Source organism: Phoxinus phoxinus, assembly GCF_949152265.1.
Source record: "Phoxinus phoxinus genome assembly, chromosome: 18".
In the NCBI taxonomy this organism is placed as follows: Eukaryota; Metazoa; Chordata; class Actinopteri; order Cypriniformes; family Leuciscidae; genus Phoxinus; species Phoxinus phoxinus.
Window position 1 is genome coordinate 16322942 of NC_136893.1, and position 288358 is coordinate 16611299.

A 288358-nucleotide genomic window follows, 5' to 3' on the forward strand; every position below is an offset into this window, starting at 1 on the left:
TATTGCATACGGTTTCACATTCTTTTAAAAATGGTTTATATACTGCCTACTGAGCTATAAGCAGTGTACTAGTATTCATTTGAAACACAACCACTTTACCTGTAACCAATTTGTTTCTTCAGCTTCAACACTTATGTGGTGGATGGCCATGATGTGGAGGAGCTGTGCAAGGCAATGTGGCATGCCAAACAAATAAAAGGGAAGCCCACTGCCATTGTAGCCAAAACATTTAAAGGCAAAGGTCTCAAAGGTAAATAACTATATCATGTACTGCAAGATCAGCAGCACATCATGATGACCGGCATTAATGATGTCTGTTATTAGCATGGTGCTCATGCTGACTTTCTGACCTGTTCTTTTGTTTAGACATTGAGGATCAGGACAACTGGCATGGGAAGCCTATGCCTAAAGACCGGGTGGATGAGCTGATTAATTACCTCCAGAGTCAGATCCAGTCCCCCAATAAGCCCATCCACCCTCAACTGCCCAATGATGATACTGCTCCAGCTGACCTCACCCCCATCCATCTGCTCACTCCTCCAGAATACAAGATCGGAGACAAGGTGATGAACTGAGACATTATACTTCATAGCTGTAGGAGTTTTGATTGATTCATTTCTTTGAGCAAATGCTTCCCGTCTTCTGAAGTTGCTCAAAAGAAGGCTTAATAAAACTGCTTTTGTTTGCCCAGGTCTCCACTAGGAAGGCTTATGGTGTCGCCCTGAAGAGAATGGGGGATGCCAGCCCTCGTGTGGTGGCCCTGGATGGTGACACCAAGAACTCAACCTTCTCTGATATCTTCAAGAAGGCCCATCCTGATCGCTACATTGAGTGCTTCATTGCAGAGCAGAACATGGTGTGTAACTGGATTTTTCTTCCCCCTTTATACTAATAATTAACAAGTCATGTTGGCAAAGCAAAAGTATATTGCCTGGCAGCGTGTGTGTCACAGATGAATAGGTTTGTAAACTCTTTCTGGAGCACTTTGTGATAAGTTGAAGGTGTGGTGCATTATTCATACCAGTATTCAGTTGTAAATACCTGACCTCACCCTGTTGAAATGTTATCACTTCACCACTATTCACTTTCTGACTAATATTTATCAATGTCAAGTGCTTACTAAATAGGACATGATTTCCCACAGTGAGAAAGAATTCCTTCCTGCATAAACATAGCCATATTGAGTCAAAATCTAGAAAATATTGCTTAAATTGTTTTAATACAAATAAGTAGTTTGTTGTATTTAGTGATTTATTATTTACGGTATTTATTTAGTGGTTTAAAATGTATTTCTAAATAACATAAAATATACACTTGAGTTTGGAGCCAGTAAGATTTTTTTTTTAAAATGAATATATTTTTTAATGTATACCTTTTTATATTCAAAGAATCCTGCAAAAAAATGCATCACGATTTCCTGAAATCTATTTAAAAAGAAAAGCCATTTTTAATTATAATCTTTGAGTTTTTACTATATATCTGACCACATAAATTCAGTCTTGGTTAATATGAGAATAAAAAAATAAATCTTAATGACCCCAAACTTTTGAACAGTATTGCAATTATATTACATTTATAAAGTGTAATATTTAATAAATAATAATATTATTAGATAAATTAAATGGACATGCTATGTATTAAAGGGGTCATGACATGAGAAACCAAATTTGCCTTGATCTTTTGGTATATAAGAGGTCTTTATACCATTAAAACGTCCTGCAAGTTTCATAGCTTAAGACGTCCTCCCTATTATAAACGAATCATTTATTTAATCAAGCTCTAAATACAGCTCGTTCTGGATCCATGGTAAGAAGTGACGTCACGGTACGAAGTGACGTACCAGCGTTTGCATATGACCGCCTCCGGCAAAAGACAACTACGCTTTAAGCGCAAGACAACTACGCTCATTTCGTATCGTTGTCGCGCCCGCGCGCTGCGCGCTTCACAAGCGTTCAGTCGACGGACAGCGAGTGGGTCTGTGTACAGGGAAATTACGATGCCACAGATGTGCTGTTCCTGGCTGTGGACAAACAACATCTGTGAATACGCTGCGAAAGATCCAGTCGTCAGGGAAAAATGGATGCACTTTATTTTTTGCGGACGTCTCTCAGTCACGGCAGTGTTAGTTTAAGCGTTTGTTCTGAAGGATGACTGTTTTGAGAACAAATCCCAAAATGATGCTGGCTTTGCCAGAAAACTGTTGCTCAAAGATAAGTCCGTGTCGACTATTCTGGCCTCAACAACGACGACGCAAACTGTAAGTAATGTATTTAAAACTTTAAACTACTTTTTAAATACGCTGAATCCGCAATGTTCTGGCTGGGGGCGTTAATAATTGATGCATAGGCACTGACGTTAGCCAATCATATCAGTGGGCATTAACACTGAACTCTTAAAGGGGAAACACCCCCAAAACAGACTGTTTGACTCTGAGGATGAGAAACAGGGTGGGAAAAGGTCATAAATCACTACATTTTAAAAGTTTTTTGTAAAAAAAACTATAGTAATACTATAATTGCACCTAAGGGAACATAATAATAAAATAAAAAAACCCATGTCATGACCCCTTTAAATGTATTTAATTATTCTGCTATCCAGGTGAGTGTGGCTATTGGTTGTGCCACTCGTGATCGCACGGTTTCATTCGCCAGCACTTTTGCCGCCTTCTTTGCTCGTGCCTATGACCACATCCGCATGGCAGCGATCTCCCAGTCTAACGTCAACCTGGTCGGCTCTCACTGTGGCGTTTCCATTGGTAAGGCACTGTGATGTGAAGTACATGTATTCTTGCCATTTATCTGGACTTAACACAGTCAAGTCTTTTCTTCTATCTAAAATATCATTTAGTTTCTTTCTTTTATGGAAATATTTCCTAACTTTAAAATTTGTCCAGGTGAGGATGGCCCCTCGCAGATGGCACTGGAGGATCTCGCAATGTTCCGTGCCATCCCAACATGCACAGTGTTTTACCCTAGTGATGGAGTATCTACCGAGAGAGCCGTGGAACTTGCAGCCAATACAAAGGTATGGTTTGTGGTTTACACTAAATGGTCTAAGTACAGTCATTTATTAATTTGGCACCAGAAAGTTAATCTGTTGTTCTTTGGCTCAGTGTTCATGCTATTTTCTGCTTTCAGGGTATCTGTTTCATCCGCACCAGTCGACCTGACACTGCTGTCCTCTATGATGCTGAAGAGAAATTTGAAATTGGAAAAGCCAAAGTGAGAAAAAAACATTGGACCAGAGCACACTTTTAATCAAGTCATTTATACTTTCCAAATTTAGTTTCATTCTACAGCAAGGAAGGCTAAAGTTATCAGCCATGCTGAAACATGTCAGAAAAGCAAATGAGGCGGCCTCTTTGGGCTATCTGGTTCACAACGGTTTTACTAACAATTTCTCTTTCGGTCCTGTAGGTGGTGCGGCAGTCCAGCAAAGATCAGGTGACTGTTATTGGAGCTGGTGTAACACTGCATGAGGCTCTGACAGCATATGAGCAACTAGCCAAAGAAGGTTTGTACAACGCCTACTGGCCATAATAGGATATTACATTAGTCATTAACTGTACCTAGATTAATTTTATAGAATTAAAACTCAATTTTGTATTGTAAGTTTAGTTAACTTGTATTATGTTATATATTTTATATTAAAGCACATTGCTTGCTTTTTCTCAATTTCAAAGCTGTTGAGCTCAAATGTCTTGCTTGTGAAAACACTGTTTAGGAGGTTCTCAACTGGAATATTTCACATTCTCAATTCCACCTTCTGCCCTTTAGAGCAGTAATTAACTCCTATATTAATAACTGATAGCTGATGGAATAGGATAATGTCACAGAAATTAGCTGAATACATTTTTTTTTAATGAATTTAGACTTTTTTTTATTCAGAGATGTGTTTAACTGATGTATATGAAGTATCACTGGAATGTATTATAGAATTTTTGTATTAATATTAAATGTTTTTTTGTTAATTGTATGACTTGTTATTCTCGCCATGAAGATAGCCATGCTGTTGACAAAAATAAAACTGTTAAGTATATTCTCTATTTGCCAGGTGTGAACATTCGGATTATCGATCCATTCACCATTAAGCCCCTGGATGCCTCTACTATTGTGGCAAGTGCTCGTGCCACAGGAGGAAGGGTGATAACTGTAGAGGACCACTACAAAGAGGGTGAGCTGCTTTAAAAAAAAAAATATATATATATAAATATTATTGATAACCCATTAAGATCAAATGGGAAGACTGTAGACCCCCTTCCTGTTACTTTCTTAGTTTCTTCCAATGCTGTGAGATATTTTATGTTGGTTCCTATGCTCTCATTGTAGGTGGTCTGGGCGAGGCTGTCTTGTCTGCAGTGGGTGAAGAGCCTGGCATTGTGGTGCACCGGCTGGCCGTGAGCCATGTTCCCCGGAGTGGCAAACCGCAGGAGCTTCTGGACATGTTTGGCATCAGTGCCAAATGTATCGTTGCTGCTGTCAAGCGTACTTTCGCCAACTGAAACTTTTTGAACCACCTTGAACTACACCCTTCCTCTTTTTCCATTCCTAACCCAGACCCTAGAGACAAGCTCACCATCCGTATCATTCCAGAAGCTCATGGCTTGCAGATATACCTAACTTTGAGTGTGGTAATTCTCTAACTTGTGCACTATAGTCAAGAGTGTCACACATAGCTCTGAAATGCTTTCATTTTGTGTCATTATCAGGTTTGCCTTGAAATCTTTAATACTGCGTTAGTGGTTTTTAAAGGTTTGTAAGTTTATCAGAGTGTATCCTTTGATTAAATCTGTGCATTCCAGTTCCAGCTGAACATCATTAAAAAAAAGACCATTTCACATTGTCATTTCATAATTTGTCATTTCTAGTTTTTAACTGTTTGCTTCCTGTAATTATTACAAGCCAGTATACTGAAAACTGAAATAAATTTGAATTTGTTGCTTTCAGGGAGTAATAAAGTAACTTTTTTTTCTTCTTTTACTGCTGTTGCATAAGCTACTGGACAACCCAGTTTTGGAAAGCTGGTACATGAATGGTTTGGTTGTGGTGACTTGATGAAATGTATCATGTTAATGAGACAACCTCGCTATTGCTTGTTTGAACCTGTTGTTTTCACAGAATTTGATGTAGGCCTAATGTTAATAAATTTGACTGCCCATCTAGCCTGCCTATTTGCTTATTGGTAGGCTACAGCTGTAGTTAGTTTGAACACAAATCCGTATCTGTTTTTGGTTTTAAAAAGTAGAATTGTGCAAGAAATAATCAAGAACAAAATGTGCGACTCTGTACAGAAAAAGATTTTTACTTTAACACAAATATGGGCAGCGGTACATGACACCATTTACTTATTTCAGAAATATATGAAATACAGATAATTTCCCGTGCTTCCGACTTGAGTGTACGTGTGGTTACGTCAGAGATACTGGTTTGGGTCAGGGAATGATTTTTTTAATCCGTCAAGCGATATTTTTACTCGACACCCTTCATGAAGTCCAAGAACTCTGTTGGTATTAAAAGTAAGCATGTCAGCTGTCGAAATGGGTAGTTTTTCGAGTAAATATTCATAAATGTGCTATGTTTTGAGTGTTGAATGTTTTGTTCTGCATGTTTACCGTCGTAATCGATCTTGCCGTCGTTGTTCTTGTCTCCGTCCTTCATGAGTTCCTCGATGTCGTCCTCAGTGATGGCCTCACCTGTCGACTCCAGCATGTTCTTCAGCTCTTCTAAATCAATGTAACCATCTCCATTCCTCAAAGAGACCACGATAAAACGTGTATTTATTACAACAACTGCTTTTAGATGCTAATATGATGTATGAATATACTATAATATGCTTTGGGATAAAATGCAGATCATACTTATCAAACATGCGGAAGACCTCAGCCAGCTCCTCTTCTGTTTTTCCTTTGCTCTCCTCTTTCATGCAGCGCACCATCATCACCAAAAACTCATCGAAGTCCACTGTCCCGCTTCCTACAAAGAACAGAAACCACTCAACAATGTAATCCCAATTCATACCATCAACAACAGATGAAAGATATATCAATCTAATATCCAACATACCATCCTCATCTACTTCATCTACCATTTCCTGCAGCTCTTCTTGACTTGGGTTCTGGCCCAGCATCCTCATCACCTTCCCCAACTCCTTAGTGCTGATGCAGCCATCCTCAGCGCCCTGCACGAAGATGTCGAACGCAGCGCGAAACTCTGCCAGGTAAAGTCAGATAGCAGCGCAAAAATCACACGTCAACAACACTCTTGTGTTTGATCACAATGCATGCAGTGATATGTTCAAACTGATAGATTAGAAAGAGAAACTCACCATTTTTCTGCTCTTCTGTCAAGTTCTCCACCTATTAGGTGTAAGAGAGAGCTCAAAACTTTGCTCCAATTGACTTTGAACTAAAAATAAAATATGTTGTAAGACTACTATGCATGGTATTCGACTATTCGTCAAAGACTGGCCAAGGTCTATTCTTTACAGGAATGACAGCTGTCACTCGTTTAATGGTCCTCAGACACTAGACACCATCTACCTCATTGTTAAATGCTTTAGCCTCAGTCCCTATGACCATTCACTATTTCACCAGCTATTGTGAGAAATGCCAAACCTAAACTTTCCAATTGTTTCGTTGTGTTCATTTATTGAACAAATTCATTTTAATAGTGTGTTCTGTGCCATTAGGCTATATACCCTTATAAGGGCACCAAATTTCCACTGTCCCATTTTAATTTATTGATTTAACCTTGAGTGCTAAGTAGGCGATAGTGCACTGATTGATTTCTCTGACAGATGATAGTTATAATACTGAAATATGTCATTTACAGAGGAAGGAAATGTTCAAGGACAGGTTAATTGTCAAATTAACACGTATTAATTTATCATTTAGCTGATGCTTTCCTACAAAAAAAAAAACATATGGGACTCTTTATTACATGGCCACTCTCCTTTCAGGTAGCCTGAGGTGTAATGAAATGCTGAAAAGTATTGCATTCCTAACTTACCGCTGCTTTATATACATCATCCATGGCGGTCTTGGATTAGGGGTTTTCTTTGTGAAATTGTCTGTAAACTCCTCACAGGTAATCCAGCACTGATGCCCTGAAGCGCTCCTCTCTTCACGGCAGACACAGGACGAAGAGTGCCGGGGCCACCTGCCTTGGCCTTTATGGCTGGAATGGATGGCTCAGAAAAGACAAAGCCTTTTGTCACTCCCCTTCCCTATCTGAGAGAGCTAGGGATGGGTCGAAAAGGAAAGGGAGCGAGGCAGAAAGGGGTTAGGGATAGCCTATAAATAGAGGAGGAATGTCAGAGACAACAGGCAGGAGAACTCCAGTTATGACAATAAGTCCTTGGCACTGTTCTCCCTGGCAGCCTGCGCAACAACCCCATATCGAGTTCTAAACTTATCCACCGGTCACCTGCATTTGCCAATCATTGTTGAGAAGCATCACGACTCCATTCTTGTGGCAGACACTGTTCCTGTGCATGCACGGAAATGACTATAATCAAAGAGGCCAATAGCACTTCTTATTATTAAATCTTCACCAATGTTTGGGTTTGTTAAATGTGTGGATCTTTTAAAGAGATGAACATTAATATTTCCCTTCCAAAGTTTTTCATTGGCCAAAGAACCACATTGAAAATATAAGACATGGATAACCAAAAAGTTATAGAAATATTTGTAAAAATCAGGTCACTAATTTAGTGCATTTGAGACATGCATCGTGTTGCTCTTTGTACGGTCAGATGGTCAGGCGTTCTTGCTTCCATTGAAGCTTCAGTTGCGCTTTAGATCACCTCAAATCGTGCTGGAGAACATGATCCTCAGATTTTACACAAACTTGTGGACTTCATGAATTTCAGTTTTTAAATCACTCAGATTTTAGTGTCTAATGTAATTTGCAGTGATAATGTTTTTTTCTTTTTTAATTAAAAAAAGAAGCACTTTAACTAGAGGTTTCAGACTTTTGGCATTTTAAATGCAATTCTGAATGAAAGATTAAGGGTAACACCTAATTATTCGAGTCCTAAGGTTAGTGATCTATAAACAGCTGCTTCACTGTGGCATTCCTCCACCACAAGTCCACCTTTATTTCTATAATTAAGTCTAGGGAAGGGAACCCAGTACTCAAGTCACGTCTAGTGCCTGAGCTGCTTAAAAACATATGAACTTATTTTGTGAATTGTTACTTCAGTCCTTCTTTTCTTTCTCTTCTTTCTTTACAAATCAATCAACATTTGATGTCAAAATGCGACAGCATCAGTGTCATATTAGGCCACAAGGGAAGCACCATGAACGCATCAAGCATAGATTAATGGCTCTGGAGATGACATCACAATGATACTATGCCATTCTGGATTCCTCTGGCCTAAATAAAGACCCACCAACTAGCCATGAACCTTCCCTTAAAAGACTCTCAGAGTAGGAGATTACAAAGTACATGCACATACAATCAATTCACAAATAGTATAATTTCAAAAGAAGTATAAAAAGTGTAATCTGGGTTCATTTAGCCATCACAGTTCACAAACTTTTGCTGTTTTAGGGGAAGCTCTTGCTTTCACTTGGGAATTCTAGCTGATGATCATCTTGCTGTTGGATTTCTCTCTTTCTTTGCCCAGCAGTTTTCTCCACGGCCAGCATACACCGACCTCAGCCACCTCATCCCGAGAACAGCTGACACTGAGCTGGTTCAGAAGGTGTGTGTGGGACAGTGAGGACAGAGGGGTTGGACAGGTCAGCAGAACACACACTGACTCGCTATGGACAGACATTTGTACGAGGAGCAGTAGGTTGCAAAAGTGGTTTTGCCAGATAGCTTAAAATTACAGATACTGTCTCACTCTTAGTCACTGTTTGTTTGGACAGGAATACAGGGTCATCCATTTAAAATGGTTCTTAAATAAGCAGAGATTCAGGGGACTTGGTTGTATTGGGAAAATATTTTTTTTGTGACAGATTTCTTCTAAGTTACTTTAAAAAGTTGCTTCGAAAGCAACATGCATACTCAGTGACAAAAAAATCAATTGATGCACCTCTTGATGAAAATAACATCACAACATTTATTTCCATCAATGATCCAGTCATAGACTTTTCCAAACAGCGACGGTTTCCGTGTGTGTGTAACAAAATGTAAATTTTATGAACATTTTATTTAAAAACAATGTGTATGTTTGTTTTTGTTAATAGAATAAAGTTATAAAAAATCTGATTAAAACCCCCCTGAAAAAAGGGTATGAAGATGCCTCAAGTTGTGCACATAAAAATATGCTTCCCATGTCAACACAGAGTTGTTGCCCGTTTTGTGGCCTGTGATGTCTGAGCAAATTTAAACAGTCGCAAGGCAGTATCTCGCTCTGCAGTGATACTTTATGGAGTAAATGTAAATGCAAACAATCTCTCCCTACACAATGTGACCCTGAGAGCCTGTCTATTTGTATGTGTGTGTGAGACCCTCGTCCAACCTTAACTGAGACTTTTTTTTAAAACATCCTTCTGTCCTCCCCCACAGGTTTGGATTTCTCAAATCTCTGATTTCACACTAGTGATTGAAATTAAAAAGATACTGTACAGGAATTTTATTTTTAAAAAGTATTTTGACACTGACTCCACACTAAAACTCTATACATGTCATTGCATTAAAGCCAGTGGCATTTATTTTAAAGAAAGCCCAAGAAATGCTGTTGACCTGCCATGACATTCAGACATTTTAAATGTGACTTAGCCACTGTATAAATATAAGCCTATAATCTCCATAAACAAGAGGAGTGTGTAGATGTATGCTTTGAGAACACATTGCATTTGTCTGTATGCCTGTCTGCCTCCATGTGTTTGTTTTATGAGTTAGCGAACCATGTCTTTCTCTTTTGGCAAGGTCTTTTTCTTTTTCTTACATACGTGCTAATGGAAGAGTGCCAGGCAGGAACATGTTGAGGACGAGACATGGAGCCGGAGAGAGATCTCTCTGCGGGTCAGTCAGGCTGCTCTCTCACTGCCCTCTTGTTTGGATAACTCTCTCATTTGTCCATCTCAAGTGCTACAAGGTGTGAACTCTGTGTCATTGTGGCATGACGTGACTGACTGACACTGACCATCTTCTTCCTGCTTCTCTCTCTCTCTCTCTCTCTCTCTCTCTCTCTCTCTCTCTCTCTCTCTCTCTCTCTCTCCCAACTCTAGTGTTTTTTGGCACAACCGTTGACTTTATAAGGAGGGGTTGATATTTTTGTGAACTCCTGGCAATGAAGGTCCTTGTGCACGTCTAACCACGTACTGTGATCTCCTCCCTGTTTCCTCCTCCTCCTCCTCCCTCTCACTGCTGACTATGAGAGAATTTAAGAGGGCAGCTGGAGGTGAGCCTGCAGGTACACGGCGAGCATCTGAACAGATCGGATCAGAACCATGCAGGCTCTTTTGGTCTTCTGCGTGTGCTTAGGAGTTTTAGCTGTGGACGGAGAAGCGCTGAAGAATGATCTGGATTCACTCATCGCATTGTTACCTGAGGCTGATGTTTCATCCTCACAGCATCAACCGGTGGATTCTTCTTCAGCATCAAGTGAGTATAGAGCAATAGTAATTATGATTTCAAGAGCAGTGGCACAGGATGAAATCTCAGGACTGGTCAGACAAGACCATTGTAAAGTTCATGGTGTCTGTTATATTTCTTCTTGTTTAAAGTAGTGTATTTAACTTGGATAAAACTCATTGAAATCTCTTTTATAAGAGAACATACAATAACAATTAACATACTGTACATCTGACAAATCAGTTAAAGAGAATCAAAAGATAGTTTGAGAGAAATAAAATGAATAGAGGTTAAAACAACATCCTTTACAAAAAAAATTGATAAGAGTGTGTCTGCCCCAAAACAGTTTAAATTGTTGGAAATTTCTCAAAACATTTTGAAAACCCGTGTGTGTCTGCATCTAGAGTGGCCTTTTAAAGTACTTGAACATTTAATGACACTTCATTTAAAATGGATGAATTATATTGTATTAGATAACAAAATATGAAAGCAAGTTATGGCTTTTCTCTGAGCTAACTTTACAATACGAGACATTTTTACAATAATTCAGTCTCAAGGTGATTTTAGTGGACGTATGAAATCCTCCTCAAGTTCACACGGTGTCCTATCAGAGTAACCAGAGGTGTAGTTTGTCACGTTTACTATGAATGGCCCACTAACATTTTACAACCTGAAAGAGTATAAACAATAATTCACTTTATTTTTAAAAATGTCCTATTGTTTCAACATTTAAAGTCTCTTATGCTTACCAAGGCTCCATTTATTTGATACCATTTTTTTTTTATTTTTTTTACAAAAATACAGTACAAACAATAATATAATGAAATATTAATACAATTTAAAATAACTGTTTTCTATTTGAATATATTTCATAAATGTTATTTATGGAAAGATGAATTTTCAGCATCATTGCTCCAGTCTTCAGTGTCACATGATCCTTCAGAAATAGTTTGAATATACTGATTTCTTATTATGCTTTTGTGGAATCTATCATTTTTGGGATTCTTTGAAGAATAGAAAGTTCAAAAGAACAGCATTTATTTGAAAGATATATATATTTTTAACAATGTAAATGTAGTTACTACCATTGATCAATTTAGTACATCCTTGCTGAATTAAAGTATCTGGATTTGCAGGTGAAAGGATAGCCAATCAAGCACAAAGAACGGGCCAATCGAGCGACACTTCCACAGATACACAGGTGAGACTGTATTTCTGCAGTCAAAATGTCACTATCCTGGTTTCTTACATCAAACAGTGTGGTGAAATAAATAGAAAACAGTCAATATTGAATCCATGGCCATACTTGTGTCCCATAGTAATGCCTGTTTGCTTCACAAGCAGCTACTGTTGTTACAGTGGAACAAGTATGTGTATTCTGGCAGTCCAAGATAGAATAACCATACCATAAATGCTAATTATAAGTCTATTTTTGCTTCCTGTCTTAATGCTCAACCTCTCATTTTCCACCTCCTTTATTCCCGTCTGTGCTATTTGTCCACTATATTTAGTTTGTTTAGTTTGTTCAGCGTTTTTCTGGTCATTCCTGTGAAACTAATGGGCTCAATTCCTGCCGTGTTCTGTGTGACCCATCAGTCCGTTATGGGGCGAACCGAGGCCGTGTGGGTGGAGCTCAATGCTGTGTTGGAGAGATGGGGTGGCGCAGCAGGGAAACTAAACACTTTCTTGAGGGAACTCAAAGAGGAGAAAAAACGCCTCATGGATCAAGGGGAAGAGCAGAAAGCAAAGAAAAAGGAAGAGGAGGAAGAAGAGGAAGAAGAAGAAGAAGAAGAAGAGGAGGAGGAGGAGGAAGAAGAGGAGGAGGAAGAAGAAGAGGAGGAGGAAGAGGAAGAGGGAAAGGAAGAAGAGGAAGCCGAAGGGGAGGAGAATGATGCTTCTAACAGCACCCTGACCCGAGATGGTTTCATAGACTCATTACCAGAAGGCTGCCAATTGGAAGGAACTAGAATATCCTGCAAGCAGATTGGCTTGTCCCACCTGCCCATCATCACGAACCTGGAAGCCACCATACTTGAACTTCCTGGTAAGGTCTGGACAGGCTGAAAGATCCGACATAAGTATATGGATCTCCGAGACACTCTATAATTTATGTCGGTTATGTCTTGTAATAAGCCCAGCCATTCAGCGTTTTAACCAATGTGCTGTCTTACAGGGAACAACTTAACAAGAATTCCTCCCCGTGGTTTTTCCGGACTGCCAAATCTCGAAGAGCTTGACCTAAGTTTGAACATGTTGGACGACTCCGCTTTCGACCTAAGTCTCTTTATGGTACTGCCATTTCTTTATCCCTTTAATTACACCAGTCATATACATCTAAAATCTATAAAGTACTACACATGTCTACATCAAATCTAAAAAAAAAGTTCCGTCTTAGACAGGATTTTTCAGAACATACAAATTAAAAGAAGAAAGTTTCAAATTATAACTGCTAAATTTATGTCCGGCCAAGATAAGTCCGGATTTCCCTCTGGGAGACCTTGAGAAGTGGCCAAACACACCACTCCCAAAGCAAACCCAGCACCATGAAAATAGGAACTCTGACCAATGGAAAATGCCACTGTCTTCTTTGGACTGTATGCAGTGCCAGTGAAATTAGCATGAAGAGTAAATGTTCTTTGAGGAGGGAAATAAGTGCACAATTTACAGTGTCTATTTATGTCATTCCACTTATGAAAAAGAATACAGTTCCAGTAGTCCGGGACAGCAGGGTTTGAAATACATGTCTTAACATTAAAATAATTTAACCAACATGCAAAATTGAGGCTTTTCATTTGGTGGTAGGCACAGTGGAAACTAGCCTATTCCTTAGGCCCAAAGCAGATAGGACGTAACAACTGCCTCCCAAGTTGAAAAGAGTGTTTTCTTCTGCTTTTTTAACAGAATCTGACAAGTTTGAAAAGTCTGAAACTTGACGGCAATGAACTTACAGCAATTCCACACTTGCCGTCTTCTTTGGAGAATCTGACGATAAACAGCAATAAAATAAACCAACTGGCTTCACACAGCTTCAAAGGTTTGTGCTGTTTACGTGCCAGCTGCACAAACATGAGTGTTTTGGTATGTATTTATGTGAGTTTAGATGTAGAAACATTATTATAAGGAAAGTCAGAGTTCTTTAGTCATTTTTTTCTTAATAAAAAATGTACAGATAAAGAACTGAATAGTACTTTTAGGCCCCGTTTACACGATGGGAAAACGCAGATATTTCTCTGCGTTTTGGCCTGTCATTTACACGAAAACGCCGTTTTTATCCCAGAAAACGATCATTTCTAAAAACTCCGGCCAAAGTGGAGATTTCTGAAAACGCCGGTTATATGTTGTCGTGTCAACTGGGAGAAACGGGGTTTTAGGTTCTCTCTTGTCGATTCTGAGGATTCTGATTGGCTTGCATGGCTTTATTCTTCTCCCCACACTGCCGCCCATAGGTTTGGCATAGTTATGATAGTGCTCGACGGCGTATTTATGCGGGTTGTGTGCACGATGTTATTATTGAAAACGGAGGGGGAGAAATATTCGTTTCTCTAAATACCCGGCTATGTGTAAATGTGGCCTTAGATACATTTTTTTAATGAATGTACACTCACACATGGAGCGAGTCGTTGAGATCGCATGACCAGCCGAATATTACTTTTATCGTAGTAACTGTCACTAATTACTGGACAGTTTTGCTCAAAAGATATTCCTAAATGAGACTGTTAATAGGTCATTAGTGCAACCATTTTAACAACTGAAAGCTTTTGCTTCTGTGCGTGAGGTTACATACCACTAGGTGTCAGGATAAGGCTAGGACAGCACAAAATACACAAAAATTACTGATACACCTTTAACTGTATTAATAACTAATAGCATTTTATATTTTGTAGGCTTGACTAACCTGCAAGTCTTAGAACTGACAGGAAACATCCTCTATGAGGGCAGTATTACACCCTGGGCTTTCAAACCACTGAAGGCACTTAAGTATTTACGATTGGATAAAAACAGATTCAGTTCCATTCCAGCGGGATTACCCCCATCTTTAGAGGTCAGTTCTGTATTCCAGTCACTGTTTCAGTCTCTGTATAAATTCTTGGGTTTTGTATTTTGATATGCATTTGTGTATTTGCAGGACTTAAGGTTGCAGGAAAATCAAATAGTGGAGGTGCACGACAGGCTTCTGGATAAGTGTGTCCACCTGAAGGTGTTGGATCTCAGTCACAATCTCCTGAAAGAGAACAGCATCTACCCTGAGGCTTGGATCAACCTGCCGTGAGTCTCACATGCACATTTTTGTAATTTATTAATACACATTATAGGTTTGTTTTTTGCTTAAAGCATTGGCAAATTGTCAAAATTAATCAAATTGATTGAATTGTTTCTATATAAAAATCCATATATCTATATACAGTGGGGTCCAGTGCAAGTTTATTCATAAATAGTAAAAACATACATCTATTTTTTCATATTCTTATATAAAATATTTTATATAATATATTGAAATATTTTAAATTTAGGCCTATATAAATAATATTTTTTTAATTTGATCAAATGTATTTAAATATTTAATATTAATATTTATTTATTTACCGGTATTTTATTTTCTTAGTGATGTGTGTGTGTTTATATGACATATAGACTGGGATCCATTAGGGCATTTTCCTTGTTAGCCACTAGATGGTGTACAAAAGACACGCTAAGAGCAGTCTCTAACCCATCCTTTAAATGTGTTTTGGGAGAACACGATTACTGTGTGTTCGTCATCATCAGAATCATTTGAAGGAGGGTGATAATATATTCTGGCCCTGCTGTCAGCCTGCATCTGCCTCATAGTTTTGATTCGACCGGAGTAGATGTGCTTCCCCAAGGTCTCACATCACTCATCCTCAGGAGCGTGTTATACGGGAGGCAGAAGTGACAGAGAGTTCACTCATCACTCACTCTGCCCTTTGCCTTGTCAAACACACTGAGAGATGGGGTGACGTTAGATGCTTACCATGTCCCAGCTGTTTGGAAATCCAAACTTAACTCCGTGAGTAAAAAGACTTGAAGATGTCTGATTGTATATGGAAGATTACTATGGTCAATTTGGTAATTAAGCCTAAGCTCACTCATGGATAACAGTTTGCACTTGTATTGCGGTGAATGCAGATGTTTGGCTGGCCTCTGATCAGCCAAATGGTGCGGTTTACATCACTGGTTATGGCTTGGCTGTGTGACGGCGAGTGTGTGGGGTATGATTCATACAGTGGTGACCTTGATGCTGAAGCATTCCTGCAGAGAGATATTTTATAGATTTCTATGAGTTGCCAGAGTACAGATACAAGGTTATCACTCTAAATCATCCATACTTCTGCTAAAAGATAGAAAAAGAAAAGATGCAAAAGTAATCAGGACTTTATACTGTAAAGAGACTTTCAAAGTTCATCCAGAAATAAAAATTCTCTCATTTATTTGTTTCAAAACGGTATGAATTAATTTTTTCTGTGAAAAAAAATAATAATATATATTTATATGCTGGTTGCTATTTGCAATTACAATGAATGTGAATTGGAGCTTTTAAGGTTCTAAAAGGACACAGAAGCACCATAACATTATCATAAAAGTAGCCTATGCTATGACTCCATCTTTTGGTTTATGTTAAAATGAGACCGTTCATTACAACTTTCTCTGCTTCATAAGCTTTTTGTCTTTTCCCTCCTCTCCATTCCCGCTCTCACACTGACTATCATACCGTCAGCAAATCATACGAATGCATTATTCATCTCTAACATCTTTTACTCATTTTCTTTTCTTGCGAATTGCAAATCTTTTTGAAACAGTGCCATTCAAAGTGGGGAATAGAAGGAACTTCTTTCTTTCCTTTTTTCACTCTCAGCATCTGCATTTCTAAGGAAAGCGGACATTATCACTGGAACTGTTGCAATGGCTGATGCACTGTTTGCTTTCCAGCTGCTTTTCCAGTGTACAGTAAGCTTTGATCAGCCGTCAGCTCAACTTTACAGCTTCTTTATTTCAAAAATGATGTCACATTGTAACCAAATTGTGTGTGCGTGCATGTGCGTGCGTGCGTGCGTGTGTGTGCGTGCGTGCATTCACGTGTGTGAGCCTCTGATCTACAGCGTCATACTATTTTGGCACACATCTATGAACCTCCCCGAGTTAAGGCAGGTCTTTTACTGTCTACTTTAATTTCTTCAGCCTTTATGAGTGCCTGTCAGCCTAAATAATGTCCATTTGGGCACCATGGACCCAGTCTAAATAGTGCTGTAAATCCCAGCTCCATCAACACATCTTCATCACTCCATTTCTCAAATTTGTACTCATCTAGCAACCCAGCCACATACAGTATATACACATATAGCCATGGCAATATTTTCCTGAAGCTTCTTTGTGATCAGTCATTTCCAGCTGTGATCAGAGATTTTGTGTACTTCTGGGGGGTTCTGTGGCAGAATTGCCATTGAAATGATTAAGAATGCTATCAACTAGCTATTACAGACCCCCTGCATATAAACAAATGGCTCGGATTTACAGTGGTATTTACACTGGGTCCATGGTGCCGGTATGGACATTAAATAAATAAACTCTTTTCTCCTTTTTTAAATACTTTTCTGCATTTACACTTCTGTTCGCTTCTGTTCTACTCTGGTTGTGTATGCCCAATTTAATTCCTGAAATCGAATTGAATTGCAAATAGGATGCAGAATTGCAATTTGAATTTAAATGTAAGAAAGCTGAATTTAAATTAACTGAAATCCAAAGAAATTAAATGTTATATATATATGCAGTTTAAAGTTCTTTAAGGTTTGAAGGTTTAAAGACTTCAGGGAAAGACAATGGGCAATAGATTTTAAATGCTATCTATAAAAATGTGCATTTAGTTTACATTTCATCATTTTAATTTATTGTATAAAAATTTAGTTAACTTGTAGATGAGTCCCAAAATGAATTGCGTTGATTTTGAATCGCGATTCAGTAAATTCCCTTTCCTGTCATTTCATTTCATTTCAAATTCCAATTCAGTGCAGTTGATAGTTCCTGAATGAGAAATTCCGATTTCCCTCATTTTTAAATCACCTTGGATAAAAGCCCTGATAAAACGCTTAAAAGTTACTCAGTTACATACTCACCCTCATGTCATTCCAAACCCATAAGACTTGTTTCTGTTTGAAACACAAATTAAAATAAACCTGAGAGATTTCTGCTTCTCCCAAAAAAAAGGCCATAAATGCATCGTAAAATGAATCCATATGAACGGAGCAGTTTAATCTAAATCTTGTGAAGAGATACAGCCGCTTCATATGATGAACCGATTTATTTTAGGCTTATAAACCATGATCAGTAAGCATACATAGAGCACTCAAAAATGGTAAACACAGAAGCTTAATCATGCATGGTGTGTGACGCACAGAAACTGAGGTTTGGTCTAGTGTGTGATGCATGCATGTTTACCATATTTGATGTATGTGCGTTATTCATAAAAAGTCAAATGATAAAGTTAAATAGACCCCTAAATTATCATATAATGCAATCTCTTAGCAAGATTTGGGTTAAACTGCTTGATTCATGTGGCTTAGTTTTACGATCCATGTATGGCCTTTTTGGATCTTCAATGTCTTTGTTGCATGGGCTTTCAATGGAGGGACAGAAACCAAACATCTTAATTTGTGTTTCAAAGATGAATGAAAGTCTTACGGGTTTGAAATTACATGAATAAATGATGACATCATTTTCCTTTTTGGGAATTAACCCTTAAAACATTGTGTGTGTGTGTATCCTCATCTCCTTGAGCTATCCTTCTCTTTTAAAGAAGTGCCAGGCCTATAAAATCGAATTACTGTTTTTAATTTCACTCAACAACCTTCATGATTTATTTATCTGAGCTGTTAATGGGAGTCACACGTTTCTTTAAAAGTGACAAAACTTCAATACGCAGCCAAATGTCATGGGAATCTGTTTAACTTGGGGATAAATGACCACGATGCTCTGTGTGTGTGTGTGTGTGTGTGTGTGTGTGTGTGTGTGTGTGTATCCTGGTGTGTTTAAATAGGTGCACAATGTTTTTGTCTGTGTGCATTGACACAACAGGCCCCCTGTCATCTGGAGGGTTGTTTTGGTTCTCGGGGTGAAGAACAGGGTGTGCTGGGACTGGGACAGGGATTCTCTGTAGGCCAATGACCTGAGACTGAGGATTTTGATGGATGGGTTGATGCGCTAGCTGGACCGAGCTTACGGGAATGAGGCAGGGGGGTGAAACAGAGGACACGCGCTGCTTGTTTTCTCACAGGGAGACAAAAACGCAAGTTAATGCAGTTTCACCAAGACGTGCACATTCTTATTTCATAATGAGTTATATAAAGTATCTCTGCCTGAGGAGACAACCAAGAGCCAGCAGTTCTGAGGTGAGATACACACAAGTAGACGCCGTTCAGTCTTTTATAGTGTGAAAAAAATATTCAAAACCAGAGCCACAGCTGGAGACAGTTATCCCATTGCCTGCGCTTGCTTGTTCAAATCATAGTGCCCGAAATGAAGAGGCTGAGTTTGGCTGAGCCTGGGTCTCCCGCATGCATGATATAACAATCTAAAGAAATGTGCCTTGTCGTGACAGTGGTCTTCCTGTCCCGCGTGCCAGGTTACGTAAGGGCGGTTGTGCAATGTTTGCATCTGTGTGCCCGTGAACGTGGTGGTGGCTGGCAGCCGTGCTCTTCTGCTTCTCATTATGGCAGAGCTCCCTGAGGATGCCCACCGTTATTGGCTTGTCGGTGGGGGAGATCTGTGTGGGAACAATATCACTACACAAATCTGACTAAGACATCAGAAGCCAATAATCCTGAAACTGCTTTACAATCTGAGGCTCTGTGTTCTTTAATTATGATCTTTTTATTTTATTTAATGCAAAGTCTGCATTTATGGCAGTTTTGTACATGTTTAAAGGCTTTTAGGATGGTATTTGATTTAGATATAGTTAATTGGCAGTGAAATACTTTTTCTAATATCATTTTAAAATAAGCTAATAATAGGCTATATACCGGTAATCAATAATTTAAAAAGAAAGTATGAGAATAAATAACAGTACTTGACTGTTAGCTTATACTCAAATGTCTAAAATATATAAACACACAAAAGTCTGGCTGTAAATTATTGTGTTGCCCCCTTGTAAACCGTTGCACACATGCATAATAAAACATTTATGGATTTATTTAACAACCCAACTGTTGATAAAAATCTCCTAAAGAGAGGGAAAATCCCGCCTGTTTCTTAGCATTTACACTTATTAGTGTCAGTCTTCTTCACCCACTTTGTGTCCTAGGACAATGTTTTTAGATTTTCCAAATTTCTGACACAGAGTTTTAGATAAACACTTTTACCTAAAATAATTATGCAACTTAATTATGAATGTTTTTTGGGGTGGGGGTGGGGTGGGTTGTTTTAGGGGCTTTTTAAAATTTACAGGTAAGGTGATACCAATACTACAGCTTACCATAATATCTCCGGGTTCTCACTGAAACTCTGTCAGCTACATTACATTTACTGCCAGATATCCTGATTGATATTCAGTCTGCAACATCTAGAGTCTCATCTCTCATCTCAAGGTCAGAGCTTGTTGGGTGAATGAAAACCACATGGAGGTCAGTGTAGCTTTTGATGTAATAATAACACTCGTTGCTATATGAGACCCTCCTCAGTGCGCTGGTGGACTGGGCAGCCGTCAGTGAAATGTGCTCCTGACTCCTGCTGAGGCTAACATTGTAAACGTACACCAGCTGCCTCCTCCAGAACCCTCTCGAAAAAAACACAAAAGCCTCTCATACACTGCCATTTCTTCAATACGTTCTCTCTCTAACTCACTCTAAATCGTCCACCCCCACAATGCATACACTCGTTCCTGCTGCTCTACTGCCTTTGTGCCTCTACAGAGCACACACACTCACATTTAAATGCACTTAACCAAAGTTGATGCTCAGGCTTTTTTGGCTCTAGCTGTCTTGTGCTGGGTTAATGACCTGCCATGGGGCCCGTTCTCCGTTCTCCATGCAAACACAGCAGAATACTTCACAAGCTCTCCCAGCACTTGACAGAAACCCTCTAAATATGCTGCAACCAATGTACACTACCCATCAAACAAAATCTAACATGGTTTACAGATACAAGTTGTAAAGACCAGCTTGAGCAACCATGATTTCCTATGGTCCATGCTGGTTAGAACAAGTCTGCCTGATAGACAAGCAAAGTGTGGTCTTTCTGATGAAGCTGGTTGACTAGTGGTGGGGATTTTAATTCATCCCGGAGACTAATCTCTTTTAAGGGTATTTTTACACGACAAAGATTGTACTAAAAACAGACGTCAACGTTGTCAAAATGAACCCTGTTCACATGGATCTGTGAAAATGACTAAAAAGGCTGTATTATACAGTACACGCCAGACATTTATTGTTTACATTGAGACATTGAGAGATGCATCGTTTTCAAAACCTTGCACTTTGAAACCTGTTTTCCAAAGCTTGCATTTTCAGGCCTCCAAAACGGCGTTGTTGTGTAAATAGACGGCCAAAACGCATAAAAAGTTTTCCATTTTCAGTTGAAAATGGTGTTGGATTGGTTTGGATTGGATTTGAAAACGGATTGTGTTGATTTGTTCAGTGACCATTTCTTCAAATGACATATTAAATATTACATATTTAACCATATTTACATATTTATGGTTTTAGTTTTTGCTGTGGTATTGAAATTGGTATTGAGATTTGCGAAATTTCACCGGTATCTACAGTATTGGTATTTGGTAGCATAACAATCTTATTATATCATTATCATTCATTAAATAAATTTACTCATATTGTGACATAAAAATGTGGTCATATTGCTTGGCCGCTAATACACTCCATGATGTAAAATGACACCTCTGCTCTGTCTGTCTGTTTCCTCAGGAAGCTGGAAACTCTTGACCTGTCCCATAACCAGATGGCAGTGGTGCCCACAGATCTGCCCAGGGCCTTGCGCCAACTCTCCCTGCAGCACAATCACATTCACACCATTCCTCCATACTCATTGAGTCACATCCGCCCAGGCTTACAGTCCCTACGCCTCTCCCACAACCTGTTAGAGGAGCACGGGGTGCTGGGGAAGTCATTTCGTGGCGTTTATCAAACACTGGTGGAGTTACTAATGGACAACAACAGGTTTGAGAGGGTGCCCCACAATATGCGCCACTTCAAGAACCTCCAGCTACTGCGTCTAGACCACAACCGTATAAGGTATGTACACTTAAGCTGTGATCCTTACCTAGTGAGCTGAAAATATTTCTATTTCAAATAAATCTGTGTGCTGTGTCCATGCTAAATGATGTTTTATAAACAAAGTTCGGGAGGAGCACGTTCAAATAATTGATCCAATTATCACATCATTCCAACCAGCTGTCAACAATCAGTAATCATCATTTCTATCCAATCAGCATGAGTGGAGACCTATATACATACTCATTTGACTCACCAACGTTCCTCGACAGTTTTTCAGCATCCCTCCACCACCCCGTCTCCTCACACTCGCCTGGTTACTTCCTAAACCAGCAATACGGGGGGAGTACTCTGGGTTCGGGCCGAATACCGAGCCCGGAGCCCTCTCCTCGGACAGCACGCCAAATATGCATACCATTTATTCCATCTGACTTATTTGTAAGTGTGAACTCGTGAAATGCTTTTGTGACCTTTCTATTCATCATCAAGAATCCTAAAAAATATAGCATGGTTTCCCCAAAAATATTAAGCAACACAATTATTTTTAACACTGATAAAAATAATAAGTCTTTCTTGAGCTGCAAATCAGCATGTTAGAATGATTTCTGAATGATCATGTGACACTGAAGACTGGAGTAATGAGTATAACAATTTTTAAGTATAAAATGCTAAGAACTGATGATACCTGAAATGCTTCAGGTATCATAGGGCAGCATAATGTTTATAATATCTTTGAGAATGGAGCACAGCTTGAATGCCTTAAAATGCTAGATGTCTTAAAATGCTAAATGCAGCTCACTAAGTTTTTCAACAAACCCATAGTGTTAGGCTGCTACATACCCATGGATACACCCTCCATTTATCAAACCCTCTCAGTTTATTAATTTATCTAAATTTCTACTTTTTCAACAACTACTCAAAATTGTTTTCAGAAATGCTGTTTCTTATCTTATTTATTGCGTACTTTTGCTTTTCAGATTTTTAAGTTTAAATAAAAAAAAATAAAAAAAATTTATAGCAAAACATTACAAAAATATTGATAAAAATATCTAAATCCCTACAATGAACCATTTGAGATTGAATTATGCGTATGGCTTTGTGTTTTCAGCTCTGTCCCAGTGAAATCGATCTGTAAGGTTAAGAGGACGGAGGAATCACACCTGTCAACTGTCCATTTAGAGTACAACTACATCAATGTGAAGAAAATCCCTCGTGCTGCTTTCTCCTGCATCCGGGACCCTAGCAAGATCATATTAGAGCCTCAAACACAGAGCTAGAGAAATCCGACAGAGACATCCCCTTCTCACTTCACAGCCTCTGCCCCACCTGTCAGTCACTCCCAGGTTAAATACTGTAAACACCATGTCCATTAGATCCATTAATAATGCGCATGCTCGCTCTTGAAATGCACTTTTGGGTCATGTTCAGCAACTTGTAGCATACATGTATGCTAAATGTATGCGTACATGATTTTGTTTCTTTTTGTATGTAATAAACATTCTTCTTGTAAGTTAATGTCACAAGCGGGCTCAGAAAGTCCCTGGCTCAAACAGTTATTAATGGCTTTCTTTCACAATATTCATTACTTTGGTGCATTTGCAATGACTTTATTATTTTATCACTTTATATTTATAATTTTATTGTATTATTTTATGTCTTCATATTCTGATGTGACATTAAAACAATTTCATGTATAATACTTTAATATTAATTCATTTATTTAAATTTTTTTTAATTAAAACTCAAGACAGTGAGTGAATGTTTTCAAAACCCTCTATGTAATGCTAAATGTTAACAACCACAATTTGAAAGTGTCTGTCAGACATGAAGGAACCAAAGTTAACAGCTCAGGTAGGTACAGCTATATATATATATCGGTATATATATATATATATATATATATATATATATATATATATATATATATATATATGCAGTTTGAGGTCACTGACAGCATATTTATTATCCATGACTTTCAGGATTCTTCAGTGAAGCCTCAGGTGAACGGCTGGAGGCCTCAGAGCAAAGATGATGTTAAGAATGGCAAGGTAATGAGATAGAACTTATGAGCTGTGATGTCTGCTGAGTTCAGGTGTGAATGACGCCCACAGCTCTGAAACGGCCCCTCTGTGCTCAGTCAGCAGCACTGCCTCTGGGTAAGAACGGGTTACTTGAATGCCATTTACATAAGTACCTCAGAATTCTCATAACCAAGAAATCTATCAAAGCGCCTCAAGATGAGTTTCTTTAAGCTTCGTGTCTAGCTCGCAATCGTAAATGATTTACATCAAGCTGTGGATGCCCCCAATGACCTTGCCTGATCATTCAAAAGAAATCTTATGGCCTGACGCATTTAGTTTGAATTGCATTACACTGAAGGCATTTGAACTCATTTAAAAAGTCCTTTTTGAACTCCTTTTAAGTCCGTCCACTCACAGTCATTACAAATCATGAAAGCATTGCTGGAATCTACGTGAAAAGAGTTATACAGTATGTCACTTAAACTGTTCTTTAAAGGTTCTTTACATGTAGTAACTTCCCCTTTAGTACCGTATCATCCTGAAGAACCCTTTATATGCTGAAATGCTGAAAATCAAAGCCTCCTCATTACTGATTTTCTGGAGCTCAGCTGTACAACTACACAGCCTGTCATATGTCAAAACACTATAATCTTAATAATATGAAAATAATATACTAATAGTAATGAAAATAAATATTGTTGAAAAGGTTATTTATAACACCATTAAGATTCTATATGTGACCCTGGACCACAAAACCAGTCACATGGGTAAAAGTTTTTAAAATTGAGATTTATACATAATCTGAAAGTTGAATTAACAAGCTTTCCATTGATGTATCATGTATGGTTTGTTAAGATAAGGCAATATTTGGCCGAGATACAACTATTTGAAAATCTGGAATCTGAGGGTGCAAAAAAAACGAAACATTGAGAAAATCGCCTTTAAAGTTTAATCGCCTCCATTTATGTTCACGATTGTGCTGCATCCACTCACAAAAATAAATTCTTTATATATTTATGATATAGGGAATTTACAAAATATCTTCATGGAACATGATCTTTACTTAATATCCTAATGATTTTTGGCATAAAAGAAAAAATGATAATTTTGACCCATACAATGTATTGCTGGCTATTGCCACAAATATACCCGTGTATATACCAAATATACACAAATATTTATTGTGACTGGTTTTGTGGTCTAGGGTCACATATAGCTCTTTCAAATCATGATTCTTTATGGAACCTTATAAAAAGGGTTCTATTTTGCACCAAAAAGGGTTCTGCTATTGTTACAAGCCGAAGAACCCTTATTTGGTACTGTTTAGAACCATTTTTCACTTAATGTATAGTAATTAGTAACCACATGTAACATGTAACAAGGACACTGTAAAATAAAGTGTAACAAAAAAAATGTACACACATCTGTGACTCCATCGACATCTTGAGAGTAAAATAGCAGCTGGACATTTCAAATAGGGCACGAAGGAAAAAAAAGAAACGCTACATGATTTAAAAGATCACACGTGATGACCAACACAATGTTGGTCTCAAATGTGTCGTGTCAAGAAACATGAAAGGCAGCAGGGCTTCTGCTTTTATAGGGGTAATGGCTCTGAGGTTCAAATGTGCATGTTTCCTGGTGATGCTTTTCCTAGAGGAGAGGTTTAATAGCAGTGTGACTGGTCTGTTTGCAAGACACAATGCTTGTATTCTTGCAGCCCCCAAAGGAAAAAAAATACTATTAAAGATATTGAGGCCAAGCAGAAAGACATAAACTGTGGATCTGTGATCCTCTCCAGCACATCCAGGCTGCAGAAACCCATGTCCTTCCAGCTTTGTTAACAAAGTGACTTCTTAGTTCTTGACGTTCTTTGTCCTGACATTTTATTAGCAAGCATTAATGAAAAACATGCACAGTAATCAAAACAGCCTTTTTTAAGGATGCTAAGGATCCTTCCTCTTTTTAAGAAAACCTGTCTAATTTGTAGCACACTTGCACATAATCCTGTGCTTGCTGTAAAACACACAGGTCAATTATTATTAGTGTTGTTCTGTTTTCAAGTCCTCTTAGGCTTATTTATAGTATTCTCATCCTCGTGAATATTCCTTATAATCTGACAGCAAGCAGATTTCTGAGGGAAGTTTGAGAGATTAATCATACTTGACTCATGCTTAGAGAACATTATTCATTTCCATTAGTCACTACACACACGCACGCACGCACGCACGCACACACACACACCACACACACACACTTAATCCGTTAATTAGCCAGTTCACTGCTCAGAAGACAATGGCCAACAAAACTCACAGATTATTTATTTTATATAATATTTATATGTATCTTTTAAAATGTATGTGATCCTCCTGTTTGTGTAAATTACCTGTAACAATCACGATTGTAATAGTTCTCAATGAGCGTTATTACTGTAACAGCCCCACTGCAACACCAATTATATTCTTCTTATGATAAAACGACTTCCCAGTGCACCATAAGGATTGATGAAATGATAATGGTACTCCATAAAGCCAAAAAGCTGCCTTATAGAACAAAAATACATACATCTGGAGTTTTTGAAGCCACACAATAAGCACAACTCACAAAGTTGATAACAAAAGGTACAAACTCCCAGTTGAGCTGAGCATATAATCACATCTTCTGCACCACTGAGTTGGCCAGTGCATTGGTTATCCGATCTGTACGCAAAATAACCTCAATTTGACATAATTGTACGGTCATTTTGAAAACAGTGCTTTACTGTCTAAGAAAGTGGACATCACAACCAACAAAATTAATGTTCCTGCTGAGTTTTCAGATGACATCCCGAGTGATTTTAGCTTGGCATATTTAAATAAAGCAAAAATGTGATTTACTCTTAAGTTCATCTCAACATCTTCCCCAGCAGTGAGATATAAATGTTGCTTGTCATGGCCATCTATATGGTGGTACAGAGATCCATTGTCGACTGGACTCACTAACTTGATAGCATAAGCTGTGACTGGCTCAGATTCCTCCGCTTGAGAATGAGAGCGCCGTGGAGTGGGGTTTTTTCAACCCAGAGGAGATCCGTATTATCCTTCATATCCTCTTTGGCCCACAGACAAGCACTGTTCTTTCTTTATTCAGACTCGAGCTGTTTTCACATGTAAAGCGGGCTCTGCCATGGAAGGCAAGTCTGGCCTCCACACATCCTCTGACATGCAAAAACATTATTATTTTTCTGTCATTTTCTGTCAGATTAGTCCTAACTTTTGTTTAGAAGGAAAATTCACTGTCAAGAATTCCACAATTTTAAATGCCAAAGTTTAACAGTAAAACAAATCTCTTTCGTCTTTTCACCTCAAAGTAAAATAAATAAAATAAAGTAGAAGTAAAAAAATTGTTGGATAAAGCTTAATAAGAAATAAATCCCAGTCATGAGGGAGGGGAGGGGGGGGGGGGGGGGATTAGAAACTTTGCTTTTGTGAATGAAAAACTGTCTATATATAAATAATATGAGGTGGGAGGTATAACTATTCAAAGCTTTTGCAAGCAAATTAAAAGTTTATGGAGGAATGCAAACATTTCGCCAGCAAATGCAAAAGCAAATAGTTTTTCATCTCATCTCATCTCATGTTCTTTCAACGTGTTAATCTAGTGTCTGTCTGTTGTGAGATAGCTGTGAATTCAACCTGTGAAATTTGCAAGCTATAAAGTCACAATAATGAGAAACAATTATGCAATAGCAAGAATTACAAGAATTATAGTCATAACTCATATCTAAAGCAGAATCAGGTTTATGCTGAACATAAAGTATATCAGAGTTGTGCACCCAAATAACACAACTGAATATTACAATAGTCAAAAACACATGGTGCAAAAATAAAATGCAGGTCTAAAATAAACTTTTTTTTAAATGTAAAAACTCTCTGTTTATCTGTTTTGTCCTCTTTCTACCCTTTTCCAGCGACAGCAACTTCCTGTGTTTGTTATTAGAGGAGCGAGAAGGGGGCAGTGGCCCATAAACCCCCCTACTGGACACTGAACCCAAATCACATCATTCCATACAGAGAGTGAGTGAGAATAGATAAAGCAACAGCATTCATATTGTTGTTTAATGCATTACTAAGTTACTTGTCCCTTAAAAAATTAAAGTAAGGGATTCAATGTATGAATTTGCTTACTCAAATATTTCAAGTTAAAATCAAATTAATCAATTAAAATCAGTACTAAATAAAAATATGCCAGTTCTGCTTACTGGCATATAATGAAAACTTTTTTTATTTGAATTACCTCAAATTTGTTGAGTTTTGCCAACTTATTCAGGTTTTAAGTGCACTACAGAACTATTGTAAAAAAAAAAAATTAACTGCACCAAAAAGATGAATGGACAGCTGACAAGAAAGGACTGTTTAACCAATTATAAAAGGTGTCAATGATGACATTGTACCTCTTTTTCATATAATTAGTGCATATTATAGCATCAGGGGGAAAAAAATATTGGTCTGCTTCAGAAAATCAGTTTCTGTTCTCATTCCTCCTGCAGTTAGTGAGTGGGTGCTGGCAGTAGAATTAACTAAATGCTGAAATGAATAACAGTGCAGGTTGCCAATGCTGGTAAATAGGAAACAGACCTAAAACAGCATCATCATGACTCATGAGCTAAAGTGCTTTCTATGGCTCTGCATTACATGAATTAAATGTGCATGTCCATAAATCATGATGAAGAAAAGTAGCAGTCTTCATATGAGATCATGTAGTTCTCTACTGTCCAACGTTAGGGTATTTGAATGTAATCACTAATGTCCCCTTGCAGAACGTCCTGCCTGCAGATTTCTCTGTGCAGAAAGAAAGTGCATGAGTGAATCTCTATATTGCAGACTGTCTCCCCAGAAAGTGCTACACTTATGAGATAACTACCTCAAACAAGTTAAATTCAAGTTTCAGTGTGTAACTAGGTTATGTCGTTTCAAACTGCAAAAGACAAGGAGGAATAGCTGAGAGGACAGAATAACATAAACAGAACTTTGGTTTTTTGAAATTAATATGAGATTATACTTGTTTTTTTTTTTTTTTTGCATTGCCTTTTTTTTTTTTAGCTCCTCCAGCTTGTTGAAAGAGGCAGGATTTTGCTCCCAACTAAAGAAATGAATCTTATTTTTAAATAGGTTTTGACAAGCAAAACTGATATTAACACCTAATGATTCCTTTGATTGTGGGTGAATTTCAGTCACCGTAGGGTATTACATTCCTCATAGTTAAACCTGTCTAACTGATCATCATCTGCACCTATAAAACATCCTCATTACTTAGCCTATACTGTAGAATATTAAGAGACATTTCAGTGGATATTGAGATTATTATTAAATGAATAATTAAAATATATTAACAATATATATATAGGCCTATATATGAACAATGATGAAAAACACCAAACAGAAAATGTAATTATGGCTATTTGCCGATAGCCTATATTTTGCTAACTGATTTGCATAAATTAACAATTTACATATTTTCGTTGTACAGTTTCCCATTTCGAGGCGAGTTTTAAAAAAAAATGCAATTAAAAAATTAATGGTTGCCTAACATGTCCCACCACACTAATTTAATTTGGGATAATTTGCTACAAACACGAAACCGTTTCCTTCGATTGCTCGCACTAAAAAAAAAAAAAAAATCACGGAACCTGTCAGAAATCGTTTCATAGGCTACATGTGTTGCGCAATAAGTAGCCTACACACTAGCCTACTGAGTGCGCATCAGTGTAGCCTATGAGAGCGGCTGGCAGAAGTTCTGGCTCTGTCCAACCCACCCAAACCCGCGCGCCCGTGCTCGCCTGATTCCTCCGTGAGTAAACCAGTCCAGCTCTCCGCCTCACTGACAGAGACCGGCTTGATGACCCACTGGAGTTAGTTCAGGTAGTTCACACTATAGGAGACAAAGTCACGACGAAGAGAACATACTTTAAATCCCAAATAACAAACACTGAAGATAAATACGGTAGAAGGAGCTCACTGTGTGGAAATACTGTTAAGGTAAGTGGTATTTAATTGAGCGGGTTCTAGTTGTTTTACTATTTTTTGCTCTTTTTTATGTCATGTTGTCATTTTGATGTGTCTGCCCTTCCCCTTTTTTGATAGTTTGAATAGTTACTGAATTTATATACATTTTCTAGACTACTTTAGCTTTAGCAGATCTTAAAGCACATGGAATCAATGCATTGCATGTCTAGATAGTGCAAACTTGTTGATCTCTCTTTATTCAGTTGCACAGAGTTGTGATGTGAAGATATTGATGCTCTCAAATAAATTATGATCTGCTGCTGCTGGTGCATGCCAGCAAAATTCTGCTAATGTGAATAAAGGGTTACTTCATCCAAAAATGTAAATTCTGTCACCATTTACTCACCCTCAACTTGTTCCAAACCTGTATGAATGTCTTACTTCTGTTGAACACAATGGAAGATATTTTGAAGAATGTTGTGGGGCACCATTTACTTCTAGTATGAAAAAAAAAAAAACCTATGGAAGTCAATGGTGCCCCACAACTGTTTGGTTACAAACATTCTTCAAAATATCTTCTTTTATTTTCCACATAACAGAGAAATTCATACAGGTTCGGAACAACTTGAGGGTGAGTAAATGATGACAGAATTAAACATTTTGGGTGAACTTATAGCTTTATTTACAGAATTCATGTTTTCTCAATGTCCCTCTATACATATATGGAGAGGGAATGCAGGAAATGGTGGATGAAGAGGAAAGACGCATGTTTAGGAGATGTTGAATGATGATGTGACTGATGACTTGCTGAATTCAGGATGAAAGCACTAAATCGGCTAAATCTATCTATCTATCTATCTATCTATCTATCTATCTATCTATCTATCTATCTATCTATCGTCCGTCCGTCCGTCCGTCCGTCCGTCCCTCCGTCCTGGTCAGTACTTAATTTTTTCCCCTTTGGAGCCATGATTGCCACTAGTACCACCTAAACAAATCTTTATCAAATTCAATATCACATTTACAATGATGTTTTATGATTTATTCTATTCTATTTTAGTTTTTAGTTTTTTTTAGTTTTTTGGATTGTTCTGCACAGGAAGTTTTATTTACCTTTTGAATTCTTTCTCTCGTGTTTCAAAGCACAAATTTCAGGGCACCTCTGTCCTTTTCCAGTTGCCTTCACTTTCTCTCTCTTTCCATCTCTCAGAATTGTCTATATATCTAATTGTGGAAATGGCCAATATCTTTTAAAAATAATACTGTTTCACACTCTATATAACTCTTTTAACAAGCAGCTGCTCTGTTGATCAGGTCTGCCTTCACTCGTTGTTGTGCCAGTCACCACATTCAAGCAGAGCAGTAACAGACATCGCCAGGCAGAAGCTTTTTTAGGGACTGAAGTTAACAAATTACAGTCAAGCCAGCAGTTCATTCCTGCCAGCACAGAGCCCAGAACCACCCATTGGTTTGTCAGGAGAGAAAGTGTGTGTCAGTGAGACAGACGAAAGTAAGTAGCATGTGTGCATGCAACAGACAAAACGGCTCGATTTAGATGATTGACTTTATTTGTGAGAACAGATTATATTGGGAATCTTCATATATTTAGTTGGTGACGTCAGAGTTTTATTGGCTGTTGAACATTGAAAGCAAGAGTGTCATTGGACTCCTAATCAAACCACATGTAATGTGTCAAAGCTGTTTTTAAAGAGAAATGCCACAGATTCACCGGGGTCATGCGAGTTCACTGGCACTCACGGTTAGTGCAGTAAACTGCCGCCTCCCAACTTTGGTATGTTAGTTAGATAAGTGGCATAATTCAACTCTAAACATTCAGCTCCTCAATGTCATATTCTAAAAGATTAAAAATACATTTGGTAACACTTTATTTCGATGGTTTAGACATTCTATAAGTAACTTTGCAACTACATGTCAGCCAACTCTTATTACTAGAGTATGTTAACTCCTAAGTTTTTGATGGACATGATAATGCGCATGAGGGGCGAACTATGTTTGATTTTTGGGTAATGCGAATCGAAAGGCTTTTTTAAAAGTTCACTATAGGCTACCTATTTTATGGAATTAAGTTTATTTTGTGACAGAAATAAATTACATGTTTTATCTCTTGTCCCATTTATAGATTGCAACTCAATATATAAGCATGCAGACACGCCATAGCCTTGGCCTTTTGCTTTTTTTTTTACCCTTAAATCTACAAGTGAGTCTTAAAGACATTCAAATCAGACATAAACACATGCCTCAAACAGTTTAGATGGAAATTCCCTTTTTTGGCTAATGTGTTTTATTATTATTATTACAGTAATCTTGGGAAACATGCTGTGTTGTTCAGAGAGATCTCTGTGTGGGCACTGCTCAGTCTCTGTCATTTCTGCTGTGCGCTCTATTATTAAAATCTGACATTTAGTTAATTACTGTCTGTCTTTTTCAGAAACACCAGACTAGGTGGAGATTTAGGCAGTAACTACACTGCAAAAAATGCTTTTCTTACTTAGGATTTTTGTTTTGTTTCCAGTCCAAATATCTAAAAAATATTAATTCAAGAAGCATTTACTAGAGAAGTAAAATGACATAAGAAATTCTATTTTGTTTTAAGATAAAAAGAAAGTAATTTAAGTAATTTTTGCTTAAAACAAGCAAAATTATCTGCCAATGGGGTAAGCAAAAAAATCTTAATTCGAATGGAAAACAAGAAAAAAAATCTTAATTCGAATGGAAACCAAGAATTTTTTGCTTACCCCATTGGCAGATAATTTTGCTCGTTTTAAGCAAAAATGACTTAAATTACTTTCTTTTTATCTTAAAACAAAATAGAATTTCTTATGTCATTTTACTTCTCTAGTAAACACTTCTTGGTTTAAGAATTTTTAGATATTTGGACTGGAAACAAAACAAAAATACTAACTAAGAAAGTATTTTTTGCAGTGTAATTGTTTTCATGCAGAGAAAATATGTATTTGGTCTAAATTTTAAACAGCATTGTTTCATAAGCTTATTAGGCAATATTTTCCCAGTGTTTAAAGATATCATACTATCAGTCTTGTAATGGGTTAGCAAAAACTATTTATTACACATCGCAAAGTTTTTGAATTCCTCAAAACAAAATCAAACAAAACATCATTGTACTTGTCTTGTACTGTTATTTTATTTAATTTTTTTGCATGTGTTTATATGCCTTGTACAATGTAACATTTGGTATTCTGTGAGGTTTGGTCAAAATTGCAACGTAATACTATTGGAAAATGTAATGTTTGAAAAATGGCTAATGCCATACTTTTTTCTAAAAGAGTGTTTAAAAATGAAAAATTATTATTATTTTGGGAAAGAAAACATTAAATAAACATGTAAGTGTATTTTTTACTGACACAAAAATATTTGTTTTATTTGTTTATACAATTTGGGATCAGTTAGATTTTAGACAGTAACCGCTTTTATAAAGTAACAAAAGATTTCTATTTCAAATATATGCTTTTAACACTTTCTAATCATCAAATGATCCTGAAAAATGTATCATGGTTTCTATCAAAATACGAAGCAGCAGAACTGTTTTCAACATTGATAATAATAAGAAAGAAATGGTTCTTGAGCTGCAAATCAGTCATGTGACACTGAAGACTGGAGTAATGATGCTGAAAATACAGCTTTGCCATCACAGGAATAAACTACATTTTAAAATATATCAAAATAGGAAATTTGTTTTAAATTCTAATAATACAATATTTCACAATATTACTATTAAGGGGTGGTGATGGCGCAATGGATAAGACACATGCCTATGGTGTGAGAGACCCGGGTTTGAATCCACTGTGAGACACCAATGTGTCCCTGAGCAAGACACTTAACCCCTAGTTGCTCCAGAGGCGTGGGACCTCTGACATATATAGCAATTGTAAGTCGCTTTGGATAAAAGCGTCAGCTATATGAATAAATGTAAATGTACTGGTCATACTGTATTTTTAACTAAGTAACCCGTCTTGGTGAGCATTAGACACTTTTTAAAACATTTTTTTTAAATCCACAGAAAGGTGGATAATGTCCTGGCAGAAAATTACCAGCAAATTTTCCATTACATTTACAGTTATTTCCTTCAACCCTAAAACACAACACAATTCAATATGTAATTCAATAAATGGGTAAATATAAGAAAAATCCAACTCAAATAATCAAAATCATTATTTTGTTTCTTTATTACTTACCAAAGGTTCAAAACATTTAAAAATTCATTGGACAAATCAATTGGATAAACGCTGTAAATTAAGTTAAGTTGACAAAAAAGTGTACCTGTAAAAAGTCAATAAGGAAATGTTCTTATTACCATGGTTGGGGTGTATTTTATGGACTTTTCTTAGTGTTGCCTATTCACAGACATACATGATCTTACAGCGTTTTCATTTCCACCTTGCTCATCAGCTGCAGCTCTCTTCTGTACCTGTTCTCTCTCTTAATTGATCTCTCTTAGTCTCTAAGAATAACATGTACATGTAACTTTAAGACCAACTGACATTTTCAGTGATAGAAATAGCAGTTTGTTTGCGTTCCTCATTGTGCTGTGTAATTAGCAGCAGAAGCAGTTGTTATGTCTAGGTCGTACCAGGTCACTGTGCTGGAAAGTGTTAGACTGGTGTCCGAGTCTTAAGTGCAGTGAGCTTTGGATTGTCCGCTGATGTATTCGGCTAAGGCCGTGCACTGTAAAAAAAAAATTGCTGCGATTATTTAGCACAACTTAAAATCCAACATTGTTTCAACTTTAAAAAGTATGTGTTCAAGCTTGACTTAAAATATTAAGTTTAGTTAACTTAAGTTTAGTTTGGTTAAGTTGGATATTTAAGTTATCTCAACAAATTTTAACTAATCGCAGCCACATTTTTTACAGTGTGGGATAGGATTATCTTTGTGTCAGCTAATGCGTGTTTTTGGCAAAGGCATCAGATGTATATGGCTTTTTCTTATTGGCTGTTTTCACACAGACATGGGATTGTCAAGCGGGATTCTTAGATTGTCCTTTTGACAGCAGACACATGAATAGGTCATCAAAGTCAATCATCATCTGTCTGTGATGGACAGACAGATGATGGACACCCACTCATCCAACAAGCTGCTAGTTGATCAGTGAGGTCAGCATGCATTGCTTTACCAGTTTTTACAATAATAATCTTTAGGAAAAGCTTTTTTTTTCATTCATTATTATTTTTTACTTTTGCTGCTACAGCCGTAATATACCATCACACCATTTTTCCTAACATTTATTAGTGATCTGATTGTATTTGTGCTTTATATATAATAAATATCACTGTTTTGTCATATTTTTTTCTGTCTGTTTGTAAAATAAATCAATTATTATGGTTCCAAAATATGTCTGTCAGGATTGGAGGTGGTGAAAGGAGCGAGGACTCAGGTGCAGGAGTAGAAGGGCTTTTAATGATAATAAAAATAAAACAAAATCTACCCCGAGGGGGAAAACCAGATGACAAGACTTCAACTAGACTCGGCATAGACAGGGAACATGAGGCGACATCAGACAAGGTTTAGATGACGAACCAGCACAGGACTGCAAACACAGGGAGAATAAATAGGGAGAGCGAACAAATCAGGTAATGAGGGAGGACAGGTGGGGCAAATTAATCAATAATCAGGTAACAAGATGGGAGGGGCTAGACAATCGACAGGAGAGTACGTGGCACGAGGAAACATACATGACAAGCCATAGACCCTTTTACTGTTTGTACACAATGATGACGTAGCAACGTATGCGCGCGCATATTGGCAACGGAAGTATGGTGAGAATCAGCAGATGTCAAGCATAGACAGTATATAAACAAGTGGGTGCTGCAGACGCGAGCATTTTTTATTATGTCTTTCGCTCCAATCAACACGTTTAATCGCCTGCAGTCACAGGCGCTGCCGGTTCTACTGAAACGGCCGTGATCCTGTCGGAATCCTATAAAACTTAAAACTTTTATTCAAATTGGTTTAAACTGTCTTTATATACCAATACATAATTAAAATGCAAGTACTCTGAAATAGAGAGTATAAAAAACTGAGTGACTCTAGTGTATTTAATCTTCAATAAACACAGCTCATTAATTCCATTCACTCCCACCTAAAAACGGGTGCGCGACTGCGCGCACGTGGGCAGAGCCAGTAATAGCGGCGGTAGTCATGGCGACAGAGAGTGACAGTCGCGCAAGCCAATCACTTGTTTCGTCCCGGTAGGAATTAATGAGCTGTGTTTTTTGAAGATTAAATACACTATAGTCACAAAAATTTTATACTCTCTTTTTCAAAGTACTTACATTTTAATTATGTATTGGTATATAAAGACAGTTTAAGCCAATTTGAAAAAAAAGTTCTTTAGACAATTACCTACACAACCTTTAAGCCCCTTGGTGGAATATCGATTAGTGCAACCGTAAACGTAACAACCAGACATTTTGATGCTGGGAAACCGTTTTGTTAAACTTTCGGAGTTGCTAACACGTTAGAGCCAGTGGGGAACAACACCACTTCCGTTGCCAAAATGCGCGCGCAACTATTTGATCACGTGGGCTGTAAAAGGGTCTATATGCTCACACCAAACATGACTTGAACACAAGCACATGGCCAGTAAAACAAAATCACAAGCCATGTGCTTACACAAAAACGAAACCTGAACACGCAGCCAATGAGAACACTCATAAGCCACGTGTTCACACAAAACATGACAACATGAAAGCACACAGCTAGTGTAAACACAAGCTGCCTGCTACACAGCACAAGACAAAACATGACTTGAAACAATTAAGGCACACATACAAGACAAAACAGGAGTGTCGGGGCTCTGTCACAAAACCAAGAAATGACTAGACAGAAGTGACAGAACTCTGACAATGTCACTCAATCAAAACAAAATGAAAGTTGATTCAACCTTACAAATGTTCAAATACAAATAGCCAAATGCTACCCTAGTATTGACTCACAGTATTCAATCTAAAAGTTAGTTTGTGGCTGTTGCGTGAATCGTTTGTTTGATTTAGTAAAAAAGACTGGTTCTTAAGAGTCTTTTGTTTACAAATTTTCTATGGCTTTGTTGTTGTGTGGTGTCTTGGTAGTGTATAAAATACTGGCACACAACGAGATGAAATGTGACAAAACGTCATATGGTAAACCTTAACGCTCAAAATAATTAATTGGTTTGAGTAGGACAAACTTAAGTTAAACTAATTTGTTTAAATTAACAAATTAACTTTTATGAGTATTTAGCACTTTCTTTTTCTTTCAAGTTCATTTTTTAAGTAAACCAAACTGTTTTGCTTACTTTAACTTATTCTGGTTTACAGTGCAGAAAACATTTTTACCAACTAGATTTGAATAATTCTAAGACCATTTTTGTCTCATTTGTAAACATTTTATTCGCAGTGTAATGCCCTGCAGAACCGTATTTAGTACTCCAAACAGTAAAGACAACCATATTCTGATGTGCTAACATAACTATTGAAATCCTACTCAAGACACCTTGTTTTGTTGAGCAGCTGCTCATTAAAGAGTTGCTTCGTGGAAGTGCTGAGTGCAACAGTATTTTATCCCATAAAATGGCATATACTTATGCATATTATGGTGATTGTGGTCATAAATAATGCATTCAGTTTTCAAACTCTTCTATGGAGTGTAGGATGCAAGGACTTGTGTATAATTGTGCCTCTGCCCTCTCCTCGCATTCCTCTGGCCAGTCCAAACCAGACCTTTTTTGGGGAGCATGGTATAATTTAGCTTCTATTTTTACAAATGGGTACATTTTCTTCCCTGTTTGCTTTTATTCCAGGTCAGCGGCATAAAAAACGTCTGTCGCTTTCCCAAGTGTTTGACTTTAAAGTGAAAGATGGGCAGACAATATGAGAGGAACACACATAGATGTTGGCACGTCAGGATAAAGAATGGGACTTCATTGGATGCTTTAGGCTTTAATGCCTACTTGGGTGAACTTATATTTAGCAAATGTTTGGCTCAGCATATGGTCAGCTCTGGGAACTGTCAGCCACCGTGACAAATATTTTATGTAAATGTCGGTTTGTAAGTCCATTTCAAAGATCTCTCTGTTGCCTCGGACCTAGACAACAAGCTTGAATGTTCACAGAAGATGATTGAGATGTAGCCAAGGGGAACGGCAAAAGCATCCATGCTCATTACTCAGTAATGACACAGACGCTGTGTGAAATGGGAGACATAAAGGACTCAGCAGACACATTTACATGAACAACATTTGTGTGGGATAACTCTGAGATAATGGGAGTCTTTACTGGGAGGTTGCTATGCATAAATAGGAACTGAGGCTAGTCTATAACGACTTAAAGATGTTCCTCAACTCAATGTTCCTCTTTGACTGACAAATGATACGGCAGATATTATCTAACTTTAAGGATAACCTGAACCTGAATTGAACCTAGGGTCTTTTTGTTCATCTTCCCGAGTCAAACTTTTGTGTAAAAGCATAATTAGAATGGAAACGCTACTTTTAAGATTGACTGTATTTTCGTTTTCGATCGACTACTTTTGACTGACTAAATTCCAGCCACCGGAAACACTAACTGATAAAGTGAGTCGTACAAAAACTTTCTTATTAGTAAACTTTGTGTACACAAACAATCTTGTCAATGCTCGAGTTCATGTGTAGAGCCCCTGGTCATACTTTAAGCAGTTTTATGTTGTGTCGAGCCTCCTTAGTGTTTTAAAAATAGCGATTTTGATGCTATCATTGTATTGCCCCTAGCACTCCCATTCAAAAGGCATTTTGACCGAAAACGAAAATACGGTCAATCTTAAAAGTGGCATTTCCATTCTAATTATGCTTTTACACGAAAGTTTGACTCGGGTAGATTAACAAAAATAATCTAGGTTGCAACTTGGCGAGAGTTACCCATTCGAATATAAATTAAGTTCTTGAATTAGAAAATTCAGATATATTATATAATTTATATTATATTATAATATGAACATAACTGTGAACTTTATTCTGGGTATTTTAGAAGTTTTTTGTTGTTGAAACTGTTTGCATTTGATTGAGTATCTGGGAGGCTGAATGATTTTCATGCCTTTTTAATCTTCACATCCCGACTTTTGTTATTGAGGGAATAAATTTGAATGTGGCAGTAAATTGTGATGGAAGACACTGAGTTTCTCTCTTGGGACACATGACATCCTCTGACATCTGGCTCCTCTCGCTCATCCACATATGTTTCTTCCCAGCATGTATAGGAAATACTATGCATTAAAGTGTTGTAGCAACTCTTGTGAGACTCACTTGTGTGGACGATCAACTAATCTCACTGGCACTGGCAGTGAGATTTACTGAATTTCACATCCATCCCAGCTGGATGGATTTAAAGGATGAATGTAATGGTATGTTGCTTGTGCTTTTGCCATTAGATATCACATTTAGTGTGGGGTATTAGAGTATGCATGATTCAGAGTCAAAGTTCAGGATGAAGGTTGGGTTTAGGTGGTCGATTTGTGTTAGAACAGGTGTTGACTATAATTTTAGGCCTCGGTTAGTTTAGGTTCACCACAAGGGCCAAGGTTAAGTCAGGAACTGACAGGTGGAGTGTATGTGGCTGAATCGAGTTTGCGGTTCAGGTTACAGGCCCATGTTTGAGGTATCAGCGAGGTCCTCTGGTGGGTTCTGCGGACCCCAGACCTTTAACCACATCTCAGCCCCCAAATCTGATGATGTCACAGGACTCAGCTGGAACACATTGAGAAATGACATCATAGGTGGCTCCCCACCCTTCTTGGCACACACACACACACAAACAGAGACTGTCAGAAATATTCCCTCCTACCTCCTTCCTGCCTAATGAATGGCTTGTTTTAAGATATGTTTTAAGAAGGCCAGTTGACCTTTTCCACCACCACACACTGTCTGACCAGACATGTGCTACAGACACAGACTCACCGATTGTCTCTTTAGTTTCCCCTACATTATATATATATATATATTTTTAAATCTGCAGAGGATACCAAAAAATGAACTCAATAGTTGCACTTTTTGTGCTTATGAATAATGTTTAAATGTGCCCTCATGAAAAATGTCAAAGCTTTAGTGTTTCTCAAGGAGGGCATGTCCTGTGCTGCTGAATGATGTGTTCATATTCGGATGGCAATGTTACAATACCCTTCCAAAACCCCAAATAACAACCTTGATCCATCCTGTTCCTTTGATGTACTTTGTGAAAACTGTTTTAATGATTATAAACAGAGCTAAGGAAATGGGTAACGGGCTAAACTTGAAGAGAAGACATAGAGTCTTATTAAGCAACTGCAGGACACATTAACACTTGTGTAGTTAACACATTAAGGACCAGATTTACTAAACGGGGCAAATTAGCGTGAGAGCGCAATTCCAAAAAAGTGCGATGAGTGTTGAAAGTTCTGCACGCGATCTACTGACGATGTGCAAATGAAAGAACACAAATGCATCCGGATCATTTACATTATGACCAACCCAATCTACTAAGAGCAGTGCAAATAAGCATCTGATTTAAAACATGCTTTTTTGTGGCTGTAAATAATGGCAAAATACCAAAAAATTGACTAGCGCAAACCTTAGTAATTTGCATGGTTCATTTAAATACTCTTCCATAAATGTTGCATCTGAAAGGGAAACTCCTTCAAATGGATGTGCAATAAGGTCAGTCGCAAAAATAACCCTGTCCACGTCATTTCAGCGCTATTTTTTGCTTTGAGGCGTTACTAAATCCTGACAGTAGTTTTGCGCTGATGCAAACTGTTAGTAAATCTGGCCCTAAAGGCTTTATAAAAATAATGCACTAAAATACAATAAACACAGTTATGCATACTTTTTTTTAATGTCGAATGAAATAAATAATGATGAATCTCTCTCTCCTGATCCTGCAGGTCAGTGTGTGTAAGTCTCTGTATCTCAGTGATGTTCTCCCGCCGCTCTCTCCTGCTGCTGCTGCTCAGTGTCTGCAGCCTGACCGCTCCTTCACTGTCTCTGCCCTTTGAGCAGAGAGGATTCTGGGACTTTGCTATGGACGGAGAAGGAGGAGATCTGTCGACAGTAATGATGAGAGATGAAGAGGGATCAGCTATGGAGGAGCTTCCACCGGATGTGTCTATATGCCCCTTTGGTTGCCATTGTCAACTCAACGTGGTGCAATGTTCAGACCTGAGTGAGTAGCACATCTATCTATCTATCTATCTATCTATCTATCTATCTATCTATCTATCTATCTATCTATCTATCTATCTATCTATCTATCTATCTATCTATCTATCTATCTATCTATCTATCTATCTATCTATCTATCTATCTATCTATCTATCTATCTAACTATGATGTTGTAACGGTGACACCGTCATCAACACCAGACATCATCACTCCGCCCACTCGTTCTCAATCCCCTGAGTACTAATCACCATCACCTGTCCTCACCACCTGCACGTCATCATCCCGCATCACCAGATCCCTTCATAAACCACACACCTTCACTCTGCCAGTTGTCTGGTCTCGTCGTTGTACTATCGACAAACCTGACTCCATTACTGAGATCGCTAAACACCTACCTGATTCCGAACGGACTTCATCATACTTCGACCTCGGTCTTCTTCCGTCTTCTTCAGTCAGCCACCCGGCTTCTTCTGTCCGCCTTCAGCCATCTGGATCCTTCACCAATCTCCAAACCTGCAGCAGATAAGAGACTGGTTTACTTTCATCATCTACACATCAGAAACTGTTTACTTCCGGTTACTCACCTGATACCTTTACCATTGAGTTTACTGTTGAATAAAACTCTATTTACGTTACCTGTTCGTCTCCTTCTGCTTTGTGACAGAAGACCAGACCGCAAATGCAAGATCCAACAGGTGACGGCGGAGTGGAAGCTTCAGCGTCTGCTGGAGCCGCGAACATAATTCCACAGTTTCCACCTGTCATTTCCCCAGCCGTCAGTTCTTCTTCTTCAGCTTCTTCATCTGCCTCTGTATGTCCCATGGCCCGACCAGCGACCTACTCTGGCGAGGAGGGGGAGTGCAGCTGGTTTTTGCTTCAATGTGAGTTGTTTATGGAGTTGCAAGCGCCACAGTTCACCTCGGATAGAGCGAAAATCGCGTTCGTTATCTCACTTCTCGCTGGACGTGCACTTCTCTGGGCCCGGGCTCTTTGGGATGCGAAAGGTACAGTCATTCAGTCATTCTCCCATTTCATCACACATTTCCGGGAGGTTTTCTCTCAAGCTTCTAATGAACTGTCAATCCACGATCAACTATTCCGTCTACGGCAAGGTAAATCTTCTGTAGCTAATTATGCCCTTCAATTCCGCACACTGGCCGCCAGCAGCGGATGGAATGAAACAGCCTTGATCACCGCCTATCGACAGGGTTTGAACCCGGATATCTGCTTACAGCTGGCGATCTACGATGATCATATCGGAGTTGAAGGTCTCATTCAGCGTTCCATTCGAGTGGCTCAACGTCGCTCGGCCTGCTTCCTGAATAACCCTGTACTGCCTCCTCCTCCTCCTCGCCCAGCAACCGTGGTTAGTTCAGTCAGTCCTCCAGTACCAGAGCCTATGGAAGTGGATTCTACTCATCTGTCTTCAACTGAACGTCAGCGCCGCATCCTTAATAATTTATGTCTGTATTGTGGAGCGGCGGGTCATCTTCTCATCTCCTGTCCTGTTCGCCCTCCACGACCGGCGGTGAGTTCAGTTCGCCTTCCATCACCCATTTCATCAATGAAGTACACCCCTGTAATACTCACTCATGCCAAACAATCTGTTTCAGCGAAAGCGTTGATCGATTCCGGTGCCGCAGGCAACTTCATCTCGTTAACCACCTTACAGAAATTGCATGCTCGACGCCGGAACAACCCTCAGATTCTTCAAGTACAAACAATCCTGGGAAAACCGCTAGGTCGCGGACAGATTCGTCACTGCAGTCCGGAAATCACTGTTCGTATTGGATGCCTGCACGAAGAGAAACTTTCCTTTCTGGTACTGGAGGGCTCGACCGCTGACATCATCCTGGGACGCCCGTGGCTCGAGTATCATGAACCCACCATCTGCTGGTCCTCCGGTGAGATCTGCCAGTGGGGGGAGAACTGCTTCTCTCACTGCCTGCACTCCGTCAATAAGATTATTCCATCTTCTGCAGGGTCTTCCAAGATCTCCATTAACTCCACTTCGGTGGAAAGTCCTCCCACTGGTGAACATCTCGATATTCCCAGCGTCTACCGGGCGTTCCAGGATGTCTTCAGCAAGCAGCTGGCCACCAAACTTCCTCCTCATCGGCCATGGGACTGTGCGATCGACCTGCTGCCTGGGGCTACGGCACCCCGAGGTAAGATCTATCTGTTGTCCATCCCGGAGCAGAAGGCCATGGAGGAGTACATCAAAGAGGCTCTGCAGCAAGGATACATTCAGCCATCTACCTCCCCTGCTGCTTCCAGCTTCTTCTTTGTGGGGAAAAAGGACGGAGGCTTGCGCCCCTGTATTGACTATCGAACCCTCAAAAACTCTACTGTCAAGTTCAGATATCCTCTTCCTCTGGTCCCCGCCGCCCTGGAACAACTGCGTGGAGCCAACATCTTCTCGAAACTGGACCTCCGAAGTGCTTACAATCTGATCCGTATTCGAAAAGGTGACGAGTGGAAGACAGCCTTCATTACCCCTGCTGGCCACTATGAGTACCGGGTTATGCCCTTCGGACTGTCCAACGCTCCCGCAGTATTCCAGGGCTTCATGAATGAGATCCTCAGAGACTTCCTTCAACGGTTTGTTGTCGTATACATTGATGACATACTCATATATTCTGCCAACCTGTCCGAACACATTCTTCATGTGAAACAAGTCTTACAACGCCTCCGTGATAACCAGCTTTTCCTCAAACTTGAGAAGTGTGAGTTCCATCTGGACACAGTCCATTTCCTGGGATATGTCATCAATCAACAAGGAATTACTATGGACCAGAGGAAGGTGGAGGCCGTATCCAACTGGCCGTTACCTACCAACATCAAGGAACTTCAACGCTTCCTCGGATTCGCCAACTTTTACCGTAGATTCATCCAGAACTTCAGTAAGATCAGTGCTCCCATTACATCCATGCTCAAGAAAGGGGCCAAGTCTCTGTCCTGGACCGCTGAAGCCACCAATGCCTTCGAGAAGCTTAAAGCGTCCTTCAGTTCCGCTCCTACCCTCCTTCATCCGAACCCAAATCTTCCGTTCCTCGTCGAGGTAGACGCCTCAACCACCAGGGTAGCAGCGGTTCTCTCCCAGCGGCAGGGGAAGCCTCTTAAACTCCATCCATGTGCCTTCTATTCCAAGAAACTGTCCCCGGCGGAGCAGAACTACGACGTCGGAAACAGAGAACTGCTGGCCATCAAGCTGGCGTTGGAAGAGTGGAGACACTGGCTGGAGGGAGCGAAATATCCATTTGAAGTCATCACGGATCACCGTAACTTAGAGTATCTTCGAGACGCTAAAAGACTCAACTCCCGTCAAGCCCGCTGGTCATTATTCTTCACCCGGTTTAACTTCAAGGTAACCTATCGACCAGGGGACAAGAACGTGAAAGCTGACTCACTCTCTCGTCAGTTCCAACCGGATTCTGTAAACTCCAATCCTGAACCTATCCTCCCTCCAGCCTTGCTTGTCAGTCCCATTCAGTGGAAACTGGATGACCTCATCACCGAAGCCACTCTCACCGAACCTGCTCCGCCGGGAGGTCCTGAGGGTCGGACTTACGTCCCGTCCCGTTTACGTCCGGACTCAGTGCACACCTCTCCGGGCTCTGGACACCCAGGCAGCCAACTGACCCTCTCGCTCCTTCAACAACGATACTGGTGGCCCAATATGACCCAGGATGTCTCCCGATACGTCAAGGGATGTGCAGTCTGCGCTATGGCTAAGGTCCCTTGTCGCCTCCCTGAGGGTAAACTTGTTCCTCTGCCATTACCCACCAGGCCCTGGTCCCATCTCAGAGTGGACTTCATAACTGATCTTCCATCTTCTGACTCTCACACCTGCGTTTTGGTGGTAGTAGACCGCTTCTCCAAAGGCTGCAAGTTGATCCCTCTACCTGGTCTACCCACCGCGCTTGAAACAGCCGAAACCCTCTTCAGCCAGGTGTTCAGACACTTTGGCATCCCCGAAGACATCGTCTCTGACCGAGGACCTCAGTTCATCTCCCGTGTTTGGAAAGCCTTCTTTAACCTGCTGGGAGTTTCTTTAAGCCTAACATCTGGATATCATCCTCAATCGAACGGACAAGCGGGAAGTTCAAGGAAGATACAGGAGATCGGGAGATACCTGCGGTCATATTGCCACGATCATCAGGACTGCTGGAGTCGTTACCTGCCCTGGGCCGAGTATGCACAGAACTCCCTCCAACAGTCCACCACGGGTTTGACTCCATTCCAGTGCTTACTCGGCTACCAACCTCCTCTGTTTCCCTGGTCAGGCGAACCATCTGACGTTCCAGCAGTTCATCATTGGTTCCAGGAGAGCGAGAGGGTCTGGGACTCAGCTCATATCCATCTCCAAAGGGCAGTTCGTAGACACAAGAGCCAGGCCGATACCAGGAGGCGCACTACTCCGGTGTACCAACCAGGACAGAAGGTCTGGCTCTCCACCTGGGACATCCGTCTACGACTGCCCTGCTGTAAGCTGAGTCCCCGGTACATAGGTCCGTTCGCCATACAGAGGCAGATCAACGATGTTGACGACACTACCGTATCTCACCTTCATTCCACGTATCTCTGTTAAAGCCATACACTAACCCTCTGATCCCTATCTCTGCAGAATCTGGTGTTGATGACGTACCTCCTCCTCCTCCTGTGGACCCTGCAGACGACAATATCTATCAAGTTCAAGGCATTCTCGACTCCCGACGTCGGGGCGGCCACCTTGAGTACCTCGTGGATTGGGAGGGCTGTGGTCCTGAGGAAAGGTGTTGGGTACCTCATGATGACATCCTAGACCCATCTCTTCTTCAGGACTTCCATGCTGCTCATCCCAACCGTCCAGCACCTCGAGGTCGTGGTCGTCCCCGTCGTCGGTCTTTCCCGCCATCAGGAACTGTAACTGAGACACCGTCATCAACACCAGACATCATCACTCCGCCCACTCGTTCTCAATCCCCTGAGTACTAATCACCATCACCTGTCCTCACCACCTGCACGTCATCATCCCGCATCACCAGATCCCTTCATAAACCACACACCTTCACTCTGCCAGTTGTCTGGTCTCGTCGTTGTACTATCGACAAACCTGACTCCATTACTGAGATCGCTAAACACCTACCTGATTCCGAACGGACTACTTACCTTCATCATACTTCGACCTGGGTCTTCTTCCGTCTTCTTCAGTCAGCCACCCGGCTTCTTCTGTCCGCCTTCAGCCATCTGGATCCTTCACCAATCTCCAAACCTGCAGCAGATAATAGACTGGTTCACTTTCATCATCTACACATCAGAAACTGTTTACTTCCGGTTACTCACCTGCTACCTTTACCATTGAGTTTACTGTTGAATAAAACTCTATTTACGTTACCTGTTCGTCTCCTTCTGCTTTGTGACAGATGTGGACTCTAATATAGTTATTGTTACTGTTTAGTTTTCTTTATGGTTATAGTTCTTGGTGTAAATGGGCATTTAATCATTGCAGATATTTACATTAACTGTACAATGAATCATCAAAGTGCATCAAAGAAAACTGGGGCCTGAATTGGAAACAATGAAAAATGCCTGTGCAATTTCCCTCTGAAATGTAGGAGGGGTTCTGTGTTGTTTTTATGACACACACAGGATGTTTTACAGGAAGACATTGTGTGAGAGATAGACAGGGAAAATAAGGAAAGTGAAAGGGAGAATTAGAAAAATAGGAAGATTTGAAGTCTTTGATGAGAATTTGTTTATTTCAAAATGGCCAGAAATAGGCTTAGGTTTTGTCTTGCTAGCAATACAGCCACAAAAATGGTCATTTGGGCCTAAAAATTTTGTTTTTTGACAGGGGCCACTTAATTTCAGCGTGATTGCTTCTTTTCTTTGCCAAGGATATTAAATAACAGACCTACAATCAAAGAGGAAACATTGTTAACTGAACTGATTTGTAAAACCATTCACCATCACCTTGTAGGAATTTTGGTCAATCAAGTGAATGTTATGTTTTTCAGTGATCACTTAGTTTGCAAATCTAAATACACAAAATGTACAAGAATTGTATAAACACAAAACAAACCAACCACCATGCAATGCATGTGTGTGCACACCCATAAAGCAGCGGCGGAGCTTGTCTTTTTAGTATGTGGAAAAGTGAAAAGATCAGGGTTAGATGCAGGTTCAAGAAATTGGTTAAAGCCTTAAATTTCAGACAAAATTTGGCCTGTTTGTGTATTTTTTCAGCATGGTACAAACAACACCTATTGAAGCTCTGCTGTAGCCTTATAGTCATACTTACAGATGCACACACTCTCTCCAAGTTTGCCCAAGTTACGATCCTCATAGAACATTTACAGGCATTGAACTGACAGAAGCAACAAAAACGTAAGAATTTGGAGCTTATTATTATAATTATATGTATTCTTTTTTAGTTTGTGCGTGTCTGACTGTGTTTGTCTATGTGCATGAATGCTTTATGCAATGTGTTTTGGCCTTTAGAAAGTGTGTTTGTTTTTGCGAATGTCATTGCATCTTTGTTTATGCTTGTGGATTTGATATAAAATCGAAAAATACAGCCCTCGCTTTAAGCGGTTCTTCATATGCTTCCTCCTCCTGTGATGAAGATTTCCTTGTAATACATTGATCCAACCACTACGCTCTCTTATTTACTTTCATATATCTGGAAGTGATTCTGCCATGTAGAATTGAATTGATGGTGATGCTTATTTATAACAGATGTTTATAATTGTGTATATATTTAGGTGGTTATGTGCCTTCATCATAAAATATGTTCCTATAAGGAGTTGTAGATGTGTGTAAAGCTGTGGTTGGGGGGCTGTGATGTGCTGGGCAGCTGTCGAAGCCCAGCTTTACTTTGGGGCTTTGGCATTGTGTCCGTCAGCGGTTGGTTGGTTGGTTAAAGGTACAGAGCACTTGTTGGTTTGAGTGGCAGGTGGTCAGATGGCTTAAAAGAAGAACAGTCATAAAATGAAAGCAGTACATATCTTCAAGTTGTAGACTGATATCACAGCATGTTGTGTTCCCTGCAAAATAATGCGTGGCATGTCAAGAAACTGGAGACTTTAGAAAGAATGTTTGTGTTCAGTGTATTGTGAATGCATTGCTAAATGCTAAGATAATGTGATAACAGCACCTCCCTAGAATGTGAATAAGGAGCATATTAAACACTACAACACAGAGAAACACATTCAGTTTTCTGTGAGTTGATTAAAGTAGACTTTTTTTTTGTAACACATTGAAGTCACAAAATTAGTTTCTGTGGTAATTGAAAACAGGCCATGCTGTCTATAGAATAAGTTATTACTATTTAATCCAAAATGTATTTCTTTAATGTGCTTTTTTATGTTTTCTTTAATGATTCTTAATATCTCAATTTAACTTTTCTCTTTTGAGGGAAGCAAGATGGTCTGGCAGTTGTGGTTTTTAAGAACATTATAAATGGCTGGAGGGGAACAGAGGTTGAACCCAGCCTAGTATAAATTATTGGGCTCTGCTGGAAATCATCATGAATCATTGGCCTGATTTAGAATCTTGGAGACTGCACTGCTAAAACTGACACAATGCTGAATTTGTCCTCTTGATGTGGTTCTGTTGGAGTTTAGATTTTTGTGATGTTGTCCATGTGTGGCAAAATAACCCAAATGGTTTTAAAAATGTACATTTAAAGTGGTGGCAAAACATCCTTAGGTCACTCTAATGTAAAGATACAGTATACCTCCAAAATCCGACACGGAATGGAAAATGACCAATAAGCACAATTGGCCATAATAACTGGTTAATTTCTAACTAAATATCTTGTCAAAGACATGCTGTAATGGTTAACACTTTCATTTGTGTACAATATTTAATCCTGTTATTTTGATGTCAAATTAGAAGCCCTGTAATGGGGAAATCCAGACCAGATGTGAGCTAATGGTGTCTCTGTACAGAGATTTGTTTACAGATCTGTATGTTCTATAACCTACATGCTTTAAACTTGCATATAAACATGTTAATATCTTGTTTAGGTTTGACTGCAGTGCCCAGGGATATTCCCAGGGACACCAAACTCCTGGACCTACAGAACAACCGTATCACAGAACTGAAGGAGAACGACTTCAAAGGACTTACAAACCTCTATGTAAGACAATGATCGCAGAAATGAGAACTAGAAATATTTATCTTGACAGTATCTTGACATAAAGATAGATGAGGCTGAACATAAAATAAAGTGCCAGTTGTTAAGTAAAATAGAAAACTTTTTGGCTTGTATGTGTTCCTCTAAGTAGTGATTAATCAAACGAGAACATTCGTAATATTACCGGTACATGTTTTCGCTAGGAGCAAATTCTCAATACGTGGGTAATTTTTTCAAAACACTCCACAGAGTGATCACATCAGAAGTTTATCATTGCTTTGCTGCAAAATGCATTTCTTTTGACTACTTGACTACTAATTCATGACTAAAAAACATGAATAATTTTCTAACTTAGGCAAACACTGCAAAATCTCTATGTACCTTCAGGCTAATTTCACCTGTTTCAGTTTTTACCAATTGTTAACATGCTTTTGTCCGACCTGTAGTCATATTTTCAAAACATAGTTAACATCTGTTGTTGACCATACCATTAACACAAATAATGTTATTTTCACACAATATGCTGTCAATTAACACTTTTCTAAAATGCTTAGTGTTTTTTCCCCCAATCATTTCAGCCCCATTTTCAGAAACTTGATGTCATTTTTCAAAACTAGACACAAAACAGTCATCACTTGCTTTGCACACACCACAGGCTCAAAGCTTATGTTCATAACTTAGCTTTGTAATTAATTTCTTTATAGAAGCCTCGCACTCGCAGAATCATTGGCTCAAATAACTAATTTATCATGACATATCATAGGAATATTACTTTATATCACCCACACACAAGACACCCAGTTTCACTGTTACTAACTGTTACTAACTGTTACTGTTACTAACAACTACGTACAATCATTAAATATGTATAATTTAATTATGGTTCTACACGTACATACCTCACTGTTATAGGACTAGAGAGAATAGTACAGATACAAGGGAATCATTGATCAAAATCGGAAATGTATTGATTAAATAATCTACTCACAACAGATGTTTAGCTACAAAAAACAAAACAAACTACTGTACTACAGTATTTTCAACTGCTGTTCCTCACTGCACTTCTATGTTTCCATCAACCATGTCTTGTGGATTTGGCCACAGGTTCTCATCCACATCACAATGGATGCTTTCATTAGTTAAACATCTTGGAAAGAATCTTCTGGCATGGCGAATCCAAGCCTGACAATGGTCTGCCATGATGTCATTGCATGTGTCATTCATGGCCTGGAGAAGAGTGACTTTTTTTCATATACCTTCCACTTCCATGTGGAGAAAAAAATCCTCAATCAGGTTAAGGAAAGGGGAGTGTATACAGGGTGATAAATTGAGGATGGGCCAGAAACCATGCGTACACCATCTGAACATTATCCCACTATTACTGTACATAGGTCACACCATCAGCTCTATAGACCTAATTTAGGGTATCAAGGAAGGTTACAAGGAGAGATGCATTATATGACCCAATACGAGGTCTGCGTCCTTCCACACCATCTTCTGATATAGCCACACACATATAATGATATTGGCTTTACGTTGTCCAGGTACTCGGACGGTTGCTAGTTAGTCAATTAAATTCCGACTTCTCCTTGTCTTGGGTAGGTTAATGCCTGCCTCATTCAAAAATATGAATTTGTGATGGTTTTCATCTGTATAGAGCTCCATCACCCTCTAAAAAGAAATTTAGGAAGATCAGTTACTGATCACAATAGTATAGAATTTTTGGTGGTTTTTCACAACAGGGATCTCGAAGTTGATCATACCTGAACATACTCAGTCCTCAGTTTCTACACTCTATCTGCATTTATTTCAAAAGGCACATGGTATAGCTGTTTTGACGCCATTTAAGCACAAATGCAATAGTCGGCAAACGTATGGCTTTCGTATTGTTGAATATGTCGTCATTGTTCAAGATGTGCTGCCAAATGTCTGTAAGGCGAATATAATTTCTGTCCCGAACCAAATTGACCACATCCAGCTCTTCTTGGTCAGTCAGAACTTTGCTTCTGGCTCCCCTATTCGACCTAGTCTCTATTCTGCAGGGAAAGAGAGACAGTAAGAACACATTTACAGTAATCACATCACACTCTGTTTTGCTCACATTGCTATGCTGTATACGATCATTTGACAATTGGACATAGCCTAATGTTTAGTGCATTCTGAAGACTTACCGGTGTCGCTCATTATCAATCATTTGCCATTCTCTCACGGCCCTCGGCCTCGTCCTGTCCTGTTTTGGTAGATTTAGTCCATTTTGGATGTAAAAATACTGCTGTGCCAAGCTGAAAGTTGCGTAGGAGGACTGTGTGAAGAGTTTTGTTTTGAAAAAGTGAAAAAGTATTGAGAAATGGATCCTTGTAAAAAAAAAATATATAAAAAAAAAAATAAACTCTTCAACTTTATAGGTGATTTCTTGTGCTGTACACGGATGTGCACCAGTTTCACAGCTTGATTCTTTGTTTTTGTTTTTATTTGCCATTGGCTAATTCTGCGCATCAAGGTCCATATGTCACTATTTACTTTAATACTGAAGCTGTACATTTAGATTGAATATTTACATTTTAACATCAATATTTAAGATTTTTATTTTACAGATTTTACATAAGAAACAACAAGACAGCTTTCTTTAAAGCATGTTTTGGCTAACTCTTGAAAAATCGGTCTGTCGTTCGCGGCACGCATTACTTTACGTTTGGCACTCTGTGCAAAACAGCCTGACAGGATGTTCATACAGTTCAAGTCGCTGAAGAAGAATGTTCCTGTAGTTCTGGAAACACACGCTGGTGCCAAACTGAATGTTTTGGTTCCTTTCTTAGAACTTATATTATCCCCAATATTTATCCCTAATATTTATTCAGCCTCTCTCACCAAACACAATATTTGACATGGCCTGTAAAAAGAAAAAAAGATCAAGACAGTTATATCATCATTTATAAGTCATTAGATTTTGTGTACATATTTAATGATCATGGTCAAGCTATTATTAATCATGTCTTCATGAGTTTCCATGAACCAAATGCTGACCTCTTCCTGTCTCCTGTCAGGCCCTGTCACTGGTCAACAACAAGATCTCCAAAGTCCACCCACAAGCCTTCACACCCCTCCGACACTTAAAAAAGCTTTATTTTTCCCGGAACCTCCTGACAGTGGTACCCAAGAAACTTCCCCCATCCCTGGTGGAGCTGCGGATTCATGAGAATCGTATTAAGAAGGTTGCAGAAGGAACGTTCTCTGGTCTGGGCAGCATGAACTGCATTGGTTTGTATGCGCGCTTGCCATTATGTGGTACAGAGGTTATAGTCTGACCAAACCATTTCCTTTTTTAGATGGAGCCTGCTGGTTTTTGTGATGGGATATTCTGTCTGATGTTGAATGCTTCTTATAGAGATGGGCGGAAACCCTATTCAGAACAGCGGCTTTGAACCTGGCGCTTTCAAAGGGCTGAAACTCAACTACCTGCGCATCTCTGAGGCAAATCTCACTGGAATACCAAAAGGTTTTTCTTTATTATAATTAGTCATTAGTCAAGTCATTAAAGAGTGAACGCTTGTCAAACGATAGTCTCATATTCATTTTCAAAAAGAACATTTGGATAATACTCATCTTTGAGCAATTTCTCACTTGAATGAGCTTTAGGAATATCCTTGGTAATAAATCACAATTTGCACAAGTTTTATTGTAATGTAAAGATCAGAGAAGTGGTGCGACTTCCAATAATATAATGATGAATGTCCCTCTCCTTCCAGACCTCCCTGACAATCTGCATGAGCTCCATTTGGACAATAACCAGATACAAGCCATTGAACTGGAGGACCTGAGCCACTATAAACACCTGTACAGGTGAACCGTCTCATGACTCTCCTGCACTCCGACGTACTATTTCCCTTTTCTCTGCCTGTGGGCTTTCTGTAAAGCAACAGCGCCACCTGGTGAATGAAATCTTAAGGATGTGAACATTTAAAAAGACAATGCTTTTTTATATTTTTTATATATAAAACAGACCATGCTTGTCACAATTTTAATTTGTAGAAAGAAAGTTAATTGATTATACCCTTTTACAAAAAATACACAAATATTTTAACTTGTTGGCAGTCATAGGTGATTATACACCATTTGTTGTTGAAAATGTGGTATTATGTGAAAATTCTTTATCTTTACTGAAAACAGCTGCAGTTCATTTCACTCTTGAGTCATTTAACTGTGTACTAAGTATAATCCTTTAAATTTCACAAAAAAATCATGAATGCCAATTAAATGTCAGTTATCTCAGGAGTGTGCAAGTTTATTGTTGTTAAAGTATTGTGCTGATAAAAACTAGCAAAATTAAACTATTTTTTTAGTAACACTTTACAGTAAGGTCTATTTGTTGATATTAGTTAATGCATTAACTAACATTGAGCAATATATTTGTTGCAGTATTTATTAGGGGTGTAACAACAATAGCATGTCACAATATATGGCAATGCAAAAATGCATCAATATATATCGTGGATAGTGACAATGTGTATAGTTCTAGTGTCATTTTCTGACATTTTCTGTCATATTCGGGTGTCACCATTGTCCTGTGCATTGGGTTACTAGCACCAAGTCCAAGCCTATTCATTTACACCCACAATGTAATACCAAATTTAGCATGTTAATCAACAGTATATTTATGATAACTAATGTACCATCCATCACACCATCACACGCTACGTCACGACGCAGCGTCAATCAGAATTGTTAACAAAAATAGTAACACTTTACAATAAATTTGTTAACAATTCTGATTGACGCTGCGTCGTGACGTAGCGTGTGATGGTGTACCACGGAAGCTATAAAGGGACGCCAGAACACAACAGCGTTAGCTTCTGATAAAGCAGCTGATTAAAGCAAGCCGCTCTCAGGCATTCAGGAGCTGTGGCAAAGGGACGCAGCATCTTGTTCCCTTCTCAGCAAACAAGGGTTAAAGTCGTATACCCAAGACAATCCTGAGGGATCTTGTGCTGCATCAAATGACGACACTATGGGGAACGAAAAACCCATTGCGCCACACTGTCTAATGCCTGCCTTGGTGTGAAGCTTGTCCAAGCACAACGCAGGATAAGAGCACTTGTGATCCCAGCGTGGAAGGAAGTTCCTGACTATAAAATCTTATAAATGTGTGAGGTGAGGCCCAGCCCGCAACCCCAGCCCATACCTCCTGATAATAGGGCTTTAGAAGATGCTATACTTCTAGTAGAGTGACCCCTAATCGGCATAGGCAAGTCAAACCGCGTGCCTCGTAAGCCGTAGAGTTTGCCTCGATAATCTATTTACTGATTGTCTGCTTTGAGGCCGGAGATCCCATGTTAGTTGGCACCTTGGGCACATAACCTAGAGTGGAGAATGGCTTTCACCCTCCCAGGAGCAAACTCCAGGCACAGGAGCAGGAAAGCCATCTTCAAGGTAATGAATTTCTCCGACACCAAGTCCATTGGTTTGAAGGGTGCCAGGGATAACCCTTCCAGAACCACAGCCAGGTCCCAAGCTGGGACCCTAACCTGAGCCACAGGCCTCATCCTCAGAGCACCATGAAGGAAAGAAACAACCAAGCGGTGTCTCCCCAGAGGTCCATGACTTAACGGTGTGTAGAAGGCAGCTATGGCCGGCACGTAAAACCTTAAGCGTGGACAGGGAAAAAAAAACAGAGAAATGTTCCTGAAAGAACTCCAGCACTGAAGCCACCGGGGAGTGTACTGGGTCCAACTGATGTTCTCTACACCATAAATTGAGGGGGCCACCATTAAGGGGGCTTTCACACTGGGCTTGTTTGTTGCGGTTCGAGCCTGTGTGCGATTGTTCTCGGCGCCCCATGCAGCATTGGTCTGGTTTCACACGCAACTTGATTCTATCGAACCCTGGTGCGTTTGCGTGCATATTACGCCATCACAAATATGCACGGCGCATGATAGGAAACAGAACGCGGGTCAATATATTGTGTTTTTTATTCATTCGGTGCTATATGTGCAGCTGAGTGAAAAACACAGGTTTACTGTGCATGTGTCGCATAAGGTGGCCGTCTGCTGCTTGCAAACGGACTCTTTTGAGGAGACAGTGGATTTCCAAATTTGTTGCCCTGATTTCACGTGCTATTCGCGAATACACTGCAGGCTCACTCTCGCTCGTATCCAAGGTAAACCATCAACACTATCATCCCTTACATATGTTCTATTTAACTAAATACATCATTATCAGCTAAAACGCATGCGCAGGTTACTTTCCTTCCTGAACAAGTGCGCACCCAAGTCCATGTTGCTTTCACATTCACGCGAACCGCAGCACAGTTCGGGTGCAACCGAACTTAGACCACCTCCTTCCAGGTAGTCTCGATTCGGTACCCCAGTGCGCACCCGGGTCCGCATGACAGCGTTCACATTAGTGATTTTTCATGCGAACCATGCCCCGTTCCGAATTAAACTGCCAGTGTGAAAGCACCCTACGTTTCCTCTTGGAGGGAGCTCTAGAGTTTAGGATGGTCTCAACAATCTCAGCTGAGAGATCAACACCTCTCTGAGAACTGAGAACTCGGGGGCCAGACCCATAGTTTCCACAGCTCCGGCCGGGGGTGATATGGGACCCTCCAGGAGTGCTATGAAGTCTGAGAACCACTCGAACCAGCCAGAATGGGGCTACCAGAAGAAGACTGGCCCTGTCCTGATGGACCCTCTCTAGAACTCATAGGAGCAGAGTAATCGGGGGAACGGGTGCAGCCTTGGCTATGCCTGTACCATGGCGTAAGGGAGAACCACAGTGGACACTTGGCCAAATTTCCTCCAAATCAACTCCACTGCCTCGGGATGGAGTCTCCATTCCTCAGCCCCCTGTTTCGACAGGATATACATTGCCCTGAGCAAAAGCAACTCTCCTGGGACCAGTCTGTACAGAGGGCACTCAGTCCCCCTGGTGATTTATGTAGGAGACCACTGACATATTGTCTGTTCGTACTAGAATACGATGGCCCCTGAGTTCTGGGAGGAGGTACGTCAGAGCTAGAAATCCAGACATCATCTCCAAGCAATTTATGTCTCAAGAGAGATGATGCCCTCTCCACAGACCCTTTACGAAGCAGCCCACCATGACTGCTCCCAAGCCTGTGAGGGATGCATCTGTTCTCACTATTTTTCTATGACAAGATGCACCAACACAGGACTCTGGGACAGGAACCACAGTTTCTTCCACATGACAAGGGTACGAAGGCATCTGCGCGCGACCTTGATCATACGGAACCGGTTTCCCCTTGGGTAAAACCCCCTAGTCCTGAGCCACCAGGCAATGTACACACAGCTTGTCCCCAACCGTAATGTATCTTGGGCAGTGAGGCACACACTGCTTAAATTGCCTTTCACTCAACAAACAACACCAAATAAGATGTACAATTCACACACAGAGTGCTTGCCGAAAACCAGAACCTTTATAGCTTTATAGCTTCCGTAGTACACCGTCACACGCTACGTTTCACTCGTGCTTCAGACGCTATAATGCAGAGGCTTTCCCCATAGTATCATAATTCGATGCAGGGAAAGGGAACTATATTAGTGGACGATATTGTGCTGTTTATTCTAAGCATGTGCTGCTGTTGTAACATAGTCTACGGAGGCAAGTTGTAGTTGAGAACCCATGTTCAGTTTATTTAAAGATCAAAAGTAATCAAATAATGAGCCAATGACAAATAGAGCAGAGTATCACATGAAAAGACAAACTAATGAGATGCACAATAACACAACACATGAACACATAAGCACATGACAAGATCACATGAGGGCTTGGGAATCACATGACAAACCAGAAAAACAAAGGAACCATGACTACAAAATGTAAGACATGAACATGAAACAAAGCCAAAACTACACATGACAGCTGTCAAGCTCTTTAAAGTTTGCTGGATTCTGATTGGCTGTCAATGTTTTTATCGCTCATCAGCTTGAATTTTTTTTTTCTGAAAGTGATTCCCAATATATCGTTTCTCTGTGCTATTACTGTGCCATTATCGTTATAGTTGTGGTGCTATTCTTTTATATTTTGAATGATTTTTAGAACTTTTTATCGTTATCATTATAATTATCGTCCTTGGTGTGTACGGGCCTTAAATGTGCATAGCAAACTAAAAATAAAAAAATATGGAGAATTTTTTTAAAATTATTATTGGTAAAGTTTTTCGCCTGTGCAGGCCATCCAATGGTGCTGAGTCATAGATGCCCAGGGAATGCCGGAGTGATGGTCACAATTTACTGCTAAATGTACCCGCAATGGCACATTTCAATGTCAACAAGTGCTGCACTATTTTTTATATAAATGTGACAAATTAAATGTTTACCTTTTGTAACTTTTTTGCTGTTTTTGGAGTATTTTGGTACACATTTATTATTTTTTATTCAATTTTATTATTTACATTTATTAAATTTGCTAGCTTTATGGGATGAAAACTGTTAAAAATTAAAACATTATTTTCATTATGCAGAATTAAAACAAAATTGAAATTGAAAACCAAATTAAGAAAATAAAAGTTACATTTTCTAAATACTAACCCTGGTATTGGCGGCACACACAATATTTTTTGGCTCAAAAATCCTGCATGTGCTAGATTTTTATAGTGCAGCTTGTCCTGCGGGGCTGCAGTTGACCCAGTGCCTGTTCACAGTATTTCCAGTCTATTGTGTTTCCACCTCACTAGAGGTCTGTCACAATGAGTGTGGCCCGTCTATTGTCTGTTGCTTATTCATGGTTGTGCTTGTCGTTGTTTGCCAGATTGGGTCTGGGTTTTAACCATATCCGCATGATTGAGAATGGCAGCCTATCATACGTCGCTAATCTGAGGGAGCTGCATTTGGAAAACAACCGGCTGACCCGCGTCCCGAGGGGCCTGCCAGACATGAAGTACCTGCAGGTGCGAGATATCAAGCTGATGAACGAAGTCTCCCATTCGCTCATGCACGATCATTGACTTTTGCTTCTTTTTCAGGTGGTCTACCTTCATTCAAACAACATTAGTCAAGTGGACATTAATGACTTCTGCCCTCAAGGTTTTAGTATGAAGAGGAGCTTCTACAATGGCATCAGCCTCTTTGGAAACCCGGTTAACTACTGGGAGGTGCAGCCTGCCACCTTCCGCTGCGTTGGTGACCGATTGGCCATTCAGTTCGGAAACTATAAGAAATAGAGAAAGGATGAAAGGGAGGTTTGGGGACAAATAGTAATGCTGGAATCGAAACAAAACAGAAGAAAAGCTTGGAGAAACTAGAGGTCACAATCAGTGTTTCCAAATAGTTTTTAATGTGTATCTTTGGATGTATTTGTTTGTGAAGTCTAAAGAAAAAAGGAAGGAGCAAGAAAAATAAGTATTGGAAAATTTTAAAAGAAACCTATGGAATTTGATCTCCTACAACTGACTATTTGCAAAACCAGTATAATGGTCATTGTTTCATAAGTGTGTTACCCGTAAAGTCTTACCATTATCAGTTCACTTTGTAAGGGCTCTTTGTTCGCTCGACACTTTTATAATAATATCATTGATACTGTTAATATTGTTATTATGTTATATTAGTTTGTTGTATTATTAATAGTAAGGTTTGGATGGGATATTGAAATGGTAAGGTTGAATCTTAATGTTAAATTCATGGTGCTTATAATAAGTGTATCTGTTGTTTGTCCAGTTTTAATTACTTTTCCCCCTTTTTTGTCATTGCCTTGCTTCAGGGGTCTTATTATTGTGGGAGTACTTTAGGGCAATGGAGGAACTTTACACAAAATATAAATCAGTCAGTCAGATGCATCATGTTCTTACCCAGCCCTCTTGGGTTCGAGGCTGATTCAGAAAAGGATTGTAATAATGTAATTTTGCACAGTTTCTCTATGAATTCCAAATATTTTCTTTTGTAGTGTGTCTTTAGTGGGATTTTTCTCTTGCAGTGCCACTGCATGCATGTAGGCTACTGTGCCGCACACTGCTGCATGTTTCAATAAAATATCTTTCAGCTTAACTTCAGGAGCAGAAGTGGCGTACCATCATGGTTTGAAAGCTGTGACTAATAAAACTTGAGTTAACATGAACGCCACATATTGATTGAGTGAATTCTCAAGCACAATGTCAATGGGTCATCACTTGTTGCAAACCATGTAAGCGAAATTCCAGATTTTATACGTATACAAATAAAATAAAACTTTTGGGGAGATGTATTTATTTACTTCTTGTATGATAAGGTTACTGTATATACACACATACACACACACTCTTGTCTTGACCACAAACTATTAGTCAGAGAATAAACTACATTTAAGCACTCCTTAAAAAGCCATTGCTGTCTCAGAAAAACATCAAAGACAGAATAAAGTATTTTTCAGAAATGGGAAGTTGTGTGAGGAGTGATGAATACCAAATGAAACACAATTTTGCGGGGCAATACTCGTTGTCTTTGAAAATCTGGTGAGAAACATAATAATAAATGCATCTCTACCTACCACAGTAAAGCATGGAAGAATAGACCGTTATTGTGAGGAGTCTTTTTAGCTGCAGCTGGAACTACTTTACTGTGAAAAGTCAATTAATGCTTTTAAGTACAGGAACAATATTGCAGAATGGCTTGATTCCTACAAATGAAAAGTTATCTAAAGATGAATTATCATAATTTTTGTAAATCATTAGATTGAATCTGTTTTGTTGAGGACAGAAACAACAAAAACGTCACAGACGCCATTCACATTACAAAATCACATTATAACCACTTAGATAATCCACATGATTATAAATCGTGTCCCTTTTTCATCAAATTAATTTCGCTTTATCGTAATCACAAGATCATCTGTCGTATGAAAACGGCCTCTAGAATTAAACCTGTTGTGTGTTTTCTCACTAGTAGGCAGCACTCTGATTTTAACACGGGTATCTAGGGCTGAGGGCTTTTATTGTAACAGCATCAAAGAGTGCCCGTCGGTAGCGCGTCACCGCATCAAACATGTCTGTCAGCGGCTCTCTGCTATAACGCGCTCAGGACGCGCGTCACCACAGCGATCCGCGACGCGCTCAATGCGACTGCGGGTATTATACATGGTTTCGTGTGACATAGAAGAATGAATGATTATTCACAATCGAGTGATTAATATTAAATAAAGGCCTAGCTATCGACTGCAACTGGAGCCTCATTTGAAGCGTCGCTGTGATCCGGGTGAGTCAGAGGAAACGCTTGACCTGAAGTGGTGAAATTATATTGACGATTATTATGCAGTAGTTTGCTCTTTGGTTTGCTCTTGCCTTTGTCGTCGCTGCATGTATGGTTGTTAACATATAAAATTCAGGTGTGTCGTAATGCAAAAGATGAGCTGGTTTGTAAATAAGCAGGAGATTTTGTTAATTAGTCCAGAACTATCTGTCTCTTAGGTGCACAATGTTTTGTGATGGACAGGAGGAGGGGGACAGTGGTCTGTCAACCCTGTGTTTATGACCAGTCAGCTCAGCTCAACACAGGTACTCGAATGGAATACCACTCTGATATTCATGCAGCACACTTTCATGTCCACGTCTTATGTTAAAATAATGTAGCCTAGTCACGCTTTGAAACCTGGAGATAGTTATCTGTTGACAAAATCAAAATTAAGCGAACAAAGGAGTGAATTATATATTTTTTATTTTGGTTTAAGTGGATGTTGCCATTTTTGCAATGTCTTGAGTACGCCATGCATTTCTAAATGATTTAAAAAAAAAGTGCAATTTATTAAGAAATATTACAGGTATTTTTTCATATTTTCTTTCTTAAATTTTTTTTAAACTAAGCAGGTTTTCTTGGAAATATTGCCTGGTATTTGGGAATTATTTAACTTTTTCATGAGCCATCAGTTTCACTTTCTTTAGCTAAAAAAAGCCACTGGATGCCTTATTGACATCATCACCTCCAGAATGATTAATAACAACTTGAACAAATATTAGCTATGGATTTAAAGAATTCTGTTTTGTGGTAGGCCTATACTGTTCATCTTACTTTAAAACATTATTTTAAAATATCAAAAGTACCTTCAGATTGACAACCTCTTGTAAAAACTTATTTTAAAAAAAATGTTTTGGATTTTTCTTTTTCTTTTTGCATTGTTTAATCAAGCAAGCATAATTCTGAAAGTCTGATTTATGTATTCATAGACATACTTATTACATACATACATATTATTATTTTAAGGTACTGTGTAACAGGAATGACCTGTTACACAGTACACTTTGCTGATTTCATGTGAGATCTGTCATTGATCCTGGGCACACTGGCGCTTTAAAGTTCTAATTTCTAGTTAGATGTGATGGATCTGTCACTATTGATTTTTGTGTTCCTCTGTTTTTCCAGTGACTCCCACTCATGCCATAGATGTCCTTCCCTTAGCTCACTGAGCTTACTTTATTTTCTTCCTGTCCCCCCTCTTATCCTTCAGCTCTTCCCTCTCTCATGCATCTTGCTTTGCCTTCACTCCCTCTCTCTTCTCTTATCTCTCCACCCCTTTTGACTTTCCCGTCCTCCCTTCCTCTTCCGCTCCTGCTGTGTCGGATGCCATGATGGTGTGCTGCGGTCGAGCACTGGACTCCCCCTGCACTCTGGCTCTGCTGGTGGGCTTCCAGTTTGCGTTTGTCCTGTACTTCTCTCTGGGAGGCTTTCGTGGCCTAGTGTCTGTTTTGGTTCATTCCACTGAGCCTGAGATCGACTACTCTCGACCGCATGACGTCTACACCAATCTCACCTCTCTGCTGCTCCACCATCCAGGGCCCAGTGGACCCGAACAGCAGCTCAGGGACTGTACACTGCCCTCTCCACTGCTTGGTAGATATAAATCCACTCTGAAGGGATTAAGACATTGATCAATAATTGGATTTGTTCATTCACTTTAGCCGCGTTTCCACTGCGGGAACTTTCCCCAGGAACTAGGAACTTTGGGGTGGTACTCGGTGTGTTTACACCGCAGGAACCAGGGTCTAAATGAAGTTCCGGGTAAATATTTCCCCCTCCGAAAGTCCCTGCTGGCGAGGTAGTACTTTTTCAAAGTTCAGGAACTTTCGGGGGTGGGACTTGTGCGCTGAACATGCTGATTGGTTGTGTTCACACCGCATTTTGATTGGATGACTCCACGCAGCATTCTATTTTAACTGGCATTTTTAAAAATCTATTGCGGTTCGTGGCTTCATGCAGTAAGAGTTGTCTGTCTGCAAATATGGAATATAATAATAAAAAAATAAAAATAAAAAAACACAGCTGGACCGACGACGAGGTTCAGGCTTTATTAAGCGTATTTGTGTAACAGGAAATTTTCTGTGCGTTTGTCCCAGCCATCTCACGGTCAATGTCCGCATCGTCTAATTGTAAAGCATTACGAGCTTTCTGAACACGCTTTAGTAGCCTATCAGTGCTCGTCTCTTTTCTGCCGTTTTGTTAATTACCTCGTTAGTAGGCTAAACCAATACATCACAAACAACTGCAGCACAGTTTGAATCTCCTCCATACTTATTATAAATGTGGCGCTCAAAACTGATTACTGTCCGTCGCAGACTGGGAGGAGCAGTTGCGCTCAGTTTATAATCTTCCCGGTACTTTACACCGCGGTGTAAATGCAGAAAGCAACCGGTCTGGGGCAAAAAAAATTCCTGGGACAAATTGTTCCGGGTAATTTCGGTGGAAATGCGGCTTTTGTCTCATTGCAGTTTTTAGATTTAAGTGTACCAAACACACTTTAATGAGTTTAGTTCACATAAAATTAAGATTCTGTCATCATTTATTTACACTTTTATCTGTCCAAACTTGTGACTCTTTCTCCTGTGGATCACACACAAAAACATATATTTTGAAGAATGTGCTAGTTGCTGTTTTCCATGCAATTACAATGAAGGAAAACTGGAGCTTTCAAAAATCAAAAAGGACCATAAAAATATCATGACATGAATACAAAATTCCATGTCTTCTGGAATTTAAGTTCTGGGTGATGCCAGTTATTTTAATTTCATTGTTGACCATCAATATTACCTTTTTACAGGTGTGTATAAACTAAATTTAAACTCTAAAATGAAAGAATTATCAATTAAATAATCCGTTTTAAATATGCCAATACATTTTTTATTTTAATAATGATTCATTAATTATTTAATTTAACTTAAATTATTAAATTGATAACTTTAATTTAGTTTTTTTTAACTGTCACTCTTAGTCCTCTATAAAAGAGACAATTTAACAGTGAAATTACGTTCTTAGTGTTTTAAAGATTAAGTGAGCGATGACCGAATGGGTAGTCTAAATGTAAAAATGAGCACAAAAGAATTAAATATTCAATATCGACCAATGCAATAAATAAATAAAAAATCACTGATATTGTGCATTCCTAGAAATGTTCCTTTGTGTTCAACAAAAAGGAAGAGAGTCATACAGGTTTGGAACAACAAAACGGTAAATAAATAATGGCATCATTTACATTTTTAGGGAAACTATTCCATTAATTTGATGTTGTAGAACCGCTTTTATACAACAAATGCATGTGTGCTCTCCCCCTGCTGTCTGCCAGTGGGTCCTGTTTCTGTCCACCTCTCCTCACCCCCCTCCCTGGAGGAGATAAAAGAGAAGAACCCCTTGGTGACCTTAGGGGGTCATTACCGCCCACCAGACTGTGAGCCACGGCACCACACAGCCATCGTGGTCCCCTACCGGAACCGCCAGACCCACCTCCGCGCCCTCCTCTACCATCTGCACCCCTTTTTGCAGCGCCAGCAGGTCCACTACGGCATTTACATTGTGCACCAGGTCTCTTGTTTGTCGTTACGCTGACTTGTCACATCTATTGTATGGGGAAAAAAGTCCCAGCAGTAATTAGAGGAAGTAGCTGGGACAAAGGGTAAACATACCTCGTAGCTTATTGTCAGGCTATATTAGTGTTTTATTCCTTCCGAAGAATGCATTTGTACAGTTGATTTCCTCATAGTCTGTGTTATCAGTCAGGGAACTCCACGTTTAACCGAGCAAAGTTGCTGAATGTTGGAGTGCGAGAGGCGCTGAAAGAGGAGGACTGGAGCTGTGTTTTCCTGCATGACGTTGACCTGCTACCTGAGAATGACCACAATACCTACACCTGCCACCCCCAGTACCCAACACACCTTTCCGTGGCTATGGACAAGTTCAGATACAGGTACCCTACCCACAATGACTGGATTTTTTTGTTTGCCATTTCTCTCATTTTATCTTAATGAAATTGTGGGGGGTAATAAATTACTTTAAAAAGTAATTTATTCCTATGATGTAAAGCTGAATTTTCAGCATCATTACTACAGTCTTCAGTGTCACATGATCCTTCAGAAATCATTCTGATATGGTGCTCAAGAAACATGTATTATTGCAAAAAAAATAAAAATTGGACTAAAATCAGAGAATTTCAAAAGAAAAGAACAACAATTGTTGGATATAGCTGCAAGCAGCACCACTGAGGAACTAAAAATCAAAGCAGTTAGCATTAGATATTTGTAGACGTTTTAAGCAAAATGGTTAAAAGACCATACATACAATCACTTGTAAAGTTATAAGCAAAAAAAAAAAAAAAACATATTTCATGTCTCGTGTGACAACTGGGTGGCACTGTGCCGAAACTGTACAGGTATCCTCAGGTCATGGTTGTCATAATACACACCAAGTTTGGTCAGAATATGCTGAAGCAATGCCAAGATATATCCTGTTTGTTGAATTTGTTTGTGCGTTAATCGAGAGCGGTTTGACGAATTTACTTGAATTCCATGTTTGTTTTTTTGTCGTCATGGTCTAAGGATGATCTGAAATAAATTTTCATGAATATCGGAGCAAATGGTCTTAAGTGTTTGAAAAAGTACCTGTAGGTTTTTAAAGAACATCTAAATTGTGGACAGGAAGTTGAAGGCCAACTATGGCAAAATTAGTATCTATGTTCTCGGCATGACCCAAGGAATCTTTTAAGACCAGTTTCACAATAGTCAAAATTAATCAAAAGCTTTTAGCATTTTATTTTATGTAATTGTTATCACCGACCACAAGTGAGCGCAGCCCTGAAACTTTTTGAGTACCTCCAGGGCATGGAGCCGATGACTGTATATATGAGTGTTGCGTAGCAATACACCAATGTGTTCGTAAAATATAGCATTGTATGCAAAATTCAAAATTGCCAATGTCCAAAATGGCCGATATGGGAAAATTGGTTATCGTTCGACTCGGCATGTTGCACCAAATCTAAAGAGACCAGTTGTGATTTTTGGCCAAACTGGTCAGAAATTATAAGCAAAATTAGATATTTTGTATATCTCCTGACCGCTAGGTGGCACTGCGCCGAAACTTTGCAGGTTGTCATATCACAATCCAAATTTGGTCATAATACGCTAAAGCGCTGCGGAGTTATAGACTCATGTCCATTTTGGCGTGCTCCTCATCATATTCGTTTGCATGGTCGTTATTCAAAAAACGGTTTGACTAATCAACTTTAATTCCAAGTTTTTGTGTTGGCATGGTCTGAAGATTAGTTTGAAAAAGTATGTTTTTTGGAAAATTCAAAATGGCGTAAGAATGTTCATTAAGGAAAATTATTTTGTTGGATTCGAATCGTCTTGAGCCAAGGAATCAAAGGAAAAAATATTGTTTCTATCCCTTATGGTTCAAAAGCATGAGCATGAGTGCAAATTTGGACAGTTGGTGGTGCTAGAGGGATTGGGTTAGAAACTCAAAAATTGCTGTGGTTAATGTTCAGACAGTGTGCCAAATTTCATAACTTTTCAATATACGGTGCTATGGGCTGCCATAGACTCAGTTGCTAAAGAAGAAGAAAAACACTAACGGATATAATCAGTGCCTACACACCTTTATTGCTTGGCCCCTAATTAAGCAACAACGTTTACTTTTTAATCTTTTTTACTTAATTTTTTGTAGAATGTGATAAGCTACATTTTAGCAAACTTCTAGAAACCAAAAGTTTATCCTCTTCATGCATGGTAAAATAGACTATGTAGTTCATTTATTATTAGTGCTGACACAGGTGTATGCAGTAGCCCATGGGTCTGGTCCTCTAAATTGACATCCAGGTCTGCACATTTCGGGTCACCGAATCTGTAATTCTGTACTCTGCAGCCACAATGTCCACCTAGATATAAACATTCACTGAGAACAGAAAGATTGCAGAGAAAACAACCCATATATTCAGTCCACCAAGGCTGAGGACAGCATCAGGAGCGCTCTGTGATGAATCCACTGAAGGCTGTAAAGCATTCAGACACGACCCAGAGAGTTAGTCCTTGGGTAGAAATACAGAGAGATTAGGAAGAAAGATACATAGCAGCAGCAGCAGCTCATCTAGCTATCACTCAAAATTTAATAAATGGCACTAAAGAATTTAGAATAGGTGTTCAAGGGATCTCTGGAGGCCGGGTTGAGTGAGCGATCGCAGTTACACTACCTTTCTACCTTACACTACTTTCTCACTACCTCATTTTTTTATAGGTAGTGAAAATAAAATAAAATAAATTATTACTTTTATTCAGCAGTGACACATTAAATGTATCAAAAGTAAAGATATTTATAATAAATATTTACAAAAGATTGTTATAAGTAATGCTGTTCTTTTGAACGGTCTATTTGTCAAAAATTCCTGAAAAAAAGTATCACAAAAACTTTAAGCAGCACACCTGTTTTTAATATTGATATTAATAAGAAATGTTTTTGAGCAGCAGATCAGCATAATAGAACGGTTTCTGAAGGATCATGTGACACTGAAGACTGGAAGACATTACAAATATTTAAAAAATCTTACCATCCCCAAACTTTTGAACAGTAGTCTATATCACTCAACACAAACATCAGTTGCTTTTACAATCCATTTTTTAAAAAGTTATACAAAGAACACACGGAAATACAATGAAATCACATTCATGGTTATACAGATTATATATGGGTGTTTTTATTTATTCATTTTTCATTTGGTAGCTGTTTAAAAATAATAAGTTATGGAAAAGTTTAAAAGATTACACTGCGCTATGTGTTATTTTACCTAGCCCTGTTGTATTAATTTTCAGGTAAGAGTGTGCGCGGACATTTGTAATTTTAATGTCTTGCTTCTGGTGTAATTCACTTCCAGGTATTTTTAGCTGTACAAAACAGCTCTTTATGCTGCTTGATATTGCAACCTGGTATTTATCATCATATTATTTTAATGTATTGTTTTAATTATAAACACGCAGGTTTGTAGGCCAAACAATTTTACAGTTTACTGCACTTAGATCTATTCTTGTTATTTCCCTATAGTGGCTAATAAATCTGAAGTTTCGCACATTCACAGAAAACCGCTTACTTCTGCGTTGAAAAATAAAGTGGATACTGTGCATTTTGCCAAATGTAGCAGGTCATACGGTTATTCAGTGCATAGAAAAAATAGCATACTATACAAACTATATACTGCAGAAATAGTAGAATGTTATTCTAAAAAGTTGTAGTAACCGGGTTATTACAATGCAAGCTTTATCAGCATTATTTGTTACTTCATAAGGGGTCTAGGTTTTCCATCCCTTCGTAATGCAGAGGTACAGACCAACATTAAACTGCAGGGGAAGCTGTGACACTTCAGATGGAATGATTGATGAAGAAACTGATGACCTTATGTCTCACCAAATCACGCTCTGACTCCACCACAGGCTTCCATACTCTCAGTACTTCGGAGGGGTGTCTGCCGTAACTCCGGAGCAGTACCTCAAAATGAACGGCTTTCCGAACCAGTATTGGGGCTGGGGAGGGGAGGACGATGACATCGCAGCTCGGTGAGGATGGCAGAATACGGTTTATAGTGCATTCGCAAGAGTTATTTCAATATAAAACAGCCTGAAATGTAGTTAACTGGCACGTCTACATCCTGTTAAGCATTTGTATTGCACATCTCTCCATCATCATTTTGTTTTCAGTTCACAATCTCATCTGTCTCTTGTCATTATTCTCATTTTCACTGCATCCGTCTATCCCTCATGCCCTCCCCCGCATAGCCACAGGAGGGACCAGTAAGTACATGCATGAATCACCAGTTTGGACTCAAGGCTTCTAACTATTTATGTGTCTTTATTACTTCAGTGATTGTTGCCTTTTGATTCAATTATAAATTCAAGTAACATTATTTATTTGACAATGAGAAACTTAAAAGTCTGACGTTGTTGAAGCCTTGAAGCCAGAATGAGTCAGGTGTAGTGGATAGTGTTGAGGATTTGAAACGTTTTCTTTATATTATTCGATTATGTCCATTGACAGTTCTTTTAGAACTTTTGTGGAACGTGTGTTTGTAAAAGGAAATGAAATTTCCAAATTCAATGTGTTTGCATAATACTTTTTTACTGTCTTTTTAGAGGCGACATTAATTGAAAATAATATTTGGCCTTCTCTATAAACTAAATAATAGTATTAAATAAATAATGTTTAGCTTGATGTTGTCTTATGAACAACCAGTACTCACTTGTGTATGTTTGATTCACAAAAAAATTATAAATAAACACTGCTCATAAGAGTCATTTGTTGGTGAATCAGGCTCTACTGGTTGCGCTGTATTTAAAGTGGTAATCGAAATGATTCAACCCCCATTGCAAATCAGGTTTATTGGCTAAATTTACAGAATTTCAGCTTTTTGCAATGAACAAATCAAACAAAAGTAATTGAATTGGCTCAACACAACAACAAAAAATTGGTTCCCCAAATTCAACTGAAAATGCAACTTTTAATTTAACTTCTGCAGTCTAAAAATTATTCAATCCCTGAATAGAATCCCTCACAACAGCACAAATCTGCAAAACAGGTGTCGTCTCAAGCACACCTGATGCAACTAATCAAGGGCTTTATGAGATGCACCAGGTGTGCTTGAGCTAGAACTCATGAAATATCTGAACTGGCTAGATTTGTTGAGTGTCAAGTGTGACTGCATGTTAGAAATATGACTAAGTTTAAAGAATGGTCCAAAAAGTTAAGACAAGATATCATCGCCCTTCACAAACAAGGAACACGATACAAAAAGATAGTGAAGGCACTAAATGTTCAACGAGACACAGTTCAACGAGAAGCATAGTTCGCAAGTTCAAAGTCATAGGAACAGTGGTTACACTACATGGACGGGGCAGAAAAGGTAAGCTATCAACGGCTGCAACCAGATTTGTGAGAAGCACAGGACAATGATCCCAAGCATACCTCAAATTCCACCAAGGCTTGGTTGAAGAAGTAATCCTGGAAGATTCTACAGTGACCATCACAGTCACCTGACTTAGAACATTTTTGCATTTTCATTTGAAATTTGGGGAAACTACTTGAAACATTTGTTGTGTTGAACTATTTCAATTACTTTTGTTTGATTTGTTTTGCTGTTAGTCCGTACATTTTTCCAATAAACCTGATTTTAAATGGGGGTTATAACTGATTATAACTGTTTATGATTCTCTAAAGAAAAAACTGAATCATAACAGTTGTTCAATCTGACTATACTGGTTTGGTTTGTGTTTGATTCACTAAAAAGGTAATTCGTCAGGAGTTGATGGACCACAGCTGAATGGTTTTGATTCATTCCACAGCTCGTAATATTTATTTGTGTGTGTCTGTTTCGTGCTATGCATTCAATAGCAGTGTTCCATTGAATAAGTAGGCTAGTGCATGACTGTCATCAAATGCTTTAGTACGGTAGCCTATTCCATCCACATTAGCAGAAGAATACACGTTAATGGAACCGAACGTATTTTGGCAAAAGTCATTTTCGCAAAAGGCTGACATTAAATTGGATATATAACATATCTCAAGAAATGGTAAAACTCTTTGGTTGTGTTGTTGACAAATGAATGTTCTGTAGAATTTGGATAGATTCCCCCAACCGTCCACACACAAAAAACTCCTCTAATTTATGAAGCGGATAAATTAGGCTATGTATTTTGGCTTCAAAACAGCAAAATTTTGCTTAAGGCAATAACTTTGGGCCAATAAAAATGTTGTACTTATAAATAACCTTGAAATTGAATTATCAATTGAAACTCCTCAAATTTATAAATTGCATAAATTAGCCTACATATTTTGGCTTCAAAACGACGAAATTCAGCAAAAGGCGATGACTTTGGGGCACTAAGAATTTTGTACATACAATAACCTTGAAACTGAATTATCAAATGTTTTGGAAGTTGCATTCAAAATCCATTTGGCTCAAAAATCGGTTTGAATGACCATGACACCTCTGCTTTGCTGAACGTCTTTGACAAGGTAGCACCTCTAGTCCAACAGTGTTTTTTGTATTCCTTGTTGTTTAATAAGTGTACACGGTTTGATTCACCATGAGCAATTTTTCAGGGTACAGATCAAATCTAGTCCCTGACAAAAAGTATTTTTAGTGGAGATAATCCACTTTAAAGCCCGCTTTATGCATTTTGGGGAAACTGACGTTACATGTGTTGTTGGAGAACATTTTGAAGGGCATATCAGCTAATGGTGATTTGCAAACCTGACTGTCGCATAATTAACCGTCAGTTAGTATCCTTGCATGACTCGGATGACTCAGATGGCTGTACCAGAGGCAAGAACTCAAAGTTTTAAGTATTTAAAAGCTGGATTAGACTCTCCTACTTTAGATGAACCTTTTGGGGATTTTGAGTTGTGTTTAGAATCTTTTTACATAAGAATACTCAACAACAGTAGTTTTTTAGTTAGTTCACATCCATCTGGCCCACCTTGCGGACTTTGCTGTAAATGGTTTTCCTGCTGGGCTTTGTGTAGCTCTTTCTTTTGTCTCTGTCCTTCTGATAATTCATACCATCCTTCTTCTTGATGCATTTCTACTTGCCCTGTTGTTTTGTCTTTAGAGTCCGTCTCTCTGGGATGAAGATAATGCGCCCTCCTTTGGCCATTGGTCATTATAAGATGATCAAACATAAAGGAGATCAGGGTAATGAGCAGAACCCGAGAAGGTGATGTCATGTTATGTTACTATATAATAACTAAATATTTTGACATTGAACAAATGGATAAAATAGTCTATCTATCCATCCATCCATGTCTGTCTTATGAATTGATTCTCGTAGGTTTGATTTGCTGAAGCGCACGAGGCTGAACTGGCGCTCAGATGGACTGAACTCACTGACTTATAAGCTCCTGTCCAAAGAGTTGGAGCCATTGTACACCAATTTGACTGTCAACATTGGGGATGATTCACCCCACCCCCCTGTGAAGGTTCCATCCCGGAAGTCACAGCCTCAACCTGCTCCAACTAATAAGATGAAGTCTGAAAAAGTGGGCGTGGCCATCACTAATACCACAAAAATAGAGCCTGCCCACTGGAAGGCCAGTAATGAAACTTCAAATGTTGTTAAAAAAGCTCCTGTGAATCAAGAAGTAGGATGACATTGATAATCGAGTTTCCACAGAGGCTTCACAGGGTGAGTTATTAACAGACAATGGAGGGAATACCAGTTTGCGCTTTGTTTTATATCGTGAAGCATTGCTACTAGGCAAATAAGTTCATTCCACTAAAAGTCGACTGAAGCTGTTTGGCCACCTCTGAATGTTACCCAGCTACTGATATGGTGACATTTGCACAAGTCTGGAATCATTTGCTGAAGAACTCGTTTTGCAGTAGGAGTTGTATCAGAATGGGCTGAGATGTAAACGCTCTTAAAAGTGACCTATCGACGTACCTGTGCAAGTCCTGTGTGTTTTTGAGCCGACCTGCTGCCAGCTGCTGCTCTTCATCCCACTGTGTGGGTCTGTTTTTCTGTGCCTTTTCTTACCCTTGAACCAGTCTCTTATCAACATGCCATGACTCAGTCAAAAGCATTATTACTGCACACCACTGTTATTAATACTAGAGTTGAATGCTCATTCCACATGTTTATCTATTTTCCTCTTCTTTTAATATCTAATCCGCACACACTGCTTTGTGATCTAGTGCTTGAGCAGACGTGTATCACTGTGGTCTATTTTTGGTCTAACTGTACAAACTTAGAAAGGTGTGATCTTTGATAGTGAGCACTGGTTTATTTTCTCTTTTAGCTGCTCAGATACCTATTAATAGTTGTATGATGCAGTGTAAAAGAGTTTAATTATATTAGGTATTGTGTGGTGCCTTTGTTGGATTCCATTTTGGTTGTAGACAATCATTGGGATAAGCAGATAAATGTACAATCTTTGCAGAATTCTATTATTTGAATTCAGGAATATGTTTCTGTCAAATTGAATAGATTTGATGGTTTAGGTTGAAGGTGTGACTTAAGTGTAAGATGTTAGTTGACATTTTTAGATTTTATAAACATTAAACAGTTAATGGGTATTTTTATGGTTAGTTATATAGCAGCAAGAAATAGTTTGATTTATTATTAAAAAAATATTGGTTGTATCACCCATCATGGCACTTTTTCAGTATGCTGTAAATGAAGCTGCACTCTATATTAAATACAATCATTGAGTATAAGCTACATTTGAAGAACAAAGAATTTAGTGGCAAGTTCTTTTGAAAATAAAATTGTATTGCACATTATATTAGCAGATCCACTGGCATTTTTCCACTACAGGCTATTAGAAAGATCAAATAATTTGCTGTAAATCATAGTCTGAAGGTGCTCATTGAGATTTCACCCCATCATGTGACATGATGCATATCTTGCTGTATTTACAACATTATTTCAAACCTAAATATACATTTCAAAGAGTCTGTTTAAAGACCAGTATATTATGGATTCTGATTTTGATACACAATTATTTGTATGACCGACTCATAAGATTTGCCTTTGTATTAGAACTACAAAAAGTTTTTGTAAATAATTCAAGACAGTATTCTGACATGCATGGGGCAGGAAAATATATTTCATCCAAGAATATTTGCAAGACCCTTGTATACCATATATATATAATTATTAAAGTATATAGTTTTCTATCAGATATTTGGAATTGGAGTTAAATTACTTTGATGCCTAATAGTCTCTAGCTTGAGAACACCATTACATCTGATATTAACAGTTGATGTGACCTACTCCTGCCATGACATGTTTGGTCAGACAATTTATTGATTAGAATGATTTTTTTTTGGCTATGATGACTGTTGGTTCATACATTATGTGTATGTATATATATATATGTATATATATATATACACACACACACACACATACATACTGATCAGTTATCTTGTAAATAAACACATTGACAACATTGTAACTTTGTGATCTGATCATGCAGCTGCTTTATTGTATGTTTATCAACAGAGAGTGGGAAAATGATTTCACAAGGGTCTTGGCCTTCATCTTTAGAACCGGCGACTGACTTTCAAAGGGATAATTGATTCAAAAATGTAGATTCTGTCATAATTTACTCACCCTCATGTTGTTCCTAACCTGTATGACTTGCTTTCTTCTCTTCAGAACACAAAAGCAGATATTTTTACCAGACAATTTTGGTGACCATTGACTTCCATTGTAAGGACAAAAATTTTACATTTCTGAAAATAGCTTATGTTCCACAGAAAAAAATAAAGAAGTTTGGAATGACGTGAGGATGGGTAAACAATAACATACTTTTAATTTTGGGTAATCTATCCATTTACGTTCAACTTCAGTTTCCCAAGTTTTCAGTGTCTGCTCCCTAAATCACTCATTTGCTTCCAGGCACCAAAAACATTAACCGATGACTAGTGAATCAAGCTGATTTTGTGTTCTATGGGGCCTACAGGTTTGTCAGTGCATTATTGAGCAAATAAAGCAAAAATATTGAAAATATCTAATGATGTTTTTATCTTTTTTTCCCCGAATATTATTAAAATACAGTCATTAAGGTACTTTGATGTATTTTTTGCTGATACTTGACCCTGCATTCAGGCAGCATTTCATCTAAGCAGATTCCATTACAAAAGCCATTTAGTAAAACTAATCAGCTTTAGCTTTATTGAAACAATTCAGTTAATGTGTTCTGACACACACACATTGTGAACAAACGGAGAGCACGGTTATAAATCAACGGAAACACAAAAATAATAATATCTGTAAAGTAAGTGTTTTTCAAAGAAGTGTTAGCCTACACTTACGTAATGCCATTTCATAGAAGAACTTTTATAACTGCCCATGCAGGAGATCTGATTAAAACTGGTGTTATTTCTGCTGAGATGCTGGTCTGCCACTCTGGGTTGGTGGTCTTAACTCAGCTTGGCTTTCCTGAGTGGCTGGTCTGGATGGAGCCTGTTGACTGTGGTGACTTCCAGATCTAAACTGGACTTGATTTCCATGAAGGTTTACTGGGTTAGACTTGGCTTGCTGGCTTTTTGGTCTAGACTGATCTTGGCTATTCTGTGATTTGGGCCTTTCTGGTTCGTTTTGGTCTGGGTCACTCATATGTATTTTTGACTCTTCAGCAGGCTGTTCCACATTTATGTTTTCCTGTAAGGATATTGTTAAGTCAGAATTAATCAACAATGTATATTTTTTTTAATGACAGCATATCATAAGTAGGTGATATTAAATACCCACCCCATTGTGAGAGGATCTGTTTATAGCCTGGTTGTCACCAAGGGCCCCATGAGCCTGATTTGTGGAAAATTTAATCCTTCCCCAGGTCCTGAGGCGATCCTGTCCCTCTTGTGAGCGGGCAGTGGGGTTTATCGAAGCAGGGGGGATTTGGTGTGGTAAATCCCATGTGCCTTGAAATGCTGGCCATGCACTTCCACGCTAATAATGAAATAATTTATAAATATTAAAATTACAGTAAAAGTATGTTGCAAAAAGTTTTACGCTTTACATTTAAATTCCATGCAACTCATACAATCAAACATACCTTTGTTCTCACACCAGGCAGAAGATGGCCACGGTCTGTGGCTATAAATGTAGTGTAGCCTTCTGCTTCTGATGGTCTCTTGAGTAACAAAAAATAAGTAAATAGACCAAACACAAGTATTTGTAATATGAATTACCGTTATATTCTCTCCAATTTGTGTGTGTCATTTAGCTAACGTTAGCCTAAAGGGAAAACAACTCTTGAAGCCAAAACATTTATTTTTACTTTTTTTTTTAAAAAGTGAAGACATGTATAATGTTGAAGCATTCTGTTTGATTGATGTGCATTTTAACTCTTTTGCATTTTAACTTTAATGACAGTGGGATTGTTCATTGTTTTGCCAAATGGAAATGCTCAGTAACACTAACTTAAGTTAACGTTAACAGTAAAATGTAAGTTACACTACGTTAACGTTACAGTTCAAACGTTTGGGACCAGAAAGCTTTTCTGAAAGAACTTAAAACGTATCAAGGACGCATTAAATTGATAAAAAGTGACCGTGAAGACATTTATAATGTAACGAAAGATTTATGTGTGGAAAAAAAAGATAAAAAAAAATGTCTTGCCCAATGACGTTACCTCTTTGAAATGTTTTGGGATGGTCCAATTCTGGAGCTTTTGCGACCTATAGGCGCTTTCATACTGCAGAAATCATAATAAACATGTTTAATATGCCATGGTGATTCAATCCAATAAAAAAATAATTGTAGAATAATGCCAATTGAAGGACCTGGTTTGCAGAGTAACTAGACGACATCTTTCCGCGCTGATGTTTTGGCAGTGGTCTCCTAGCAACCTCTCAAAATGTCAGGAAAATTATACTTTCAAATCAGTTTGTGCTCTTTGACTGTTTAAGACAGTTTCTTGTAAAAGTGGCTTTTTTTAAGTGTCAAATCATCTTTTATATTTTATACAATAGTAGGTAGGCTATTTTAATTTCGTGCAGCGCACAGTTGTGTCATCCCGTACGTTGGGGGCGCTGTAGACCATAAGAGCTCTACGTTGCGCGCTTAACGATTAGCCGAAGTAAAGTCTCACAGCGTTGTTGGACGTTCCTCTATGGGACATACGAACTGTACTAATTAAGTAATTGTTACGTTTATTGTAAAAATGCACACAAAAACTAAGTGTAACCTGAATAACACGCTTTGAAACTGTAACCAGCTTGCTGCAAGACGTAAAATGAGCACTCAGGCTTCAACATCTGTAGCTGTCAATGAGGCGAGAGGCAGAAGAAGTACTGAAGATGTCGAGAACCCCAAAATACACTTCAGAGTCTGTCGGTTTATCATCGAGACTGGTATTTGCAATTCGCATTCTGAAATATTTTGAAACGTGTTTTTAATTGCAATAAATGTAAGTATACTGTAGCTGCTCGCTTGTTCGTTATCATTGAGTGCATCCAATGTTTTCCCCATCTGTAGGAGTGAAGTTAGGCATGAGATCTGTGCCCATGGCTACAGCATGTGTGCTGTATCACAGGTTCTTCCAGTCTGCTAGTCTGCAGGTCTATGAGCCTTACCTAGTGGCCATGTCTGCCATCTACCTCGCAGGCAAAGTAGAAGAGCAACATCTCAGGACAAGAGATATCATCAATGTCTGTCACAGGTAACTTATAAAAGGGGATATTAGATAGCTGTTTAGTTCTCAAAGTCCATGCATAGTAGCTCGCTGTCTCTATTTCTCTTCAATCCAGGTACTTTCACCCAGACAGTGAGGCACTGGAACTGGATGGGAAGTTCTGGGAGTTGAGGGACAGTATCGTACAGTGTGAGCTCCTCATCCTTCGGCAGCTTAACTTCCAAGTGTCCTTTGAGCATCCACACAGGGTAATGCATGTGATGTTTACCTTCTTCTCAACTAGCTTTTTTGTATCAGCAATATATATGTTGTCCTGACTCCTGAGAAAAGTAAAGTTGTATAGGTTTGAAATAACACAGGTTAAGTAAAGGATGACGAAATTAATTTTTGGGTCAACTATTGCATCAAACTTTTTGCCTGGATGGTTTGCAAATTAAAGTCTATAGAATGTATACTGCACCTTCTGTGAAGAATAATTTAATAATAATAATCAATTTCCAATAATGAGGTAAAGAACTAGTTTTGCTAAATTAAATGCTCACATTTGGTCACAAGGCAACTGTAAAATGTAAGTTAATGTGTTTTTTTCCACAGACATGCACTGTTTACTACTTGAAAGCGGGTTATTATCGCTAACTACTACAAATATTTTCTTGCTAATTGAAATGAAGGTAAAATATAAATAGAATATATGAAGTCTAAAACTAAATGAAAATTGGAAATGTTGGCAACTAACTGAAATAAATTTAAGTTGAAACATTAATATGACTACTTGGGAATAATTTAAACTAAAATTTTAATAAATACTAATACTAATAGTAATATTTACAAAACTGAAAATCTTAATAAAACCTATAATAATAATATATAAGTAATACTGGTGTTTGCGAAATCTTTCATATTTGAAGTTATTCGATTTTATTGATGTCTTTGCTTTATGAATTCTAGATCCTTTTGTGCATTTATTTCATTCTCGATTGTTAACAATTTTATCAATTAGATAAATTGTATTTGAATAAATTGCAACATTACTCTCATATTTGTACCTACTCTAACGAACGAATAATGTCAAAACATAATTCATATTTTTGTCCCTTCTCTTTGCTGCGCCCCAGTACCTGTTGCACTACCTGCTCTCTGTGAGGAGTCTTTTGAATCGCCACGCCTGGTCTCGAACCCCCATCGCAGAGACTGCCCTGGCTGTATTAAAGGACAGTTATCATGGCTCTGTGTGTGTCCGCCATAAGCCTCAACACCTTGCCCTCACCTCCCTCTATCTTGCTCTCCAGACATATGGAGTGCAGCTCCCCAGAGGAGAACGAGAGTGGTGGCAGGTAGGAGTTTTACAGTTTCATGTGGCGAAAAACATAAGTCCAGGCAGCATTTGGGTCATGCTGTGTCTGCATTGAGTCACCAAGACTAGTTTGAGCCTCACTGGTGCCAGAGCTGAATCAGGCATCAATTGAGCCACGATTGCAGTAACCTTTAGAGTGCTGGATGTTGTTCCCATGGCAATAGGGGCACCTAATGGTTGCTGCCTGGTCTGAGAGAAATAGCTTTGTCTTTCACACAAGTTCCCTTGGTGACACCCCCGAGTAATATTTAAAAAGAACCAAACCATTTCATATGTTTCAAAGCACTCTTAAAGCCACTTGCTTTGCTTCAGTTTCCTAGAATTCTGTTAAGTGCTATAGGAAGAATTCAATAGACTTAGGCCTGGTTTCACAGACAGGTCTTAGATTAAGCCAGGATTAGGTCTTAGTTCAATTAGGGCATTTAAGTAGCTTTTATAAGTCCCTTAGAAAAAAAACATGACTGGTGTGCATCCTGAGACAAAACAATGGCATTGACATATTTTAAGATATTTCAGTGCAAGTTGTTTTCAGTTAAAACAGTTCAAACATGCATTTTAGTCTGAGACTATCTCAAGCCTTGTCTGTGAAACCGGGGTTAGGTTTTCCCAATTTGAGACACATTTAGCCATGATTTGTTTTTCTAGACAACCTTAGAAGCTTTATAGTCTTGCGGCATAATTCCTGGGACTCGTATCTTATTCTGGCCAATAATCATCTTTTTAGACTAGAAAAGATCATCTGACTGATATGTAAATAATTGACCAACCTCAGATTGTTCTGTTTTATGTGTTGTTAGGTGCAGGCTTATCTGACTTGTGCAAAAATAATGGTGTGGAAAATGTATTCAAATAATAGCCTGGTAGTGTCTGCAAATGGTTGTACAGTAATCATTGAAAAAAATTATTCCTGTTTCCTATTTCGTGAAGACTTTGTTTCTAGGCAGGCTGCTGAAACCCTGCGTGCCCTTTGCTCTTAGAAGTCAGCCAGTCATATTAGAATTGGTCACAGCATTTGCTTGTGCAATTAAATCAATATATATTGGTGGTCATAAATGTGATATGTTTTTAATGTTATCATTACTTGAATATGCATTGATGTTTTTTGTTTTGTTTGTTTGCTTGTTTCCCTGCAGGTTGTTTGTGCAGAGATCACCAAGGCTCAGATTGAGACCATCATGAGTGAATTACTGCAGCTCTATGACATGGAGGCCAAGTGTACCTGAGAGACAAAAAAAATGAAACTGGTACTAAAACACTGATATGGAAACAACACACTGATCTCTTGAAATCTGCGACAATGATCTTAACGCATGCATTCAACCCTCTTTCTTTTTGATGTTCTGATGTAACCTAATGAGCTCTACGTGTTAATTAATTACATCACAGAACATGGTTTAAAAAGGCTCTTCAAGAAGTAAGAATGATGAGGGGAATTTAGAAATATATTTATATATATATATAGGAACAGGCTTTGTAAGTGGAGGTATGAAAATAAGACTTTAGCCACAGCACATCAATCAATTCTCAGCCATCGACCTACTTTCTTCTACCTTGTGCTATTTTTCCCCTAAAGAGGGGGAAATTACAAAAGAGATGAAATAGCTGGTTCAAGAAAGAATGAAACAAAAGAAGAGGCATCCTGCCCCCCGAGCTAAATTGTGAGGTAAAACGTTGTGAGATCTGGGCCATTTCTTTTATATTTTCTAATTTAATTACCGTACTCTCCTCTTCTCCCTACAGAGCTTGTCCCACTAGGGTTCTTTATGTAACTCCCAAAAGCAGAATTACTGTATGCTGCAAAGCAAAGGATCATAATTTTATTAGACACCAGACTTCTATTTCAAACTTCAAAAAAAAAAAAAAAACACTTCACTGATGTAAACTTTTCATATTCTCAGCTTCTGATGAACATGAACTAACAGACGGATCGTTCTATATTTAAAAATGTAATTTCTAATAAACATTTTTTGCTCTATTGTTTTTTTTGAAACAACATCTTTATATAGTCTGTCTTTGTAATTTTTTTCTCCCATCTATGATGTTCTACTTCAAATTTCTGGATCTAGTTAGGTCAGGACATCGCTCTAGAGTGGATCTTAATAAGTTACTATGGCAACTGCTATTGTGGAGGGAGCCTTTGAAACATACAAATGTGAGACTCCATTATAGCACACCTGTCAACCTCAACACATCAAATAATTGCGGTCGGGGAAATGTAATAATTTAGTCATCATTTACCAAATCAGTCATTGCTAACATGTTAAACCGCTGTTTCCCCTGTAGATAACTGAATTGTGTTGACCTGTGACTGCAACTGCTCTATAAGGGATTTCAGTATGTGCCACATTTATCTGTCATCCCAATCCCTGAACAAGACGGATTATGAAAGCAGTATGATTTAGGAATTGTGTATTTAATCACTACAGAATATTGCAATCATGGCGATTTGTTTGTATGAATTTTATCAACTCCAAATTATTATATGGTAACATTACATAATGCCTTAAGCTTTGTACACTAGCAATTTGACAGCATTTATTCATCTTGATTAATGTTAATTTCTATATATAAATACATTTGTAATGTTTCAGGTTGAATAATTATTATAAAATAATGGTTTACATTCATATAACAATATAATATAATAGTTAATTTATTGTGAACAAACATGAATTTACAGTCAACTATTTTAACATTATTAACCTTGCTAAGTTAATAAATGCTGTAAAAACCATTGTTCATTATTAATTCATGATACTTAATGCATTAACTAATGCACTAAAATTCATATTGGAATGTTGTAGTGTTCAGATTTTACAGTTCACCATCATTTGGGCCGATGCAGATGGATGAATTCTTTTGCCGGATTATGTTTGGGGAAAAATATCTGAACATTCCTGCTTCACTCTCTCTCACACAGTTTCATATACACACACATCTCTCAGCAGGCAGGCCCTAATGCTGGGCATCATGAATTATGGAGAGGGTACATGTGCAGCCGGATTCTCTTCCATCAATAAAACATCAGCATGGCCCTCACTATGGGATAGAGTGCTGGGAATAGGAAGGATGGGATTGATTGAGACTCAAACCTTACTCTCTTTGCCATCTCTCTTGGTTCTCTACTTTCAATCTGTGTCCCTCATTCCTAGATTTTGTCCTGTGTGAAAGCAAGGCTCTTCGTTACATCCTTGGCTCTGTGCTTCCCTCTCATGGAGGCCATCTCATAGTTTTTCATCTCTTTCCTGCTCTCTCCTCACTGTCTCATAGATCACTCCAAACTCTTTTCTCCAATTCAAGGTTTCTCTACTCATATTCCTCTCTACCATTCTTCATCTCTGCTGGTGCTGAAAGAAAAAATAAAGCTTTTTTAAAGCTTTGTCAAAAACATTGGGGAGGGGGGGTGGTGATTTAAAATGTACATATTCATAAAAAAAAAAGATCACTTTAATGCATTAGGTATCCTTTGCAGTCCTTAACAGTTTGACAGCATTTATTAACCTTGGTTAATGTTCATTTCTACATATACATTTTAACATATCAAGTATGACTTTATGTCGTATGTCGAACAAGAAAGAAGATATTTAGAAAAGTGCATGGTTTTTGTCCATGTAATGAAAGTCAATGGGGTCCAATGTTGTTTTGGACCCTATTGATTTTGATTGAATGGACAAAAACAGTTCTTCACAATATCTTCTTTTGTGTTTTTCAGAAATATTAAGTCATACAGATTAGTAACAACATGAGGGTAAATTAAGACAATTATGTAAAAAAATGTTGGGGGGTGACCGAGCCATTCAAACGGCAAATCTCTTGACAGGCATGCTTGAGCAAGTTTGTTTTGTTCCGTTATTTCTCAAATTGTTTTGTTTCTTCAGTACACGGCCCAACCTGGAAACAACCCAATCCCCCTTAAAATAATCTTTTCCTATGTCTGTAAACGAACCATTTTGGAAGTACTACAATATCTTTTGCAGACCACCGATGTAGCATTTTTCTCTTCTTGACATCAGAACTCCTGCCAGTGTTGGGACCGCAGCCAAATCAATCAACTCTTAAAGAGGCAAAGTATTGATGTTCAATTCCGAGAGTGCTTAAGAAAATCTAAATGAAAGTGTTGTAATGTATATTTCTGTATTTACAGCACAATAAGAGATGAAAAGAAGTGCAGGGGGATCTAGAAACGAGTTAAAGGTAAATTGGAGGAGAAATGGGTAGCCATTAAAGGAATAATTTACCCCAAAACTTCAATGTATGAACAAAAACAGTCAATCATCTTTTAAGTTCCACTGAAGAAAGTCATACAGGTTTTGGAACAACATGAGGGAGAGTAAATGATGACAGAATTTTGATTTAATGCTGCGGTGACAAAATGCTTTCTGCTCAACAACTCTGCCAGCTGCAAAAATGGGAAGCGGTTCAAATCTGATCTCCATCCCAAACCAGAGAGCCTTTAGATGAAACACATTTGTGCTGAATCCTGGAGATGCTGGTTAGAGTTCACAGACATGGAACGACCTCACTCCGGTAGCTTTTGTGTGGAGTTCCTCAGTAAAGCAGGGAGAAGTAACGCACGATTGGGCGGATTGCGTTTTGATTGACAGCGAGACTCCATCTGTTGGGTTGGGCTCCAAGGCTGTGATGCACTACCTGCAGGGCTAATGCATGGCAGCTCCCAGAGGGACAGCCATCTCCTAAACCCTCACCTCTGAATTATAGATACAACTCCACATCTGAAACTTTCTCTTTACTTTCCCGGACGTGCCTCACAAATATTTCAGTGTGAGTATGCCGTCTCGTGTGCACAAGTAGGTAAGAAAGATGTAGTGTTGAAGAGTATGCAATTGGAGGTATGCAAAATTGGTATATGCAGGCTTTTTTTTTTTTGCATTTTGGTTGCAGTGAAACATGGATTGTTGGTGTGGAAGTGTCAAGCTTAGCCTTGGGAGTGAACTAGGTGCAACCTACCAAAAACTGATCCAAGTCTTTATTTCCCTTTGTGTTTTCGAGTTAACACGAACATCTGGGAAAGAGCATTTAGTGCTTGTTGTGTGCATGTGTGTTTGCATATGAAGGCTTCAGGAGAGGCACACTTGAGCACTCGTCAGCACATAAAAGCTTTTTCTCACTGGTCTGAGAGGCCTCCTGCATTAGGGCTATTATATTTGAGTCCTGTATGCTTGGAGACAACTAAAAGATTACACCTGTGTGGGTGTGATAGTGCGTCTGAATTTATGATTTGAAAACACAACAGGAAAGCGAGTATCTACCTAACCATCTATCTATCTAACTATCTTTCATCTACCATATACCTACCTACCTACCTACCTACCTACCTTATCGTTCATTATATCATTATATATAGGCCTATATAAATGTGTAATATAAATAAATAAATAAATTTAACTTTTATTTCATATTGGCCTTTCTCTGTTAGAGGCATAGTAGCCTATTTAAATATGTATTCGTTTATTAAAAAAAGATGTACAATTCCATAACTAATAAACTAATTCCTAATTTCAAGGACAATTGTCAATATACACCAATGGCAGCCCTGTTTATCATGATTTTATAGCCGCTTATTGACAACTTTATATTTTATAGAAATGAAAGGTAAATTCTCTTTCTAATAAACACTTTGTGTTTTTGTGACCTTGAGCACAAGTAGACCTACCATCAATTTTGTTATATAGCCTATGTAATATATATATATATAAACTTGAGATGACAAGGCAGTTTCTTAGCAGCTTCGTTGTCTTTCATTGAATTTTTAAAAAAGTATTTACTTTAAAAAACATCTTGTAGAAATGTAGGCTAACTGGCACCTGTTTCGCGGAATGACCTGGTCGCGCCTCTCCGTTCTGTTCTTGCATTAACTCGGAGGTTTGAACTCGGCGCATGTGGCATGTTGTGTGAGCTGACGTGATCGCACTGTAACGGAGCAGAGTGGGAGGGATTTGAGGGTGGGAAGAGAGAGAGAGTCCCCCGCGCCTCCTCCTTTCCGTCCTCTCCATCCGCGCGCATAGCAGCCCGCGCGGATGCTGCGTCCACGGTCCTCAGAGCGCAGCTCAGCGAGGGGGCTCTCATCACACATCGCATATAAAACCCAAATACTGCATCACCTCGCTTCACCACCTTTTTGATTTACACGTTCAAGAAGAAGCTTAAAAACAAAGAAAACACATTTGCCTTTTGTGATACATTGGTCGGGATAGACATCTCAAAACGATGTCTCCATCTCTCGTTTTTTCCTCTGCGGAACCTCCATCTAACCAGGCAACAACTGCACTATTTTAGGATCCATCATCTCCATCCGTAGTAAACACTGCTGAACACCTGGCTGGTAAAGGACGGCATGATAACAGCTGAGTGAATCCAACCGCTCTTGTGTTTCTCCAGGATATTCCCCTTTCCCAACAAACCACGGCAATGTCCTTGGAGCATGGCCTGGTGAGTATCTGATATTTACACCAACCAGGATGTGCTTGCCATGGTAACAGTTGGCAGTTCGTTTTTATTAATGACCGCTCTCTGTCATACTGTTAAATTGCCCCTGCATATGTTTTTCTAATGCAGATCTATTCGTCATGTATTTTGATAGCTGTCAGGCACGTTCAAACTACTGCATGCATTGAAGCCTTAATAATCTACTAGTTAAATAATTATTCCCAAAGACACGTTTTCTCATCTATGAGGTGTTTTGTTGACCATTTACCAGCCCTTTTCTTTTAATTGTGTTGAACTGTATGGCTTCCCATGGTGTTCTGACATTTTCCTACATAGAAAATGTATCATGCGCTCTCATTTTGTTAATAAGCCAACCAAGTATACGTACACCCAGCTAATAGTTGTGTTGTTTTTGTCTAACATCTCTGTGAGCGTGTGCATCTCGCACTGGTACCCACACTGGTCACCTTGCGGAGGGGCATTGCGCTTGTTCCCGATGCGCGTGGCGCACCATCCTCTCACGAACAGCATCTTCGCGCTATTAATTCAATTAACATCGCGAGCCGCTCACAAGACTCAAAAGAATCCCGTTTTGTTCGTAACTATCCGGGCTGTCGGGCTGGCTTTTGTGTGAGGACTGGTCGCCCTCTGAAGGTGACCAGTAAAGGTCATTTTATTGTGGAATACAGCGCAATGGGAAACACACCTGACTTATGGAGCGCGGTGTGGGAACTTCACTGTCTGAGTTGCTCAAGATGCTCTGCTGTCATTTTCCTTGGCAACCGTGCGGACTCCCCCCCCCCCCCCCCCCCTTCCTGCTGCAAGGTGTGTGAAGTATGCTGGGTGTGGGACGAGGAGAGGTGGGGTAGTTGTAGTCTCGCATGGCTCAGACAGCCCGGTGACCGTGTATGAGTCCGTAAATCTATGCTCAACTCTGATTGGCCATTTACGTATGACCGTCAAAGCAGGATCCCAGTTCTGGTGGTTTACATAATTTCAGAGAAATTGAGACAGTTTCAGTGTAACTGTGAGGAGACTAAAGAGACGTTTCAAAAAATTACCAGCGACTTGAAAAAACACGTCACTACCGGCTGATTGGTGTGTGTGTGTGTGTGTGTGTGTGTGTGTGTGTGTGTGTGTGTTCTTTTTTGTACAAATTGATGGCTGTAGAGAAGCATTTGATTCTCAGTCTAATTAACATATCAGGCTTCTTGAAGCTCTTTGTGTTTGATCGATCAATTTAGGGGGATTGAGCAGTGTTGAGAATTATATCATCATAAGTTTTACCAATTACAAATGACCTACAGGGGTGATATCAATATCACAACACCTTCCTTCTGAGGTAACAAAAGAAGTTGTAAGAATATGAAGGATTTACAGGATTATTTTTTGGTCATTTTACATCTGGTTTATTTAGTTGGTGATCATGAATTTTAGATGGGAAATTCTCATGTTTAATTTGATATGCTCACACAAGCTTATATAGGCTTATATATATATATATAGGCCTAAGCCTAATATATTATTAGGATATAGCCTATAGGCCAGCCATGATATTTTATAATATATTAATTATAGATAGTAGCCTATTATATTTAACAATATACATTAATTTACACAGTTAGTAAATGTCTTAACTACTTTTAAGTTAGTTCAAAGAGACAAATGAGAATATTATAGTTTGAAACGCATCAATGAGAAAAAAAATCAATGAGTATAACATATTTAAGCACAATCTGTTACAATACTTCTTGTCTCCTATAACAAACTGATTTGCAATGTTTTTCATATATATTGGTACTGATAAGTACAGATTTATGTTTTCTGCATTGATTATTAATGTCAGTTTATGTTTTGGTGTCATTAAGGCTGATGCTTGACTGTTTTTCTTTTTTCTTCCCTCAATGCGAGTAACTTTATTTCTGAGTGATACCATAACATTTATATGCAAAAAAATGCCCGTAAACTTTACAGAAAGAAAAAAAGAGTTATTGGTGCTCCAGTTCTCTGTCCAGGTTGCCCCAGTTGGAATGCTGTTGTTGCAGCAATAAGGAAATTTGACCTAGAAGACGCCTGGACAAAACTGCACCTGTCGCCTATGGATAAAAAATAATGTAAAGTTACAATGTTTAATTAAATGTTATAAACTGTATTTATAACATAAATAAATATTATGAAATACATTTTTGTATATAATTTATATTTTTAGAATACAGAATATAATTGTTGTCTTTTTAACCCTTAAAATCATGCTGCAAGGAATATCAGTACAGTATATGTATACACTCTGAGCATAAGACAATGACACTTCATGTAGAGCGTGTAGAGTTGTGGATGCGTCTTGACACATGAATGGCAGAGCTGATGCTGGGTTAGATAACACGTTTAGACCCGGGCATGGTGAAAACAATGGTTAAATGGTTATATTCTCCATTAGATAAACATGACTCCAGCCTGTTTGCAACGCATAAATGGAACAAATATCATGTCATCTTTGTGCATTCAGTCAACATTACACAAATGTCTGTGCCATGAGCAGGTATTTAGAATCGAAGCCGAGCAGCTTATGTTACTCCCTACAGGCTCTTACGCCAATGCAGTCCATGTCTCGCTTTGAAAGCCTGAAACCAGTGTAACGAATACAGGCCACTGCAGTGAAGGTGGATGGGAGGAGGTAAAAATGGAAGAGCAAAGAACAGATGGACAGCGAATAAGATTGAGGATAATGGAGAGTGTGTGTGGAGGGGGGGGGGGGGGGGGGGGGGCAAAATCCTATGAACTTATAAAGACAGGAGGTAATGTTCACTTACAGTAGCATGCGCTGAGTGGTTTTGTGCCCGCATGAGAAGATGAGGGAGGCATAATCTTAAATGAGGTAATTCAAGCAGGTTTTGTTGGAGAATGTGCATTAAAAAGTTCCGAAAACACAAACAAGCCCGTGCAAGCTAATTTCACACGCCAGCAGTGTGTTCAGACTCCATAAGTGTCATGTCAAATGGGTGTGCGCAAGAATGGCAGTAAACAAGCTCTCCAGTGTTCAGAGTCATTCTGACCCAAGGCTTTTTCTCTCAGTGAGTTGTTGCCTATTCTTAATTATTACCTTATAGCATATTCCAGAGGGAGTGTGTCTGCTATGTCCTACTTCGTCAATTTGGCAAAATCACCTTTTTCTCTCTCTCTCAGTATGACAGCACCTTCATTACCACCACTGTGTTTGATCCCTTTAGTAAAGCCCTGTCAGCAGCAGGCCTGCAGGCCTCTGTGCTGTATTTACCCTTGTCACTGAGACACTACATAAACAGGGAGCTCATGGGAAGAAGAGTTTATTTTCTGCTCTCAAAAAAAAAAAAAAACGACCGGCTGACAATTAGATGAGTCCTGTAAAGTGTAGCTGAATTTGTCATTCTGCAGAAATAACTCAAGCGATGTCTGCCCGCTGACATCAAAGCAGCATAGGACTGATTTTTCTTTCCTTTTTTTATTCTCTCTATATCATTTCTCTTTGTTCCATTTTTAGAAACTGAACAGAAGGACATTTTTTTCCTGATTAAAGAAACTCACTGACAGTGAATTAGTGTCATATTTGTAATTCGTTAAAGGGACAGTCCACAAAAAAAAAAAAAAAAAAGTAAAGTTACTTACCTGTAAGACTTTCTTTTTTGCATGCATCCCCAAAAGAGATTGTCCAAGCTGCTCTTGATGGTGGAGACCGTTCTGGTCCCTATTCACTTTCAGCATAGCTTGGACGATCTGCTAAATAATTCCTTTTGAATTATAAAGAACCAAAAAAAAAAAAAAAAATCCCATGCATTCACTTTCACTGTATGTAAAAGAGCAGCTTGCGTGCAGAATCCGCTCATTATTTCCTCTGGTGTTGCATGCAAGAACGAAGAGTCATACGAGTTTGAAACAACAGGACCGTGAGTAAACGATGACAGAATTTTAATTTTTGGGTGAATCGTCCCTTTAAGCCATCTCAGTTTGTTTATTCTCTAAAAGCTTCTTTCTTTGAGGTCTATTTTAATCTGCCTCGGTCACAATAGTCTCATGCAACTGGTGTTCATATCTGTTTTCATTTGGTAGGTGTTGAGTGAATATGTGTCTTTTTCTCCCATAAACTGTCATGCCATGTTAAACAAGTCCCTTCAGCTGACGTCTGGATGTGAGTGGACGGAAGTGCGGCTAAACTACTTCTCTCAGTCAGTGGTTGGGGTGTGTGTTCGGACTCTGTCAGTGGTCTGTCTGTGTAATAAGAGTGAAGTGAGCAACACACTGACTCATCGACCCTTGCTTGCTTTTTTAGTTAATTTTGGTTTTAGTTAAATCCTCTGGATTTTAAATGTTGCCGTTCAATAAAGTAATCTCCTGCATTGTTTCACAGCGTCAGATCATTGGCTCCTGGTGTCAATTTGGTGGATAGACTGGTGTGGGTATTTCATGTTTGAATATGGGTTAGAGTCTCTTCTAGCTTTAGGGGGTTGTGTTTGTTTGTTTGTGTGTGTGTGTCTGCGCCCATGAGTGGGTGTGAGCGCGAGTACTTCTCTGTTGGTTACTTGGACATATTACATAAGGCGCTGAACAATTTATGTAATGCTGGCCCTCTGTCTCTCCCTTTTAACTTTAGCAGATTGGGTTGGGTCGTGGACTCGTGGTAGTCAGGGCCGGTCTGAGCAAGGCAGACCTGGGAAAGCTCAGTAGAGTATCAACAGTGTCTTTCCGAATAGCACTAGAGCACACTTACTGAAAGGTTTGGGAAAACACGGATCGATGTGAATATTCAGCATAATCTCCAGACCATCTGCCTCCTGCACACTGAACATAACTGCACAGTTAAGCAGTCTCTTGGTGTGGAAATCTGGGGCTGCATAGACCCATAAGTGAACGTGTCTCATGCCAGCAAGTGGCCCCAAATGACACAAATGTGCTCAAGCGCATTTCTTCAAAAAAATAAAATAAATTATAATCGCTTTCCCTTTATGTCTGTTACCTAGAAACTGCTGCAATCTGATTGGCTGCTTTCCTGTTCAGAGGGTATGCCATGTTGGTGCATGAGTGCTTTTTGAGGGAGAATGTTAGTGCCATTATGTTGGTTAAGATTGATGCGGATATCCATGTCAAATTATAATTTTTTTTTCTAATGTTAGTGATTATGTTAGTCAAAATCCATGTCAAATTAGAAATTTTTTTAGATACACAGGCATTTTAAAAGTTTTGGGGTCAGAAAGATTTAATTTGTTGTGCATTAAATTGGTCAAAAGGGACAGTAAATAAATTTGATAAAGTTCAAAAGATTTCTATTTCAGATAAATGCTGTTCTTTTGAACATTTGTATTCATTGAAACATCCTAAAAAATGTTTCCAACATTGATAATAAATAAGAAATTATTTTTGAATGTGATGATGAAGACTAAAAAAGCGCTAAATTCAGCATTGCCATCACAAGAATAATTACATTTTAAAATATATTAAAATAAATAAATATTTCAAATAAATAAATATTTAAATTGTAGTAATATTTGACAACATTACTATTTTTACTGTATTTTTGATCAAATAAATGCAGCTTTGTTTTTTTTTTTAGGGTATAATCTTTTTCAGATAGCCCTAAAACACATAAAAAGTGAACTGTGGTTGGTCACATTACACAGCACTCAGTCCGTATTTTCCCATCTAAGTAGGCGTTCTTGGCCAGATAAAGCTGCAGTGAAGACCAGACTTTTCACCGTCCTGTTTGGGTACACTAGACCAACACATACTCAGCTCGTTGTCTGTTCATTTATGATGTACAGTACTTTGGATAATTTGCTTTTTGCTACCAATAAGAGCAGTACTCTCAGCTCCGTTTAACACATTTTACCATGTTTAAATCAAATGTTCATGCTTCTCCTCAAAACCAGTGCAGAAAAGGTGAAAAATATCCATAGATTGTGTCTGGGCCTACACATGACCCCTGATTATCTCTTGACTGTGCGGAACCTTCCTGTTGTGCATCGGAGGAGAAGAGGGAAAGGAAGGCTGGGGTTAGTGAGTCAGCATGAGAATGATGACACCCTCTATGTCACTCCTGCACACTCCCGGCCCTATCTGCCTACACACAAACTCACGCTGCATACCCCAGACTCATCACCATAAGCAGTCTTGCATAGCCAGAACTTGACTAAACCGCATATTGCCTGGTCCACATTAGAACCGCAAACTTAGATTGGAAAAGATTGCCTGACCGACCAATCACTTTTACAGCATTTTGGATTTTTTGTCATTAAAATACATTTACATTTTTTTATTGAGTTATTTAAAGTAACACTAGGTTACTTTTCTTTTTTTTGCTCTCGGGGTCCCCCTACAGTTGGGAAACAGTATTGTCCTCTACTACTGTCGTAAACTCTGTCATACATGCACGTGCATTTGTTGACAACCATGATAGCCCTGAACACTGTAGGAGTTCACATGCAGGTGTTCTGCTTGCGTCGCGTGTGAAATGTCTTCATCCAGGTAGCTACAGTGGCATATATTTCAGCATGTCATATGAATATAATTTCATGGGTTTTATTTTTTTTCAAACGACAAATGATCGCGATGCTCATGTTTACAAGCCAGCGTCATTATAGTAGCCTAGTCTATTGGTTACCGTTTTACTGAATCTATATGATACTTCAATGCAATGTTTGAGTGGTAGGCGAGATATAATAAACATATATCGTCAATATTATAATATCAAGCTACCATAGATGAATCTGCAAATTTTACAAATCGATTTGCATTATAGCTTGAGGCAAGACAAATAAACAAATATCACAGACATGTTAGGTATCCTAAAATATTATTTTGTACATCTTATATATTTACTTGCAAGAATGCAGCCCCTACCAAAATTGTAACTTACACGCCATTTAGACATAGGCTTTCATTTGATATTTGAAAGTCCGCATCGGTCGAGCATAGGGTTGCCACCTTTGATTTGTGAAAAACCGGGACACTCAGATTATTATAATTTTTTGTGGTCTGAGTCTGAGTTGTAGGTTGTAAATAGTATTTTCTTTGACACTGGTGGCTCATCCGACTTTGTTGTGTTATCCTCATAGACAGTGGTTATCCTCCTCGTCCGTCTCTCTCCCCATTTCACACAATAGATGTAAATAGACCGTTTTTAAAAAGCTAGCTAGCAACTAAACTCACACTGTATCATCTTGGATGTGTGTTGATGCGCGCGCGCGACCGACCGACAGCACAGGCAGTTGCTAGGCGATAAGTTGAGCTTCCAATCAAATAAAAGTAAACGCCTGGCATTGCGTCACATTGGCCAATCCACTGTTTTACCCGTTTTTACCATGGTTTTTACCCGTTTACGGACACAGGATTGGATGTACTGTACACAACTATGAAGAAAACACAGTAACAGTAGACGGAAACGGTTTAATTTGAAACCAGGAAATTCTACTTTAGAAGTACATTTTCACAAAAAAACTGGACAATTCGTGTCCCGGGAAAGAATATGAATTTTCTGGGACTGTCGCTCAAAAAAGAGAATAATCCCTGGAAAACCGGGACGGGTAGCAACGGGCACCCCTCCTCCTCATTCAGCTCACGCCAGCGAGGAAACGCTGGCCCAATGTTGATCCTCGTTCTGCCTTTAATGCGATCACTTCCTCGTTTCCTCTTTTTGCTTTCCTCCGACAAAACCTTTGCTTTCTTGCTTTTCTGTGCTGCTTCGGCCATGACTATAATATTTGGCAAACAAACGCTAGTTTGGCTCGCACGTCCGATTGAAGGAAGTGGGGGTGGTGGTGGAAGTGACGTATATGCCGTAAAGCAGTCGAATTTTGTAGTTCTCTTTGTTCGCCGGTTACTACCCGAAACCCGAAGTTTAAAAGTACGATTAAAAACGCTACAGACCCCGTCAGGCTATGGCAGACGTGTCATTCAACCTATTGTAAGTCGATGTACCATCACAAGAGACTTGGAAATATATTATTAAGGTTGAAAAGTTACCTGGTGCTGCTTTAATAAGTTCCGTTTTAAATTAAATATTTAAATTAAAGGCATTTTCAAACTTTATATTTTTCTATTTGTATTTATTATATTTAATTATGTCATATGGGGGGGGGGGGTTGATTTAGGGCAGGTTTATCTAGAAATAGATCTGAAATAGATTATATCACAATAATGACTAGCTTAAAGAAAAAAATTAAATAACTTCTTTTTTTTCATTAAACAATTACATTAAATAGGTTCTTAAAATGTAATATATTCGTTTTTTTCTTTCCATATTTAATATTCCATTATTTATCAACCCGATACCTAAACACAACTTTGTTTCCAGATGGACTGCTGAAAAACCCTGTGTCTTTTCACTCCCGGATGTTGCAGCCAATCAAATTAGACCTTGCCAGATTGAGAAAGTTCTTTCCAGTTCTGTGTGCTGTGTGCATCAGGCGCTCAGCGAACGGACCGTGGGTGGTCTGTGGGCGTGCCGTCTGAGGCTGAGACTGTCATCTAAGAGAACATTGGGACAGATACAGAGGCATGCTGGGAGATGGAAAGAAAAAAAGAGAAAGACAAAGTCGGAAGATGGTATTGGGGCAAAATGATAAGGATAGAGAGGAAACTCTGTGCTAGTGTCAATGTGTTTGTGAGCGAGTGTGAATAATAACCAAGTGTGTGTGTGTGTGTTTGTGTGCGTGTGTCGGGTGCGAGGCCGAAGGAGCTTTGTGGGAGTCAGATGCATCTGTAGGTTTCCATGGCAACTATGGGCTAATGCAGTGGTCTGGATTGCTGGAGATACAGTATATATGCTATATGCATCACCATCTGTGAGAGCACACATTGCTTATACTGTATACCATGTCCAGGGATTTTAGTTGTGTTGCATTTGAAATGGACTGACCCTTCCATTTAGCATAATTAATCTCGCAAAGACCTGTCTAATACTTTATTAATGAGATTAAGGGAAGTGTGGGACTCAATTAAAACACAAAAGACCTTTGAATTGAGGTGAAAATATGCTGATACTTTGAAAGCATTAGCTCGGAGCCGTCTGACTGTATGCTCGGTCTGTCTCTTAAGGAATGCCCACTGTACTCTGAGTTGCTGCCCACACGAGCACTTTAAAGACTGTAATGTGTTATTCTGTCTGTGTTTCTCTGCAGGCTTCCTCGCCAATCCCAACATCCCGCACACTTTGAATCCTAACGCATCAGCGCTGCAGATCTACATAATATCCCGCTCGGTTTTGTGCCCCCTTTGCTCTCATTCTGTGTCCTGATGGATTGGAAGCGGCCAGATCCCTCGTTCTGTTGACCCTCGGGGTGAGGGGGTTGAGTAGAGAGGACAGGATTTCTCAAAATACACTATAAGTGTCTGGCTGCCATTGTCCCAGTTCCCTCCTCTGATGGAGAGTTAGAAGAACGGGAGGAACTACCGGGGAGGGAGAGGAGCGGAGGGTCAATTTCGAACCCCAAAAAATCTCAAGCCAAGAATCTTCACTAAGACTGATCTCACGTTTGCTGAAACCTCCTGGACGAGAAGACGTCATATAGATCAAACATTGTGGACCGAACACCTTAAGACTCAAGATGTCTACCACGGCGACCATGGGTGAGATGGCCAACAGCGCGGTCGAGTTTTACCCCAAGCGGGGTGGAGGAAGCGCTGAATCCAACCATGCTGGTGACTTTGGGGTGTCGTTGGATGAGCTCCGGTCTCTGATGGAGCTGAGAGGACCCGAGGCCTTGCAGAAAATTGAGGAGAGCTTTGGAGATGTAGAAGGCCTATGCCAGAGACTCAAGTCTTCCACCAGTGATGGTGAGAGAAATGTTTTGTCTTGATTTCTTGACATCTCCGTCAGTTTAAATGTCCCCCTCTCCCTACACTCTTAAAAATAAAGCTTTCCAAAAGAGTTCCCCAAAGAAATTTTCAGTGAACAGTTTTTAAAAGAACCATTATTTCTTAGAATAACCTTTTAAAAGCCCTTTTCCACTACAAAGAACCTTTTATGGAATGGGAAGGTTCCATGGATGTTAAAGGTTCTTCATGGAACCATACATGCCAGTGAATAATCTTTATATTTAAGAGTGTAGCTCATTATTTCTCAATCAGATGTGGAATATTTATCTTTAAGCTGCGCCTTCAAAGACCCCAAATATTTCCCTTTCTTTCCTCCTTTCCCTTTATTTCTCTCTCACCTCTTCACACTACTTGTCCACAACCTCTTTCTCTGTCTCACTCGGCCAACTTCCCACTCTGGGTGCACGCGTCGTGTTGGGTTGCTACGCGACGGCGCTGTCGGTGGTGAGGTGGGTGTAGAGAGAGGGGTTACTGGGTAAAGAGAGTTGGAGAGACTCACTCACTAGAGTCAGTGACTCGAAAGGTCCCTGCAGTGATCACAATTCTTGGCATATCCATCCATCCTCTTCTGACTCGTAATTGAATTTGTTGCTGTGATGTTTTATACGCTACGATGACTGCAGATGAGAATTTAGATAGCAGAGGAGATAATTCTCAGTCATGAGAAACAGATAAACTCCATAAAACTCTAATTGAATTGTACTGATTGAAAGTATTTATAGATTTATGATAAAGCTATTGCTCATGGTTCATTTGTCCCTTCAGATGTCTTTTAATATATCGTGGCCAAAATGATAAGCTCATAATAATTTTTTTATGTTATTGTTGATATTCAAATTCTGGACTGTTTTGTCTAAATTAAAAATGTATAATTTTCACTTGTATAGTACAAGTGAATTTTGGCATCACAACATTATAATATACACTATGAAAATTTATATTCATTTTGATATTTGCTAAAGATTGCATTTATTAGTGTTATTAGTGTTTTTGTAACATAAACTTTAAGTGAGTGTTACTGTATGTAAAAATAGGGAAAATGGAAAATGAGCATGCACAATTAACTATCAAATATATACAGATTAATTAAATAAATCTGATATCAGGAGATAATCAATATGGTGTAGACATATTGTGCATCCCTATTACTTCCCTTTAAGAATATCTTGTATGTTATATGATTTAGGTGTTTTTTTGTTACACTTTATTTTAAGGTGACGTAGTTACATTCCTCAAATAAGTACTAAGTAGTATTAATTAACTTCATGTACTTACTATAGAGTTAGGGTTTGGTTTAGGGTTAGTTACTTGTAATTATGCATCATTTACTGTTATTACTATAAGTATATAGTAACGTGTAACTACGTCACTTGAAAATTAAGTGTTACTGTTTTATTAGAGGGGTTATTTTGCAATTTTTAAAAAAATTTAATCAGGAAATTAGCAGAGAAATTTTTTGTTCGTTAGAGGTTGCTTTTTCATAGCTCATTGAACTATTAGATTTGAAGGTCCTGGACCTCCAGATTCCCTGGCAGAAATGCAAAATGTTGACATAATAAAATAAAAGAACAGAACTGTAAAATGAATGCGTATGTAAATTTAGTCTTGGAAAAATTAATGAGAAAACCCAATCTGACTTTTAATATTGACTTTGTGGCAAATCTAAGCACAGATTGTGACATTGCTTGAGGAGACAGATGAGATTACCAGCAAAAGTTTCAATTAGCTCTCATCGGTGACTAAATATCTGAGATATTACCAATATTTCATGTGATTTTCTTCCCTGCAGGATGTCAGTGAGGGGTGAATGCCTACTGTGCAGTTTTTGCTCAGTGTTCTCTAGTACTGTATCCTGCTGTTGTGTAAAGAGTATCTCTTCCCTATCACCCACTTTAAGGCTAGAAACATACTCTTCAAACGTATGCAAACACAGACCCAAATGTTCAGCCAATGCACTGAAACCTGTTGTACACACTTGCATTCTTAAATGACTGTAGCACTAAGAAACCTCAGTGCTGAAGGGGGCGATAGAGTTACCTTCAAATATCTATGTCATTAAACCGAATGTTTTATTTTTCCGGTTTCAGCTAGAAACATTATAACATGCTCAGTTAGAGTCTCTTCAAACTGCTTCGCCTTGACAGAAGTTCACCTGAAAGAGATAGCTAACAATAGAAGAAGACAGTTTAGCATAATGCCCATTGTAGCGCCTGTTGTGGCCACACTGAGAATGCAATCCATAGTTGTGTTGTGTTATGAATGCACTCTATGCATGCCAACTGCCTACATATTTCTGCTAAAATCAATGTGAGCTATAGCATGGTTCTTAACCTTTTTGACTCCAAGGCCCCCATTGTCCAACAATAATGAAAGGCCCCATGTATAGATTGTTTCCTCTCCATCTAATGTTTATCTAATATATTGTATTGCTAATTTATCTCTATCTATCATTTGGAATATCTGGAAAATATCCATGGAGTTTTAAGATTTTATAAATTTACACGACTTTTCCAAATCTGGAAAGCACACTTTTAAAATGAGTCTTCCTCATATATCCCGGTCTTCCAAGACCATGTTAAACCTGGTTCTTCAAAAAAGGAAGTGAATTAAAATAAGAAATATCTTATCTTGAGGCCCCCTTGGAATTTTGCTGAAGTATCTTGAGTATTTTATTTAAATACATACATACATACATATATATATATTAGGGCTGTAACGATACACCAAACCCACGATTCGGTCACGATTTTTGACTCACGATTCGATACGAACCTTGGATGAGATTGCAAAAGTATTTAATAAAAGGGTGCCAATATTTGTGGCCAACATATTTTGGAGAAAAACATTTATTTCATAATGTGATTTCCCCCGCACTTTCAATTCTTTTACTTCAATGAAAGGTTCGAGTTTTTGAATGAAAGATCAAAAGATCATGCAGATTTCTTTTTTTACAGCCATTTTTGATCATATTTACCGTGGGTGCCATTAATTCTGACCACAACTGTATGTGTGTGGGTGTGTGTGTATCTGTGTGTAATATGTGTGTGGATTGTATCAATATTGCTTTGTCCTGTTGTGTGACACTTTCAAGTTTTAATTTTGTGCTTAATCGCACCGGAAGTTGCGGTAACAACTGGCTATTTGCAGAAGCGATAGTGCTTACTCCGTTGCTATCTAACAAATTTTGGGAACACAGTAAAGCATGATAATGAGCTTGGGTATAGCTGGAAGCATTTGCTTCTTCAATAGTGGAAAATTCCACATTTTACCTCTAGGGGCAGTATGATGTTAAAATGTGATTGGCTGGAGACTTCATTGTTAATTGGTTAATATGTGGGTGGAAAGTATAAAAGTTAGTAATATTCAACAGTACTTCCTCTGGTGTAATTCAGTTCTCCAGAGAAGTCATCTGCTTCAACTTGCTCCCATTTCTTTTGTTTAATATTCATCAACATTTATTGCCCCATTGGATCATCATTTTCTTTTATTGTTTAATCCCTAGACTTGCGTTATTCTTGTAACTTATAATTTCCTTTATAATAAATAATCATATAATTAAAATAGTTTGTGATCCTCTTCATTTGACGACTGGGAACAAGTTGGCCATGACAATATCTCTTGAAATATTTCTTCAGTCGATTGGTAAACCACGGTTGGAAAGAAGATTAGAAGTGTGAAAGTATTACAACATGCCCAGTTTTATTTATTAATTTTTTTACCCTTAATAGTTAATAATCAAATTCCTACCATCAGTGCCATTAAGCAGGAAACCATTTTCTTATGTGAGTTTTCTAGTGAGAATAAACTCAGGAGAGACTTTTTTAGTAAAGTCCAGAATGTGAGTGTCACAATCTTAGCCACCAGTCCAGGCAGTCACCTCAGCACAATACACTTCCCATAATCGTCTCTGATCGTCACCTGCACTCTATCCTCAATCATCCACATCTGCTATCGTTCACCTTCATCAGCTCAACTTCATTTAAGCCTGCTTTACACTCATCAGCGTCTGGTCTCGTCATTCTACACTGAACCGGTACCTGACTACTTACCTGTGCATCAAACTGTCCTGTCCTTCGTCTTCTTCAGTTTTCAGTGTGTCATCGTCTGCCAGTCTTCAGCCACTTCCCTTCACTACCTGCAACAAGATTTGACTTATCATTCACATGCCAGTATCACCATCACAATGCAATCCAGAGACTCGCCTGCTAACTTCATGTGTTCAATAAACTCTGTTCAGACATTACGTGTTTGCACTCTTCTGTTCTATGACAGCAAGAAGTGCAATAATTTATTAGTTAATTCAGAGATGGGTTTCTTTAGACATTTCGCTTAAAGGGATAGTTCACCCAAAAATGAAAATTCTCTCATCAGTTACTCATCCTCGTGTTGTTTCAAACTCATTAAACTTTTGTTCATCTTTGAAAAAGTTTTTTTTTAATGAAACCTGAGAGATTTCTGTCCCTCCATTGAATGTCCATTACACCAAATCTTTGATTGTTCAAAAAGTTGATATAAACATTGTAAACAGAATCCATTTGAATTGGGCTGTTTTAGGTCTTCTGATGAGATACGATTTAAAGGTGTAATTTACCACTGGCAAGATGGGTTTTTAATAAAACTTGACTGTCTAAGCAGTAGAAAGTCTACATGACAAGAGAAAACAGAAAAAGGACTGTGTTCGCTTTTGTCAAATAAAAATAGGGAAATTTCAACACCCATAATGCACTGGGCTCAAACCGACTGTGTGTAGTTTTACTAAAAGGTCTTGAGCTGATAAATAAATCAAGAGATCTGGGGCAGGTAAATTGAGAGTAGCCTACACATTGTTCATTTACATACCATGACATTGTAAAAATACAAAGCTGGTTGATATTCGGAACGCACATAAAGCTCATCATATATGTTAACAGAGGCTCAAATGTGCTTGCTTGATGCATGAGATTTGATTTGTGTCACGCAAGTACGTTTGTGCATCTGTTGAGCATATTTGATGATCTCTTTATGTGCATTGATCAATGTATGTTTAAAAGCCTGAATTAAATCTCGATTCAACCTCTTTAATCGATTCTTTATGGACGTTTTGAACAGTCAAAGTTTTGGTTCCGTGGACTTTCAAAGGAATTACAGAAGTCTATCTTTGTTTGTGTTTCGAAGATTAAGGAAATTCACATGGGTTTGGAACAACATGAGAGTGAGTAGATGATGGCATTTTTCGAGTGAACTCTCCTCAGGTAATTTTTGTAGCAACAGTTGGAAAATGTGGTTGTTTTAGAATATCAGATGTTCTGTTGTGTAAAAGCCCTTTCAGGAGTTACATCTAAAATAAACTATAACACAAAAGGTTTCGAAACTTCCACCGGTGCAATGGTTGAAAAGACACGAAAGCTTTCAGACCATGCAGCTATATGTATGGAAATAGCTAACAGCTGTCATCAGGAACTGCTCTGTTGACAGGTGATAACAAAACCTGATGCTTCTGATGCTAATAGTCATACAATAAGAGGAGTTTGCCTCTAAGTGCAAGTAGAAGCAGAACTAATCCTGTTACATGACCATGACAAAGCAGAGACAACAGGAGAGGAGAGGAAAGCAGAGGGGGTGGAGATGAAGTGATGCTGAATAAGGCTGACACTGTGAAGATGAGGCCCTGAAAATGGAAGTCCATTAGCGTCTCACCATCCTCTCCAGCAATGCGCTTCAGTGTGCGGACCGCAGATCCACGGATCTCAGCCTGGTGTAAACACGATTTTCAGTGCAGGCCGTGGACGTATCAATCTATCAGCCTGAACCTACACAGATACCTGTTCTGCTGCAGCGGGACATGGAGATACGAGAGCAGTGGGGATGGAGGGTGGAAAGAGAATGAACAAGAGAAGCGAGAGAGAGAGAGGTTAGGAAGGAATGGAAGGACAGAGAAGAAATTCTGGTATAGCTTGCCGCATTGTCAAGGACACACCAAGGGGAGATGGCGAGAGAGAGTGAGAGTGAGTGAGTTGGGTGGGGGGAGAAGGAGGTGGGGTGTTTGAAAAGCAAGAGATTCTTTAAAGCGAATGGATGCGGGCATGGCTACTCAGCAGTTTTTCTTAAAGAGACAGTTCATCCATGAAAATCCTGTCTTCATTTGCGCAGCCTCCTGTTGTCCTAAACCTCTAACATGCTTTCTTGTTGAACACAAAAGAAGAAATTTTGAAGATGCGGTTATAATGAAAGGGAACTGGAACTTTAGAGCTTCAAAATAGACTCAAAAGTATTGTAAGAGTGATTAATTTGATGTTTGCTGCACATTATTCCATGTGCTCTGAAGTCATACAATATTTTTGTGAGGAACTGACTGAAACTAATTGATTTTTATTGATTGATTTATCAATTTTATTCATTGATAATCCCCTCTAGCAAGCTGCAGTTACTGAGTGAACTAGAAATGAATCATTCGATTTTGTAACCAGTATCAGTCCGAATCATTTTGATCGATATGTGAACCAGTTGTCAAATGACTGAAAAGATACGATTCAGTAAAACAATTCCTTCACAAATCAGAGACCTTTTTTCCAATTCAGACCTTCAGATTTTCAATAAATAATGACTTACATTTCAGTATTTTTCTCTCTGCTGTTTACCGCAGCAACCATTAGTGAGCCAACTAGATTACTCTGATTCATGAATAATTCATCGAATTCAAGATTTCATCACAAATCAGACATACCTGCTTTTCTCACGAATGTGCCAAGGAGACTAAAGAGATTCTCAATGAATAATGACTTTCATTCTTTTAGAAATGGAAGTTAGTTTGGAATGACATGAAAGTGAGTAAATCATTTGTTAACATCAGTTAATGCATTAGATAACATACCAACAATGTACAATATTTCTTAAAACATTTATTAGTCTTTGATAATGTTAATAAAAAATACAGTTGCTTCAAAGTGCATTAACTGATGTCAACATAGCTACAACTTCTGGTTTGAAAAGTGTATAAATAATCATGAAATCATCATTAAGACTAATAAATGCTGTCAAAGTTTTGTTCACTAATGTTAACTAATATAAAATAAATGGAATCCCTATTGTAAAGCATACCGGATTTAAATTTTTAGGTGAATTATCACTTTATCACCTTCAGATGGCATGAGATTGTCATCTTCTGTCTTTCCTGACTCTCTCTTTTTCTTTTTCTCTTTGTCTTTGACTCATACGTCCACTTTTCATAGAGTGTTGTATGATCATGCATTCAGTAGGCTAAGGGTAATAAGGTTTAGTGCTGAGTGCAGGTTTGGAGTGACTGTGATCAGTGTATAACCCTCAGGTGCTCTTGCCAACAGTTGGCCTGACGCTCTGTCTCAGTCGAGGTATACACACCAGCCCATACATTCCTCCTTTGTCCACTTAAAGTATTTTCTGGTTGGATAGTCATGTCCTTATACGTCCCTGAAGCATGTTCACCACACACACACGCATGCACACTCATAGACTGACGTCAATACTGCCTCATTCAGCTGAGCTGTAATGCTGGGTTTCACTCCGGGTGACTCTACTGAGTTCAACATTGACAAAAAAATAATATATATATCATGAATTTTCTCTCCAGCTCTAAAAGACTCACTGTCTGCAAAAACAGCTTTCACAGCAGACCAATCAAAAATCTATTATAAGTTTCGCATGGACTGCACCGAATCAATGACATCATCTGTAGCTGGGCGAAAAGGTGCCCGAAGACAGGAAGTTGAAGTACGGCACAATTTGTGCTTGATGTCTTCATCGCCATGGAAACTGCACAAATCTATGAAAGAGTGAAAGAGAGAGTAAGAGAAAGACTCAGAACGACTGAAAGACATAGATGGCTGAGGAGGGGAGGGGAAGGGGAGGGGGGGGGGGTGCACTGAGCACATTAAATGCAATGTGTCTCATGTCTTCATATCTATTTCTCGTCATCCTTCCTGTCTTCTCTCAGCCCCTCATTCTATATGAGCCTTTTGAAATGAGCAGAAATATGCAATTAATTATTTACATCAGAAATTCAATATATGGCTCAGTCTGACTCGCATCTTCTTTTACTTTAGAACAATGTGCTTTAACAAATCGTTATGTTCTAATACATTCATTATTGTCAGTTGGTTATGTTTCTATTGTATCGTACACACACTGGTATTAGTGACCCTTATTTGAATCTTTGAGATTGTAAGATGGCTAAATGTGTGGTGATAATAGGAAAGGGAAGCAGTGCATATGCTATTAAAGGTGTCAATTAGCTCCATGGTGTATTTAAAGCTACTGTATGTGTTTGTGTGAAATGGTATGGGAGTTGTTCACAGTATCTGAACTCTTTATTTATATGCACTTTCTTCTGGCTGTAAGGATTGGTTTGGTCCAGGGCGGTCTGATGAAAGAGGACGAAAAAAACAAACAAAAAATTAGGGTCGGCGTGATACGTTAAATTCTGTTGACTTTGGAAACAGCATTTTTACATTTTCTTGAGCTGACTGTAGCTGTAAGTTAACCTAAACAGTTGTAGGTAATATTCACGTGATCCTGCATGGTCAAAAACTAAATATGTAGTTTACTTTTTATACATTAGTTCAGCTGCGTCTTTCCCACAACATGTGTTCATGTATTTAGCGACCATTGGCTTATAATACATGCTAGCTATAGCTAATGTTGACTTATGTCTAGAAATGTTGAAAAGCACCCGTAGTTTACATGACGGAAACCCAGGTGTCAAACCCGTAGTCATATGCAAGTATTGATTGTAGCTTCTTTTTAGTCCTATATTTGAAGGCCCCCCTCTAAATATAAGCTAAAATACTTCCAGTATTTATGCTGTATAACAAAACTGCTTGTTTTCAAACTTTTTATTAACAGAAATGTATATATTAAATGAATGACACACAATTCATTTTGTGATTCCACAAGTTTCAAGACATGTATGTTCTTCAATAAAAAAACTAGGCTATAGTTACTGATTTTTAGTTATTAGTTTATTGATTTAATAGTTATTGCCAGTTTTTAATATTGTTTATATCATTTCAATTTAGATTAGAGATGTTATCTTATATTAAAAAATATTTTTCATTTAAGTCATCCTGCACCCTATTGGGCCGGCCCCCTGGTTTAGAACCACTGCTGTAAAGGCTGAAATACACTACACAAAGTTTGCACAGATTGTTGCCCCGATTTTCAGTCTGGAGACGTCGGTGCTATTTGTCAAAATTGAGAGCCAGTTCACAGATTTGAGTTGACATTTCACAAAAAATCGCTTTGTTTATGATGGGCACATACTTTTTTCAGCTTCAGACTTTAATTCCATCCAGTTGGAGGATATCAAGCATGTTTGATATGTTAAGTCGATTTTAGAAAACAATTTATTTTCGTTTGTCATGCACCTTCTTTCAACAAGACACGTGTTTTTGTGAAAGTTTGTTGAGTTCAGAGTGACTTGAAAGTCTGATGTTCGATCCTCGTTTAGTGTATGATACCCAGTTTTTTCTCTGTACCATTTTTTAGAGTCTCCAATTGCATACTGTTTTAAAATATTTGCATAATTTAAAAGTCATTAGTTTAGTGTTAACATTCACATTTTACATTTATTTTTTAAATCATGGAGATTATTAAATCCAATGAATAGGAATGCCCTTTTCTCAGGAGGTATACAGGGATATACATAATCATTAGGGAGATATCAAGAATTTATCAGTGGAACTTAACAGTGCCCTTGTCAAAAGACAATATTATTGCCAAAATACATAAGGGCTAAAGACTGTTAAAATCCGAACTGAGAGACTGCAGACAGCTATCATAAACATTTCATTCTAAATGGTCTTTTAAAAGCAATGTGTCCTGCATTGGGTGAATCTGAATGCACAGGATGCTTTGAAATTCAGCATGAAAAGTCCTGGGCCCTGTGATGAGAGCGGCACACTAAGTTCCTCTATGGTACAGTATATCCTACTCATTAGTCTCAGCCTCAGACGTCATTCCCACCGAACGTTGGCTGAATGTTTGATGCATATATGGCGCCCAAAATTGGATAGACTTCAGTTTCTAAGTCGTCATCTGATTGGATAAATTCTACAGGATTTCCGGGAGACGTGTCTCTCATTCTTTAACGGTCTGCCTGGAAACAAAGCCTTTGTCATGCCAAACCCCCTCATGGAAGAAAAAAGCCATTATGTTTACAACCGTGACAATTAGTGCTTATGAGGGTCAACTAAACACTAGATTTTCAAAAGTGTGTAAAGCATGTTTAGTTCACAGCATAGACTCTTTAAAATGCATCTGAATTTTAGACAGCAGTCTGTTATTGTAAGGACATCAACATTACATTTTCACACCTACAGTAACATGACGCTGAACAAATCGAACTGTGATTGGTTGCTTTACATGTCTATCAGATGGCCTACTCATTGGCCTGAGAGAGAGGGTGCCCACCATTTAAAAAAATTGTGACAACCCTTGATTCTTCTTCCTTCCCTTTCAGGTTTGTCAGATAACCCAACAGATCTGGAGAAGCGCAGACAGGCATTTGGACAAAACTTCATACCCCCGAAAAAGGCCAAGACCTTCCTTCAGCTGGTGTGGGAGGCATTACAAGACGTCACCCTCATCATCCTGGAGATTGCAGCCATCATCTCCCTCGGCCTGTCCTTCTATCAGCCACCCGGACACGAGGCAGAGGGTGAGAGAGAGAGGGAAGCTAGACAGGGAGAGAAAAACAGGGATGTTAGAGGGATGAGGTGTGTAGAGGAAATTAGTTAAAGGGATGGTGTGGGTCGAGGGAGGAGGCAATGACGGATAGAGAGTGGGAGGGAAGAGAGAGAGAACTGAATCAAGGGAGTGTGGGAGGAAAAAGGTGAGAATTAAGGTGAGAAAATGGACTGTCAAGCAGGAATGCAGAAAGAGAGAAAATAAAAGGGAGGAGTTAAAGGGTGTTGGGGAAAAATAAACAGCAACATGCAGCTTTGTGGAAAATAATTCTGAAAGTTTTAGGCTGCATAAGGGCACTCCGGTGCCAGTTCCCAGGGGCACCAAAGTCTTAATATGCCACTGACAACAAGCCAATCGTTATTAAATAAATAAAAAAAGCCCTGACAGGGTGATACAGGCTGTACAGTAGGTACATTTATTTGATCAATAATACAGTTAAAAATATTTTTTTATTTTAATATATTTTAAAATGTAATCTGTACACAAAAAAGTTGTCTCAGCTTTGAAGTAAGGCTGGGCGAAAAAATTATAACGGTAACGTTAGCCTAATATAGAACTGATGTGTTGCCATTTGTGTTGTATGAGAAGCAAGCGCGCCAAAAGCGGAACGAAACTGAGCTCCTCGTTTGAACCGCGCGACACACGGAACTTTATCCGCTTACTTAGCTCAAAATAACAATGCAGCAGAAAAATGTATTTTAGCTGCTGACCGTCTCAATCACGCGACCACTACATCGCTGTGAGATCCAGTGAGCAGCATTCCAGTTCGGTGCAGATTTCTCCGATACAAACCGCAAATCTAATGCCTCGATTAAACTAACTTAGTTAAAAGCCAGACGAAACAGCGCTGACATTCTCAACAACACTAACGCGGAATACAGAGAAAGATACAGAAAGGCTTTCCTATTCGCAAGTGACCAACATTTACCATTATTTACTCTAGTAAAGCTAACAGAAACCATAGGATAGATGTGGGATAATCATATCGAATATTATTATATTATTTATTTAGACATCAAATGTAGGCTATTAAATGATAGTTACAGTATTTTTTGTTATCAAGTTACAGTACTTTTTTTTTATTAGGCTAAGTTATAGCCGTTTTTGTGCTTTTACTAATGCCCTTATAGGCTAGGCTACTGTTTAAAACAAAGAAACCATATAGGCCTACTATTTACCAGTGAGGTTCATGCGTGGATCCTATATAAATGAGGGTGTTATCATTTTTACAGATGTTACTGTTTTTGTTAATGAAATACATTTACATCTGCATTCCAACTGAAGCTACTGTCAAATGTGCATTTCTAATAGACAAAACTTGTAATATTAATTTGTGAAATGTTCACGTTTGTCAAATGTTGTCATGCTCTGATGATTTAAAAAAATCCAGTTTTCTCGTTATCACACCAAACTATTTGACTGCTCAATACTGCTATTGATCAATCAGAATTATGCCAGACAGACAGCCATAAAAAATAGCAACCTTAACCCTCTGCAGGTTGTGGGAATATGTCAGGAGGAGGTGAAGACGAAGGGGAGGCGGAGGCTGGATGGATCGAAGGAGCAGCCATCCTGCTATCCGTCATTTGCGTGGTGCTGGTGACCGCTTTCAACGACTGGAGTAAAGAGAAACAGTTCCGGGGACTGCAGAGCCGCATCGAGCTGGAGCAGCGATTCGCTGTGGTGCGCAATGGAAACGTCATCCAGATCCCTGTTGCTGAGATGGTGGTTGGGGACATGGCGCAGGTCAAATATGGTAAGTTTCCAGTTCTGCTGAGCTCAGAGAATGGAATGAATGCTGAGATTAGGCTTAACTCATCTAATATGAGGTGTGGATTAACACAGAAATATTTTTGGAGTGATGTTCGCATTTCCACAAATCACAATGATAATTCATTTGTTGATAATGTAATACAGCATTATTGGTCGGAACAATGAATGCTTTTTGGGATATTAAGGATGCCCTGCTGATCATGTGATATTTATTTATCTCTCTCAGGTGACCTCCTACCTGCTGATGGGGTCCTGATTCAGGCCAATGACCTGAAAATCGACGAGAGCTCATTAACTGGTGAATCAGACCATGTGCGGAAGTCGGCCGACAAGGACCCCATGCTTCTCTCTGGTAAGCACCGTGTACATGTGTGGGTCTTAGATGTTGATAGACAGTTTAATGGGGGTTTGAGCATCTCAGCCCCCTGAAAAATCACCTGTGATTGTGTATCTTTTTCCACAATTTCACCATGATTCTTCTCCGTATCTAGTTTAAAAACTTTAAGATTCCTTACATAGGCTACAGGTCCGGATTTACCTCATATTGTGACATAGGCAAAAGCTAATTTTGGGGCCCCACACACTGTATGACCAAAACCACTACTTTTAAAGGAAATAAAAAATAAAAAAAAAAATAAAAATAAAAATATATATATAGCCTATATATATATTTTTTTTTTAAATAATTTACCACTTTAATGTAAAATTTGGTATTGTGGCTTAATATGTGATCATATACTTGCATGTGACATATTATTAACACTTTACCAAAAATCAAGCTCAAATGAATATAGGAAGTTTTTGTCCTGTGAATGTCATGTTTTTCCTCATTAGAACGGCTGCATCTGAGGCAGTCTACCATCACATCATGTTTTCATCAGCTTAAAGGTTATGAAGATTATTGAAGCTATGTGGGTGATCGTTTTTTTCTGTTTTTGTTTTTCTTCTGTCATTTGGCCAAAATCTCACATTATAATAAAGCGATACGCACAGGCTATTTTTGCTGTGACTCAAAGACAAATGCAAGACGCTCTTCACCGCTCCTCAAATACACAGTAGTCAACATTTGAAGTGGATCAAAAAAGTTCATCAAAGTTGTCCTAAGACAAGAACGGGTATTGTTAAAAATTCATGTATAACTTTGATGAAAGGTTTTGATCCACTTCAAATGTTGACTACTATATATAAAGTGTTTCTTAAGTTAAGAAAATGCTGTACTTATTCAAAGAAACAGTTCTTTTTTTACCCTTGCATCGTAAATAAGCAGAGACGCTCCAAACTGCTTGTGGCACTTCTTGAGATGTGGCGGAGTTATGAGGTTTGACGGACAGTTTGAGGAGGCAATGGAGTTAAGAGATTTGGTCACAAGCTCATTTATATTCTTTTATATATAGTTACTGAAAGAGGTTTTGAATTGTTTCTTGTAAAGAGTATAGTGTGAACACCAAGACTTTCCAAGTTTTTCCTAAATCGTTTAGCCCTAAAAGGGTGGTTCACACAAAACATTAATTTTGAGATTTTTTAAATATTTAGATGCACTCCTTAACAAAATCACAATTCTAGAATGATTCATCCTTTCTTTTTTATCGCAATATAATGTACATGTATAATGTACTGTGTATCACAGAAAACATTGGAACGTCAGTTTTTTTCTAATATTGTGCACTGCAGCCCTAGTTCCAATTCAATTTCAAAATAAAGTTAAATCAAATATATCACCATTACTGATGTACATCTTACTGACAGATGCAATTTTATTTGGTTATTTTAAAAATGGTCAATCACACAATCTCTTGTGTCCTTGAGTCACTTGCATTCCTTAAATTGCTTACAGCACCTTTAAGATTATATATACCTTTTTAAGGCCTGTTCACACCAATGTTGATAATTATAACTATACCTATAAAGTTTTAATAATAGTCTAATTCTATGAGAACAGGGAAATCCACACAACAGCTATAACAATAACGACATTCAGAATGTTTTCTTTCTCCAGCCAATCATAATCCATCCTGTTCAAAAGAGATCTAGTACGTTACCGTGTGTTGATATGGACGCTAATATAGTTATCTTTATTACGGGCCTTTTATGCTAGTAGCAAAGACGTCACTGTGCATTAAAAGTGATGCTGTGGTTTAAGTAAAATCTTTGTTTAGAGGTTGATGCCCATCACTCTACTTGAGACTGAGACTGGTCACTGGCATTTCTTGAAATGGCTTTGTATTGTGCTCTCGGCTGCGCTCCTTCAGCTGTCAGTCAGCGGGCACAAAGCATGCTCGGAGCATCCGCATTCTGTGTGTCAGAATAACTGAGATGCTGCAGTGGCATCCAGATGTTGTTAATTAGATCTGAGAATCTCTGTTTCCTGCTGTGAGCACTGGTGCATGCCCTCTCCCTTCCTCAATGCTATTCTTAGACACTTGGGATGATAACTCCATTCTCTTTATGAGGCTGTCCTGCCCCCATGATGCTATTATTGAATAATATCCCAATGATATTTTTGTGAAGTTGATGTATGGAGGCTGTTGTTGTGTGGGGTCTGGTGTCTGTGTAAGTCAAATGCTAATGGTGAACTCCAGCAGACCCGCCTGGCTGTATTTGTAGATATATAGTCACTGTTTAAAAGAAATTGTTGAGAAAATGTGAACATAATCAAAGAAAATGCAACAACTGTTGTAATAATTGCCTTTATCAACACTTTGTTTAACCAATTTAAAAATGTTCACTACGTGTAAAATGTCTCATTCAGAAGATTCTTGTCAATACGATTATAGATCTATTGTTTAAAATTAAATTAAATGGTTGTTTTCTTGGAAAGTAACCTCAAGCTTTAAAAAAAAAAAAAACCCTATAAATTAAACTAAATTATTATGATTATTATTTTTTCAACAACTTCCAAGCTCTAGGCAGTTTCACAAGAACATTTTATTTGATAATTTTTTATTATTATTCAATTATTATTATAGAACTTTTTAATTTTCTTGTAAAGCGACCTTGAGTTTTGAAAAAAATATATATTTAAATGTAACTATTGTTACTATTTATTATTATGAACATTATTATCAATAAATATTTAGCACAATTAATATTTTGGAGAAAAAAAATAATGCTATGTAAGTTAAAATATTACTATTTTTGTCAATAATAATAAAATTTATTTATTTATTTAGCTCGTCGAGGTCATTTAACAAGAAAATTATATATTCATTTATTTTTTTATTTATTATTTTAGACATTATTATTATAATTATTTCACAGCCCAGTATATTTTAAGTATATATATACATACTTTTTTCTTACATACTATATAGTTTTACATCACTACAATCTTAGAAAGAGAAGGGAAGAACATTATTTATTGATGCTGCACTGCATGCTGGAAGGTCACAAATCAGCAACATTGTTCAGTGTGAAATTGTTTATTTAAACATGTTCTATCAGGCTAGTAGGGACACCCTTTGGGGGGAAATTTGTTCAGGTCTTTCCAATGTGCTGCAATAAAATATCAAACATTGTCTTTGCCTTTCTCTCATTCTTTGTTTCTCAGGTACCCATGTAATGGAGGGATCAGGGAGGATGCTGGTGACCGCTGTTGGAGTCAACTCTCAGACTGGCATCATATTCACTCTACTGGGAGCCGGGGAAGGGGAGGAGGAGAAGAAAGAGAAGAAAGGTAGGTGTGAGAAGGAAGAGCATCAAACGCCAACCAAAACATACATTGTAATACTCCGAGAAAAACGCTGAGGCTAGTGTAGGATGTTGTGAGAATGACTGCACACTTACACGTTGTGAGTAGCACTACCAGACAGCAGAGAATGGAGAGAGAGGGGGTGGGAGATCCTTACATAAGAGAGGGATGGGTTTGATGTGAATGGAGGACCAGTGGGCTTAGAGCCTGCAGGAATATTTATGAATGGTAAAACGAGCAAAAGAGACAAGCAGAGCGCCACTGCTGCAAACTTTATGGCCCGTGCCACGGGTAATTTAACTTGCAGCCATCAGAGAGGAGACTGGAGAGCGGGGAATAGAGAAGGATTAGGAGTTATATTGGAGGAGACTGATTAATTATTCAGAGAAAGGGAACGAAAGAGAGAAACAGAGAGAGGGAGAGAGAGCAAAGGTTGGATGTGGGTGGATGAAGGATGAAGTGGCGCCATGTTCTGCTACTGTCCCACTGAATCGCTCTACAGTATATGTGTCATCAGCCACGGACAGACTTATAACTGCCTCACGATGACAATTGAATTGTCTTTTTTGCAAAAATGTATTTGTAATATTTGTAGATCTTTCCTGATACCCGTAGTTGTAGATTAGTGCGTACTTCTATCAAAATTCACATGCCAACAGGCCTCTTTTTATTCACCATTTAAAAAATCTATGTGAATGTATAAGGGATAGTGTATATTCTAGGTGCAATGAGTGGTCAGCAATTATTTTATTTATTTATTTATAATTTTGTATCACCTTTTTACAATCTTGTGATTTTTATTACTTTAAATACAAATATTCTATGCTGTGTCTTAACTGATAGGTCATCAAAAGTACATGTATAATTATAATCAATAAATGAAAAATGTATTCAAATTTATAAATCAAATTATTCACAATTAATCACATATATAAATATTTGTGGAGGAAAGCCCCCAAATGAAGGTAGTTTTATATATAATGAGTCTTTGCTGGTAATACACTAAATTAACTAGATTACTAATTTACAAATTTAACTAGAACATTGACAGCCCTAATAATAATTGTTATACAAGAATTGGGAAAAATCCTTTAGATGAAGCAAAATAGTCTTGCAGGAAAGTTGCACTGCAGGACAGTGATCTCAGTACTTTAAATTTCATACTGTATCAACTTTTTTTCAGTTTCCCCTTAATACAACATGATCATCATTGATTTCTCTTTTTTTTCTTACCTCTACCACCACCCAATCCTAAAAATGTCCCACGGCCCCCCCCTCCAAACCCGCATTATCCTTTTGTTTCGCTATCCAATCAGAGGACAGTAGTAACTCAGTCACAACTATGGCCAAACCAAGCGGCATCACCAATGGTACGTAATCCACAGCCCTGTTGTTTGAGTCCAATGGAGTTACAGAACACCTTCAGCGTAGATGAAATGACTACAGTCAGCAATGTATAGAGACGGATTAGCCCAGAATTGTGGTGTGTATTCACAGGTTTAACATGTTATAGTTAAAGAGTGCAGTTCTATGCGTGTGCCATTTGTTTGTGTGTGTGTTTCCATAGTTCTGTGCGCTCTCATTTTCCCCACTCAAGTACACTGTGTGCCCTGTCTCTCATTCTGTCTCTGTCTGTCGCTTTTTATTCCCTTGTCCCCCCTCTATCTCTCTCTCTCTATCTCTGTCTGTCTTTCTCTCTCACAGGCAAGCAGCCAGAGGCAGCCGTGGAGACCAATCAGAATAAAGGTACCACAGGGATAGTAGAATAGATGAATGAAGAGAATGAGGGGTTAATTATTTTCTTGTTGTGGAAAATTTATGTGAACTCCTCAGCCATGTATAAGGATAGCTACGGGAAATATAAGCGTTAATACCATGTATGCGGCATCTACAGACAAAAAGACGACTGCTTCCTGCACATTACAACTGTAGTTCATTGTTTCTGGTGTCGAGGAAAAGCACCCAAACACATTTCGCTGAACAGAACTTGAAAAGGGCGATGCTTTTGTGTTCTGACTCTACCCGATGTCAGTATTTATGCTGTGCTTGTCCACATTTGTCTTGCTTTCCTTCGTTGTGTGTCCAGTGTATGTGTGTATGGCACTTTGAGCATAACTGCCGAAATATGTGATGTGTGGCATGAAGATATTCAGAGCTTTGAATGAGTTTTGTTCATGCCGGAGGCCTCTCACGATGCCTCTGAGTTGTGACACGACAGATTTGTTGTCCATATGTAGTGACGCTAACTCATGTCCCGCCCACCAGCCAAAAAGCAGGATGGAGCCGTTGCCATGGAGATGCAGCCTCTGAAGAGTGCGGAGGGTGGAGAAGTGGAGGAGAGAGAGAAGAAAAAATCTAACGTGCCCAAGAAGGAGAAGTCTGTACTGCAGGGCAAACTGACCAAACTGGCTGTACAGATTGGCAAAGCAGGTGCGTGGGACTTCATGTGGCCAATTACGAGATGATATCATATGGAAAGATAAATCACCTCACTCTGACACACTCAAACGCTACTGTGTGATCCTATTGTTTTTTATTTTCATCCTCATACAAAAATATATTCAGTGTTGGAGAATGTTACTTTTAAAGCTAGTGTTATAACGTAACTTCTTAGAAAAGGTAACTAGTTGTGTTCTGAGAGGAACCACTTGCTAAATGTTTTACACTGTTACTTTTTTACATATTCTCACCATTGATTGGAAGTGCTGATTAATCGTGTTTCTTTGTTCCTTTTTTATGTAAAGTAATTTTGTACAATTTTCTCAATGTTAACTGAGAGGAAGTACTTGCTAATTACATTGTTACGTTTTATGGAATGTAACATATTGTTACTTTTATGTTACATTTTCTCACCAATAATCAGGTGAAAGTGCTGACTAATTGAATTACATTGTTAAATTTTTGTGCTACATTTTCTCACTCTTAAGTGAGAGGAAGCACTCACTTATTGTGTTACATGGTTACTTGTCATGAAATGTAACACATTGTGTTGCTTTTGTTACATTTTCTTACCATTAACTGATTGGAAGTGGAGACTAAATGCATGACAATTTTATTTTATATGTTAAGTCGGATGTTACGTTACTTTTGTGCTACATTTTCACCCTGTAAACCGAGAGGAAGCACTCAATAATTTTGTTTTAGTGTTTCAGCTACTTTTTTTTACCATTAATTTAGTGTAAGTGCTAACTAAACGTGTTTGTTACTTTTTATGGAAAGTCATACAATAAGTTACTTTTTGTTACTTTTTGTTCCATCAGTTGAGTGCACACATATTTTGCATGTGAAAAATAGCCCTTTTAATTCTTGGAAAAAAGGGTTACAGTTTACCCCTATTTTTTATTAAAGTTTAATTATAATACATTAAAAATATAAATAAGTTAATCAGGTATTATGATGTAACTTTGATAATAATAAATTACTTTTTTTGGTATTTACAGTCGATAGATTGATTGCGTAACACGTTACCCAATCACTGAAGTCATTCTGAAAGCTGCATTCATACATAATATTAATAGAAAATAGTATCCTGAGGATTATTTAGTTGTTTTGTTTTTTGTAGGTCTTGTGATGTCGGCCATTACAGTTATCATCCTGGTGCTGTACTTTGTGGTCGAGACGTTTGTGGTGGAGAGGGCCGAGCCTGGATGCCAGAGTGCACGCCCATCTACGTGCAGTATTTTGTCAAATTCTTTATCATTGGTGTGACTGTGCTGGTGGTAGCTGTGCCTGAGGGTCTTCCCCTTGCTGTAACCATCTCCCTGGCCTATTCAGTTAAGGTGAGAGAGACCAGGTGCACTGTGTGTGTGTGTGTGTGTGTGTGTGTGTGTGTGTGTGTGTGTGTGTGTGTGTGTGTGTGTGTGTGTGTGTGTGTGTGTGTGTGTGTGTGTGTGTGTGTGTGTGTGTGTGTGTGTGTGTGTGTGTGCGTGTAATCAGCAAATCAAATGTATTGTAGAGCTAACAGATTGAAGATTATAGATAAGCAAATTTGAACAAAACAAACACATTTTTCTCTGGATGTTTTTTTGTTTTATGTAATATTTTAAGCATGTTTTGCTTTTTTTTTTCTCATCATCCAAATCTTCTACTGTTGTTAATTCAGAAAATGATGAAGGACAATAACCTTGTACGTCACTTGGATGCCTGTGAGACAATGGGCAATGCCACTGCCATCTGCTCCGACAAGACCGGCACCCTCACCACCAACCGCATGACTGTAGTGCAGGCCTATCTAAATGACCAGCACTATCGTGAGATCCCGGACCCCAGCCAGATCAACCCCAACACCCTAGAGACGCTTGTCAATGCCATATCAATCAATTGCGCCTATACCTCCAAGATCCTGGTGAGAGATTGGATATTGTGAAAATCCTGCTGAAAAAAACAGTTTAAACCAGTCTCAGCTAATTTTAGCTGGTTCATCCTGGTCGATAAGGTCTTCAAATAGTCTATCTGGACTTTTTTTTTTACTAAAAAGTGCTCAAAACTAATTTAATAACAGCCATCACAGCATCCTATCCAGACTGTAAAAAGAAAAAAACATTGTGAAATTTATGGTTAAAAAAATGCCAGCTGTGTTTGCCCGAAACTTACCTTAAGTTCATCACAATGAGCTTTTCCATAAACTGAAGTAAATACTAATATTTTATATATATATACTAACAGAGGCGTGCCAAGGTTGAGGGGGGCCCCAGGCAAAATTAATCAATTGGGCCCTTCTAATATATATTTTTGTAAATATATATTTTTTACCTAGAGATATAATTATACAGCATTAAAAAGTAGTCAAAACACATCTAACAGAACATGAATTGTTTATTGTTTACAACATTAAAGTACTTAGGTTTTATCAAGATACAATATCCGTCAATTCACTCAGGAACATTTTTTATTGTTTAAATGATCGATCCTCGGGGGCCCCCTCAAAATGCGGGGCCCCAGGCAATTGCCTGCCTTGCCTGTCCTATTGCAGCGCCTCTGTATACTAATATACACAAATGCAGAACTCAACACTCAATACTGAAATAATAAAATAAACTACCTAAAATATAACACTAAACCCAAATGTACATAACTGATCATAAAAACTAACAAGAAACATAATTGACTAAACAAAATACAATCAAATGCAAAGTCTTGTGCAGAAAATTTTGGCAATATCAGTTTATGGTTTTTCACTCTAAATTATAAGATATTAATTTTTACTTCCAACGTCTCTACATTTAAGTATTTTACTGTAAATTACTTAAAATTACTGAAAAAGTTTTTCACCATATAGTAAGGTAACTTGGCATTAATCAATTAACAGGTTTTTACCGTAGCATTTTTACAGTATTTACAGTATTAAACAATTTTTTTACAGCCTGCAAGCTTAGGCTGGTGCAAGATGTTTTTTTTCAGCCGGGAAGCACCATTACACTAAAAAATTCACAGTAGCACTCGGTTGTCAAATATAAATAGAAACTTTTCCCGTTCAACTTTTTTCATTTTCTCTTCTCCGTGTCCCTTGCTTCATTTCAATTCTCTTTCAGCCTCCGGATGTGGAAGGGGGTCTGCCCAAGCAGGTTGGTAATAAGACAGAGTGTGGTCTGCTGGGCTTCCTGCTGGACTTGAAGAGAGACTACGTCCCTGTGAGAGAGCAGATCCCAGAGGAGAAGATCTACAAAGTCTACACTTTCAACTCTGTACGCAAGTCCATGAGCACTGTGGTGCAGATGCCGGATGGAAACTTCCGGCTCTACAGCAAAGGAGCCTCTGAGATCCTTTTGAAAAAGTGAGTAAAGCACGACAAGATCTAGGAAATATAATTTTATGTTTAATTTGTTGGTTGTCATCGTAGACCTCTTTTGACCTCCCTGCTTTCTCTTCTACCTCAGGTGTTCCTCCATACTTGGTGCCAACGGTGAAACACGAAACTTCAAGCCACGGGACCGAGATGAGATGGTGAAGAAAGTGATCGAGCCCATGGCATGTGAAGGCCTGCGAACCATCTGCGTCGCTTATCGTGATCTTCCCTGTGACCCCGAGCCTGACTGGGAAAATGAAGCTGAAATTGTCACCGAACTGAGCTGCATCGCTGTCGTCGGGATTGAGGATCCCGTTCGACCTGAGGTATGTAGAGAGAACATGTATTGTGTATAATCGAAGTGCGTTTTTTTTTCCTTTTTTTTCTTGAGCCTTTTTTCCGCTCCTTCCGCAGGTCCCTGATGCCATTCTGAAGTGTCAGAGGGCAGGCATCACTGTGCGCATGGTCACCGGCGACAACATCAACACAGCACGAGCCATTGCTGGCAAGTGTGGCATCATTCAGCCTGGGGATGACTTTCTGTGCCTGGACGGTAAAGAGTTCAACCGAAGAATCAGGAATGAGAAAGGAGAGGTTTGTGGAAATTGAATCTTGGACTTCTCAGCACAAAACCAATATAGACTAAACTGAATCATGGATGTCCATGCTTTGTGTACGTGCGTGTGTGTGTGTTTGTGTTATAGATTGAGCAGGAGAGGATTGATAAGATCTGGCCCAAGCTCAGAGTCCTGGCGCGTTCCTCCCCCACAGACAAGCACACTCTTGTAAAAGGTGAGACGCTCTTTCCATCTACTCATCATGCCCAGACTTACTTGAATCTTAAAAAAGGGAGTATGGGAATTATGTAGTAACCAAAATTGCTAAACAAATATTATATTAGATTATACTTACATTTTTTATAATTTTTCCAAAGTTGTAACCCATTGCCTTTAGCTCTGCACAGTCTAGATCAAACAGAATATATTTTAAGACCATGAGAAACATACACTACTACAATTAAAGTTTTTTTTTATAAGAATGTTTTTGAAAGAAGTCTCTTCTGTTTTCTATTGTAATATATTTGAAAATATAATTTATTTATGTGATGGAAAAGCTGAATTTTCAGCATCATTACTCCAGTCTTTAGTGTCACATGATTTGTCAGAAATAATTTTAATATGCTGATTTGCTGCTCAAGAAAAATGTCTTATTATTGCCAATGTTGAAAACAGTTGTTCTGCTTAATATTTTTGTGGAAACAGTTACGGTATACTTTTTTTCAGAATTATTTGATTAATAACTCAGAACAGTTTCTTGTTAGTTAATAGTAGTTACTAGAATTGTAATATTGTGTTACTCATTTGTTCCTGTGTAGTTATTCATTAATGATGAAACAAAATATTTTATTAGTAAATTAGTAAATTCAGTCAAATGTCTCCAAACTGTTGACTGGTGCTGTTGTGTATTTACAATATATGCAAATTTAGTAGTCTGCACGTACAGCCATATAATTAAAATGTATCATACGGATGAATTCATGTTCAGTGGTGACAGCAGTTGTATTCAGTGATTGGTCAAGGTTGTGTGCTAGCTGGTAATTGTTTGCTGGGTGATGATGCCATTGTGTAGGCATCATTGACAGCACTGTGTTGGAGCAGAGACAGGTGGTAGCCGTAACTGGTGATGGGACCAATGATGGACCGGCTCTCAAGAAGGCAGATGTGGGCTTTGCGATGGTAAGCACATCTGATGAACACTTCCCTCTAATCTATTCATGTATTCATCCTCCCATCCATGAGGTTGTTAAGAGATGAGTAATGATGAGAGATGAATATTGATTTATTAGAAGCTCCACTTATATCATGTTCACCCAACAAGGGTGTATGATAAGATAGGAAGATCTCTAGTGAATAAAAAAAACCTTTTCTCAAAAGAATTTGAATTAGATGCATGTATTCCCTAAATCTCTTTCTCTTTGTCTTTCTTGCGGTCTCTAGGGTATAGCAGGTACTGATGTAGCTAAAGAAGCCTCTGACATCATCCTGACCGATGATAACTTCTCCAGCATTGTGAAAGCTGTCATGTGGGGGAGAAATGTGTATGACAGCATTTCCAAGTTCCTGCAGTTTCAGCTTACTGTCAATGTAGTGGCCGTCATCGTAGCTTTCACTGGGGCCTGCATTACACAGGTAACACACGTACACCAGTGTTATTTTATGATTATTAATATGCAAATATAGTAGTGTGCATTTTTAGAATTAGCTTTTAATATTTAGTACTTCAACTTATTTTTTCATTTTACATTTTTAAGTTGAAGTTTTTATGTCATATTTATAGTTTAAATACTGTGACCTGTATCTGAGTAAAATGACTCAAAGCTGAACAAATGTAGGGCGTGATTTTGCCCAATTGTTGGATTGTTGTGGTTTGCTATTTGTCGATCTCATGTGAGTGACAGGTTGTCCTGCCCTTGCGCCAGTAAACACATCAACAGAGAAGAGAAGTGATGCCACTGCAAGAGGGAGGGGGGGAATGTTTTGATTAAAGATTACAAGGGAAAAAAATTATGCGCACAGATAAATAATTTTTAATAAGTACTGCAATATTCCATTTTAAAAAATCAATGTTGGTTTAAAACAAATGATAAGGGAGGGCAAGGGCAGTTCCCCATTGCATCCCCCCCTAAATCTACTCCTTTTCATTTGTCTTAGCCCATAGTGTTGCAGTAAATGTGAAACGGCCACTCTAGATCGCTGATAGCTCTGTGTCATGCAGGTTAGGGGAACTGACTGCATTGCACCTCTCAAGCTCATAGCAAAAGGAAGCTGCAGTTAAATCAGACACTGAGCCTCCTGCTGGATGCTGGTGTTACTGCATACTCTTCACTGGTAAAAAAGTGTAGTTCAGTATCTTCATCTGTAATCTGTGTGTTTGTGTGTAGGACTCTCCACTAAAAGCTGTACAAATGTTGTGGGTCAATCTGATCATGGACACATTTGCCTCTTTGGCTCTTGCCACTGAGCCGCCCACTGAAGCCCTACTGCTTAGGAAACCTTACGGCCGCAACAACCCCCTCATCTCGCTCACAATGATGAAGAACATCCTGGGTCATGGAGTCTATCAGCTTGTCATCATCTTCACCCTGCTGTTTGTCGGTAGGACAAAGAGTTCAAGGATCAATATGTGTTGTTTTGCATTATTTATGTTACATGTATTGACATTTATTAATTTAGCAGATGCATTTTTTAAAGAAAAATAAAAGTTTTAATTTTGTATGCTTTCATCTATTTTATCCTAAGGAGAGAAAATCTTCAACATCGACTGCGGCCGTTATGCACCCTTACACTCCCCCCCATCTGAACACTACACCATCATCTTCAATACATTTGTCCTGATGCAGCTCTTCAACGAGATCAACGCTCGCAAGATTCACGGCGAAAGGAACGTGTTCGACGGCATCTTCAGGAACCCTATCTTCTGCAGCATTGTTGTGGGAACATTTGGAGTGCAGGTCAGAGCTACTGTAGTTCATGTTGTGCTCCATGAGCAGGCCCTCCAGATCTCTGCAGAATTTGAACACCGTCATTAACAACGTTTTGCATATCTCTCACCCCTGTGTGTTAGTTTATTAAATACACTGCATTTTTGTATTGTTTGCCCTTAAAAATAATTTAAATTAATTTATTTGAAGTGCATAAGATATTAAGGCTAGTTTTCAGAAAATATATCTTGAATTAATTTATTAAAGTGCCCCGATTAGGTTTTTTTGAATATTACCTTTCATGTAGTGTGTAATATAGCTGTTTGCGAATGTAAAAGGCCCCCAAAGTTTCACAGATCAAAGTGCATGATGAATGGAGTTATAATCAGTAATCAATGTATGCTTTGACCAGCCCTCAGACAATGTAGTTTTAGCTGAGGCCTGGAAGAGTTTGGTTCATGTTATCGACATTTCGAGAAGACGCTGTTTTCTGCTCTGCGAAAGCAAATCCACTTTGCATGCACTTCCAAAGGATCAGTACTCTGGTACTAGGTACTCAGTAAATTTTGATTAATTTGATAATGCTTGCAGCTACAAATAACAGAGTATTACATACATTTTTTAAACCAGAAAAGCCGAATCCTGTCCCACAGCCGATTCTTTTATATATTAAATTCTGTAAATACTAAACCCAAACCCTCACCTTAACCTCAGTATAGTGTTGGTAGCACAACCTTAAAGATTGTATTGCTGTTTGTCACGATCAGATCTATCCATGATCTATCCAAGTCTGAACTGAATTTGTGAAGTCTGAACTTTTTTGACAGGTGATTAAGTTTACCTATGAAATCGGGTGTGGTGCGAAGTTTGCACTTAATTTGTTTGGAAACTCTTAAATGCATTTAACAGATATCCCCCCCCCAAAAAAGAGTGTGAAATATAACATTTTTATCTGGGATTCCATGAGGTTGAATGAAAGGTAACACGAGCAGGTGACTGATGTGCTGGCTGCCTAAATTTCGGCTGTGCTGAGTGTTGATGGGTTTGCTGTTGATCTGTGTGCAGATTGTGATTGTGCAGTTTGGGGGAAAGCCCTTCAGTTGTGCCCCTCTCAACATGGAGCAATGGCTGTGGTGCCTCTTCGTGGGAGTTGGAGAGCTGCTGTGGGGTCAGGTAGGAGAGTAAGAGTCAAAGAACGAATAAGGAGAGCGACTATCAAACATTGTGTGACTAAGTCAAATATTTTATCAAGTTTAAGATCTTCAAAATTCTTACAGATATGACATTTTATTCCCCAAAAGAACCTGATTAATTGGCTGATATTTGACTATTTTTAAGATTATTGCATCAGCTGATAACTGTGCCAAATTGCCTGATAAACCCAAGTGAGTATCTTATTTGCTTTTAATAAATTGTATTATACAGTACCCCTTACAAAAAAAGTTCATTTTATTAAGTATACTTAAAGGTGCAGTCTGTAAGACACGGGTTGCCAGTTTGAGCACCGCAACAGGAACGAGCGCAATGGACAATGAAAATTGGCAATGTGCAGTATCACAGACCAAAACAAAAACAAACATTCCAGCCTGGAAACGCACATTTCAAAGTAAAATAACTGGCTGTAGAAGTGTTTTTCTGAGAAACAAGTATGTGAACTTAGCATGTTTCCTTAATATATGCAAACATATGGTATTTTTATGCTTTAGTAGAGTGAAAAAGTTACATACAGCACCTTTAAGTAAAATTCAAGAATATTTTCAAATACTTTAGTAAGTATACTAATAATTAATGTACTAGTATACTTGTAAGTGTACTGTTTCAGTACTTAGGACTAAATTGGCCCACTTTTTAGTACTTTAAGTGTTACAATAGTAAACTTTGAGTACACAAAAAGTGTTTAATTTGTACTGCAACTATAATACAAGTGAACTTATAGGTGTAGTGATAGTTTACTAATTAAATATTTGTAGCACATTTTTAGTTGATAAAAGTACACTTTGAAGTACACTCTCAGTAAACTACTAGATTAGTAGTTTTATACTGCAAGTATACTTGTAAGGTTTTTTTTAGGTGAACCTAACATCATACTTATACTGTAGTTTACTATATGTATTATTTTAGCTCTTTATGTATACTACTATGCTCCTATTTAGGTATTATTTTTTATACATGAAATGTATCTTTAACTGTACTTAAAATCTTTCACTGGCAACTTTTTTTTTAGCTGTACGAGCAGAATATTTAGTTGTATATCTGAACATACAATATATAAAAAGAAAGAACAGAGCCTCTGCTTAAAAAAGCTTCATGTATTCTCTTTTTTTAACAACACTTGAATGTGGGTGTTTCACAAAAAGAGCAACATTTTGAACAAAAAGCTGAGAAAATGGTGTTTACATCCGGATCAGATTCAGTGCGATGATCAAAACATAGATGGAGTAGATTGAGTCCATCAACACCCACAAAGCTTCACAGTCCTGTACCTGGGTCGACATTTCATTCGTCAACGTTTGGCAGTTTTGATTTATATGCGGTTTAATATCTGAAGATCACATTAGATTACATGCACGTAAGCAATGCTTCTAAAGCTTGTTTCTGCTTCTTCTTCTGCTGTGTTTTGATCCGGAGATTCAGTACTCTTTCAGAAGATGTGTAATAGCGCCCCCTACCGTATAACAGTGAAAACATGGATTGCCACCCCCTATGCCTATACCCTCAAATAGGGCATTATTTGAAGGGACAGACATTTTTAGTGGTGTCTGAAACCATTGTGGACCTTATTGTGTGCACTTATTCAATCCCACATTGCACTGCAATAACGAATGTACAACCGATGTACGCTCAACGACTGTCCGAATTCGCTCACTACTTTTCATTCACTCCTTCAAGTGAACAGTATTAGTGGACTAACGTAGGGAATAGTGAATGAGGGTTTAGGGGGCAATTTCGGATTCAGCCATTGACTATGTACGCTTCTATTGGACTACACAAAAAAATTCACATTCTCAGAATTAAGAACATATCTCTTTTCTTTATAAATCAATATTTTCAAGAAATGTTAGTCTATAAGTAAATCTTTGTGGGGGGAAAGTATTTAATAGGCTACTTACTGAAAAGAGTAAACAACTACAAGCATACTTAGAACTACAAGTATACTTAGAACACCTAATTATTCTTTTAAGTGTTGCGATCAAAAGATTGAGTACAAGTATAGGCCAAATATACTTATATTTTCTGTCAGTATATGTCAAGTATACTTAAATGTATATTTCTAAGACGTACATAATAAGTAGATTGAAAGTATACTTTCTTATTCTTAGGTTATAAGAACTATACTAATAGCACACTTTTTTTGTAAGGGACAGCACATTGCCAATAATATGTGGATACCCACTCCACACTCACACTCCATATGCGTTTAATTTCAAACCAAGAAACATTAATTTGGAGTTAGTACTCCGTTTATTGCTAACAGCTTCTGTACTACAGGGAAGGCTTTTTTTCTACTAGATGTTGGAATATAGCCGTATGAATTTGCTCCCATTAAGACACAAGAGCATCAGTGAGGTCAGGCACTGATGTTGGGTAATGAGGTCTGGCTCATCCCAAATTCATCCCACGGGTGTTCAATTGGGTTCAAGTTCTTCCACACCAGACTCAATACAGCATTTTATTGGTGTACCTGCTCTTTGGTTCTCATCTTGCTGAAAATTTTTGGATGTATGCTTGATTTTAAGCACCTGAATGACAAAACCATTAAAGCGGCTTTTATTAAAATGGTACTCAGAAAATATCCCTATTACCTGACAGATATTATGTGCCACAGATTCTTTAACTACTCAAAACCAAGTTTTTTTAAATTACTTTCTGCTTGTCAATCATTTTGCATATTCACAGGGCAGCAGGAAGCTTAGAGCTTGGTAGATGAAGTGGATCACGCAACTTAATGGTATAGTTCACCTAAAAAAGTCATAATTTACTCAAGTTGTTCCAAACCTTTATGAATTTCTTTCTTCTGCTAAACACAAAAGAAGATATTTTGAAGAATATGGGTAACAAAACAGTTGATGGGCCCCATTGACCTCCATAGTACGGGGGGGGGGGGGGGGGGGGAATACTATGGAAATCAATGGGGCTCATTAACTGTTAGGTTACTGACATTCTTCAAAATATATTTTGTGTTCGGAAGAAGGAAGAAATGTATACAGGTTTAGAACAACTTGAGGGTGAGTAAATGATGACAGAATTTTCATCTTTGGGTGAACTATCCCTTTAAGCACCAATTCCTTTTATTTAGAGAAGATTTATAGCAATAGTCGCATCCTGGCACTGCATGTGACTTGAGAATGTGGTTCCTCGTGAACGTGAACAGTGTTTGACACTCTAGGGATGCGCCAATATTAAAGATCTGGCCAGTATGATAAGCTGATAATTATGTTGATGTTATGGCTGATAATATATGGGTGATAAAAATATATGGCTGATAAAAAAACACCATTTTGTTGACTATTTTGTCTAAGTAAATTAAAAATAAAAGAAAAATCAGTTGTTTTAAACACTAAAAGTGAATTTAGCAAAAAATCACATTATTATGATTGTACTGGATTCAATTTGGAAAAGGAGCACGCACAGTTACTATAAATGTCCAATGTACGACCATTAAAATATATATATTTTTTGTCTCCTGCTCAACAAGACTGATTTGTTTATCAAAAATACAGCAAAAACAGTAACATTGTGAAGTATTATTACAATTTAAAATAGTTTTCTATTTTAATAGCCATTTTCTATGTTAATATATTTTAAAATGTCATTTATTCCAGTGATCAATATATGCTTTTGAGGATCTCAGCTTTATCTTTGTAGGGCGGGGCTTTGGAATGAGGGGGCGTGTCTAATGCAGTGGTTAAATCTGACAGAAGTTCCAGAATGCCAGCACGTATTTTTGCCCATTTATTTTTATCTACTGTATATCGACCAATGGCCATAGTCACATCGGTCATTCCACTCCTCTTAAACTAATTCTCCTCCTCATCTCAGGTGATCGCCACAGTGCCCACTAGTCACCTGAAGTGTCTGAAGGAGGCGGGCCAGGGGCGGGCGGCAGACGATATGACGGAGGACGAGATGGCGGAGGACGAGGAGGAGATCGACCATGCTGAGAGAGAGCTACGCAGGGGGCAGATCCTCTGGTTTAGAGGCCTTAACCGTATCCAGACTCAGGTGCTGTGCATGAGACCCCTTGATCAGTCAATCGCTGTGGTAGAGCTAGTTAGAGCACATAAGATCATTTTCACAGACAGTAGAACTAGTCTCTTCAAAGAATGCTCTTTTGCTTTTCCTTTGGTTTTGTCCTCTTCTCCCTCTAGACCCTCTCTGAGTCACCAACATTAGCTCATCCTTGCCTTCTCCTTTTGCCTTTCCTCCTCTCCTTCGCTACTCTATCTCTGTCTCTGCTGCCCACTTTTGGGACCCTCTCTAAATGAGTATAGATTTCCCCTAACAAGAATCTATAACATTCCCCCCTCCCGTGCTCAGAGCTCTGTTTTGTCACTCTATTATGTAACTTGAGTCCTTTTAAAGTCCTAATTTATTTCTTAGTAACTCATTTGCCTCAGTCACAGCATAGAATCAGTCGCATCCTGGTGCGCTGCATGGGACTTGAGAATGTTGCTCCACAGACTTTATAGATTTGATGAGGATCTGAACAATCCTTGACTGTAGAGATGCGCCGATTTTAAAGATCTGGCCAATGCGATAAGCTGATAACTACTGCCATGTTGTGGTTGATATTAAAGTTCTGTACTTTTTTGTCTAAATAAATTTAAATTCGTTTAAATTCCTAAAGTGGATTTAGACACCACAATATTATAATGTACAGTATGAAATTTGGGGTTCAAAAGTTTCGTTTTTTAAAGGTCGCTCAGGACACTAAAAAATTGCCGCAGATACATTTTTTTTTTGATAAATATCCCAACTTTATTGACTTAAATATAAGTCAAGCACAAACACATACTTTTTAAAGTTTAAACTTTTTTTTATTTATTCTAATGTTGAATTTTAAGTTGTGATAAATAATCACAGCAGTAAAAAAAATTTACAGTGCAAGGTTGCATTTATTTGATTTAAAAAAAAGTGACTTTATACTAAAAAAAGTTACTAAAAAATAACTTTTCTAATATAGTAAGTAAAGGCATAATATAGTCTGTAAAGGCCAAGCTGAATTTGATGCTCAAGAAACATTTCATATTATTATTAATATTATTATACAGTTTTTGTGGAAACCGTCATACATTTTTCTCAGGATTCTTTGATGAATCAGTTCAAAAGAACAGCATTTATTTGAAATATAAATCTTTTGTGACATTATAAATGTCTGTACTGTCACTTTTGATCAATTGAATGCATCCTCGCTGAATGAAAGTAATTTCTTCTTGCTGAATTTGAGTCTTACGCACCAAGGCTTGTAGTATTATTATAATAAATGTGTCCACCTTAGTTACAATACTTTGGAGACTTTGGTAAGAAGAATAGATTAGAAATACTTATTGTTACTTGTACTTGTTCATGTATATTTGTGCAAATTGCCTTTATATTTTGCTCATTTCAAGGGCTCTGCTGAAAATCTATTTTGATTTGATCTGTTCTCTACAATTAACCAAATGTTTATTATACTCTCTTGTTTCTCTGTCCATTCCTTTTCACTATCTCTTTCTCTACAATTTTCAACCTTCACGGAACCTCAGCTCACAGGGCTGTTGTTGTTTTGTTTTTTTGCTAGTTACTGAAGTAGTTTGGTCAATGCTGAATGAATTTCCTTGAGTGGAATTGTACTTATGCTAATCGTAGTTCTCAGTCCGGACTCTATCCATGACTTTAGTTGAAGAATCTATTGTGGTGGTCTTTTTTTTTTTCCTAGGAGGCACATACATGACAATGAAGTTTATCTAATTTATAGAGTAAGTGGGCCGTGATGCCTGTTGGTTTATGGCACTGTAACTACAGAAAGAGATTTTATAATAGAATGCTCTCAGAGCACATGCACATGCTAGCACAAACACTTATATGCTCAGGCCAGTCTAGCACTCACTCTTTTTGTCCATGTTCTTGCTAATATTTACCATCAGTGAGCAGACTTGATGGGATGGTAGTGCATTATAAAGATATTTCTTTAAAATTTGGAGTGCCCGGTATAGATTGCTGAAGTGCTTGTAAAGCTTCTTACAAGGTTTCCATCGATTCCCTCACTGCTCGACACTGAGTAGGCAAAACACGACACACATTATAGCGGCTGGCCTCGTATCATCAGTCAGCCTAATCTAATCACGGCTTTCATCCAGCATGGCTCCACTGAGAAGAGCACCTCCATTTCTCAGTGTTGTGTTTTTTGACAGGGGTATTTGCAGATTAATTATCAATGAGGTCTTACGCAAGATGATTGCAAATTCTTACGGCATTTCCCATTTCGGTTTGGCCTGGTTCAACTCGCATGTAAAATTGATTCAGTGAGTTTTAGAAAAGTGAAACATTTTAGAGGTGTGGTTGCAGAGATATCCTTTTGCGAAATTATATCTTGAGAACTGATCTTGTGTCTATTTGATCTTTTAAAGGAGACATTTAGAAACAAAACAATACTGCAATGACATCCGTTCTCAATATTTGTGTGTGGAAAAAAGGTAACATAATCCTAAAAATTAACTGACAAATGTGTGTGTTTCTTTAGAGTGAACGTTTGCAAACCATTTACTTCTTGAGTGAAGGTCATATTAAAGGTTTTATTTTATTGGGAAATTATTGAATCGCAGACAGTGGTCTTAATGCGACAGTTCTTGGTGGTCAGCAAAAAGATGTTTTAGTGGCAGATCAAGTTACTACATTTTGATAGATCATAAAGACTTGTAATATATGCATAATCTTAATAAGACCAAGACTGTGTTCTAAGAAATTAATTTGGGTCAGTTTTGATTTCATCTTGATCCTGGTTGCAGGTCTTAAAAGGGATAGTTCACCCAAAAATGAAAACTTTTACTCATCATTTACTCATCCTCATGTTGTTCCATGTGTGACTTTCTTTCTTCTGTAGAACACAAAGAGAGAAATTTTGAAGAATAGTTATATGTTAGTTCATTGTGACCACATCTTTGCAGCCTAAAGATTGACAAAAATACCATAAATGCAGCATAACAGTGGTCCATACAACTCAATTCCAAGTAGCCATTTAACAGCTTTGTGTAAGGAACAGCCTGAACAAAAAAAATTATGTTCCATAGCCAAAAAAAAAACAACTAATATGGGTTTGAATGACCTGGCGAAGTAAATAATGACAGAATTTTCATTTTTGGGTGAACTATCTCTTAATGTAAAAAGATGTACCCCTTAGTACACAATGCCAACTTAGCTTTCTTTTCTCCTGCCGGTTGTATAATCACAAGCATATTTCTTCTCGCTCTGCTCCCTCCTTCCTCTCTCTCTCTCTCTCTCTCTCTCTCTCTCTCTCTCTCTCTCTCTCTCTCTCTCTCTCTCTCTCTCTCTCTCTCTCTGACTGTGAAGTGTGTATATGATGTGGTTCTCTCTCTCTCCTGCAGATGGAGGTAGTGAGTACGTTCAAGAGAAGTGGTTCGTTTCAGGGTGCAGTGAGACGTCGGTCCTCAGTGCTCAGCCAGCTCCATGACGTAACCAATATTTCTACCCCCACTCATGTAGTTCTCTCCACTGCCAATGCAAGCGCCGCTCCCGGGAGTGAGTTCCCTGCTTTCCCTACCTGTGTCAGACACACTTTAAACACTCACAAAACATGATGAAGTCTCACAAACACACTCACACATGCACCAGGCATTCCTCCTCACACACACAGCAGCACATGCAACACCCCACCGTGTGTGCCGTGGAAATTCTGTTCTGTATTTGAAAGCTTCTCTGTGGTCGTCTCTCTGTGATTGAGTGGCTCTTTGCAAGATAGCCTGTCTGGCTTTGACTGATCCTCTATGGGCCGCCGTTTGTGTCTCCTTCCCGAGTCCCTCCTCTCCTTCTCTCGATCTCTGTGTGCTGTCTTGCTGTGTCGGGCCTTTTCTCTTGCTGTTGGGTTCCTCTTTGTTGTCTGAAGGTGTTGGTTTTGTTTTCAAATCCCTGTTTCTCGATAAGCCGTTCTCGTCGTCTTCTCTCTGTCTAGAACTAAACCGATAATCTACAACAGAATGTGTAAAAAAAACACATTAGAATCTTTCGAATCTGGTTTATTTTTTAAAGCTGAAGAGGTTGTTGTTATTGTTGTTGTTTTGAGCAAATGGGATTGCAAAAATAGCGAGTGATAGATAGTCCCTCCCCAAATATAATTGATACAATATTATTTTAACTGCATCACAGAGACACATTGTTTGTATTTTTCAGACAAATTAACCTACACATGACTTATTTATAATTGGCTATAGATGATTAGTGTAAATTAAATAATTGCATAACTGCATGTAATACTTAAATTAAATAATTGAATTACTAATAAATCTCTGGACATTGATTAATGCTCCGGCGTTGAACCTGTATTTAGTCTAAACATCCACAGAGAGAATACAGAGAGTACATGGCACTCATTTATTTTCCGAGAGGCTTCTGTTGTCAAGCGTGGTTTGCTAAAAAGATGAGGTTTTACAGAGAGCAGAGGTAGTCAATGTGCTGCACTGCTATGGCTTTTGAGCCTACACAGAGGTAAACCTTCGAGTATAAGCCCTATAAGGTTCTTCTCCCTCTGACATTTCTCTCTCTTCCCCTCTCTCTCTCTCTCTCTCTCTCTCTCTCTCTCTCTCTCTCTTCCATTCTCTTTCCCTCTATTACTTTTTTCCAGATAATGCATCTTGTATTTTCCATCATGAGACTGTGTGAAAGCATCCTCTAATGTCTCTGTGCTACTGACTGCATCTCCCTTCCACAGATCCTCACAATCTTTTTCTCTGTCCCATGATTCACATGGTTCATGGGTCAAATCTATTTTTACCTGTCTCCTGTTCTCTCCTCTGTAGGCATCTTCTAAACTCTTCTAAACTAACAAACAGTCTTTCATTTTTCTATCAAAGTAGTACATTACCATATGTCTAGATATAATTCTTTAAAGGAATCAAAACAAGGGTTTAAAACAAGTTCAGCTCTATTGATAGCATCTGTGTCATTCTGTTGAAAATAATATCAACTTGTTTATACAGATGCTGTCAATTGAGTGATAGTCAAGTCAAAAATGTAAATTCTGTCCTAAAAATACATTTACTCATCCTCACGTCGTTCCAAACATGTATGGCTTTCTATTATATGTGGAAGAATGTTCACACTCCTCTTCCATACAGTTAGAGTGGATGGTGACCAACTGCTTCATTAAAAGCATTATAATAGTAATTAAAGGATAATTCCGGTATTTAACACCTTGAGTCTATATTGTAGTTTGTTTTGGATGAACAAGAGTGGTGGACAAATTTTTTTTGACAATGGTTCCTCTCTTGAGTTTTTGACTATAAAAGAATTGGCCATGGACCCATTTAACATTGGAGTCAATGGGCATGTCCGAAAATGTAATTAAAACAACCTTTAACATTAGTTTTCAAAACTGTGCAACTCACCGAGTGATTAGTGATGTTAGTTGATGTTCCAGAAACAAAAAGTGTTGCGAAATACAGTTTCTGTCGTGTTTTATTCGTCATTTTGTAAAATCCCATTGAATTCTGTTGAAGGAGTGAGTGCTCGTTAATATAAATGCGCTACCGGAAACGGAAAGGGGGCTGTTTACATTTGGTCGATGTAGTCTTTTTGCTCGCTTCCGTTTCTCATAAGGCTAGCGAGCAGAGCAACTGTGCTCCGGTAGAGTAAGCGAAATAAACAAACAAAACCTTGAAAATATTGAAAGACGTGACCACTGACCAGTGCAATATGAAGTTGAACTCGACTGTGACCATGAGTGTCCCGCGAGACATAAACATCGGTTATCGCCATCAAGTGGTCGGGAGTGTGCTAACGCTTCAGATTCAAATATTGAGCGGAAGTTACACGGTTGTGAAGTGTCTGAAAAAATAGTTCCACTATAGCAAAATAAACGGATTCGAATCATATATTGCGACGATATATTGTTTATAATCATCAACGAACACCACTAACCACTCGGTGAGTTGCACAGTTTTGTAAACGAACATTATTGGCTGTTTTAATGACATTTTCGGACATGCCCATTGACTCCAATGTTAAATGGGTCCATGGCCAATTCTTTTATAGTCAAAAACTCGAGAGAGGAACCATTGTCAAACAAATGTTGTCCACCACTCTTGTTCATCCAAAACAAACTACAATATAGACTCAAGGTGTTAAATACCGGAATTATCCTTTAAACACTCAAAATCTTGAAACTAAAAAACCTTGAAAGTCCTTATATGGTCACCATTCACTTTCATTAAATGGAAAAAAGGAGTTTGGGCTTGGACAGCTTTGTGTTCAACGGAGGAAATAAGATCATACAGGTTTGGAACGACATGAGGGGTGAATAAATAATGACGAAATTATTATTGAATTTTAAGAACAATAATTATAATTTAAACTTATTTTTAACTTGTTTTGAATCCAAAATACTTATTTAATAAACTCTAATAGTACTTTAATAAAGATTTTAAGAACTTTTTCCCCCCAGCTTTTTCTCCATCTTTGTGGTATTTTTTTTTATTTCAGGCAAGAAATGTTTAAGTTACGACTACCATATATCATTGCGGTTGACTGCTCTGTGTCGTGCTTCATGTGTATCTGTACGTTTGTCATCACATTTTTTCACTCTCTGTGTGTGTGTACTGTGCTTATGTGGGTGACATGTGCCACTCTACTCACTTAGTCATTTTTTCAGCTCTATACATCTCTTAATCCTTTTTCTCACGCTAATTTTCTTTGACTTTGACTGAGATTTGTGAACCAAACATTAACTTTTTTCTTTAAACATCATTCTGTCATCCTCAAGTTAGAAATAAGACTACAAAAATGTTGATGTTAGTGTGTTATATCCTTTATTATGTATATGTTTATACATAATCAGTAAATATCTTTAAAAATGATTTCATACCAGGGATGTAGCTCTTCAGAGAAGAAAACACTTTATTTAGATCAATCATTCATCACAGCTCTCCAAAAACATGCGTCCCCCTCCCCCTCCTCACAGCTGTCTCACCCACACACAGATGTTTGTTTACAATTTTTTGACAGATCTACGGATCAAGTTTGTTTTCATTTTAGGTTTTGTAAGATGGGTTTACATTGTAACCCAGAGGTCCAGAAGAGGTGCAGTGCTGCCACTGATAGATTCATGTTTATCTCACTCATTTGCTCAAGCATTTGCCTTTTATGGTAATGGTTTACTGCCAAAAACAGATACACTATCAGTAAGAGAGTTAGTTTATCAAAGTGGGAAGATCCAAGGGACGTTCATTTATTAACATTTTCCTAGCTTTGATTACTACCATCTGATAAAAATAATCATATTCATAGTCTCTGTCACTGTGTGAATTCTGCCATCAGATTATACAGAGCATTTTAATCAGTCCATAATAATGCATAAAGATCACTATAGTTAAATTATTCAAGATGACAATATGTGAGATAAAGCATTAGTCAAATTAGGAAAAAATAATCTAAATACAAAATAGTAATACACATATTGCTATAATTACAAATAACATTGCATTGTAAAGTTGCATTTTGAGGAAAAGTAGATAAATTCAAGTTCAGTTTCGAGTTTAATTGCATTAATATAAAATACTACATAGTATGATTTGTATTTCTCTAAATGGACTTTGAAAGCATTCTTAAAAGCACTTTGCATCATTTCTTAATATAAATGTCAAATTTAAGACAGCAGTTAGACAATGATAATTCACTCAAATTGTTGTCCAGTTTCATTATTTACCATTTATCAAGAGTGAAAATAGGTCCATGTCCAGTTCTTTAACGTGTCACAATCTTTATGCATATACCTCTCTGAATGTATTTGTACAAACTCAACATGAAGTCATCATTTCATCACTGCTTTAACTACTTCCTCTCCTTTCCTGCATCTTATCACTTTGTCTGCTTCAAGTCTTTCTATGTAGCTCTATTTTCATTTCAGACATCTTTGGGAAATATTTGTTGAGTAAAGAAGTTTTTTTGAATGATAAAGTTTTTCCATCAAGCTTTTTTTCTTTGAAGGACACCGTGGGGGAGACAGTGGATAGTAATCTGGCATGCTAACATCCAGAGCAAAGAGAAAAGAAAGAAAAACTCAATCAGTTTTAAACAAACACACATTTCCCAAAAGTGGGCGATATACTCGAACGTTTACCTGTATCCATGCAAAAACAGAGAGAAAGAAACTCAAAGAACAAAAATGAAAACAAACAATTACTCAATTCAGATTTGCATGACTTTTCCTCAACAAACAGGCTCTTTGGAAAAACAGATAAGCACTAAACCAAATGCTTGACCGTCCCTTCCTGTTTGTTTGTTTGTTTGTTTTGTCTCTTGTAAATTCTTTCTTGGTCATTTTAGCTTCTTTTCCTTTGCTGGGTGAGTGTTGAAATGGGGGTTGGGATGGGGTGCACCGGCCTGTGGCCACAGCAAAGGATTGCGCTCTCAAATCTCCTTCCTTCTGAATATATATATACACACGAGAGACGCGCGTGTGTGTATATGTGCTCCAGCTGCTTTTGATTTACTCTTACAGCATGAGCCTGACTGCTTACCATCATGCATTCAAGTTTTTGAGTTTGACCTCGACTTTCATTGTTTCTGTTCCTGTAACACGACAACGAGACAGCTGCACTGGAATGGGCATTTTGCTTTCTGATTGGTTCCTGTCCTCCTCCTCCTTTTCTCTGCATATAGACTGAGGCAGATCTCATCAACACTCTTCAGCTTCTCTGTGTCTGCCATCTGCACTCAACTGCTCTGCCGCATGCCAAAAGATGCTCGCACTCTCAATCTCTCTCACTGAATGTGCTTTTCCACACCTCTCTAACCATCCACTACTGAATGTGTCATCTGAACACTAATCCAGAATAGTAGCCCTTACCGAGATAGCAAGCAAAATTCAATTTCAGGCCTAGACACTGTACAACGGTGTGATCCATTTGTGCTGATAAGGTGACTTTTGCAGAAACCAGAGATTCTGCGACCTTGTTTATTGTGCCTGCTCTGTTCTTGTCAGTGTGATAGTGCTTGTTAAGGTCTTCTGTCGCACCAGTTGGTGTCATGTAATCAATGGCTCAGTGCCAGGAAGTGACTAGTCTCAGAGAAGTCATCATCATCCATCTAGATGATGTCTTGAAATTTGATAACTTATCCTCTGGCAGTCAATGTAATCTGAACCTGTGAAGCAATTTATCATATACATAAGCCTACTAGAGGGACTTTATATCTGTAGATCATCCGTGTGGGTGTTTCTTCAACTATGGCCACTTTTGTCACATGAGGTGATTTATTTTATTAAAAACCAACAGGTTTTAAAATAAATAGATTATCAAAAGGTCATTGAAAAAAGGTCTCTCAATCTTTGATTCCTTCCTAAAAATATATACATTTTTATATGGAGTGGAATAATCATAGTACATTTTAAATATGTATCGTGTCAACATTCATTTTAGATTTGTATACATCTGTCCCTCAGTTGTAGCATAATTTCACCTGAAATTTTATTTAACACTTTTATGTTAAAACAATTTTTTTTTTTTTTTGCAAAATTGCAAAGACACAACAATGTCAGTAAAGACACTGCTTGAGATTGTAATGTGATCAGAATATTATTATTGTGAATATTATATTATTATTTCTTGTTATCCAAGAAATTTATAAAAAAGACTTCCAATAAAAATAAATAAAATCCCCAGAATGTAATTTAAAACAAAACATAGGCCTAACTTGAGATGTGGTGGACATATTAATGCCTCTCAAAAAAATAAGGATGTTTTAATTGAGTTATTTCCTAAAAATGCTCATGATTGAAGAAACACCCATATGTTTTATATAACATATTATTATTATTATTATATGTAAATCTTGACAGTATAATACAAACTGGAATAAAACTCAGATTTCTGATCAGGAAGACAGATAAATCCATAGATAAGATTACAGATTATTCGATATTTAATACGTCTCAGCTACAGTATATCTTGACAGATTATGACCTATTTTCACTCATTGGCATTGACATCATTGGCTGATGGCCTCATTACGCATGTTGTCTCCATGGCTTCTGTCATGACATCACGATCACATTACTAAAGTGGCATTGCCTCATTGCTACCACACCCCTGAATGCTGCTAGTACCAATGAGGAGGAAGTCAAAGAGTACCGCATAGTGCTTCACTGTGTGTGTCCTACCTCCATCCCACCAGCCGGACCCCTCATGCATCTGTCTAGTCATAACGTCCCCTTTGCTTAGCACTTTGTGGCAGATCCTTATGCATTGTTTCTTCCATTGGCTGTGTGTCTATGTGTGTATCAAGACATCCTCCTTTCTGTCTTTCTCTCATCATCACTACTTCAGTTTTCAATACTAATAGGTCGATATACACACATGGCATATGTTTTGAATTGACTACTGTTTGGTACTTTGGGCTTTCATTCATCTGTTTGTTTGAGGCCTGGTCTGTTTTGATTTTATGAGAATGTCCATCACCTTTATTTTTGAGTGATAACTGTGAACTGACAGCTTGGGTTCATTTCCTGTGTCTTATATTTGGTTTTATTTTGTTTGTCATCTGTCTTTCTTTGAGAAACTCTTAAGATCTGGTTGCGCAGCTTAAGTGTAAAGCCTTAGTTATTAGAATCTAAATCAGAAATGTGCATTGTGCAATTTCTGCAGTATAAATGCTAAAACAGAATTGCAATCTGTATAATTGGCTCAACCTATGACATGAGATGTGGTCAGGGACATCATGCACTGGTAGATGGCAAAAGGGAAAAAAACATGTTTTAAAAAAACTGTAGGATTTTTTAGTTGATGAATGGGTTAAGCGTTTTGTTTAGTGTGCAAGGGGTAACGTAATAAATAAAACCTGACCTAATAAGGAATATCATACCATCAAGAATGCTCATATTCAGACCAGCACAGAACAGCATGATTGCAAGTATGGTATTGTTTTCATTCAACAATTCAATAAATAAGAATTTAAAATTTAAAACTTACATTTTAGACAAAATTTTACCAGTTATTTTGCTTATTTTTGCTCCACCAACAGAAGTAGTTCCACACAAGCAGCAGGATTGACCATTGTGTCTCCAAGCAACACTCGTGAATGAATCAGTGTTTGAATAAATTGTTTGAATGAATGATTAACTCAAAGACAGGGCACTGAAAAAGTCACTGAAAGAGTCACTGAAAAATCACCACCACAACCTGCCAAAGTACACTTCAGTTTTTACTTGTACACTAGGCTAGGGTATGCGTAGCCACACTTACTGTACGCGCACAGCAGATTTTTTTGCACATGCTTTGTATATTCAGCTCACACATTTTTTACATTAATAAGTTTGTCCGCTAGAGGGCAACACTGGGCCGGCTTGTTCTTTTACGGTCAAAAAATAAACGGAGGAGATGGAACAACAAAAAACTACTTAAGACTTCAACAACAGACACCTGCATTGATGCGCGCTTTTGTGAGGGGAATTTAAAGATACGAGCAACTCTAGTTTAAACAAATACATTTTTATCGTTAATAACTTTTGGAGAGAAATAACGCAGTCACAAACAAGGAATAAAACCTCTAGTGTGGATGTGTCGAGCACCTGTCTTTGTGCACACTATCAAATGAAGTATACTTTGAAAGGCATTTGCATCAAAACTAAAGTATATTGTGGGCTGAAGCATTTGCGTAAAAAACGCAGTATATGTTGGACTTTAATGTTCAAGTCAAAACTGAAGCATATTGGTGGCTTGACAGTCTGTCTGGTATGCACTAGTCTTACGTAATCAGACTTTCAGACTGACGGCAGAAGGTCTGGATTCCATAGCAGCTTTCATTGGCCAAGGACTGCCCAAGAGGCCGCCTGACTGACATGCAAAGTAGCCAATGACAGTTTGTTATGTTCAGCATCATGTTTAGGGGAGTGAAAATATCAATGTCCCTACAGTACCCAACCAATTGTAACCAATAAATTATTAATCCAAGAACGTTGTGCAAATTGACTGTAACAATGGCGCAAATTGACTGTAACAATGGCGCAGCAGTCTCCAAAACTGTTGGAAATTCAGCGTTTAGTTGATCCTGATAAGCGCTCATTGTCACAGTTGTAAACTATGGCTTTTTTCTTCCATGAGGTTTGGCATCACGGCGGCTTTGATTCCAGATGGGCCGTTAAAGGTGCAGTAAGCGATTTCTGAAAAACGCTGTTGAAAGTGGATCAGACCGAGCACCACAACACACTTGTAGACAATCAGCAGTAGGGTGCGTATACACTCATGATGGGGGAGGAGAGAGAGAGTGAGCAAGAGGAAGATTTGAAGAAAGACTGTAGAAAGAGAGATGGCTGAGAGACATTACAAAAGAGAAAAGGTCAGAGGAATATCACTGGAAAAAGAAGAGTTATGATCAGGCAAGAGCTTTAGGACCCACGTTTCCAGCGCTGGAGAGACCTAAGCAGGAATACCTGAAAACGGACGCCAATGTTGCGTTGTTTCTGCTCCATACGTGAGTAACATTGGTTTTGCTATGTTTCACAGAACCAAGATATGCTGTTGTTGTAATATTAGCTGTAGTAACAGGACATTTTTGAGTGTCATTGTTTGTCTGGAACTGGTGTGCTGCTGGCGACTGACATTGAACTCTTGCTTGTATATACTCTTGTGTGCTGTATGTTCATTTTTTGTTCGTCGTCTATGCTTTATTTTTCACGAAGCATTATTTTGCGTCCACTATTGCATTGCGTGTTTGTGCATTTTGGTTACGGAGCTATGAAGGATCAATTATCGACAGTGTTTCTCAGAAGTAGCTAACTGCACCTTTAAATTTCCAAAAGACCAATCAGATGATGACTTTGAAACTCCAGTGGGTCTATTTTGTGCCATATCTATCAGACGTTCAGCCAATGGTTACGCGCAAACACAGACACAGAGTGATACAAACAGTGAAAGTCACAGTGATGTCCCAATTATTTGCAATTCTGTTTGTTCCCGCTAGAAATTGCACATTGTACCTATAAGTACTAAAATTAAATCATTACTTTAGCTACCTAAAACAAATGACACAAACATATTACAATTTTTGCAGCAACCTGATCTTGAGCTGTCTGTGCATTGTAAGGCATGTTCAGAACAGGTTCTGCAGTGTTTCAGGTCTTTTCTATCACACGTGTACTGAGAGATTTCTTTGCTCCCACCCTCCTCTGTCTCAACCCTCTCTCTGTCTTCACTTCTCCCACTCTGTTGTCTCTCTCTCTGCACCTCGTCCCCTCTGTTCCCGTGTAGATGCGGGTGGTGAAAGCGTTCCGTAGCTCGCTTTACGACGGAAGAGAGAAACCCGCGTCCAGGAATTCCATCCACAACTTCATGGCGCACCCCGAGTTTCTCATCAATGACTACATCCACAACATCCCGCTGATCGACGACACAGACATTGACGACGAATCGGAGTGGTCGAGGCACAACCACCAATTGCATCCGGCCTTCCGAAAGCCCCCTCCTCCTCCAGTCCAGCCTCCGCAGCGTTCCCATCCACCACCCCGTCCCTACCGCCAGTACAGCCTCCCCACCACACCTAACCGCAACAACAACGCCATTGAGAGCAGCGTTTACCGCGTGAACCTCCCCACAGGCCCTGATGGGCACTGGACACCCCCCTCTCGACAGCTGTACCCCCTCCTCGCTCTGGAGACCTCTCTATAACTGACCGCTCTCCAGACCCTAAAAACTCTGAGGATGCAGACTTGTGCGGGTCATGCTGGTTGGGGAGGCTCCTACATACACTTTATAGGTGGTTGACCCCCAACACTAAGATAGGGTCATCCCATTACAACCATCCGCCTACTACCACCATCCACCGAAAGCACTATCACTCCTCATGTTTCAACAACAGCCCCACAGACAACTCTCCTCTCACCGTGTGGAGAGGAGGCAAGTCTGCTGCGTATCTGTGGTTCCTTTGGACGGACCTAAGAAGGTGAGGAATCCAGACCGATGGATTTTAGTGGTTCTTTAGTGCTGGTGACTATTGACTTCTCGGAATGCAAAGGAATATGTTCCCTACGGGTGGAGTAGGGGTCCATTCACTTTACTTTTTATCGGTGTTACTAAACTCAATATTATTATTATTATTATCATATTTGACTTCTTACTATCGCCACCGTCATCATGAGTGCTCGGATTATCATTGCGATATCACAGAATATGACTTTTATTACTCTGGATAAGCTTTAAAACATTTTATTTATTTATTTATTTGTTCATTTATTTATTGTGATCACCAACATTTCTTTTTTCATTGTCACTTTGTCTATTTCTCTCTCTCTATGTGTCTGTGTGTGTGTTGTGTCTGTCCTATAAGCATAAAAAAAGCAAGAAAAAAGAAGTACTAACAAAGCAAAGATATTAATTTGAAGCTTAGACTAATTCAATTATAATGCGTCTGCTGATGACAAAAAGAAGACAAATATGTCGCCGCACCATTTTAGCGATCATTGTTTTACAGCATTTTATGTAAAAAACAAAAAATCTGTTATTTGAGGGCAATTGGTAGCTTTACTCTAAGTGAGAGTAAGCTGCTTCTTCTTTTTTAAAACAAACATCATGCTCTTGATATTTTAAACATTTACACAATATGTTCATGTTTAAAATATGCTACAGGGTAGAGGATTTGGGCAATCCCATCACAGTGATAAAATGGACGTGGTGGGATTTTGGTGATTTTCCATCTCAGCAATGGCAATCAACCTTAAGACAAAATGGCCTTGTTAATATGTCTTACCTTGTTCAAAGTAGCTGAAATTTAAGGATTTAAGGATTTCAGTGGGTTTGCCCAGACTCAACATTTAATGGTGTCTTCGATTTATTTATTTATTCACATTTAAAGCCATTAAAATCCATGTTGTGCAGTTGACACCAACAAATGCATCAACCCTTTAAACATGTTCAAATAATTCTATTCGTTCAGTACATGCATACCTGCTGGCCCTTTAAATGCATTCGCACTCACACTTGCTTTCCTCATTTGTGTGAAATATTTATCAGATTGTGTATATATCTGCAGACTGTGGTCACCAGGGTAGGGGAATCCATCTTATACTGCCACACCATAGTTAATAAAAAATAATCAAAGATACTAAAACAATGGACAATCCGTGACGGTATCATTACTTTTGCACAATATTGAGGTTCACTGAGCAAACGTTCAGTAGACTTTGATAGACACACCATCCTGCTATTGGTGCATATGTTTGCATTTCAGAACAACATATTTGCACAGAACAATAATCCCTATTATATACGACATTCATGATTCTCCATGTCAGATGATAGAATGTTTGATTCAGTTACATTCCGTTGACGTTCCAATGATCAGTTGTACCATCCGGGGTTACCTCCTTTTACACCCCATTATCGTCTGGAATGGTACAGTTACAACATAATACAATCATTTTGGGGAATGAGACCGGCACTTATGCAACAGACTGCCCTGCCCACAGCTCTGTGAAATACGCTTCATGACATGTACATATGGATCTCGAAAAAACAAAACCTTTATCTGTATAGAATACTTTTCTAGATTGTCCAGTTGAGAGAAACTGGCGAATATCGAAAGCAGACAATGCAAGCATGAGCGTCACTAGATCATGTCATTGCATTGGTCGATTGTGTCTTTGCGGAGCATGTTGATATCATAGCGCTCGCTCTTCACCGTCATTGTTTGACTTCACTTTCGTCTATCGATGCTTCACTGTGGCTCTTAAGTGGTTGGTTTCTCCTCCCAGCGCATCTGTGCTGTCATTAATGTGCTATTGTCCATGCTGATGTTCTCCTCCTGATACTCTGCCCTGTTTGTGGCGTGGAGTCTGGAGGCGGAGCAGTGTCACACTGCCAATCTGACTACTTATTAAATGCCAACAGACACGCTGCTTAAAATGGGTTGACCCGTTCTGCGAATAGAAGAACTTTTTGTTGTTGGATCTTTAAATGGAAACCCATTTTTATAGGAATATTCTGGGTTCAGTCCATTCAAGGCACTTACAATGGAAGGGAATAGGGCCAATCAGTAAACATTAAAAATACTCATAGTACAGCCATGTCAATATGAATTGAAATGTGAGGGGAAAAACACTTCTTTAAAAGAAGAATTAATGTAAATGCATTTTTTTATTATAAGCATCACATTTCTCCTTTTAAATATTCCAAAAACTGGCCTCATTCAATTTCATTGTAAGTGTCTCGCCTTAACCTTAATCGTTGCTTCTTATATCATTTATTATTAATAATTATAAAATAATTGTTCTCTTAAAAAAAGAAAAGTAGTAATCAACATTATGCCACAAATGCTATTGAACCCGGAATATGCCTTCAAGCAAAACTGTGTTATATCTGCATGAATGTGTCCGACCTTTTGCTGAGTTCGATTGGCTCAGACAGTTTCAGTGGAGTCTCTAGTGTCGAGAGCGCTGGCAGGTCTCACAGATTGAACCCATTTCAAGGCCCAGACACAATCAGCAGGCCAAAGTGGTGGTCAGGGAGGACAGGTCAGTGAACCTGCTAAACCATTATAAAGAAATATTTCCTAACCTTATCTTATCCTCAGCAAAGCTTAACTACCGAAATAGGCCTCAAGCTATGCTCGTCTCTGAATAATTTTCTAAATCTAAATATATCTAAGACGTATACCCCAATCATTGAACTCTCCAGACAGTGATGAAATATATTACAGTGGCATATGTATGGTATCCCTCCTCTCCACCACAACAGACAGACACTTTATCGAAACTCCTGATAGTGACAAATATATATATACGCATATATGTATGTATATATAAATATATATTAAAAAAAGAAAACAGATAATCCAAAAAATCCATCGTCTGCCTTCATTTTGTTCCATTCTGTTGTAGAAAAATCACGCAAGGTAAGGTGAAAAAAAATGTAATGTGAAAAAGAGTAAATAATATACTATATTTAATATAAAACTTATAAATTATTGTACAACTGCACCATCACTGTACATTTTTGCCAAAATGTGCACATGTGCATCTTTTGTTTACGATTTAAGCACATTTTGTGTTTTACTCTATTGTCTCTTCCTCTTTCTTTCTCCTTATGCTTTTTTTGTAAAGAATTAAAATTGAACAGCTTGTACATTATTATGACTATTATTATGATTATTATTGTCTTTTTCCATCAGTGAACTTTTATCTGATGGAAAAAACAGTTGCACATTCTCCTGAACATACACTTACTGCTCTACAATGGAAAAAAGACAAAAAAGAGAAAAATATTAAACTATTAAATATATTAATAATTACCTGCCTGTTATTTAAGAGAAAAAAAGTATCTATCTATGATGATTATGAAAGAACACAGCTGTATACTGTAGACTAAACTGTATGGAAATCTAAGAATTTAATGGGAAGATAAGTCAACACTTTTTGTCTGTATAAAAAATCTAATCAAAGTATTCTACAATAATAACTTTGACCAGTGTCTGTGGTTGTGTTTCATTGTGTGCCTGTGATTATTTCTTTGGCCTGATGACATTGTACAAGACTGCCAGATCACCTCTTCCCTTAAAGAAAGTCTTTATTGAAAAGATATATCAACATTTGGCATGAATTGATGGGCAACAAAGTCTCCAACACTTTTTCATCAGGTAATATTTTCAAACTTCATATTCTGAGCATAGCTCTTGTATGGGAACATTGATTACCGCACTGATTTTGAAGTAGAACCACTGTTGTCCCCAGTCTCACTTGTGTCGAAAAGTCTGGTTCTCATTGCATGTTATTATTCTGGCCAAGAACTGCCCACTTAGACAGGAAGAGAACCTTTGACTTGCATGTAAATCTGACTAACTTTTTTATGTGCTGTTTAGAGACAGGATTATCTGAAATAGATGATACCAATGGGAGACCAAGTGTAAAGTAATTGCCTTGCTATCCTTGATGACGCTCTGCTTAATTAATAAAGAATATGTAATATTTACGACTGTATTTAATGGCATAGAAATAGAGTTGGAGTTGGGACAAGGTTAAGTGGGCGCTTATGAGGTCACCTGAGGGAAAAAGGTTAGATTAATCTGGCCAAATTACAGTAAATCAAGGAATCTGAGATAACGTGACATGGGCTTTAACAACATGTGTTGAATTAAAAACCAGTGATTAAGAGGAATGTGACTTCTGACACCGTCTGAAGTACGCACGTGAACCCGCTGAACGACTCTTTTTAGTGATTCAAAAGATTCGAGTCACGGGTGAATCACGCCCACTATGCCAACGGTTAGCCTACAAAAGCGGAATCCGTTCCGTGTAGAAATCATTAATTTCAAACGCAATTTGTTTTGTATTATTAATTTGTGAGCTTCTCGAATGTTCCTTAAATAATCATAGCCTACTAAGCGAAACTCTTGAAAGTTGAGCATCCGATGGAGGAGAAAGTTGAGCATCCGATGGAGGAGAACCGAGCTCTCAATGAATCAGGAAAGGTGGAGGTAGAGTTTTTTCTTGATTTTTTTTTTTTTAAAACAAACTGAAACAGTTTAATAAAATCAGTTACTCCTTTAATACTTGAAGATTTGAGAATTGAAACGTGTGATGTGATCTTAAATAAAATGTTTTTTATTCGTTTTAATTTACAGGTTTAGCTAAATATTGCAATGATAATCTATTACAGTGCGTTTGACATGTGAAAGACGAATTAAATCAGTTCTGTTTTGTAACACTATGACTAGTCCAGCATATTAGGGAGGGAGTGATTGTTTACTGCTCACAGAACCTGTGGGTTTGAAAGAACTGTGAACACCCTTCACCACCCTAAACTGCTATGCTGTCAGACTACAGGCTTGCCTTGGTTATGCTATCATGCACCCTTTGTATTTAACCAACACATAGCCTAACCAACATAGTTATTATCTTTAAAATATATCTCCACTGTATGCAGCAAGCTACGAAAACATTTAAAATCCTCCTGAGACCCAGATTTTTTTTGTTTTTTTTTTACATTATCCCATTCAATACAATGTAGCCTATACACTATCTGATTAGCATATTAATGTGTTCTTGGGGCAAAATGTAATGAAAAAATAAGTGTAATAATGGGAGTAATAATTGGCAACATTTTCATAACAATATATATATATTTCATAGGAATATTGATAGACTATATAATTTATTTCCCTGTTCACTTGTGTCTCCCAAAATGCCTGATAAACATGATTTAAGCCCTGCTACTCATGGATGAAATCAATGCCCTGTTTTGTAAAAGAAAGTCATATTTTGACTAGAAACCCCATAAAAATGTCCTTTTCCGTAAGAAATTTGATCACTAATGTCAGTCATTTTAAAGACCAAGGAGAAGTTGTTGTCACGGTGAAATCTAACATTTGTTATCTCTGAAAAGCCCTGAATGTGCTTAAAACTGTGGCGTTTTGTGTCAGAGAAATTCACTAAAATATAATGTCCACTACAGTGGACAAAATCTATTGGGTTCAAGGAGGATATACTTTCAACTTCTGTTTTGGGGTCTAAATTACTGTTAATTAACTCAAAAAACATGTCATTTGTGGGCAGATAATTAGACATCTTAAAAATAAAATTGTATGATATTAAATTTGTTTTCTTCTGTATGCCTGTTACTGAAATGTGAAAATATGTCAGACAGTATTTAATGCTATTGACCATATAGCCTACTCATGCATGTCAACTTTATCAAGTATGATTAGAGAAATATTTTAAATACATTTTGTTCAACTGTTTTACTCAATACTTAATAATCATGTGGCCTTGCAAATCTCAGGGCATTTTTTTTTGGCTTATTGGTGAATTTTTTGCCGATTTCTGACATACAATTGAAAATCCACCTGCAATGCGTTACCAGCTTCTATTTCCCTAGTATTAACCTGTAGCCTTTATAAAACCCTTTGTTGAAGGGGTTATTTGAGACATGTAAAATCATTTGGAGGGAATATAGAATAGATAGAATATGTTTAATGTAAACAGTGTTCCCTCCCTGTCAGGCTCGTGCCGCAGGGAACGGACAGGGTCTCTTCGACATGAATCATTACGCCACTAAGAAGAGTGCTGCGCAGAGCATGCTGGATGTGGCTCTTCTGATGGCGAACTCCTCTCAGCTGAAGACAGTTCTGCATTCAGGACCTCAGCACCGCTTCTACATTCCTCTGATCGCTCTGATCTCACTGTCCATCTCACTGCAGGTCATTGTTGGCTTCCTACTCGTCTTCATTGGTCAGTTTACACTTGTGTGTTGTGTTTGAACGCATTCTGATCTCCTTTCACTGACACAACACTGATGTGTTTTCTCTCATTTCCTTCAGTAAAGTATGACCTGAATGATGTTAAGAAACAGCCGAGGCTGAGCACAATGAATGATGCAGCAACTATTCTTGTCTTCTTCACTGTTCTTATCAACATCTTCATCACAGCATTGGGATTTGAGTCTGGAGGGTGAGCAGAGTAACAGCAAAGTCTCAGTAAATACTATAGATTTATTTTCATTCTTGTTTTTCCCAACACTGCCCATGATTTACATAGTTCAGTTAACTGAGGAAATGCCAGAATAAGACATATGGACATTTTCTTTATTCTCACATCAGAATAACGCTCAGACTGCACTGTACTAACTTTACATCTCACCCCATTGTTTCAGGGGCAGCGTGATATTTCAGACTGCACTCGCCCAGACCAGATCTTTAAACATCACTGATGGTTTATAAGTACACGGTGACTGCCTGTATGGGATTGTATTTATGCTCAGCCTGCCTTTCATTTAATCATCATGCATTTTATAAAATGTGATTACAGATTACAGGAGACTGTACTCCATATCAAATGAGCATAATACATCATTTTGAATGTTTAGGCAGCACATTTTAACTTAGAAGTCGGTTTATGTGAAAGAAAGCATTAAGGATAACCTTCTATATAAAGGAACAAAATAGAGGTTACCGTAAAATGTTTGTGACAATGTTCTCTTTTTATTTTTTATTTATCTTTCAATCTTTAAAGCAACACTGAAAACCTCATTGAAATAAAACTCACTTTTGTCCAAAATATTTTTTATTTTGTATAGGCCTAAAATAAAAGGTATTTTGTATGAAAATGTATGTTGTAAAATTCTGCACATTTGACAGTTGATTTGTTCCTGGAACAAAAATGGGATGAATTTATACTAAATCACTTTGTATAATCTAAAATGAAGAATTAAAAATGTTACAGAAATGCAATCAATTAATGTTTATACTGAATTACTTACATTTTATCAGCATGGTTTTTTTAAACATGCAAAAACAAGCAACATTTTGACCTCGTGCCGAAATAAAGATTTCAGATAAAATGTATTAATGAGATTTTGTTTTTCAAAAGGACAACTTGCTACAAAGCTACAAAAAAAATGTAATGTACCTGAAATATAAGTAACAAATACAAGGCTTATACGTTTTGTTTAACAGACTCATCATACCAAAATTCTCCAATCCTCAAGTATTACTATACTTTTTTTTTAAAAAATCATAAATTAGGCTGCCATGCTCTTGTATCCTGTGGTCTTGCCTACTGTAGTTTTGGTTTAGGTGTAATATGCGTGCGGCCTCTGGGCGTCGCTGTAACCGCAGGCGCTGAACGACACTGACGAACAGAACAGACTCACTGCAGGAATAACAACATGGCGGGCGATTCAAAAGAGCAGCAGCTGTCTCTGCGAGTTTACAACACCCTTCAGGTAGTTTCCACATTTTCATAGACGCACCACACGTTGTAAGGAGACAACAAATAATGTTCTGATGTTTCACGAAGTTAAAACTGGCTGGTTTGAGTAACTTAGTATTGTTTAGTGTGTCTAGTTAACTTGGCTACGTGACGTCAACGCTACTTTTGTAGCTAATAGTTCGTAATTTGCGAAAATTGTCAACTGAATAAATTTTTTATGACAGATATTTCAGGGTATTATTTGCTGTCCACAATTTAGTAGACAACAGATTAACCTGTGTAATAGAGATAATGTAGTATATAATTTCAGGCTGTGTGCTGTAACGTTAACGTATATAAAGATTATCTCTTTTGTGGATTAACGTTATAACTATAGCAGGTTTTGTCAATCTCCTAAATATGAACATCCTCGTGAGAGACCCCCATTCTAAAATGGATTTACTGATTTATTTATTTAATCTAATTTTTACTTATTTGAATCTGTTCTTATTATTTTTTTCCATGGCCCCCTAGAACTCAACTCCCTTTGCGGCCCCCAATTTGAAAACCTCAGATTTTGCGTCACCCCAAGTCTGAATGTAAGAAACCGGACCTAAATGTCAACAAACAAGAAACTGGATACACAATATTATTATTGTGACACCTAGGTTCTAATGTTTTGTATTTAGACTATCTGTGATGCATTAGATCAGATTAGCCCCCGGTTTCACATACCAGGCTTAAGCCTAGTCTCAGACTAAAATGCATGTTTGAGCTGTTTTACAATGTGTCATTGTTTTGTCTCAAGATGCACATCAGTAATATTTTTTCTAAGGCTCTTTTAAAAAAAGCTACTTTATGTCCTAATTGAACTAAGGTCTAATCCTGGCTTAATCTAAGCCCTGTCTGTGAAACCAGGCCAATATGTTTAAACTGCATGTTAATGTTGTGTTCAGAGTCTGGGCTGTCCTCTGGTGGATGGACTTTACCTGAGGGAGGCAGACAGCATGCAGGAGCTCCTCTGCTCTCCTTCATTACACAGGACTGATATACTCAAGTGGATTTGTACCAGGTCTGATGCTTGACTATTAAACGCGATGATAACGATGCCAAATGTGTTCGGTATAAATGTGTATGCTAAAATGTCATGCTATGTTTGTGTTTATTTTTTTTACAAAGCATTTGTCCATCCTTAAGGGAGAAGTTTTCCACAATTAAAGTATCTCAGAATGAGGTTTTAATTCAAGGTAAGTCCAACAAATGCTCAGTTTCTTGTCGTTCTATTTTCTTGTGCTCATTGTTTTGTTATTGTTGTGCTTTCTCTCTCACACAGAACTCACACGGTTTGGTAATGAAATGATGCTATGTAAAACTAATGACCAGGATTTAATCAAGGTATGGAGTTATACGATGTTGATCTTTATACTATCCAGTACCTTTTTACATAAGGAGCAGAATAAAGATTACAGTGAAATGTTTTTCCCGTTCCCCTTGATAATTGCACCTGTATAGCTACAATGCTGAAAACTTGAAGTGACACAATTTTTTGTCCAAAAATATATTGGTTTACTCGAGCTGTTTCGTACAGAACATTTGATTTGTTCCAGCAACAATGTTTGATTGATACTTTAGTTAATAAAGCAGGCTAATTTGTCTGTTTAACTGATAATGCTATAGCTTTTCTTATCTACTCATTTTAAATGTATAAACTGAAGCAGAATGAATGAATCTGTCCCATTGGTTTGTTATCTTTTCAGGGTCTTGCACCCCCGTTACTGCAGCTGGTGTTTCTAGAGCAGCTTCTGACGGTCGTTCAAGCGGAATCCTCCATAAACTCAAGGTATCTGACTTATGCTGAGTTATGTATCATTGATTTAACATCAACATTGAGTCAGACCCTCCTAAGGCCCTAAAATTATAATATGTGGTCTTTTCTTTCTTTCTTTGACCTGCTTGTGGTTTGTTTTGATCGATATAGACAGAAGTCGTCCTCTGGAGATGACAGTGTGAAGAACGATGATCTTCTTGGCGAGCTGATGTTTCCGGATCACTTATCTGACCTGGATATGCTCCTGAGCCCAACCTGCAACCCGTGGCCCGCACATATCCGCGAACATCTGATACGCACACAGTCGGCTCACAACAAAATGAACGGCAACCACAGTAAATCCAGCGATTTCATAAACAGGTCTGTGTGATTGTTATGTGGCCGTGTGAATGTAAAAAAAAAATCAAGACTGCTGTCTTCAACGCGGTGGCTATTTTCTTCTTTTGAAGGAGTGATCAACATTCCCGACTTGGAAGTCATGGAGAGGAAAGCCTGTCAGAGGCCAAAGCGCTGCTGCAGTCTACCCAGAGCACATTAGAGGAGCTCCACAAAGAGGTGGTGCCATCATGTGCCGGCCGCTTTTCACATCTGACGTCATGAGTCTGCTTTGCGTAATAGCGTGATTCTTTCTGTTCCTCAGTGTGAGTTTCTGCAGTCAGATTCGTCGGGTCCTGCAGCTGTGCTGTCCCCCTGTGTGCTGAAAGTGGCCATCTCGGACATGTCTCAGCTTATGATGGCCTTCGGACACATCTACAACACTGACTTTAAAGGGTACTGCCAGAGAACCCCTCCGGCCCTCAGTTCCCGCACTAGTGTGTTTCAATCTGTACATCAGCTTCTGCACACGTGTAATAAGGTAAAGCATTGATTGGACATCTTTTATCTGCAATAGATTAACGGAAATCTAATTTCTCTTTTTTGAGAAATCTGATATAAATCTGAATATAATTGAACAGATTTTCTGGGGGAAAAAAGAGTTTTAATAATAATCATAAAAATTTGTTTCCTCCAAAATCATATTTCAATGCAGTTATCCTCAGTCCAGTAGAGAATAGAAATATCTACTGAGCCCCAAATGGGATTTGGTGATGAAAAAAATATGAGATGGAAGGAAGAATTCAATATTTTTTGCATCCCCTTGAGAAACTTTGTTTGCTTGCAAAACTTTTGTGTTTGTTTGCAAAACTTTGTGATGGAATTAATGTAAGGTGGGAGGAAAAACTATATTACATTTATTTTGTGAAAAGTGTTTTGGAGGAACAGAGTAGTTTGCGAGAGAACGCAAATGCAATACTTTTGCAAGAGCAAATTCAAAGTTTCTCAAGGAAACGCAGTACTTTTTTTTTTTACGTGAATATTTTGCGAGTGAAAACTATGTTTCTCAGGGAAACGATAGAAAGCAAATGTTTTGCGAGTGTGACCGCAGAGTTTCTTGGAGAAATTCAATACTTTTGTTAGAGAACGCTAAATTTTGGGGGGAAATTGCGAGGGAATGCAAAAGCACTGAAATATGATTTCCAGTCTCATATTTTTTCCATCACCATGTCCCCTTAGTGACTTTGCAGATACATACTTTGCATATTCATATGTAAATACATGGCATATTGTTTGTTTACTCTTCAGGAGCTGGAGGCTCTTAAGCAGCTGTCTGAAACCTCGTCGTCTCTTACACAAACAGTGCAACAACTACAGACAGACAGGCGGTACTGGTCTAGCGGAGAAAAGCACACGCTGCGTGAGTATTTTCTTGGATGTCTTTGATTTTGGGTAAACTACACAAACATTCAAATAAGATGATTTTTCTTTTTCTTTTTTAGCTAAACAGTTGGAGGAGCTGAAGAACAGATATGTGGCTTTTCTTTCCCTTCACCAATCAAAACCTGAAGGACACTCTCGCGGTCTAAACAGAAATCTACAGCCTGTTGCTTGAATTGAAGTTTTAAGTGGTAAAAAGGGCCAAAACCCGGTCCACTTATTTGCATGACCAGGACTTTGCCCTTAGCACTTTGTTTTACGACCACTATGCCATGCACTGTTGTACAGATGTATATTATACTGGTAATAAATTGCTGTTGTTGAACTCAGACATCAATAGTCATCCCACTAATGATAAAATTGTTCCATCTAATAATATACTCCAGATCGCTATAAGAAACAATCCTCTTTCTTTATAAAACCCCAAGTGTTTGACTCCCAAATAATGCAGATGCAGTAAGAAACACAAGTTTATCTTTATTGTTTGTTCGATCTGCAATACCATGACATGTTGTTTTAAAATAAAGGTTAACATTACAAAACCACATGGTGTTTCTTTTTTTTATTCATAGATATTTGACATTTTAAATGTGTAAACTGAAGAAGTAATCCGTTTCAAAGTCGTTGTCTGTTCACACGTTGGTGAGATGGGTGGGTCTTTCTCTCAGTCTTTAAAAGCACATTTTTTGGACAGAGCCTGGAATTGTGCAGTAAAACACCTCAGCTTGAGCTGATTAGTTTGTGAGAATCTTGACTGCTTTTTTTAACGCATCTGCTGCTAAACAAACCCTGAAGCCTATGGAGAATCAACAAGGAGTGGTGAGTAACAGATGTGTGCTTCCTGGTCTGTATAGAAGCACTTTACAGTGCAGATAACACCTAGCAGCTCTATAGTGGCATTATTAATATACTTTTTATATGAGATCATTTATTAAATATACGTATATATTCTGTTACATGCAAGCAGACAAGACAACATCCCAATGGCACCTAAGTGATGGTCATTCTTCTGTTGGAAAAGGTCCTTTAATTCTGTGTGCAAGCAGTGCTGTGTGAAGTTTCTTATTTGCTTAAGCGTTCAGTGTCTGAAAGTTGAACACAGGAGTTGTGCTCTAACTTTTCTTACTCTCTTTAGCTACTTTTAATCTACTGACTGATTTCATGTTTTTGAGTGCACAGGCCAGTTATAGTGTAATGTTCCCTCCCTGTCAGGCTCGTGCCGCAGGGAACGGACAGGGTCTCTTCAACATGAATCATTACGCCACTAAGAAGAGTGCAGCGCAGAGCATGCTGGATGTGGCTCTTCTGATGGCGAACTCCTCTCAGCTGAAGACAGTTCTGCATTCAGGACCTCAGCACCGCTTCTACATTCCTCTGATCGCTCTGATCTCACTGTCCATCTCACTGCAGGTCATTGTTGGCTTCCTACTCGTCTTCATTGGTCAGTTTACACTTGTGTGTGTTTAAACGCATTCTGATCTCCTTTCACTGACACAACACTGATGTGTTTTCTCTGGTTTCCTTCAGTGAAGTATGACCTGAATGATGTTAAGAAACAGCCGAGGCTGAGCACAATGAATAATATGGCCACTGTTTTTGTGTTCTTCACTGTTCTTATCAACATCATCATCACAGTGTTGGGATTTGAGTCTGAAGGGTGAGCAAAATATCATTAGAAAAGTTTAGACCAGTTAGCAGAAAATGCAGTTTGACAGAAAATGCAGTTTGACAGAGTCTGCAGGAAATTTGAGTCGAATTGTAATGTTTTCATTGAATAGTGTTTAAAATATTTATTATATTTGTCTGGACATCTGTACTTTATTATTTACATTAATGCACAGACTGTAATGTACTGATTTTACATCTCTTCTTTGTGTTTTAGAAACCGCATCTGATTCTGCACTCCCTCCAGATAATACACAAGGATTGCTCACATGTGATTGTATTTACTCAACCTTTAGGACTCAGGATAACCTGCGAGTTGCCTCCGTTCACTGTGATCAAAATCTAGCCTAATCTTTTTCCTGCCATTCTGTATGGTTTTTCATGTTTTTTTAAGTCTAGATACCTTCATTTAACAAAGCACATGTAATTTGATGTTTTTTACCAAACTGAATTTTCTAAAATGTGACTCTATTCATTTTATTGACAGCAGTCAAGAAATAAAAAGCAGAACAATGTAATATTATGGTCATTTGCTGTATGTCCCTCTCCTTGACTGTATAAAACAAAAAAATTGCATTAAAACAAAACAACTTTCTTTTTTTGTCAAAGGATTTTAATCAAGCCGATGTGTATATATAGGAAAAACCCAATACAAAAATTTGGTCAAATTTCAAACCAAGTGGCATTTTTAAAAGACAGCACAAGCTTTTCGAGCAAACATTTTACAAAAATAAAGTTTGTACAGTTTTGAATGCTAAACTATGGTCTGTATGTGCAATTACTTTCCAAATTGAGCATGGATTATCTACTGACAATTCAATGCAATGACATTCATACACTGATGAGCCAAAACATTGTGACCAGATACAAGTGAAGCAAAAAAAATCCATAATTTCCTAAAAAGCTCAAATGTTCTAAATAGATTAGATGATTAGTGAATAAACAGTCCTTGCAATCAACGTGGATGCAGCAGAAATAAAGACACAAGAGACTTTGACAAGGGCCAAACTGTTCTGAACTAACATTCAAAACATAACTTTATGCTAACATGTCAGGGACAATTATGCTTCTAACATGTCAGGGACAATACTGTCTAGCAGAGGGATAGCACTTATACATCTGTTTAATTAAAGAAATTATGCCATTTATATCCTTAGTAATTAAAACCTTTATAAAAATAGTAATAGGCATTCAAGGCTTTACTATATGTGAATATAGTCTTGACGGTTGTGTTGTATTGTGCCACAATAACCTTTAGCTTTAATATTATTCACAAAATAGCCTAACCTTGAGTAGTACCGTATATTTCATTTATTATTTTTATTGCTCCATGGTAAAACACAAAACATTTCATTTTCTTCTTTAGATAATTTAAATTCCCATGTGCAAAAGGGAGCAGAAAGAAGATAAAATCTTATAATATCTGTCCCCTATTCTAATAAACAAAATAACCTTTCTTAAGCAGCTTACAGCCAACATTACACTGACAAAAAACATTGTTGGTTTAAATAACAGCATTCATGCAGTATAATAAATCAGGCAATGCCCAGACAGCAAAACAGCAAGCAATCCAATACATATAGAAAAAGAAAATAGAAAAAAACAACAACATGGATCTCCCATATTAATATTAATCTCTACTTATACTAACCGATATTATTAGACCCAATATATATAGAAAAAAAATAAACAACCCACAAAAAATCAAAACAAAACCAGACCAAACAAATCCAAAAGCAACATAAACCTCACCCTATATTACTTAAATATGCTCAGCTTTAAATGCAGCACCCCAGAATAATAAAAAAACAGAATACCAATTAGTGCTTTACAGAATGTCCCATGAACACAGGTCCTAAATATATTGCCACGGCATAAGGATTTTACATTCAATGTATAAGAAAATGAGCTTTAAAGACACTTAAATGCCACAATTATCATACAAATTCAGAATGTTCTTGATTTGGTCAGACTTCCACATCTGTTCCTTTTTGTTTATAAAAACGCAGAGCAAATATTTGAATAAAACTAACATTATGCACAAGTTCATGGTTGACCAATAACTGGTATTAATACTCTCACAATCTGTATTCTTACAGAATATATTACAGGGTATATTTCTGGTTGTTCTTCTACTGAGTCGGTTTTAGTTGGGGCTGATGAACATATTTAAACCATCTCACTGCTCCTCTACTTAATTTTTTTAAAGGGAGTCTCGTCGGCAGGCTCCATAGACGTGTACACATAATAAAGAAACACAGCAATGATAAGAAACATCAAGAAACGCAGCCACATCGGCACACCTGCAGGCTTGCTGGTCTCTGGACTGGCACCACGCTGGACGGATTTGGAGACTGACGGGCCTGGGCGAGAAGAACTCTGATAGGCTGTTCGAGTTGGGCTGATAATGGGCCTTCAAAATAGACAGAAAGGACACCATTTATTTTTCAGTGAGGTTACAGGAATATTAACAACATTTAAGTCAAGCATATTTTAAGAGAAGAAGAAAATAAATAATAAAAACATTCTGAAACAATATTATTAAAACAAAAACTCACTCATTGGTATGGCCTACATCATCATCATCATCATCATCTCTATAATCAGTTAACTTTGACCTCCTTATGCTGTGGAGAGACAGCATATGTCCAGTTATCATTTAGGAGGTTAGGACCACTTTTAAACTTCAGTTGAGACCAAAAGAAATAAATGAATCTCACTCACTCGCGAGTAAAATCTGCATCTGCCACCTTTGACCTTCTTGTGCTGGGGAGAGATCACATGTATAATATTACTGTAAGCATACAAAAAGGATATTATCTGTAATCTCAACAGGACAATTTGATAGACATTATAATTGTTAAGTGATTACTGCTTAACATATTCAATAATAATAATAAAAAACTACTTACACATCACTAAATCTTTCGTGTCTTGTCAGCAGAGGCTGGAAAATATGAACAATGTCTGGTTAATAGACTACATGTCTGATGACATAAGAGCAGTTACCTTTCAAATTCAGTTTAGTTTTTACTTACGGGCTGATTATAGGTAACATATTCCACTTCTATGAAAACAAAAGCAAATTTTAGAAGTGTAATTCTACAACGTAAAACATGGTTGATATCAAAACTTGTCTCTTACGTTCTTCTCTGTAGTATGTCTTGTCAGACGAGGAAGGCTTGGTGTTTTTGTCCATAGCCTCTTTCAGTTTCTTTTCATAGAGTTTCCGTGTGGATTCTGCAAAACAAAACCACCACCAAATCACATCACAACTTTTGTCTGATTTATTGACAATTTAAAAAAAAAAATCATTTAAAAAAATGGCTTTAAAAAAAACACATAATTCCCTTATCTTATTATCTTAACATATTATATTAGATTAAAGACAGCACATACCTACTATGGGCCCATGTTTAATGCCATATTCATCCAACAGCTGACCGATCTCCTTATCAGATTTTCCATTAAATGTCGACATATCTTATCTGCAACAACATGTTATGGTTTAGAATTGTTTTTGTTTTGTTTTGTTTTATCAATAGAGAATTGAGATTACTCATAATAATGAATTATGTAAGTTAGGTAACTAGGCCTTACTTGACTGAGAAATGTAACATACAAGTAAGTTTATTTTAACCCCAAGGAGAGTCTGAAATAATAAAAAAACAATATCTCACTGAGATATTAGATATTCTTGAGCACTGCACAAAAATAAAAAGGTACTTCAGTGTGAGACTACAACAACATCTGGATGATACACATGTGCAAACCGCAACAGCTGTAAACTATGAAAGAACAAAAGATATTCCCTGCGCAAAGACCAAGCGAAAATTGTATCTTCTGTCAGATTAAAAGACATTACAGCAGAAGCATTTGGGAGAAAACGACTCCAAACGCGTTTTTAAAGCGAACAAAAGGATAGAAAATGGATTTCTCGGGCTCGAGCTCGCAAGCGAAACCACTGACAACTTCAACAACGCGTTTAGCATTCCATAGAAGGGCAACAGCTTTGAAATAGCAATAGTTTCGTATATTTTCTTGCATATATATATATATACATTTGTATGTTTAAAAACACTCTTTTGTCATAATTAATTTACCTTAAACGATTCCAGGAGGTAAAAATGCGCTTTCCTGAGCTGGGCGTTTCGCGCTAGAGGAGGAGACACACTTTACTTCCTTTACTAGGCGTGTTCAAACTGCGCCAAGGCTTTTATCACTGTAGGTAAAATGTTTATACAATAAACATTAAATATAAAATATAATATATGTGCAAAACTAACACATATAGCCTACCGTCAAAAGTTTTTAAAAGAAAGTTTTAAAAAAAAATTAATACTTATTATTCATCAAAGACTGAATTTCAAACTGATCAAAATGGATAGTAGGCTAAAGACTAGCGTTTTAACATTGTTACAAAAGATTTCCGCTTTTTTCTGCTCTTTTGAACTATTTCATCAAAGTTTTAATATTTTTGTGGAAACCATGAAACTGTTTTTAAGCAGCACAACTGTTTACAAGTTAATAAGTTCATGTTTCTTGCAGCAAATAAACATATTATAATGATTTCTGAAGGATGTGACTGAAGTGATGTTGAAAATTCAGCTTTGCCATGACATGAATAGCCTAATTGTTGAATCAATTTTTTCTGTATTTTTGATCAAATAAATGCAGCCTTGGTGAACATAAAACTAAAAAAAAAAAACATTTAAAAATGTTAGGCTACTGACCCCAAACCTTTGAAAGGTATAGCTATGTAATTGTCACATATACACTCAATCCAAAACAAATGAGTAAAGAATACTTTAGAACATTTTACTTTATATTAGGTTGAGAGAGCATATCTTTATAGAATCCCAAGAGATAAATGTAGTAGGCTACTATGACAAAAAACCTCCAGTGGGCTGCAACTAAATAATCAATGAGTTAATCAATGAGTTAAATTTGAGAACTGGATCAGTCTGATTGTAACTTGTATTCTATACATCGTGAGCAGAATTTAAAAGGATGTCAAGATTATCTGTGAAAAACGACCTACATTTCTGTTTATTATGACTTCAGTCTTCAGATAATATAGCCTAGTGCATAATTTGTGCCACTCTTCTGATCAATTTAGTGATTTCTTTATGAAATCTCCAGTCCATAATCATTGCAATTCCATGAGGGGGAACAAATACAACAACTAAACATTAGTGGAAATTTGCGCTGTATTTCACAGCAAATGAGAAATTCTGTCTCAGAACGACACGAACATGCAGTAACGCTCTCTACCGCTGAGCGGCGACATCGCAACTACTCGGAGGTCTCTGAAGGTTTCGAAGGTAGACGACACCCAAACCATTTTGTATTTGTTTTCGCGTTGGCATGGACAGACCGCGATAACACGATGTTACATGTTATTACATGGTTTCTCTGGCAAGTAGCTTCTCTTTTCCATTAACCGGTTCTGATTAAAGGAGCAGAGCTGCCGGTGTAAATTAGTCGAATGGTGTAAACAAGTCTATCGCCATATTTATTAAAATCAAAGTATAGGTCCTTCACTAGGTGGTAAAAGTTTTCTGGGGCCCAAAAACCACCTCAACAGGGACCTGGAGTAATAAACAAGGGGCCTCATAAACTGGGCCGTCATACCATATATGGACCGAGAGTAGCAGCTCTGCTTGTGTATCTTGACTCAGCTGCATGCCAGCAACAGGCGTCAACCTGATTTAAAGTTGCTCAAAAGATTATCTGGAGACAGTACTGATGTGTTTTAATTGGGGGTTAGTTTTTTTTGTTAATATTTTAGATTTTTTTGGTGTTCTATTAAATAAGTAACTTTCATCAATACGTACATTACACATTAAGTCTATGATCCCCAAATATAATTTACATTTCCTTAAATGCATCACTCATACTAAAGTAATCAAGTGGCAACTCTAAAACCACACACAGACATAAGAAAAGGAAGATACTGACAACTTATTGACAGAAAAATAGTTAAGACAACTTTATTGTGTATCAAAATACTGTAAGTCAAACGTAATTTTTTTAAGACTTTTTTTAAATTCTGGAATACTGATTATACATTGGAGCACAAAACGGCTAAAGAGCTGACAAAGTGAGCGAATAAGTGACGTTTAGCCACACAAATGTTAAGACTTCCAAGTGCGTTTTGCATTACCTACAATAACTCAATAAGCAGTATGCATCATTAATCTCCCTTTCGTTACACCTTGATCCAAATGACATTGTTTCCATCACCTTTATTCTGCCATGTAATTTCCCTTTGGTGTTATTAAATCACTTGGCAACCAATCAGTGTTTTAAAAGGCATCTTGACATTTTCAACAAAAATGTTTTTCTGGTAAAATGGAGGCAACGTGTAGCTCTGCAGACTGTAAAATATTCAAAACGCACAGACCCACAGAGCTTTGGCACCAGTGTTAATTCAGTCTACATGACACCATTGGGTGAAGTGATGCTTAACCATAGACTAAGTTTATTGAAAACAAATCTGTGTTAAACAAGCAGCTGAATCTCATCTAGATTACTCCTGCTACTAGAAATGGTTACTCTGTACAGTTATGACTGGAACAGCAGTCTCCTAAACCAGACAAAAACATAGTAGCAGCTACTGTGTTAGGGACAAGATCAGTAACAAACTGGTGTAAACCAAACACTGAGCAAAAGCCACCAGAACCTTCTGCTTTAACTGATTACTGAATGCAGCAAATGTAACCGGATCCAAAAATGACTGGCATACAGTGACAAGGTGCTTCTTTTAAATCCCTCATTTGCTTGAAAACTGAATAGTGGTGCAGGAAAATACTGGATCAGAGGATCATAGAGGAAGAGAGGACAAAAGAGTTTTCAGTGTTCATTTATTTGATGCTGGCAGGAGCCTCAGATGGTGTTGGATATTTTCGTGGAGGGCCATTAGACAGTGATGTGATACGGGCTCCCGGGGATGTGCTCATCGCCCCATTTAACCACCAGGATGTACTCTCCTTTCTCCTTCAGCTGGTAGGACACATTATAGAGACGGTTACCCAGGTGTTTCACCAAGATCTCCTCACAGGGCACTTTGGGTCCGTCCACTCCAACCAGGAGCATGTTCCTCCCTGTGGGGACAAAAGGAAATATATAGTCAAATGTTGGCAATAGGAACCGACTGCATGTTTGATGGAAATAACCCCTGCAAAAGCAACCCCCCACCCAGATATTTCTGGCCCATACCTGCTTTACTACAATCCACACTGAAAGTGTTCTTCTGTCCTATGAAGCCCTTGTTGAGTCCCAGACCCTTAGCAACTACACGGCTGGTGTCAGAGCTGCCCCATCCTGGTGCTGGCTGCTGGCTGGTTGTCACACTGCGGGTCGCGGGGTCAACCAGAACTGATGAAGTCTCGTGCATGCTGTGGCTATTGACCAATCGAGAGCCTGCAAAAGACACATTCGAAATTACACACGACTACAGTTTTTCACCCATTTGATATCATAAAACATTGATGTTGACAAATATGCAACATGAATTCTCATAAATTATAAAATAACATCTTATGGTACAATCAACCAATTGTTAATTTTAATTTGACAAACTAGACAAATTTAAATTAGAAAAATTAAATAAGATGCCTTGAAAAATTAAAAATCACAATATTGTCCATGACAACCATAAAATAAAGTTGACAAGAACTAGGCAACACAAGAGTAAATACATTTATTAAAATAAACACTGACATTAAGTTTATTTATTTTTTTAGTTGACCAGGTTGTCATGGTACCTGTTATTATTTTTTTATATCTAAATGGGTAATAGAGTAAAATAAGTAAATTAGTTAAATGATCATTATTAAATTACAACTACACAAACAGCTCCACTGCATTTTAACCTGATTGCATTTCTTCTCACCTGTAATTTTAGCTTTGAATGGGCTGCCAACGATATGGTATGGTCCACCGTATTTGATAGAAATTAGGTAGTTTCCAGGGGCCATAGGGGTGTAGGTGACCTTGTAGCCCTCTGGACATTCCTGACAGTCCATCTTCACCTTGGAAGGCCCATCGATGGTCACTGCCAAAGCACCTGGGCCAGCTGAACTTGTGTTCACAACGAATTCACATGGCGATCCTGAAGAGGTGATTGTGTGGGGTCAGTTTAGTTCAGCTGCACACATTGACAATATATAATGTACAGTGTGATTCAATAGTTAAGTTCTTTATACCAGTGCTGCCTCCTTCCAGACCAGCTCCATAAGCAGACACCATTCCTGGGTCTCCAGCCTGGCCCGCCTCACCAACACGGATCTTGAAGGGGCTTCCAGGGATGTGAGAACCATTGAATTTCACATCTATTAGGTACAGGCCATTCTCCCTGGGGATGAATCTCACAGCATACTTATCTGTGAGAAAGATAAGAGGAAACCAATTGAAGATCAGTCAAAATCACAACTACCGGTAGTTTTGCCTAAACTTCTTGCCAATCAAACTAACATTGTTTAAATGGTCTATATCTTAAATAAAAATGAAACTTCTGTCATCATATACTCACCCTCAAGTTGTATGAATGTCTTTCTTCTGCTGAACACAAAGGAAGATATTTTAAAGAATGTCGGTAACCAAACAGTTAACTGGTCCCATTGACTTCCATATATTTTTTATTTTCATACTATGGAAGTCAATGGGACCAGTTAACCGTTTGGTTACTGACATTCTTTAAAATATCTTTGTTCAGCAGAAGAAAGAAATTAATACAAATTCAAATTCAAAATTCATTCAGTGCTTCATTTCCCCCAAAATAAGGAAATACCTCAATGATTTTCTTGGACCATTTTACAGTGCAAGAAAGCTATCAACCCATTGTTACCTTCATCGATCTCTGTGACACAGCACTCTTCAAGCGCTCCGGATGGACTGTGAACTTTGGCATCGATGGCTCCCTTCGCCCCGTTTAGACTCACAGCAAAAGAGGCTGGCTGGTTCACCTTTAACCCGGACTCCTGCATTAACATGAAACTGCCACACTCAACACAGGATCAAAAACTGCGCAAAAGTCTGGTGTTCAGCACAACGTTCAAATATGCAACAGCTCTTCACCTAATAGGACTCTACATCTCTTACCTTCAAGCTAACAAGGTTAAAGAGAGAGGCTTTGAGACACCAAGAAATGAAAGCCCTCCACCCCAGCAATACACAAAATTAAGTAGTTCAATGTCAAAGAACAAAGACAAACAAGCCTCTTTTGCCCTCTTTAACCCTTTAGCCTATCACTTCCATCCATGTTGAAGGTAGGGCTGTTGGGAGCCTTTAGGACAAGGCACGAGAAATACAAACAGTCCTTCAGTATCCCAGAAACCCCAGCACACCCCTTGAACACAGCAGCAATGGTTTGGTGTGATTGGTGCATGCAACCTTTCGAGTTTCAAATAGGGATGCACTGAAATAAAAATTATGGGCCGAAACCAAAAATTCTGGATGCAGACTTACCCGCTCAACCAGAGTCGCTTCGAAGTTGTGCATCTTCAGAAGCGGAGCTGCTCACAAAGTTACAAAATATGCTGCTCGAGAGTGAGCATATATTTTCGGCTTTTTTCCCTCTTTTGGCCAAAAAATTCAGTGCATCCCTAGTTTTAACATTATCAATTGAAACGTTTTCCATACACAGTAAATGATCTGCCCATTTAACATACGCAGCTACCAAAATGTGTGCATGTATGTGAGAGCATGTGGTATAGTATGGCAATTACCTCTCCTTTTCTTGTTTGTACCTGTCTGATACGTTATACTTCACATTAAAACAAATCAAACTTTGTCTCATGTCATGGTTACTGTTTTCAATTTCATTGCAGCTGCTGTGCCAAGGGTTGACTTGGAGTTGTTTTGGGTGGACAAATGTCTGTCTTTCTCGAAGCCTCACCTGAAGACTGGCAACAGTGAGACGGCGGGCATCGTCAGATGGAGAGGCCACGGGCACCACAAATGGACTGTCAGGGATGTGCTCATCATTGAACCTGATGGACACTTCGTAGTCACCTGAAACAGATGGAGACCAGTCAGCTGACACAATTTACCATGAGGATAAACTTCCTGTTCCTAAAGTATAAATGTGTTGTATATAGGGCGAGTCCAGAACAAACGCCTCACCAGGCTCCTGGACAATATAGGAGACACCGCTGGATCCATCCTTGCGGTCTTCAAAAGCAATCTCTGCCTTACTGGGTCCCTCCACCGCGATGGACAGACCACCAGCTCCTGCTTCACGGGTCCAAATGCTGAACTCCGCTGTACATGGGGAAAATATAAGGGATTAAACTGTGGTCACATTTACCGTGGTTCTGTGAATTTTCATGTGCAAAATCCATTAATTTCAACAGGTTCCCAAATTATCTGCATTTTTGAGTAAAGGCAAAATATTTCCAGATGCATATTCATCAACGAGTCAACAAATTCACCACGTTGACCAACAGAAAACTGCTTTGTTCTGTGTGAGCTGTGCTTTACTACTTTATCGCTACACTATTGACCTTTTCGTCCGCATCTTTAGTCCGCACTAAAACTAATTGGACGTACTGGTCAAACCATACCTGGTACACCCGCCTCTGCTCTCTCTAATCCTGGGCCTCCAGCACGGACCTTATGGGAACCTCCCTCTCCAAGAGGACCCACGGTGAACTGGAAGGGTGATCCAGGGACATGTTGACCTTGATACTTCACACTGACTGTGTGCACACCCATCTCCGTGGGCACGAAGCGAATGCAGTATGTGTTGTTTTCTCCCTCCATGATCTCGGCCTTGTGTACTTTGCCAGATGGGCTGGTCACCTGAGCAGTCATGTCTGCAATGCTGATCTCTGTGGGCAAAAAGTACAGAGGGCAAAAAATATAGGTGCATTAGAGGGGGGGGATTTTTAATAATGATTATGTTAATTTTCCCACAAGTCGTACCAGGGATCTTCAAACTGAGGTCACACTGGCTGCCAACATTGGCCACAGATGCAGCTCTTCTTCGGCGGGTGATGCTCTCCTTCATCCGACCCTCTCCTGTCACTTTCACGGTAAAAGCACTTCCTGTAGGAGAAACACAATGGGTAAAGTTAAACAGCATGTCTAATCACACAACAATAAATTACCAAATAAATCTGGCATTCCGAAAATACACCACTGCTAGTACCTGGAACATGTTGGTCTGCAAACTTGATGTTAATTATGTAATTTCCTGGTTCTGTGGGGCAATATGTGATTTTGCAGGTGCCATCTTCCTGATCTTCAGTGTTGATATCCACCTTACTGGGTCCCTCGATAGACAAACTGAGTCCTCCATAACCTAAAGATTTAAAAAAAAGAAAGAATAAACAAATACGAAAAATATAAACCTAAAAATATTTAAACAAATACAAGTATTCACAAATTTTTGCTTTTAAACATTTAATTCACCTGCATCTCTGGTGTCAATGACAAATTCTGCAGGCTCAAAGGTACGGGCTTCACTCAGGCCTTGACCAGTTACACGCACACGGCTGGCATCACCGATCTCTGATTGGCTGATCATGACTGAAATGGGGCTACTAGGAATATGACGTCCATTTTTCTTAATGTTAACAAGATGCTCGCCAATTTCCTTTGGCACAAACGAGATACCTTTGAAACAGGAGGGCTGAGATTAGCACAACTGCTGACTTCACACTTGTGAACATGACCTTTCATTCTACATATTCACTTTGTAACACTTACCCACATGCCCATTCCTGAGCATTTTGAGCAGGCACGGCTCTTCCCGACCAGAGGGGGTGGTGAGAGACGCAGTCAGCTGACTGAGATCCAGCTCACCGATGTCTAGAGGGATATCAGCAGCTGAGCCCACCTTCAGATGAGACATGCGCATCGAGTCATCGCCTGTGGACAGACAGAATTGATGACACCGCTACAAACAATGGACATGAAAGGACTTTACCCCCTCTAAATATCAAAGCAGCATTTAAAGCACCTGTGATCTTGGCCATGAAAGGGCTGCCGGGAATGTGCTTGTCGTTGTACTTGACAATGATGTTGTAGTCTCCAGGAAGGACAGGGAGGTAAGACACCGAGCAGGTACCATCTTGATTATCAGTGCAGCTGATGTCTGCCTTTGACGGCCCTTCAATGGCCAGAGACAGACCGCCTAATGAATACACAACAAAAATCATAAATCAGCTTTTCATTGTGGACCGTTCAAATGATAGCATTTGAAGTTGTCTGTTAAAACCAAAGGCATTACTCACATCTAGTGCTTAAGCAATTAATTTAGAATATTTTAAATAGTGAAAATAAATAAGGATAAACATATTATTGTTATTATTATATTATTAGTTAAAAGCTAAAGTAGTCATGCAATATGCAATCCAATCAAGATATGAGCGTCTATACCCTCTCCAGCATCCTTGGTGTTGACAGTGAAGACTGCAGGCTTATTGACCATGCCATGAATTAGACCAGGACCAAAGGCAGTCACGTGACCACTGTTGACATAATCCACATAAAACTGTAGTGGACTTCCTAAGAGGGCAGAAGAGGGCAAAATAATTCATAATTAAGAACATCTATATTCATTAACCATTAAGGCAAAAGCTTTTTTAAAGAATGTCCTCAGTTTCATTGTCATTCGTTTCATTCTCTTGTCAACTTGTTTGTATGGCTATAGAATGAAACAAGTGAACAAGTACCTGTCACTTTTTTTTACCTGGGATATGTATTCCATCATATTTGATGTCCATCTCATGCAGGCCAGCCTCAGTTGGGGAGTATTTCACTGTGACTGTGCCATCCTTGTTGTCGGTAATATCAGGCTTGGCCACTTTTCCAGAAGGCATTCTTACGTCACCTGTGAGGCATTGGGTACATGAGAATCTTTGCAAATCCATCAAAAGAAATATCCTGATTTTAATGAGTACAGTACCTGTAATTTCTCCCTTCTGGATGGTGAAAGGAATGACCAAGTCGAAGGGTCTCAGCCCAGCTACGTCCAGTCCATTCATACCCAGTTGTCTGTCTGTAGCCTGGGAGGAAGGAGAGGGAAATCAGACAGATCAAAACTAACCATAAGGTGGACACTGAACTCAGATGCCAATCAGAACCTGAAGACCTAGAGCTTTAGAAAGTGTTTGTTTCTGAGGTTTCCGTAATCTGAATTTACTAATTGCTTAGTTTGTTCAATATACATTTTTATTCCACAATTTTTAATGCATTTTACTTGGTAATGAGTACTCGAGATAAAAAAAAGTTCAGCAGACAAACAACAATTTTCAACTGTCATCCTAAGAATGTATATTATATTTGTACATATAATCATGAATGGAAATGAAGAGCACAAACAGCAGACATGACAACAGAACCCTAAAAAACAAAAACAATGGAGATGATGACGTGGATGATGATGCAGCCACCAACACTGTGAGAGAGAATGACATTCTAATGAGAAATGAATGGCAGGATCAGTCAGTGATTGACCAATCTGGAGAAGGGGGTGGAGAAAAAGCCAAGCAGACAAGTGGCAATGTGACCAACAATGATGTACCACACACAAAAAACATCTAAAAATGGCAACACAAAAGACAATGACGGTGTCAAACAAAAAGCGTAAGCTCTGCAACAACCAGCCATTTTGTTCAAATGTAGATGGCCCACATTTATTGCTTTTCAAAATGGCTGTCATTTTATAAAACAATAAAAATGTATTGAGTCCACATGAAGGAAGAATTATGAGAAAAAAAGATGAAAAACCCTAAACCTAGAGGAAGAGAAAAAAAGGAGGGTGAAAAGGGGGGGAAGGACGTAGGACTGATTGGTGACTCGTCAATAGCAGAGCAGGAAATTGAGACGGGGAGGAAAGAGGGGCGTGTCAGTACCCATGGCTGGCCTATGTTGGGCGGGTAGGCGTACTGCGAGTTCTGGGTCTGCTGCATTAGTTGGTCACCTTCCAAAGCCTGAGACAGGGCAACAGAATCAAAGATGAAATCCCTCAAATTACAACCGCCATCTCTGGTTCAAAGCTGCTCAACCAGGAAGCCACTTAAAGAAATTTAGATTAAGATTCTTGACATTTCAAAACCATAGTTCATCCCAAAATGGTGTAATAGCTTCACCCTCATATTTTTCCAAAACCACTAGTTTTGTCTGAGGAACTGGCCAAAATGTAAGTCTTCGTATTTGCCCTAGCACAGTGGATCACAACAGCAAACTCCCAGAGGTCACAGGATAACTTAATGAATAAAACTTAATTAAAAGGCTAAAACACACACACAAAGATGGAACCACGTTATTTTTCATTAAGCTCCTTATTAGATTGACGAATACATTTACTTGCAGGTCCTGTTCACATAGCTTGAGTACCGCATGTATGAACGTACAACATAAGTCCTTTTAATTACCGGTATGTCAACTTCTTTGATATTACTCATTTCTTAAATATTACACATTTGAAACGATAAAAACCCAGTTGAGGCACAAGTTCTTCTGTCAGATCGAAATCATACGAAAACCTCTTTTATACCAAAGTGAAAGCAAAGCGATCAAGTCGTGCACAGACCACAAATCTGTTGGGAGCAGCTCTGGGTGGACGGCATCTAAAACCTTCAGATGACACTGCGATGAATGAGCAGAGCTCACAGAGCCGCAGATATAGCGAGCCGCAAAGAGCCGCTCTGCTCCTATATGACAACAGACAGACAACGAGTTATCCAGTATGGTTGTGTTCACAGCACAGCAGGACTTAATCAAAATCACACCCATAAATGGAGGATTTGTAAGTGCATTTTTGGCAATGTAATGGAGGTTGTCGCTGCCATTAATATTCAAAATGTGTATGAACGTAGGTAGCAGTGTTAAGGACTCAAATCCAGGACTGCATTCTGCTGCTGAGCGAAGATGGCCTTTTTCTGAGACCAAAATTTCTAATATTAATAAAGTCTAATTCTTTCAAGCTACGACCACCAAACTCAACCACCAATAAGTCTAACTAATCAGACTTATGTTTTTTCTTAAATGACGATCAAAACTCCACAAAATCCCACAGACTAACATTGATGGAATATTTAAATGAGCAGAGATTCTACAAACTCCAAATGTAAAAAAAAAAAAATCTAAATTTAAACAAATTCAAACTCAAATATCCATCCATACAAAAGCCTAGCAACACGTTAACACCTACTAACATCCTAAAATATGCTACATGCTAAAAATGCTAGTATTTTGCTGCTATACGTGTTAAAATATGCTATAAACGCATTGCATGAAAGCAAAATGTAATAATCTTTTTGACCTTTTAAAAACTTGAAACTACCAGAATCTGATTCATAACATTGTTCTTTTGTAATAGGTTATTTTTCTTTAATAAACCGATTGGAGTTCACATAACTGGTCAATCATTTGTTTATGATTCAAACTTTAGATTATTAGTCTCCTCAGTGAACTAAATAACTGGTCAACAGTTAACTAACTAGAGGGGGATTATCAAACAACTACACTTAAATTATCATCTGCAGCCAGCCATGTGAGAACTTTGTGTGACGAACAGAAACACCTAAACTACCATAAAAATATTATTAGTAACGCATGTGCGATGTCCTTTTTTTTAAACTTGACAGCTACCATCTCCACAACAGAGCACCTATAACATTAATCTAAGTGTTTCATGGAAGAAAGAAATGTGGTTTTGGAACAACATGTGGATGACAATTGTAATTTTGAGGTGAACTAATCGCATAAATTGCATGTTGATGCTTACCACAGTGTAATTGCAACAATAAGCTATGAATTCCTTCACACTGTAATGAATGGTTTTGCACTAAAGGTCCACAGTGTATATTTAATGGACAAACCCACTGGAAAGGCTGCATGTAAGAGTTTGTCCACCGTTTGAATGAATATATTGTGATTCTCATAAATACAGGATCTATATGGCATATATGTATACCGTGACTTGGAAGGGGCTGTTGGGGATGTGCTCTCCACCGAAGCGCACACAGATGACGTATTTCCCAGGCTGGGGTGCTGTGTAGAAGATGTCAAATGTTCCATCTTCATTTTCAACTACGTCCACATCCACCTCGCCTCCATCTGGAGTGCACACTGTGCACGTCACCTTGCCCTTCCCAGCGGCCTTTGCATCCACAGTGATGACAGTCTGCTCTCCGATCTGAATAGTTGGACCAACACCAGCTCCTACAGAATACAGAGAGGTTTAGTAAAAGGTAATATGCATGAAGATGTTTTGTTATTAGGGAGTTTAGTACCCATCCCTCCATAGTTACATTCCACCATGCACTAGATGCAAAATATCTGGAACGTCAAGGCAACAGATGGCTTAAGAAAAGTAGGATCCATCACCACCAGTGGTTCTCAACCAGGGGGCCCCAAGATTACTTAATCTAAGAGTTTTTAAATGAATAGATTGATTATTTTAATATTACATTTAAATGTAAAAAACAATCAAGATGTTAACTCAAATATTTTATTTTCCTTTAAGTATTGTTTTTAATGGATTAATATACAGTTCTTGAAACACAAAATGAACCATGGATAATTTAGTCAATATTTCCAGTTTCTGTTAATCAAAGTTTGAACAAAGTAAATTACAGCAGAAATACAGAAAAGTTCATGGTCTTCAAATAATGTGTGGGGCAAATGGAGGCTTTTGAGTAAAAAAGGTTGAGAATCACTAGACATCTTTTCCTCCTCTGTGACTATAAAAAGATGGATCCACTATTCTGTTTTCCATTGCCTCAATCTCCAGAGTACTAATTTAATACAAAAATGAGAAAAGCTGAGAGAAAAAAGATATATATCAGTACTTGTACATTCCATCATACAGGCATATTGAAGACCTGATACAAGAAGTTAGTGATTAGTCACCTGCAGTCGACAACTAATTCACTATTGTACTTTAAGTAATTTTGAAGTGGCAGGAAATGCAAGATAACCTACATGTCTTAGCTAAAGTAGTGGATAGGACGGCAAAAAATATAAGCTCTTTAGTATCAAATACAATGCACTTTTGCATGCAGGACCAAACTATAAGACTAGAGCATTATTCAAAGCGCTTACCCAAACCGTGACCTCCAATTGAGACTGAGACCGTGAAGCAGAGCAAGAAAAAGTGAAAAAGTAACAATCAGGGAATAATACAACAAAATGTGCGCAAGAGATAAAACAGAAGTAGGGAATGAAGTGATGGGAATGTGAGCAGCGCTGCACAGGAGGTGTGTGTGTCTGGGTGGGGGATGAAGATGGGAGAAGTACACTGAAACTTTACACGCTTTTATACAAAAGAACAAAAAAACACTTTCCCTTATGAAAACCAGCCTGAACATTAAGTATCAGATTAGACCAAAAAAAAAAGGCTCAAACAACACAGTGGAGAGTCATCAAAACATTTAGTTTCCAGTGACTCCCAAACCCCAGGATTATTCTGATCCAGTGTGTATACTGGCAGACTATCTTAAGACACCAGAAATGGGTAAATAAAGAGACACATTTGCCCTCTGTCTGGCTCACTTTGCATACAATACATATTGCAATATGGAGAAATAAAACAAAAACAGGAATTCATCAGATTTTATATAGCTAAAATTGGAAAGAATTAATCTTTGAGTGATTAGTGTGATTTTGTGTCTGCATAGAACATGAAAATGTCAAAAAGCTGAAACTTGAGCAAGAACCATGCTTTCAAGGTTGAACAATTCGGGAAAAACTTTACAACCTCGGATGTTCACACTTCGGTTTAAGTTGGTTCTGCTGAGGATTATACCTCTTTCAGTAACCATAAAGTGAACCAAGCTTAGGCCAAATTACCACTGTTTGTGACCCATTCAATACGACTACAAAATTATAAATATGATTCTTATTGTGATTATTATTAAACTAAAATACATCACAATTGAAATTGAAAATAATTTGTTATTAAATGCTTTTAATATTTACATCTTAATTTTTAAATGTTAAACCATTGTGCTTTTACTTTGGCAGTTTGCAAACAATGTGTTGCCACCGCATGGCACTGTGTGCAGCTCACAATACAGTGTTTCAGCGGTTTTCATATTTTAATTATAACCGCAGCCATCACGATTTGATCACATTAAGCCATACCGCAATATCGATTTTATTCCGATATATTGTGCAGCATTACAATATTATATACTTTCAGATTTAGAGCGCTGATAACTCCATAGTTCATTCTGAAATAAATTGAAATGGGTCTCCATTGTATGTATGGTTGTAATCAGTAATGTATAGACTGGTTATGTATGTTGACTGATAAGACCTGATCATTACATACCTGTGACTGTGCATTTGCTGGCATCTCCTGTGGGCAGGGCTCTGATACGATATGGGGAGTATGGGATCTCATCACCGCCATACTTGATGAGAATAGTGTAACGACCAGTCATGTCAGGCACATAGGACACAAGGTATGTCCCATCCTGATTATCCCGAATGTTAGCCTTCTTTGGCTTCCCTTCAGGGTCCTAAAATAAGCATTAAAGAACCAAACAATGCATAAAAGGTTGGAAGAGTCAGCGGCTACTTTATGACTGTAAAGAGACGCATCGGCTCACAGTGATCTGGACAGCCAAGAGTCCCTCTCCTGCATCTTTGGCATCAATAGTGAACTCCACGGGCAGACTGGCAGGCACACCAGTGGTATTCAGACCAGGACCGCTGGCACGGACCTTACTAGCATCATGAGTGGGCAGAACCTTCACCTTATAAGGACTGAATAAAAAGACCGAAAAAAGTGTGTGGAAATAAAGAGCAAGGAAGGACAGGAATCAAGGGAATTTAAAAATGCACCAGGCCTGCTATAATACCAGTAGTTGATGCTAATGCCAATTTCAACATTACAACAAAAAATAATCTTCAATTACTTTATGCTGTTAAATATTAATATAAACAATAAAAACCACCCTTAAAATATTTCTCTAATTGACAGTACTTCATTATCAATGCTGTAGCAAGTATGATCATTACTAGGGGTGGTTAATCTGTCTGATTTCCCGACTCGATTCGATTACGATTATTGAAGTCCCGATTCGATTACAGTCGATTTTCGATTATTAACGATTCTCGATTCTCGATTATTGATTTTCCATTTCACAACAGTAAATTCACTACAGTAAAAATCACAACAATAACAAATTATAACAAACTTCAACATATTCTGAATCTCTATTAACATAAAATACGGATGTCCACGCATCACATGTTACAGCTATCCTACCCGCTTTCTTCAGTGATTCCATGACTTCAGTTTTGGTCTTGTTGTAGAGTGTGTGGAGTGTGTGGATCGCTGTGTCTGTAAAATATCTCCGAGATGGGACGTCCCTGGTTCTCAACGACTGGATGCAAATCCTTGGCAATAAAAGTTGTGTGATTGTGTAATGCGCTTTGCCCTTTCCGAGCCGGGTGGAAGCTTTGACAATATTGTTTCCACGCTTCAGAGTTCCGTCTTTTGCGTTACGTTATTATCGATTTTCAAAAAAAAAAAAATATATATATATTATTTTTTTTTGAAAATCGATTTTTGGCATTTGTGAATCGATTCAGAATCGTCCACGTCCGCATCGCGATGCATCTAAGAATCGATTTTTTCCCCCACCCCTAATCATTACATTTATTTTTATTTAAGCATAGACTTTATTTGGTACTGGTACATTTGACAGAACTAAACTAAACCAGTATGTAAAGCCATGTCAGTTTCTTTCAATGTGTATCTTTCAACCTGGATTATGCAATAAAAATAATGGATAAAACCGATATAAAAGATGATTAAGATCCATTTTAAAAACTCTTTTATTCTAGACTGACATTAAACTTTAGGTAATATTATGCTCAGTGGTGTGTGGTTCATTTGTTTGTTTTTTTGTTTAAGACACTCTTGAAAGGGTTAGAGACATGTAAAAGGGTGGTGGTGACATGTGAGGTTCCAGTTTACCTTTGTGGGATCTCCTCATCAGCATACAGGACGTTAATTGAATACGGACCCTCCCTGGTGGGTACGTAGCTGACCGTGTGAGTCCGGTCACCATTATCCACCACCTCAACAGGCTCCACAACTCCTTCATGACAAAGAGTAATCGTCACAATCCTTCAATTCAATGGAGGGGAAAAAACATCCCAACAATGTCATGCTCTCTTGAGTCATGCTCTCACCTTTGGGTCCCTGCACTCGGACCTGCAAAGGAGCCACTCCAGCCTTGCTTGCATCCACAGAAAAGACCTGTGGGATATTGGCACGCACGTTGTTTCCAAGGCCCTGACCCTGGCATTTAACTTTAGTTGCGTCGACAGTATCGTGGACGGGTACAGAGAATGGGCTTCCTGTAAAGGGGGGGATATAAGATAAAATCAATAAGATAAAAATCAAATCAACAAATCGTAGTTGATGTCAAGCAAAGTTACATTTTGCCAATCCGATCCGCAACTCAAAAAACATAAATTGACCCAAACCGGGAGTTTTGTGATCCGTTGCATCACTAATAAATAAACACTACACATGATACTATGACAACACTACAAAAATACTAACCAGTGATTGGTTGGCCTCCATAGGTAACATTGAGGTTGTATGTGCCTGGCTCATATGGGATGTATTCAACACAACAGCTGCCATCTTTGTTATCAGTGCAAGACATTTTGGCCTCAGAAGGTCCCTCCATAGCCAGCCCCAATCCACCTGTACCAGCCCCACTGCACAAGATACAGACGAGGAGTGAGGCAGAGAACCTTACAACCAGACCTACTGATGCAGTGACTGATTTGATCAAGAAAACAGCAGCTCAATGAACCAAAATGCAGAGTGCTGAATCTACCCACCGGGTCTCCACTGTAAACTTGTTGTGTTTGTTGGTGATGCCAGACTGAAGTCCTGGGCCGTGTACACGCACACGTGCAGGGTCACAACCCTCGGTCACCGGCACACGGAACGGGCTCTTGGGAACCGGGCTGCTATCGTAAGTGACCTCAACACTGTGTGTGCCTTAATATATGCCACAGAAGATTAGAGTAAATTAAATCTGTAACATTACAGTAATAAACTACATTTCTACATTTAAAAGTGGTGCATATCCTTGTAAAACTTACTACAAGTGATGGATAAGATGGATATGATACAATATATTACAATTAAATTAAAACACTGAACTATAATGTCATGCTTTGAATTCATTTGTAGCTTTTAAAATCATTCATTTTAGTTAAAGTACAAATTAAATGCAATTAAATACATTTTAAAGATTAATGTTAGTCAAGCATTAGATAAGAAATTAATATAAAAATAAAAAAAATAGAAGAAATGAAAACGGAAACTCACCCTCCTCATAAGGCGTGTACTCCACTTGGTAAGTGCCATCTCCCAGGTCTCTGATCAGAGCTTCAGTGCGGTTGCCTGATGGGTTATTGATACATGTCTTGATATGATTGCCACCCGTTTTGGTGAGAGCACGAGCATCCACAGTGAAATCAGTAGTGGCCTCCCGGAAAACACCTACAGTTTGAAAATTCAAAGTGACCAAATGACCAAAGATAAGTCATTCCTGTCTTATAAACCTGAGAAGATCACACTACCTTTGCCCTCCACTCCAGGTCCGAACACTTTTACTCCACTGGTTTCCACAGCAGGCTCCACATTAAGTCTGGCTGGGAAGTTTGGCACATCCTGATCACCGTAGCGAATGGTGAGGGTATAAGCTCCGGGGTAGAGAGGGATATAAGTGATGGTGTAAGTTCCATCCCCATTGTCTTGAATATGGACTTCAGCCTCGGTGCCATTGTCTGAGATGATCTCTATAGTCAGCTCAGCAGGACCAGCATTAGTGCAATCAACCACAAACTTTCCTGGCTCGCCAACCTTAGCTCGCTCCAGACCTGGCCCAGAACATCGCACCTACACATGAGAAGAGACGTTGGGATATGAATAAAATAGTGCATTTGTTCTACAACTAAATCCAATGAGGGAGATCCGCTGCCAAAACCACTCACTGAGAAGTTGTGCAACATTAAGCAAATTACAGTTTGTAGAATAAACAACCCAGAAGATCTTTTCCTGATGCCTTTTTGTTGTCTTGTAAAACCAGCAATAATATTTAATTCCTAGGTTGAGCAACATTTTCGAACAGCCTCACCTTAGATGGGTCAGTGGGTGCAATTGCTTCCACAGGGAATGGGCTGCCAGGGATGGGGGAACCATCATATGTCAGTTCAACCTCATAGGGTCCCTTATCTCTGGGGATAAAACGAACCTGGCTGGTTTCTGGGCTCAGGCCTGGTTCAACTTTACAGGGCACTGATTTACCAGATGGACCTGTAACCTTTGCGGCAACCTTGCCCTGACCACCTGCTCCTTTAGACTTGACCGTGATGTCCTGATCCTTTCCAACAGCCATTGCTGGAAAAAAAGAAAAGGGAAAAAAGAAAAAGAGCAGAAAATTTGACTTTTAAATGGGTGTTCATAACTCAGGTTAATTGGTCAAACTAGACAAGGAAATTGATAACTTACTATCGCCAAGACCAGCCACTTTAACTTTACTGAGGTCCAGAGATGGGGCAACTGCTACAGCAAATGGGCTCTTGGGAATGGGATCACCACCATAGGTGACATTCATACCCATATTGCCCTAAAGAAGAAAATTAGCACTTAGATTCCACAGGAAGTCAAAGGATAAATTATATTTAGTAAACCGCTCAATACCAGACATCAGTCATGGAAAGTTGAAATATCAAACATGTACTCACCTGTTGGACAGGGGTGTATTTAACAGTGTGGGTGCCGTCATGATTGTTGATGATGTCAAAGTCACGAACCGCATCTCCCTTGTTGGGTCCAGTGAACTGAGCATCAAGTTTAGCTTTGCCTGCGGCCTTTGTGTTTACAGTGAAATGAGTGGGTTTGTTCAGCTCCACACCTTGAGTGTTATAGTAAATAAAAATAGCTCTTATTTCTGAGTTCACCTTTAAACTAAAAACAAACTGAGGGGTGAAAACACATTTTGGTTTATTTTGGTCTTTATTTTTTTAAATAATGTGATAAGTCAAACAAAAAACTTGGATTTACTTTTTTTATAAAATTAATACAAATAAACATGGCCTTCCAGAGATGCCCATGTTTGTCTTTGCCATTAATCTCACCAGTGCGGCTGAGTCCAGGCCCCTCTGCTTTAACTTTGCTGGCATCATGAGAGGGATCGACCTTGATTCGGATGGGAGTCAGGGGAATGGTCTAGAAAACAAAAAAGGTTTGAATAAAAGAAATCCCACTAGACCACTTCTCCACATACACATGTATTTCCTCTTACCTGACTATCAAACAGCACCATGATTGTGTAGCTGCCAGCTCCAGGGGGAGTGTATTTGACAGTGAATGTATCATTGTCATTTCTAATGATGTCAAAATCAATGTCAGCCTCAGCAGGTCCCACCACACCTGGAGCACATTTGATGCCTATGCTGATGTCACCTAGACAGAGACAAAAAAAAAAAACTATTAAGCTTACTTGCCCATAAAAGACATGAGGATATTAGTTCACATCGTTATTTTAGAGTTAAAGCTCTTACCCTGTCCAGCCTCAGCGCAATCCACAGTGAAGTATGTGGGTTCAAATGCCTTCAGGCCCGTCTTGGCCACTCCAGGTCCTGATACTTTAACCTTATTGGGATAGCACCCTGCCCCAATATTCATCTACACAACAAATACAGTGAAAACAAAGTAATGCACTACGTAACAAACCGCAATTGTAACATTTGAAGCTTATACGGTATATGCATTTTAAAATTATTTTAATGCATTAATTATGCCTTGTAATGCACCCTATAATGCACTCATAAATAAGTAAAACACCTTGAGAAATATAAATGCATAAAAACACAAGAGAACAAAACTAAAAGAGTAATCTGCATATATTAAAATGCACATAATATTATTAAAATACATAGAGACAGTGTGCATTATGAATACCTTCATAATACATAAGATCCTTAGAATTATTGTGCTAGCACTTTACTTGAAGTCTTTAACCATATCTGAATTAATTTACTACCCACCCTGAATGGGCTCTCTGGGATGTTGACTCCGCCCCATGACACCATCACAGTGTGTTTGAGAGGTTTGCGAGGGGTGTAGCTGCAGCTGTATGTTCCATTGCCATTGTCCTTCACCTGCACATCCACTGGGTTTCCGTCACGGTCCTGAGGGGGAACGAGCTTGTTAGTGCTTTGATTTAGAGAGATGTAGGTCAGTCATGAGCAATAAAGCAAGATTAACACCTGAGCTTGAATCTTTAGAGGAGCTTTGCCACCTAGTTTGGCATCAACAGTGAACTCAGCTGGTTTGCCGACTGACAGGCCAGAGCTCTGCAGACCTGGACCATAAGCCTTCACCTGAATTACAAATGAGACACACCAACAGCCCAATTTAAATCTGTACAATATGGACTACCAACTGCTCATATTAAGAATAATTTTCACATCGAACCTCTATAAGGAAGACAGATTCATTACCTTGTCAGGATAAAAGTCTTTTCCTGGAGCAGGCTCGATTTCAGCCATGAAAGGGCTGAGCTGGATGTCTTCGTTCTTACATAGCACATGAACGGCATATTCCCCCGGTTCTGTGGGCCAGTACCTCACGTCACAGGAGCCATCTCCCTTATCGTCACATTCGATCTTAGCCGGGGATGGGCCCTCCACTGAGAAACCTGAATGGAGAATTTCCAAAATTGAGACTGCTGTTCTGTATTTACAATTCAAAACTAATAAAAATAAAAACTTTGAACAGAAATAACATTTTGTTTAAACGGGCAGATAAAAGTAGACCAAGCTAGTTGAACATACCCAAAGTGCCCACATCATCCCCAACAGCTTCCACAACAAAGTCAGCGGATTTGCCTACAACACCACTCTCTAGTCCTGGACCCCATGCCCTCACCGGCTGTGGTCCTGCTTCAGACCCAATCTTGACCTCAAATGGGCTGGATGATGGATAAGAGACATTTAGTCTAGTCATGTGATGCATGTCTCTTGGGATAAAATCGCTTGACCAATGTATAAATATAAATGTGTTTTACCTGCGTGGGATGTGCTGTCCACCCCATGTGATTGTGATGATGTAATTCCCAGGTGTGGAGGGGTAATACTCATAGCTGTACGCGCCATCTCCCAGATCCTTCTTCTTACAGGGCTCCTCAAGACCCTCTGTATAATAAATACTACAGTTGAGTAACTAGATCATAAAACATCTAGTACTATAGTATGGAGTTAATACAGAGGGCTCTGCCAGTGTGAATATGTCTATAGGAGTGTGGTGTCCACTCACTGGGCCCTTTGATGGTGACTTTCAGTTCTCCAGTACCAGCGCCTTTGGTGTAAACCTTAAACTCGGCAGTTTCCTTAATCCTCAAGCCTTTAGGCTGCAGACCACGACCCTTGGCTTTACACAGGCTTGGATTACAGGCTGGTTAGAACAGACAATCAAGTTAGTATAAATTGTAGTTAACCGTGTACCCTTCCATTTACAAAAAGAAAATTAATTTGTTTAATACATGTTAAGTTAAGTCATTTGTGGCATGCTGTCATTTACTACAGAAAATATAAACTCAATTACTAATCAATACAAAAAAAGAAGGGAATATGAAAAATAAATAAACAGTTTTGCTCTAAATTGCTACATTCCTATTTGGGGTGGGGGGGGCAGTCACTTTCTTATATGGAGCTAAAGAAAATAAAACCATTAATTACAAGAGTTTAAAATTAAGTTACACTGTCTGATATATAGTTGCAACTGAAATACAATGTCACAATTATGAGGAATATAATAATTTCTGATTTGTAATTTAAGGCTTTTCAGCCTCTACACGGTCATGACAGGGTTGAAACATACTAACTGTCTGTGCAAAGTTGGGTAAGTAGTCTCATGTTACCATGTATAATGTCAGGAGTATTCTTTTGAAAGTGTATTTGTTCATGATTATTCCAATTTAATGCCTTACAATACAGACTTTCATAGTTTATAAAAACAAAGCTTTATAACAGTAATGCACTGTACAGAGTGACTAGTTAATTATAGTATTCTTTGATAGCAGAAGCTGCTGATAGAGCAAAACTTCTATTGAAACTATTCTTTAAAAGGGAAGGAAAACACGGAGCATGTTAGAGGAGATATATTAGGCTCTGCTCATTGTATAAATTCTTATCTTTTTCTGTCTTGATCCAAACAGCCTTACAAGAGGAAGTGTTTGTGGTAAGAATGACTGTACAGTGCTGAATACTGGTGGAAAAACTGTCTGATAAAATGCTATTTTTAATGTTCCATTAGACTACTGTGCCACACACTACTGAGTAACAGGAATTTAGCCTTGCTTCCAACGCCACGGATAACATTGTCTACACATCTCCTGAGAAACGAACATCTATTAACACTTATATAGACAGTTAAGCATTTTCAGGTCAGTATAATGAGTGTTCAAAATTATGTTATTGTAAATTCACTGGCACTATATATAAATGTAAAGGGTTTGTTGCCTAAAGTGAGGGGCAACTGAAAAAGAAAACAAAAGGACATTTGACAAAAACAGCAGGTCAAGTACCCAAGACATATCCAAGGAAACAGGAAATGACATCAAAAGTCAAAAGGAGGCCGATCCAAAGAGAGAAGGAAAGATACCAGTGGATGTAGACCGCACCCGTCCTTCAAAAGGAGAGACAATTTCCAGTGAAGAAAAACAGAGGAAAAAGACAAGAAAAGCAATGCAGACAAAAGAACATGCAGCAAGGACAGATAACAAACCCAAGCTATCTTTGTTTTATACAGAATATTCAGTGGTAATGGCCTTTCCATGCCTCGTTTAACTGAATCCTGTGTGTATATCCTTTTGACCTACATCCCTTTCCTGCCTTTTAAACAGAATACATTCATGCTTAGCTCTTCCCTGGCACTTACCCTCTCCCACATTGACTGTGTAAGGGCTCTTGGAGATCTGGCCCCCAGCAAAGGTGATATAGATGATGTGCTGGCCCTCCAGAGTAGGCTTGTAGGTACATCGGTAGCTGCTATTGCCCTTATCCTCAACAGTGCACTCAATAGTGTCCTTCTTTCCACTGGGGTCCATAATGACCACCTCAACCTCTCCTACTCCAGCACCTGAGAGAAAAATCGGTTATGTAAAAAAGCCCATTTTGCCTATACATTTACATTTTAAAAAAAGAATACAGATTTTGCCCATTTAATTTAATGAAACTTAAAACAAAAAATTAAACACTTTGCGTGTTATTTATTCACTATTTATTGAATTTTATAAATATAAATTAAACAAAATTAAAAAATAGCCCTTTAATTTGATTAATAATTATACAAGCAAAAATCTCATTTTATTTATTCATTTTTGTTATTTTGATGAAATAAAATGACTATTTTATTTATTTACATAACTTAAAAAAAAAAAAAAAATTATATATATATATATAAACAAACAAAGAAATAACACGGGAAGCGGCATTTTATTTTTATTTTAATTTATTTTAAAATAATATTTAAATAATATTTAGCACGCAAAATATATTTTATTTTAAATTCTATTTTATTTAAATATCACAAAATAAAGTGCTTATTTATTTCTTTATTTTGCATTTATGAAAATTTTACTTTCATATCAAAATAATTGTATTTTCATCTAGACTGTCACACTATGTATGATATACTGTGGGCGAGTACCAGCTGTGTAGACATCAAAGTATGTGGTCTTGTTGGCAATGTTGCCTGCAGGCTCAAGTCCCGGGCCCTGGGCAGTGACCTTGCTGGAGTCTCCCTGAGCCATTCCCACATCCACCTCAAACGGGCTCTTGGAGATGTGTTGTCCTGCAAACAGCACAGTCACCTAGGACAACAGACACAGGTCAGTCAATTAAAAGCCAGGAAAGTTTCTACACTTTAAGGCACTGGCCTTATTTTGAATATCACATATTGTGTTTTGTCCCATTCTATGTTTTCCATTTTTATTTTCATCTTTTTTAGGCGTCTTTAAACTTGTAGGTACCTTGTGTTGTCCAGTGACTTTTGGTACATAGAACACGGAGTAAGTGCGGTTCTTGTCATTGTTGGCAGTGACTTTAGCCTCCTCGCGGTGGCCGGCTGGATCTTCCACATAAACCAGTACCTCGCCCATACCAGCGCTGATAGTCTCAACAGTGAACACAGCCTTCTTCATCACAACATTACCTGTGGGCTCAATACCTGCATGGCACAAACAATATCTTCTTAACCAAGAACTGACTCTCAAACATTAAAATGATATCAATAGCAGACATCACTAAACTAAAAACCACAGCAAACAAAACTGCTATAAGTAATTGATCACGCTTTACCTGGTCCATATGCACGGGCCTTTTTGGGGTTGAGTTTGGGCCGCAGGGGGGCACCAGGCTTGAGTTTGGCTTTGGGGAACTGGGACAGATATGTCATAACGGATTGCTCGTCCACATTGGGATTAACAATTTCTTCTGGAGTGATGACCTGGTGAAGAAACAAGGTATGTGATTTAGCCCAAACGCATGAAATTAGTAAAAACTTTGTAAAACAAGGTAATTTTTTGTAAAAATGTTCATTGTGCAATATGGTGTCTTGAAGCCAAGACCACATGGCAGAAGAAAATGTATGATGATTGGTAAAACACACACGAAAAAAAAGTCTGTATCATAGTAACTTCTACCCAGAGGACGGAAACCTATCTAACCACATGCATAAACGATGGCACGCAATACACCAGGCTTGGCACGCATCATAGCAAAAAAGTTAAAATAAAACCTCACTGGGTAGTTTCAGTACATCAATAGAGAAAAGGTGATTTGACTCAGTACCTTATGGTTTTATTTTTTTACTGATTTTTTTTAGAAGACTAGATGCATAGCACTACAGTAATACAAGGTAAGATTACATACTGAAACTTTACCATTATGACCAAGGTGAAAACAGCATTAGGAACACACCAGGTAGGGGCTCTAGAACATCGTTCTCTGATTATTCAGTAGTTAATGAAAAGGCAAGAGATGACTGAACTAAAATAAAGTACCTGAGGAACACCAAGCCAGTCATCAGCCTGCTGCATGGCCTCCCTGGCATTGTCCACAGGCTTGGTCTGATCCCAGGAATCCCAGTCTGGACAAAGACCTGCAAACAAAAATATATATATTTGGCCATCGAAGTTTTATATATATTTATATCCTTGTCTTGCATAAAAAAAAGATGCTCATTAAAAGGTGTCCGAGTTTGATTAACCATTTAAGTTTGAGTCGTTTCCGTTTAAAACGGATTGAACTGCACAAAACCTTCAGAAAGGTACCTGCATGGAATTAAGACAATTTTCCCAGTGTTCATTCAGTGTTCCTTGTTCATTCTTACTTATATATTATTATTATGTAATAGAAATCATCAATAGAAAAAAACGTTCTAAACAAAAATATATAAATCTTGGCTAGATATCCCAGGCCCATTATTCACGTAGGCTAACCAGAAGAATTTAATACTAAGGGTTTCAGCCCTCAAGTGGTATGAAAAGATCTTGAGAGCTTTCATAATTCCCAGATCCCCAATTCACCTGGAGCACAACTGTCCACCAGCGCGCCAAGGGCTTTCCCTGACTGCCAGTCGCGGCTGAAGTTGGTGATGGGCAGCTCGGGCAGCTTGTTCTGGATCCATCCGAGCAGCCTCTGCTTGGGCGTCTTCTGCTTGCTTTCTTCGGTCTCCTCCTCCTCGTCCCACATGGGCATGGAGATGGAATAATGCAGGATAAGAGTCCATATCAGACCCAGGATCAGCTTCAGGTTCCCATCCACTATGGCCTTACTGTCTGTAACACAGATGGAGAGACGGGTTACACAGACTGCCAAAACAAATCGAGGTAAATTGATCTTTAAATCATCTGAGAGCATCTGGAACAAATCTTTTCACCATTCAGCGCTATATTACTGACCATCCTAGAAATGATATCCAAACAATGAAGTGTTTGTATCTGCACTGCATATTTGAAACATTCAGACTTAACGCTAGCACGACTTCAGATTCAGAGTGTAGATAAGACATTTGTGGATTAAACTGTCTAGATGGTTGGCACGGTCCAATCCGAGGGTCTTTTCAGGACAAAATTTCAATTTGAAAGAGCCAGAAGTAGCCTTTTATTATAAGTTCTGCTATAAAAAAAGAGAGGGAAATAAATGTAAACCCATCTCCTCTAGTCACTTCACCGTGTTGACATCAAGGTCTGAACACAATGATCTACACCCTCATACAACACTTTCACACTTCCCTTTCCCTTGGTATTTCTCTTTAACAAGAGCCTACGCCCATCTAGAATGTGGTTATAGGCTTGCAGATGTGTCCCGAGTCACAAAAGACAGTTGAAACTATTCAAAGCACAGACAGAACACTCACGCTGTAGCCTACACTGCATTTAGTATACAAGTGAGCTCAAGGGACATTGAGAGAATCAAGAGATATGTGAAGATAATGTGGATAATTGTTCACTGATAGTGCTTGCATGATCTTGGGGTGGACTAGGGCAGGGCAGTTCAGTGCAGTGCAACTTCCTGTTATAACTGAATCATGCTCCACTGGGGATGCAGTTAACCTTTGCAGGGGACAAAAGGGAGGGGAGACTTCAAATGTAACAGAAATCAATGTGTGGTACCAGCAGTGAGCAAAAAGTAGGTGACATGTGATTTTAACTGGAAAACTTTGATTTGGCAATTGGTAGCCATAATGACACTGCCGAATTCACTTTACTGTGCAAGTTGACAATGCCTTGTTCCAGATTACATTTTAAAAGGTTAGTTCACCCAAAAACATTGGAACTAAATGAGGATAAGCATTTACATGACAAACACATGACTTAAAAATATTCTAGTTGTTAAAATAAGTTAGTTGCTTTAATTCATATTTGAAACAAATTTAGGCAATTTCAACATTTAATGAACAAAATAAAAAAAGTCAGAAATCAAAAGATTCATAAATACTGTAACAAACATATTTTTGATCATTGCTATTAATTAATGCATTGATGGGGCTTTCATTTTAAAGTGTTACTGGTATTTTTGATGAAAAAATTTTTTTTATCAATGCACAGTGCTCAAATATGGTAAACTCTTGGATTACACGGTTCGATTTATAAGGATTGCTTTTACAATTAACTTTTTGAATGTTCAAAAGTTAAGGGAATGGACATTCACAGGAGGCATGACATGAGTGAGTGTAAAAGACCATTTTAATTTGAGTAAACAATCAAAGCTAGCTCAGCAAAACATGTCACAAACGGGAAAGAAAGCACTTGATCTGTTCAGAAATAGACTCAAAATGAATGCATTGTATATTGTGAGATCTCGCATAACATTTTATCCCCCTCCTGACCCATTCCAGTTATCCAACAGTGCTTGTTTGGCCATGTAAAATGGTCACATTTTTCTCTAGTTCTGCTCTTCCAGTGTGGTTCACAAACCATGAGCCCCCAGAGTCTGATGGAATTCATCTTGGCTTCTGGTAAAGGTGCTGTTGAACCTTCTCTGATCCCTTTATTCTCAGACCAAACACACTGGGCATGCGATTCAGCAACAGGGCAATAATACGGAAATTTATGAACCCATAAAAAAAAGTGCCATTATGGTTAATGCTGAAAGTGGAAGGGGAAGTTTAAACATCACCAAATTCTTCCAGAGTCAGCTCAAATGGAACATCCTGTAGATCATGCAAACTTGTGCTCTTGTAGAAAGATTATTCAGAGTCACAAAGGAAAAAAAAAAAAATTAGAAACAAACCCTTAGTCAGTCACACATCATAGTCTACACTATATTATCCTATTGCAGTCTAATTCACTGTAATGCCAGAGAAATGAAGACAGAAATAACAAAAAGACAGAATGAATGTCTTATTACATGGGAACTTGTTGGTGCTTGTTTAAGGTATTAGAGGTGGACCTAACATTCAATGCAAGCCAGGGCAGGGCTTACAAAGACATCCTGAAGGCCAAAAATCAAAATCACAGACAATACAATTAAAACGATCCACAGTTATTTTTTTCCATGCAGCATGTTTTAGCCTTTAGGGCCTTGGGAGATTATCTACTTCTGACACCTCAAAATCCTTTGGCGGTTCGTTTTATCTGGTCAAAGTCAGAGTAAAGACCTTGAGGCTCACTAGAATTGGCTATTGTGCCATCTTATTCATCACGCCCCAGTGGCCCTCCCTCACTGACAGAAGTGTGCAGGGCTTTGTGGTTCCCACGAAAATATGTAAATGTTTCAGGAGGTCTTTTGGGGTGCATTTGGAATGGGGGTAGGGATGTTTGAATGAAGAGTCTGCTAGTCTGTCATAGTCGTGTATAATTAGGCTGATTTAGAGTCATGACCACCAAGAGATGATCAGAAGCATTTTTTTAGGGTTCAGTCACATTGGATGCGTTCTTGCATTAATAAATAGCTGAATGAAGTGCATAAATGGAAATTAAAGCAACATTTCTACACTTTAAAAAAAAGCTAATGTTCATGGGGTGAGATGTTTAAATTAAACAAAATAGTAATAATAATAGAAAAGTCAACCTGCAGAAAAAATAATAATATATATATATATAAAAATAATTGATCAAGTGCAAACTGAACCAAAATAAATACTGAGGGCACAAAACTATTAGTCTACATGTACAAAAAACTTTGGATTATAGATAGAGTCAGACTTGGATTTTCCCAAAAAAAATTAAATAAGAAAATGCTTGTGGGCTGTTAGTAGTGATTCATTTAGAAACAATTTTTTTTGTTTTCTTTTTTTCTGTAAACTAAGTTGAGCACACTAATAGACTAGTTGATTAGTGCGTGACCAATTGACCATCCTAAACTAGATGTGGGAGAGGGTTGAAGGGGGACACAGGCCTGGTGACGCACTGCACACATTGGCAAACATAGGCCTGTCGCGATAGTCGATAAATCGATTAATCGCACGATAAAAAAAAATGACCTCGATAATTTTTCTAGCCGCGATAATTTCATTTGCATACTTGTTTGTTATCCGCGACTGAACGACAACTATCGTTTCCTAAGCGTAGGAGAAGTGAACCCTCTTGTCAGTTGCATTGTTTTTTGTGTGGGGAGGCGGCGCTTGTCAGTCACATGGACTTTGTGTGGGAAGGCGGGAGTGCTTGAGGCGACTGCCGAGTAGAGCGAAAAGACTAGACGCAAGTTGTGACATGGAATTGGTTTCAAAGCCAAACGCGACAGCTGCAGTGTGGGAGCACTTCGGATTCAAACCGAATGACCGTGGTGAACCACTTAACCTGAGCGAGCCGGTATGTCGCATTTGTTGTAAAACAGTAGCCTATCGACTAAAACCAGTGTTGTGCATGAACGCGTTCATATTTTCGCCGAACCCTGAACTGAACGAATCACTTTTCATACAATGAACGTGAACGAGAGATTTTTCGAAAGAACTCATCTGATTTTTTTGTACATAGCATAGCCTATTTGTTAGGATTTTAGTATCATAATGATTAGGCTAATAAATGCACGCACAATTATCCGTGAACTTGATTTGAACAAATGCCTTTCAACATGAGCAAAATTCAGAATTAAATTAATGTGCAGAAATTTGTACAAATAGAGAGTAGGATATGTAGGCCTACTATACTATAGCCATTAAAAAAAGCGTTTCATATTTGTTAAAATATTATAATGTTATTTTTTTTCCCCATTTATGTTGATTTATGAAAAGTGAACAGCACGACCGAGTATAGGATGCGCAATATGAGACATGGAGCGGGTCAGACATGATTTTGACCGTTGAAGTTGAAGTTGTTATAGAAAGCCTTTCTTTAAAGTGAATTTCGTTTTGTATAAATTGTATCTTAATTTTAATCAATTTTTCATCAACCAATTGCCTGTATTTAATGAATAGGCCGACGAAACAAATATAACGGAGGCGCTCGCGCGCTCAATTGCGCACGTGAACTAGAGCACATCCTAACTTAACGAAACTGCAGTGTATGCCTCACACAGACACGACAAATACACCAAATACACAAAGCTTGAAATGTCTTTAAACGAAATAATTCAAAAAGAAAAAGGCTACTCTCTGATTATGTAATCGATTATTAGGCTTATGTGCATTTCTCTCTGTAAGCGCGTTCACACGGAGATGGCGATCGTCAACTTCATCTTTGCAGCCGAGTCGACACTTTTAGAGAAAACACTTGTTTATTAATAAAAATCAATACACGTGTCACCGGATTTACAGATGCACGCACACATATTATTTCGAAATAACGAGATATTGTGTTGAAATAACATTATTATTAATAATAGCCTACATCTTTGTTAAAAGAATTTAACAAATGAACGTGAACTAGTTCATTTTTAGATATGTGAACTTAGTTCATTTAAAAAAAAAAAAGAACTATGAACATGAACTAGTTCATTATCATCTGTGTGAACTGAGAGACTGAGAGTCCATTGCTTTTATTGTTTTTGGTAGTTTTGTTCATTGTTATTGTGGATATTGAAAATGTTTTCCATTTTCATTGTTAAATAGTCTTTGGAAATACACGTTTATTGAATTTTGAAAGGTGTATGTGCATTATTATGCCATTATCATTATTCTAGATGAAAATGGTCTCAGATCGACGATATTATCGTTTATCGCGATAATTTCTTGGACAATTTATCGTCCAGCAAAATTTGTTATCGTGACAGGCCTAGGCAAACATATGAAACATGACAGGAATCTGTGTTGCTGCAGCATTCCCACCACACACTGCAGGAAACATACACACACCATGATCACACTCATTCCTTTTAAGGACATTTGTGCTCACAGCTCTTCATCAAATTCCCAAAACATGAATCTCATGTCTGAGAGAGAATGCTGGCAGTGAGTAAGAGAAGATAAATCAAAGGAGACGGAGAAAGAGATAGATGACAGAAAGAAGAGAGGGACAGTCAAAGACAAAATATACAAAGGACAATCATAGCCTGTGCCCAAAACCCAAGGAAGCTGCATTCCGGTCCAATCACTCGATGACTAAACAAGCTGTTGTCTGCATGAAGGCATTATGACGTCATGCCTGATGACCTAAAACAAATCCAAGTGAAATTCGGACAAAGCAAATCGGCATAGTGTCCATAAAGTTAATTTCTCAGGAGACATGAGGAATCATAACACATTTTTAAATTACTTTAGGTAAAATGTTTCAACCGGTCCCTAACAAAAATATTGCTCATTGTTATTGTTAGTCTTCATTGATCTTTTAAAAAGAAAAAACTATTCTTACTATTAATTCTTAGTTCAAGTTAACAAATTCAAGTATTTAATGTAAGCAAATGGAACCTTATTGTAAAGGGTTACATTTATTTAAAACGCCAAATAAAAAAAGTCCACTTAGAGTCTTGTGGGACTTGTGGGGTAAAGGCAATGGTATGTTACCTATCAGATGAAGGGGTCTTGGTAGAAAGGATGTTACACAAACACTATATTCTGGGACTGGGACAGGGCTGGTGAGTTGTGGCCTTCCTGTTTGATCTATGTTGGAGTGCTGATTCATCAGTAGTAGAGCAGAAATTCATTCCCATGACTCACCCTCTGTCTGGACCTGCCAAATAACCTCAGCCGCTCTGACATCAACCCTCATCCTTGACCCAACATCTTAGGACAACATACATACTGCAGATGTCTGAAGACAGGAGGAGTGTTCATTCATACAGAGATATACTGCATTTCATAGGAAAATGTCACATTTCAGTTTGAAAATTAGCCTTTCATTCACAAAGTTGAGGTCATTTTCCAGCAGTGGGGGGTTCATGTTTGCACACAGCTGTAGAGGAGAGGAAATTGCACACATTCCAAAAAGGTCTTATCATGGTCAGGACGTCTATACACAAACGCAATCAGAGAAAGAAAATTCAACAAATGACGCCCCCTCCTCCCCTCCCTACTTAGTCTAAAAAGGTATTCAATTTCTCTGTGGAACACAAAAGATGATATTTTCAAAAATGTCTGATGTTTTCATTGTCCAATTAATGAATGTCATGGGGTCCCGTGTTGTTTGGACTTCAACGTTCCGCAGAAGAAATAAGTTAATTTTTAAGTTTGGAACAACATGATTGAATAATTGTTTTTTGAACGAACTCTCTCTTTAATGGAAGTTAGTCACAATGTAATAGAAGTGGCAAAAAAAAAAAAAAAATCTCCAGATGGTGACTACTGAAAAGAAAGAAAAACCAATTATCCATTGGTTAATTGGATTGAAGCAGATCTGAATGAGAGCTTGCAGTCAATTGTAAGAAAGGGACAGGGTTTAAATACAATAAATGATTGGAGAAGAAGAGTATACGTCAGCAGAGATAAGTCTGATCGTTTCACCAGAAGATCAAGTTACAACATATTTTGAAAATATTGAGGTAAAAAATATACAAAATTGTTGAATCGTTCACAAGATTAATAAGATGCATTTAGAAGATAGATAGGTTGAATTTCCACTTCAGGACAACTTTAATAAAATGTTAATCTAGATTTTAGTAAACTTCGGTGCTGTGGGGCCCTAAAATATAACATTCTATGAGATTTAATGTTTTTCACTTTAAGGCCAGTACAAAATTTCTTCACATGGGGCGCACGCAATAACTAGCTCTAGTCAGCATGTTTCTTTATCTAATATCTGCAGTTTGAAGAACCTAAAAAAGCATGAAAACAACTGTTGTGCTGAAGGTCTTGATAACCATGTGGCACAGAAATGGCGAATTCGGATCATCCCAGCTTTGGTTTTCAAAATAGAGCACATCCACTACATGGTTTTAGAGGCAAGAACTCTGCGAGAAAACTTCCTTTTCTTCTACTTTCTATGACTTCCAAATGTCCCTCCCTCCTCACTCTCTCTCTCTCTCTCTCTGGAAATGTTCCCCTTGGTTTTTTTAGCCTTAAAAGGGCAGAAGCAAACTTGATCCTGGCAGGCCACCCATTCCCTTGCACAGGGGTTTCTGATTACAGCAAGGAAAGGGAGGGAGTAGGAGGAGGCAGGGAAAGAAAGAGAAAGAGTGAGGGAGGGAAAACAGACTAGAACAGAAAACTGCTGCAGTAGTGATTTTGTAAAACCCCATATTGACAGAGCGGGATTGTCATTTGGCTTGGATGTTTAGTGTCTGGATGGAACCCAGTTCCATCAACTTCACCTCAAACAAGAGCCCAGGAGAGTATGTGTCCATATTGAACATACGATTCGCATTACATCAAAGCCCATGGAGAGCGTTTAGTGCCACAATCCATATATCACGCAGGCATACAAGGCAAGTCTACATTTTAACAAGAGCGCAAAAGATCTGGTCACGTTCAGTTATATTTCCGTTCATCAGTAGTTCTGCCAGTGTGACTGTGCACATAAATCTCTGCCTTTAAATAAGGGTGCAGACAAATGCCTTGGGACAATCTGATAAGTGCCACTTGTGCTGGGTTCTTTTCCTAAAGCCATCATGGGTGAATCACCCCCCACCATCTCCATTAGAAAATCCTTACAAGGAGTTTTACATCAGCAAGCAAAACATTTTGGTGATGAATTCTTCTATGGGTTGCCGGATCAAGGAAATACCATGCAATTATACCCATTAGGAAACCCCCAACCAACACTACTCCACCCTTCCTTGATACCACTTGCACTTCTCCTATTTGCTGTCCATTCCCCTTTGACCCACCTCCCTTCTTTCAAACTGAATAGCCTACATCATATCCTCCATCTAAAAATATTGTAAAAAGCTTCCCATTTCTCTACATTAGCTTAACAACTCCAGCCAAATTCAATTTCTTATCTCCAAAAGGAGTGGGAAACCTGAATTGCAGCAATCTCAGCTCAACGGAGGAAGAGGTTATCCCCCTTTCATCAGTTTCCTATAGCCACAGTCTATTCTACTCATCTTGATTCACCGTCTCCTGGTTGAGTTCCCATTTATCTGGTCTACCTACCTATTTGTCTGTCTCGGTTTGTTGTCACGAGGCTTTTTTAGAGTATGCACGTGGCAGATGTCTTCGTGTGGTTTCCCAATGTGGTTTTCCATGCAGCGGTTTTGTCTAGCAGGGTGACAATGCCCTTAAAAAACCTTTAAAGGGTTTTATTGTAAAGTGGAACTTCAACATCTGAGTCACAGTCATTCTAGTGCAAAATCACCTTAGTTCTTTGTTTATGGAGAAATTTGGAGATTCAAGTATGACCAATTAAAAGAGCGCAGAAGACACAAACATAACGGCAAAACCACATTGAGGTCGGGTTGCAAGACTTGCCATAGGGTGCTTTCCAGTGTGGTGAAGGGTGTGAGGGTACACAATCACGCACAGTTTGTACCCATGCCACTTATTCGTTAGTGTAAATATGCATAAGAACACCCTATTTATTTTAGTTTATGCAAACTTTACAGATATTTAAAGCAACTGCAGTCACATGGAAGTCCTGTTCAGGAGCAATAGAGCATAGCAGTTTAGGCCCTAGAAATAAAGATTGACAAATGTATGCTTCCATAGTGTGATTTCAAGTTCAATGCCTAGTGAAGGACTACCCATATTCTTGAAAGAAATCCACCATTGAACCACCAAAGCAGACATGACAATGGAAACCATGCCAAAAGAGCTCAGCAGCAAACACCCATTGCCATGAAGCATTGCACATGACGAAACTGGGTCAGACTTCCTACTAGATACTTGTGCATCTTTTAATATTTTCCATTAAACTTCAAATATATTATATTTTAATACTTAATAGCTTGATAAGATTTAGTTGTTTTTGATTTAACTGCAGAATACAAAAAGCTTAATGGGATTTTAGTTACATATAAAAAATGAATTAACTATAAAAGACATTAAGAGCTGTCTTTTACCATTGTCCTTCAGATTTTTTTATTTTATTTTTAACTTCAAATCAATGTTGTGATTCATCTCAAAACTGGTTGGTTAAGTTCATGTCTTGGAACATTATTTTCTTTTTTTAAGCCCCATGGACAAAATGAAAGTGAAAAAAAAAAACTTCTGCAATCAAGGTAGTTGAAAAAGTGTCCCATTGCTGTGCTGACTCAAGTGAACAGGAAATTTTTTGCATTGCCAATAAAGCACAAGAACATCAGGAGGACCTCTAGCCATGGACCTGTTGAATAATTACATCTCCATTTAACTCTATAACTCTTTTTAGAATTAAGTACTAAAAAAAAAAAAAAAAGAAGTTAACTTATGTACAAATAAAAACGTTAAAAAGGTAATATATCCAACATGCATTTTATAGTAAAAACGTGTAACATTTAATGTGATAGAGAAACTGGGCAGTAAACTAACAGTATCAACTCAAGATAAGTTCCAATGGTCAGAGTAAAACCAATACACTGGAATCTTGTGCTCCACCTGAATTTAAGCACGCATTAAGCACTGGAGGCTCTGATTTGTTACACAACTGGCCACAAAAGTTTAATGAATTTATCCTGCACCTATAGGCATACACTTACTGCCTAGTGCCTACATAACAGAATCAAGTCTTAACATGCAACTCACTTTGACAACCGTAACAAAGACAATTATTCTGACCAAATTCCCTAATCTGAATCCATTCAGAACTATTGCATTTAAAAGTACCTCAACTAAGGCAAGCTATTTAGCTATTTATTTGCTGAATAGCATAAAATATTCTGAAGTTTCATAAATGATTGAGGCTGGGTCAGGATTAAGGATCAAGATCAAGGTGTTATGTCAAGCTTAAGTACTAACACGCCAGATGAAGAAACCGATTGGAGCGTCTCTAGGCATCACACTTGAAAGCTCTTTTATGAGCTCCACCCAGATGAAGACAGAGATACAGGGCTGTCATGCTCTTCCCCACCTTGGAAGGAAACTCTATATTCGTATAGACAAGTAAAATATGGGGCCTGTCATGACGGGAACACACATACCACTTTAAAATACAAACACAAGTGCAAATTTAGGCATTCTTTGCATGCTCACACATTTTTATATTCTTATTGAAAAGCAAGAACATTAGTAATATAAACAGTTCCAGTAACTAAAAACTCACAGCAATGATTAGAAAAACAAATTGTCCTACCAATAAGCATATTGCATTTCTACAGAATGCAAATAACTCTTATGCATGGCAAAAAAAAATGCTTCCAGCAAAACTTTGTTTGCTCATATTAACAGTAAGGGATGAAGGCAAATATTGAGCAATTGCTGAATAATCCTTGATTGCAACATCTGAGAGGATGTTTATTCACACCCTCTGGGTGCCGTTGGGAAACTATCCCATTAAGGGCAAAACCCTACAGCCATTGGGCTGTGGCACTCATGATGAAATAAGCTTCCTGAAAAAAACAAACTTCATAAAAACACGACAATCTATCTGGACAGAATCTTGGAATTCAAAAGTCAGCTTAAACTTGGAAATAAAAGAGATTTTTTTTGGATTTTGAATACCTTAAAGATGTTATGACGAAAAGGAAGAAACAAAGATGCTGAACTATTTCTAGGATGTTAATCAAAGATACAAATTTGTGACAATGATCATGGGCCTCTTTGTACAGATGGTCAGAGGTACTGTTTGCTTTCATTAAAGCTTAAGATGCTCTTTGGATATCTCAAATCATGCATAACTCCATAAGTTTGTGCAAAACCTGATGAAAACCTGATAAAGCAAAAAGGGAGCAATTAAAGACATTCAAATGATGCTACACTTAAAAATGTAAGCCCTTTAAGACTTACGAATTTCAATTGTATAGTAAAATTCCATCAAATTGAATAATTCTTATGAATTAAGAATTTTAAATGAGTAAAAAAAAACTAGAACATTTTGTATAAATCTTAATGGAACTAGGGAATGGACCATTTCAGTTTACTGTATCCAATTCGTATTCATAAATTAAAAAAAATAAAATAGGTTTAAATTTATGAATATGAATCATAAACTGAAATGGTCCATTCCCTTGTTCCATTAAGATGTGTAAAAAAAAAAGATGAATAATATCAAAATATGATGAATATGTAAAGATATTTAAATTTAATTTTGCAGAATTTTACTAGACAATTGAAATTCGTACATCTCAAAAATGGGCTTAAATATTTTTGAGTGCAATTTCTCTCCAAAAAAACTAGTAAAAAGATTCTCAAAACTAATTCAATATCAGACTGCACATTTGGAAGGAATCGCCGCTAGGGTTGAAAATGAGCAATAAACTAGAGGGCGTGTCACGATGTTAGTCATCAATCACAACCGGCATTGAATGAGAGAACCGTGTCTGGACATTTTTAACACATGCAATATTGTGTAACTCTGTTCTAATCCATCCGTTAGAACGTTGACACCCAAAATAACCATCTTGAACTCTGATAAAGACAAATTTGCTCCTTATGAGAGAAAGGCGTGTCCTCACGGGTCGATAGTTTATGCGACTGGCCTGTGAATGCCATGTTCACTGATAGCCAGGTGAGAATTATAAGAGAACGACAAATAAAATATCTAAAATATCAAAACAACATTGAGAGGAAAACCACCGAGGAAGTGAACATTCCAATTGAGAGGAACGGTTCAGTTCTCCACCTCCTCGCCTAACTGCATCAACATTTATATCAGAAAATAAAAGTCTGGGTGCACTAGTTGAGCTTTAACTCATTCACACTCAAACTACTGTTAAACTGCCCTAAAACTATCCGCCTTAGGCTACTGCTGCTTTACGACATTCTGGGCTGGACTTGCAACAGATGAATGGAGCGACTGTGGTTCCTCAGAATCCTCACTTCTTTGTCAGACTCTTAACTGCAAATGCGACTAAAGCAATTTCTTAATTTCACCACCGTCCGCGTGAGCGACAAGTTACAAAAAGTACACAAAACACGTGCAACTTGTGAAGCAATGATACAACTTTGCACAAAACAATGTGGCCACAAAGGCCTTCATTGCCATTATTCTTTGCCGTTATTTTGTGGCCTGCCTAAAATTGCATGCCCTGTTTGTTTGCCATGCAGAAGTCGGATCAGTTGAATGCAACAAACATAGGAATAAACCCCAAAAAACACATGGTATTATAATTTTGCAACTATATTTAAGAAAAAGAGTCATGTTCAAAAGCGACCAAAACGAGAAATGAAAAGCAAACATACCTATGGACACCAGCTTGATGTTTTCCCTGTCCAGGAACTCCAGAGCCACAGAAACGTTCTCCAGCTGCATCTGTCTGAACGTAGGGCGCTGGTTGTACTTGCGGAACATCTTCTTCTGGCTGAGCACCTCCAGAAGCGCGATCAGCCGGAGCCCATCGCTCAGGTCCGTCTGCAGGTTCGCTATGCGCTTATTGACACATTTCAGATGCTCGTTGCTCCAACGCGTGAATGTATTTTGCTGGATCTTCTTCCATGGCGCGTCCTCGGCGAGATCTTTCTCTGTAGCGGGCATGTCTGCGTCCTTGTCCGGGGAGAGAGAGGCGTTGGATTGGGGAGCGGCGGCGCTCGACTGGTGGGGGCGTGTGTGTTGACTCATTTTTATCGTCTCGGGTCTCCTGCACTAATTCGCTGTCTCGGTTTTTGGGTGGAGTCTTGAGGAATTGTACAGTTTGTATACTCTTCTTTCCAAAGTTATGTTACTATAAGAAAAACAAAATATTTGTATAAAATCAGGCTAGCCTACACATGTGATATGGGCATTTAATAACATTTGTCATTCTCATCAATGCATGGCTTTTAAGTAGGCTACGTGGATTCTCTCTATAAAACTTCCGTTTTTAAGAAGTTGCTGAATGAATGTGCCATTGTGTCATGCATTTAGTCTTCTGTATGTAAGTATAAGGTAACCGGTCTGAAAACAGCACACTTTTAAGCAGCATTCACATGATATTACGCAATGAGAGTATAGCCTATATACAGAATCTGATTGTGTACATCACCACCACCACCCCAATGTTGTGTTTGCTCTTCACGAGCAGACAACGAAAAATTACAACATAGGTCAAAATCAGTATTGGAAATATATATATATAAAAAAAAGCCAAATCGGCAAAGAAAAGCAACATAGGCCTACATTTGCTGGTTACCTCCAGTCCTCATATATATTTTGATTTACTGAACATTTAAAAGCCATGTTTATATGTTAAACTTAATATGGATATTTAATATTTATCTTTATGCATTTAACAACACATATATCTAGGCTACAGACTAAATCTAAGCAAATGTCCCATGTGTTGACGTATGGCTACCACTAAATGTCAAATTATGAACTGCTGTTGGACAATGTGTCTGAATAACTTCACAATAGATGAGTAAGAAAGTTGAAAATATGTCTAAAGAGGTGTTTGAATACCAAGGAGTGTATATAAAAATCTTGGCAGGATTTCCAACCTCCTTGTACCCGTTTTGTTGGGAAAAGTCACAAAATAGAACAATTTAGAGCTGCATTAATCCAGCATTTGACTAAATAAGGCAAATGGGCCAAAACAGTGTGTGAGGACGCAGTCCAAAAAGAATGTTTTCCCTTAGAGCTTTTTTTCAGCATTTGTCTCTCCAGGAGAATCTGTGGAATGCCCTTCATGTAATGAGCCACCGATGCCCCCCTGACCCCCTCTCCAATTCCCCGCCCCCATCATAAAACATCTACATAACCACACATAATATGTTATACTCTTGTTCTTGTTTTCTGCCTCCTTCAGATTTATGCTCAGGTATCTTTAACAGAACATAAGATAAGGAGAAGGCTAGCCTTCGGGTTTTTCATTACAGTCTCACAACATAACCTAAAATCAATAAGGTTACATTGTGTCAGACTCAAGATCATGAACTGCATTCATTATACTCCTTGTAATGTATAACCATATCTAATTGTATTAGTCAACAAAATCACCACTGTTTTGTATTGTTCTCAAATCCCATGTGATATTATAATACAGGCAAACTGTAAATAGGCCAGTTGCTCAGAAACAAAAGAAGAACAAACAAGTCAGGCATTCAGAACACCAGTACTGCTGAGTCCAGTAGTTGGGCGCCACCTGCAGGATATATGATGTATGACAGGCTGATTTCCACACAGCACTTATTTATGGTTTAAAATAAATAAATAAAAACACTTGTTCAGTTTATAATTCGATTTTCAAACATGTTTGATATTGAAATTATGTTAAATTAAAGACCTGTAATCATAAACTTTCCAGCTTCAAAGTTAGATGTATCATGTCTGACCACGCAGAATGGGTTATAAATGTTTCCAATGTACTTTTACTGGACCACAAATGTGACTGTATAGTTCTTAAGTACTCTAACATGTAGCAGACAAATATGGGAATATTGTCAAGGTTTGAGACACAGTTGAAAAGAATACTGAGCTGCACTCCCTTATGACAAAATGCCATTAAAACATTAAAGTTCACCCAAAAATGAAAATGATGCCATTTACTCACCCTAAAATGGTTCCAAACCTAAATGAATTTCTTTCTTCTTCTTAACACAAAAGAAGATATTGTGAATAAAATGGAAACCGAACAGTTGATGTGCACCAGTAGGGAAAAAAAGATATGGAAGTCAAATGGTGCTGTTTGGCTTCTGACATTCTTCAAAATATCCTCCTTTGTATTTAACAGAAGAAACAAATTCATACAGATTTGGTATCCCTTTAAGTGAACTTGTCTGAAGGAAAACCTAATGATAATCATTGTTGAGTGATTTCACATTTCAACATTCATATCATCAAAACATGATCTCAACGTAGTGAGCTAAAAGCAAAATAAATGTAATCATCTGACTTTATAATCACAGAGTAGATTAGGTTCATTTGAGGACAGCTGCTTGTCAGAGTGAAGAGAGGAGGGCACATGATGCCATGATTCAGCCATGCTGAATAGTGTGGTTAACCCACGTGCTGCTGTCAACCTCAAAAGCTGATGTGCATCTACATATGCATGAGTGAAAAACACAGATTACACATCGAGGCGAAGGATGGCATTACGGGTATTTTTGTTAAGGTGTTTCATTCTTGTGTCAACAGGATGTGGCTTTGCTATTGCTGTTGTTCACATACAAACCAAATAGAAAGCATGAGCAGCTACGTTTTATATAGCCTAAATCTTAAATCCAAACAATTATAACACTGCAAGAGACTGGGGCTAGTTGTCACACTTTGTACTCCAATAAATATTTCTCAGAGAAGGCTTATATTTGACACTGAATTGAGGCGAATACCATAAAGTCTATTGATTTCCACCATTGTCAGTTAATAGTCACCATGAAACCGAAATTGACAATTCTTATTTTTTTTTCATGGAATATAGCAGTGTTTATTATAAATGATTTATCCGTGCACACAATTATTAATTTATTTTAATTAATGTGCCCTCGTAATATTTCATCAAAATAACTTCCTCTCCCTCTTGCAGTGATATCTCTTCACTGATGATGTGTTCACTGGCGTGAGGGCGGGACAACCTGTCACTCACATGTCATCACAGCGATAGCAAACCACAACCATCCAATCAATTCCCGATAGACAAAATCAACATTCAAGAAGGCTTACATGTCACAACATGCAGGGAAGAAAGAATATCACAAATTTTTCAACTTTAAACACAGGTTGAGCACTATATGAGGCAAGCGTCACAATGATACATTTGTATATTTTAAAAAAAACTGTCTGCATCATCAGATATATATAAAAAAAAACACCCCTGTCATCATGACAACCACTTCAACTTTTCAATTAAAATCTACTTTCATTATGACTTGTCTGAGTGTATGCCGTGTGGTCACTTGTTTAGCCAACAGCTTTAGGGGGGAAATAATGTAATTTTAGAGGACATAATTCACTAAAATACTGTCAAAAGAATGACTCTTGAACAATGTGTTTGAAACCAACATAAAACGACTAGGCCTACTAGAGAAAACACAAATTGGTGTAACTTTTGACTAAAAACAATATAGTTACTATAGATCTTGTGACAACTTACCCCTTTCTCCTTTATATAGACAGAAAAATCCGTGGTTTTACTGAAAAACCTAATGTTGAATCTTACTGTCTCACGATTGTCATCCAGGTGAGGTCGGGATGTTTCGTGCAAGATTCCCCTCGAGCATGGGGGGGCGCGCGCAACTCACATCAAAGGATGAAGGGCGCGCGGATCTTTCCATATTTTCCCTTATTTGGTGAGGAGGCCTTAATTAGATTACGAGTGATGCGCCAAAACCTCTACAGAGCATCGGATTTATACACTTTTCGTAAATGAGGACATAATAGGAAGTATTAATATTAATTAAATATTAATGTTTGGATTTGCATGTACAGACAAAGCCTTTAACGTAGGTTAAATAATTTATTTAATATTCGTTAAAGCTTTTTTTCGTTTTATTCTGTCTCCTTCTTAGCAATATCATATAGATAACCCCTCACACCTTAAGGATGCAGATGCAGGGCATTAGTAAGTAGCCTAGTCATCCAGTACCATTACGGACACTACGTTGCACGCGCCCATCCCGCTACACGAAACATGTATGCAAAACACAAGACTTTTTTGTGGTAAAAAGTCTGCGTCATTGTTTTTCTACGAATTTAACCCTGAGCGACTTTAGTTTTGACGCAAAACTAGGATAAAAGTAAGCTTCCCATAACATTAGGTTCAACAGCACAAAACATGCCTCGCAGTCCTGAATAGAGGTTTTAAACTTACGTTTTGCTGCTTGTCTTGCAGTAGGCTAATTCTTGCTGCTGTAGGCTATCCCTTCAGATTTTGCGTGTGGCACAGGCAGCAGAGGGTGAACTTCACTGTAGCACAGTGCAGAAAACTCACTGTACGACCCTCCCGGACCGGACGAGTGTCCCTGGAGGAAAAGCTTGTTCACCGAACTCGAGAAAAAACACTAGTGACACCCTTTAGTCTTTTCTGCCTCCTTCTGTCCTCTCTGCTGTTAATGCGAGAACCTTAATTGGTAAAGTATAAAAGAGGGGGGTTTCTCTTGTGTTCGCGCGAGCGCGTCTCGAGCTGACGTGATACCGGCGGCCGCGCCTTCAGATTGTAAAGGTATGATGTCACCCTGTTCAGACTCAGAGCGCCTGTATCTGCTCCATCTGCCTGAACACTGTTGCTGCTGCTCGACAAAGAGCTTCGGCTGGCTGTTTAACACCAACAGTTGTTGCAAGTCCAGAGGTAATATCCATCCATTGTCTAAGTGAACAAAATGATCTTACTGACTAGAACACTCTCTGACATAAAGACACAAAACTATTTTTTCCCCCTCTCAAGTCACACTGGATTACATCCAACCTTTATACTGCACAGCATAAATGTGTCATGAGGGTCTGTGTCCTGGTGAGATCATTCATCCTCTACTGTGTGTGTGTGTGTGTGTGTGTGTGTGCACTTTGGAGAGCCAAACTTTGAAAAAAATGCCCTCACAAATTTAAGCATGTCGAAAACCAATTTTCTTTTAAATAGTAGCCTAATTTTAGGTTTGGGAGTCAGGTTAGGGACCTCACCACTAACTATGAGATGCATGTGCTTACTATAGTGAAACCAACTGTGTGTGACACTAGAAGATTAATTTCAAAATGTATTCATATTATTTCACATACTTTTGGGACCAATTGCTCATTTTATACAATGGGTCGAGACTAGAAGTGTTTCACTTTGTAATAATTAAAGAGACAGAGTTTGCTGTTTAATACATTACATTTATTTCAGCTGGATCTTATAATGGCCGAGTATGGGCCTGTCTATGAGACTCTATAACCCTCTTGGTACCAATAAAACCTGGTGTAGACAGCTTGTCTCCCTTGGGTAACTGTCTTTGACTGCAAACATTCCCAGTACTTCATTCCTTAGAGGGAAAGAGAGGGGACCAGCTGTAACCGCCTAATTTATCAAAGAACCTTGGGGCGGGATGACATCATATTGCCCCCAATACAACTTTAACTATAACCAGCAGTCTCAAACCAGGTATCATTTGCGCCATATGGGATTTGACACTGGCATTACTTATTAGTGCTGGGTCTCTTTTGTCTGTTTTTTTCTTGCCCACATTCCCTAAAATTTGATCAAGTCAATAAAGACTTCATAAAGATAAAGACCTTCTGGCAGCAATCTGGCTCTTGAAAGAAAAGCAGAGAGAATGATATCAGTGGAGAGTAAATTAAAATAGCTATATGCAAAAGACAAGGTGTCAACAAGGCCAGGAATCTTAGAGGGAACAGTCCAAAATGTTGCATATATGTGCTTAAGCCTAACAAAACGTAACTTGGCATAACCAAGATATGTGTGAAGACCTGTTTCTGTACGTTTCATTTGCTAATGTACACACAATGTTGGTGCTTTCTTAGGGAGGACATGGGCACAGAGAAATGAATGCTTTAGCAAAAGTTCTGCCGGGAAGACTTAATTGTTACGTCGCTGTACCTTTATCTATCCAATCACATTCCAATACGCGTGGTATAAAAGATTGGTCACTTACTCATGTCTGAGTTCGCAGATGCTGACGCTCCAATTCCTCACCCGCGTCTCGATTCCAATCATTACAACACAAAATCATATTGTTGATTTTACCAACTCTGACGGCGCGCGAGACACGCGTGTAGGAAACCAGCGCGTGCCGCGCGGCGGCTTTTAAATACTAATCTCATGAGAGACGATCTAACATGGTTTTCAGTTCAAGTTCAAATTTCACTTTCAAAGCTTTCAAGAAAGTGGGTTTCTTGTAAGTGGGATCGTGTAAAGTCGATCTAACATGGTTTTCAGTTCAAGTTCAAATTTCACTTTCAAAGCTTTCAAGACGGTTCTCACGTTTGCGCTTCCAGCAGCCACGTTAACATGTACTCTCTTATGATCAAACATTCAAACTTCATTCAGGTAAGTATATTAATTTGGCTTCTCTGCTGCTTCCTTCACCAGCGGTGGAGTTCATTCGTGACTGTGGTGACGTGGCAGTTTTCTTAACTGCGGATACAGATTGCAGTCTTCAACGCAACATACTGTAACGCTTTTCAGTAAGGCCGGATAGCTCGCTGAATGGTTGTAGCATGTGTAAGCAAGATTCACGTAACTGATATCCCACAGGCAGCGCAGTGTTAATGTATTTTCAGCATCGTCGATCCCACGCACACATGGGCAGTTCGCAAATACTTCACGACAACTGCGTTACTGAATAGAAATAAACCAGCATAAGAGTAACAAAAATATTAACTGGGTTACATTTATGCTATATTCACAGCTCGCGCTTTCATTCTGTCTGCCCACTCACCAGAGAGTGCGTTCCACTTAAAGGAGCAGTAGCCTACCTAATTCAACTCGTTATGCATTCTCTTAATTCATCATCGCCTCGGCATTTACAGAGATGTCCGGCTATATTTATTTTTACATGTTAACAGTTAATAGGCCTATATGACCACCATATCTATAAAGGAAAAAAGCTGAGCTTAAGAGAACAGTTGGTCATATATTTATCCATACAGTAGTAAATATAGCTATGTAGGTATGTGTACATAGTAGGAGTATATTATGCAAAGACAGTATATTATACATTTACAAGTGCTGGACATTCACAAAAAAAAAAAAAAAAAAAAAAAAAAAAAAGTTTTATATATTTTTAAATTCAAATCTTTTAATACCAAAATTAAGTTCTACAATAACAGAAATATGGTACAATCGTTGTAACAAGTTTTTCTGGTGACTAATCCACTGATAGCATGTGTCATAGAAATATTTATGTAATTGATACGAATTTACAGAGAAGCCATTCTTAGGATGCTCAGGTCAAGGTCAACATGCTTAACACCGTATAACTAACAGCTATATGTTAGATTATTTTATTCAAACCAATCACCAGAACAAATCACAGTCAAGAGACTCAAGTGACATTATGTTTTACTCCTCTGCATGCTTTAAATGTTAATGTATTTCTTTCCTATCCAAGGGACTCACTTGGCTGTCATGGCCAGCATCTCCCGGCCGTGTATAAAACTTAATTCCTACAAGAGCAACTCAAGAGTAATGTCAGGTATATGCTGCGCAGCTGAGAAATTGATTCTACGCTCAAGTCAACAACATAATATCAAGTGTATCGAGGTAGTCTCTTATCTGTATACCGTTACCTTCAGGTAAGTATCGTAGTAAGATGAACAAGATTAAGATTTAGTGGTAAAAAAAAAAAAAAAAAGTTTGTATTGTATATGCTTCTCTGCTCGGTCATCAAAAATTCACTATGAGTATCTCTATTATAAGCAGGGCATCTATCTTGTCTGTTAAAGCTGGCCCACTCAGTGGCTAATTAAGCGATCCGTTTCAGCTAGACGAAGGGCGCATGTCCAATCTCAGATTTGGGGATTTGGAACAGCAAAGGTCAAACATATTACCAAGCCTTCTCAGGCTTCGTTCATCCACGCTTCACAGAATTATCCTATAGCGGCTGCTAACGTCCTTTGGGTCGAAGTGGCGGTAAAACTTGTATGTGCTAAAAGCTTTGTTGGTCACTAAGGCAGATCTTGTCAGGCGGTCATTCTATCTCTGAACGTTTATCTGGCAATCAGTAGTCTCTAATTTCATGATGAAGGTCGCGCTCATTCCTGGCCACTCCAATGCCATATATACGTGCTTCCAAGCTTTAGTCTTCAGGCTTCAGACAGCTTCGCCCTTCAGCAACCCGGATCCATCACCCTGCCCTCCTCTAACAGAGATCATGTAAATTAAGTCAATCCAGCTAGACGATATTTCACAATGCATGACTCCCAACACAGTAAAAGCTCAGACTCTGCAGTATTGTTATTATGTTTCGTTTCTCTTTTCAGATTCCTCTTATTTCCCATCCTGATCACGGCCGGTTGTTCCTTCCTCGTCTACAATTACGAAATATATGCGGTGGTAGGTCTCCGGTGTCCCCAGGGTGCGTGCGAGGGGTTTGGCTCAGAAAGCCCCACAGATATTTTCGTATAGGATGCCGTAATTGTCATTTGAGGGTGAGTGAAGCGCACAGTTTTTGTCTATCCCTCGGATGCAGTCGGGCTACTGCTCCCGGCACAGGGGGCGGAGTTTTATCAGCTCGTACTACAGCTTCGCTTACCCCTCAGACAAATTTCTAAACTTTTAGCTTGTTCAAATCCGAGCCAGTCAAAGACGGAGAGACCCAAGAAGTGTAAACATGTAGACCTCACTTCAGGATGGTTAGTTCATGATTATGCAGCTTATGCGTAGTTATCTTCTAGTCATTGATTAGCTCATTCTGTTTTGATATCTATAAATCATATTCCGGGGGCTGGACTCTCGGGGGAATGCCGCTCAATCCCTCTCAGCGTTTGTCGTAGTCCTTAAAGCAATCTCGTTAAATGAAAATCTTTCATGGTTGACCTTGAGTGTCGTAACTTTGCAGAATGTACTCTAGAATGATTCAAGTTCTGTTATCACATTAACAATTTAAAAAAATTAGCAATAAATTCTGTTCCTTCTCATCTGATTAAATTCCTAAAAATCTGCCAAGATTCTCAGATCACTCCCCCCCCCCCCCCCCCCCCCCCCATTATCCAATCTAACGAAGCACCTCTATCTAAAGCCTGGTTCAGGGCTCATTTAGTTGCTGTCCTCAAAAGCTGTAGCCTGTCTCCCTCCCAGTATACCGGACATTCCTTCAGGATCGGGGCACCCACTACAGCAGCCGAACGCGGCATCTCTACTGCAGCCATCAAGATCCTAGGCAGATGGTCTTCCTCCGTATTCGAATCATATATAAGACCTGATTCAAGAATCATCCTCGAAGCTCAGCAAGCTCTCCAGTAAATGGTCCAGGTAAATCCCTATGCAACTACTGGTGGTGGTGTCAAAAAAAACAAAACAAAAAACACTGTGTGACCCTGCGGCCTTGTCTCTGTGGTTTAGCAGACCGTGTTTGTCTCTGTGGTCTAACAGACCATGTGGCCCTGCGGCCTTGTCTCTGTGGTCAAGCAGACCGTGTATGTCTCTGTGGTCTAAAAGACCGTGTGGCCCTGCGGCCTTGTCTCTGTGGTCTAGCAGACCGTGTTTGTCTCTTTGGTCTAACAGACCATGTGGCCCTGCGGCCTTGTCTCTGTGGTCAAGCAGACCGTGTATGTCTCTGTGGTCTAAAAGACCGTGTGGCCCTGCGGCCTTGTCTCTGTGGTCTTAAAGGCCGTGTGGCCCTGCGGCCTTGTCTCTGTGGTCTAGCAGACCGTGTGGCCCTGCGGCCTTGTCTCTGAGGTCTAACAGACCGTGTTCGTCTCTGTGGTCTAACAGACCGTGTGGCCCTGCAGCCTTGTCTCTGTGGTCTTAAAGGCCGTGTAGCCCTGCGGCCTTGTCTCTGTGGTCTAACAGACCGTGTGGCCCTGCGGCCTTGTCTCTGTGGTCTAACAGACCGTGTGGCCCTGCGGCCTTGTCTCTGTGGTCTTAAAGACCGTGTGGCCCTGCGGCCTTGTCTCTGTAGTCTAACAGACCGTGTGGCCCTGCAGCCTTGTCTCTGTGGTCTTAAAGGCCGTGTGGCCCTGCGGCCTTGTCTCTGTGGTCTTTCAGACCGTGTTTGTCTCTGTGGTCTAACAGACCGTGTGGCCCTGCGGCCTTGTCTCTGTGGTCTTAAAGGCCGTGTAGCCCTGCGGCCTTGTCTCTGTGGTCTAACAGACCGTGTTCGTCTCTGTGGTCTAACAGACCGTGTGGCCCTGCGGCCTTGTCTCTGTGGTCTTAAAGGCCGTGTGGCCCTGTGGCCTTGTCTCTGTGGTCTAGCAGACCATGTTTGTATCTGTGGTCTAACAGACCGTGTGGCCCTGCGGCCTTGTCTCTGTGGTCTTTCAGACCGTGTTTGTCTCCGTGGTCTAACAGACCGTGTGGCCCTGCGGCCTTGTCTCTGTGGTCTTAAAGGCCGTGTGGCCCTGCGGCCTTGTCTCTGTGGTCTAGCAGACCATGTTTGTCTCTGTGGTCTAGCAGACCATGTTTGTCTCTGTGGTCTAGCAGACCATGTTTGTCTCTGTGGTCTAGCAGACCATGTTTGTCTCTGTGGTCTAACAGACCGTGTGGCCCTGCGGCCTTGTCTCCATGGTCAAGCAGACCGTGTATGTCTCTGTGCCTGTGGTCTAAAAGACCGTGTGGCCCTGCGGCCTTGTCTCTGTGGTCTAGCAGACCGTGTTTGTCTCCGTGGTCTAACAGGTCTCTGTGGTCTAGCAGGCCGTGTGGCCTTGCGGCCTTGTCTCTGTGGTCTTAAAGGCCGTGTGGCCCTGCGGCCTTGTCTCTGTGGTCTAGCAGACCGTGTTTGTCTCTGTGGTCTAACAGACCGTGTGGCCCTGCGGCCTTGTATCTGTGGTGTAGCAGACCGTGTTTGTCTCTGTGGTCTAACAGGTCTCTGTGGTCTAGCAGGCCGTGTGGCCCTGCGGCCTTGTCTATGCGGTCTAGTAGGCCATGCGATCCTGCGACCTTGTCTGTGGTTTAGCAGGCTGCGTGGCCCTGCAGCCTTGTCTCTGTGGTCTAGCAGACCATGTTCATCTCTGTGGTCAAAAAAATAAAATAAATAAATAAATAAATACATAAATAAATATGTGTATAATATATATATATATATATATATATATATATATATATATATATATATATATATATATATATATATATATATATATATATATATATATATATATATATATATATATATATATATATATATTCCGGAAGCATCAACAACGGCAAATGCGTGATACCGCATACAATATTAAATGCTCAGCGTATTACACTTATATATCTCCAGGTTCTGTTCTAATCTCGAAGTAGCCTTCTATTAATTAGCTTCCAGCCATATGGCGTTCCATGTTCACACTTACCATGTTAACTCTTGTTCTTCTACTTCTAGGAACTCCAGGACACAAGAATGGTGGGTCAACTTTAATTACCGTTTTGGGGGTAGGCTCCGTCCTGGTGGAAGCATTCTTCCACCTAATTTCTGGGGGTCGGCTGCGCCCCTGCCTTGATCTTCAGGCAGGATATGCAGAGTCCGGACCCTCAGATTGCGAGCTACGGACGGGGCCTACGCCAATGAACTTTATTGCTTGCTGGGTTGTTAATAAATGGATAATTGTCACCGTATTTACTCTCCCGAGTCTTTCTGGTAGAAATGAATGCTTTAGCATAAGTTCTGCCGGGAAGACTTAATTGTTACGTCGCTGTACCTTTATCTATCCAATCACATTCCAATACGCGTGGTATAAAAGATTGGTCACTTACTCATGTCTGAGTTCGCAGATGCTGACGCTCCAATTCACCACCATCCTCCCCACCACCTCCAAGTCGAATCCTCCCCTCCACCTCCAAGTCGAATCCTCCCCTCCATCCTCCCCACCACCACCAGGATGGTCCCTTCCATACCTCACAGGGGGTCGGCTGCGCCCCTGCCTTGATCTTCAGGCAGGATATGCAGAGTCCGGACCCTCAGATTGCGAGCTACGGACGGGGCCTACGCCAATGAACTTTATTGCTTGCTGGGTTGTTAATAAATGGATAATTGTCACCGTATTTACTCTCCCGAGTCTTTCTGGTAGAAATGGAGGAACTCCAGGATTTCATTGTAAAGTTTGAAGATATTATTTGGTAAGTTTGTCTCTTAAATCTGTATTCAATTATATATAACAAATCACACAAATATAAATATCACAAATGCACTACAAACATGTTCACAATGCACACGGGGCGGTAGTGAATTTGTTTGACAGACTGTGAGTGTGAAGACCAGGAAAAAGGCTGTCATTGCTATAAATGGAGTCTAAATATGGGCTAATAAAATATTATGCTCAGTTTTATGGACAGCAAATGCAGAATTAGTACAATAAGAGTTTGGAAGAGCAAAGAAAAAGGAACAAAAGAGGAATGACATGTAGGGAGAGACAATTATATGAAGCGCTTACATTTTCCCATTGTAATCCCAAGAATTCTGTCTACATTCCTATTTTGTTTTATTGGTTTAGAAAAAGAGTACAAGACATGAAAAAATGTATTCAAATAGCGAGACTTGCACCCTAAGTCCCTAAGACACACTTGCTTGTTAGATAGAAGCCGGAGCAACATTTTGAACTGTTTTATGAAGTACAGCAATATAATAGCAACGGGTTTAACAAGGCAATAATGTTTATCAGGAATGGGCCAAGCTAAAAAAGCAATTATTTGTTCTTTGATCAAATGTATCAAACATTACTGAGAGGGAAAAAGAGGCAGAAAGATTGAGAGAGATGGGCCTGTTGTGACCCATCCGTTTCTGGGTGTAATTCGTTAACACAGGAAGCTGTAGTGACAGATAGGGCATGTTTTCCACAGGAACGTGTGGCTCTGTGGAAAGATGGATACAATCTGTGGAGGGAAGAGAGTCCTGTTGTTAATAATATTAGCTGAAAACAAGGATATAGCTTAGCTGTGATTCACCACCATTTTGACACAGGCAAAGGCAAAATAAAGGCCAAAAAACAAACATGAGCCAATAATCTTTTTAGAATGAGGCTAGTTTACCCTGAGGAGGTCAATTTGTGACTGTAATCCTGTCCATATTAACAAAAAAAAAATCATAATGTTAGAATTACATCTAATACATTCAGCAAATCCAGTAAAAACTACAGAGATATATCCGAATCAGTGCATGAAGTCAGACGTCCAGGCAAAACAAATGTGTTTTTCAAAAATAGACTCTCTTTGTTTTCCTCTTCTTTGTCTTTGTGTGTTCATGTAGGTTGGTTTTGATGGCCTTCAAGGACTGTGCTGAGAGGTTCAAGCCGTATCATACAGAGGACAATCTGTATCGTCAGCCAACGACAGACAGAATAACTAAAGAAAAAATATTAAGACTTTTGCATTTCATTAACTGAGACATTCTGAGTAACACATGCAGGTCAGAAGGGTGCTTTTACACTGGGCACGTTTGCCACTGTCCGAATCCGAGTGCATTTTTTACAGGCGCCCCCCTGGTTTCAATCACTCACTCGATTCTATCGAACCCCAGTGAATTTGCGTTTGTCTTACGTCATCACAAACGTGATATAAACATGATGCAGGTCAATGTACGCAGCAGAAAGTTGCGTCAGTGCATTGGAAGAAGGTGGCTTTCTGATTCATGTAAACAGACTCTTTTTAGGAGACTGCGGATTGCGAGCCATTCGTTTGCCGATCAGATTGCATTCACTATGCACGATTACACTGCACGCTCACTCTCGCTTGTAGGTACATCATCATTGTCATCCCCTTTGATTTAGTCAACAGCTTAAGATCTGCACGAACAGGTAGCTTAATGATGATCATGGTCTTTTCTGATCATGTGACACATGGTTTGGACCATTTTGAAATCATCTAAAAACATGTTGCCGTTTCAGAAGTGTTTATCAACTCTTGTCTACAATGAGAGTGTTAATTTACTTGTCAGACACATTTCTTATAAGATGACAGCCTATTAAGGTTGCACACTTTATGGCACTGGCCCACAGTGACTTCGCCAAGAATGACAAGTTCCTGAATCAACATATTTTATTGTGTGTCACAATATACAACAATATTGTATATCTGATTGTGTGTGATAGAAATATTTTATGTAATGGGTATTTTCAACATTAAATGTACATTAAAGGATGCTCAGGTTAAAGGCCATATATACTTAACCAAAAAGTGCTTAACACAGTATAGAACTAACAGTCATATGATTAGCTAGATCATTACAAACCAATCACCAGAACAAATCACAGTGAAGAAGACTTGAGTGACATTGATTTTTACTCAACTGTATGATTACATGTATCTTTCTATTCAGGAGACTCACTTGGTTGTTGTGGCCAGTGATCTCCTGGCCATGAATAAAACTTGATTTCTACAAAGAGTAACTTGGGAGTCTTGTTAGGAATATGCTGCACAGCTGAGAAACAGATTCTACGCTCAAAATACAACAACAGAACGTCTATGTGTGATTGAGGTAGTAACAGAAGTACTAAAGATTATTCTCAAAAGACCACCGCAGAGACAGTGATAGTGTTGGAAGACTATAGAGCCACCCTCGGGGTGAGGCTGTAATACTCTGAGTTAGTATTTATTATCCTGTGTCGGACCAGTGTACACCTCAGAAGGATGGTGAGAGTGTATAGATGCTAAATACCTGTGTGCTCATGTGTGATCGAGGTAGTGATAGTAGCATCTTGACGGGACGCTGTAGAAGTTGTAATCGATGTCACCAATTTTTAATCAATGTATGTAAATGTTGTCATAAGACAATAGGAGTAATGAAGGATCTCATTTTAATTCTTTAAGGGATAGAGCAATAGCCGTTATTTCACAGTCTCGGTGAACTATAGACCCGATATAGTCCGGCTAGCGGCTATGAGTAACTCACTTCTAGCCAAATAACCGTAAATTTGGTTACATGTCGTTTTTGCCAAAATAACTTGCGAGATGTACAGTTGTAATCTAAATTATTCAACCCCCATTGCAAATGAGGTTTATTGGCAAAATCCACAGACTTTCAGCTGTTTGCAATGAACAAATGAAAAGTAATTGATAAGCTCGACACAACAAATGTTTCAAGTGGTTTCCGCAAATTCAACTGAAAGTGCAACTTTTAATGACTTCTGCATTCTCCAAAAAATTCAACCCCCTGAATAGAATCCCTCACAACAGCATAAATCTGCAAAACAGGTGTCGTCTCAAGCACACCTGATGCAACTTATCAAGGGCTTTATGAGATGCACCAGGTGTGCTTGAGCTAGAACACATGAAATATCTGAACTGGCTAGTTTTATTGAGTGTCACGTTTGACTGCATGTTAGAAATAAGTCAAAAGAAATGTCCAAACAAGGAACCTTCACAAACAAGGAACAGGATACAAAAAGATAGTGAAGGCACTGAATGTTCCTATAGAGACACAGTTGGAAGCATAGGAAAGCGTTGGAATTCAAAGTCATAGGAACAGTGGTTACACTACATGGATGGGGCAGAAAAGGGAAGCCATCAACGGCTGCAACCAGATTTGTGAGAAGGCAGGTTCAGAAAAACCCTTGAGTAACTGCAAAAGATCTGCATCAAGACTTGGTGGCAACAAGCACTGAGGTTTCAGCTTGCACATTAAGGCACGTAGGCCTACTTGCGGTTTCCATGCAGAGCGGTTTCCATGCCAGAACTCAAAGAAGTACACCACTACTGACCCAAATGCACAAGAAAAGTTGGCTCCAATTTGATCAAAATCATATAAATAAGCCACGGAAGTGTGGGGATTCTGTTCTATGGTACGATGAAACAAAACTTTTCAGCCTTTTGGATCAGCGGTATGTCTGGAGGAAGAAGAATAAATCATATGCTGTAAAGAACACTCTGCCTACAGTTAAAATTGGTGGGGCTCGGTGATGCTCTGGGGATGCTTTGCATCCTCTGGCACTGGAAACCTGCAGCATGTGGAAGGCAAGATGGATTCATTGAAGTATCAGGAAATATAGGAGAAAACTTCATGCGTCAGTGAGGAAGCTGAGGATTGGGCGTCATTGGACTTTCCAACAGGACAAGCATACCTCAAATTTATTCCACCAAGGCTTGGTTGCTGAAGAAGTAGTCCTGGAAGAGTCCTGGCCATTGCTCATGAGGATTCCTCAGAAATGCTGCCAGAAGCTGGTGTCTGGTTATACATCTCGTTTGCAGCAGGTCATAACAGCAAAAGGGTGTTCTGCTAAGTACTAAAGATGCTTCTCATGAAGAGGTTGAATAATTTTAAGACTGCTGAAGTTATATTTTCAGTTGAATTTGGGGAAACCACTTGAAATATTTGTTGTGTTGCGCTATTTCAATTACTGTTGTTTGATTTGTTCATTGCAAACAGCTCAAAGTCTGTACATTTTGCCAATAAACCTGATTTTGGTGGTTGAATAATTTCGATTACAACTGTATCCTATTCCATCATGTAAGCAAAGTCAACAGTAATTACAAGGTGTTTGGTTTAATTTCTTTGGCATGTTCTATGCGTAGCCTGTGTATCTATTCTTGGGTTATGGTTTTTTCACTGACAGCCCAAATTTTGCCTTGTTTTAGCCTAGACATCAGGGCTGTGTTTGGACCGCAATTAGATGTAGTTAACAAGTTAACTGAAGTTCAGGAGCAAGGCCACGCCTCAACTAATCAGCTCGTTCCCCGTCTGTATATTTACACTGAACCCACCCTCACCGCCTCGACCCCACCCTCCCCTCCCCTTCCAAATCATCCATCCATCCATCAATCCCACTTCCCCCCGATTTCCCATTTTACTTCCACAGGCTGCATCCAGGGAGGTCTTCAAGTAACTCGGCTTACTACCTCCCTGGACTAGACTCCCTGATCAGCCAGACGAAGAACCATAACATCCTTTCCCCTATCCCTTTCATTCCATAAAGCTAATTCTGCGTAGTTGCGGCATGGTCCTTAGTGAAACATCTTTTAAATGCAAAATTGCTTGCTGGGATAGTTCACCAAAAAACTGACAATTCCATCATCATTTAAGGCCATTTATCAAGGATAACTATAAAAATAACTATTATTATTAGCTAGCGTCCACACCAACACATCATAACATTCTGTTTATTTAAAGAGTGCACTGCAGTTATATCGTCTGCCTCTTTAAATGCTCATGCTCTTTAAAGGGTGGATTCTGATTGGCTGCCAATATTTTTATTCTTCATTAGCTAGAGAAAATCAATCTGAAAGTGATTCTAATGATATTGGTCCTTTGTGTCATTATCAACTTCCCTGTTCTCATAGAAGTTATAGTTATCGTCTTTGGTGTGAATGTGTTTTTACTCCCCTCATGTCATTCCAAACCTGTATGACTTCCTGCTTATCACTAAAGAAAAACATTTTTTAAAATTGACCATACATTGTTGCACATACACGTCAATGGCCCATTGACCTTCATTGTAAGGACACAATCTGTTTAGAATGAAATGAGTGAACTTTAAGAACTAATCTCTATACATTCATTTCTTCATATTAATTTAGTATATATTCAATATTCATTTACTTTACTTTTTTTTCATGTTATGTTACTGTTTAATCTTATGTTGTGTCGTCTTCACAAGTTTAGAGGATGTCTCCATCTCAAGGTTTTCAGCATCACTGGATGACATTGTGCAGTCATTCTTAATTATCTTTATATCTCAAGAGAAAAACTACATCAAACTGGGGTTATGTGTGCTTAGGAAAAGTCATTATGTACAACACTGATGACACACACACACACACACACACACACACACACACACACACACACACACACACTGAACATGTCTGAAGGCAGTGAAAGAGTCGGTACCATCTGTTACTGTTTGAAAGGATATTACAGCAGAATGAGTCAGAGTCAAAAGCTCTAGAAGTGTGTAATGGGTGTCATGAGCTCCAGTGCTTTGTACTGCATCTTTATTCTTCCCATTGCAGAAAACAGAAAACAGCCTTTTGGTTGACTGACTGTACATGCACTCTGATCCCACAGGCGGTTCAAGTACACAGAGGAATGATAGAGCATTATATTGCAAGAGCAAGTAAACATAAAGAGTTTTGATATCCCTGACCTTCGCTGGAAAGAAGTGTGACCAGTGAGCACTGTGATACAGGTGACCCAGTAAATAAGACTACTTAATCACTGATGCCACACCCGTCGTGTCTGTCTCATTCCGCCACACCTCATTAAAAAACAGGTGTCATTAGGTTTTGGTAGCATGACAATATAAATCACAAGCCTTGTAGCTTCTTGTATTCTCATGAATACCCCCCCCCCCCCCCCCCCCCCCCTTCAAACCACTGCCTGACTGTGATTCTGGGGAGGAGAGCAGATGTGGTGATTGGAGCACATTGTCCTTCCCTAGGGTATCTGGGGGAGAGAATCACAGGATTGGTCAATTAACTCATTCCCGGTCCAGTTTTTGGCAGAAAAAGAGCCATTCCTTACAACTCCATCATTCTCTCTAACCCCTTGGCAGAATTGGTTAAACTTCTCAATAAGTACATTTACATGCAAGCTTTGGCAGGTTTTTGAGTAGCCAAACTAAAAAAAAAAAAGTATAAATGACACAACGCATTGAATCTCACATCACCTCTCTCTATCTAATGAAGCGAAGTGTAGGCTATATAGTGCCGCTCAAAACTAGAAAGAATTTATTTGAAGAAAAATACAGTAAATCTGTAATATTGTGAAATATTATTAACATTTTAAATTACTGTCTTCAGCCTTCTTCCAGTCTTCAGTGTTACATGATCCTTCAGAAATCACTCTAATATGATGATTTGGTGCTCAAGAAACAATGTTATCAATGTTAAAAACAGCTGTGCTGCTTGATATTTTTGACTAATTTAAAGGTTGTATCAGCGATTTCAGGCCCAAACATAAATTATCAAATTCATCTAATCTTTCCTAACGATCCGCTAGCTGCCCGCCCCATAAGCAAGCTGTCAAAAAAACGTGTCTCCGTAGGCAGCCTAGGCTCTGAGATTTGCACACAAAAACAATTGGTTTCACCAACCACTCAAAACCAAAATAAACAGTGTTCCAACCAATCACCGACAGGGGCTGGGTGTTGTGAGGTTTTGCGCTTGTGCACGTTGACGGCTGCACGCGGAGTCGGAGCTGAAGAAGAAGCCAGCGTCTATCAACAAGAGAAATTGAACATGGCTGAGTCAATCTCCAAGAGGAGGAGGATTAGTGCGAGGGAATACCATCATGTTTATTCCAAGACACGTATAGTTGACGGAAGGCTTTTTGAACGGTGGAAAGAAATTAAAGTTAAAAAAAAAAAACTTTTTTTTTTAAATCGGATGCTGAGATTGCACTGTTTCTTCTGGACAGGTGAGTAGCTGCTTGTGCTGACTTGTTTGGATGTGAACTGAGTGTGAAAATATCCTTCTTGAAATAATATGAGCGAAGCTCGACTAAACTTAGGTAGCTAATCAGATTATTCAGGTCTGTTACAAAAAAAAAAACTGGGCTGCGTTTCTCAAAAGCATCTTGAGATATAGTTGATTGTAGAGACTGTTGGTGCCAATGGTTTATATACTTACAATGCTTTTCAAATGCAGCCCAGAATTATACAATTTCAGTATATTAATTTCATGTAAAAATGGCACACAAAAAGAAAGAGTGGTAGGAATGGCAACAGTGCTAGAAGAGTTTATGTACCATTCTTCTTGGCACGTATGCTCATGTTATGTGCTGCAGAATTGGGATGGGTTAAATTATGAAAATCGCAAGATGTAGTTGCCTTGACAAGATTTTATTGGCTGAACCAGAGACTTTGCATTTAGTGAATAAATCAATTCAAATGGCTAAACAAGTATTGTTAGTGAGGACTATTATTAAGTTGAGAGCAAACAACAAACAAACAAAACCCCATGTTGATTTTTAACTGTTGCATCGTGTACAGTAAAATGCGTGGCCCACAATGTCTTCGAATATTTACATAGGATCTAGTCTTGTTAGATTGGGCACTATAATACATGCCCACTCTTGTTTCTCTCTATCCTTCAATGACATTGGAATGAGATTGGCTTCCATTTTATGTTGTTTGGAGAACTGAATCAGCTGACAATGAAAGTGCCAAAAGTTTGCCAGCTGAAATAAAAAAAACAGGCCAAAAACACAAAACAGACATGTAACTTCAATAGAACGGATAACATTAAATTGACATGCAGAAAGCAGTGCGCATGTGAAATAATCCAGGTTTAATAATATTGATGATGATACCTTGCCAGAAAGAGCCCACGTTTCCAATTTGATAAGTCGTACACAGAGAAATCCAATTGAACAATGTGTGCATGACTTCAACAATCTCACCGAAGACATTAAATTATTTGCAGTCAAAATTCAAACATGAATTCAGTTTACTTTTCCTAATTGTGTTTGAGTTAGTTTAAAGTCAATATTACATTGATCAACACTGACACATGCATAACTACTGTCACCCTCAGGCTTGGACGCAATGACCAGAATTGAGGTAAAACTGAAACAGGTGTGTTTACAGATATGGCAGGAACACGGTGCATAAACAACTAAGTTTGAGAACGTACGCAGATGAGATAGACTTGTGTTGTTAACTTTTGAGTCTTTGTGTGACATAATCATTAAAACACACACACACACACACACACACACACACACACACACACACACACACACACACACACACACACACAGGAACAATGTTGAGATGAGGGATGACTGGTAGATGACTTGGATGACTGGAGATAGCAAGCAAGGTCAGGAATAAAGCAGGTAAGTAACAAGTCAAGGAGGGAGGAGATGAAGGAGTGAGGGGCCATAGTGTGATCCAGAGCAGTGCCAAGACGAAGGCCCACAGTGGAACCAATGGAGGGAAGAGCCAAGGTGCTCAACTGAGGTGGAGACCCAGACGGAGTAGAGGAGCCAAAGATCCAGGGTGACTCTGACGGACTAGAGGGCCAAGGCGTAACCGCTGGCTCACAGAAATGGGGCTCAGCTGACCGGGGACGAGACAGTGGGAGTGAGGACAGGAAGAGGCCGGTGGAGCCATAGCGTTGGAGAAATGAGGTGTACCCGGAGGACCGGAAGTCTATGGCTTGGAGCTGGGCTTGACCAGCGACAGCTTGGAGCTGAAAGGATTAAGTCCACTTACAATTTACATTTAAAGAGTTTATTAGAAATAAATGACTAAATGCTAAACATGAAAAAACGTAAATGAACAAAAATTTGCTTTGCATTTACAATCCTGTAAAAACTATTCCCTTGCCCCTTCAGATGACGTGAGATAGCAGCCGCTATAGGTAGTCAGGAACATAACGCAGGAGAGTAGTCTGATGCATCAGGCAAGGTCAGACTATGACTCAGGGAGTGTTTGCGCTCTATATAGTATTTCTGGTGATGAGGCTAGATGAGTTAGGTGTGTGGTCAGGGAGGATGATGGGAAATGACCATTAAACTTTTTACAACACAGTTGTCAATTTATTTAAGGTAGCTTTTGCACTAAATGAACAAAATGTTAGATGTCATTCACACCGACTGTTAATAGTGGTAGACACTGTTTGCACCACATAGCAACAAATAGCACATTGTTTGCTGCAAGTGCAAAATAGTGATAGATGCAATACTTAAATAAAATAGTAAAAATAGTCATGTAAAATACTTGAACAATGAAGGGCGTAGTCAGAAACTTGCCTTTTAGTTTATTGAACCTATATTTAACATTTTTGGGAGCCTACATGTTATTGTAAAGTTACACCAATTAAAGGAAGTTTAAGTATAGTCACTTAACATTAATACAATTCAAAGTTAAAGGGTTTTGGTTTTCATTTTGGTGCGTCACTAATTCGGTCTGCTTACATTCATCCAAAAGTTTTGTGGGAAGAAGGAAATGTAAACAAAGTTACAGTGAATAATTCCCCTGAGGCACGGAAATGTGACATTTTGTCGGTGAACACTGTGTAGTGTGAAAAACGAGGCCAGATTTATTCTCTCTCTGAGGGAAAATACACATTAATGTCTGGAGGGATCATTTAGATAATAATAGTCAATGAACATCATCTGCACGTGATCATTTATTCCTAGCTTAAAGGCGCTTTGTGTCTCTTTCAAGGGATATGCTGAGACACGTTCAGAGGGTTTGACTGCAAGGGTCAGTGTGACACAATAACCTACAGAGAGGCGGTCATGATGTCTGAGGATTTCACTTTTCTTCCTTGTTTTCTCTTTCTCTCTCTCTCTCTCTCTCTCTCTCTCTCTCTCTCTCTCTCTCTCTCTCTCTCTCTCTCTCTCTCTCTCTCTCTCTCTTTCAACTGGGAAGTCTGACCATATTAAGAATGTTGTCAGACACAGGCATAGGCAAGCAAGCTTGACAAATCACACATTACATCACACCTTGCCTTCCAGCGCGTATAAAACAATGTGCTGGCAGTAGTTGGTAAACTTTAGTTCATTTACAGTGAACTGCAAAGTGCATTATTGGGTCATTGAAAGGGAAATGAATTATATTTGATGTCTGAAAATTGCAGATTTAGGTAACACTTTACAGTAAGGTTCCATTCGTTAACTTCAGTTAAGTATATTAGTTAGCATGAAATAAAAATAGAACATAGGCTACTTGAAAAGCATTTAGGCTGTTAATATAGTTAATGCTAAAAAAATTATATGTTATTATAATCAAAAGTTGTATCTGTTAATATTATTTAATGGATCTGAGTTAACGTGAACTAACCATTAAAAAGTTGTATTTTTATGAACTAACAAAGATCAGTAACAAATGTATTAATTTGTTAATACATTACTTATTTTGTGATACAGTGTGAGTCTTTGTGAGTGCGTTACATTCTCTTCATCACAGCTTACTTGATTCATGATGTCTTTAAAAGGTAAGCATACTATAAACTCTGAATCAGAGCCAAAAAATTCCTCATCAATTATCGCTCAGTACTTCCCTGCCAATTCATTCTCACTTTCTTTTTTATTCAAAAGTTGTGTTTGAATGACGACTTATTCCCACAAATCCACTTATAGGCACATGACATTGCAAAGTCGCACAATTGAACGCTGAGACACACACTTACCCTTTTCCTCTCCACAAACACAGCCATATATGGTAAGCTGTGTTTGTGGAGGTAAGAGAGACAAGGAGAGCGAGAGAGAGAAAGAGAGATCTGCTCTCACAGAGATCTAAACAACCCTCCATCATGAAAATCTCGGTGCATAGATTATTTCAGCCACGCCTTGAAAAACCCTAAAATCATGATGCTGTGTAAAGACTGTATAAACATTATGACCGGTAGCTGTAATTTTTCCCTTTTGGTGGACTGGCCGACTACATGTTACATCACTTGTTTGCACTAAAATAAAGAATGATGATCCCCTGCAGAGTGAGGATTGGTGGGCCTTCAGAGCTGCAGTGAGGAAAGACGTCTGGTGTTTGCTGAACAGACCAGGAATGTGGTTTTGCACACTCACCCACTCAATGGCAGAATCAAGTAATCTTACCTCATCAGGATGTAGCCTACTGTGGATGCATGCTTACAGTAAGCACTGATATGCTTGAAAATGGCTGGTAAAGGAAGGGTGTTTAATGGAGCCTGAAAATGCATTGTGCTTTTCTAATCAGTCAATGAATTTTTTTGTGTGACAGGCTTTCAAGGCACATTTAATCTCATATAATAATCTAGAATGTGGTTTGTGAGTAATTAATTAAACCTTAATAAAGTCAAATTAAAACAAATAATTCTAAAATTCTGAAAAATCAAAATAAAACACTTAATAAAAGCCAAAATATTATATTTGTTTGTTTATTATGACCAGTAAACCAACATCAGAGAACCACAAACATTGAAATGTGATTTGTAGAAATTATTTAAATATTAACTTAAAATCTTAAGTAAATATTTTAGGTCAAAGGCCAAAGAATTTGGGAATCATTAAAGGAGAACAAATTAAAGTAAGCTTTACTTATTTATAAAATTAAGTTCATTTTAATAGTTAGTGAATATTTGATTATTACCATGCTTATTTCTGAGTAGAAATTAAATAAGAACTTATTTAATCAAGCAATATCACACAAATTACAATACAGTTAAATGTATATTTCAAATATAAAAATTAATACCTAAATAGGAACATAGTATACTTAAAGTTCAAAAATAATATATAAATAGTAAACTATAAGTAAGATGTTAAGTTCACTTAAAGAAAACGTATACTTGCAGTATTAATCTACTAAACTAGTAGTTTACTGAGAGTATAATTCAAAGCGTACTTTCATAAACTAAAAAATGTGCTACAAATATTAGTAAACTATCAGTATAAGTTCACTTGTAGTATAGTTGTAGTACAAACTAAAAAGTAGTTGTAAACAAAAAAGTTTACTAATGTGACACTTCAAGTTTACTTAAAATTATACTTTATGCTCAAAAAAGGGGGACAATTTAGTTCTAACTGCAACCTTCAGACATTCTTTAGCTCAACTGTCACAGAATGAAAAGCACAGGATTGTTAAACTCTCATCATCATCTGGACCTAACCGTGACATTTGTGGGATATCAAAGGCAGTGAAGGATATATCTCTGCTGTCTTCAAAATCGACCAGGTGAAGGTATCTCAGGAGGCAAGAAGTGAAGCTAACATTGGTTTCGGATGTGCCTTGATGCCTTCCTACCTTCCTACCTTGGAATGCATCCTCCGAAAGCAGCATTTTTAAGCTCTTGAAAGCAGCCAGACATTTTTGTTCCGTTAACTAATTAATCCGTTTTTTTGAAACAAATAGTTTGAGTGAATGATTCAGTGATTCACTCAAAAAGAAAGACAGACATTTGTTTTATTCCTCCAAGTGTATTTGAACAAGTTGATTGAATTAATGATTCAATGAAACACTCATAAATGCAGTCACTTGTCGCCATGTAAGGTTGTAAAAAAGAGTGGACCATTCGGGGTTTAGGTGCCTTACTCAAGGTCATTCCTCAAAGTATTTCAACGAGATAGCTACATTCAAGTAAACTGCTGGGCCCTGCAAAGCTAATGTTAGAGCCTCAAGACCCCTATCCATATCCACTGCTTCTTCTCATCATGCCTAACTACACATCCAAACCTCAGAGGAATAACAAAAATATCCTTCCTGTGTTGCTTCACTTGTACACACGCTTCCCTAATCAGAAACAACATCAACTGCATAAAAGTACATTCCCCAGTCTTTGTCAATGCGTGCGCATTTGTACCAGCTATTATTTGAGAATGTTATGTCCTCAAAAGTGAGAGAAAGGGAGTGAGAAGAAAAAGAAAAAGAACAAGCAAAAAAACACTAAAAACACACTGGGTCAGAGAGAGAGCGTTTCAGCAACCTTATCCTTATTTGGGAGGAGGAATGTGGAGGAGGTCGAGAACATCACTGCTATCAATGACGGATCTCTCATTCTCTCTGTCTACTTTTTTGAGTAGGCTATATGAGCAACTTTTAAATTATAAAAAAATATAAAATAAAAATATAAAATTAGTAAATAAAAATTATTAAAAATACCAAAACTTTGATATTAGAGTTGTATATTTTATTTTATAATAAAGAAATATGAGATATTATATAAATGTTGTTGTGCAGAAGACATGATCTGAGGAGATCTGAAATCTGAATTAGTAACTAATAATAATTGGCTGTGTATCTGTGCATATCATGATTATGAAACAATTCACATAATCTCGTCTAATAACATAACCATAGAACACACACACACGTGCACACACATTACATCACACTGCAGTGAAGCTGCATGAAACAGTGACACCCTTTTTATACCTGCATCTGGACGGAATAACCAAAGCAGATGTTTGAGGCAGATAAATAATGATGTCACTTTTGAGAGGAAGATGGCAGTGCTGGCAGTGTTTGTTTATCTGGTTCACCACATGTGGACCTCAGACTCAGCAGACTCCGCTCGTGTGTGTTTGAGAGCCTATGAGAGTGAGAAACTGCAATTTAGATATTAGACTGCAAATGAAACTGTCTGAACAAGAATCCAGACAGTTTGTCCTCCAGGACTTTAACTCGTCGTTTGGATTCCAAAGCAGGAGGATGATGTGTTGAACAATTGACAGATATCAATCCGTGCATCATTGAGGATTACGCTGTGTCCTCACTAAATTTTATAAAGGGAACATTGACTGCAAGACAGAGCAGAATAGACATGCCTGTTACGTGTCAAATCATTGTGCAATGAGCAGTAACACTTGGCTCAGCTGTCTAAATTTCACAATTTCAATTCCAAACACCAAACCAGGTTACAATGGAGAGCAATGTTTGTTCTTTGTTCTTCGCTGTCTTTTTTTAGGTGTTTAGATCGTTTCTTTTCGTTTAAGGTTTTAACCACAATCACACGCCCCTCTTTACACATCTGTAAATCACAATTTACATTTGTATACAATTTCTGTAAATTAATACTTCCCATATATTTTGTAAATTGTCCCTCTGTAAAGGATGTTTCTTCTGCTGTGTGCACTTTTACGTCCCGATATTTTATCTTAAAATATTTGTATTTTTTTGTAATTGTTTTACCCTTGTCCCAACTTTTAGTTTTAATCTATAAGAGTCAATCTGTCTATTAACAACATTCTTTATTATATTTCACAACTATGATATGATGAATATAATTAGCTTTATACAAATTATGACGGTTCTTAAGTTTCTTGTCATTTCCATTACAACCAACAAGCATGACACAAATATGACACTATTTTATCAAAAGTTAGTGTATTTAGTTATCAAGTGGACAACAGTGTCAGGGAAGAGCTGAGGTGAAATATATAAAAACTAAATATGAAAAAATATATATAATTCCTGTGATGCAAAGCTGAATTTTCAGCATCATTACTCCAGTCTTCAGTGTCACGTGATCCTTCCGAAATCATTATAACATGCGGATTTTCTGCTCAAGAAACATTTCTGGTTATAATCAAATTTGAAAACAGTTGTGCTGCTACTATTTTTGTGGGAACTGATTAATCTGAAACAGAAAAAAATAATAAATATACATATTTTCTGTCACTTTTAATCGATTTGATTCATCTTTCATGAATAAAGTATTAATAAAAAATAAATAAAAAAAATCAGTTAAATAGTGAGAATGTGAAACATTCAAAAGGGACAAAAAGAGCCCATAATTGAAGAAACCCCCAAATTATTATTTTTGTATTATTATTTTTTTTTTTTACCATTCACTGTCTTTTGTGTTGTTTGTTTTAAGCATGGTGAATTATAGAAGTTTTTCCTTGCCATCCCAGTTGAACAAAAAAAACTGAAACCTGAAGACAGGGCCCCTTTATACCCCGTTATGACATGTGCTTTTAACTGACCCAGGATGACATCACATGATCTCATGACTCTGGTAGTTGACATGTCAGCACAGGTTTACTCCGCTCCACACATCAGTAGCCTGGAGACGGGAATGCAGGGAATTCTGTTTTTGGTGATTTCTACAGAATGGCAGACGGAAACCGTGTGATGTGTCATACCGTAGCTGCGGGCTTTTCTGACTTTTATTATTTATAAACTTGTGGTCATCACCCTAGTAACGGATATATTTTCACTTCTTGTTTAAGGTGATGCTATGGTGTAGTTTGCCAGCTCATCAAATTTATCAGTGCCATCTTAAAACCTAGTTTGTCTTTCTAAGGAAATGGAAAAGTCTAGAATAAGTTTTGAAGAAAAAAAATATTGCTTTAGTTTTAACTGCCTTCAAATCGATTAATCACGATTAATCGCATCTAACATTAAAGTTTGTAAATATATATGTTGAGATAAAAAAATATATACGTTTATATATATGGTTATACGTTAAAACTTAAGGATTCAACCTTTTTTACTGTTTTTAAGACAGCTTAAAATTACTTATTTTATCTCAGCAACCCCACTATATTATCAGACTAAATAAATCAGTAATGGCTGTCAGTGAATAAGACTTTTTGCAATAGCATCGGTAACTAAACACTCTTTTTTTGCGACGCTACATTAATACCATGTTCCAAACATCGACTTGCACAATATCAACAAAATGACAGAGTCTTTAAACGTAATTTCTTTGGATTGAGATAAAAAACAAGCCATTCCCCTGAATCATTCATTGGGGAGATCACCACAGTAGCCATTCAGTCCCTGCGGAAATTACGACTTTTCCACATCGCTAAATAGAACATTATCTAAGAGATCATCACATGCTTAATCATGTCTTCAAGTGGACACCAACAATGATATTTTAAGAAGCGTGATGCATGGGGGAAAACAGCTGGTCTATCAGCTAAACCAGCTAAACACCATGGGGACCAGACCAGTTTAAACCATCGAAGAACAGTAAACCACATGAGTTAATGTAATGAGTAATGTCCGACCCAGCCCTTTCCTCAAATAGTTTTTAATTCCTCTTTGACTTCATGATTCACTCTCTCTCCTTCTTCATTTTCTTTTTCTTCTCACATTTTGATGCCCCACCTGACAGCACACACACATCTAACCATGCACATACATGCACATGTACACAAGCATGGTTGCATAAGAACCTGCACATGCAGACTGCGCAAGACCTGTGCAAGGCCAAGACACAATGGCATGTGAAAACTCATTCTCCTTGTAAGCAAAAGCTGATGCTGTGCATCATATGAGCCCATGCAACTCTTCTACACTGATGTGTGAAGGCTTTGGGTGTGTATCTGAAGACCCACACCTAGTTTGTGGTTCACTGAAAGGAAAGACCCCTTAGAAAGAGTGAGATTACCATCACTGAAGACTCATACTGTATGCAAATGAAACGAACCACAAGGGCAACTAAAACACTGCAACTATATAGAAGAAAAAAACGTTGCATTGACTATACACCAATGAGTAACAAAAACATTCAGTTTTTGTCATGCCATATATAATCCAAATTTGGTTAAACAATAAATAAAATCATAACAATATAGATAACAAACAGCTGTTTATAGTCACGATAGTCAATTTGTAGCCTAAGCCAAAGCAGAATTCAACATGGATTCCCTTGAGAATTTCAGAGGGGGTTTTATAATAAAGATTTTCTATTTATGAGCGAAAGAAATGTCTGTTGTTTACATTACTTGAAAAGATTTGTGTATTTTGTTTACAAACCGTAAAAAATGTGAGTTTTGAAACCGTTATGTGCACATTTCTAACATAAGAGCTGCAACAGAAATCAATGGAAAATTGTTATTGATATAATCAGGTATTTAAAATAATCCTAATAATGTCACTATAAGTCAATTTGTTAAGAGAACATCAATGAATAAGTATCCCAATTTTGTTGTATTTAGCTAAAGCTATCTATTTTTATTTTATTTTTTACCTATATGTGCCTCATTAGAGATAAATTCTTTTCGTATCTCCAGGCTGCTGTGGGAGTTGGGCAGTCTAGACTGACTCTGGAACAGAGTCATGAGATCAAATAAACGAGGAGGCAGATTTGATTTGGCCTGACCTGTGCACAGCCCCATCTAAGGTAAGAATGTGTGCTTGCCCCAGTTACCGCTAGTTGAAGAACACAGAGTGAGACCAGAGAAATATTTCAGATTGTTCAGAGCTTTGGCCTCAGCTTCAGATAGAGTGGATGTTTCCTTAGATTATAAATTATCTTTGTTGAAGCCTGAACAAAATCTCTCCCTTGGTCGTGCTTACATGATGGATGGTTTTGTGGTCTACATCTGACCTGATGTTCTATTTTTCCATCACATGTTAGAGCAGAAGGAGGATTTTTGTTATGTCACGCCATTTTTTACATTGAATATGAACAAACATTTGTGATTTCATGGAATCCAATGACCACCCGACCATTTGGTCCTCATTATCCACAGTTCAGAGATGTGAGGTCATTCCTCTCTCTCTAAAAAAAAAAAAATTAGGAGTGTGCAGGAGGGATTTTTTTCATTACCACATCCGAACTGAAGAAGCACAAAGCAAAGCAACAGCGCTCCCTCGAGACAATGTGGAGCGAGCAACCAGTTGATCCATTTGGTGTTTGTCGTACTCTTGTGTTTGAGATATGCTTTGCCGTGATAGATTCCAGAATTGTTCTGAAGTGAATTGCGTCGACATCAACAATCATACAATTCATTTCAAACTTTTTTTTATTACACTAGTTAATTGTTTTATTCTGCATAACTGCAAAACATATCTTACAAGCTAACGTTTACCATATTACCAAGCAAATGAACGGAACTTGGCAACAGTTTAGTTTCTAAACGACACAGCACAGTGTTGTTTCCCAAACTTAACTTTTAAAAATGAGTTTCTCAAGTTTCCCAAACTTACCTTTTAAGAATTAGCATAATGTGTCTGTGTGCCAGTACCATACCATGTAGGCTTCATGGTAGGATTTTGAAAGAGTATGGGGCTATTCATGTAGGCCTACTGCTGTAGCCTACAAGGAAAACATCGGAAAAACGTGTAAATATCATTGCATTTTTGGTTCTTGAATTGATTTCGTGTGATGTTTGTTTTTGATACTCTTTTGGTTAGGAAAATGCCTTTGCTTGTCCTGCAGGCATTCACAAGCTGAAGCTTCACACAGCTAGGGCTGAATGATGATGGCGCATTTGTAGATTTGTATTTCATTTGCGTGTGGGTAAATATCCACCTTTATAGCTCTCTTTTTGTTAAGTTTGTTGTATAATATAGCATATTCTCGAATCGAGCATAAACAGTCGACAGAAAATAAGACACAGTGATGATTGCAGTAATGCTGTCAGGGAAAATATATATTTATATAAAAATCTTCTTTATAGCTCGTGCAGTAAAATAACCCGTAAATCGACTCCCCTGGTACAACCTCATGGACTACAAATACCAGCTGTATGAGGGAGCGCATAACTACTTCCCAGTTGATGTAAGAGCACAGACAGGGACTAACTATAAGTTGTCTTCTACACACTTATATTAATATGAATTACTCGGTTGATTTAAAAAAAAAATAGAATATAAACTATGTTTTAAGTAGACAGTATAAATGTGTCACTAATATGTAACCGGAAGTGGTTTTCTGGCGGTGCATTATGACGCAGCGGAAGACCACTATTCTTCCTTTCCACCATTAGGTGAGTGCGTGGTGAGAGCGCGCGGCGTCGCTCCCTATATATTTGGAAAAAACATATTGTTTATTCACTTATAAATAAAACAATTTATCGTTAAAACTATTGTAATTGTGTATATTACAGATCGCAACCATGGGCCGCCGTCCAGCCCGTTGGTAAGTTGTGAATTTAGTGTTTTAAGAATGGCCCGTTCTGAAAATGGCAGGCCCGCTAACCATGTGCAGCACACCGGCCTCTTTCAGCTGTGGCAGTAACGTTACACTGACACGGGCTACTTTCTGCTGTTAACACGAATGTGCTCTTAAAACAAGTTTGTCTTCTATGAATATACTTATTTGAAACGCATCATCATTAAATGTGAAGCTTACAAATAAGCGCTAAATACTTCATGTCTATTGACATTTAGCTATGTGCTGCATTTGTAGTTGAATAATTTACAATCTACAAATGTGACGATGTTTTTCTTTATATGTGTGTGTATATATATATATATATATATATATATATATATATATATATATATATATATATATATATAGCGTTTTTGTACTTGTATTAACTAGGTATGTGCAATGGTGATTAAACAGACCTCTTTACGCTGATGTAAAGGGTTGCTAATTGTCAATTCTCTGTTGCAGCTACAGATACTGTAAGAACAAGCCTTACCCCAAGTCCCGCTTCTGTCGAGGCGTTCCTGGTAAGTTATGGAAGACAATTAAAGCAGAATTTGAATGCCATTTTCTGGTTCTGAAAAAGTCTTTATTCGTGGAAGTTTCTGTAATGAATATACTTTCGAGCTGATCAAATTTTTGCTCATAATCTGCTTATAATTGCTTTTGTGTAAGATTAAACTATCAATACATAATGACAGTTTGGAATGATTCAAACGTTTATTTGAAGTCAAGTAGAGAATTCATCTGCTTTTAAAAATCCTTAATGGTATAAATAATGTTACCTAAACTCTTTAGAAAATGTTATTGTAGGAACCTTGAATTTAGAACTAACTTAAACTGATTTATTCAAATATGAACAATCATATAGTTCAAGATTTGTTCTGATTAAGCATGTCCTTCTCAAACTCAGATCCTAAGATCAGAATCTTCGACTTGGGCAGGAAAAAGGCCAAGGTGGATGAGTTCCCCATGTGCGGTCACATGGTATCTGACGAGTACGAGCAGCTGTCCAGTGAAGGTGAGGGGTCTTCTACGATACTGTTGTTCATATCTTATAATATTTGCCCATTACATAGCGCACTTTTTAATACATAGTCTTAATTTTTCTTTCATTTGCATTTGTTGTCCAGCTCTTGAGGCTGCCCGTATCTGCGCCAACAAGTACATGGTGAAGACCTGCGGTAAAGATGGTTTCCACATCCGTGTGCGCCTGCACCCTTTCCATGTCATCCGCATCAACAAAATGTTGTCCTGTGCCGGAGCTGATAGGTGAGCGTGTGTGTGGTCTCTTACCTGCAGCTTATTAAGCCGACTAGACAGGTTGTCTGTACTTGTGTGGTGTGCAAAGGCTGCAGACAGTAATTCTGTGGATGTGTATGAGCCTAGCTGTGCAGTGCTGGGCCCTTTTAAGGGACCACAGAGACATAATATTGCTTATTTTTGATATAATTTCTGTTTGGCCATTTGTGTAAATTAATCTTAACGTTCGTCTTCTCTTCAGGCTCCAGACTGGTATGCGTGGTGCTTTCGGTAAGCCCCAGGGCACAGTGGCCCGTGTATGCATTGGCCAGGTGATCATGTCCGTGCGCACGAAGGCCTCAAACAAGGAACATGTGATCGAGGCTCTGAGGAGAGCAAAGTTCAAGTTCCCTGGCCGTCAGAAGGTACTTTAAATGAAGTTGAAAAATGTGTTGGTCAGTGGTTCTCACATTTTTCCCACTCCCAAAACCTTTTTAAAAAATCTGATGCTCCCCTAAGAAACCCCCACCCCATTACTGAATACTAGATAATTTTAGTCTAAAATCATAGAAAAAAAAAATAACTTTAAAAACCTGTAGTAAAATGCCTGCAATAGTTTCACTTCCTAATACCACAAACGTAAGAGAATAATGGATCAGAACTTTTTATGTAAATTGAAAAATGTCTATTTCAGTGATGCTTTGTATGAACAATATATCAGTGGCTGCATTGAGTGCTCTTGACGGCACCAAATTGTGCTTTCACAATAACACCTTGTGAGGCTGTCCACTGAAGTGTTTATCTGTGGCAAGGAACTTCTCAGGCTTGTTCAGTTGGTGTGAAGTCAATGGTCTGAAGATGAAAAATGCAGTGGAGTTGGTGTTCGGTGCTGCTTTATACAGGCAAAGCGCCAACCGCTGTTTAAGAACATCTGGACTGACTCTTACCTGCAGCTTATTAAGCCGACTAGACAAGTTGTCTGTACTTGTGTGGTGTGCAAAGGCTGCAGACAGTAATTCTGTGGATGTGTATGAGCCTAGCTGTGCAGTGCTGGGCCCTTTTAAGGGACCACAGAGACATAATATTGCTTATTTTTGATAGAATTTCCTTTTGACCATTTTTGAGTGAATTGTCCATCTCTTCTCCATGCTATGTACGTGCTTGAATGGCATTGCAAAAGCTTTGTTTATTTTTTTCCCCCTGCTGATCTCCTGCAACCAACACCCCACCCTTTTTTTTGAGAACCACTGGTCTAGGGTGTTAATTGTGTAAAAGTGGTCTGCTGACTGTCTATATTCTCCTTCGTCTTAGATTCACATCTCCAAGAAGTATGGCTTCACAAAGTTCAACGCCACCGACTTTGATGACATGCTGGCAGAGAAGCGTCTGATCCCCGACGGTTGTGGGGTGAAATACATCCCCAGCCATGGACCTCTGAGCCGCTGGAAGGCCCTGCACGCCAACTAAGCACCACACACTTCATTGCATCTGTGTGAACCAAGGCTCTATTGACCACAAATAAAGTCCATTCTTTGATTTACAAAATTATTTTGTTCTTTTTTTCTGGCTTGCATTTGAACGGGTTAGTAGTTAAGTAAATTTAGTGTAATTGTGGAACTATATATAGGGAATAAACATTTGTGGAAATACAGATAGTTGATAGTTACCATATTCTAAAGTTCTAGATTCTATTGATGGGATTGTTTTGGCATTTGGCTTCGTCATAATTTTAAGGCAAAAAGCGTAAAAGTTTGATCAGACCATAACTTTCAGTGGGTTTGTCGCATGGATAAATGTACTTTCTGTAGTAATTACAGTTAATTCTGCATAATTATGAACAACTAATCCTAAACCAAAAGTAATATATGAGTACATGTAGTTAATTTTACTACGTCACCTTACATTTGTGTAACCTAAGGAAATGCCTAATAAAAACCCAACTCAAAATGTGAAGCAAGTGAACAGGAAACAATTCATTCATATAGCTGCATGTTTGTCAATTTATTACAAAAATAAAATTCTCTCCAAAAATGAAAATATTTAACTTGCATGAATAAATGAGAAATCAAATGTATACTGTCAAAAACAAAAGACAACAGGGATATACAACCTGAGCCAGTCCGCCATGATCATCAATTTCTAGAAGCTGTAAAAAATATTCAGTCACATCCACTAATCAGCAACACCTTCTGTAGAAGCAGTTGTGGCTCTGTATGTGCTCAAGTACATAGCAGCTGTGTAACAGCAAAGGAAAGTATTCACTTCATTTAGGTGAGATGAATAATCCACTCGTGGTTGATTTGTGTTCATATGATCATTTGCAGTAGCAGTACGATGACATGCAGCACAAACGCTGTAGGCCAAAGACATGATGCTCTGTTGCTTCTTGTGAAAACCCCAGATTTCTGAGTCTTGAGGACCACCTCGATGGGGTAGTGATCACTTACTTCTAAAGCCTATAACAGACAATCCGAAGTTCAGTGACATGAAAACGCACAAAATAACGGTAAATGCTGAATTTGGCTTTACCTGAGCCTCTGTAAGACGTAATTCCTTGGGGAAATTGAACGGCTGTGCTGAAAGCGGTACAATTGTTCTGAGAAATGGCTCTCCATGCACAACAATTCTGTGGATTGTAGCCATAAATATGAATCATTATGCCATGTCTACATGCAAATCATAAGCATCTTTATTATATCATGCTAATATGATCATTTTGCTAGCATACCTGTCGTATGCACAGTCAGTCGACTGTTTCACCGTAGTGTCCACGTTATCCTGAATCAGCCAGATGAAAGACGGGTCAGATAAGAGTCTGATTTTCTTACGGTTCTTTTTAGCCACGTAACCACAAGCTGCATTGAAGTCCCCAAGGAACATCACATTCTGGCAAGATGACAAAAAAGCAAGGTTTAAGACTTGATCTCAAGAAATCATGCTTTATATAATATAGGAAATCCATCATCGCACCTCAATTTTCCATCGCTCTCTGACATCCACAAAGACATCGTAAAGTTCATCAATTTCTTTGGTGGCATTTGAAGGAGTGGTGTGCTGCGGAATCAAGACAAAGTCCTTGGCCTCTGTTAATAGAGACATTATCAGATCATGATCAAAATCAATCAGCTTACAATGATGCGTCTTAGAATAAATTCAGTGAGCAAGTTTTCCTTGTTTAAATTTTGACCTGTTTTAGAGGCTTGAAAATGTACCACAAAGGGTTCTCTGGAGAAAGCATCAACATCCCCTTTCTGCGTATCTGGATACTGATACTGCTTTATCAGCTTTGCTGTGCTTTTCCTGTATGAGGAGGGGGGAAAGAAATGAGGAAGCTTATCTTGTAACGCATGAAAAACAAAACAAACAAAAAAACAGTTATGGTGATCAAGAATATATTTGTATTAATGAAAGTAATGCAGCAAGACATACCTTACCTCACATAAAGAAATATATAATATTAAAAACACCCTGCCTTATCTAGGGATGCACCAATAATAAGCCATTAATTGTTTTCGTTTTATGGTTGATAACTGAAAAACATATTCAAATTCTAAGCTATTTTGTCTAATTAACTTAAAAATAAAACACCAAGTGCTAAAACCAATCATTTTAAATGCTAGGCATCACAACATAATGTACACTAAAATAACAGTGTATTCGTTTTGTGATTTGAAATGCAAACCTGCAACAATTAAATGTTAAATTACACAAATATACTTTATGTATTTCATCTGACTTTATTAACCAATGTCTTTGCTGCTGAACTTCTTTGATCTAATTCAACCATACTAAAAAGCAAAAATTAATTTGAATAAACATCACATTTTTTGTTATTTTTTTATTGCTGAAGTAAGAGTGTTGAACTTTTGTCTCCTGCGTCCTATTCTTCTGCAAACCAGAATGGCAGCACGGCTGAAAGGTTTGTTTGCCTTTACTGTACAGGCATGGATTTGGGTTAGGGCTAAAAACAAACCAGCCAGCCCAGCCCATGAGAAAAGGTAATGCAAAGGTAACAAATTACTACGCAGTTAGTTACTTTTTCTGGGAGTAACGCAATATTGTAATGCATTACTTTTAAAAAGTAACTTTCCCCAACGCTGATAAATCAACACATCTCTAATATCAGCTGATAATAAACATTTTCCCAATATCATGTGCATCCTTAGCCTTTACATATTGTCAGAAAGTACAGAAGTGCTGAACACATACCTGTAAACAAAGACGTATTGCTCCTGATACGTTTGTGTTCTGCCGAGACGTTCACTGGCCACATAGTCATAATCATTACTATTAAGCCTGGAAACAAAATATAACGTAACATAGATTTGCTTATCTCTTAAATCTGATTTGTTACACTTTGAGTTCATATTGCATATAGTCTACCTGTTGACTGCATCAAGCAGGCGTGGGATGGCTTTATTTTTCTGATCTCTGACCTCCTGGAGTAAGCATATGTCACAACGAGTTACAATCTGCAAGAAAGAACAGAACAGTGCACGTTTAGACGTGTTTTATATATTAACAAAATAAGTAAAAAGCATTGTATTCATCCTCTCACCCGTGATAAAGAATTCATGATTTTGGCATTGGCTGATTTTGAATCACCAAAACTCTGAACATTAAAGGCACAAATTCTGAAGCCATAGCAGGTCAGCGAGCCAGAGAGGATGAAGAGGGTGAAGAGGAACAGTCTGCCGGTCATCCTGCATGTAAAGAGTGAGAGAAAGACCTTTGTAGATATAGATTCACAATTCAATGGGAAAGAACAGCCTTCAAATGTTATATTAACAGGAATAGATTAGCCATTTGCAGGCAGACAGAAGTCTGTAGAAGCAAAATAATGTAGAAGCAGGACAATAAAAGACCTTCATTAATATTTCATTATCATATAATATAGCTAAATAAACTAATTTGAATGTACTGTTACAGACTTATTGAAAAAAGTGATCCTGAAACTGATGAGTAATACTTCATCATATGATTGTGGTTTGTGGTATGGAAAGTTCTATTTTTTATAAATGTTCATGTTTTGAGGATCTTTTTTGGTCAAATATTAACTCATTTCCCCATTCCTATCCCAAAAAGGTCACTGATCTAATCTATAACAAGTAAACACTTAAAATCAGGTTTGATGGATTTGGAGACCCAAAATCACTTTGATTTTCCATTAAAAGACTGATTAACAAACCTAATCATGTTCTGATCAAAGTTTTGACTGCTTTTCAGGATGAGACCTTCTACAGTTAACACCCAATGGTAGACTGTGTCATTGATCAGGATGTGTCTGCTTTCAGGTTGGCAGCATATTGTGAAGTAAATAGCCTATGCTGTTGTTAGAAGTAATCCAGACTGCAGCAGATATCAGGTTGAAACATGATCTGTGAGTTCTAGAGGTTTCTAATAGCTTACAACAGTTTCTTATTCTCCAAAGAACTTTCCTATAAAGTAGCTACAAAATGGGAAAGCAACCAAAGGCTCACAAACTGTGGCAGAGCCGCATATTAATATACTCAAAAGCAGACTTCCTTACCTCATTTGAAATGTGCTGGGTTTCACTTCAACAATGCGGGTCTCTCTTTTCTTTCTCCCTTTCGCAGCTGAAGACTTTTCCACTGGTGTTATTATACCCAGGAAGTCTGAGGACACACCCTCTGCTCTGCTATTTGTGGACAACGGGAGGAGCTTTTCTTGCTAATGTATGAGTGTGGGGCTTTACACACCCTGCAATTGAGATAAATACATATATGCATGGAAAACTAACGGAATTGTGTGGTGTATTGTCTTTTTACTCTCTTCTCGTCTTTCAGGTCTTTCCAGTTTAGGGCACTGCTTTTACTCAACAGTCCAATATGACAACATCAGAGTTGCTTAAGTAAAGTTGCAAAAGTGTCTGCAGCTACCCTGCAGCAAACAAAACAAAACGTTTTTAAATCAATGAGTGCAAAGGTCTGTCAAATTCCAGCAAAATTATTGATTGATTAAGAAGACAGAAAATAAATAAATAAATAAAATAAATATTCCTCATGAAATATGTTGTTACTTGTGTAGTTAACTATTGTGTAAGATTAATATACATGCACAATATTCAATATTGCACAGTATTCAGTGAACTCTTGCTTCACAAAAAGAAATGAAGCGCTGGAGCACACATAATCTACACACCCAGAATTCCTCTATGAAAACTATAAATAATCATAGTTGCTGAGTTGCAATGCACAGTTCTAGATATCCACAGATCTGGGATTCATTTTATTTGCACAGTTCCACACATAGGCCTACCCACCCCTCACATGTTTGTTTATGAAATATTTTGAATAATTTGATTATGCTTTCAGTTAGCAAAAAATGTGCCACCAGCCCAGCCCCATTTAGTTCAAAAATCACTCAAATAACCAACAACGACTATTTTAATACATTCTGCGGATTTTCTCTCAAAATTAGCACACAATATGCATGACTGTTTCTGAGCTGGTTTAATGTAAAAGATGGTAGGCTATTAACATCAAAGGGATCATTCATCCCAAAATGAAAATTTAATTATTTACTCACCCTTATGTTGTTCTAAACCTATAGAGTTTCTTTCTTCTGTTGAACACAACGAAAGATATTTTAAAGAATGTTAGTAACCAGACCGTTGAGTGAGTTTTTTATTTTTTTTCAATGGCTGAAAAGTCAATGGCTACCGACCGTCAACTATTTGATTGCCAACATTCTTTAAAATATCTTCTTTTGTGTTCAGCAGAAGAAAAAAACTAATACAGGTTTATAACAACATGAGGGTGAGTAAATTATGACCGAATTTTAATTTTTTGGGTGAACTAATCTTTTAAAACCACAAGCAAACTGGTTGAGAAAGCTCTCTGCACACGTGACTGCTGATCTGTCAGGCGATGGCGCTAGAGAAGCGCGCTAATTCTGCCCTATGACGTAACTGTTTCGGAAGTCCTGTTGTAGTTTTACTCTCAGTAATATTTGTCCGTCCTCCAAACAACGAATGTAGCTAAGATTCTAGTTTAAACTGAATATCTATTTTAGTCCGTCGATATTTATAATTACAAATAAATAAGTTAGTGTTTTTTGTGTGTGTTTTGTGTCATTGAAAACTTACAGGTGAGTTATTCAGCCTAAAATTTTGTTAAGATAAATAACTGAATTTGTAGAGTTTCACGTAATTTACCTTTATTTGTTTCCACAGCCACTGTACTTGAGCTTTTTCGTGAGGAACTGAAACTAGGATGAAAACAGAGGTGTCAGTCGCTGCTACTTTCATCAGTGGTTTACTGAGCAGAAGCAGTAGCAGTGTTTCTCTCACTGGAGATCAGCTGCAGCTCTTCACTCACACACTCACTGATACACTGATAGGTGAGACAACTGACCTGCTTTTTTCACACGCCTCTCACCCGTGATAAAGAAGATAAAGATTTTTTTAATTAAAAAAAAAATGTTAACAGATGGCATCAGTAATATTATTTTGATTCTGAATAAACTAGAGTGATTTTTATGACAAATAATAAAAAAATGCTTTTAAATGTATTTGAAAGTTTCAGTATGCAAGCTATTGTATGCAGTTTCACCTGATATGTCTCTCTTCTAGAGCACTATCGGCCGCATTGGTTTCCTCATGCTCCCTGCAGAGGCTCTGGCTACAGATGTTTACGGATCAACCGTATAATGGACCCTCTCATAGGAAAAGCAGCATCTGCTGTTGGACTTTCACAAGAGCAGCTTTTCTCATCACTTCCAATAGAGCTGACCCTGTGGGTGGACCCTTCCGAGGTGTCCTATCGGATCGGTGAGGATGGATCCACTTGTGTTCTCTACAAGTCCTCACCGCTGCGGCCTAAAAGTGCCTCCTCCGCAGATTCATCAGCCCACAGGAAGGAGAAACCAGACAATCGAATTGACCAAAAGGGTTGAACATAATGGAAGGGTATCTGTTTTGAGAGATTTTGAAACCCTCTCTTATGTAAATTCCACACTTGTTTAAAACATTAAAGGAGTAACTGAATGTGGAGCATAAACGTTGCATCCTACATATGTCCACAAGCACAATTTTGGATTATGGGCAATTTCAAAATTAATGGAAAAGCATAATTTGTGTAAAAATAAATGGAGAAGATAAATGAAGGCAAAAGGCCCGTGGGGCACAATTGTGACATGGAAAATACATATGACATTATATATTATGAGTAACATTTCTACTTACTATATTTAACCTCTTTATTAAATTATGTAAAAATGTGTTTAGTAAACAAATAAACAATAAAAGTACAAAAGAATTTTCATCAGCTACATAAAGTAATAGTTAAAAATGAACTCAAAAGCAAATGTCATTTCAGAAAATTATGGAATCAATCAGGACATTTTTGCCATGCATAACAGTGCTATTATTAACTAAAGCTAGAACTATTAGATGAAAACTTAAACTTAAAAAAGGTACTGAAGTACTAATATTGCTCAAACTGAAATAAGTATAAATTAAAGGCAAATTGACATATAAAAAAAAAAAACTAAATCTAATAAAAATGACAAAAGCACATGGCAAAATTACTAAAAATTGCACTAAAATGAAACCAGAAAATAAATACAACAATAACACATGCATGATGGTAAACTGGTGTTTAGGAAATTATACTTTTATATACAAGATAATGTGGTGATTCTGTTGCTATTTAGTGTTTTAGGAGCAAGTAAAAGTTTAAAAGGGCCTTTCCCCAAATGAGACCTTTAAGGCCCCGATATACTTAAAGTAAAATCGAAGAACAAACTGATGTGACGTAATTTCGAACAAAATCAGGCCAAAACGAACTTATATTTTGCATTTATTTCTCATAATAATAATAATAATTCATTACATTTATATAGCACTTTTCTCATCACTTAAAGCACTTTACATAGGATAATAATAAAAATTATTTGTTACATTTATATAGCGCTTTTTCTGGGTACTCAAAGAGTGGAAGGGGGGAATCTCCTCAACCAACACCAATGTAGCATCCACCTGGATGATGCGACGGCAGCCATATTGTGCCAGAACGGCCACCACACACCAGCTTACTGGTGGAGAGGAGACAGTGATGAAGCCTATCAGATATAGGGATGATTAGGAGGCCATGATGGACAGAGGCCACTGGGCAAGTTTGGCCAGGATGCCGGGGTTACACCTCTACTCTTCCCGAAAGACATCCTGGGATTTTTTGTGAGAGTCAGGACCTCGGTTTAACATCTCATCCGAAGGATGATCATGAGCTCGATCATAAAGGGTTTTCCAGGTATCTTCACTGTTGGGTCCTGTGCAATTGCTACTTAACTAATATATTTTGCCTGATAGAAGCCCAAACGTAAAGAGCCTCATTCACTCTCACATCTGCTGAGATGTTCACACTCTCTCCATTATGCATCAGTTGGTAGAGCTGCAGGCAAACCGTGCAGAATAATATTTATATACGGACTTTGCCTTCAATAATAATTTTGCTGATCTTTTTGTTTATCTGTATGTTGAACTGTCTAGTCTGTCTTGGTTTCATCCTACGTCCCATCAGGTTAAGTAACGGCACCCAGAGGGAGATCGAGGAAGTGCGTTTTTAAAGTCTTGGAATGCATTTGTTTGAACACCTGGTTAATTCTTCTCCCAGGTTATCACATGCCTCTGATGAAAACAGGCAGTACTCCAGAAGTGCTCAAAACCCAGAGGATCACTGTTAAAGCCATCAGATCTGTCTCACTTCATAGAGATCCATAAAGAAGGTGAAGTTATGTATATCATTCAGCATATCAAGTGAATGATGTTTGAAATCTATTTCACAGCACTTTGTCATGCATTTCCAGTTTAAAGAGGATGTTATTTCTCTCGCCCCAAATCAGGAATCTTTTTTGGCTTAATCAAAAACAGGGGAACAGAAGGTTTTCTCTGTCTTCTGTCAATCCATCCCCTGATACCTACCAAACAATTTTTAACAATAAAGCTTTTGAACGTCACATAGAGATGGACAACACACTCGTTTCGTAATCGTAACTCACATGACGAGTTTTCAAAGTTCACCATATTCAAAAATGCTGTCCAAGATTCCTGAACTAATAGTAATTTCCTGTTGAACTCCATCCTTTATTTCCATAGCCAGAACTGTTCTTTCTCCCCTATATTTTCCCTTTATTTTCCGGATCCCAGTGTTCCCTGAAAATATCTCATTATATCACTAAAGGGAGGAACAGGTCTTATTAGTTATTGTAAGATCATGCGCATTCACAAGAAGACAGCAAAAATATATCAATTTCAAAGTGTTTTTATCCACTTTACTCCCTTTAAGCACAATTTCAAAACACATGCATATGGACATGAAATGGATAGCAATCAATACCACATCTTCACTACAGTTTATTCGGGTAGGAATGGGGGCGAGTGATCCGTTAAATAACCTTAGGACAGCACAGAGTGGGTTAAGGCCAGTTTCATGAATTGTTTTTTAATGGTTCACAGGCAGTCACTGCGGAGAAACTCTTTAAAGGTCTCATTTTACTCAGAGGCTGTGACACACTGCGCTGCTCTTCACACAGGACAAGAACTATTTCTCCTCACAAGATGATGGATCTGAGGATTTTACTCTTTTTCGTGACCGTGCCATGGATATTTTGTGATACGGCAAGAACCAATAAAGTGGTACCTAGACACAAAGGGATATTGAAAATACTAGATGATGAAGAATCAATCTCAGAGAGTAGAGTTGTCATGGAAGCCAAGAAACCAAAGGTATGACAATTTAATGCTGATAATGCATGTGTATACAGAAATTTGTAAACATTGTCATGTTAAAATGGAATTTTGCTTAACATATGTTGTTGATGGCTAAAATGAACAGTATAATATATTTATATATAAAAAAAAATCAGAATTCCAGTTATCATAAATCTGTTCTAAGATATGCAATGGAAAACCTAAATCCATAATGGGATTATGTCCAATGGAAAGCAGCACAATTGGCAAGTTATAAGGGAACTCATGAGCTCAGGGAAAGGCAAAATAGAATGCGAACTGGTTGAACGTGTTGATATTGAGAGGAAACAAAATAATGCCATTTTCTTGTAATCTGCTTTACTCTAGAAAAAGGTCATTTTTAGCCCAGACTATGATAGTCCAGCTGATAAAGATGACGAAATTCCAGGAGCAGACGATAAAGATGACAAGGGTATTTATTCTTTACTTTAACTTTGCATTCATTTGATCAAAAATTATATTTGAGCCTATTTATTTCTATTTTATTTTTATTTTTCAGAACTTCCTACTTGCCTGATGTGTGTGTGTCTAATTGGATCGGTGTATTGTGAGGATGTTTCTCCTGACATGACAACAGTTCCACCACTGCCAAAGGAAACGGCTTACTTCTATGCACGCTTCAACAAAATCACTAAAATTACCAACAAAGACTTTGCTGATATTGGTAAGAAGGGATGCTAGAAAAGCTTTTGGGTGTTTCCACCAAAAACACACTGTAATGATTGGAACCGGATCAATGTAATCAGAGCAACTGAGTGAAATTTTCCTTGAGACTATTTTAAAAGGCTCAAACAGACATATTGGCGCTTTCCCACTGCATGGCACGGCATGGTACGGCACGGCAGACCTGAGAAAGGTCCCTTAGAGTCACTGGTATAGAAGGGGAGACACATCTAGAAGGTTTTGTGCATTTAAAGGGATAGTTCACCCAAAAATGAAAAATCTGTCATCATTTCCTCACCCTCATTCTAAAAACCCCTGTGACTTTATTTTATTGGACATTTGCACCTCATTGATGATAGGTTCACATGTTCACACTTACATATAATCAGAATATGCGTATCTGGCGTGCTGTCCGAGGAGAGGGCTCTGAGCTCGAAATTTGGCCTTAACCCAGAGTACTCCCCCCTATCCCTAGCTGGGATAGGAATAATCGAGAGGGAGGAGTTGGGGTGGTGGAAGGATGCTGGAAAACTGTCATGGGACAGAGGTAAGACGGCTCTATAAGCCTCCTCTCACGCTGATTGGTTATCTGAACGTGCTCCTCCCGAACTTTGTTAATAAAACATCATTTATTTATTAGTTAGCATCTATTTTCCATTAAGAACTTTTAACACCCACAGAACCTTTTCATTGCATAAAAGTTTTTTTTTAGTGGAAAATAATTCTTCAGATTATTAAAATGTTCTTCACACTAAGACAAAGTCTTTTTAGAACTGTTCATTGAAAGTCTTTGGGGAACCAAAAATGGCATTGCTCCGAAAAGCAATTTATTTTGAAGCGTCAAACACGCTATTGGAAGAACGTTTGTTCATAACTTTTGAGAGAATCTTGACAGAACCTTAGCTAAAGTTCAGAGAACGTTCCCTGTTAGCTGGGATGATACGTCCATATTGTGTTGTTTTACAGCCACGCTGAGAAGAATTGACCTGTCTGGCAACCTCATCTCTGAGATAGAAGATGGCGCCTTTTCTAAACTCGATCAGCTTGAGGAACTAACGCTCGCTGAGAACAAGCTGGTCAAACTGCCAATGCTGCCAGCTAAACTTGTGTCTCTCAATGTCAACCACAATCTACTTAAAACAAAGGGAGTGAAAGCCAACATTTTCAAGGTAAAAAAATGAATAAAATAGAGAATCTGAAATATTATCGATACATTGTTTGTCTTATTCATCATGACTGGCTTCCATCTTTTGCATTAGAAACTCAGCAAGCTGGCATACCTGTACCTTGGCGACAACGGGTTGGAGGCCGTCCCACCGCTGCCGGAAAGTCTGAGTGTGGTTCATCTACATGTACGGTCATCTCTTTATAGTCTAAATATATTTACTGTAGTCATTAAATGTGTCCGTACAAGTATACATACTTTTGAAAAATCGTTTTCAGAACAACAACATAACGTCACTGACGGATGACTCGTTCTGCAAACGAAACAACACGCACTACATCAGGTACAACATGCAGGAGGTTCGGCTCGATGGAAACCCGATAACTCTGGCCCAACACCCCAACAGCTTCATCTGTCTGAGAGCTCTGCCGATTGGACACTACAAGTAATGCTCTGAGAAGAAGAAAATGTTCCTTAAGCTGTCGTCCAGCTGGCAACTGCTGTTATGATGATAGACAGCACATTCACAAAGATTTAACAGCATAATAAAAAATATTGACTTTTAAGTGCAATCACGCAGTTAGACGTTTTTAGATCATTTGTAGGACGCATATACAACTATTTTCTTGACTTTTATTCAGTGTAATCATTTTGTTATATTTGCAGTAGTTTGCAGTAAAAGTTGCAAAATAAGACTGAGGTAAAACGTGATGGAAAGAATATGTCTGGGAAAACGATGTTCAGTGGGACTTTTACTGACATCCATTGCTGGTAAATAAATTAATTTTGGAGTCTCTTGGACCAACAGACTTTGATGGACTTTATCTTCGTAAACGTACTTACAAATGGCACTTATAGGCTACACTGTCTACAACTGATTTTAAAAGTAAAAAAAAAAATACAATAATGAGAACTTTAATAACTGTGGCTTAGCTTCTCATTATATTGACAACATTTTAATGACTAATTATATTATAATCATTTTCTCGTAACTGACATAACATCGCATAATAATGAGAAAGTCATTACAAGAAAGTTTGTCAGCAAGTCATTATTATGAGTAAGTTTTATGAGTATTTTTTTCAATATTATTACAATATTATTATGACCTTAACTAAAGTTTTTGTTAAAGTGTTTCCTTATTATGAGATAAGCAAAATATACGTGCTGGTCATATAATTAGAATTTAATCAAAAAAAAAATTTATTTCAATAATTCAACTTAACAGGTGAAACTAATATATTATTACATAGACTCATTACATGCAAAGTGAGATATTTCAAGCCTTTATTTGTTATAATTTTGATGATTATGGCTTACAGCTTATGAAACCCACGAAATCAAAATCCCAGAAAATTAGAATATTACATGAAATCACACATTAATACCATGGTCATTGAACCAGGTTTTGGTTCTTTTGGTAGTGTGGGCAGGTGCAAATCCTGCTGGAAAATGAAGGAAGCATGAAGTGCTCTGAACATGTCCTGGTAGACGGCTGCGTTGACTCTGGATTTAATAAAGCACAGTGGACCAATTAAAGTCCTCTTTTCTGATGAGAGCAAATTTTGCATCTCATTTGGAAATCAAGGTCCCAGAGTCTGGAGGAAGAGAGGAGAGGCACATAATCCACGTTGCTTGAAGTCCAGTGTAAAGTTTCCACAGTCAGTAAATGGTTTGGAGTGCCATGTCATCTGCTCGCTTTGGTCCACTGTGTTTTCTGAGGTCCAAGGTCAACACAGCCGTCTACCAGGAAGTTTTAGAGCACTTTATGCTTCATGCTTTATGGAGATGCAGATTTCATTTTCCAACAGGACTTGGCACCTGCACACAGTTCCAAAGCTACCAGTACCTGGTTTAAGGACCATAGTATCCCTGTTCTTAATTGGCCAGCAAACTCGCCTGACCTTAACCCTATAGAAAATCTATGGGGTATTGTGAAGAGGAAGATGTGAAACGCCAGACCCAACAATGCAGAAGAGCGGAAGGCCACTACCAGAGCAACCTGGGCTCTCATAACACCTGAGCAGTGCCACAGACTGATCGACTCCATCACGCCGCATTGCTGCAGTAATTCAGGCAAAAGGAGCCCCAACTAAGTATTGAGTGCTGTACATGCTCATACTTTTCAGTTTGCCAGCATTTCTAAAAATCCTTTTTTTGTATTGGTCTTAAGTAATATTCTAATTTTCTGAGATACTGAATTTGGGATTTTCATTAGTTGTCAGTTACAATCATCAAAAGGAAAATAAATAAACATTTGAAATATATCAGTCTGTGTGTAATGAATGAATATAATATACAAGTTTCACTTTTTGAATGGAATTACTGAATTAAATCAACTTTTTCATGATATTCTAATTATATAACCAGCACCTGTATACAAGAAAGTTTCTCATTATTATGATATACCAAGTCATTATTATTCATTTTTTATTATACACAAGATTTTTAATTATAATACACTAAATTGTTTGATTTTTTTCCTGTATTTACTCATAATTATGACTTTTTCATTATTTTGAGATATTAAGCCATAATTACAATTCCAAAGTTTCTAATTATTTTATGCCAAGTCGTTAATATGAGAGCTTTTCTCAATACAATAATATTTACCCCCGGTTTTACAGAAAAGTCTTAAGCCTAGTCCCAAACTAAAATACATGTTTGAGCTGTTTTAACTGAAAGCGATCTTAAAATATGTCGGTGTCATTGTTTTGTCTCAGGTGCACAGCAAATGTCCTAATTAAACTAAGGCCTAATCCAGTATGTGAAACCAAGCCACTAAGTCATAGTTATGAGATTTATTTATTTTTATTATGACTTACAAAATCATAGTTTTACTCATTTGTAGTTCAAACAGGCTTCCAAAGAGTACTGGTTAGAATCACAGGACAGATAACTTTTATTGCGTAAATATATCTGTCAATACGAAAATTGCAATACGAAAACCTTCTGTACAGAAACAGTCTTTTGCACCTCATCTGTCCACATAATTACGCAGTCCCTATCACAGCTTCTTTATAGGATATTATAGTATCTCCATTGTTGATTGATATCAAAAGAGTGTTAGTGTGCAAAAGTGTCAAAGTATTTTTGATTTCAGTCTCTTCATCATGATGATCATTTATTTCCAGCGTGTTGTGATGATCTCATTTGGCTTTAGACTCCGTTAGCAAAATCAAGCCCTCATCGATCTTGTTTTGGTATTCCCTCTCCGATTGTTTTCTTCTGTAGACATCATCTGTGGAGGCAGAAAGTAATGTAACCACTTATCTATAACAATAACCAATAGTATACAGAATAAATAGTCATTCATATAGGCCAACATAAATATGGGGTATTTATAGTCAACTGTGAGCCTTTAACACTGCTGTGTACCCTAGATAATTAAGATCAATGATAGACATTGAGACCTGGTTTTACAGACAGGGCTTAGATTAAGCCAGGGTTAGGTTTTAGTTTAAGTAGCTTTTATAGACAAATAAAAATAAAAAATAAAAAAAACCTTAGAAAAAAAAAAACATTACTGATGTTGTACATCTCGAGACAAAACGATGGCACTGATATATTTTAAGATGTCAGTGCAAGTCGCTTTCAGTTAAAACAGCTCAATAATGGTTTTAATCTGGGAATAGGCTATGCTTTGTCTCTGAAACCGGGGCTGAAAGTCTTTGTTTTAAATGTTTCAGTAAATCGTCATTCACGTTTTATTAGCACAAGCAGTAACGTTACGCAAAAATGGTCAGGCCGCCCTGCGCTGCGAGGACGCAGAATGATGCACACAAACGCTTCAAAGAGAGGGGCGTGTATGTATACATAAGATTTGACTTAAAATACTTACAAAACGTTTCTCGTCCTATTCTCACGTTAATCATGATCCACTCCATGACACCCCCGATACAGAAGAACAAGGGCAAAAATCTGTACGTTCCAAATCGTCTTTTTCCGGGAACAAGACTTAATATATATTTTAGGTTCCGACTTTTTCTAAACATCCTTTTCTTTCCAAACACAATTACCAGCTAGATACTTCTAAAGAACAGCGCAATAATATGAACTAATAAAATCGCGTTTTAAACGCTAGAATACAACATCTGAACAGTTGTGCCCTTTAACACTGATCTTGTTCTTGGCGCATGTGCATGTACCCGCTGCGGTGCACTGACAGAACAGGAAAACATGGCGGCGTAAACGTCTAGATAATAGTGTGTTCTAATAGGTCCGCTGGCAGGACTCTACCAAATCTGATATAAGAGAGGGGACCATGGCATAAGATTAAAAAGTGTTTAAGCATATATATAAATATTTACCTATAATTATAACAATTTAACTTTGAAAAGAGCCTCTCCATGATTTATATTTTTCAATCACTCAGTAGGAGAGACTAAAATTAGACAATTAGCTCATGTTGATGCTTTTTTCCCCCTTCTAAAATGAAACTGATGGAACAAATCAGTGAAATTAATTTCCATGTGGACATTTAATACTTAAAGAATATGTAAGAAATACATGCACATGTTGATGTTGCACATAGTGCACAATGTTTGACAAATTTCTCATCTGATGGAATGAATGAATTCCTGAAACATTTTCTGGTGAATGTTTCTTTTTTAGATGGTCAAGGTGTTCATAGATGATTGAAAGTTGCTTGAGTATCACCTGAATATGTATTTATATTATATTATATATCGTTTTGATGCTTTCATTTTGAACATTTCATTCATTCATTTTTTTTTTTTTTTTTTTTTTTTTTGCTTGGCCTGACAACTGACAATGGAATACCTACATATTAAAACATCACATTGGAAACGGCAGCAACCACATTTGAAATGGCACCACGTTCATAAATGGGTCAGTCTTCTACTTTATATGCTGGTCGGCAGAAAGTCCAGTGATGCTCCACTGTGTTCTCATTGGCACGCTCACTCATGTGGTGCACCCGTGTGTTCCGAATCGTGAATCCCTGTTTGGTGATGTAGTCCATGAGGTGGACCCTTAGAGACACCTCTTGATGGTGGTCACATGGTCCAAAGGTGAAAGACACCTGACAGTCTCTGGTGTCCATCATGTGTTTGTTCCACTTGGTAAAGCTGTTGGATATTCCCTCAAGCAGCGAGTGGACCTTCGTGGTTATGGTTAGTTGCGTGATAATAACCGCTACTGGGTTTGAGTACTTAGACAGCTTGCGGGTGCTGGACAACTCCACCACCTGCTCAAAAGTGTCCAGTGGGTACAGAGGTTTTGGGTCATTGAGGCATTGGATTAAAGGCTCGATCTGATAGAAGTCAGCTTCTTTACGCAGAAGGTCCGTCTCCATGAAGTCAACAGGAAGAGTGAGCTCGGAAGTGCGCAGAAAGTTTAATATGTAGCGGAAAAGCGTCCCATCCCGATCGATGAAGTAGTTTCCTTGAGAGTCCCGTGTGGTGGGGAAGTCGCCGCGGAACATGGCGCCCAGCATGGAGTCTGGGTAACGCTGAAGAGTGGAGATAGAAGTCGTGTAGAGTTGACCTCCGACATTTAAGGTGACTGGGTGAGTCAACTAAAAGAGATGGACAATAGCGAGAAATCTTTAATGCAACTCATCATACAATCAAACAGTTGTTTCATTAGGGACTTTAATGTGACTAATTTGTTAATAGCAAATTTACAAAAGGAATAAGTTGCTTAAAGGTGCTAATAACAGGTAGTTAAGCATACATTCTTTTACCAAAACCGAAATTAAAGTTAGTTGAAAATAAAGTTTGGGTAATTGAAACCGTTATGCTGTGTTTTCAGTTTGATATATTAAACCAGTCATAATTTGGCAATGAGGGCCACTCTATATTTCAGCCAAATAAATTCTACTCTAGCGTTTTGCTATTTCAGCTGAATATATTTGGTTGCTGAAATTGTGGTGAATCACTAATAACAGGATCTAAAAAAAATAAATAGGAAATGGCTCTTTCAATTTCTGCATTGAAATCTGCATCATATTGGACAGAACTTAAAGTGCGGTGTGTTGAACTGGAAATAGAAAAGGATGGTTCGTCAAACATGTCGGCTTGACAAATACTGTTAAAAGCTAAAAGTTTAAAGGTCATAATTCGAAGGCTACACATAGACCTTGCAGTCAGACAGACAGATAGATAGATCATCTATCTATGGAAACTTTGACCTATTTGAATGTCAGTTATGGAAAAACGTTTGATCTGATTATTATAATCTGAATTCTATTTTCTAGCTAAAAAAACGAAACACTTTTTTCAGTAATATGAATTTCAATTTATTTTAATTCTACGTACTTCAAATTCAAATTGCAATACTGCATGAAACACAACTCTGGCTAATAACCAATATACTATAATACTTCTATAATAACAATAACTTCAGTTAAAATATTTATCCTCCACATACTTACCCTATGCCCCCAGTCCCCATTATCCATTTGATAAGGATAGGTAAACCGCTCTGACCCACAGAAGAAGTTCGGATATTATGCTTGATTACACCTACAAAAAAGAAACGTATTAGCCATTCATTAAGGCAAATAAATGTATAGGGTCTTTGAATATTTTCTGAGACGGTAATGACACGCACATAATAAACACAAGATGTATTACTGTGTGAGGAAGAAGCTCAGTGAATGAGATGCTCAATAGCATGCTAGCTGTTTTGGGAAGACAAGTAAACAGGTGTTCTGCAACGTAATTACTTACCGTTTAGAAGAGTTAGGAACGTCCAGCGATTGTACCGGATGTACCTAACATTAAAAAACATGAACATGTTTTAATAAAAATAAACGTTTTTACAAGGAACCTTTGCTAGCCAGCTACCATAAAATACAGCTAGCTCCCTGCTTACTACTAATTTAACGGTGACATAAATGAATAAAACAAATGTTTTTCCTGGCAGTGATACTGTGTGGGATGACCCCATCCTTACCCGTCTCCAGAGCTGAGGGGTTTAATCGTCGTTTTTGGTTGCGGCTGTACAGGACACTGAGAGTTAGCTGCTCAAAGACGAGAATACAGCAGTATTCCGCACTGTCACGTGACCTGCACTAGCGTACATTACGGCAGATTTAATGACATTCTAGATTGCCTTTTAAGGCTGGGGATAAAATGTTGCTTTGCACAAATATCACATAACTACAGAATCTCACCAACAATAACTTATGGACATGGCAAATTCTATTTTATTGGACATGTGCCATAGTAACAGCTACTGATAAAACGCTGCAATGGTGCTAGGTAGGCACAGCAATTCCAGCAGGATAATTGTATTAATAAATATAAATTAAATACAATTGAATGTACATGTATTTTAATAAAGATCAATTATATTCAATTGAAATGATTAATTCAATGTGTTTCTTGGTTTCTTCTAATTAATTCATATTGTAGTGCAAGTAATAAATATGTTTTAATCCATATTTTAACATTTAAATGACAAACTATTCTTAAACTCAGAATACTTTCATACCCAGGGTGCGAATTACAAGGGCGGTCCGTCTGTAATTTTATATTTTAAAAAATATTGTCCTGCACCTGAGCCCAAATAGGGTGTTTGGGATTTGTTGTCTTTGTATGTTTGATTCTTAAACAAATGCCAGATTTCTTTGCTAAAAGTCTGTAGAATTGTAATTCTGATTAAAAGTAACGTGTGTGTGTATGTATGTCCTTTATACATTACACTCATTTTATTTTTAAGCCTTTACAATCATAGGACCCAGATTTACTAAGACATGAATGCAAGTATGAGGGTATTCCTTTAAGAGCATTGGTACATAATCAGTTCCATGTTATACATAAATGTACCATGTTATTACCATCTGATGCCATATACCATCAATATACTGCAGCACTTTAGAACAGGGTCTCTCTCGCCCTTTGGGCAAAATCAAATCCCACCCTACATGTTATCTTGTTCTAGAAGCCATTTCACTGGGACATGCATACATCACAACAGGGAAGAAATTATAACTTCCATTTCATGCCAACTTTATTGTTAATGCATTAACATGAACAATGTGCAATATCTTTTTATACATCATTTATAAATCTTTGTTAGATTAACATTAATGTTAGTTAAAGGGGTCATGACATGAGAAACCAAATTTGCCTTGATCTTTTAGTATATAAGAGGTCTTTGTACCATTAAAACGTCCTGCAAGTTTCATAGCTTAAGACGTCCTCCCCATTATAAACGAATCATTTATTTAATCAAGCTCTAAATACAGCTCGTTCTGAATCCATGGTAAGAAGTGACGTCACGGTACGAAGTGACGTACCAGCGTTTGCATATGACCGCCTCCAGCCCAAGACAACTACGCTTAAAGCGCAAGACAACTACGCTCATTTCGTATCATTGTCGCGCCTCACAAGTGTTCAGTCGACGGACAGCGAGTGGGTCTGTGTACAGGGAAATTACGATGCCACGCAGATGTGCTGTTCCTGGCTGTGGACAAACAACATCTTTGAATACGCTGCGAAAGATCCAGTCGTCAGGGAAAAATGGATGCACTTTATTTTTCACGGCAGTGTTAGTTTAAGCGTTTGTTCTATACATTTGAAGGATGACTGTTTTGAGAACAAATCCCAAAATGATGCTGCCTTTGCCAGAAAACTGTTGCTCAAAGATAAGTCCTTGCCGACTATTCTGGGCTCAACAACGACGACGCAAACTGTAAGTAATGTGTTTAAAACTTTAAACTACTTTTTAAATACGCTGAATCCGCACAGGTTCTGGCTGGGGGCGTTAATAATTGATGCATAGGCACTGACGTTAGCCAATCATAACAGTGGGCGTTAACACTGAACTCTTAAAGGGGAAACACCCCCAAAACAGACTGTTTGAATCAGAGGATGAGAAACAGGGTGGGAAAAGGTCATAAATCACTACATTTTAAAAGTTTTTTGTAAAAAAAAACTACAGTAATACTATATTTACACCTAAGGGAACATAATAAAAAAATAAAAAAAAACATGTCATGACCCCTTTAATGTATTAGTAAATGTTGACATATATAAATGCATCAATAAATGCACTCATACCGGTAGTTAGTTCATGTTAACTAATGTTAGCTAATAAAATCTTATTGTAAAGTGTTACCATATACTTTTTATAAGCGTGATTTAATCAATCAAACTGAAAAACACTCAAAACACAACTGACAGCAGAGCTGTCTCAGGATTTCTTCTTCGTGCTGGTGCTCTCTGTGCTCTGCTGAGAGATGATGAACTCTAAAATGAGTTTGGCTGTTTGTCGCGGTCGCTCCATGACCACAGAATGACCGCAGTTCTCCAGCAGATCAACGCGGCAGTGCGGAAGAGCCTCGGCAAGCACCGCTGCGCCAGACACATCCACTACCTGAAAATAAATACAATATTATTAAAACTACATCAGTATCTCAATGACACTAAAATAACACAGTATGTACTGAACTCTGTACAATGTGCATGTTTTCTAGTTCCTGTATGCATGCTTGCACATACCTGGTCCTGTTTGCCCCAGATCACTTGTAAAGGGGTAGTTATTTGCTGCATATGCTCATGCAAAGCATATTTTGAATTTTCACTCATAATTTCCATGAAAACTGTGGTAGTTTATAGAGAATATACTTTAGGCAATACAAGACTTTCTACAATATGTAAATACATTCAGTAAATACATTTAGTAAATACATATCAATACTGACCCTCGTGATAAAAGTCATTGTGTGGGATCCGTACATCCACCAGGCCTTGAAGAATCTATAAACGAAAGTAAACGCCACACATGGTGTGTGAAGGTGTGTTCTGAATCCAGAGTAACTCTACGTGTGTGTGTGTGTGTGTGTGTGTGTGTGTCTAACCTGTTGAGGCACTCTGAAGCGCACGTGAGAACAGAGCTTCAGCATCTCCTCCATCTCCTCCGGGGTGGATGGGATGAGAGGAATATTCAGTGTGTACTGGCTGTGCTCCACATCATGCATCTGACTATCAAACTTGCTCTCGCTTTGGTTCTTCAGACCTTCAGAGACAAATGTGAGCATGTAGGAGTGATATTAGGGAGTCATTTATGTTATGTCTGTATGAACTTATCCATGCATTCGGTGTCAAAGACGAAATATATTGACTAACCGACTGGGCAGATGAGGGTCAAACTGTAGAGATCTGAGGGATGGCAGGCTGCATACACTCCTGCCACAGTGCCACCCATTGAAGTCCCCACCATGTGGAACGGCTTTCTGTTTAGTCGAATGGCCTCTACAAACTGAGTGGTGTAAAAGAGGGGAATATTCATAAATGCTGCCAACACAAACATGCAATATGTACACCTATTAATAGAAAAAGGTACCCATCAGGCCATTACCTGCCGTATTCTCTTGACCTGGCCCTGGACTGAATAGTCATCCGTGCTGGTACGTGTTGTACCCTCATGCCCTGGCATGTCGACACACAGCAGGTGCAGATGTTTGGGAAGGTACTGTTTAGGATGAATACACAAACTGCTTATCGCTGTTATAATGAACAATATACTGTACATAGCATTACCATTTTCCACCTCACACCCCGGCCATGTAAATATAAACCTTGAGCATGGGGAGCCATGTGTCCTTATGAGCAGAGAAGTCGTGTAGCATGAGTATAGAGGGCCTGAGGCCTGGTTTCCCCCTGTGCGAGTAACAGAAGCGATAGCCTCCACAGTCTGCATAACGTACCTGCAGACCCAGAGTTCTCCTCCAGTACCTCCACACACACATCAGAAAATATGAACAAAACATGTGCATTCACATTTAATATGCATCACTGCAATCCTGTTGGTAAACATAATCTGCCAAAAATGTACAATATAAAGAGAAAAACAATCATTAAAGATGAATAAATGCTGTAATAAACTAATGTTCAATGTTAGCTGAAGTTACATAATGAAGTTAACAAATACAACTTTTTTTGTAGTGTTGCCATATAAAATGACAAACAAAATAATGCATTTAGAAAAAAATAAATGTATAACTATATAAAAAAAATGTTTAAAAATATGCTCATAAATTGATTGATAATAACAAAATTGATATAACAATTGATTGATTGAAAATAAAAAATGACATTTTTATTATTATTAATATACAGCATTTGTTATACATTTTGAGTGTCAGTCACAAATGATTAGGGACCTAAACATCTGAAATATTTCCAATTCCACATATCTTTATTTTCATTTCCAAAACATTTGAGTGTGGGCTTTAATATTTGCATATTATAATGAAGGTAAATGCATGTATATATTATTTATAAGTGGCATTTACCAGTAATAGACTTTGATGAGCGATGATGGCCACAGCATAAAGGAGGCCATGAACAGGAGGAGAGGGATAGCAAGAGTCCCTGCAGCAATGGCAAACATATTCATCATATCCTGATCCATGGCAACTCCGGTTTTATCCACCCTGCAGAAGAATACAGCACACAATTACAAGCAGAAAGCCTACCAAACATTACAAATGTCAGGGAATGATGAAAAACTTCAAAATACCTTTGTTGCTCTGCTATAAGGCTGCATATGTACAGGTCAGATTCAAAGAGGGTGAGGGATAGGGGAGGGTCTGGCAGCATCTGTTCGTGTCTAATCAATACATGTAACCTAGATATCTCACCATGCGCTTCAAATATTTACATCATTTTATCCCTTCGTTTTACTGTCACTGCCTACAATACATCGATTTTTCTCCTTAATGTTTTTATACATTCACAGGCATATTTTACTATGATATTGCGATTATTAGGACAACTAAACCTTTGAATTGAGGTTAAAAAAAAAGTATAAATCGTTCAAATAACAACAATTGCCATGTGACTCAACAAATAGATCTGGAACAACGAGAGCAATGAACTTACTTCATAAACTCAATCCCACACTGACGTCATTCAGTGAAGTCAGTCTTAATCAAGCCGTTTGAAATGACAGATCCTAAAAGGTCAGACTGTGGCTGGTCAGTGCTTCGAATTATAAAAGTCGGCTGTCTGCTAACCTCAAACACTGAGATGGCATCCAGAGCAAACGGTCTGTGGTGATCCCATGATCTCGAGAAATCAATGAGGTCAGATGGAAAATGCAATATTTCTCTTACGCAAAATAAATAAAGGGAATACGGTATATAGATTAGATGACGATGTCATTTCATGTAAAAATGTTTGCATATAAATTCCATTTAACATTTAAAGCTATTTAGTTGCATGCTCATATCACATTTATAGACTGCTTACAAATTTCTAAAAGATTTCACAAGATGAAATCCTCCACATGTCTAAAGGCATCACTGCATGCGAGCAAAGTAATGGAAACCAATTCACCTTCATTCAAATGTGTGATTTTAACCAGCCATTCAATTTAGTTTTACATCAAATATACAGTAGTGGGAAAAAAATAAAGGAATTGGAGGAGAATGAGAATACATTTAAAAAATAATACTTATATTATTTTTAAGTATATATGCATATATTCATTATATATTTTAGGCATTTATTATACATATTTATATAATTATAATTACTTATTAGAATTATATAAATTAAAACATTAAAAATATATATTTAAATGTGTACACTACGGTTCAAAGGTCTGGGTTCAGTAAGATTCTTCTTTAAAGAAATTAATACTTTTATTGAGAAAGGTCATTAATCTGACTTTTACACAATGTAAAATACAAATACAAATGTATTTGAAATAAATGCTGTTTTATTGGACTTTCTACTTATCAAAGAATCCTGATAACCATTTTCAACAATGATAATTACAAGAAATGTTTCATGAGCATCAAATCAGCATTTCAGAATGAGTTCTGAATGACCATGTGACACTGAAGACTGGATTAATGATGAAAATTCAGCTTTGCCATCACAGGGTTAAATTATATTTCAAAATATCTAAAAATACAATACAGTCATTTTACATTGTAATAATACTACAATAAAAATAAACAATATTACTGGTTTTTACCGTATTTTTTGAGAGCATAATAGGCTTTTCAAAAACAAAAATCCTACCAACCCAAAACTTGAATGGTAGTGTACACGCATACATGGATCAATGGAGTTCATAGAACACTAATATGAAATGGAGATCCTGGAATATGCTCATCTCCCCATTTCACTGCTAATATGTATTTCCCCCTTTCCTTTACGGCATAGTTGATCCTATACTGATGTCCGCCCATGTGAATGATCGACACCCGCTCGCAGGGGACAGTGGGGCCATGCATGCCGACAAAGAGAAGGTTTCGTCCTGCAACACAAATGCAATTACACTCAGTTCTGAGAGAGACATTTCTTTTTCATTACTTAAGTGAAACGAGTTACTTAATATTCTAGCTAATGTCAAGCTGCACTCACCAGCTTTACTGCAGTCCACATAAAAAGTGTTTTTGCGTCCTAGAATGCCCTTACTCAGGCCTGGACCATGGCAGATGACTTTACTAGCGTTAGACAGGAAAACTGGCTCAGCACTGCTGTCGGATGATATGTTTATCTCCGTCTCTGACAGAGAGGGTTCCTCGTAACTGTTACACATCTGATTATGATCTACTGGCAGAATAGAAAGCACCGTCAGACCCTTAACGCTCAAACATCTCCCATGCAAAATGGAAATTGTCTTCAAAAATTGCTAATTCATACCATATCCTCTTTGTCCTTGTGTGAGACTCTTATCTGTGGCGGCACTGACAGACACAAGGAAAGGGCTTTCGGAAATATGCTCTTCATTAAACATGACTGAAACCTCATAGTCTCCTGCAGAAAAACACATTCTGTAAATATGTCTATAAATAGGCCCTTCTCTTACTCAGAAATTCATTATTTCACCAATATGCTGATGGATTATTTTTTCTGCCGTCATTATGACTATGCAGTAAATGTTTATGTACCTAAAGGCCCATTCACACCAAGAACGATAACTATAAAGATAACTATATTAGCGGCTGTCCATACAAACACACATCTGCCGCTGGAGAAAAAGGGATTGGAATGTGATTCCAATTATATAATTCCTCTTGTTATAGTTGTGGAGTGGACGTTTCTATTGTTGCTAATGTTGGTAATGAAACGGTTGACGGTAGCCATTGATTTTTATAGTAAGAAAATAACTTACTATGTCAATGGCTACCGTTAAATGTCTGATTTTCAACATTCTTCAAAATATCTTCTTTTGTGTTCAACAGAAGAAATACATGTATACAGGTTTGGAACAACTTGATGGTGAGTAAATGACGACAATTTTCTTTTTTGGGTGAACTAGCCCTTTAATACGTTATCATAATAGATATCGTCCTTGATTTGAACAGGCCTTAAGTCTTAATATACTGAATAAAATACTATACTTATTTTTTAAAGATGTAAATATTAGATACTTTTTGTCATAGTATCACAAATGTATTTATTTTTAAACCATTCCAGATCTCTAATGACATCATTCTCCAGAAAGTCACATAATTACAGGTAAAAAAAAAAAAAAAAAAAAAAAAAAAGGTCATGGTACTTTGCATTGTAAAAAAAGTAGTAGCATCTCACTGTAAAACATTTAATTGTCATTCTCAATAAAATGACACAAATCGGTATGATATCATCAAAACTTCAAAGATGGACAAGTTGACATTCTCATATCCAGGTGTCCTGTTAATTTTAATTTCAAGTTATGCATAATTAAAGCTCAAGTACCTGAGCTTGACCAGATATTTCTGACATATTTTCTATGTCCAGACAATGTCAATAAAATGTTTTGAAACATTACATACAGTATACTGCATAACAGCAATTACCCACCAGGCACTTGTGCGGTGTAGGACACATTGTAATAATCATCCAGCTGATCATCAAAGTGGAGCTTAATCTGTCCAGGACCCTCTACTGAGACAGACAGAGTTCCTGCGCTAGCCTCACGGGACCAAATATTAAAGTCAGCTGCAAAATTAAATCAACACATACTTTTGATATGACTCACAATTAAATGAGCCAGCTGTGACAGTACAAAACAAAACACCTTGTGCTAACAAAAAACAGAAAGAGGGAAATATTAGTGGGATACCTGGAACACTTGCCAGAGCAGTCTGAAGACCTTGTCCCCACACCTGGATCTTTTCACATCCTCCTTGTCCAAGTGGGCCGACAGTGTACTGGAGTGGGCAGCCAGGGATTGTCTGGCCTTGGTTTTTAATGGTCACATTATAAAGTCCCATCTCTTTCGCTAGAAAGCTCACTGCATAGGTGTCACTGCCAGTAGCAACAATAACAGCCTCCCCTAGAGTTCCTGATGGTTCATGCACGTGTGCTGACAGAGTCTCAGTATCAGTACCTGTGATGAACGGGAATGCGTTTGTTTTCATCATTGGAAAGTTCTTAAGGAGAGAGATATAGTATCTGGATTAGTGTGATGTGCTATTCATCTAACCTGGGATTTTAAAGGCTAAGCTGCATTCACTCCCAATGCTGGCAATAGGAGACGCTTTCTGGTTGTACGTGATGTTCTCTCTCATAAGTCCACGGTCTGTCACCACAGCTGTAAAAGGACTCCCTGGTGAAGAGACATTTAATATGTATTGTACTGAAGTGCAAGTAAAAACATTTCTCATCATCAATGTTGAAAACAGTATAATTACATTGTGTACATTTTTTTTAAAAATTTTTGGCGTTTATTATGACAGGATAATATCTCTGGCCAGATAATATTACTCTGGCTAGAGGAGAACTGACCCCCTGACTGAGCCTGGTTTCTCCCAAGGTTTTTTTCTCCATTCTGTGACCTGGTTCCTTGCCACTGTCGCCTTTTTCACCTTTGTTGCCAATGGCTTTAATTGAATATTCATTTAATATTCAACAATATTATTGATCTGCCTGCACTGACACCATTATATGAGAACTGAACTGAGCTGGACTATGACATCAGATCGGGAAAGCCGGGATTCGAAAGCGCAACGGTACTATATGTCGGCGCGCTGCCCACGAGGCTATTGGCGGCAACATTACGTAAATTTTTTGTTCAGGATTTTTTTGAACAATAGAAATAAAGCAGCATTTCTTTAAAAAAAAAAAAAAAAAAAAAAAAAAAAAGTTTAACAATGTAAATGCCTTTACTGTCACTTTTGATCAATGTAATGCATCCTTGTTGAATACAATTATTTATTTCATTGCATTATATATAAAAACATTATTATTACTAATATTATTATCATAAAGAGGCAGCTCTACAAACCTGGAATGTGCTCATCTGAAAATTTAATGGAGATTTTGTAGGCCCCAGCCTTGATAGGGTGGTACGATATATTGCAGGTTCCTTGCTCCATCTCTTCAGTGAGAACATCTACTTTACTGGGACCTTCAATTGCAACCGTTAGCCCACCATATCCTGCAGGTTGTATAAAGATCAGGAATATTTTTTTAAAACTTGTTTTAGATTACATATAAAGTTCGCACCATCATAACATACAATCCAAATCTCAACATAAGCCATAAATCAATTAATTTGGATTATATAGTCTCATACCTGCATCCCAAGTGTCCACCACAAATGCAGACATGCAGAAGGTGTGCCCTGTATGCAAGCCTGGCCCGAAGGCCTTCACCTTCCTGGAATCTCCTATCTCTGCCTGACTGATGGAAAGAGAGATGGGACTGTTGCTCACATGCTCACAGTCTTTCATGATGCTGACCAGATGCTCACCAGCCTCTCTGGGGATGAATGATACACCTGCATAACAAACAAAGTGCACCTCTGATGAAGTTTGACAGTGGCACTAGGGGGTCACCATGATCTTGCCAAGACATACATGTTTCTGGATCAACATATTTTGTTAATCCAGACATTTCGGTCTGAAAATGTTGTCCTAACTGTAACCCTATCTCTACCCCTAAAGCTAACCCTACCCATAACTTAAAATCATAGGGAACTGAGGTGAATAACACTGATGTAGAAACACCCAACCAAGGTTGCAAGCCTGAACTTGACCCGTCAAATCTGATTGGTTGATTTGGAATGTTGATCCAGGAACATGTTGTATTTGGGGAAATCCCTTTCACCAGCACTAAGGATGTGGGCATGCTTGGTGCATTTGATGAGGTCAAAATGTTAAAACTTTTGTTTAGGCTCATTAAAGGGTTAGTTCACCCAAAAATGAAATTTCTGTCATTAATTACTCACCCTCATGCAGTGACGGATTGAAGGTTGAACCACTGTCACATGGACTATTTTAATGATGTCTTTACTACCTTTCTGGGCCTTGAAAGTTGCAATAACTTTGCTGCCTACGGCTGGTTCAGAAAACTCTTCTGAAGTGTTCCGAAGATGAACAAAGGTCTTACGGGTTTGGAACAACATGAGGGCTAGTAATTAATGACAGATTTTTTCGGTGAACTAACCCTTTAATGCTAGTCATTTTATTTTTACCAACAGAAGCAGTGTGTACATTAATAGATGGCTCACCGAGATGGCTGTCAGGTTGTGTTTTCAGTAAGCAGGGTACATCATTGCCTGTGGGTGACATGATGCTGGCAGAGAGCTGGCTAATGTCTTCTTCAGTGATGTTAATGTTGAAGTCAACGGCACTGCCCAGTTTTACCTGTGACCTTCTCACATTTCCATCTGTATTGGGTTTATAAAACCATGCATGCATGCATTAATTTAAGATTTGAGCACTATGCCGTTATGAATAGTTGCCATACCAGTAATTTTAGCCTTGAAAGGGGTGCCTCGGATAGGCATTTCATTATGTTGAACTTGGATCTCATAATCTCCAGGCTCAGTTGGGAGGTAGCTCACAGTACAAGTGCCATCTGCATTGTCCAAGCAGTGCACGTCTGCCTCAGATGGACCCTCGATTGAGATGTCCAGTTCACCTGAACAAATAACAAATTACTGTAGGGTCCATAGAGTGTAACAGTTGGGTTCCTAAGTAAAAACTCTATTAATTTTCTCAATAAGTAAAATTGATTTTTAATGACAACTTTTAAACTGTTAAAGACAAACCGGAAGGCTGAAGCCGTCAGTCTGCATTATTTTAACTTGATTTTAAAAAAATACAATCAAGTTAAAAAATATATTACCCATGATGCTATAAAGAAAATATCACCAATCGGAGTCGTGGCGAGCAAATCGTGCCAAAAAAGAGAGCGGAGAGCGCCAAATCCCATGAAGCACCGCAATTGGCGTAATAGAGTAGGTCTCGCTATGCTGTCAAAATACGTATTCATTTATTTATATCTGCATATTTTGCAAAAAGCTTTAAATGTACTGTATCTATACATATAATCAACAACATTAAATAAACAGTTTCAAATTTATCCATTTTTAATTTGATTGTCATTCGCAATGCTTAATGGGATTGTAGTTCTTTCCATCACACTCTGTAGAAATCGCAATCATGTTACATGTCCCCCTGTGGGTGTACAAAAATATGCAGAGTCTGTTATTATGAATCAGAAAACAAATGCTCACTCGAGGCTGAATCCTCCTGACAGATGGTGAACGTTGCCGTCTCATTTGCAATTCCATACATAAGGCCACATCCATAGGCCATCGTGCTGCGATTAGCACAACTATTTGCATAATACTGCAGTGGAAGTACTGCAGGAAGGAGAAAGAATCATATTTAATCCATAGAGTTGCAATGTCAACAGTAAAACATTTCTATTTTTGGTTTGTTGAAGATCAAAAAGAAGAGGGACAAGTGAAAGTTTCTCATTTCTCATCCCAGAGGATGTGTGCAGTCTAACCTGGTAGATCGTTTCCGGTCGATTTAATAAGTAGTTGGTGAAGACCCTCTTCTGAAGGATCAAACTTTATAATGATAGTACCGTCTTTGTTATCAATCACGTCAGGCTGTGCTGTCTTTCTAGACGGTGTGATCACCTCACCTATGAATGCCATGAAAATAATGATGTGAGGATACGGTCATTAAATTGAGCAAGTGAATTCAGAGCAACAGCTCACCTGTAATTTCCCCTTCACTTATGTCGGATGGCAGGACTATATCACAGGATATAAACCCTGCTTGATTAATGGCACCAAGAGGAATTACATTTCTGCCCTCAACCTGATGAGCAATAATGAAGATGTTGAAGACATTCAAGGTATGACATGTCTCAAGGACTCGAGACATTATTAAATGGATTCAAATTAACCTTGAAGAAACATCACACATTCATACCTTGTTTTGAAAACCTTTGTGACCGCTTGAAGCGTGCAAGGAGGATGATTGGTGGCTAAAAGTCCTGTCACAATTAATCAAGGGATAAATAGAGCACAAATGAGTGAATAATGAATTGGATACTGAGAGAGACTGATTAATGCATATGGTTTAGATAGAGACTGGAATGTAATTGCCTTTGAAAATCCTCCACACTGGGATTTCTGGCTGCTGAGGAGTGAGAGTCTTCAGCGGAGGGTGTGCGTGTTGCTGCATAGGCCCTGTTCTCATTATTTAACACTTCAACCAGATCTCTAGTGCCTAAGGAATCCATACCACAACAAACAAGGTTTTTTTTTTCAATTCTGCTCAATATTTAATGACTTCCAAACCGATATATACAGATCTATAATCAGGGCCTCACCATCAGCTTTCAACATGTCGGTCTCTGGGGCTTCTTCAGTGTTGCCGCAAGCTGTGAAAGTTTGAGGGATTTGAGCACAGACATCTTCCTTTGATTGTCCACTACAAACCTCAGTTGTATTTATTCCATGCTCATCATCACTAGCAGAGTGAGGCAGGACATGAAACCTCAATGGACTGAAAAACAAATGAATGAAATCATGAATATATGAATGACTTGCAGTATACGGTCACAAGTGTTATACATTTTGTATTTAATTGTTTTATAAATAATACAATTTATCATTAATAATAATAGTTTTGCATTATTATCATTAGTGAACAAACTCCATCACACACCTGCAGGTGATAGGTGCATCGGATAATAGGACCAAACAAGTTAGTCGTTTTAGCAGATAAGGAACTCCCGCACACTATCGTTACTTGCTATTTAAAATTAATGTTTATTAACACACAACGTTTCGGTCACACGACCTTCATCGGGAGTCACTCCTGATGAAGGTCGTGTGACCGAAACGTTGTGTGTTAATAAACATTAATTTTAAATTGCAAGTAACGATAGTGCGCGGGAGTTCCTTATCTGCATTATTACAGTATCATTAACATTATAATTAATGGTAATAAAAATATGTTTACATTAATTTAACATTTTATACAATGTACTACATTTAAATTTAGTAAATGAAAAAAATAAACAATATTGTCATCATCAGTAATAATATACATTAGTATTATTAAAATGTTACCACAATAATAGCATTTACAAAAAGCTATTATTGTTATTTTTACTACATATACACACACACACACACGTGTGTGTGTGTGTGTGTGTATCTATCAAATACTACTATCATTTAATTTTTAATAAAAAAAAATAAAATAAAAAAATCTTACTTGCAATATGAATCATCATCAGCATATTTGACCATTAAAGAATGAAGACCTTCTATGGTGGGAGAATATTTCACAGAGTAAGTCCCATCTGGGTTTTCTTTGACCTCAGTCAGTTCAGTCTTTCCTGTAGATATGAAGCTGTCAATTACACAGGATACAGCCAAAGAAATCTAAAACGTCTTTCAAAAGAAGCTGGTCCTCACCATTGGGGGTGATCATCAGCACACACTCAGGGGGCTTCCAAGATTTACTACAGTTGATTTTGAATGACTGAGGAATTTGAGCACAAATCTTTGGTCCTGTATTTTTAACAGTCAAGTCTGTCTGGGACTCAGAGAGGCTATGAAACAAATAAAGCACCAAATGTTAATGTTTCTCTCTAGAAAGAATAAAACGCCTTACAATTTATTGTACATAACAGTACGGCCTAAAATACACTTTCATACCTTCTAAGGGTCTCTTCACTGGTGTATTTGTGCATCACAGAATTTTTCAAATTTGGTGCGCAAGCCATCTTACAAGTTCTGTCCCTGTTGCCCATCACATCTGTGGACAGTTTGATTGAGCCTCCATGTAAAAACTGTCTGATTACCCTAGCAAACACAGCCATGCAAATGGCAAAATGGCAATATATCAAAAACATGGTTCTGACCATTAGCTTTCACCATGGTGACAGTCTCTGGTGCAACACTGTAGCCGTTGGCAGATGTTTGAGGAGCCATGACATTGATTCCCTCCTGACTCGAAGGTTCCTCTTTATTTAAGACATCTTCATCCCTTCTACCAGAATTAAACCTGTGAAGTCTGAAAGAGCACAATATAAGAACCGGAGGACATGCATGTATTGAGTGGCTTCACGCTAACATCTTATTTATCTGCTACTTTACCTTCTGAAGGAATCATCATTGGTATATTTGACCATAATTGAGTGAGATCCTTCAACAGAAGGGCAATACGCCACTAAATATGTTCCATCTCCATTGTCTTTTGCACTTAATAGCATTATTTTGCCTGCAAAGTGAAACAGTTAGCCAAATTCTATAGTTTAAAATGACAAAGAAAACATCCTCTCCATTACATTCTCACCATCAGGTGTAACAACAGCTACAGTCTCTGGCGGCTCTCCGGTGCTACTGCCATCGATTGTGAAGGTCTGAGGAGTGTTTACACACACTTGTGCGTCTAAATCCAATCCAAAAACTGGAGTCCCATTCCTCAAGCCTTGGCATCCATGATCCTTAGATTTAGAATCAGGCATAGGCAGCACTCGAAACTTGAAAGGACTGTAAATTAAAAACATGCATCATATTACATGTCAGTTGAAGGTGGATCTGTGGAGTCCCATCTCTATGTGACATGACCTATGCATTTAATCAATATTTCATACCTATAAATGCAATGCTCATACCTGCCAAAAGCAGCATCTTCAGTATATTTGACCATCAACGAATGAAGCCCTTCCATTGAAGGGGTGTAGTTCACGGTGTATGTCCAATCGCCATTATCTCTGACCTCAAATACTTCAGTCAAGCCTATTTAATGATGAATAAAATGTGCAACTGTAAGATGTGTAACTGAAATATGACATTAGTAGTTGTGATCTAACATAGTATTTAGTGTAATACCATCTGGTGTCATTATTGCAACAAACTGTGGAACTTTTTTTGTGGAGGTGGAGTCGACAGTAAATGTTTGAGGATGCCAGGCACACATTCCTGATGTCAGACCTGGACCGGCTACATTAACCTGAGCTGTATCATCTATCGGCAACACTTGAAACTTGAATTGTCTGTAAAAAAAACAAAAAACAGCTATATTTAAATAATAATATAAAACTATATTTTAGACTTTTCAATAAATAAATAAAAAGCAAAGATGCTACTTGCATAAAACAAAAAGACACTTGATTTGGAATTAACTTATTTACCGGTATATGAAATTTAACATCTAAGTCTGTTACGCAAATAAACTTAACTTATTTCTCACCTATTAAAAGTCTCCTCACTAGTGAATTTCACGATTAATAAATGACAGCCATCCATGGTGGGCAAATAGACAACGCTATAAGTGCCGTCTCCACTTTTTTTCAGCTCCAGGAGCTCCATGGAACCTACAGTGCAAACAATCACAGCATCTCGGAGATAGAGATTTGTCCAATGATTGCAAAAAATAAGTGTCAAAATACTTTGTGCTCACCATCAGGTCTCACCACAGCAACAGTCTCAGGTGCTTCTCCACTGCTATTGTAGTCAATCGTAAACGTTTGGGAAGTTCTACCACAGATTCTACCTTTAAAACCTGGAACAATAATTTCTGCCATATTTGCAGCATGAGCTGAGGGAAGCTCTCTATCACAGTCACAATTAGGCAGAGCTTGGAACTGGATGGGACTATGATTAAAAAAAATAAAAGTAAAGAGTAGTTACAATCCGCTTTTCGAAGGTACTCTGCTTCCAAGACATTCAGATAATTTGCTTTACTTGCTTTAAAAGATTGTCTAACCTGCTGCTTTTATAAGGACTCTGAGGATCTATGAGAGACTCTCCGTCTTCCATTGATGGAGTTGGACTCATTGTGTAAATCCCATCTCCATTGTATTTGATCGCTGTCATTTCTGTACCTACACCAATTAAAATAATGTGCAGACATGTCTTGGACATTTAAAAAAAAAGCAAAAAAATTGAATTGACCTACCATGAGAAACAGTATTTGTAGATAAACAAAGCCCTGACTGCAGACAGACTCCAGAATCTGCAGAAACATCCTCTACTGATGCAATAAATGGACTTCCTGTTGAATACAGACAGCATTCGTGTAAAACATCATCGTTATTATTTATTCAAATTTCAGAGCTATGTCAGCAGCACAGCTACTTTCATTGTAACAAATTGAATAACTAAAGTCATACAATTATTTAAAAACTATATAAAAGACATTTAATATTAATACAAGACAAAAATTCTAAAATACATTCAAGTGACACTTTTGTAAATGGTGTCAGTTAGTTATTTATGATTTATGATTTAACTCCATATCATGGCAAAATCAATAGTACTTCAATAAAAAAAAATCTGATTATCATTACATCAAATTATATTATGATAATAATAATATAAAATAAATACATTGTTTTTATGATTGTTAAATTATTGTAAACAATCAATATACAAAAAAACATGCATATATAACCATAACAACTAAAGTAATAATAACAATTACATTTACCATTTAATGTACAATAAAAATTCTAAAATTATTTCAGGAGAAATCTTGTAAAAAAAAAAATGTCCATTCACATATTTTCTGAATAAAAACGTTGTCTAATATCATTTAAAATTGGCATTCTATTAAAATATGTTTACACTCGAAATTCTTACACAAATCCCAAACCGGTTTCTCTTCCCCTTTCAATAAATATAAATGAGTGACCGATCTGACATCTCGTATACAACCTGGTCATATCTATTTTCAAAATAATAACAATAATTAACTTAGTACTGTACTTAGTATTGGATTCATGTCATTTAGTTTGTTATATATGCATTCATTCCATTCCTTTCACCATTAATTGTAAACCATATCTGAAATTACAACAAAAACCTTCTTATACCAGGATTTATTTCATATCATTGAAGTAAATAAAATAAAGGGGAAATAACAATTGTTTCTCATAATTTAAAGCTTTACCTGGAATGCTTTTCTCTCCAGAGGTAATGGTGATCTTATATTCACCAGGCACTGAAGGAGTATATTCCACATCATACATGCCTTCACCGTTGTCTTCGCATGTCACCTGACACTCCGATGCACCCTCCACTGTTATGCCCAGATCATCAACTGAAGATCTGCTGAGAAAAAGAAACATTATGGATCAAATGTGGTTGTCAAAATTTTTTTTTCCTCTGAATGCATACCTAAAATTAACTTCTACCTTACCTGGCGTTTACACTGAACATATTAGGACGTCCAGTGAGGCCCTTTCGGAGACCCAAACCATTTGCAACAACTTGACATGTGTCAGTTTCCCTTTCACCAACCACAATGCCTCCTGAAAAAGCAGAATGAATGAGAAGACAAACTCATGACAAGCAAACACAATCCAAATGCAAACTACTCGTCATCTGACAAACATTAGGATTGTTCTTTTACCTTGCCTGCTCACTTTTACATGGCTTTTGTAGACCTTTGGACCCACAATAACTTTAGCAGGGAAGTTGGGCACCACCTTTCCTCCATATTTCAGAAGCAGCGTATATACGCCTCCAGTTAGAGGCACATAAACAGCCGTGTAGGTGCCATCTTCATTCTCCTTCACTTCAGTTTGGACAATGACTCCCGAGTCAGAGACAGCCTGCACAGATAGATCTCCAGATCCTGCCATTGCACAGTCTATATTTACAATGCAAGGTTCTCCGACTTTCCCCTGTAGCAGACCAGGACCTGTTACCAAAACTTTAGATGGGTCAATCGGTTTCTGTATATCAGCCTGGAATGGAGAGCCAGTTATGTGGGAGTTGTCAAAAAGGACATTTATTTTGTACATTCCACGCTCTGTGGGGAGGTAATACACTGTACAAGTGCCATCTTGATTGTCCAGATATTTTAGTGTAACTTCACAGGGTCCTTCCACTCTTATGGCAAGTCGTCCACTGCCTGCGCTGCTTGTGTCAATGATAAACTCTGCCTGATCTCCAAGAACACCTTCTTTTAGGCCTGGACCACGAGCCCTTACCTGATGAAACCAACAACATCTGACTGTACTGTTCTTTCAGGTTAACTCACAGAATTTGTACTTCTCAATACCTTTGTGGCATCGCCTGGGTTGTTTGACGGGCTGGTTACGTTCATAACAAGTTCTCCATGAGCACCAGGCCGTACATTGCCTGGAAAGTCTTCATCAAGGTCCATCTCTTCATCTTCACACAATCAGATAACAAAATAAAAAAATGTCTTGGACATGAATAACACTATTCTCAGAATTAAAGTTACGATGATACTTTGTTATGTTTTAACTGGAATAGTTCAAAACAAAAATTCTATCATTATTTACTCACCCTCATGTCATTCCAGAAAGAAAACCGAACAGAAACACTCACATTCACAACAGAAAAACCACATTCATTTCTGATGTTTTCCACATGTGATCACATGGGAACTGTTCCAAAACCAAATTTTCCCATGTGCAAACAATGTGTTTTTTTTACATGTATATCAAAATTTAAGTAATCTCTTAAATCAAATATGGCACTTATGATGCAGTTAGGTCTAACAAACGTCTCTGGTTGCTCCCAATTGTGAATCGTTTAAATGCATGATGTTATAACCCAACAGGTAAATATTTCAATAAAAAGATCTGTTGCGTTTGTGTTGCGAAGATAAATGAAAGTCTTACGGGTTTGGAACGACATGAGAGCGAGTAAACAATGAAAGAATTTTCATTTTTTGGGTGAACTATCCCTTTAAATATATCACTTGAATCAAAAGTTATTTTAACTACATATTCACAAAGAATTTAAAAAATATCTATTTATCTGTGAATTTGAACTGTCTTTTACATTACTTATGAATTGATTCCTTCATTTTTTTAAATTTAAAATAATTATTTTACTGGTCACACCTAGTCATTCATACACTGCGCTGTATGAAAAAGTACGGTGTGAAAAAGTACAGTGTGAAGATTCTTCAAACATTTTCCTTTTGCATTCCACAGAACAAATACCACCGTACAGTCTGGAATAAGATGATGAGTAATGATTTTTGTAAGAACTGTTCCTTTAAACTTACCAGAGTAATACATTTCTGATCCATCTGGTTTAAACCAGACTGGGCTACATGGTGTAATCTTAATCCTGCGCGGTGTCACCTGAAACAGTCATGACACAGCGTCACATTTCATACAAAATCTTACATCACAATCATAGGCGTCCAAAGCACTGAAGATTATATTTCAATGCTCATAGGCTCATTTCTTAATGTAAGTTTTTTCACTTGTGATTTCAGTAAGCATAGTTTCATTCTGTCAAGAGGGAATGCCAGCACAAATAGACTAATAAACATCCTATTGCATTCCTGCGAGCTCTGGCTGCGGCGCTGGGTAGCTGTACATCATCACCAGACAGGTTTAAAGCCATTGTGAGATGAAATGGAATTTCAATAAGGCAACAGAGGCTGGAACATGAATGCATCATGACGGAAAACAAATAGGGAAAATGAGTTCTCTACCTTCATCAGACCATGTAAATGAAATGCATTAGAATGAGGATTAGATGTTATTGTGCATGTTCACATATTGCATTATCCCTACACATTGAATTCTAAAGATCATGTACTGCTGTCTATTAAGATCAATATATGCACTCACAATGAAAGGACTGCCAGGAACCATGACTCCTCCCCAAGACACAGCAATGGTATGTTTGGAGAGAGATGAAGGGATGTAGGAGCAGACAAAGACACCAGACTGTTCAGAGGCGACACTAACATCTACACATTCTCCATCTGCTCTCTGTGAAGAAGAAAATTGATTAATTAAAAGTGCTTTTAAAATGAATAAAAATAAATGTTTCATTGTATTATTAGTACCTGAGCATAAACTTTAAGTTCTCCTTCAGCAGCTTGCCTGGTATCTACAGTGAACTGGGTTTGGAGGTTCACTACGCACCCAGTTTGGGAAACACCTGGTCCTTCTACTTTCACCTGAAACCCAACATGCATACCTTATGAAATAATTTCACATCTAATGGAAATATGTCCTTCAGATAAAATGAATCTCTATGAAAGGAGAAAGGGCTCTCACACTGAATGAACACATGTAACGTCAGCATAAACGGATTAATAGGAGAGAATTTACCTTTTCAGGGTGGAAGTCTTTTCTTTTATGCCTGATGGAAGCCATGAAGGGACTGTCCTGGATTTCTTCATCATCACACATTACATGTACAGCATACTCACCGGCCTCAGTCGGCCAGAACCGCACAAGGCAGGAGCCATCATTTTGGTCATCACATGTGATCTTTGCCTGAGATGGACCTTCAATGGCAAAACCTTGGAAATATAATTGGTGAAAAGTGATTTAATTATATAATATAATAATAATAATAATAAAAACTTAATATAATAAGTATAAGGTGTATAGTACATTTAAATTTCATAGCAATACCATGTTTTAGAAAATACAATATATGTGAAAAGGGATAATTGTAATTTATTTTAATTGCTTAGCTATACCATTTTTTAAATACGCATTAACATCCACTCACCCAGCATGCCAGAGTCCACACCAACAGATTCCACCAAGAAATCAGCTGACAAGCCCACAGTCCCTCCCTCTAGTCCTGGTCCCCATGCTCGGATCTTCTGTGGACCCGCTTCTGAACCAACATGGACTTTAAATGGGCTGTAATAGAGAAACATTAACATTTTATTTCAATAATATGCTTTTCTATGTTGAACTTGTGTAAATGAGAGCTAACCTCTTGGGAATGTGCTGACCAACCCAGGTGATGTCCACTGTGTGATCTCCTTTAGCAGTGGATGTATATTCAAAGGTGTATATACCCTCAAGTGCATCCTTCTGTCGGACAGACGCTGCTTTGCCACCTGACAGAAAGGATGACATTTCACTTAGACCACAAAGGGGTTACACAATTGAGTATATTTATAGATTGTGGGAAGTTTATGGACTCACTGGGGTCTCTAATGAGGACCTCCAGATTACCAGGCCCAGCTTTGCAGGTGTCCACTTTAAATTCGGCCAGCTGACCTACTCTCATGCCTTTGGACTGCAATCCTCGTCCTGTGGCACGACAGGCTTTGGGTTTTGGCACTAAAATGATAATAAAAAATAATAGAACATTTTTAAAAGGTGATACATGAGAGGGTGATACAAAAATTAAAAAAAAAAAAAAAAAATTGACCTTTTCTTAAAAAAAAAATCAGCATCAAGGTATTGACAGGTTTGAGGACGCAGGTGCTGCTTGTATTGAGACCAACAACAGCACTAATGCATGTGTAATATTGATTTTTTTTTTAAACAGTTCAGTAAAGTTAATATTGAGTAACTTACATTGCTCCACCAATGAAAAACAGTCGCAACAAAGCGACTTACTATTGGCTGTTCATCGATTGATGAACAATTTCATCCAACAATTGTTTCCATGTGTTGTTATTGTTATGGCTGTGGTGTGGACTTCCAAATTCTCATAGAATTAAAACAATTATCAAATGTAGTTTATATCATCATTGTTGTGAATGGGGCTTAAAAAACTAAATAGCAGGGGTTTTTATAAAGGGCCAAACCTTTCTTTGGCTTGAGTGGGGCTCCAGGTTTCAGTCTGGCTTTGGGGAAAAGTGAGAGATATGTCATCACTGACTGCTCATCCACGGCTGGATCAAGAATCTCCTCTGGGGCTATGAGCTTAATACATTTAATAAAACAAAATAATAGTGTAAAAAAATTGTCAATTGAGGATAACAGAATCCCTAAGGAGGTTATCAAAATGTATGTACACCGAGTAGTGTATTCTGGTTGAACTCACCTGTGGAACTCCAAGCCAGTCATCTGCTTGCTGCATGGCTTCTTTTGTGTTACTCACCCGATGCACTGCATCCCAGCTCTCCCAGTCAGGACATAAGCCTGTGGAAGCGCAAACAATCATTTCTTAAGATGAAAACCTCTCCAAAAAAAAATAAAAACGTTTTCCCTTTCAACACATGGGGAGTTTAAAGAAGACTATTTAAGAAATACCTGGTGCCAGTCCATCCACTAATGCACCAAGAGCCTTGCCATCCTGCCAGTCCTGGCTGAAGTTAGTGATTGGCAGTTCAGGGACTTTGTTTTGGATCCATCCCAGAAGCCTTATCTCTGGAGTCAGTTTGGAGACAGAATCGTTTGCCTCATCCTCCCACGCCAGGGTGGAGATGGAGTAATGCTGAATCAAGGTCCAAACTAGACCCAGGATCAGCTTCAAATTCCCATCCACTATGGCCTTACTGTCTAAATGGAGACAGTGAAGGTGTGTATCTATTTGTTCCTTCAAGATGGAGACCTTCTCTTGGTAACACAAGTTAGTGTATTTAACATAATGGTTAACCATTACATTCAAATAAGAGAGTTCAACTGGGAACATTGTTCCAGTCCAGCTCACAGCTAATTGACTGAAGTGCCATCTCCAATTTGACACTAAAACTCTTTGACCCAAGGCCTTCCCTCCCTAATTAGGGAAGGGGCAACAGGAATTCACAGGAAAAACATGTTTTAGTGTCAGTGTGGGAGCAGCAATTACGCTGTATTATAACATCATTCTGAAGAAATGCTTGTGCTTTTCAGACAACAGGCAAAATAATTTACATCTTGACTTTGCTGCTGACCTTCTTGACAAATTAAACTGTATATAGATACAATAAAGAGTTTAGTTTGAGTTTATCATCATTTTAAATAGTTTTTATTAATATGCTTTAATTTATTCATTTTAGCACGTCATCTTAAGACATTTTATCAGTTAAATTGATACATTTTATTGATAAATCAACTATTCTAATTTAAGTTCTTCTAATATTTATTTTATTTCAGATTTATTTCAATTACCGAAAACAATTTTAACAGTTTTAGTCAACCATAACAACCCTTAATCACATTATAAATGAAGGAAATTTAAAAATGTTGAATGTTTTAAGCAATACTTTACTGTAACCAAATAAATACCTGATGTAAACCGATATGGTTTAATAGCCTCGGCTTCTGTCAGCCAGAAACATTGTTAATAGCATAAAGACAATTATATTTAATATTTAGTGTAATTAGTATAATTAGAGGTGAATTGTGGTTTGTTCGTTCTAATTACTACATGATTTTGATTTAAGGGGAGTATAAGGTGATAATTTCACCTTAACCATGTTTATCTGTGATCTAAGAACTTACATTTTTAACTCATGTACATTTATATTAGTATACCAAATTAAATAGTATAGCACAGTACCAATTAGGTTTCTGCTTATATAAAGTTAAGTCTTTCACAACATTCCAACTCATCTTTATTCTTATTTAATTGGTCTTGAACTAAATATTTTCTACTTGACATACCTCACATTAAAACAGCAGATTGCTTTATTACGAACTTTACCTTAACAATATTCAGAAACAAGATCTTTAACATGTTGTTCAAGTGCCTAGAAAATATGAAAACTAATACTGTAGATCTTTGCAAACACCTTCATTCGAAAGAGTTCAGGCAGGTTGTAACTTACCTATAGACACCAACTTAACCTTTTCATGATCCAAAAACTCCAGAGCCACCGAAACGTTGTCTAGCTTGAGCTGCCTGAAGGTGGGTCGCGTGTGGTACTTTCTAAACATCCTCTTATGGCTCAGGACCTCCAGCAGCGAGATCAGGACAAGGCCATCGCTCAGATCAAACTTAAGATCGCTGATCTGCAGCTCCACAGACCTCAGGTGTTCATTGCACCAGCGTGTGAAGGTGTTCTTCTGGATCTTTTTCCACGGGGCATCATCTGCCAGGTTGATTGCAGCTGCAGTAACACTATCTTTAAAGTCACCCATCGCTCCCTCTGATCAGTGTGGAGTCAGAAACCTTTTATACCAAACTAAGAAGCAGCATGAAGCTTTCATGTAGCTTTGCTGGTGGTGGGAGTGCCTTACAACCCCTCATTCTGGCTCATAATTATTATCATACAGCACCTCTGAGAGCTGTTTCTACTCTGACATTAACCGTGTCATCATGCCGCAGCCCCGCATCGTGCAAAGGAATAATAAAAACAGATTCTAGTTACATCAGTGCTTGAAGAATGCATTTACTCGGAAGACAGAGGTCAGAAACAGGATCCTCGGGCCTGGGGAATTCAGCTAATTCCCACCTGCAGCCAGATGAAGGTCTGACATCACTGTTGCTGATAACCTTATCGCTGGTGACGTTACACTTCATTTACTCCAGAATAAACTGAGCGTATTATTGCCAGAGCTCTTTTGATCGGGGCACGTCCTCATATTTCCCATGCGGCATTGAGGGATGACTCATTGGGGCGGACTGCATTACACCATGGAAGCGTGTGCCTTTGGCTGCAGGTTTATGATTAAAAAATTGGTTCTAAGGCCATCATTTAGTGGGGGTGACTGCGTTTATGTGCCCAGTGTTTTTTGTGTGTGTGTGTGTGTGTGTGTGTGTTTTCGAAATCTTAACACTTTACAATAAGGTTCTTAGGTATCCATTTCACAATTTGATTCGATTCTGATTCACAAGCTCTTAATTTGATTCATTTCAGTTATGAATGTCCACATCGTTTACATACTCTTACACAAAGTAATATAAGACTAGAATTGGTTGTGCTGTATGTTTTTGATTCACTAAAAAGAACTGCCACATAAGAGACATTTGTTTGTGAATTAGACTACAATGGTCAAATTGTATATTGCAAGGTCAACTGAATAAATAAATAAAATTGCTATAAAAAGTATATAAAGCTTTATATGAAGTATAAAGATATACAAATGTATTTTGAACAAATATATTACATTAACCAGTGAATACGGTATATGCTGTAAAAACAGTTTATTGCTAGTTATTGGTCGAATACATTAACTAATGTTAACAAATTGACCCTATTGTAAAGTGTTGTCGAAATTAAATTCATCTGACATACATAAAGGATTTACAACAACAACAACAAAAACAGGAACTTAACATGACTGAACTACACTTCTGCTTATTTATTTGAATTGCATGTTTGTTAGATCAGGTAGCTTTTCCTTAAATCTCTGTACAAGTCATAATAAACATAAATCATAAACACTATATTATAAGTCTCTTTAGGACAAAATAGATCTCTAGTGTCCTAAGTGAACAGTGATTATTTTCATCATCATCATTAATAATAATACGTCAAATCCTTATCACAAAGTACAGTGCATAGACTAATTACTAATGGCTTCGTATAAGGTGCAAGGACACAAACACATTACATGGCGGATTTAGGCCTTTAAGCCACAGAATGTATTAAAACTTAAATGGATGCATCATGTCTCGAATGTGTTATTGCAGTGGGATTTGCAATTCTCAAATCACTTCTCATGGAAGGTATAAACGTTTGTTTATTTGATGCTACTGTATGTTATTTAAGGCAATTCACTAAGTGTTTGTTTGGCAAAGCAACAGTGTTCAATAAAATACCTGTTATTAGCCAGATACTTCAAATGCTATGCATACACAACGTCAAATTTAAAATATATATGTATGGTGCAACTGAGGGAATGTTGTGATGATATTATTCTAAGGCCTTCGGTATGCGAGTAAAAGTTTGATTTAAACCATTTTTACTCAAACTAACACCACACAGGCTAAAAGGACACAAATGTTAACACGTTTGAGAAAGATTGACTAGGTATGCATGTCACGGTGTGTGCGCTTGTTACTGGTTCATCACGTTGTTCATTTTGAGGTCTTTGAAAGCAAATACCCCGTCACAGCAATGGTTACAGCGGCAACAGGCATCCACCTGATCCATTTTCCCTGCAAAGACAAACATGACAAGAGATGACATCACCTGCAGCACCTCATCACCAATCAGAACATGTTTACAATCAAGGATGCACATGAGCCGAGAAGGGGACACAAAAGCCACAAGGACGGTACACAGACAAGGTCAGCAGAAGACATACGGTGCAGGACAAAGAGAGCCGGGATGCCTCAGAGCTACACCCTACAAAATGGAGTTTGTCAGTGACACTTGTTAGTGTGCATCTTATAATACAAAGCGGACCTGTAGTAGGGAAACAGAAGCATTTTTGCAAATGACCGGACAGCATTTTGTAGCTTAAGCAGAGAACTGTTTAGTGGTCATGCATAGCCCTGAGGATGATGGATGCTTAAGCAGAGGAATGAGACGGGACAGGAGCACCGTGTACCTTTCTACCACAATGGGCCCAAGCACCAATACAGCAAAGCCAGGACAAGGCCGATGGCTACGGCTAGGATGGGCTGCAATAAAGACAGCTAAAGGAGGGAAGGGAGGGATATTACTGAATGACTGTCTTATGTTTATGTACGCTATTATTGGACTGGTAAATTTTACGATCATCAAGAAAAGGAAATCAAAAGGTGAAGCGTGTAATTGTTTCATTGTTAAAAGACTTCCCCTTTCCCAGCTCAACGTGCAGAGACAACGTCACTGTTTGTTTAAATGCGACACGTCAACTTTTGGTTTAACCGATGCTGTAAGCGTGGGGCAGTACCCCCTGTCTGTCAATGCCGTGGGTTGATGCAGCAAGCCTTTGCCATCTCACTGTGAGATTTTTATCAGCCTGGAAATTTGGAATTATTTGAAATTTTTATTATTTTTTTTATAATGATTTAATAATTAAAACATTAAAGAATTTTGTTCTTAAGTGACTGTAAAACTCAAACAAAATATTTGATTCATACATGAAACTGTCCCAAAAGTATTAAGACACTTTCTTCCTTATTTTTGTTTTGGTGGCATGTTCGAGAAATATTCAGGGTGTATTTTATGTCGTCTCATGGAATTTTGGGGGGGAAAAACCTTAAGCATTTGCACTGAGGTGAAATCTGCATATTACAACATTTTCATTCACTCTTTTTATAGTGAGTGTCAGTTTTGGACCCTGGGTAGAAACCTTATTGTAAGTCTGCAACTACGTTTGTTATTGTTATTGGCCACATAAATTACACACTTCATCTTTAGGCTATACAAAATGTCGAAACAAATGTGGAAGTTTATTGTCAAACAAACGGTGCTGTTTTTCCATCTCTGATTTCAAGGACAAACAACGCTCTTTTCCTCTTGAACTGTCCCTATTGTCAGTGCCCCTGTTGTTGAACATAAGTGTTACATAGACTGAAAACTCACATGGTTGTCTTTGTCCTGCAGATGCCTCAGGCGCTCTTGGCTCTGCTGCAGCTCCAGACTGATGGAGCCTTTCTCCTCCTCTACATTCTCATACTTCTCCCTGAGGCCTGACAGCTCTGACTGGATCTCCTCATACTGAGAGAGAAAAAGAGAAAGAGAGTAGAAACCTTTCATAAGGAGCAATGAGCCTAGTCAATAACACACACACACACACACTGTGTATCCAGGGGCCAGGTCTTTTTTTAGGTGCAGAGCTCTTTTGTGACATGCCTGCTAATGAGTCTCATGCAGTTCTACTTTCATTCTCAACTATGGTGGGAATAACCTCTTTCTGCAGTTCTTTGATCCTGCTATTGCCTTGCTCCAGCTGGCTAGTGTCTCTCTGGTGTTCCTCCTGCAGGACGCTCAGCCGTTTCTCCATGTCCGCCTGCGCCTTTTCCAGGGTCTTGACCGTGTTGCTCAGGCTTGTGGTCTGTTTCTTGGAGCTGAGGCAGAATGCAGGTTCAGATTGCAGATAGATTACATCATTACATCACAAGTCTGCACAAAATGAAGTGTAAGGCTGGGCATTAAATAAGATATACTATAGCGATTCGATTAATTTGAGTCAGAAGCACTAGATTTCAGTTTATTCTGATTTGATTCAATTCAATATTGATTCATTTGGATATACATCAGGTACAGTATGTCCATTTATCTTAAAGGGAGAAAAAAAAAAACTCAACGCTGCAAAACTAAAATTATGTCTATTTCTAAAATATTAAATGTTAAAATGAACAGTCCATTCAATTGCAACTTATTTTTCGATATAATAATCAACACTCAAACAGTAACAGTTGTATACAAAATTAAATTGCACATAAGGCAGTTTTATACCAACTTATTAATGATTTAGGTATGTTTCAAGTCCAATTCTTTGTTAAAAAACATTTGGTCCTAACTTTTTTGATGACGGATTTATTCAAACATGCATCGCTACAGTGATCCACATTAAAGAGGATCAAAACCACAATTATTGTTAAAAATGTCATATTTTTTAAAAAGGCGCATTACAAATAATGTTTGGTGCATTTTTTTCCATGCATCATCAGAAAAAAAAGCATAGACTAAAAGACTGATCTTAGGATTTAAAGGGGTCATGACATGGGTTTTTTTATTTTATTATTATGTTCCCTTAGGTGCAATTATAATATTACTATAGTTTTTTTTACAAAAAACACATTTAAAATGTAGTGATTTATGACCTTTTCCCACCCTGTTTCTCATCCTCTGATTCAAACAGTCTGTTTTGGGGGTGTTTCCCCTTTAAGAGTTCAGTGTTAACGCCCACTGTTATGATTGGCTAACGTCAGTGCCTATGCATCAATTATTAACGCCCCCATCCAGAGGATTTGCGGATTCAGCGTATTTAAAAAGTAGTTTAAAGTTTTAAATACATTACTTACAGTTTGCGTCGTCGTTGTTGAGGCCAGAATAGTCGGCAAGGTCTTTGAGCAACAGTTTTCTGGCAGTTGACTGAATACTTGTGAGGCGCACAGCGAGCGCGCGGGCGCGACAATGATACGAAATGAGCGTAGTGCCTTGCGCTTTAAGCGTAGTTGTCTTGTGCTGGAGGCGGTCATATGCAAACGCTGGTACGTCACTTCGTACCGTGACGTCACTTCTTACCATGGATCCAGAGCGAGCTGTATTTAGAGCTTGATTAAATAAATGATTCGTTTATAATGTGGAGGACATCTTAAGCTATGAAACTTGCAGGACGTTTTAATGGTACAAAGACCTCTTATATACCAAAAGATCAAGGCAAATTTGGTTTCTCATGTCATGACCCCTTTAAGAATCGATATTGGTTAATCAAAATGAAGATCAATTAAAACCCAGAAACTGATATTGTCCTAGTGAAGTGCGCCATTTTTTCATGTTTAAAAAAAATCATACAACCACCATGAAAGCACCAAAGTAGTCTGTATGACATCCAAGTCATGGCATTAAAGGTGCAATAGGTGATCTGGGAAATGCTAACTTTAGCCTGCAAGCATTGGAACCCATATGATCCCACCCTCCCTGTAAATCGCCATCAAAAGCCACGCCTCCAAAACATGAGCGTGCACAGACCAGAAGCAAGACTATTGGATTACATCGTGTGTCATTCACATGCGAGAAAACTTTACAGTGCAGTGAGTAACAGTACTACAATAACAAACGTAAACAACTGTTTGCCTGCCATTCTCGCTCTGTATGCACAGCATACGTGAAACGTGCTGATGACGTATGATGTCTGCATGAACAGGCTGCGTGCACAGTGGTAAGCAAACACACGTTGACTGATAGGGAACACATGCTATCCTTTCATTCGGACCGAATACAATGATTGAACAAACATTTTATGGTTCTATGCCTTCCACAGACAATTTACATTTATAGAAATACATTTAGACCGCTTAACATAGTATTGCTACCAGGATATGAGGAGACTTTCAACCAGCATAACATATATATTTTTTTTTTTCTGTGGAGAATCACCTAATGCACCTTTAATGACATCAAACTTGCAACAGTCAATTTCAGTCTGTTACTCACACAAAAGACATGTCACGACACGAGGGCGGGTAAATAATGAACATTTTCATTTTTGGGTGAACTACATCTTTAATTTCCCTCAGAACTTTAAACATTGTGGCTTAATAAAAATGGTGTCTTTAGGGATCCTGATGCAGCAACACGGACACGACCAATAGCGTGAGTTTAGGGTGGGAATCTATTTTTTTGGGAATCTGTTTTTTTGCAATTACATTTGGTGCTTCTAGTGGCACAGCAATGACACACTTCACCTTTAAATTAACTGTAGCTGACACCGCTTAATACAGACCTGTCCAGCTCTTTCTCCAGCTGCTGTTGTTTCTTCATTAGCTGTTCTTTCTCTGAGCGCAGGGTGCTGCTCTCACTCTGCAGGCTGATCTTCTCTTTCTGCTGTTTATCAGCCAGCTGCTCTCTCTCTGACCTCAGAGACACACACTCCCTCCTCAGGCTCTCACAGTCCTTCTGCAGCCGCTCCAGCTCGCTCGCTGCATCACACACACACACAATTAAATACATACCCAAAGACATGCACACAACCTCACAGATATAACGTGCTTGCATACACACACAAACTGACTCACAATGCTACTCTGTTACATAACGGTGGAAGTGATGTGAGAAATGTGAGTCATCTTCTGAATATCTGTCGGATTACTGCAAACACTGCCGTGACTGTTGTTTGATGGATCTAGGGCTTGATTTGTAACCTCCCACAAACACATTATTTTCCTCATTCATCAGGTTTCTGGGAAAGGAGGACAAATTCCTCAAATGGATAAGATGCAAAAGACATAAAAAAAAGTCTTAATTTCATTGGGGCAAAATACAGGAATTTAGCCTGGCAATGCTATAGTTAGCCTATGTGATTTTTATTTTATTTTATTTTATTATAATTTTTCCTCTGAAATGTATAATTTAATTTATTTTTCAAGGAAATAACCTTTTAAGACGAACACTTTACCCAATAAAGCTAATTTGGTAAGTCATACTTACTATTTTGGTAACTTACTATGAGGTAAGGATTTTTTGTATTTAATGTAGTTATTTATTTATTTATTTATTATTATTATTTTTAACAACAACATAATAAAAAAAATGGTAAAAATGGAAGTATAAATATGAATTAATTTGCATTTTGGTTTAGAAAAACACATGGATGAGAATTGTTGACGTTCTCACAATTTTTAGCCATTAAATGAAGCCGGTTTAAAAATGTAGGCTATATTCTGTAAGCCGGTCCAATCATCCGTGAGGGCAGAGGTGTCTGGGGTTGTGGGTACCTTGCTGTTTGGCAGATCTGTCTCTCTGCTGGTTCTGCTGTTGGTGACTGGCCTGCACACTGTCAAGCTCACGCTCGTACTTGTTTGCAGCCAACTGCCATTTCTCCAGCTCAGAAGTTAGCGTCGCCAAGTTCCCCTTCAGCGCGCTGACCTCGTGCTCTCGCTCGGCTGCCGTTTTCTCCATAGTGCGGCGCAACACCTGCACTTCCTCCTGAGCTGCGTGCGCTTCCTGTCTCATGCTGAAGACCGCGCTGTCCTTCTGATCCCTGAGATTCCCCATATCATCCTGCAACTTCTGGAGCTGAGCTGAATGCACAAGTAGACCATTTGGTATAATACATTGTTGAATAATAAAAACTTAAGACATACACACCCTCCTTCACTTACTCTGCAAGACCTTTATCTGTTTTGCTGACTCCTCCGCCTGCTGCTTATTGGCTTTTTTCTCCTCCTCCAATTGACCTGTAATACACAGCACAAGCCATCAGGGGGACCTATTGAGCATGACTGCCATTACAGCTCATTTCGAATGTTCACAGCCTTACTCAAATAATAATAATCATGTGTAATTTAATATTTATTATTATTTAGTCATGCATTTTACATAAATAAAAAATATATGTAGTGAGGCAAAGTTCAGTGCTGTTTTAGGATCAGTTTGGTCTCTTATATCCTAATGTATAAGACATTAGAGAGTAATCTGTGTGAGCTTACCTTGGAGTTCAACACATTTGTGTTTGTCCGAGTTGGCCCGTTCATTGGCCTCCTGCAGTTCCTGGTTCAGCCGCTGGATGACCTTCTCAGACTCACTGGCCTCCACAGTGCTCCTGCTCAGCTCATCTGGATAAATGATTACATTATCTAATGGGAACTATTACATGCATAATTAGACACTATTATGGTGCTCTGCTGTCAGAGAATCACGCTTCCATCAACGGCTAATGGGTGATCTGTGTCTTTATCTATGTATCAGCATCAATGGGTTGTATTTCAACTTCGCCAGATTGTTCTGCCCTCCGACGAAGTGCAACCCCGGTCTCCAAAGGTTAATTAAATCAGAATGAATCGCATGGTAATTTCCCTGGTGGTCAGAAAATGGGTCTATTCCATGAATTAATAACTTGACTCAGAATAGATCCATCCTAAAAACATGTCATCAGTAGGGTTTAAACTGGGATCTGCAAAAAGGATGGCTGGGGTTTCAATAAAGCTGCCATTTGAATAAAAGTTTCAAAGGTTCTAATGTTAAACAATGCCATTTCATTATGACTCAGAAAAGTTTAACTTCGAGAAAGCATTTGTGAAGATTTTTAACCATTAAATAAAGATCCGTTGCTCTGCAAATGTTACGTTTACTGGCTGCAATTTAGTTTGCCTAAACTTAGAAACAAACCTGCTCCTCTTGCTGAAAACCAGGCCATCTTATCAAATGCTCCAGAAAGATATGACCTCATCTTACAAACTCAAGGGTGTATACCATAAATGGGCATATCAAGGACATATCATTGCAATCAGAGACACATAATTCCAGAAAATTGTACTTCACATGCCTTGCTTGGATGACTAAGCTAAAATATACTGAAATCCTGTGCAGGAACTAAGAGCAGAGAGGACGAAGGCATTAACGTTTCATGAGGTTCTGCGGTGGGTAATGTTTATGGATGCCATTCTGCATCACAAACTCAATCTCTCAGCAGAGTACCAGGGCACATTGAAATGCTTTGGCCTAATTTATTTGTGAGTGTGTGGAAAAGGAAGACAGCCAGACGGACAATATCTGAAACTAGTATCTGAAAATAGGCTACTAGTATAAAGCAAAAAGTATTAGCAGAGGCTGGAATCTGTCCCATCGTAACTAATGATAACAAAACACTGCCATGCATGATTACATTTGGGCATAATAAAATGATATTTGTAAAATCGCTTGTTCAGAACAAAAGGTTTTATTCATTACGCTTGAACTGCTGATGAGCAGTTCTGAGGCATTTAGTTACAGACAACAATGCATAGTTTACAGAAATTTCACTGAAACTAAACATGAATTTTATTCCTCACGGTCTGTAATTTTTCCATGATAAACTTAATAAAAAGCTTCTTTTTTTTAACAAACTAATTGCTCACAAGTAACTCAATAAAACGTTATACCCAGTGAGTCAAACAACCATTATTTTAGACACAGTACCATGACATACTCGAAGTAGTATAAGAATAAAAAAAAGGTTTAATATCCTCTAAATCAATGCTCATACAGGGACAGTATAGCTGCTACAGCACTATATTATGGTTCTGAATTAACCAAATAACTATAAAAACTCAAGAACAATAAAGTGTTTTTACCTTTGATCAAAGACACTTTATTAATGGGATCTTTCAGCTTCTGCTCCTCCATTGTTTTCCCCACTGTGACAGAGCACGAGAGCAATTACGTTAATGCCACTTTAAAATATGAACTTTAGATTTTTTTTATATATATATTTGGTTGAATAGTACAGACATTTTAATATGAATTTCCAGGTGATGCCAATTATGACTCAGCTAACGTTAACAGTAAGTTAATGAGGCGGAGAACTAAAATAATCAGTTTTCCACAAAAAAGGCAACAGAACTGTAGAAAAATAAACACAAGCCTTAATCTTTTCCCGTTTTAAACGTCAAATTATAGCTTGCACTCAAAACATAACGTCATACCAGTTATATAATACAGCTTAGCATCATTGAATCAATTAGGAAGACTACTCATCGCCTTTACTTAAGTCTGAGGAGGACTAAAAACAGATGCCATTACCTGTAGACTCGTGATGTCACGTTCTGTCGGTGCCGAAATAGAGCTGCAATATTCAGGCTTCTTTAACTATCGATTCGCTCTGGTGATGAGAACTGGACGAATCCATTCTGAAGGGCGGGGGACACCGACGCATCTAAAATCTTATCAGGGGGTTTCCTTGACAAAACAAGGCTGTAACGGTAGAGTGGAGATGATGCAAATTATCCTATAAGAGAGCTACTGATGTATATTGAACTCTGAGATGTCGTTTTCTTTGTGGAAATAATTTGTATGCCCCTTCTTGTGACCCCCTCCCCCCGCAGGTGATGGTCTGGAGGTCTCGCTCACATGGGCATACAAGCGTCCTGAGGCATCTAAAGAGAGGCTGCAGCTGCATGGTAGAATACACTCAGGCCCATTGTTTCACTCGTTAGGCGTCTCTTATGTAGAAACTGTTGACAATAGTGATCATTCTGCACCAGTGCCAACCAAAGCACTGTGATTTCAGTAAATATCAGTTGCATGTCAAAATGTCAATCACTTTGACTGCCAAACCGATCATTTGAAGGTGTCTGTCTCTTCGATAGAAAACATGCAAAATACACCATTGACCTCTAAAAAAAATGCTTGCATTTCTTGCCAGTAATGGTTTGTTGTCACTTGTTTGTTTGTTTATAATTTATTTGTTTGTTTGTTTGTTTGTTTATCTAGGTGTAAACTCAAGGCTGAATTTGTGTGCTTGCCTTGATCCTCAAATTTTACATTTCCAAGTCTCAAAATCTGTGATATCTACCGCTAAAATACTTGAACATGGTAAGTGACATCCTGTTCTTTTAACATGCCAGTGTGTTTTTTTTTTAACTTTTAAAATGGAAGTCTCACATTGCATATTTGAACATATCATCATCATACACATTGCTGTTTACTTTATTATAGGCCTGCCGCCTATAAAAACATGTGCAACCTTGTTGTGCATTTTTATAGCCTACTTTACCTAAACAGGACATTAGATGTAGATTATATAAAACTATGGATAGCCTACTGTTACATTAAACATACGCATTGTATTTCCAGTGCCATCTCTTTAAATATCTCTATGAAATCATTGTTTTCTTTTTCTCAATTTGACCAACCGAGGCTGATGTGGAATTAAGAGAGTTTGCCATGCTCAGAGTTTGTATGGAAACATATTTACTTTGTTGTCATGGTGATAGAGCAAACCTGTCTCATTCATAGTTCTTGCCCATGCAAGTTCTGACCACACAAGATAGACTGAGAAAAATCACACACCATCACCAGCAGAAAATATTGAAGTCACCTTGTCCAGTGCCATCATGTTAACCTTGAATCCTTGAAAGGGATGAGTCATGGTGATAAATCTCTGCGATGTAAGATCTACAGCTTTTAATGACAACAAAAAGAAGCTGCATTTGTCCAAGATTTGGATCTAAAAATGGGTATTATGGGTGCCTGAATAATTCAGTGTTTTGAAGGCTAGATTAGAAGATTAAGACTTATTTATCTGACTCTTCCTTTCTCTTTTATCCTCTCTAATACTTAATATTATGTTCACTATTATAGCTAAAAACGTTATACATTATTTAATAAAAAAAAATTGCATGTCAGCACATGACTGACCTTCAACACTGAAATGTGGTTGAAATAATGTCATTTGTTGTTTCAACTGAAAAAAAAACATTGAAACAACATTTAATGCTAGATGGTTTTAACAAGATCTGTACGTTAAACCGACGAGTGAATACGTGGCCATGAAACATAATTTGAGAATTACTTTTATATTATCTTAAAACTTCTGCTAACAAAAACAGTCCATTGCAATGTACAAAATAATCGGCCTAGCAACAAGACGACCACTGCAACTATATAACAGTGATATTAATAGGCTACTGAAGTCTTCTGAGGTCATGATGTTGCAAGTTGTGTTTGTATGTAACAAGACAGCGAGAGTATGTTGAGTGATACAAGAAACCTGAAGGCTTAACGTTAAAAAAATGCTTAACTTGGCTTAATGTACTAAGACAGTGGCATTAACAGACCAAACTCTGTAAACACCTTATTAATAAACCATATAAAGCTATGTACAGAAAAGTAGATGAGCCCAGAATATGAACGCAACACGTTTAATTGCACGTTAAGCGTTTTTCTCCCATAGAAAACCATTATAAAGAAAACGCTTAATGTGGCTTAATGTAAGACAGTGATATTAACAGACTAAACTCAGTAAACACCGTATTAATAAACCATACAGAAAAGCAGATGAGCCCAGAATATGAATGCAACGCGTTACATGTTTAGGTGTCCTTAAAATAAAAAAAAATATGTCCTTAAGAATATATATTTGCAGTATAAGTACCAGAAACCATCTCCATATATTTTTACAGCTCCTTTCTCAGGGGCTCTGCCAAGAACAGGCCTCTCTTCTGATTGGCCTGTTGTTTTCTGTTTTCTGGCGGTGAGTAGTTCTGACATCACATTTATACGGAAGTCACAATGGCTTGTAAAAGGCACAGCTACTATATGCAGGCTGTGTGCATTTGTCTGTGGATCGATTGTTTTGAAACTTATATGGTAGTTTCATAGCCCCTACTAGACCTCTGTTATCATGAAAAAACGCCAGGAAATTTCAGTTTTGACAATATGGGACCTTTAATGTGGCTTAATAGGCTACTAAGACAGTGACATGAAAAGAGCAAATTCAGTACACACTTTATGAATAAACCATTTAATTACACACATTTTCCTCCCATATACGAAAACATTATGCAATGTTAAGCGTTTTCTTTATAATGATTTTTTATATGGGAGGAAAACATGGGTGATTAAACGCGTTGTGTAAAAATTTTGGGCTCATCTGCTTTTCTGTACATAGTATACTTTATTAGTGTAGTGTTTGGTCAGTTTGTTATAATATCACTGTCTTAGTCCATTAAGTGTTTTCTTTAACAGTTTTCTATGGGATGAAAATGCTTCACATGTAATTAAACGTGTCGTGTTCATATTACAAGCTCATCTGCTTTTCTGTACATAGGATATACTTTATTAGTATGATGTGCACTGAGTTTTTTAGATATTTTAATATCTCTTAGTACATTAAGCCACGGTAAGCATTTTTCACGTTAAAGTCGAAATTGACCCTATTTACTTTGTTAGCGAATATTACTAGTCTTGTGGTGAACAATAGAGGGTTTTCACTACACGTCATCAATCTGGAAGTCGGCCATTTTGAAGGCACTGAACTGAACGGACTCGCAAATTTGGCTGATTATTGCTGCTGAAAAATGGTCAAGTTTTGGTCTGTACTAATTGGTTGCATCGGGAAAAAAACATTTAGAGTTCTATAGACTGTCAAAAGTTAAAGAGTGCAAAAGACTGATTGTTAAACGGCTAAATTGTTGACGTAGTTAACTATGGCTACATTCAAACTGTCAGTCCAAATCTGATTATCTTTGTATGCGATTGGAATCTGATCTAAAATGATGTCCACACTGTGTATCGCAACTGTTCAGATCCGATTTGTGTGTCCATGCAGCTCTTTGGCAATATGGCAATGACGTTGCGTTGATTGAGGGGTTTGCATTTGCAATAGAGGTGTTGTCTTATTTAAATAAGACAACATGGAAATGTGTATCCACCGTGCTGGACTACTGCGTCTTGAGCCTGCGTTAGAACTGTAGGAGGCTGTTATGTACAGCTTTTTTTCCGTGCTCTTGTCTGCGCCGGTTTCAAAATAGGTTTCAAAAATAATTATTTTCTGCTCGTCTGGCACTTTGCAACAACACAGCATTGTTTTGGCAGCGACTTTCTGCATGTTTCCTATAACAACGTCTGACGTTTACATTTTACAGGGCGTGAGAGTCACATGTTTTTTCCGTGGTTTATTAGTGTAACAATGTGTTCAGTGGTACATAAACAGTGCAATCCATGCTGTTGTTTACATCCGAGTGCCTCCATAATGGCCGTGCATCCGGGTTACCGCCCAGAACGTGACGTTGGTGAAAACCCTCTATTATTAATCCCTAAAAATAGTTTGCAGTGGTAATCTTTAATCAAAGTCTGAAAAGTTACTTCCGGTCTGAAATGTTACATTACTTGTTACTTCCGTTCCTTTTCTGATGACGTTGACGGCTTGGGTTGGAAACGCTTAACCACTCCCCTCAAACCGTTAGTCTTCTATGGGTAGTCCCACAGACCCTGTCCTCTGTTCAATATTCGGTTTCACTTGGAAATACATCACAACACTGGAGAAAAGTCGTTTGCAACTTCCCGTTCACGAAGACTTTAAGCGTTTTAGAATCAAGGGGGTAATCCATCAGCCGGAAACTGAAGCTTCCCCGGGGGCCGCCATTGGCTATCAAGCCATCACCTGCTGTTAGCATTCCATTGACTCCCATTCATTTTGGCGTCACTTTGACAGCGAATAACTGTACATCTGAGGCGTTTAAAGACTCCATTTGTCCATTATTTATTTCTAAAGAAACACGACAATGTATAAAAGGCTCCATTACCTTGTATCTTACATTATGGCCCCGATTAAGCAGTTTTTGTAAAAATAGGCTAACGATTGCATCATAACCACTCGACTCTCTGTCGCACATTCGAGAAATTACGGTATAGACAGGCGGAGAAGCTCGCAAGCAATGGGGGGGACGTGGAGGCATAATGTCAAGGGAGAAGCCCATAGAGAGTTATAAAGTTGATCCCGCTGCTATAGCTCATGGACAGCTAATACTCACGGTCTCCGTCTCTGTGAGATTCGGAAGGGAATGATTCAGATTTCTCTCGGCACAGCTACTAGAAGACTGACAGCTGTCAGACAGGCTGCTCACGTCACATCTATGTCGTCAAGCTCAGTTTGAGCCTGCGCACTACGCTCAGCCATCAGGAAGTGAGTGCTTCTAATTTACTTCACTTTTCTCCGTTGAAACCTATGGGGCCGCTGTGTCCAGTTTATATACTGTCTATGTTTAGAATGCCCAGCCAGTTTCAGTTACCCGGATGAGCGGGCTGCATGGACGACAACCAATTGACCAATCAGAACCGAGTATTGCAGAGTGCCGTGTAATGAAATGAAATAATTAAGGAGATAACATGACTAAACCAGCATGATATTGTTTGTATATGCAGCACAAAGCCAGACTAATGCCAGCTGTGTGAAGCTGTTAGACCCTGCAGGAAAACACACTCAGTGCTGTGAGAGTCAGTGACGCAGAAAGTGTCAGTAAAGTTAGTTTCGAAGGCAGACAGGTAAACTGTCCCGGTAAGAAGGCAGCGCCGCAGGCTCCTGCTGAGAAGTGTGAGATGAAAGCAGATGGCAGAAAGGGCAGGAGAAATGGAACAGGAGGGGGTTGCTGACTATTCACCGCAAAAATCCGGGGCCATAGCAGACGGTCAGCATGAGGTGGGTTAGAAAGACCCCATAGCAGCCTTGTGCAGTTTGCATGGCCACGACCACTGCTTTATCATATGGTACACGGAGAACATCACAACAAACGCATGCAACGTTTTTCTACTATTAAGATGTAAAGGTATGACGCACTTTGCATTTTGATCTGTTTATTGTTCAGACTGAATTGACTGATGTTCAGAAAACTTCTTGTGCACTTCAGTGTGTATGACCATCATTCAAATTAACACCTCCAGAATCAGACGTGCCATGGTAGAGGTTGATCTCTAGTCATTGTCATGCTGCAGGTTATTGTGATAATGAGTTACTGATGTTATAATTGTAGATATAGCGGTATACTGATTATGATACTGAGGGTATTAAACACTTACATGAATAATTGTACAGCATTCTTTCAGCATTACCTCACTATAGTTATACTGTCTGTACTATAAATTCTTAAGGGGTGCTAAATTCATCTATTAGTCCTAATATATTCCACCTGAAAAGGGACGGCATATAGATCTAGCAATTATGAGATCATATAAAAATGTTCTGTGCAATCAGTTTCCGAAGCTTAAAAAAGGTATTTTTCTTGCTATACATTTTAAGCACTTAAAATTTATAGATTGGAAGGTGCTTAATACTGGAAGTTTGTTCATTATTGAATTAGCAGTTGAATCTAGATCTATATGAATATCTAGCTGATCATTTAAAGCCAAAGAGAATATTTATGGAGTTCCTGAATCTATGTTGTATAGTCCTGGAATACATAAATAGTATTAAGCACTGTACATTTATGCTTTGTTTTGTATGCTCCGTATTCACATTATTACTGTCAGTTACCCATCAAGGCTGACAAACAGTTTTGCACCACTTTGGCAGTCATATAACAGTTCTTGTAATTGGCAGATCAGTCTGCGGACTCCATTACAGATGAATGAGATGGTGATTTTTGTACTATAAAAAAACAAAAAACATCAAGCCACAGTCATTTCTGTTTCACAGTCTTTTCTCTTCTGCCATCTCTGCCTTTTCAATTCATATATTTCTAACCACAGTACTTGTATCCAGTCAGTGAAGTGCTTTGAAAAGCCCACCAGAATGGTGGTCTATTAAAAGGCAATCTCACATTTTTTTTGTCCCTATTTCATAGGCTTCCAAGTCCTGGTCCTGGAAAGCCGTGATATGTCCAGGTTTTGGCTCCAGCCTGGGTTTTAACACCTGATGAATCAGGTAATCTCATCATCTGACTGTAAGAAGTTAGGTTAAGACAGTGATAAGGGGAGGATTTAGTGCCAGGCAGGAGGAAGACCAAGAGGACAATGCAGCCATCCAGAATCAGAACTAGCAATCCTTTCCACGCTGGTCTTTTGCTGGTTTTACAGCACAGCCATCACTCCTCACACGCTGTTCTTGTCTGGGAGCTCAGCCTCGGGGGTGCGGGGGAAGTAGACGGTGGTCTTGTGCTCTTCGTAACGGTCAATGTGCTTGAGGTGGACGACCATGTGCAGGGCGTAAGCCAACACAAGTAGCAGAATCAGAGATGTGATTAGACCCATCAAGATGGCTGGAGTGAAGAAAGTCGCACAGTCACTTGCTGAAGCAAACTTGTTGGACTGGACATTAAAGGCCTGGATCTGAAAAAGAAAAAGTTATAAAATAAATGTTTTTTGTCTGAGAAAGTCATAAAAAATGTATTGTGAACCTATACATGAACTTGATCTGGGTCTGTTGACTGAGAGAAATGTCTTAACCCTTTATTTACACGGCACTCGTCTGCGGCGCATTCCGGCTCCGGCGAGGTTTTGTTCTGTCCTCCACGTGGTGCTAACTCACACCAGGAGCATATCAGAAGAGAAGTGACTGGATGCGCGAGACCACAGATTTGCATGTCCGACGTTGTTTTTCTTGATATTTCATGTTTTTTCTTGATTTTGGGGTTCTACAATGGTTAAGTTGGCTAAATGGTTATGTTTTGTCCGGTTTATTGCTATGTCCTACTTTGTTGTGCTGTAGCCTACAGACAAAGTTAATGCGCTTAAAAGTCCAGTTATGAAGGACAAGGATAAAAGATTTGTGTGTTTTTGTCTTTTAAATTACATCCTCAATTATCTTGTATCCATATTTCACACACAGTGCCTTTGAGCAGGAGGAGAACACTGGCATTTGGACGCGGCGTCGGTCAAAAATAGACTAGTGCCTATCTTTAGCGAAGCAGCGAGGAGAGCCACTTCTGGGACGGTTCTGAAACGTGCCGCGACGCAGCTGGAATAAACCATAGACTGTAAAAAAAACACACAAGCATTGACTAGAGTGCCTTCGATGAGCTCCGGTGGCCGTGTCACAGCCGTAATACGCCGCAGACGTGTGCAGTGTAAATGTAAATAAGGGGTTAAGCTGTACAGCTAATATGCTGAATGTTTTTGTTACGTTTGGTGTTTATCGTCTTAAAATAAATCGACAACTTCGAATTTTGTAACACATCTCGCTGTTTTTTTCCTGCACTTTTTTTGTCATAAACACATTTTTGAGATGCTGAGTCAAATTAAACGGCAATGCTATGTGAACAGCCCCTTATGCAGTCTTAAAAATAAAGGTTAAAAAATGGTGTTTTCGCAGTGATTCCATTTATGATTCCCAAAGAACCTTTCAGTGAACGGTTCTTAAAATAACCATTTTTTCTTAGTTAAGAACATTTTAAAAATCTAAAAACATTTTGTTGAATGGGAAGGTTCCATGGATGTTAAAGGTTCTTCACGGAACCATACATGTATATGCCAATAAAGAACCTTTATTTTTAAGAATGTACAGTTTTGTTAAGCATTT

The 288358-nt window shown here is 38.3% G+C and overlaps 23 protein-coding genes across 33 annotated transcripts in view; 12 read left to right on the top strand and 11 right to left on the bottom strand.

The window, feature by feature from the left end:
• tktb (transketolase b) overlaps window positions 1-5162 on the top strand; it is a 12146-nt gene extending 6984 nt beyond the window's left edge. The window contains exons 6-14 of the mRNA XM_079588481.1: window positions 123-250; window positions 367-563; window positions 692-856; window positions 2599-2755; window positions 2894-3024; window positions 3138-3221; window positions 3417-3513; window positions 4054-4173; window positions 4329-5162. Coding sequence (XP_079444607.1) covers window positions 123-250; window positions 367-563; window positions 692-856; window positions 2599-2755; window positions 2894-3024; window positions 3138-3221; window positions 3417-3513; window positions 4054-4173; window positions 4329-4501 — 1252 coding nt within the window. The 3' untranslated portion in view covers window positions 4502-5162. The remainder of the gene's footprint in view (window positions 1-122; window positions 251-366; window positions 564-691; window positions 857-2598; window positions 2756-2893; window positions 3025-3137; window positions 3222-3416; window positions 3514-4053; window positions 4174-4328) is intronic.
• Window positions 5163-5278: 116 nt separating this feature from the next.
• tnnc1b (troponin C type 1b (slow)) lies at window positions 5279-7230 on the bottom strand. The gene is made up of 6 exons (XM_079588483.1): window positions 7008-7230; window positions 6325-6355; window positions 6063-6209; window positions 5858-5972; window positions 5612-5748; window positions 5279-5500 (listed from the first exon to the last, which is right to left on the bottom strand). Exons 1-6 carry the CDS (start codon window positions 7029-7031, stop codon window positions 5469-5471), a joined length of 486 nt encoding a protein of 161 aa, XP_079444609.1. The 5' UTR covers window positions 7032-7230; the 3' UTR covers window positions 5279-5468.
• Window positions 7231-10269: 3039 nt separating this feature from the next.
• LOC306985807 (extracellular matrix protein 2) lies at window positions 10270-23463 on the top strand. Its single transcript, XM_079588482.1, has 9 exons — window positions 10270-10559; window positions 11666-11730; window positions 12126-12573; window positions 12703-12818; window positions 13431-13563; window positions 14414-14571; window positions 14656-14795; window positions 21455-21781; window positions 22869-23463. Exons 1-9 carry the CDS (start codon window positions 10406-10408, stop codon window positions 23035-23037), a joined length of 1710 nt encoding a protein of 569 aa, XP_079444608.1. The 5' UTR covers window positions 10270-10405; the 3' UTR covers window positions 23038-23463.
• Window positions 23464-29513: 6050 nt separating this feature from the next.
• On the top strand, window positions 29514-59262 carry bgnb (biglycan b). Its single transcript, XM_079588945.1, has 8 exons — window positions 29514-29798; window positions 40671-40948; window positions 48960-49072; window positions 52114-52327; window positions 52455-52565; window positions 52816-52909; window positions 57836-57974; window positions 58050-59262. Exons 2-8 carry the CDS (start codon window positions 40702-40704, stop codon window positions 58245-58247), a joined length of 1116 nt encoding a protein of 371 aa, XP_079445071.1. The 5' UTR covers window positions 29514-29798; window positions 40671-40701; the 3' UTR covers window positions 58248-59262.
• A 674-nt stretch (window positions 59263-59936) lies between these two features.
• b4galt3 (UDP-Gal:betaGlcNAc beta 1,4- galactosyltransferase, polypeptide 3) lies at window positions 59937-73240 on the top strand. 4 transcript variants are annotated; one of them, XM_079587936.1, is made up of 9 exons: window positions 59937-60249; window positions 60462-60548; window positions 61411-61878; window positions 63605-63840; window positions 64032-64222; window positions 67731-67853; window positions 68073-68087; window positions 70902-71006; window positions 71121-73240. In XM_079587936.1, exons 3-9 carry the CDS (start codon window positions 61614-61616, stop codon window positions 71437-71439), a joined length of 1254 nt encoding a protein of 417 aa, XP_079444062.1. In that variant the 5' UTR covers window positions 59937-60249; window positions 60462-60548; window positions 61411-61613; the 3' UTR covers window positions 71440-73240. The 4 variants fall into 4 exon arrangements, with proteins under 4 accessions (XP_079444062.1, XP_079444064.1, XP_079444063.1 ...); XM_079587938.1 differs by having other exon boundaries at window positions 63605-63810; XM_079587937.1 differs by lacking the exon at window positions 68073-68087.
• A 6-nt stretch (window positions 73241-73246) lies between these two features.
• cfap126 (cilia and flagella associated protein 126) lies at window positions 73247-75722 on the bottom strand. The gene is made up of 5 exons (XM_079587942.1): window positions 75584-75722; window positions 75433-75495; window positions 74854-74931; window positions 74550-74747; window positions 73247-74459 (listed from the first exon to the last, which is right to left on the bottom strand). Exons 1-5 carry the CDS (start codon window positions 75608-75610, stop codon window positions 74175-74177), a joined length of 651 nt encoding a protein of 216 aa, XP_079444068.1. The 5' UTR covers window positions 75611-75722; the 3' UTR covers window positions 73247-74174.
• Window positions 75723-75797: 75 nt separating this feature from the next.
• On the top strand, window positions 75798-80027 carry ccnq (cyclin Q). Its single transcript, XM_079587941.1, has 5 exons — window positions 75798-76153; window positions 76278-76461; window positions 76550-76682; window positions 77550-77768; window positions 78922-80027. The coding sequence occupies exons 1-5, from the start codon at window positions 76036-76038 to the stop codon at window positions 79009-79011; spliced, it is 744 nt and encodes a 247-aa protein (XP_079444067.1). The 5' UTR covers window positions 75798-76035; the 3' UTR covers window positions 79012-80027.
• Window positions 80028-83810: 3783 nt separating this feature from the next.
• atp2b3b (ATPase plasma membrane Ca2+ transporting 3b) lies at window positions 83811-142629 on the top strand. The gene is given in 23 exon segments (XM_079587943.1): window positions 83811-84238; window positions 93382-94036; window positions 104550-104747; window positions 106275-106532; window positions 106776-106901; window positions 110097-110222; window positions 111554-111607; window positions 111942-111983; window positions 112503-112667; window positions 113800-113867; window positions 113870-114016; window positions 114340-114582; window positions 115769-116010; window positions 116114-116348; window positions 116437-116616; window positions 116727-116814; window positions 117652-117758; window positions 118020-118211; window positions 118964-119177; window positions 119322-119533; window positions 120569-120676; window positions 124544-124726; window positions 137959-142629. Coding segments are annotated over 22 exon segments (3834 nt in total). The 5' UTR covers window positions 83811-84238; window positions 93382-93807; the 3' UTR covers window positions 138376-142629.
• Window positions 142630-142824: 195 nt separating this feature from the next.
• Window positions 142825-151628, top strand: LOC306985562 (ninjurin-1; the record flags this gene model as incomplete). Of its 4 annotated transcripts, none has more annotated exons than XM_079587946.1 (4): window positions 142830-143173; window positions 144698-144926; window positions 145016-145171; window positions 145348-146005. In XM_079587946.1, exons 1-3 carry the CDS (start codon window positions 143108-143110, stop codon window positions 145147-145149), a joined length of 429 nt encoding a protein of 142 aa, XP_079444072.1. In that variant the 5' UTR covers window positions 142830-143107. The 4 variants fall into 4 exon arrangements, with proteins under 4 accessions (XP_079444073.1, XP_079444072.1, XP_079444071.1 ...); XM_079587945.1 differs by having other exon boundaries at window positions 142848-143173; window positions 145016-145145; window positions 145348-146329; XM_079587948.1 differs by having other exon boundaries at window positions 142893-143173; window positions 144681-144926; window positions 145016-145145; window positions 145348-146037.
• Window positions 146240-150513, top strand: haus7 (HAUS augmin-like complex, subunit 7). The gene is made up of 10 exons (XM_079587944.1): window positions 146240-146418; window positions 147341-147456; window positions 147564-147631; window positions 147718-147779; window positions 148142-148224; window positions 148363-148572; window positions 148662-148767; window positions 148853-149068; window positions 149836-149947; window positions 150030-150513. Exons 1-10 carry the CDS (start codon window positions 146362-146364, stop codon window positions 150140-150142), a joined length of 1143 nt encoding a protein of 380 aa, XP_079444070.1. The 5' UTR covers window positions 146240-146361; the 3' UTR covers window positions 150143-150513.
• Window positions 151629-152234: 606 nt separating the features above from the next.
• On the bottom strand, window positions 152235-155831 carry emd (emerin). Of its 2 annotated transcripts, XM_079588313.1 has the most exons (9): window positions 155736-155827; window positions 155233-155284; window positions 155032-155120; window positions 154777-154872; window positions 154671-154699; window positions 154545-154579; window positions 154357-154398; window positions 154191-154259; window positions 152235-154045 (listed from the first exon to the last, which is right to left on the bottom strand). In XM_079588313.1, the coding sequence occupies exons 3-9, from the start codon at window positions 155111-155113 to the stop codon at window positions 153823-153825; spliced, it is 576 nt and encodes a 191-aa protein (XP_079444439.1). In that variant the 5' UTR covers window positions 155114-155120; window positions 155233-155284; window positions 155736-155827; the 3' UTR covers window positions 152235-153822. The 2 variants fall into 2 exon arrangements, with proteins under 2 accessions (XP_079444439.1, XP_079444438.1); XM_079588312.1 differs by lacking the exon at window positions 155233-155284 and having other exon boundaries at window positions 155736-155831.
• A 2259-nt stretch (window positions 155832-158090) lies between these two features.
• flna (filamin A, alpha (actin binding protein 280)) lies at window positions 158091-198621 on the bottom strand. Its single transcript, XM_079589289.1, is given in 48 exon segments — window positions 158091-158738; window positions 158854-159057; window positions 159530-159748; window positions 159843-160019; window positions 160484-160616; window positions 161534-161649; window positions 161761-161898; window positions 162201-162467; window positions 162562-162684; window positions 162788-162940; window positions 163051-163254; window positions 163348-163509; window positions 163601-163774; window positions 164020-164148; window positions 164333-164473; window positions 164549-164648; window positions 165498-165575; window positions 167564-167811; window positions 168694-168717; window positions 169925-170114; window positions 170205-170361; window positions 171581-171704; window positions 171799-171966; window positions 172175-172335; window positions 172462-172624; window positions 172958-173131; window positions 173212-173530; window positions 173536-173738; window positions 173741-174031; window positions 174143-174260; window positions 174379-174548; window positions 174772-174862; window positions 174939-175099; window positions 175198-175321; window positions 175684-175827; window positions 175906-176019; window positions 176140-176336; window positions 176473-176609; window positions 176706-176832; window positions 176954-177091; window positions 178577-178777; window positions 179348-179510; window positions 179670-179866; window positions 179998-180145; window positions 180702-180799; window positions 181227-181478; window positions 193772-194250; window positions 198313-198621. Coding segments are annotated over 47 exon segments (7881 nt in total). The 5' UTR covers window positions 194148-194250; window positions 198313-198621; the 3' UTR covers window positions 158091-158553.
• A 26534-nt stretch (window positions 198622-225155) lies between these two features.
• rpl10 (ribosomal protein L10) lies at window positions 225156-228120 on the top strand. The gene is made up of 6 exons (XM_079589377.1): window positions 225156-225318; window positions 225802-225860; window positions 226247-226354; window positions 226467-226605; window positions 226838-227000; window positions 227887-228120. The coding sequence occupies exons 1-6, from the start codon at window positions 225296-225298 to the stop codon at window positions 228040-228042; spliced, it is 648 nt and encodes a 215-aa protein (XP_079445503.1). The 5' UTR covers window positions 225156-225295; the 3' UTR covers window positions 228043-228120.
• A 474-nt stretch (window positions 228121-228594) lies between these two features.
• Window positions 228595-233932, bottom strand: dnase1l1 (deoxyribonuclease I-like 1). The gene is made up of 10 exons (XM_079589372.1): window positions 233753-233932; window positions 232106-232296; window positions 231134-231278; window positions 230959-231047; window positions 230785-230871; window positions 229763-229875; window positions 229546-229658; window positions 229304-229461; window positions 229105-229201; window positions 228595-229031 (listed from the first exon to the last, which is right to left on the bottom strand). The coding sequence occupies exons 2-10, from the start codon at window positions 232108-232110 to the stop codon at window positions 228882-228884; spliced, it is 957 nt and encodes a 318-aa protein (XP_079445498.1). The 5' UTR covers window positions 232111-232296; window positions 233753-233932; the 3' UTR covers window positions 228595-228881.
• LOC306986024 (protein BTG1-like) lies at window positions 233811-234492 on the top strand (the record flags this gene model as incomplete). The annotated part of the gene is made up of 2 exons (XM_079588856.1): window positions 233811-233937; window positions 234170-234492. 2 exons carry the CDS (start codon window positions 233811-233813, stop codon window positions 234490-234492), a joined length of 450 nt encoding a protein of 149 aa, XP_079444982.1.
• A 2196-nt stretch (window positions 234493-236688) lies between these two features.
• On the top strand, window positions 236689-242415 carry ognb (osteoglycin, paralog b). The gene is made up of 7 exons (XM_079587441.1): window positions 236689-236958; window positions 237053-237322; window positions 237674-237758; window positions 237846-238010; window positions 238976-239178; window positions 239269-239361; window positions 239453-242415. The coding sequence occupies exons 1-7, from the start codon at window positions 236899-236901 to the stop codon at window positions 239621-239623; spliced, it is 1047 nt and encodes a 348-aa protein (XP_079443567.1). The 5' UTR covers window positions 236689-236898; the 3' UTR covers window positions 239624-242415.
• On the bottom strand, window positions 242275-243317 carry uqcc5 (ubiquinol-cytochrome c reductase complex assembly factor 5). Its single transcript, XM_079587443.1, has 2 exons — window positions 243016-243317; window positions 242275-242415 (listed from the first exon to the last, which is right to left on the bottom strand). The coding sequence occupies exons 1-2, from the start codon at window positions 243167-243169 to the stop codon at window positions 242324-242326; spliced, it is 246 nt and encodes an 81-aa protein (XP_079443569.1). The 5' UTR covers window positions 243170-243317; the 3' UTR covers window positions 242275-242323.
• Window positions 243318-243502: 185 nt separating this feature from the next.
• kctd6b (potassium channel tetramerization domain containing 6b) lies at window positions 243503-246425 on the bottom strand. Its single transcript, XM_079587442.1, has 4 exons — window positions 246096-246425; window positions 245870-245913; window positions 245572-245662; window positions 243503-244713 (listed from the first exon to the last, which is right to left on the bottom strand). The coding sequence occupies exons 3-4, from the start codon at window positions 245596-245598 to the stop codon at window positions 244027-244029; spliced, it is 714 nt and encodes a 237-aa protein (XP_079443568.1). The 5' UTR covers window positions 245599-245662; window positions 245870-245913; window positions 246096-246425; the 3' UTR covers window positions 243503-244026.
• Window positions 246426-247133: 708 nt separating this feature from the next.
• Window positions 247134-251232, bottom strand: abhd6b (abhydrolase domain containing 6, acylglycerol lipase b). 2 transcript variants are annotated; one of them, XM_079588962.1, is made up of 10 exons: window positions 251033-251204; window positions 250671-250760; window positions 250444-250584; window positions 249727-249883; window positions 249507-249620; window positions 249275-249407; window positions 249007-249164; window positions 248851-248905; window positions 248648-248748; window positions 247134-248522 (listed from the first exon to the last, which is right to left on the bottom strand). In XM_079588962.1, the coding sequence occupies exons 1-10, from the start codon at window positions 251035-251037 to the stop codon at window positions 248340-248342; spliced, it is 1137 nt and encodes a 378-aa protein (XP_079445088.1). In that variant the 5' UTR covers window positions 251038-251204; the 3' UTR covers window positions 247134-248339. The 2 variants fall into 2 exon arrangements, with proteins under 2 accessions (XP_079445088.1, XP_079445089.1); XM_079588963.1 differs by lacking the exon at window positions 250671-250760 and having other exon boundaries at window positions 251033-251232.
• Window positions 251233-251780: 548 nt separating this feature from the next.
• Window positions 251781-270277, bottom strand: flnbb (filamin B b). 2 transcript variants are annotated; one of them, XM_079588982.1, is made up of 43 exons: window positions 269869-270277; window positions 268370-268618; window positions 268161-268258; window positions 267922-268039; window positions 267311-267448; window positions 267096-267222; window positions 266883-267019; window positions 266474-266667; window positions 266206-266319; window positions 265985-266128; window positions 265408-265486; window positions 264427-264539; window positions 263773-264355; window positions 263560-263671; window positions 263311-263468; window positions 262318-262413; window positions 262126-262243; window positions 261820-262013; window positions 261610-261733; window positions 261249-261412; window positions 261032-261155; window positions 260710-260906; window positions 260511-260634; window positions 260276-260427; window positions 260070-260169; window positions 259827-259963; window positions 259624-259747; window positions 258731-258906; window positions 258504-258627; window positions 258328-258391; window positions 258111-258213; window positions 257894-258034; window positions 257616-257744; window positions 256844-257017; window positions 256605-256763; window positions 255669-255872; window positions 255378-255530; window positions 254577-254699; window positions 254214-254480; window positions 253952-254089; window positions 252809-252922; window positions 252527-252715; window positions 251781-252419 (listed from the first exon to the last, which is right to left on the bottom strand). In XM_079588982.1, exons 1-43 carry the CDS (start codon window positions 270179-270181, stop codon window positions 252232-252234), a joined length of 6777 nt encoding a protein of 2258 aa, XP_079445108.1. In that variant the 5' UTR covers window positions 270182-270277; the 3' UTR covers window positions 251781-252231. The 2 variants fall into 2 exon arrangements, with proteins under 2 accessions (XP_079445108.1, XP_079445107.1); XM_079588981.1 differs by having other exon boundaries at window positions 252527-252718; window positions 263311-263471.
• Window positions 270278-271330: 1053 nt separating this feature from the next.
• slmapb (sarcolemma associated protein b) lies at window positions 271331-280230 on the bottom strand. Of its 2 annotated transcripts, XM_079588764.1 has the most exons (10): window positions 280147-280230; window positions 279699-279761; window positions 278076-278201; window positions 277749-277823; window positions 277362-277667; window positions 276371-276566; window positions 273827-273986; window positions 273502-273636; window positions 272540-272627; window positions 271331-272144 (listed from the first exon to the last, which is right to left on the bottom strand). In XM_079588764.1, exons 2-9 carry the CDS (start codon window positions 279748-279750, stop codon window positions 272544-272546), a joined length of 1134 nt encoding a protein of 377 aa, XP_079444890.1. In that variant the 5' UTR covers window positions 279751-279761; window positions 280147-280230; the 3' UTR covers window positions 271331-272144; window positions 272540-272543. The 2 variants fall into 2 exon arrangements, with proteins under 2 accessions (XP_079444890.1, XP_079444891.1); XM_079588765.1 differs by lacking the exon at window positions 272540-272627.
• Window positions 280231-280319: 89 nt separating this feature from the next.
• The window catches only part of dnah12 (dynein, axonemal, heavy chain 12), a 52359-nt gene continuing 44320 nt past the window's right edge, over window positions 280320-288358 (top strand). The window contains exons 1-3 of the mRNA XM_079588763.1: window positions 280320-280523; window positions 280837-280938; window positions 286686-286765. The gene's annotated coding sequence lies outside the window, so the exon portion shown is untranslated. The remainder of the gene's footprint in view (window positions 280524-280836; window positions 280939-286685; window positions 286766-288358) is intronic.
• atp6ap1lb (ATPase H+ transporting accessory protein 1 like b) overlaps window positions 284176-288358 on the bottom strand; it is a 10429-nt gene continuing 6246 nt past the window's right edge. Inside the window, exon 7 of the mRNA XM_079588766.1 lies at window positions 284176-287169. Within this exon, the coding sequence (XP_079444892.1) occupies window positions 286933-287169 (237 nt within the window). The 3' untranslated portion in view covers window positions 284176-286932. The remainder of the gene's footprint in view (window positions 287170-288358) is intronic.

Bases quoted from the DNA above. Each gene is read 5' to 3' on its own strand.
- tnnc1b (XM_079588483.1), bottom strand. From the start codon at position 7,031: ATGGATGATGTATATAAAGCAGCG. The intron at 6,356-7,007 runs GTAAGTTAGGAA...TACACCTAATAG, and splicing joins ATGATGTATATAAAGCAGCG to GTGGAGAACTTGACAGAAGA. The intron at 5,749-5,857 runs GTATGATCTGCA...GGTCTCTTTGAG, and splicing joins GTCTTCCGCATGTTTGATAA to GAATGGAGATGGTTACATTG.
- LOC306985807 (XM_079588482.1), top strand. From the start codon at position 10,406: ATGCAGGCTCTTTTGGTCTTCTGCGTGTGCTTAGGAGTTTTAGCTGTG. The intron at 12,819-13,430 runs GTACTGCCATTT...CTTTTTTAACAG, and splicing joins TCGACCTAAGTCTCTTTATG to AATCTGACAAGTTTGAAAAG. The intron at 13,564-14,413 runs GTTTGTGCTGTT...TATATTTTGTAG, and splicing joins GGCTTCACACAGCTTCAAAG to GCTTGACTAACCTGCAAGTC.
- bgnb (XM_079588945.1), top strand. From the start codon at position 40,702: ATGTTCTCCCGCCGCTCTCTCCTGCTGCTGCTGCTCAGTGTCTGCAGC. The intron at 52,566-52,815 runs GTTTTTCTTTAT...CTCTCCTTCCAG, and splicing joins TCTCACTGGAATACCAAAAG to ACCTCCCTGACAATCTGCAT. The intron at 52,910-57,835 runs GTGAACCGTCTC...GTTGTTTGCCAG, and splicing joins CACTATAAACACCTGTACAG to ATTGGGTCTGGGTTTTAACC.
- b4galt3 (XM_079587936.1), top strand. From the start codon at position 61,614: ATGATGGTGTGCTGCGGTCGAGCACTGGACTCCCCCTGCACTCTGGCT. The intron at 64,223-67,730 runs GTACCCTACCCA...ACTCCACCACAG, and splicing joins ATGGACAAGTTCAGATACAG to GCTTCCATACTCTCAGTACT. The intron at 71,007-71,120 runs GTGATGTCATGT...TGATTCTCGTAG, and splicing joins AATGAGCAGAACCCGAGAAG to GTTTGATTTGCTGAAGCGCA.
- cfap126 (XM_079587942.1), bottom strand. From the start codon at position 75,610: ATGTCGTCTAGTTACTCTGCAAACCAG. The intron at 75,496-75,583 runs GTCCTTCAATTG...TGATTTCTGCAG, and splicing joins CTAGTTACTCTGCAAACCAG to TATGAAAGCGCCTATAGGTC. The intron at 74,932-75,432 runs GTAACGTCATTG...TTGTTACTCAAG, and splicing joins TCCCAAAACATTTCAAAGAG to AGACCATCAGAAGCAGAAGG.
- ccnq (XM_079587941.1), top strand. From the start codon at position 76,036: ATGAGCACTCAGGCTTCAACATCTGTAGCTGTCAATGAGGCGAGAGGC. The intron at 76,154-76,277 runs GTATTTGCAATT...CCCCATCTGTAG, and splicing joins TCGGTTTATCATCGAGACTG to GAGTGAAGTTAGGCATGAGA. The intron at 76,462-76,549 runs GTAACTTATAAA...TCTTCAATCCAG, and splicing joins ATCATCAATGTCTGTCACAG to GTACTTTCACCCAGACAGTG.
- haus7 (XM_079587944.1), top strand. From the start codon at position 146,362: ATGGCGGGCGATTCAAAAGAGCAGCAGCTGTCTCTGCGAGTTTACAAC. The intron at 147,632-147,717 runs GTAAGTCCAACA...TCTCTCACACAG, and splicing joins GAATGAGGTTTTAATTCAAG to AACTCACACGGTTTGGTAAT. The intron at 149,948-150,029 runs GTGAGTATTTTC...TTTCTTTTTTAG, and splicing joins CGGAGAAAAGCACACGCTGC to CTAAACAGTTGGAGGAGCTG.
- emd (XM_079588312.1), bottom strand. From the start codon at position 155,113: ATGTCGACATTTAATGGAAAATCTGATAAGGAGATCGGTCAGCTGTTG. The intron at 154,399-154,544 runs GTAAGTAGTTTT...ATCTCTCCCCAG, and splicing joins CACGAAAGATTTAGTGATGT to CACAAGAAGGTCAAAGGTGG. The intron at 154,046-154,190 runs GTGAGTTTTTGT...TCTATTTTGAAG, and splicing joins GATGTAGGCCATACCAATGA to GCCCATTATCAGCCCAACTC.
- rpl10 (XM_079589377.1), top strand. From the start codon at position 225,296: ATGGGCCGCCGTCCAGCCCGTTG. The intron at 225,319-225,801 runs GTAAGTTGTGAA...TCTCTGTTGCAG, and splicing joins GGCCGCCGTCCAGCCCGTTG to CTACAGATACTGTAAGAACA. The intron at 225,861-226,246 runs GTAAGTTATGGA...TCTCAAACTCAG, and splicing joins CTTCTGTCGAGGCGTTCCTG to ATCCTAAGATCAGAATCTTC.
- dnase1l1 (XM_079589372.1), bottom strand. The intron at 231,048-231,133 runs GTGAGAGGATGA...TCTTTCTTGCAG, and splicing joins TCATGAATTCTTTATCACGG to ATTGTAACTCGTTGTGACAT. The intron at 230,872-230,958 runs GTAGACTATATG...TTTTGTTTCCAG, and splicing joins CTGCTTGATGCAGTCAACAG to GCTTAATAGTAATGATTATG.
- ognb (XM_079587441.1), top strand. From the start codon at position 236,899: ATGCATATGGACATGAAATGGATAGCAATCAATACCACATCTTCACTA. The intron at 236,959-237,052 runs GTAGGAATGGGG...AATGGTTCACAG, and splicing joins CTTCACTACAGTTTATTCGG to GCAGTCACTGCGGAGAAACT. The intron at 237,759-237,845 runs GTATTTATTCTT...TTTATTTTTCAG, and splicing joins AGACGATAAAGATGACAAGG to AACTTCCTACTTGCCTGATG.
- uqcc5 (XM_079587443.1), bottom strand. From the start codon at position 243,169: ATGTTTAGAAAAAGTCGGAACCTAAAATATATATTAAGTCTTGTTCCC. The intron at 242,416-243,015 runs GTAAGTATTTTA...CTGCCTCCACAG, and splicing joins AATAGGACGAGAAACGTTTT to ATGATGTCTACAGAAGAAAA.
- kctd6b (XM_079587442.1), bottom strand. From the start codon at position 245,598: ATGGATAATGGGGACTGGGGGCATAGG. The intron at 244,714-245,571 runs GTAAGTATGTGG...CATCTCTTTTAG, and splicing joins ATGGGGACTGGGGGCATAGG to TTGACTCACCCAGTCACCTT.
- abhd6b (XM_079588962.1), bottom strand. The intron at 249,884-250,443 runs GTAAATGCCACT...GTGTGTGTGGAG, and splicing joins CTCATCAAAGTCTATTACTG to GTACTGGAGGAGAACTCTGG. The intron at 248,906-249,006 runs GTTAGACACACA...TTTCGTTTATAG, and splicing joins GCTTCAGAGTGCCTCAACAG to ATTCTTCAAGGCCTGGTGGA.
- flnbb (XM_079588981.1), bottom strand. From the start codon at position 270,181: ATGGGTGACTTTAAAGATAGTGTTACTGCAGCTGCAATCAACCTGGCA. The intron at 255,531-255,668 runs GTATGAGACTAT...TACAACCTGCAG, and splicing joins GGTGGACACTTGGGATGCAG to GATATGGTGGGCTAACGGTT. The intron at 252,923-253,951 runs GTGGGTAATTGC...GTTTTTCTGCAG, and splicing joins CTACACCGCACAAGTGCCTG to GAGACTATGAGGTTTCAGTC.
- slmapb (XM_079588764.1), bottom strand. From the start codon at position 279,750: ATGGAGGAGCAGAAGCTGAAAGATCCCATTAATAAAGTGTCTTTGATC. The intron at 276,567-277,361 runs GTACCCACAACC...TGTGTGATGCAG, and splicing joins CAGATCTGCCAAACAGCAAG to CGAGCGAGCTGGAGCGGCTG. The intron at 273,987-276,370 runs GTCTGTATTAAG...ATTCTGCCTCAG, and splicing joins CTGGAGAAAGAGCTGGACAG to CTCCAAGAAACAGACCACAA.